The sequence below is a fragment of the Meriones unguiculatus genome, chromosome 14 (assembly GCF_030254825.1).
Source record: "Meriones unguiculatus strain TT.TT164.6M chromosome 14, Bangor_MerUng_6.1, whole genome shotgun sequence".
NCBI lineage: Eukaryota > Metazoa > Chordata > Mammalia > Rodentia > Muridae > Meriones > Meriones unguiculatus.
In genome coordinates, this window is record NC_083361.1 from 85,998,361 (window position 1) to 86,284,038 (window position 285,678).

General features: G+C 47.6%; 4 protein-coding genes across 14 annotated transcripts; 1 reads left to right on the forward strand and 3 right to left on the reverse strand.

The window, feature by feature from the left end:
* Window positions 1-25,704: 25,704 nt before the first annotated feature.
* Window positions 25,705-153,878, forward strand: Fam168a (family with sequence similarity 168 member A). Of its 3 annotated transcripts, none has more exons than XM_021640960.2 (9): window positions 25,705-25,953; window positions 100,412-100,499; window positions 127,537-127,617; window positions 132,987-133,013; window positions 138,198-138,323; window positions 144,513-144,655; window positions 146,516-146,690; window positions 147,897-148,027; window positions 148,592-153,878. In XM_021640960.2, the coding sequence occupies exons 2-8, from the start codon at window positions 100,430-100,432 to the stop codon at window positions 148,007-148,009; spliced, it is 735 nt and encodes a 244-aa protein (XP_021496635.1). In that variant the 5' UTR covers window positions 25,705-25,953; window positions 100,412-100,429; the 3' UTR covers window positions 148,010-148,027; window positions 148,592-153,878. The 3 variants fall into 3 exon arrangements, with proteins under 3 accessions (XP_021496635.1, XP_021496636.1, XP_060223682.1); XM_060367699.1 differs by lacking the exon at window positions 25,705-25,953 and adding an exon at window positions 26,226-26,271; XM_021640961.2 differs by lacking the exon at window positions 132,987-133,013.
* A 3,930-nt stretch (window positions 153,879-157,808) lies between these two features.
* Window positions 157,809-174,876, reverse strand: Relt (RELT TNF receptor). 2 transcript variants are annotated; one of them, XM_021640955.2, is made up of 11 exons: window positions 174,605-174,876; window positions 164,631-164,700; window positions 163,272-163,346; window positions 162,985-163,151; window positions 162,740-162,819; window positions 161,696-161,953; window positions 160,477-160,557; window positions 160,088-160,169; window positions 159,684-159,941; window positions 159,071-159,269; window positions 157,809-158,916 (listed from the first exon to the last, which is right to left on the reverse strand). In XM_021640955.2, the coding sequence occupies exons 2-11, from the start codon at window positions 164,694-164,696 to the stop codon at window positions 158,869-158,871; spliced, it is 1,314 nt and encodes a 437-aa protein (XP_021496630.1). In that variant the 5' UTR covers window positions 164,697-164,700; window positions 174,605-174,876; the 3' UTR covers window positions 157,809-158,868. The 2 variants fall into 2 exon arrangements, with proteins under 2 accessions (XP_021496630.1, XP_021496631.1); XM_021640956.2 differs by lacking the exon at window positions 174,605-174,876 and adding an exon at window positions 167,730-167,864.
* Window positions 174,877-179,415: 4,539 nt separating this feature from the next.
* Window positions 179,416-236,321, reverse strand: Arhgef17 (Rho guanine nucleotide exchange factor 17). 2 transcript variants are annotated; one of them, XM_021640959.2, is made up of 21 exons: window positions 233,150-236,321; window positions 201,289-201,366; window positions 196,261-196,443; window positions 194,461-194,577; window positions 194,174-194,266; window positions 193,830-194,006; window positions 193,496-193,546; window positions 193,136-193,245; window positions 192,946-193,031; window positions 190,783-190,901; window positions 190,257-190,470; window positions 189,726-189,799; window positions 189,059-189,258; window positions 188,578-188,879; window positions 187,982-188,231; window positions 187,635-187,721; window positions 187,251-187,318; window positions 186,873-187,021; window positions 185,969-186,143; window positions 185,620-185,889; window positions 179,416-184,077 (listed from the first exon to the last, which is right to left on the reverse strand). In XM_021640959.2, exons 1-21 carry the CDS (start codon window positions 236,303-236,305, stop codon window positions 183,881-183,883), a joined length of 6,156 nt encoding a protein of 2,051 aa, XP_021496634.2. In that variant the 5' UTR covers window positions 236,306-236,321; the 3' UTR covers window positions 179,416-183,880. The 2 variants fall into 2 exon arrangements, with proteins under 2 accessions (XP_021496634.2, XP_060223654.1); XM_060367671.1 differs by lacking the exon at window positions 196,261-196,443.
* Window positions 236,322-241,926: 5,605 nt separating this feature from the next.
* P2ry6 (pyrimidinergic receptor P2Y6) lies at window positions 241,927-278,626 on the reverse strand. Of its 7 annotated transcripts, XM_021640965.2 has the most exons (5): window positions 268,015-268,288; window positions 267,125-267,244; window positions 249,751-249,806; window positions 244,262-244,497; window positions 241,927-243,629 (listed from the first exon to the last, which is right to left on the reverse strand). In XM_021640965.2, the coding sequence occupies exon 5, from the start codon at window positions 243,503-243,505 to the stop codon at window positions 242,465-242,467; it is 1,041 nt and encodes a 346-aa protein (XP_021496640.2). In that variant the 5' UTR covers window positions 243,506-243,629; window positions 244,262-244,497; window positions 249,751-249,806; window positions 267,125-267,244; window positions 268,015-268,288; the 3' UTR covers window positions 241,927-242,464. The 7 variants fall into 7 exon arrangements, with proteins under 7 accessions (XP_021496640.2, XP_060223655.1, XP_021496639.2 ...); XM_060367672.1 differs by lacking the exon at window positions 267,125-267,244; XM_021640964.2 differs by lacking the exon at window positions 249,751-249,806.
* Between the last annotated feature and the right edge of the window lie 7,052 nt (window positions 278,627-285,678).

Sequence of the window (285,678 nt, forward strand, 5' to 3'; positions counted from 1 at the left end):
ACCATGCACTCTAAATTCGGGGTCAGAGTCTGGCCTGGAGAGATTGCTCAGAATCAAGAGCTGCTCTTCCAGAGGACCCAGGTTCAGTTCCCAGCACCCAAGTGGCAGCTCACAATCTTCTGTAACTTTAGCCCTGGTAGATCTGACGCCCTCTTCTGAAAGACCTACTTGAGTGCCGGGCACATATGTGATGTAGATACATATATAAGAGCAAAAGATTCATACATGTCAGATAATAACAGTAAATAAATCCTTGAAGCCCCGAGGGGATGCAGGGCTGGGCTGCCGCCCGTCTGCGGTGGAGTGGCCCAGGGGTGAAGTCCTGCAGCACTCCTGAGGGCAGGCCCTGCATCATGCCCTGGCAGCACAGTGGGGCTGACCCTGCTGGAGGGGGCAGGTGAGCCAGCTCTGAGAGTGTGAGAGCAGAGGAGCCAGCCCAGGTCCTGGCTGCAGCACTCTGGGGAGGAGGCACTGTGCTTCACCCGGACAGCGCTGGATAGCGCGGGGAGCTGGCTCCGGAGGTGTGGCCACAGGCGGGCTGATTCGCTACTCTGTCTCCTGCCGATGGCCTCCCTGGATGGCCCAGCCTGTGCAGTCCTGGAGACCTCTGGTGGTTTGGATAGGCCGACCAGCCCAGCTACTACAGGTCTAGATCCAGGGTCCTGAGTTGGCCGACCCCCAGATCTGCATCATCTGTGAACTGTTGGGGCGTCTGAACGGGCCAGTTCTGCTAGCAGACCCAAAGCTGCAGGATCTCCCTGACACAGGACAACAACAGGATAAGACCCAATACTGATGGCGTCACAGAAGCCAGAGACTTCGAACCAGACCAACGACTCACTGCAATGCGCATTTGCAAGTGAAGACGTGTGGACAGAGGGGCGTACTGTGGGACACGCTGGGACATACTACAGCTTTCACAGTGAGGTGTCTCCTAGGCTTTGTTTTGTGTGTTTTTTATTGTGGGGGACAGACTGCAAGGGCAGAGGGCGGATACGAGGGGACAGGGAGGTGAGTGGGACTGGGGTGCACGATGTGAAACTCACAGTCAATAAACAGTTATAAAAATCACTTGATAAATAATCTTTTAAAATACATTTAAGGGGCTGGAGAGATGGCTCATAGGTTAAGAGCACTGGATGTCCTTCCAAAGGTCCTGAGTTCAATTCCCAGCAACCACATAAACCATCTATAGTGAGATCTGATGCCCTCTTCTGCTGTGCAGGCGCACACGCAGGCAGAATGTTGTATAAATCATCAAGAAGAAAAGGTTTGTTTCCTTTTAAAAATATCTATGTGTGCATGCCTGGTCTTTACAAGAACAGCAAGTACACGCAACTACCAAGCCATCTCTTTAGCCTCTAAATCAATACATTTTTAAAAATTCATTTGAGATAGGGTCTCACTGTGTCACTCTGGCTAACCTGGAACTCAAAGAAATTCATCCACCTGCCTCTGCCTCCTGAGTGCGAGGATTAAAGAGCTGTATCACCACAGCTGTGGAAACTTTTTAGTTGTGTGTATGTGTGTTTGTGTTCATTGTGTGTACGGGCAGAGCGAGGCGGCATGGTGAGTTGTGCGGATCAGAGGGCAGCTGCGGGAATTGGATCCTCGTCCACTCTGTGGATCCAGGGGTTCACAGGTTTCTAGACTTGGCAGCAAGCACCTTCATATCTTAGGCATCTTGCTGGCCCCTTCGTGTCCTGCACAAGCCAGCCTGTTCGAGGCCCAGCTTGAACTGTCTGGGTCTACCCCAGACATTTTCTAAGACACCGGCAGCAGGGTGAGGGGAGGAAAGGCGTCAGGGTCTCAGTGCTCTCAGATAGACAATCCCAGAACAGGGCTGCTCGGGCAGTGACTTCTCCACTCCTGTGCCCTGGCCTCATCATGCAGGTCTAAAAACCTCACAGCCACCAAGCAACCCCTCTCGCCCTCAAATGCAGCTAACAACACTGAGTATGTTTGAGATTTTGCTTCAGCCTTATGTGCTTGCAGTAGAGCTATGCATAATTTAAAAGTGAATTCTGACACATTTACCCCACACACACACACTCATAAAATGGCATCAATCCCAACATTCTTGCAGGTGTAAGTATACCTAATCCTGCGGAACTTTTAGAAACAGCCAGTACCGGGCAGGGGTTCAGGTTCTATGTATAGAAAGCCAAGTCAAATTTAAACAAAACATGTTTCTTCTCTCTTGCCCTGAGCCTCAGTACCTGCTTTATTCCCCCCTATCTGACAGTTCTAGGCTAGAGATGGGCCCAGCCTCTGTCCTGTGTTTGTCTTTTGACCCATTGCTAGGTCCTGTGTCTTGGGAGGAGAGCACACACTGATGACAGTATGAAACGGTGTTTGATGCAAGGCTCCAGAGAGCAGCACTTCATCCCGGAAGGAGCTGTGTGGGCCTGCTTCAGACACCACCCCCAGTGACAAAATTAATTAGTTAATAGATGTTTAAATTTCCTTTCTGTTTTTTAAAAAAAGATTGATTGATTTTTTACATATACAGTGTTCTGCCTGCACACCAGAAGAGAGCACCAGATCTCATTATAGATGGTTGTGAACCAACATGTGGTTGCTGGGAATTGAACTCAGGACCTCTGGAAGAGCAGCCTCTTAACCTCTGAGCCATTTCTCCAGCTCCTTAAAGGTTTTTATTTTATGTGTATGGGTGTTTTTGCCTGCATGACTCCAGGTGTCATGGATGCTAGAGAGGACACTGACCCTCTGGAACTGGAGTTAGAGCTGTCATGTGGATGCTGGGAACCGAACCCTAGTCCTCTGAAAGCGCAGCCAGTGCTCTTAACCACTGAGCCACCTGTCCAGTCCTAGATTTTAATTTCTATGTGAAGTGTCCCCAGGTATGCTACTTTGAAAAACATTTTTTTTTTGAGAGTTTATTTAAGCCAGGCATGGTGGTGCATGCTTTTAATCCTAGGGCTTGAGAGGCAGAATCTGTGGGTGGATCTCTGTGAATTCCAGGCTAGCCTGGTCTACCGAGGGAGTCCAGGACAGCCAGGGATACAGAGTGAGACCCTGTGTGTGTGAATGGATGTTTTCCTGCATCTATACCTGTGCAGTATGGACATGGGGGGCCCAAGGAGGCCAGAAGAGGGCATCAGACCCCTGGAACTGGAGCGAGAGAAAACTGAGTCATGTAGGTGCTGGAGATTGAACCCTGGTCCCCTGGAAGAGCAACCAGTGAACAGTTACTTCAGGCCTTGGCGTCTTGAACATGCTTCTCGAGCCAGGGGGCGATGGCGCACATCTTTAATCCCAGCACTCTGGAGGCAGGCAGATCTCTGAGTTTGAGGACCGCCTGGTCTACAGGGTGAGTCCAAGGCAGCCAGGGCTACACAGAGAAACCCTGCCTTGGAAAACAAAAACAAAACAAAAAATACATCTTTCCTTGTATTCCCTCATCTGATCCCTGGGAAGGAAGTAGTGTAATTCCCAACACTTTTGGTTTAGAGCTATAATTACAGCTACCATTTTATGAAGCCTCTGAGCACATTCTCAGGATTGCTTGAGGATTAGGCACATAGCTCAGCTGGTAGCGTGCTTGCCTGGCACACATAAGATCCTGGGTGCACCCCAAGCACTGAATAAAACTTGGAGTAGAGGTATATACCTGTAATCCCAGAACCTGGGGAAGAGGGGAAGGAAGCTCAGATATTCAAGGTCATCCTTGGCTACATAGTGAGTTAGAGGCCATCCTGGGCTTCATGATACTCTCTCAAAAGAAAGAAAAGGAATTGCTTAAATTTGTCCCCAAAATGGAATTTTCTTTGTCTTTAACTAGGTTGGTTTTATTCTTGGCCAATAATAGTAAGAAAATAGCTGTGATTTCCACTCTGCCGGTAGTAATCTTCACTGTTATTACTCCCTGCAGTCATAACTGAAGGAAGTTAAGGTTCATTCATTAAGGACATTCTCTTTTTCTTCTTCTTTTTTTAAATAATCTTTTAAATTTATTTAATTTTATTTTATGTGTATGAGCGTGAAGGTGTCAGATTCCTTGGAATTGGTGGTACAGGCAGTTGTGAGATGCCATGTGGGTGCTGGGAATTGAACCCAGTCCTTTGGAAGAGCAGACAGTGCTCTTAACCGCTGAGCCATCTCTCCAGCCCTCTTTTTCTTAATATGTTTTTATTATTCTTAACTATGTGTAGGTGTGTGTGCCCGCATGCAGGTAGGCACACGGGAATACGAGTGTCCACGGAGGCCAGAGGTGTCGGATCCCTCAGAGCTGGAGTTACAGGCAGTTGTGAGTCATCTGGGGACTGAACCCAGGTCCTCAGGAAGAACAGCAAGTGCTCCTAACTGCCGAGTCATCTTAGCTCTCTAGCCTTGTTTTATTTCAGCAATAGGCTCTCGTTGTGTTTCCCAGCTTGGTTTCAAACTCGTGAGCCTCTCTCTCAGTCTCTAAAGCGGTGGGATTACAGGGTGTGGGATCACCACCATATCTGTCTTCACAGACCTCATAAAGGACACGGGTTTGTGGATCCCAGATCAAAATGCCATTTTCTTCTTTGTTTTTGTTTTTTTGGGAGGATTCTTCTGTTTTTTTTTTTGTTTGTTTGTTTGGTTTTGTTTTGTTTTGTTTTGTTTTTTTGTTTTTTGAGACAGGGTTTCTTTGTGTAGCCTTTGCTGTCCTGGTCTTGTTTTGTAGACCAGGCTGGCCTCAAACTCATAGAGATCCCCCTGCCTCTGCCTCCCTGAGTGCTGGGATCACAGGCAAGTGCCACCACACCTGGCTTTCAAACTGCCATTCCCTAGAGTTGGTGTTCCTAAGAAGTGTGGTGTCTGTTCCCCTTGTTAAAACATCCCTGAGCTGGTTTCTGAGTTTCCTGGCATTCTGACCACAGGTGCATCTGTTCAGACGCATCTCTCTGGACACAGCTCGAGCTACTACCCCCCCCCAAAAAAAAAAAAGGCCTCCTGAAAGCTCCAGACAGAGTTCCGAGCTCCCTCCAGTCTCCCAATGCCAAGGACTTCCCTGTTCTAGCACAAAATAATGTCACTGTCTGTGCGCTTTAATCTTCTGATCTGGTCCATGAATATTTATTAGTCCTATTATGGACTCCCAGGTTTTTGGCTTGATGTGGAGCCAGGTGTGTGTGCTTAAATATATAAAAAATTTATTCCTGGACGTGTCTATAAGAAGTGTCACAAGAGGCATGGTAGATGACAAAAAATATCCCTGTCCCTCTGTGCGTAGCTTAAAAAAATTTTTCTTTTAAATTGGGCAGGTGCCGTATACCTTTAATCTCAGCATTTAGGAGGTAGAGGCAGGCACATTTCCATGTGTTTGAGGCCAGCCTGGTTTACATAGTGAGTTCCAGACAGGTCAGGGTTACACAGTGAGACCCTGACTCAGAAAAGAATTTTTTGAAAAGATTTATTTTTTATTTATACAGCGTTCTGCCTGCTTGTATGCCTACAGCCAGCAGAGGGCACCAGATCTCGTTTTAGATGGTTATGAGCCACCATGTGGTTGTTGGGAATTGAACTCAAGGCCTTTTTTAACCTCTGAGCCATCTATCTAGCAGTCTAAAAAGAACTTTTAAAAGTTGTGTGTTCGAGCGTGTGTGTGTGCAAATGCCTGTGGAGGTCAGAAGACAGTTTTGGGTCCTTTGGAAGAGCAGCAAGTGCACTTAACGGCGGAGCCATCTGTCCAATCAAGGCGATTTTGCTGCTCCTCGGTTCAAGAGTAGAATAGTCTCCGCACCCTCTGGTCTCCCTGGCCAGGTGACTTGCTTTGACTATCGAACAGGCCGAGAGGGCTACAGGACTCTGAGCCTGCATGAGAGGAGGTCTCAGAGCACCCAGCTCTCTCCTCTTGTCTTACGTTGTTTTTCCTCTTCCTGTTTTCTGTTTTCCCTCCCTCCGTCCTTCGCTTCCTTTCTTCCTTCCTTTCCGTCTCTTTCTCCCCCTCTCTCAGACAGGATCTTAGCAGGCCATAGCAGAGGATAACCTTAAACTTCTGATCCTCCGTCTCCACCTCACTGTGCCCCGAGATTACGGGCACATTTGGTTTTATCCGGTGCTGGGTATCACCAGCCTAAGAAAGTAATTTAAATGCAAGTTGTCGGCCTTCATCCACCTACTACCATCTGTCCCTTCTGCTCTAACAGGATAAAGCACCTTGGACTGTTTGGTGGTTGGAGACCAGCGCCAGCTGCTGGCGAGAGGCGCTACTGCACCCTTGCGGACGTGTTTGGTTACTGCATCCAGCCCCGTGCCTGTCTGTCCCAACAGAACTTTCCAACGAATCTGCCATGTTGTAGACCCAGGTAACAAGGCTCCATTCTGTGACGTTTTACAGCTACTCTTCCACAGGAGATCATCTGAGCCACAAGCCTGTATGTCAACTATCACGGACCTCTGCGGCTGGCGGGTGGTTCCTGTTCCTTCTAAAGAGGGTTAAGAGGCTGGAGAGATGGCTCAGAGTTTAAGAGCCCTGGCTGCTCTTCCAAAGGTCAAGCCTCACCAACCACAGGGTGACTCATAACCATCACCTGGCGCCCTCATCTGGCCTGCAGGCATACGTGCAAGCAGAATACTGTAGAAATAATAAATAGATCTTAAAAAAAAAAAAAAAAAGATGGGAAGGGAGGAGGGGAACTGAAGGGTCTTGTGAAGTTCCTAGATCAGGCTTTGGCACTCTCAGAACACCGTACCTTGGAGGACCTTGATCATTCTCACACAGTTGATGTCCTCTCAAGTCCGGCACTTCTCTCTGCTCAAGTCCTGAGCATAGAGAGGTTGTGTGAAGACCAGGAAGAATGGCTCCTGGCACCCTGAACACACAGATGAGACCCATCACTGTGGACAGTCACAGGAAGACAGGAACAATACATACTGTGTGGGGTGGAAAACCCTGGAAAAAGGTTTCACTTTTGTTGTATGGTAGGATCTCTCCTAAGTTACCTAAGCTGGTCTTGAACTCACTATATAGCCCAGGCAAGCTGGAAGTTGGGATACCCCTGCCTCCACCTCCTGAGTACTGGTCAATGAGTAGGGATAGTATGGGCCACTGCCCTCCCCTCCCCCTGCAGCAGTCTGGAAGTTGTGTGTCTGTGATTGACCTTTCAACAAATTCTCTCTGGGACTGAGGGTATCTCAGTGGTAGAACAATTTCTTTCTTTCTTTCTTTTCTTCCTTCCTTCCTTTCTTCCTTCCTTCCTTCCTTCTTTCTTTCTTCCTTTCTTTCTTCTTTGTTTGTTTTTGAGACATGGGTTCTCTGTGTAGCTTTGGCTGTCCTGGAACTCACTCTATTGATCAGGCTGGCTTTGAACTCACAGAGATCCACCTGCCCTTGCCCCCCAGAATGCTGGGATTAAAGGAGTGCACCACCACTGCCGGGCTTGAACAATTTCTTAGTATGTGTAAAGCTCTGCCTTTGATGTCCAGATTACAAAATAAAGGTACAACTTACAAACAATTTGCTTTTGTGGGTGGTGGAGGATCTTCCTTGAGGTGGAAGCTGTGACAGCCTGTGTGGGATTTAGCCAGCAGATGGCACTGGTGGGCCTGCAGACCTGGCCCAGCCCAGCTCCCAGCTGGAGACTGGCTTCAGAATCAGGTGCTCCCTGGAGATGCTGACTCGGTGAACGCTGGGTTCATGTCTGTTCTAGGGTCTCTGCCTCAAGGTCTCATAAACTGTTAGTCCTGGCACAGAGGTGCAGATATAAAACAGACTGTAGGCAGGAGAAATGTCTGAGGAGGAGGGCAGAAACAATTCTGGAAACTCTGCTACCCACCCTGCTGCACTGTGGCCAGGGTCCCAGGAGAAGATGGCCCATTGCAGTAATGCTAAAACGGGGGAAATGTGTTTTGCTGGCTTGAATGCTAGAGAAAGGAACTTTTAAATAGGGTGAGCAGGGGGGGAGGGGCTCTGCAACCGCCGCCATGAGAAAGGAACTTTTAAATAGGGTGAGCAGGGGGAGGGAAGGATTCTGCAACCGCCACCATGAGAAAGGAGGAGAACTTGGGATTCAGTACTGAAAGATCAGTGGGTTCCTGCTATGGTTAATTCGAGGTGCCAAGCTGTCCGGCTGGGGACATGAGGCAGACCTTCCGGGCACTCCAGATGGGTCAGTCCATCTAACACTGCGAAGAAAAAAAATCCCACGTTGTTAGGATACTTTAAGACGATAGATAACTGAGTCTTCTCAATGACCCACAGAAGTTTTACACCTCACTTATCAGAACAGTCCTGAATTGACTCGGGATAAACTTGTTACTCTCCCATTTCTCCCCTGAGCCACATCCACCCAGAGGCTGCAAGACAGCTGCGTACATCTTGTCATCACAACACGTCGTGATGGTATGAAACTTGGAAAAGAATATCTAGGAAAATTTCTTTCTTGCCCCCTCTGTCCTGTTTTTCTTGGGTAAGAGTGCCTCTCTTAAACCTCTGCCTCACCCACCCCATCCCCAACCAGATCCTTCATCTTTATGGTCAGGGAAGGTCTTAGTTAACTTTACTATTGTGGCAATAAAGCACCATGACCAAGGCAACTTACAAAAGGAAGGGTTTGGTTTGGCACTGGCAGTTCCAGAGGGTTTGAGTCCACAGCCATCCTGGGGGGAGCATGTCGCAGGCAGAGACATGGTACAGGAGCAGTAGCCGGGAGCTCACGTCTAGACCCACAGACACAGGCAGAGAGAGCTAAGCGGGAATTTCTCGGAATTTTGGAACCTCAAAGTACACGCCAAAAGACACGCTTCCTCCAACAAGGTCACATCTCTCAATCCTTTCCAAACAGTTGCACCAACGGACACCAAACAGTCAAATATATGAGCCTCCTCATGCCATTTTCATTTGAACTACCTCCGGGTGGGGGCAGACATTAAATAAAATGCAGGGGAAGGAGACCTGTGCCAGGTCAGGCTTGGACCAACTATGATTCATTGCTGTCAACAGAGAAGAGGGAGAATGCCTACTGAGAAGTGACAGGCTGTCTGACATAATATTCCTCCATGTTTCCCTGATTACAAAACTCATACATGTTCATTCTGGGGTACTTGGGAAATCCAGGAAAAGGATGAAGGGGAAAACAAAGAGGCTGGGGAGGAAAGTCCAGTTGGAAGATTGCTTGCCCAGATTGCACCAAGCCCTGGGTTCAGTCGCCAGCACTAAATAAAAGCAGGCTAGGGGTCTAACATTCAGAGGTGGCTGCCCGATGATCTGAAGTTCACCGTACTGCTACATAGCAAGTTCAAGGTCAGTCTGAGCTGGGAAATAGTGGCGCATGCCTTTAATCCCAGCACTCAGGAGGCAGAGGCAGTGGGATCTTTGTGAGTTCTAGGCCAGCCTGGTTTACAGAGCGAGTTCTAGGACAGCCAGAGCTGTTACACAGAGAAAACCTGTCTCAAAAAACCAAAATAAATGCAGCTGGGTATGGTGGTGCATGCCTTTAACACCAGCACTCTGAGAAGCAGAGGCAGGCAGATCGCTGAGTTTGAGGCCAGCCTGGTCTACAAATGGAGTCCAGGACAGCCAAAGCTACACAGAGAAACTCTGTCTTAAAAAACAAAACAATAAATAAGATAAAGATCAGCTTGGACTACACAAGGTCCTATCTCAAAAAAAGGAGAAAAATGAAGTCTCACATTTCATATTCTACTACTTAGATCCAATTATTGTCTCATCAACCTTGCACCAGTTTTATCCATGTTTGCATTCCACTGACCCCAACTGTCCTTCTCCAGGTTGTCCCAGTCCTGAAGTCTGCCCCTAACTTTTCAAAACCACCTTCTGTTTAGCATGTAAAAGTTGGCTGTAGGCTATGGGCTCAACTCCCCCTCCATCACTCCTCTCTCTCTCTCTCTCTCTCTCTCTCTCTCGTGTTAGGGGTTGGTGTGTGTTTACATGCACATGTCACAGTATGGGTGTGGAGGACAGGTGACAATTTCCAGCTGTTGGTTTCTCCTTCTACCTTGTGGGTCCTAGAGATTGAACTCTTGTTAGGCTTGATGGTAGGTGTGTATCTTTACCTGCTGAGCCATCTTGCTGGCCCTTTCCTACATTTCCTCCCTTTGTTTGTTTGTTTTTTGTAATACTGTGATAAAGTTAATAAATAATACCACACACAACAGATATATGCAAAGACTATGATGAGCATGTGTGAGCACAATGCCTGGGCTGAAAGACAGAGCCTCACCAATGCTTTGAAGCCCTGTGTACTTGCTGGTTATACCTCCAGCATGCTTGCTGTTGCTTCTTGTTTTAGTTAGTTTTGTGTGGTTTTTTTTTTTTTTTGCATTGCCTTAGTATTTCTATTGCAAACTCAGCATTTCCCCTGCTCTCCTGGTCTGCAGGTTGCATGTTGTGCAGCAGATCCAGACTGAGTTTGCGGTCCAGCTCTGCCTCCTGTGTGGGCTGAGCTAGCTTCAGGCTGGGGCTAGATGTAGATCAGCTCCACATGTCCTCACCCAGCTTGGATCAGAGTCTCCCTGGGGCATAGTCTTTCCACGGCAGCTCCCCGAGGTGTGAGAGCCAAGTCAAACACACAAGCCCATTTAAGGGCACTGCTCTTGTTGAGTCTAGGAACATTCCACAGGCCAAAATAAGCCATAGAGCCCAGCCCAACTTTAATGGGCTCCACTCCCTTCTCAGCGGAGGGAGGTGCAGTGAATGTTTGTTAAGCCATAATCAAGATGATCACAAATAGACACACAGTGAAATTATGATTGATGAAAAACGATTGAATAAACAGTGACAGTGATTTGATGATTATAATTCTGTCTCTCCTCACCCTCCTTTCTTCCCTCCCTCTCTCTTTACATCTGCTCATGCAGCTCAGGCTAGTCTCAAGCTAGTATATAGCTGAGGATGGCTTAATTCCACCTGTAGTCTCTTCAAGAATGTTGGGGTTACAGGTTCCTAACACTAACCTCATTTATGCCATGGGGATTGAACGCTTGGCTTTCTGTGGCTGTGGAACCATTCTACTGAATGAGATACATCCCTGACCCTTCTTTTTGACATAAGGCTGTAGCTCAGGCTGGCCTCAGACTTATGATCTTCCTGACTCGGTAGTGCATGCCTGTAATCCCAGCACTCAGGGGTAGAGGCAGGTGTATCTCTGTGAGTGGCCAGCCTGGCACACAAAGTGAGTCCAGGACAGCCAAGGCTACACAGAGAAACCCTGTCTCACAAACAAAACAAAAGGAACTGGAGAGATGGCTCAGCAGTTAAGAGCACTGTCTGCTCTTCCAAAGGTCCTGAGTTCAGTGCCCAGCGACCACATGGTGGCTCACAACCATCTCTGCTGGGATCTGATGCCCTCTTCAGGCATGCAGGCGCACATGCAGAAGGAGCACTCGTACACATAAAGAAGTAAAATAAAGAAATCTTTAAAAAACAGAAGCCAAGCGCTGGATTGCAGGTGTGCATCGCCATTCCCAGCTCAGCCACTGTCCCCAGCGATGGATGGATGTTGCATGGAGCAGCAGCGCACACGCTCCCTTCTTTCTTGGTTCCTTTATTACTTGCGGCCCCCACATTTGACTCAAGAATGAAAACATCTCGTGGTGTTTACTGACCCAGACTTTACATTATGTCACGTCAATCATTCTCTACCTCCAGTCGTTAATTTGCCAGAACAAATGTTATTAGGTCAGCTGAACAATTTCATTAATTCTGTTTTCAAGTTATCAGCTTTCACTTACACTGAGCTCCGGTAACATTCACCTGAAAAATAATGATGATAAAAATATAATGAAGAAGAACATATCCACAGGGGAGAGCCACAGAGTAATAAAAGAACATGAAAAGAAGGTGCCATTGGGCCACTTGATGCTCTGGGAAGCAGGGAACAGTGGGGATAGGTGTTAAGCACATCATCAGCAATTTTAAAAATCCATGGCACAAGCCATGTGCGCTGACACACGCTTGTAATCCCAGAACTTGGGGAGGCAGAGGCTAGCAAATATCTGTGAGTTCGAGGCTAGCCTGGTCTACAAAGCAAGTTCAGGACAGCCAAGGCTACACAGAGAAAACTTGTCTCGAAAGAAGAAGAAGAAGAATCTAATGCAAACATTTGATAATGATGACGTTTCCAACGTCTGGATTTATCCTTTGTTGCAGTTTTCTCCTGTTAGGAGTCCACTTTCCCTGAGACAATGTTTACAGATCTACATCTTGACAAGAGTTAATTAATTTCCACCAATTTTTAGCTGGCAAGTAATTTCACCATGTACGATTTAGCTGTCAGTTTCATTTTCTCCTGTTGGTCATGTACTGAGCACCACTCTTATGACACAAGTTAGGAGAACAGGAAATGACACAGTACTTTATTCACTTTTGCTGTTTTGACACAAGGTCTCAAGTAGCTCAGGCTCGCCTTGAACTTCTGATCCTCCATTTCTCAAGTGCTGAGAGTACAGGTGTGGAGCTTTACTTTATTCACCTTGTTAGGATCCTTTTACCTCAGGGCTATTCAAAGCAGCCAGAGTGGGTTTGTCTGTCTGTCTCTCTGTTTTTGTTTTTGTTTTGTTTTTCAAGACAGGTTTTCTCTGTGTAGACTTGGCTGCCCTGAACTTGTTTTGTTGAGCAGGCTGGCCTTGAACTCACAGAGATCCACCTGTCTCTGCCTCTCTGAGTGCTGGGATTACAGGTGTGTGTCACTGTGCCCAACGGTAGCCGCAGGGGGAGGGGGGGGGAGGGGAGGGCGTCTTACGAGGAGAGGAACACCCATCTGGCGTGAACGCGAAGTATTCTGCTCTGCCATGTTGTTACCCTTCTTCGTGTTTAGAACGCAAGCTGGACACATGCAAACTCCAGACCTCCCTAGTTCTGAAGACTCTTCTCTTACTGTTCTCAAAAGCAGCAGCTTTTTCTCTGCGGAGATGTTTCCTAGCCTTTACAGGGAAACTAGTGTCTCAGACTAACTTGGGTAAAAGGCAGAAATAAATCCATTTTTCTTTAGTAATCCAGGCTACGACAGATATATTTCAAGTTTCGAAGAGAACCTCAGAGCTGAATGATTCTGGTCTAAAAGCATAGATTTTCTTTTTTTTTTTACTTCCCTCCTGCCCTCTCTTCCATCTTTTTTTTGGGGGGGGGAGTTGGTTTGGTTTTTTTGGGGGGGGATTGTTTGTTTGTTTGTTTTTCTGTGTAGCCCTGGATGTCTTGCAACTCACTCTGTAAACCAGGCTAGCCTCAAACTCACAGAGCTCCACCTGCCTCTGCCTTCCGAGTATTGGGATTTAGTGTTGCAGAGCAAGCATAAGGATGGAAGTTTGATCCCCAGAACCCACATAAATGCCAGACACATAGTGTGGGCCTCTATAAGCCCAGAACTCTTGTGGGAAGAGGATGGGGGCAGACACAGAAGAATCCTGGGAGTTCTTGGGCTAGCTAGCTTGGTGTTCGCAGCAGAAAACTCCAAAGTGACGACTTTGTACACCAAACAAGGTGGAAGATGAGGACCTGAGGCTGTCATCTGACCGTGTGCTAGGGCACATGTATACGCACAGTCAAGCATGCACGTACATTGTATGAACACACAAATAAAAGTAAAGACACAGAGAGAGAACAACCATTTAAACCACACTTGTACAACTATTAAAACAGATGCAAGTTTAAAAACTGCTGCTGGGCATTTAATCTGATGCTCAGGAGGCAGAGGCAGGTGGATTTCTGCTAGTTCAAGGCTAGCCTGGTCTACAGAGCAAATTCCAGGATAGCCAAGGCCACACAGAGAAACCCTACACATGAATCTGCATATCAGCTTTAGTTTATCTGTCACAGTGCAAAACAAACAAACAGCTGGCAATCATCCAAGAGTTCGAAGCAGAATATCACCATTTGCATATTTAATATGTTCTCTACAGAGTGAATCATAACGGATAGTGACATCTTCAAAGAAGAGACGATGTCACACATGTCCCCCTGATGAAAGTACAGCATGCCACACACATACCAACCAACTAGCCAACCAATTGACGAATTAACCAGTTAACTAACTAATCTAAGATGAAAGACTCTGAAAACCATTAGGAACTTACAGAGCTGATTTGCGGGGTTATGGTTGTCTTTGTTTTCTCAGAATTTGTCTGTCTGTACGACTACAGCGAAACAGCATGCACAGTGAGCCAGGGTATGTGAACAGAGCCTCAGTCTCTGTCTTCCTTTTCCACATACTGTTGGCTTTTGTCGTGGACTCTTGAGTTTCCCCGGGAGTCAGCATGTGACGAGAGCTCAGTGTCTCTGTCTGCAACCACAAATGGCAATGAGGCATTTTTATATTCATTGGCCTTCACAGGAACTTACCATCTGCTTCCATTTTGCATAGAGGTCACGGAGCATGAGGAAGGGAGTGGGACAGAGCTGCGGTACTTGTGGCTCAGTCCCCTCAACAGTTTCGGATGTCTTCAGAGCGCATCACAGTTGCTGCAGGTCCCCAAATACTACGTGTACTCTTTGACATCATGCAGTTACGGCAATACGCTGATGGTGATATCTCCTTTGATTTGCTAGTAAACACCGATCAAGTGTTAAAATGTTTTGGGCCAGGCTGAAGACATGGCTTAGTGTATGGTGACACTTGCTGTTCTTCCTGCACACACTTGAGTCACACACACACACACACACACACACACACACACACACACAGAGAGAGAGAGAGAGAGAGAGAGAGAGAGAGAGGGAGAGAGGGAGAGAGAAAGAAATAAAAAGTTAAAACTAATAATATATATGTGGCAGGTAAGATGGCTCAGTAGGTTAAGGCGCTTGGTGCCAGGCCTTGACTCCCTGAATTTGATCCTAAAGCCCAAGGAGAGGACTGACTCTCAGAAGTGGTCCTCTGACATCTACCTGTGCACAATGTGTGAATGCCACTCCCACATGAAATAGATATGTAAGTGTCATTTTAAAATGGGGGCTGGTGAGATGGTTCAGTGGCCAAAGTGCTTGCCATCATATCTGGGGGCTTAACCTTGAGCCCTGGAACCATATTAAGGTGTAAGGAGAGGTCAAGTCTGGCAAGTTGTCCTCTGACCCACATGTATAACTGTGGCACTTATGACACCCTCACTTAAATGAATGTAATACAAGTTTCTAATTCAAAAATTTACTATTGGATATGGTAATCTAAACCTGTAGTCTCAGCATTCAGGAGGCTGAAGCAGGAGGATAGTGAGTTTGAGGCCATTCTGTATACACGCACACACATTTTTTTTTTCTATCAGCAACAATAGAATTATCTGGCTGACCCTGGGCTTTGGCCAATTTCAGCTGTACAGAAAGAACCTGTCAAAGAAAGAAAGAAAGAAAGAAAGAAAGAAAGAAAGAAAGAAAGAAAGAAAGAAAGAAAGAACCAACATCAGACTCTAAATGGCACCAGTCAGAGGACAAGGCAAGAATTGAGACTGTAAGAATTAAAACCAAAAATTAGCTGAGAGGTGGTGGCACATGCTTTAAACCCAGCACTCAGAAGCAGAGGGCAGCCTGGTCTACAGACTGAGTTCCAGAACAGCCAGGGCTACACAGAGAAACCCTGTTTTGAAAGACCAAACAAACCAAAACAAATTCTACTGCCACAACGTAGGAAATACTATTAGGTAACTCCACTGTTTCAGTTCATTCATTCATTCATTCATTCATTCTCTCATTCATGCAAAAACAAAGGGGCCAGAGAAATGGCTCAGTGGTGAAGAGCACTGGCTGCTTTTCAGGGGACCCAGGGGTAATTCTCAGCACCCACATGGTGGCTCAGAACTGTCTGAAATTCCAGTTCAGGGGATCTGATGCCCTCTTCTGGCCTCTGTGGCCACAGGCACATAGGCACAGGGCACAGACATACATGAAGGCAAAGCACTCATATGCGATTAAAACCTTGAAATAAAAAGCAGGGGCCAATGAGATGGCTTAGGGGGTAGAAATACTAGCTGTAAAGCCTGACTAAATCCAATCCCTGAAACACACAGAAAGGTGAGAGGAGAGAGCTATGTATCCAAAGCTGTCCCCTCACCTCTGCTTGTCCCCCTGTAAACCATAAAATAACAGTAACGACAACAACAACAAAGCAGGAGATGTAGCTCAGTTGCTGGTGTTCTGGCCAGCATGTAAGATTCCCTGGGTTTGGTCCATCTCCACATAAACAGAGCTTGGTGGCCCATGCCTGCAATCCCAGAAAACAAAATTTAGAGGCAGAAAAAGCAGAAATTCAAGGTCATCCTTGACTACATAGAGAATCTGAGGCCACCCTAAGATACATAATACACCCACACAAATCAGTTACAAAGTGAGACAAAGTCTCACTCTATCCCTGTCTGTCCCGTGTAGACCAGGGTGGCCTTGAACAGAGATCTTCCTGCCTTTGCCTAAAGGCATGTGTCACTGTGCCCTGCTAAAAAGTATACTTTTGTTTATTTATTTATTTGTTTGTTTAGACAGGCTGTCCTGGAACGTACTCTGTAGAGCAGGCTGGCCTTGAACTCAGAGATCTCTCTGCCTCTGATTCCCAAGTTCTGGGATTGCAGACAAGCACCATCACTGCCCTACACAACTGTATGTTTTGAACAGGCAAGTTTGGCAGCAGATGCCTGTCATCTTTTTTACTTGGGAGGCTGACACAGGGAGCTTTCAGGTTAGAGGCCTCCTCCGTTTCTATCACTCATTTGTGGATCTGCACAAACTTTTCACAGGCTTTTAACAGCGCTCACAGAGCAGACAGGTTGTATAAGCAGCTGGGAGAGAAAAGCTCATCCGTGGTCTCACCCAGCTGTGGACCGTCATACCACATCATACCCTGAGCCAGGCTCTCCTGTCTCAGCTTCCTGAATTCTGGTGCGGTCTATTTCACGTGTGTGCTAAGTGCAACTGTGACACCTTCCTTTATGCACACCCTCCCTCAGGGGTCCTCACAGGCTCAGGCATGGCAAACGCGGCACCGACAGGCTTTTAACTTTTTCCATTTTCCCTCTTGCTAAAAACTATTGGATCACATTCCTAAAGCTAGGTCCCAAACTCCATTCCCTTAATTGGACACTTCTTCCTCCGGAAGCTGACCACCAAGGTCCAGCTATCAAAGTATTTCAGTCCAGCAATCAAAAAAGCCCCTAATTAATCAATCAAAATTAACCAACAATTATTCCTAACTCAATAGGTTTACTGCTTTCCCTTTAGAAACTATCAACTGCCTTTGGGCCATGTCTGTCTCTTCTCTATCCAGAGGCAATCCTTTGCCCTTTCGGGCTAGTATCCCTTTCCTGTCTCCTCCTTCCTTTCCCCTTCTCCCTAGTCCTCTGTCTCCTGTCCTTGTGTCTGTCCCTCTGGGGCAAATAAATCTCCTTTGTGCTGAGAACCTGGTGTTGGTGTGTGCATCCTTCTTTTCACTCCCAGGACCCACTAACCTTCTCCATGTGATCTTGACGTGTTTTGTAATAAAGGATACACACTCTAGCCCTTCATGAGAGGACACACTGCTCTCGTTAACGTCTTGACAGTGCAAGGCAGTAGATGTCTAACGGTGAGAAGGGTCTTGTGCTGAACATTATTTTAGATCTGCACTGACTCTGGTGTGTGTAAAAGGCCTAATCATTCTATGGCTGTCTGCCACAGGGACTAGGTAATGCTGTTATCATCTATAGACAAAATTGAAGAAATTCAGAATTTTAGTTAGAAATCAGTAAAAGTTAAAGGTGATTTTCCCTTTAAATAATGGAACCAGTGAACATTTTTCCAAAAACAATTCTTTGGATCTATCTAGAGGAATTAAAAATATTTTATGCTCTTCTATTGATTTAATTTTTTTATATGCATGGGCATATTGGCTGCCTAGGTCTGTGTACCTCTTGCATGATTTATTACCCGTGGAGGCCAGAAGAGGGTGACTGATATCTGGAACTGAAGTCATAGGCGGTTGTGTGTCACGATGTGGATGTAGGGAATCCAACACAGATTCTCTGGAGGAGCAAAAAGTGCGTCTAACCACTGAGCCATCTCTCAGGACCCCCACCCCAAACTCCCAGTTATTTATTTTGTTTTCGGATGCAGAGTCTCAGTCTGTGGCTCTGGCTGGCCTAGAACTTGCTTTGTAAATCAGTGTGGCAGAAAGAGCTGCCTGCCTCAGCCTCCGGAGTGATCACAGGCATGTGCCACCGTGCCCTATTCCCCTTCCCCCTTTGAGGACAGGGTTTTCCGACATAGCTCTGATTGGCCTTGACTTTTCACGCCTTCCTGTTCAGCCTCTGGGCCCTAGAGTTCTAGCCCTACACCAGCCTGTCGTCCCCTCTGTGTCTCAGGGACACCGAGCTTGCCCTGAGTCCAGCGGCAGCGCATTGGCCTAACATGTAAGAGGCCCTGGGTTTAAGCCTACGACTGGGGGTAAAAAACCCAAACTAGAACTTTTCTTACGAAGTTATTAGATATGGGGAGCATCTAAATCCAGGATGATCTCATTTCAAAATCCTTATTAAATCCCATCTGTCTGGACCCTACTTCCAAATAAGGTTACATTCCTAAGTATAAGGGTCAAGATGTAGACACGGGAATTTTTTATTTTTTATTTTTGAGGGGACATAATTTAAACAGTTGTGATTGGAATACTTATTATTACTTTTTATTTAGTTTGTATGTGCATGTGTCCACTTAAATACATTGTGTGTGTGTGTGTGTGTGTGTGTGTGTGTGTGTTGGTCAGAGGACAAGTTTGAAGAGTCAGTTCTTTCCCTCCAGCCTTTTCCTGCTGAGCCATCTTGCCAGCTTTCTTTCTTTCTTTCTTTCTTTCTTTCTTTCTTTCTTTCTTTCTTTCTTTCTTTCTTTCTTTTCCATCCTTCCCTCCTTCCTTCCTTCTAAATTTATTTTGGTTTTATGTGTATGAGTGTTTTGCCTGAACAAATGTTCACTGTGTGTGTGTGGGCCTAGTAATCAGAGAGGCCAGAAGAGGGTGCTGGATCCTTTGAAACTGGAGTTAGAGACAGTTGTAAGCTGCCATGTGAGTGCTGGAAATCGAACCCACGTCCTCTGCAAGTGCTCTTAATCACTGAGCCATCTCTCCATCCCAGGTCCTACTTTTTATTTTTATTTTTTAAAGTTTGTATATTTGAGCATCTTTGTATGAAGAATTCTGCTGAACTTCAACTCCAACCACTTCTTCGGAGTGCAGCCTTTGTCCGTGACAATACTCCGGCTGCCAGCAATCCATACTCTGCACAGCATCTGTTACCTTGGTTACCTTTCGTCTGTTCTGGGTGAGGGGAGTCTGCTGGGTTGATCACTTTTATGGGTGAGGAAAGAGGTGCAGCTGGGAAGCAACTTGACAGCAGCCATGCAGCTTGGGAGTGGCAGAAGGAAGAACAGACCGCCGTGTCAAGGTTACCTCCTTATGCTGCTGTCACTGTGTAGGAGTGTCCCTTGCTTGACGGCTTTCCGAGGCTCCATTTGTCTTTTGCCTTTTCCCTTCACCTCAATTAATGTGTATTTTCTTTGCATCTGAATTGATTATCTGTACAGTTTACGTACTTACGTTAATTGATTGATTGGTTCGTTAAATCAGCCACCATCTACTGAGCTCCTAACTTGTAAGAAGCCCTGAGCTAGCTTGAGCGCTAAGTCAGAGAGATGAGCCAGACGCCTTTGGTCTTTGCCGTTGAGGAAGGAGGGTAGATGGTGAAGCCGGAGCCAGCTGTGGGAGGCCGGAGCAGACTCCTGGCCAGCAGGTGAGGGAGGCTTCCTGGTACCGGGTTAGGTCCTGGAGGATGGATAGGACGCAGCTTTACTCTTTCACCAGCGACTGCTGGAATGAAATAGAGAATGGCTGTTTGCTGCCCGTGTACTGAATGTCAGTGTGTTGCCCGCTTGCCCACACTCTGGCAAGCGGCAGAGCAGGTCCATGTAACAGCCTCCAACATTAACGGCAGTTTTCTATGGGTCACTTATAAAATATTTTCATGCTTTTGACTGTATTTGGTCACAAGAAGCTCTTCCATTGCATTTTTTTATGTCCATGTGATTGCTCTCTGTTAGCGTCTTTAAAAAACTGAAATATTGTGTTTTCTTCTCCAAAAAGACTATTGCAAAAAATACATAAATGAAATGAGTTAACTTTGGAAGTTGTCCTCAGCCAAATTCCACTAGCTGAGGATTAAACCTGATGTGGTTTTAATTGCAGCTCAGCCAATCCCTTCATTGCTTTGAGTCTCAATTTCCTCTACTATAAAATGGGTATATGAGGGGGGCTGGAGAGATGGCTCAGTGGTTAAGAATACTGTCTGCTCTTCCAAAGGACATGGGTTCAATTCCCAGCACCCACATGGCAGCTCACAACTGTCTGTAACTCCAATTCCAAGAGATCTGATAACCTCACACCAAAAAATGCATATAAAATAAAACTTAAAATAAAAAAATAAATAAAATAAAATGGGTAAATGGGTACATGAGGAACCAGAGAGACGGCTCAGTGGTTACAAGCATTTGCTGCTCTTGCAGAAGACCAGAGTTCAGTTCTCAGTACTGACAAGAGGTATTTCACGATGACCCGTAACTCCAATTCCAGGGAATCTGGTGCTCCCTCTTCTGGCCGCTGTGGGCACTCACACTTCCTGTGCACATACTTCCTCTCCGTATCTCTCTGTCTCTGTCTCTGTCTCTGTCTCTCTCTCTCACACACACACACTCACACAATTTATTTTTTAAAAGACATATCTGAAGCCATGCAAAATGGTGGCATATTACTTTAATCCCAGCATCCAGCATCCAAGGGGCAGAGGCAGGAAGATCTCTGTGAGTTTGAGGCCAGCCTGATCTGCAGAGTGAGTTCCAACACAGCCAAGGCTGTTTCAAACAGAGAAACCCTGTTTCAAAAAAAAAAAAAAAAAAAAAAAGTCATATCTGAGGAAGCATAGGCTGAAGGGACTTAATAAAATCAATTCTTCAAACGTAATCTAATCTTTAATTTCCATTTTATTATGTCTCCAGAGTATATCATCATCATCATCATCATCATCATGTTTCACGCAATTCAGGCTGGCCTAAAACTCCCATATAGCTGAGGTTGGCTTTCGAACCCCTAGTCTTCCTGACTCCTGATCAAACCCAGGGCCTTGAGCATAGTAGGTAAACACCCTTCCACCAAGCTACAGTCAGTGCAGGGCCAGAGCAGTGTTAGCAGCAAATGTCACACTTGCACCAAGGCTTTCAGAGATGTTTTCAGAGATAGGTGCAAAAAGCCCATCAATATTACTAGGACAAATTTATTGCAAAGAACACATTAATCAGATAATGACAGGCAAAGGATAGTGTCTGGACAGAGTCATCTTGATTCTGAGTTTGTTTTCATGGGATTGTAGAAAAAAATTCCATATGATAGAAATAATCAACGTAAAAATAAAACTGACAGTGGCTAAAGCTCCACGTGGTATAATTTACTATGGATGGGAAAGCAGACTGAATGATCCTGTCTTTGTCAATAACACTGAACACTGCAAAGCTGGCCCCTGGGAAAATTCCTTTTAGTGGAAATAATCAACACAAAATAAAACCCAGCGGTGGCTAAAATTGCACAAAGGGAAAGGTTGCCTTGACAGAAATAATTACTAACAAAGAAATATCATAATGGCTAAAACTATAATCAGTAAAAATCAATAAAGAGAAAAGAGCTGTTTGAGGAATCCACTTACCCACTTATTTATTTATTTATTTATTTTGAAGCAGGGTTTCTCTGTCTAGCTCTGACAGCTCTTGGAACTTGCTCTGTGGACTAGGCTGGCCTAGAACTCAGAGATCTGCTAGCCTCTGCCTCTTGAATGCTAGGATCCAAGGTGTGCCGACATGTTTGGCCTTTCTTGCTTTTATAAAATAGAGAAAAGACAGTCTTGGGGCTGGAGCAATGGTTCAGTGGTTAAGAACATTGGTTGCTCTTCCAAAGGACCTGGGTTTGAATTCTAGAACATATCTGGGAGTCACAATTGTCTGCTACTCCTGTTTCAGGGGATCTGACACCCTCGTCTGACTGTTAAGGGTACCAGGGCACATGCGAAGCTTGTGCAGGCAAAACACTCACAGGAAAAAAAAAGAAAAAGAAAATTTGATTATGTTTTTCTTTTGAGACAGGTCCAGGCTGGCCTTAAATTTGTTATGTAGTTGAAGCTGACCCTGAACTCTGACTCTTTTGTTTTCCCTGACTAACTGCTGGAACCATTGATACATGCCACGACTTCTGGCTTTTATTTTATTTTAATATTTTCTTTGGAATAACATTTTTCTACATAGCAAAGACTGACAATGAATTCTCAACTCTTCTTCCTTAGCCTCTTGGGTTCTGATGTTACAGGTGCATGCCACAGTACCTGGCACTAGAGAAAGGAATCTCTCTCTTCCAGTCTAAATACATATGAAAAGGTTTACTTACAGTTGGAATAAGAGAAAAGGGTCTATCTTGAAGATAATTCAATTTAAAAAGTTAGGGCTGTAATGTAGCTCAGTAGAAGTAGCATATATGAGGCCCTAAGTTTGATGTTCATCACTGAAAAAAACAAAAACAAAAAGCTAATGACTGAATCAACCAACTAACCAACCACCCCCACCCCAAAGACTGAGGAGTCAAGTCTCCCATTCCACCTTCCTGAGGCAAGGTCTCCCTGGTCTCTGCTATGGTGTTTCATGCTCTAGGCTAAATGGCTCATGAGCTTCTCGGCGATTTTCCGTCTCTGCCTCCCATCTTGCTGCATGGGTGCTGGGCTCACCACCACACAGGATTTTTATGTGGTAGGTTCTGGGGATTAAATGTGGGTGTCAGGCTTGCCTGGCTACTGCCTTTACTTATTGAGCCATCTCCCCAGCCCTTTCCTAAGAAATAAAAAGAGATAGGGTTTCCAGACAGGGTATCCCTGAATGGCCTGAAACTCACTTTGTAAACCTGGATGTCCTCAAACCCAGAGACCTGCCTGCTTCTGCCTCCCAAGTGCTTGGGTTAAAGGCATGTGCCACCACCACTTAGCTTCAAAAAAAAAACTGTTTTTTAAATACAGATACATTTTATTCATTCCATAGACAATGTTTTGTGAGGAAGAGTATTGTAGATCCTTTACAATAATTCTATCCTCTTATCTTCACTTACCCTGTGCACAATGATCTCTGGCCCACAGATCATAAGGAAATGTATAAGGAAATGCCAGGCCTTGGCAGTCAGTGTACACCTTCGATCCCAGCAGAGGCAGAGGCAGATGGATCACTGTGAGTTCAAGACCAGCCTGATTTACAAAGTGAGTTCCAGGACAGCCACACAGAAGAAGAATCCTGTGTTGAAAAGCAAAACACACACACACACAATCAGTTTTTCTAAACTATGCTCTATGGAAGCTTTGGTTTTAAGAGTAGAAAGAGAAAGCTGGGTGCATGGTACATGCCTGCATTTTCTAGCACTGGAGAAGGAGCCTCAGGCTTTCAAGTCCAGCTTTTGGTCCGTAGCCAGTGCCAGTTCAACTTGGGTCATGTGAGACTTTGTCCGGAGCAGGGGAAGAAAGCCCAGAAAAAGAAATAATTTGAGATGAGAAATTGAGAGTTCCTTGCTCACTTTATGTTCTTTAATAAACTATAATTGTGATGGTTAACCTTGTCAATTTGATGAGAGTTAGAATTACTGTGGAAAAACAAATCTCTGGGCATGTCTGAGGGATTATCTAGATTGGGTTAACTGAGGTGGGAAGATGCACCCTAGATGCCAGGACCACGGGAGGGGCCCTTAGCCCGAACACAGAGAAGGTGCTTTTTAAAACAAGCATCTCCATCTCAGGTGATCTACTCCTGCTGCCAGACTGTATAAACTGATGAAATGATCACTCCATGGTATGGTTAAGGGGAAGGTTTTCTTGTGGATATGAGGGAAGAGACATTTGGAAGAGTCCAGAGCAGAGAGGCAAAGTGGTAGACTGAATCCTGCCAGCAGAATGGACTTGGGCCAGGGGGAAGAGTTCCAGGAGAGGAAGACAAAGAGCCTACCAAGGTAGAGGGGCAAGAAAGAGGGGGTGAAACAGCAGGGTTACAGGAGGATGAGAAGCTGGGGGAAGGGAAGCCCAAGAACTGAAGAAATTTAGGGTAGGGGGTGGGTGGGAAGAGCCAGGATGCCAGCTAGCATTCCGTAAGTTTTTGTGATATCGAGGGAGCATGAAGAGGAATATGGAGGCTCGTATGCTCTTCAGTATGCTAATAAGCACCACAGATAGCCATTTGTCCCAAGTTTCTTTTGGACCTGCTGTGGTACATCTTCCCTAAGATGAAACTGTAAGTCAAAATAAATCTGTCCTTCTTCCCTTAAGTTGCTGTTGTGAGGTATTTTGTCTCAGCAACCAGAGAAATAACTAATTCAGGACATAACCACCAGTGTTTTAATAGTGGGTCTACTTAGTTTCCAGAAAGATAGACACACAGTCCTGAAACACCATTCAGGGAACAGAGAATGAAGGAAAGTTTCTAGGTGGGAAAGAGAGGTTGTTGTATTTGGAGATTTTATATATATATATATATGTGTGTGTGTGTGTGTGTGTGTACATATATGTATATATAATATGTATATATGTATATATAATATATATATTGTATGTGTGTGTATTTTGGAAATAGTGTTTCAGCTTTTAAAAAACGGCGTGCGCTCCCTTAAACAACCCAGGCAATAAAAATAAGAGGAACTTGAAACCTAACAATCCTTTCTCAAAGATAATCACTGATAACATTTTGGAGAATCTCTTTCCTGAAATCGTTATGCTTTTATATCCTCAAACTTCAAATAAATTGAACCTGTCTAATCATGCTGTTTTTGCTATCAATTTGCCCCTCTGAGAGTAAATTGTGAAAAGCCTTTCATGTCTAAAGATATTTACCAGCACTTTAAATGGCTGCTTAGCACTGCGTTGTATGTATGCATCACCATTTATTGAATCAGCCCCCTATTGATGGATTTCTACAACCTACTCAGCCTATATTCAAGAACCTTCTATAAAAGCCGTGGGCATTCTTTTCTAAAAATTTCGATCATCTTTGCAAATATAAGTAATGTAAATGTAAGCAAATGTCCTTTTTAACGTGAGGATCCAAGCTGTAGAATCGTCCTCCTAATTTGCAGGGGAGCCAGTGAAGCAGCTGCTGCATTAAATCTGGCAAGACAGTGATAACGGAGATGTCGAGGATAGTACGGAAACACAGGTGATGTAGCCCATCTAGGCCCGAGTTCTGTGGGTTGGAACAGTCTTCCCCCTTTTCCTCTCTTTCACTTCTTTTTCTTAACATGGAGGAAGGACTGAGAACTGCACGTCCAAGCATTTCGCAAGGACCACACTCCTGGGAACTGTAGTACCGAGTCTGAGAGGGGTCCGGAAGGAGAGAATGGGAAGCTTTGTGCAGCATGCTGGGAGGTGTAGTCACTCGGGCGGAAGCGGGTGCTTGTGTAGGTTGGAGATGTAGAGATTTTGCTTCATGGAGATGAGGTTGAGGAAATATCCGACTTTCCTCTCAAGCGGTCTTTGAGTTTACAAAATTCTCCCGTGGAAAGTCGGCTTCATTCCATTGTCTGTGACCCAAGAGGGTGCGGCCCCAGGACCTGCGCGCGGTTGGGAGATGCAGGCCGCCCAGGGCCGTGGCAGAGCATGCCGGGAGTTGTAGTCCGGGCGCTCTGAGGCTGTGGGACGTGTCCGGACGGCGCGCCGACTCCTCCTCCCCCGCCCTGCTCAGCGGTTCCCCCGCCCCCTCCCTCCGCCTCCTCCTCTCTTGCCTGCAGCCGAGCGTCCCTTCCCCCACTGTCGGGTTTCTCCGCGGCTACTGCAGAGGGTTCAGAGCCGAGTAGCTGAGGAGAAGGAGGAGGAGGCTCCCGTCCCTGCGCGCCATCCACCACCCTGCTGGACACGGACGAGGGAACGAGAGCGTCGCCGCTGTAGCCTCCAGACAAGGGCACCGCCGCCTCCGCTGCCGCCGCCGCGGTTTTCGCCTGCAGCAGCTCGCTGGTGAGGAGACCCCCGCCCCCCGGCCCGCTCCGGCGGAGCCAGGGCTGGTGGCGCCGGCGAGAAGGAGGGTGGGGGCCGCAGGGCCCCCTAGCCGGCTGGGGGAGGGGACCGAGGTGGCGATGGAACGGCGGGCTGGTGGGGGAGACTTGTCCGAACGCGGGCTGGGGGTGGGGTGAGGGTGGGACAGCAGGTCAGGGGAGGCGAGCTGGGGGCAGGGGGCCGACTTCCCAGGAGGGATAAGCAGACCCGGGACCGGGAGCACGGAACGTGGAAGGGAATTGAGGTGGAATTCGGGATTGTCTTGGGGCGAGGTGGAAGGTGAGACTGGAGTGGGATGTCTTTTAATGGGGGAGGGGACTGAATGAAGGTGATGATTTGGGGTTGGCCTCAAGCAGTTGACAGCTTGGGATCAGAGCTGGGGTGGGGGCTAAGTAGACGATTTCAATTCGATATAAACGTTGGATGGGACTCCGGGGAGTGCTAATTCTGGAAGGTGGGATTTGGGATGGACCTGGGGAAGGCTGATGGAGATGGTAGGAGCTGCGGGGTGAGGGGTTTGGCATGGGTTGAGACCTAGGCTTGGAGTGGGCTGTTGTCTTCTGGGGATGGTGGAATTTGTGAATACTTAACAGAAGAGGTAGGATTTGTTTGGGGTTTTCTTGGGGCAAGGTGCTAGAGGTTGTAATATGGGCTGGGAGGGATGAGACTTCCAACTATAGGAGACGGATGGTAACCTGACAAGAGGGAGTAAATTGGAAGTTGGGTCCCAAATAGGAGGACAGGGGTTGAAATTGGGGATGAGGGCACAGTAGAAAAGGCTTTAGGGTGAGTTTAGAGTCTCTGGAGGGAGCAAGGTGGCTCCCCTGGGCGGAAGTTGGAGGCAGAGGGCATGTAAGACTACTCAGCTGGACTCAATGAGAGAATACTGGCAGGTGGTGAGCAAGGTTAGGGGATGGTATCGCAAAGAAAATGTCTCTCGGCCAGTTTAGCAGAAGTGATGTCTGTGATGAGGTGGTTACCTGGTGAGGTGGCAGAGGGGGCATTTAAGGCATGGGACACCCAGCGTTCGGGGATGGTTGGAACAGAGAGGATGGAGAGGGGTAGGCAGCAGTGCTGGGAAGGAGTGGGTTGGTTTATTTAGGAGAGGAGGGAGTAAGATGTCCTCCAAGGCACACCAGAGGTTTAGGGGTTAGAACACTTACATCGATTTGGTGAGAGACAAGAATAATAAGGTCATTAGAAGGGTCTTCACAGGGGACGGAGGACGGAGAAGGTATATTAAAGATTCTCCTAGAGGATATCTTACTCATCAGTTTGACCTTTTTGTTTGTTTTATGTTGCTATTGTCTGGAAATGGCAGCCCAAGGGTAAAGTTTTGAGAGAACCATTTGAGGTAGAATTAAAGGAGAGTTGGGTGTCTTGCAATTCCTATGTCATAAAGGGAAAGTTTGGGGTTGGAGGGGAGACCTATTCGCAAAGGAAAACAAATGGGAGAAGGTGAAACTACCTCTGCTTTCTCCTTCCCCTCCTCCCCCTGTCACACTGAGAGCTAGTCCTGGAATTTGGAATTTAAATGGACTATGATGATCTTGAGGTTGTTAAGGGTGCATTCTTGCTTGAGAACTGATTAATGATACTGAAAAATAGGAAGACTGAATTTATTTTCTAGGCAGGCAAGGTTCATGTATGCAGAAAGAGGTTAGTAAGCCCCACCTCCCCCCAATAAAATTGATTGCTTGAAGACTCCATTTATTGGTGCCCTGGTTTGCAAGGCAATTAGGCCCATGATTGTATTGCAGGCTAATAATCCTGAGATGAGTCTTGGCACCACCGCTTTATGTAAACAGAGAAGACAGGAAATATGGAAATGTAATACATATTCATGGGTAAGATAGTTTGGTACTGGTGGAGTTTTTAATTTGATTTTCTTTTGACATTACATGATAAGATTTAAAATAATTGGGCTGTTCTATAAATTGAACTTTCTTCTAAAGAAAGTGATCAGAATTCTATCAGGTGTGAATAAATGAAGTATATACAACTGTATTTTATTTGTAAGGGGTTACTGTCCATATAGACACACTGCATTAACTGCAAAAACAGTAGTAACTCCATCTGGTCATCGGAAATTTGACTTAAAGCTTAGAGATAAGTTTATTCTTGTGGTGGCAGAATGTGACGATGGAAGGCAAAAAGGAATGTAAAGAGGAGACATCTTTAGGGAAACAGTTTTCTGGGCTTAATTGCATTAACTTTGATATGTTAAACTTGAAGTGGCTGTTGATTAGAGCTCAGTCTAGGGAAAAAGAAGTGGAAAGAAGATAAAAGTGATACCAATGGGAATTTTAAAATTCTTTTTTTGCTAAAGTTTTAGTGTTCAGCTAGAAAACAAATTATTTTCTTTTAGTTTTGTAGTTGAACACATAAAAATATTCATTTAGAGACTTAAATTTTCTTTCTTTTTTCAAAAATTGGGTGGAATCATGGAGGGGTAGACATATCCTTGGAATTGGAATTTTCTTTTTAAAGGATACTTTCTATATTCTAATTAAAAAAAATAAGCTTGAGTAGTTAGCTGTAATTCACCGAGAGTGTAATCTAACCAGTGAGGGCATTTCTCCTCATGAGTTTACCTTGGGGGCCAGGCATTGCTTTTGTGGATTTGCAGGCATGTTCTGGAGATGGGCTGTTCATGTTAAAGCTTTGGTTTTTGAAAGCTCAAAATGGGAAGTAATCACCTGGGGCAACTGTCTTGGTAGATTTATTTTTCCTATAGTCATGGTTACCTGTGCGGTAATGAAGCAGACACCGGTGAAAGGTGGAGAACAGGATTGGTAGAGAGAGGCACAGGTAAGATGAAGAGCCCATGAGTGTAGGAGTCAAGGGTTTTGCCTTCAAATCCCAACTCCAGCATTTGCAAGTGAAGGGATTTCAGTAAAGCTATAAGACCCTTTTATATTTGGTGCTGATGGTTGTACAACATTGTGGACACTTTGAACGTCTGAGATTGTATGTTTAACTGTGGCTAAGATGGCAAAACGTTCATAATTTACAAAGGCTGCCAAAGGAGACAAATGAGTTCATGTTTCAATTGCATTGTGTAGATATAAAAGGTATGCTCACTATTTAATGCCTGCTCAGTGCTAGGGGAGATGGAGACGAATACAAGCAGTTGTCAGGGAGTTTTCAGTGCCATGGGAAGAATAGATGGCTTTAAGTTGAGAAATGAATGTGGCAAAATGAATGTGGTAGTTAAAGTGTGGATTCTGATCTTACCTCACTGCTACGAGGTGTGTGACCTTGGGCACAATGAACTTATCTGTAAACTGAGGATAATAAAGTTAACCTTGTTAAGGTTGTTCTGTGAGTTAAATAGAATAATCTAAGAAATTATTTAACACAATGTGTTATGTAGTGTACATGAAAACAACATTAGTTTTCATTATCATCGAGAGATAGGCAGAAGCTAGAGTGGTGAATAGTAATGTTCCCCTGCACTGTGTTCTTAATATTATGTCATTCTTGTTTATAAAGAAGTTATTATGTTACATTATTATGAAACCACAATAAATCTACAGTTTGTATGTTTATAGTTTAGGAACTTTAAACAGTTCATTAAATGTCAGAAAAAAGTTAGCTGCTAGCTTCATGATCTAGCAAATAAAAACTATGCTGTTAAGAGTAATAAAATGCTTTGTTTAAGGGATACAGCCAGTTAATGGCAGTCAATTATTTCCTAGAATTCTGATTCCCAAAGCCCTGACTGTATCGCCTTTTTACATTATGAAATGGCTTATATGTATAAAGGTATATTTAGCACAGATCCACAATTTAAAGAATAACAGGTTGAAGACTCACTACCTCACTTTATAAAAAGGAGACTTTTGTTACTTAAAGATGGTACTTTGTTATGTAGCTCAAGAATGATCCTCCTGTCTCAGCCTTCTGAATTCACGTTAGGGGATCTGAGGTCTTTGTCTTCAGCATCCTTGCCTCCTACCTGCACGCAGATCTAATCTTGGATCTTGAACATGCTAGACAAATACCTGTACCACTGAACAACACCCCCACTCATGGGCTAGTTTTACAGCCTTTTGGGAGGTCCTGTCTCCTGCCTTATTAAATCTTCCTTCTCCCTCATTAGTAATAATTTTTCTGAATTTTATGTTAACTCTTTTCTTTCCCTTTTTTCTTTTCTGCCTTATTTTTATTTTTTACTATAGAAAGCTTTATCTGTTCTATTGTTATAATAGTAAATATACTCTATATAAGTAGGAAATTACAAAAAGTAAAAAGGGAAAATTAGTGTGCATTATCTCCTTAAAATTTCCTGCTCTTTCCCTCCCTTCAGATAAGAGCTTCCCACAGGTTAAGTATCTACTTGAACACTGAGCTCAGTGCCCATAAAACTTTCTGTTGTATATGTATGCAGAACCGAAAGAATATGGGTAGTCTAGATAGCTAGAGGAAGTAAGTTTGTCTACATGGGTGTTCACGTTACTCAGATATAGATCAGTCATAGTTGGAAATGGAACGACAAAGCAGTGCTACTGGAATTAGTGTTTGTGAGCTCTGAAAGAGCACTGTTTGGGAGTCATTGGCAGGAATTGTTGATGTCCTAGATTCTGATTTTTTGCTATAGCTTCTTGTCATGTTTTGGCAAACTATTATTTATTAATTTATTTTGAGATAGAGTGTCTCTGCATTTTAGGCTGACATGAACTCGCTGTGTAGTTCTGGCTGATCTCACTCTTGAAGTTTTTCTGCCTTAGTTGATAGGTACCACACTCCCGGCTCACTCTACTTTTCTAGTTACATTTTTATACCTCTTCCATTTTGCAGCTAGGCAGCCTGCCTGGTACATTGGCCCTTATCTAATTGTGCGGGACCATCTCTCATTTGAAATAAATACAGAGTACTACAAATAGGAAATCCTCAGTTGCAAATACTAGAAAGTTAGCAACCTGAATGTGAAGAAATGTTTTTTTTTTAATTTAATTTTTATTTTATGTGCATTAGTATGAAGGTGTCAGATCCCTTGGAATTGACATTACAGATAGTTGTGAGCTGTCATGTGGACACTGGGAATTGAACCCGGGTCCTTTGAAAGAGCAGGCGCTGTTTTTAACCACTGAGCCATCTCTCCAGCTCCCCAAGAAATGTTTTTCAATACATTTGTAATCTGTATTTATCAATAATTTATTAGAGCTTCACTTTACTTTTGTATCAACTTAGGCTCAAGTGCTACAATAACTGAAAGAATTTATATTTACTTATTTACTGTTTTTCTGAGACAATGTTTCTCTGTAGACCTGTCTGTCATGGGACTAGCTCTGTAGACCAGGCTGGCCTTGAACTCAGAGATCCATCCAGTTGTTAGCTATAGTGGGATGGAGAAAGGGTTACAGGATTCCTACCTAGTGAACTTACAGGATCTGATGTCATATTAAATATGCTTGTTAGCTAAACATGGAAAAAAGGATTTATTGAAGTGAGAAATATATGTTGTTTGTTTTCCATTATCCAGACAAATATAGCTACTTCCCTTTTTGTTTTCTATAACAATGGAGTAATAGAGTGAGAAGGACTATTTGTACATATTGAAGAGGGAATTAATACTCATTGTTGGGTTGATACATGAATTAAATAAGGACAGAGTACCTGGAATGTAGACACACATAGTTGACATTTAACATAGTAGCTTTCATTGCTACTGATATTTTTATTTTACCTGTGAGTTGTTTCTTGAGACTGCTCTTTTATTACTCAGTATTTTCTACCTTTTCACTGTTGGGATTGTAGGCCTGTGCTACCACACCCAGCTTAAAAACTTATTTTTTTGTTGGTGCTGAGGATTGAACCTCGGGTATCTAATACATGCAAGGCAAGCACTCTGCTGAGCTTTTTATCCAGGTTGAGCTTTTCCTGTTTTTTTTTTTTTTTATTATTATTATTTTTTTATTTTTTTGCTCTTCTTGGTTTGCTGTTTAGCAGGGGGAATATGTTTTGTTTGTTTGTTTGTTTGTTTGTTTTGAGATACGGCCTCATTATGTAACCCTGGCTGTCCTGGAACTCAATATGTAGACCAGGCTGGCCTCCAACTCACAGAGAGATCCACCTGCCTCTGCCTCCTGAGTGCTGGGATTAAAGTTATATCATGCCAGTGAGAGATTTTTTAGTTGTTGTGTAGTCACTTGTGTGGATGTTGATTGTGTTTGTGGCATGGTGGGAGTCAGAGTACAACTTTGAGGGAATCTTTCCTTCTACATTTTGGGTCTCGGGGATGGAACTCTGGTCACCAGGCCTGATGGGAGCTAGCTGGTCTCAGGTTTGCCTTGTCCCTTCTGCATTAGCCTCTAGAGTTCTGCTTTTACAGGTGTGTGCCAACTCTCAAGAATTGTGGAAACAGCTGACTTTTATAACGAAATCTTTGTTATTTCTACTTTTTAATTAATGTTGATTATTTTTCTTTCTTTTCCCCCTTCTCGAAGACAGGCTTTCTTTGTGTAGCCCTGGCTGTCCTGGACTTGATTTGTAGACCAGGCTGGCCTCCAACTCACAGAGATCTGCCTGCCTTTGCTTCCCCGAGTGCTGGGATTACAGGGGTGTTCCACCACGCCTGGTTGAGAATTTTTTTTTGTTTGTTTTTTGTTTTTTTAAGGGTTGGCTTCTTGGTTCACTGGACTTACTTGATTTTGTGAGCAGTCTTGCCCATATGCTAATGGCTGTCGAATCTCTTTCTCCAACTCAGAGTCCTTTCCTGAGCTTCAAACTTAGATATACCACTGGCGTCTCTCTCTACCACCTCCATTGTAGTCATTCCAACGTCCTCAGATTCAGTAGCTCCAAAACAACTCATATTCCTGTCTACCTCTGACCTCTTGTCTTTCCATACTCCCTTAACTCAAAAAAAAGTTAAAATGGTCTCTACTGTGTTTTTGTCCTAATTAAAAGGAATTACTACTCCATCCAATGATTACTCAAGACACAGATCTATGGGGTATGTTCTTGTTCCTTTCCCACTTAAATCTCTCCTTTGACTCCTTCATATGACATGTATGGGTGTCTATGACCTATGCCTGTCCAGCAGCACAGAGTACACTCCTGGCTTATCACTTAGCACTCAGTACTGATTACCAAGCGCCTTGTAGTTGCTAAGCTATATTGTTTCATAACTTTGCTTGTGACATCTCTCCTTTTGTTCATCCTTTTGGATTAAATGATGTTCCTTAAGAAATCTTTGAGAACAGTTAAGGTTGTCATAACAATAGAGTGCCCCTACTTTGTTCCTGGAGAACATCTAGTGCCTATCTCTGGTACAGTGATTGCCTGACTTTAGGAAAACTTAATTCTTTAATTAATATTTATTTGTTTATTTGGTTTAATTTTTGAGATAGGGTCTTTGTTATGCAGCTCTGGCTGTCCTGAAATTCACTATGTCAAACAGGCTGGCCTGTAACTCACAGAGAACCACTTGCCTCTATCTCTCAAGTGCTGGTGTTAAAGGCGTGTCTCACCATGGCCTTTTTATTTTTTTATTAAAAACTATTTTATTTTATACATAATGAGTGTTTGCCTGAACATGGCTGCAGAGGTCACAAGAAGGTGATCACCTGGGATTGGTATTATGGATGGTTGTGAATCACTGTGTGGGTGCTGAGAACTGAGCCTGAGTCCTGTTAGAACAAGTGCTCTTAACCACTGAGCATCTTTCCAGCCCCAGTTTAATTCTTTATGCCTTTACCTTCACTTAGTTGTAACTGTTATAAGGGTAGTGACTTCTCGTCCTTGGAATGAATCTTAAAGTGAGTGATTGGTTGAACTCAATGAGGACAGTTGGCAAAGCAGTAATATGATCTATGGAGTATACCCCATACCTTTTCCTTAGATGTGGGTTTTTTCCTTAGCATAGAGATTAGAATTTAATTGGATTAATAAGTTGCCTGGGTCCTTTCAAAATCTCTCTCTCTCTCTCTCTCTCTCGGCCCTTTAAAGGCTTCTTCACTTTGTGGCATTTGTGTTGGAGGTATATGTTCATATGGATGTGAGAGATCAGGTCTCTTCCTGTATTGCTCACCACTTTTTTTTTTTTTTTCAGACAGGGTCTCATTGAACTTGAAGCATATCCCCTCCTCTCCTGATCCATTCATTTGGCTAGCTAACAAGTTTCTGGGGGCTGCCTGTCTCCTGCCAACCCTGCAATGCTAGGCATGTGTGGCCATGCCTGGCTTTTAGTGGATGCATAGCATTTGAACTCAGATCTTCTTGCTTTCTTTGCAAATACTTTCACCCATGGAGCTATTTCCCAAGCCCTATGTTTTTGTTTTTTGAGACAAGGTTTCTCTGTGTAGTCTTGGCTGTTCTGAAACTCACTCTGTAGGCCAGGTTGACCTGGAACTCAGAGATCCACCTGCCTCTGCTTCCTGGGTGCAGAGATCAAAGGCATGTGGCTGCCACCAAAGCTGTCTCCTCCATTGCCACTGTCATCGCCCGGCTGCTTTTTCTTGATATATACGTTTTGAAGGATACCTGGGATGATGTATTTTTCATAGTCAGTCTTTGGCTGACTTGAGATTATGATCTAAATTTGTATTTTGATCATTTCCTTCAAGCTTAACAAATTTTGCTGATGTTCATATTTCTTTTTTAGCACTGTTTTTAAATTTTATATGCATTTAGTGTCTTCATGTTTAAAATCCCTATCTGTACATAGTTTATTTTTGCAAATAAAATATGTAAGTGTGCTATTTATACTTATGCAAATATTATTAAATTATTATAATTTTTCTTAGGTGTTAGGATAAGTAGGAGCTAAAGGTAGACAAAACATTTGATGTTGAGCATCTTTTGTATGCAATATGCTGGATGTTTTTGTCTTCCATGTATAGTTTAATCCTCACATTTCTACCAGATAAAGAATTGTACCCATGTTTTAAATACTCAAAGTGATTTAGATCTATAGGGATTAGGTAGTTTATATAGCTAGTAAAAAAAGCTAGTATTGAAAACTTGGTCTAGAGGGACAAGGCAGTGTGTGTCTTTAATCCAGCATTCATTCAGGAAGGCAGAGGCAGGCAGATTTCTGTGAGTTCCAGGCAAATGAGAGCTACAGGGTGAAACCCAGTCTCAAACCAAACCAAACCAAACCAAACCTCACCAAACCTCACCAAACCTCAGTGTACATTGTTCTGAAGCCTTTGGTCTGCATCTGAGGGGTATCATCCAGTGGTAGATCCCTCACCTAGCATGAAGCCTTCTGTTGGATCTCCAACCCTGAAAAACAAAAAAACCCTAACACAATCACTGTATGTAAAGAATCCTGGTTTTAAACTGTCCCATCAGTAGTTTGAACCTGCTTAGAAAATGGCTTGGTTGTTGGTCAGAATCACCCAAGAAAGTGTTAAAATAAGCTTTACCATACTCTGGACCAATTTTAATGACTTCTTGTAGGAGACAATGTGCATAGGTAGGTATTGGTATCTGAGTCTGTCTTGTTCCTGTAACAATCTTTCAGTGTTGTTTATAAGTAAGACATTTCTCAGAATTCTTGAGGCTATAGGAAGTCGAAGATCATGATGCCAGCAGATTTGGTATCTGGATAGGACTCTTTCTTTGTTTCCAAGATGATTCTTTCTTGTGTCCTCTGGAAGGGACCAATGCTATGTCCTCTTTAGGTTGAAGGGCCAAAAGAGTTACGTGTAGGGGGCCTCTTTTATAGTGATCTAAGTTCTGTTGACAAGAATGGAGCCTTCGTCACTTCATCAGCTCCCCGGAGTCTTTGCCTTTTAATACCACCTTGTATAAGGGGTTAGGTTTAAACAGGAATTTTGAAGGGCGCAAATATCTAAACTATAGCAGTAGGTGTATATTTATGTAGAAAACATAAATCGAAAAGAAGCTGTTTTGTATATTATGTTCTCACCTGTAATTTCAGGATTTAGGAAGTAGAGGCAGAAAGATGAATTCAAGTTTGTCCTTGGTTCCATAGCAATTTGGAGCCTGTTCAAAAAATAAACAAAAACATTTTTTCTAATCTTTTAAATATTTGTGTGGATTCTTGTGTGCTTCTGAATTCAGTCCATTGTCATTGATTGCTTTGTGTGGTAAAGAAAATCCCTTCGGAAATAGGTATTTGGGTTAGAAAAGGAAGGAATGCTGTAACTTCAGTACTTGAGAGGCTGAGTTGGGCTACACAGAAGACCATGTATCAAAAACAGGCAAGCAAACAAGCAAGTAGCCCCAGAAATACTTTTTAATCTATTTATTATATAGTTGTGAATATTCTTGATATTACACAGAAGCTTAACAACTGTAATTTCTTTCTCTTTAATTTTTCAAGGCAGGATTTCTTTGTGTAGCCCTGGCTTTCCTTGAACTTATTTTGTAGATCAAGATGGCTTGAACTCAGAGATCTGCCTGCTTCTGAGTGCTGGGATTAAAAGCGTGTGCCACCATGGCCCAGCTGCCAACTGAAGTTTCTTAAGGCCTGTTGTTTTTTAAATTTTTTAATTGTTACATTAACATTTAATTGTCTGCTTTGAACATTGGCTTGTAGGCTTAGGGGTTCTTAAATGCTTTTACCTCCTTTCCATTGATTGACCAGAGGTAGGGGAGAAAGAAGGTTAAAGGATGTTATAGACGTTTTTAGAAATAGTTCTTTGGGATGAGTGTAGCCTTGGCTGTCCTGGACTTTGTAGACCAGGCTGGCCTCAAACACACAGAGATCTGCCTGCCACTGTCTCCCTGAGTGCTGGGATTACAGGTGTGCGCTACCATACCTGACTTGGTGTCTCTTCTTAATAAGGGTGCTAATTTCATCATTAGTATACCCTCAACCTCATCTAAGCCTCATTATAAATAATCTAAACTTGACTCTCCTAGAGGCTCCAGTTTCCAATCCCACTACCATCTTATTGGGGTGTAGGGCTTCATCATGAATTTGGGAGGGGCTACACAACTCAGTTTGTGGCACTGAGTGATGGAGTACTTCCAAAAATGTTGATGTTTTCTACTGTAAATGTAAAAGCCCCACATTTATTAATATTGCTGCTGTTCCCCTCAGACAAATCTTTTCGAATCTTCTCTTGAAAGTTCAAATTTCATCACAGGAAACAGATACTGACAGTTGTTTTCCTTGAGTGACAGTCTGATGTTGTTCATTTTTGAGAAAGTGTCTGCCACACATCCAAGTCTGAATAATTACGGTTTTTCTGCCAATTGTTTGCTCAAGTGAAAATGGAGTCTTAGGAAAAGAGCAGCTAGTTCAGCCTGCAGCCCCATTGCATGGTGCTTTAGCGCTTTTGAGTCAGGTCATGTACTTTGTTATGTAACAAAACCACTTCATATTTGTGTCTTCTCACACAGAACGAAAAAAGATGTGTAGTTAAAGATTGGGATTTGAGATTTATTAAATTAATAATCTTTGTGGCTTTATCAGAAACATTCCTTTAAACTGAATAGTTTTGTTGTTAGTTTTGTTTTATTTGTATGCATTCTTACAGTTGGTCTCATAGCCTCAATTTAATCTAAACTGACATTCTTTTGCCGAATGTATTTCCAGGCTTCTTTCTTTCTTTTTTTCTGGCTTTTTGAAACAGGGTTCTCTGTGTAACGTGGCTGTCCTGTAGACCAGGATAGCCTCAAACTTACAGAGATCCACCTGCTTTTGCCTCCCACCATGGGGCACCAGGCTTATTATTTTTTCATTATGTATTTACTCATTTTACAGCCTGATAGCAGCCCCCCTCCCTCCTCTCCTTCCAGTTCCACCCTCACACTCCCTTTTTCATTCCCCCCTCCTGATCTCCTCAGAAAAGGAGAGGTCCCCCCATCGGTGCTAACCCACCCTGGTGTACTACCCACTGAGGCCAGACAAGGCAGCCCAGCTACGGGAAATGGATCCAAAGTCAGGCAACAGAGTTTGAGGTAGCCCACACTCCAACATTTAAGGGGTGATGCTATGAGGTGACCATCAGTGGTTAGTAAAAAAGCAAATGTAGTGTGGTTATATGTATGTACACATGTTGTATGTGTGTGAGTGTGTTTTCCTTTAAGCAGCTTCACTGAGGTAAAGCTGGTATACAATAAATGACATAAATTTAATGTCGTTTGCTAAGTTTTCCCATCTGGTTAGGCCTATGAAACCATCACTACAATTCTGATGGTGAGCATACTTATTACCTCCTAAAAGTTTCCTGGTGTCTCTTTAAAATCATTCCCCTCTGTTCTGCCCCCAACTCAGGCAGCTGCTAATTTGTTTTCTAATACCACAGATTTGTCAGTGGTCTTGAGATTATACCAGTGAGTTACTTTCTCTCTCAGCCTTAGTTTATTTGTAAGATGAGATGATATTCCTGCTCAGAAGACCATGAGAAATATCAGGGAGAGTGTACACTGAGAGCTAGCATGGCACTCGACATCCCAGAGACTCTCTAGCCCTTGGGAGCCAGTGTTACCATTTCATGTTCTCATTTGCTGGTTCAAAGAACACTGAGGACTTTACAGCTCTTCGAGAGTTCACGTTGTCTTGTGAATCAGCTTCTAGTGTGTTTGGAGCAGGGAAGTTTAGATTTAGGTAGCTTGAGGCCCTGTGGGGCTTTCTGGTGCCCCCTCCATGCCCAGTGTTCCACATGCTATTAATTATGAACAGATGTTCTTCATAAATAAGCAAAGAACTCCAAGCAGATTTTTGGGTCTTTATGCCTAGATGTAAATTTGGTATTATGATAAAGTTGCATAAGCAATGAGCTTAAAGTCCAGGAGTTTTATTTAGTTTCCATTCTGCCTGAGTAAGTTATAAAATTTATGAGCCTGAGGTTATGATCATCATTCACTTTTAAAATTTGTTTAGAAAGTAAACTTTATATAGGTTTATCAGTTCCTCTACATTTTTCATGACTGTTTTGTAGTGCTACAACTTCATGGAAGATTCAGGGAGAATTTAGGTTTGGTAGCTCAGAGTTACTTTTTAAAAAGTATTTTATTAGTACCACTGAGAGGTGGAATAAAGAAAGCAAGCATTGCCGAATGTTGTGGTGCATGCCTTTAATCCTGGCATTGGGAGGCAGAGGAAGGCAGACTCTGAGTTCAGCTAGGTTCACCTGGTCTACAGAGTGAGTTCCAGGACAGCCAGGGCTACACACAGAGAAACCCTGTTTTGAAAAACAAAACAAAACAAAAAAAGGAAGCGAAAACTTAAAAAGACTGTTTATAATGTTAAAATCAGAGAACCTTTAACTCAGATCTTAGTTTCAGAAGCTCAGTGACTTTGTTTTGAGTCTTAAATCCTTACCTTTCAGTAAGGATATGTGTGTTCTACCTTACAGTTGTAAGAACTAGGAATACTGTGTGCAGTGGTTGGCATACAGCAGATGGCTTGTTGCATTCCTTTCCTTTCCAAAATTGGTAGATTTGTACATTCAGTGAGCTGTTACATTTTCTTTGCCCCTTCCATGATGTATATCAGCACAGAATTCCATAGCGTGTTTCTGGTCATTTATTTAAGTCTGAAGATACAGTTTAAGGTATGTGATGCTAACAGTGTAAAGGGACTTTGTTTTTCTTTATTAATAATGGGAAAGGCCTCTGCCATGGGTTTGTACTTGAGGTGCTTTGTATTGTTGAGAGCCAAGGAAACCAGGGGCCACCATTTTCTTGTCTCTTCTGTGTTTATTTGGATTGGAGGATTGTAAAGGTTTCCTGGTAATTAGAGTGGTTTGCTCAGTTCAGATTCTTCCTCCTGGGCAAGTCCATGAATGGCCTGCTGAGAGAGAAAACAAAGCAGGGGAAAACTGGTGAGTTCTGCATATGAAGCTGTAGGATTTTTGAGTTTGGTGGCAGGTGAAGAGCGGGTGATTCTTCATTTCCCTTTTCCCCTCTAGAGCTATACACCCCAGCACAAAGGAGCTTAAAGATGGAGGTCTGCATTGTAATTTCCTAGAAATTACTGCTTCTGGTAACTGCTCATTCATTTTGCACCTCTTTGTGGCCGTGGATGAAACAATGGAGACAATAAAGCCATTTATCTGATAGCTGTAGCCTCAATGGGATGTTTGTTTTAATAATGGTATAATTTGCAGGGCTCATAAATTGTGATTTTATTCTCATGGAAATAACTGCCTGGTGGTATTTGGATTCTCTGGTCTCCTGTTGTGGATAATTTCACTAACATTCTAGCTGACAATTCCCTTTATTCTAGATTGTTCAGGCTGGTTGGGTAATTAGCCCAAAGCAGAGCCAATTTTCTTTAGTTTGGGGCTGGCAGGTGGTTACTAGGTAGCTAGAGGATCTCTGAAGAGGGAAGAGGTTTTGCTTAGGGATTCAAGGCAGGTTGATTTGATTATCTGATCAAATCCTACCTACCTCCTACCTCCGCCAAAGTTAGAATATCTGATGGAAATTAAAAGTTTGAGTCACCTAAATATTTATTTTCTATAATACCAAACAATCTATTTTGTATTAAGAGTATCATATGTTTGTGCTTTAATTTTAAATTTTCAGCTGTGTATTTTGGCTGATAAAATCCACAGAGGGCAAGAGATGATTATAGCTGCCATGTGCTAGACATTGTCCTGGGTGGTTTACATATATTATCTCTAAATTTTAATGAGAACCTGAGAGGTAGTAGGTATTGTTTCCATATTACCTATGCAAAAACCTTAAGGAAAAGAAGAGAAACTTAGTTCACAGAAATAGCTAAATTAAGGTGTCCTGGCCATTTAATGACAGGCTGTTTACCAAATTCAACATTAATGCTAGATTATAGTATAAGACATACCTGAAAATACATTCCAGTTTCTAATAAACTCTTAGATAATACTTATTACCAGCTCTCTCTCTCTCTCTCTCTTTGTGTCTTGCTGAGACAGGGCTTCTCTGTGTAGCCTTGGCTGTCCTGGAACTCACTCTGTAGACCAGGCTGCCCTCAAACTCAGAGATCTGCCTGCCTCTGCTTCCTGAGTGCTGGGAATGAAGGTGTGGGATTACCACTGCCTGGCTGAGCCTGTCATCAGATGTATATATCTGTTGTTCTTTTTTATTTTTAAGATTTAATTTACCATTATTATTGTGTGTGTGCTCTGTGTGAGTACAGGCTTATGCTTGCTAAACTGTGTGTGTAGGTCAGATGACAACTTTTGGTCATTGATTCTTCCCTTCCACCATGGTCATCAGACTTTTCTTGATAGCACGTTTTACCTGCTGAGCATCTCACCAGCCCTTTGTCGTCGTCGTCATCATCATCATCATCATCATCATCAATAGAGTTTTACTATATAGCCCAGGGTAACCTTAAATTTGCCATCCTTCAGCTTGCATCTTGCTTTCTCAATGCTGGAGTGCTGGGATTGACCTTCACTGCTTCTATCAAGAATGCTGTTTTTTTTTTTTTTTATTAATTTGTGTGCATATAAAGTGTGTGTGTGTACTTGTGCATGTGTGTACAGAGATCAGAAGTCAACTGGTATCTTACCTATTGCTCTCTTTTGAGACAAGGTCTTTCACAGAATCTGGAGTCCCGTGTTCTAGCTGGGGTGGTGGTCTAGGGACCACCCCAGGATCCCTTTCTTTGTATCCTATAGCTCTGTAGTTACAGATGGGTATTGCACATAGATTTTACATGGGTGCTTGGGATCTGAACTCAGGCCATGTTTGTATAGTGTAAGCACTTTTACCTACTGAACTACAAATGCTTTTAAATAATTTTTTTAATACTTTATTTTATTTTATGTGAATTGGTGTTTTGCCTTTATGTCTGTATGAGAGTGTCGGATCCCCTAGGACTGGAGTTAAAGACAGCTGTGAGCTGCTATATGGTGCTGGGAACTGAACCTGGATCCTCTAGAGTAGCAGCCAGTGCTCTTAACTGTTTAGCCATCTCTCCAGCCCCTTTCTGAGAATTCTTTAAAAAAAGAGCTCTCAAAACTTGTGAGTTAAGAAGTCTGGTTTCAAACATCTTGATTCTGCTTAGTAGGAAGTTTTTATGTTTTTAATTTTATGTGTGTGTGTGTGTGTGTGTGTGTACATGAGTGTTTGTATGTGTGCCACATGTGTGCGGGTGTTTTTGGAGGCCAGGAAACGACGTCATATCTCCTGGAATTAGAGCTATAAGTAGTTCTTTTGTAAGTGGTGTGAGCTGATCCTGGGTCCTCTGGAAGAACGGCAAAAAGTATTCTTTCTATCTCTCCAGTCTCTGTTAGGTAAGTTTTGATAAGCCTCTTATCTGTTGTTGGGTAACAAACTACTCATGCTTGAATAAACCTTATATTGCTCATTTTGCAAAGTAAGAATAGTCACTTTACAGTGATGATTTGTTAACCGTATTTTTTGTATAACAAGGTTCAGGAAATGTTGGTTTCCATCTTTCTTGACTCACAATTCCAAGTGATACGAATGGTAGTTTTCTCATTAGGAAATAGGTGTTTTCGACAGGCCGGTTGGTCTTTGATCCCAGCGCTCTGGAGGGGGAGGGGGAGGATCTCTGAGTTCCAGGACAGCCTGGTCTACAGAATGAGTTCCAGGATAGTCAGGGATACACAGAGAAACTGTGTCTTGAAAAACCGGGGATGGGGGTGGGGGGAAGAAAAAAGAAAAAGAAATGGTGTCTCTAGTGCTATTACTTTATCTTGCCATTAAACTAGTAAGAGTTCATTTTTCTCTAGGTGGTTTACCATCTACTTCTTTGGTTAAGAGACTGAATGGGTATGTGAAAAGGGTAATGGGTTTGTGGTAATATGAATTTAGTTGAAATTCTGGCTTTGTTACTTGCTTTGGATTTCTTAGGACAACTGACTTTCTCTGAAACTTCAGATAGGGATAATAGTTGAATTCTCATCCACTGTAAAGAGCAAATGAGATAACAGGTATAAAATGACTTTTAAATTGGAAAATGCTACGTAATTTAGGATTATTCTATGACTTATAATTTCATTAGTGTTTAGTGAAAATTCACTACCAACTCTCTTATAAGGAATATTAAAAAATTCATTTGAACTGTGTGAAGGAGACATTTTGATAAATTTTACTTAGTTCTTGGGAATCATTAAAAAGTCAGAATGAGATCCTGAGTAGAGAAAGTACTGTGTGAATGTAACTGTGGTGAAAGTGAATGAAGTGGAGTAGAGATACATATTACTTAGGCAAAATAAGTCATAGGTAAGTCATTTATTTGTTGGTTTGTTTATTTCAAGACAGGGTTTCTCAGTGTAACCTTAGTTGTCCTGGACTTGATTTGTAGACCAGGCTGGTCTTGAACTCAGAAATCTGCATGCTTCTGCCTCCCTGAGTGCTGGGATTAAAAGTGTGTGTCACCACACCTGGCTGGCAAAGGGGATTTTTAAGGTAGAACTTGGGTACTTGCATAACCTTGATCCATGGAACATGGAAGAAAGAGGTCCCTAGTTTAGGAAAACAGTAGGAAATGTTTGGAGTGTTGGTTGTAGAGAGGGTTAAAGTTCGCAGCTCGTATGTTTAATGCAGACACTCAAGTTGAAACCACAGGTTTAAGTCTTTTAGGCTTATGTACACATGAATGGGGTGGTGGCTCTCAGGTGAGACATGTTGGCATATTTACATAAAAAGAGGTGCAGGTGGTTGGCAAGTGTGGCATCTGTTTTTGCAGATTAGAAAGTTTTTATGCAGTCATATACAGGTTATTGTTCCTGAAAATTGATTCTGTTTACAGTATTTTGGTAATAGATGAACTTTTCCTTAGTGGGATGTCAACCCAGAACTTTTCCTTAGTGGGATATCAACCCAGATTTTCATTTTGCTTAGTTATTGATGTGTCTAATATATTGGTTAAGGCTTTTTCACTATGAAGAAGGGCTTTTGAATCTGGATTTTGTTACATGTACATTAGTTGTTTTTTTTTTTTTCTGGCAGTGTCTTTTTTTGTATTAAATTTGACTTTATTATGTTGTGAGTATTAGGATATAACAGTTGAATTCCAGGGCAGTTTTCATGTTTACATTTTATATGATTTTGAGACAGCACATTTAGATTTCTTTCTTTTACTCGTTGTCTTTATACTCCTTGCATAAAGGAAGTATAGTGATTAAGGAAATGAGTTTTGCCAGGCTCCACTTGAATGAATGTCAGTTACTTTGTTTTATTAACTTCATGTGTAACTGTTTATTTATGTAATTCTTTCTTCATAAGAATTTTTATGTTACATAAGATTTTACTTACACCTGTGATTCTAGCATTTGGGTTTGAGACTAAAGTATCACGTGAGTTTGATGACACGTGCAAACGTGGACTACACAGTAAGATAAGACTCTGTTTCAAAACAACAACAACAAAATCCACCCTTTTCCCCAAATAAAGATTTTTTCATTTTACTAGTTTTTTCAAACAGAGCCAATTTTTTTCTTCCTCATTTTTTATATTTATTATATTCAGCAACAAACCAAGGATGGTTATAGTGATGCTGGCTAACACTGTGCTGTCTGCCAGGTAAAGTATTTGTCTTAATCTGTATTATTCACGTTTTATTGAGACCTGAGTTTCAGAGAAAGTAGTTTATTCCGTCTTACATTTAATGAAGGTATGCAGCAATCTGACTTTAGAGCCTAAATACTTAACTCCTATAATTTACGTTTTTCTAAGAAGCAATTTATATGTATGTGGGTGTGGCGGCATAAACTTGTAACCACAGCACTTGGGGTGCTGAGACAGGAGTACTGACTGACCTGAATTAGAGACCAGCTTGGGCTATGTAGTGAGTACCAGCTAGTCAGGTACTACATAGCAAGACCTTATCTTGAAAAAAAAAAAAAGCCAGAAAGAAGCTTACATGATAGCTGTTATGTATGGAATATATTCCTTCCCTCCCACACCTCACCCTCCATTTTCTGAGATAGGAACTTGCTGTGTAATTCAGAATGGTCTTGAACGCACAATCTTTTTATCTCTGTCTTCCAAGTACTGAGCTTACAGGCTTATGCCACCATGCTTACTATTTATTTATTTAATTAATTAATTTGTTGTGTGTGTGTGTGTGTGTGTGTGTGTGAATCTACGTGCCATGGAATATATGTGAAGGTTAGAAGATAACTTGAAGGAGTCTCTGTTCTCCTTCCTGCAACAATATGAATTGCAGATATTGAACTCAGGTCATCAGGGGTGATGGTAGACACCTTGCCCTGCAGAGCCATCTTGCCAGCCCATGAAATGTATTTCTACTTTATTGTTTTGTATCCATTCTATAGGTAAGAAAAAGTGAAAAGAGGTAATTATACAAAACCTGCGATTTTTGTAAAATTTCAGGCCTTCTACTCTAAATTTTATATATATAAATATTTGTTCCATCATACTTTTCAGCTGTTGGTTAGAGCTTTACATCTATTTTTTCTCAGAAATACACCATAATATCGGTTTATATGGGAAACTGCATCTTTCATTTAGGCTAACTAAAGATAAGAATCAGCCTTTGAAAAATCTGGGTCAGGCTAGAGATATGGCTGCTCAGCAGTTAAAAGCACTAGCTGCTCTTTCAGAAGACCTGGGTTCAATTCTCAGCGTTCATGACTACCTGTAACTACAGTTTCAGGGGCTCTGATGCCCTCTCCAGGCTTCTTTGGACAGGACACCAGGCACACATGGTATAACACACATTCAGGCAAAACATGCTCACATGTAACTTTTTTCCCCCTTCTGGGCCAGAGAGTTAGCTCAGTGGTTAAAAGATTTCTGCTTATTTATTTATTTATTTTTAGCCATGGCTGCCCTGGAACTCACTCTGTAGACCAGGATGCACAACCCAACTTAAAAAAAAATTCATAAAAAAACAAAACAACAACAAAAGCCTTTCCTATGTGTCTTTCTTTTTCAAGTTCAAGGCACAGAATTTCCAGTTAGTTATCTGTAAGAGCTGTTTAAAGGTTAGAGAAGACAATGTTGAGGGTTGAAAGGAGAGACAAGATCTGTTTCTTATTATTTGGTACAAGTATCTTCTATAAAAGTTAGGAGGAATGCATGAATGAAAGCGTTGATGCCAAGTCTAGTATTATTAGAGAGTGATAATGCCAAAATTGCTAGTTTACTTTTATAGCCTTTGCTTTCTCCTGAAACATTCTTGGTCACTATTTGATTATATTTGAGAATTACAACAACCCTAATTATAGTGGCATTTAATATTTGAGCCAGTTTAAGATAACTGTCTATAATCTTCTAAGGGAGGATTTATGGAGCCTAACATAATCATCATTAGAGAGGCTTCATTCAGCAAGCAGCTGGTGGGAGCAGATACAGAGAACCACAGCCAAATATTAGGTGGAGCTTGGGGAATCCTGCAGAAGTGGGAGAGGAAGGATTGTAAGGAGCCAGACGGGTCAAGGACACCACAAGAAAACCCATGGAAGCCTGGACAAGGTGGCTCACACCTTTAATCCCAGCACTAAGGGAGGCAGAGGCAGGTGAGTTGAAGGCCACCCTGGTTTACAAATTGAGTCAGACAGGGCTATACAGAGAAACCCTGTCTGGAAAAAAACAAAAGAAAAGAAAAGAAAGGAAGGAAGAAAGAAAACCCACAAATAAATAAAAGAAAGAAAGAAAGAGAAAGAGAAAGAGAAAGAAAGAAAGAAAGACAGAAAGAAAGAAAGAAAGAAAGAAAGCCCATGGAATTAACTAACCAGGCCTCACAGAGACTGAACTGGTGGCAGTCAGGGAACCTGCAAGGGTCTGCCTAGGTTCTCTACGTGTATGTTATGGTTGTGTAGCTTGATTGTCTTGTGGGGCTCCTAACAGTGGGAGCAGGGGCTGTCCCTTACTCTTTTGCCTGCTTTGGGACCCTTTTTCTCCCACTGGGTTGCCTTGTCCAGCCTTAATATGAGGGTTTGTGCCTAATCTTATTGCAACTTGATATACTATGTTTAGTTAATATTTCTGGGAGGCCTGCTCTTTTCTGAAGGAAACGGAGGAGGAGTGGATGGGAGGAGAGGGGAGGGGAGTGCTGGAAGTAGAAGAGGGGGGACTGCAGTTGGGATGTAATCTATGAGAGAAGAATAAACTTTAAAGGAAACGTTTGTATTTAAGCATTGTAACACTTGAAGAAACTTTTTTCTTTTCTGATGTCTGGGTGAAATTAACTGTACTGGACTCCTTTTGATTGCCTTGACAGCTTTCTTTTATTTTCTGTAAAGAAAGTAAGACAGTGGCAAATTAGTTTACAATGTTTTTCTTAACTGTATTTTAAATGAAGAAATTGAAGTGATAATATATTTTATGAGTTCTTGTGTTACTTGTCTTTTACCACTGCCTGTTCTCTCCCACCTCTTTAAGACTATAGGGTTGGGCTGGAGAGATGGCTCAGAGGTTAAGAACACTCACTGTTCTTCCAAAGGTCCTGAGTTCAATTCCCACCAACCACATGGTGGCTCACAACCATCTATAATTGCTTACTCTCTCTTTTTAAAAATGTTATTTTTACAATGGGAGAAGATGAGGGAGGGGCTACAGCCGGGATATAATTGTGAATAAATTGTATAAATAATAATAAAGAAAAATTAAAAAGTGTTATTTTTAATTATGCTGTATCCATGTGTGGGTTATGTGCATGGGAGTGCAACTCCACAGAGGAGGAAGTCTGACTCCCCTTGGGGCTTGAGTTACAGGCAGTTGTGAGCTTGCTGGCATGTGTGGTGGGAACCAAACTTGCGTGGGCTCTCTGCAAGAGCTCTTAACTGCTCGGCCATTCCTCTAGCCTCCAAGCTTACTTTTTTAAACTAGCATTAAAATAATAGAAATTTTATTTTTTAGTTTATGTTAATTTTTTGAAACTCAGTTATTATGGCCCTGGCTGGCCTAGAATTCAAATGTAGACCAGGATAGCCTCAAAGTTGTGGAATTCCTCTTGCCTCTGTCTTCCAAGAGCTAGGATTAAAGGTGTGTGTCACCATACTTAGCCTTAGAAGCTTTCTAATCCTATGAAAACTTTTACAGAACTGGAAGAGATTATCATCTGTTTCATTGCTCTTATATCCTACAGACAAGGAACAGAAACCCAGACAAGTATTGATTTGTTCAAGGTCATATAAATGACCTTGGTTTAAAAAAGGTTTAAAAATGAAGAACCTGGGATTAGAATATAGGTTTCCTTATATTTACTATACTTCATTATTTTGTCTTTGGAAATTATTTGCTCGCTTTGATGTCAAAGGTAACTCATGCCCCAAGGTGATATCACATAGTTAAAACCTCAGGCTCAAGTGCTTTGTGTCATCTGTCCTGCAAATATATATCATATCTTTATTTAAAAAACGAAAATTAGAACATCTCAACAGAATCAAACAGATCAAGGGCTAATTCCATGAATAGCCATTTTCCTCCTTCTTGAGTAGAAGCCAGTTGTACCGAGCTAGCTTCTGGGCACTTTTACGTCTGAATACAGTCATGTCAGAGCGTAGCTACTTGCTATTCCAGCTGGCTTTTGCACTGTTTTTGCATATGGCTATAGTTCACAATATCTGAAAAATTCTAAGCCCCTATTTTAGTTTGATGTGGTTGTTATGTTCAGGTAAGTTATCCTTCACCTAACATTGGCAGCAGTTTTTGTTGCTCCTGTTTGCAGATTTGTTTGTTATTAAGTAATCTGTTTATTTCAAGATAGTGTAAAAGTTAGGGTTTTTGTTTGTTTATTTTGTTGTAGTTGATGATGGTGGTGGTGTTTTGCTTTTTTTTTTTGAGCTAGGGCCTCACTCTGTAGACCTGGCTGGCTTTGGACTTTCATTGTAGATCAGATTGTCCTAAAATCCACAGAGATCTGCCTTCCAAGTGTTGGAATAAAGGCATGCATTGCCATGCCCAACTCAGAACTCTGAATCTTTTAAAAAAAGCTTTGTGTGTGTGTGTGTGTGTGTGTGTGTGTGTGTGTGTGTGTGCGTGCGTAAGCACAAATGCCTTTGGAAGACAGAAGAGGGTGTCTGATCCCTTGGAGCTGTAGTTGTGGGTGGTTGTGAGCCATCTGGAGTGAGTGCTAGAACCAAACTCCAGTCCTCTTACAAGAGCAGCAAGCACTGTTAACTTCTGAGCCATCTCTCCAGCCCCACAGCTTTGAATCTTGAATAGTTGGCTACAGTTTTAAGCCTGCTTTATGGCTTAGCATGTATTGATTCAGCTCATTTCATTTTGTGTGTGTGTGTGTGTATATACACTCAATGTACTCATGAATGTTCTCCTTCCTAATGTTTATGACACTATGAAATAGCTAGTAGTTCTTTAGGGCTCTGAGATATGTCTTGGTTATTTTTCTTACTGATTTTAAATGTAAATTGTGTGTGTGTAAGTATGCATTTGTATGTGCATGGTGCGTGTGTTTCAGGGGGCTAGGCATCCACGGTATGCCTGTGGAGGGCAGGGAACAACTTTATGCAGTTGGTTCTTTCTTCCCACTGTTACCTGGGTTCTGAAGACTAATTCAGTTCACCAGGCTTGCTCAGCAAGCACCTTTACCCCATGAGCCATCTTACCAGACCTCTTTGCAGATTTTATAAGCATTGATGTTAAATGTTAAGAGTTCAGGTCATCTGCTTCAACAGAGACCCAAATATTTAGTGGCTAAGAAAGTGTAGAAATTTACTTTTATGTAACACTCAGAAGTAGGATTGTTATTGCCAAAGTAGCCTAGGTTCTGCTCCTTGAAATCATTCAGGGGAACCTCCATTCTTTCCGGTTGCTTTTATTTGCATGTTCATAGGCAGCTTATTAACATTTTTACCTTCTAGTCTGTGGAACAGGAAAAGAAAGAGAGGGTGCATATGATTCTCTAAGAGAGTAGAGAGGTGAGAGGGTGTAGCTTATTGGTAGAATATATGTGTTTCACATCCATTAGATCCCTGTTCCGTTTCTAGGACCTCTTCCGCCCAAAAGAGCCACAAGGTATATTCTTCAGTTTCTCTGGCATTTCATTCATTATATTTAGGACTGTGACATACCTAGTTGTAAATCATACTAGGGAATGTAGTTTCTGGCAGAGTTGCTTGGGCCCAGTTAAATCTTGGCAGAGAGTAGGGTGGGGGAGTGTCTATTTAGAGAGGAAAAGTGGATACAATTAACAGTCTTACTGAGTCATTGCTAGTAGGCAGTGATTTCATAACCCTTCTTCCTTCCATTATTTAATTCTCACCCGAACCTTTGAAGTAGATGTAACAATCATTTTGTCGACTGAGAAACTGGATGTGTAGTATGAAATGGCTGGTTTAAAGTCTTAAAACTACACTCGGTGTCTTTTTCTCCAACCCTCTCTTTTTGTTTCTTATCTCAGTGAGACACCACTGTTATCTCACTTAGGCCAAGAGTTTGGGGTTTTATTATCTTCCTGTCCTCCGTCACTAAGCTGGATAAGTATTATCACCTTAGCGTTTTTCAAATCTGTGCCTTTCTCCAGTCCCACAGCTGCTGCTCTAGCTCAGTCTTCCGCACCTCTTGTCTGGACAGCAGCTTTCATTCTTCCCTGGTGCTGCCAAGATCAGCCCTTCTCAGCCCAAGTCCGCCAAGTCACTTGCAGTCCCTGGCTGTCACCATTTACCCTTCTGTTGTTAGGTCTTGGACTCATGTCTTTGTGTCTGTTCAGGTGGCCCCTGTTCCTCTCTCAATCTGGCTTTACATCCTCAGTAAAGCTGTTAGTCTCTTTTGCAGGTAAGGTTTGCTGTCTCTCTTCATGCTTCTGTGCTGATGCGTGCCGTTGGTGATACTTTTGCACTGTATTATGACTAACATGCCCTTAGTCATCTGCACTCCATCCTCTGATAGAGAGTGGCCGCTCAATAACTGTAAGTGGAACGAGACAGACTGCACTTGAATCCTAATCCTGAGTTTTCTTATCATAGTGACTCTTCCTGTGTTAACTATCAATATATTTCTCAAGAGTTTTTTCCAAAGCCAGATTTGGACATCTGATTTTTCAGGAGCTTTTTTCTTTGGTAATCAAGAACATGCTTGAAGATGGCTTTTTGAACCAATGGGCACTATTATGGCATCACTATCTTCTTGTCATATATTTAGATGAATAGTGTTATCAATACCTGTAGAAGTCAATCTCTTTGAAAAGTTAGATTTTGACCTTTGGCTAATCAAACTGGGAAATTATTTTTCTGATTTCTATTTTGGGAAATACTTTCTTTGGCTCTTTACTCAAATACTACTAAAACTTGCTTATAATTTAGAAAATAAAGAATTGTTGGGAGCTGGAGAGATACCTCAGAGGTTAAGAACACTGGCTGCGAAATCTTCCAGAGGTCCTGAGTTCAATTTTTGGCAACCACATAGTGGCTCACAACCATCTATAATGAGATCTGGTGCCCTCTTCTGGCATGTGGGTGTACATGCAGACAGACATTGTATACATATAAATACCTTGAAAAAATTTTTGGATGTTTGGTTTATTTTCACAATCTCTTTAAGGGACAAAAACTTGGTTTTGAACTTTGGGAGAAAGGTAGGTAAATTAGAAAAAAAAAAAAAGGATCCCCTTGAGGCTGGTTTATTTTTAAGGTTATTGTAAAGTACATGAAAATGAGAAAAAAAAAAGAGAATTTCTGTTCATAGTAGGTACTATATAGGGAAACATGGCACACACCTCTGTGATAAGTGTGAATTTAGTCTGGCCATTATAATTTCTGATTACTGAAGCTCACTTACTGTGGGTTGAAGCCATCTGTTTTGGTGTTAATCCTTTAAAACTCAATTGGTGGAAGTAAATGTGATAAAAGGTAATAAAGCTTGAAATACGGTAGTCATTTGGTCTGGTTTACATTTCAACTAATTACATGCAAAGTAAAGTGTCTTTGGAAAAGGGAAAGGGAGGAATTAATACTGTAGTCAACTATTTTGATCTCAGCTTGAGTCCTGCACACCTGTCACAGGCTTGCGGAAAATTTTCCTCCATAATTAAGAGCTCCTCGATCATGTTATTACTTAATTGGATGCCACAGGAGCCTGGTGAAACAGTGGAATCCTCTTAATTGCATACCAGCTTTTAAAACAAATCACCAATGTTTAATGTGGTATTGTTTTTATAAGCCTTCTCAGGAAACAGTTTTGATTGTTTCAGGTCCAAAAGAAAATGTAGTCTCTGTTTTGCAGCACTGAGAAGACTGCTGTTTCTAAAAGTAGACTCCTATAAATTTCTGAAACGTCACCCCTTTAAGGAATGGAGAACTATCATTTGCACAGTGCTTCACAGTTTGGCCTACTACTTTCCTTTGTTTGAATTTTTATTGTAGTTCTAAGAAAGGTATTATAATCATGTTCTCTATTTTACAGATGAGGAAACTGCAGGTTAGAAAAGTGATGTTCTGGTTAGGTTTTTGTCAGCTTGACCGTCATCTGGGAAGAGGCACCTTGATTGAGAAAGTGCCTCCATAAGATTGGCCTGCAGGCAAGCCTATGGGGCTTTTTTTTTTTTTTTTTTTTTTTGATTATTCATGTGGGAGGGCCCAGCTATGGAACATCCGTCTGGTCCTGGTTGTTTAAGAAAGAAGGCTGAGGGATTCATGGAAAGCAAGCCAATAAGCAGTAGCATTCCTCTGAGGTTCCTGCTTTAAGTTCCTGCCTGGACTTCTCAGTGATGGGCTGTTAACTATAAGCCAAATAAACCCTTTCCTGCCCAACTTGTTTTTAGTCATGCTATTGATCACAGCAATAGAAGCCTCTAGAACAAGTGAGTTGCACAGTTAGAAAAGCTGACAGAAACAAACATGGACTCCATACTATATCTCCCTTTGCTATATAATTAAGCATATACGTACTTAATTGTGTTAGTGATAAATTTAGGTAATTATAATTGTTATGTTAGAGAAAATAGTTAACAGACTAGCCTTAGCAAAAGTATCTTAATTTTTAAAGTAGTTAGGTTAGGGATACTCAAAATTAAAAGGTTTCAGAGATTTTATCTATATTTTCTGTGTGTGTGTTCAATGAATACCACTTAATTGTTTAAAATGTAACATTTACACAGTGTTCTGACGTGCTGGCCTTGAACTCACACAGATTCCTCCTACTTCTGCTTCCTGAGTGCTAGGATTAAAGGCATGGACCACCATGCCCAGACTCACATATACATTCTTAAAGCATTTACTTGTCAGCGGGCCTGCCATTAGGATCAGAAACTGGCTTATAAAAGTTGTCACTGCTTATATTTGCAGTGCTGGGATTTGGACTCAGGGCCTTTTCTATATTAGACAAGCATCATCCCCATTAAGCTACATCTCCAGTTCTTTGGATTGAAACAGAAAATAGAAAACACATAACCACCATGCATCTATCCCCTCAAGGACATAGAATATAGAGAACAGTGAGGAAAGTAGGTGATCTCCACGCCCCAATGTTCCCTTCATGACGGGGAGCCTGAAAAATAAGGATGTCAGAACTGCTGTCCTGGGAAGGAGGGTACAGTCATTTTATAGTTCAAAGTCTGTGGAAAGCATTCAAGAAGGGGCTGCGGTCTTAGGAATAGCACTGTACTAAGTTTGCTATGTACATTATGGACGTGCAGAAGATATACCACCAATTGTCACCACTAGGACTATACCAATGACATGCACAACTAACTGCTCCAAAAAGAAAGCCACAACTATTGAGGGGCTGTGATCTCTCCAAAGCTTCTGAGAGGGTGGGTACTACAGGAATAAGATCAAGGGCAGAGAGCAAAGTGTAACTGGAGTAAGAGAAATCTGGAATCTGAGACATCAAATAGGATAGTGATTCTTAGTAGACACGAGAAATTGTCACCTTTAGTGTTTCTGGGGCTCTGTTTACTATCTGAACAACAGGCCAACAACAGGCCTACTTTTCTCACAGGCCTAACTTGTGAAATAGCACATTCTTACTTAATGGTTACTGTGCAAAGATTGTATATGTTCAAAGGAGTATTCGTTTTGGAGTGTTTGAAAGTTTACCTTGCAAGAGGCTCTTTTATGATTTGAACTCTGCCTGTGTCATTAGCCACAAATCCTAAATCAATCTTATGTATTATTTCAGCCAAAGTAAAGTACTTATCATTTCTTGTCCTGGTCACATTCCACCCCCTCTCTGTGCACACACACACACACACACACACACACACTCACACACTCACATACTCACATACTCATATATATATAATATATATATATAATTTTATTGTTTATGCTTTTTTATGTTCCATATATGATTTTTCTTTGGCAAGACAAATGATCTGTTTATTATGTCACAATTAAAATAGCAAAAAATAAATTGCTGGCCTAATTTCATTTCTAAGTTCCCTTTACTCTTCTTCCTTTTTTTTTTCCTGAGTATTTTGAACTAATCTTTTTTAATTAAATGTTTATTTTTTATATTAATTATAGTTTATTCACTTTGTATCCTGGCTGTAGCCCCCTTTCTCATTCCTTCCCAACCTCATCTCCTCCTATGCCCCTCTCCAAGTCCATTGATAAGGGAGGTCCTCCTTCCCAGCCCTCTGACCCTCGCTTATCGGGTCTCATCAGGACTGGTTGCATTGTCCTTCTCTGTGGCCTGGCAAGTCTGCTCTCCCCTCAGGGGGAGGTAGTCAAAGAGTCAGCCACTGAGTTCATGTCAGAGACAGTCCCTGTTCCCCTTACTAGGACACCCACTTGGAGACTGAGCTGCCATGGGCTACATCTGAGCAGGGGTTCTAGGTTATATCCATGAATGTTCCTTGCTTGGAGTATCAGTCTCAGAAAAGACCTCTGTCCCCAGATATTTTGGTTCTGCTGCTCTCCTTATGGAGCTCCTGTCCTTTCCAGGTTTTACTATCTCCCCCTTCTTTCACAAGATTCCCTGAACTCTGCCCAAAGTTTGGTTATGAGCCTCAGCATCTGCTTTGATACCCTGCTGGGTAGAGTCTTTCAGAGGCCCTCTGTGGTAGGCTCCTGTCCTGTTTCCTGTTTTCATATATGATTTTTAATTTGTTTCTTCACCTTCTGTTTTTCTTTTTGTGGTTGAAAGTTTATACAATGTGTTTTGGTCAGTTTTCCTTTCCCCATCTCCTCCTAAATCCTCCTCACCTCATCCAACTCCATACCTCCTTTCTCTCTCTAGAAAACAAAGAGACAAAAGTAAATTAGAATTACAAAAAACAACAGTAACAATGAAGAAGCACAAGAAACAGATATATAGATAAACACACACAAATTAAAACCCATACAAACACAAAATCAGAAACCATAATATACAAACAAAAAAATGCCCAAACAAAGCAATATGAGGCAAAAAATATATAAAACACCATTGAGTTTGTTTTGTGTTGGCCAGCTTCTGCTGGACATGTGGTGTAATCTTAAGTTTGGTTTATACCCAGTGAAACTCCATTGGAGAAAACTAATTTTCCCTTTGCAGGTGATTGTCAGTTGGAGATAGCTTCTTGACTAGGGATAGGAGATTTTGTGTTCTCTTTCTCAGTGCTGGGACCTAGTCTGGCTTGAATGCGTGCAGGCCTTGAGTATGCTGTCACAATCCCTGTATGTTCAAAAATGCATCACTTCTGTGTTTGGAAGACACTGTTTCCTTGGGAGTCATCCATCCCCTCAGGCTTTTACAATCTTTCCAACTCCTCTTCTACATAGCTTCCTGGTCTCAGAGTCCAGATCTGGTGTGACCACTCACATTCCTATATTTTTAATCATTTCATTGCTCCTGTTTGTGATACTGTGGTGGTTTGAATAGGAATGGCCCCTATTGACTCATGTGTTTGAATGCTTGGCCGGTAGGGAGTGCCTCTGTTAGGAGGTATGGCCTTGTTGGAGGAACTGTGTCACTATGGGAGCGGGCTTTGAGGTCTCCTATGCTCAAGCTAAGCTCAGTGTGATACACATCTCCTTTTGCTGCCTGTGGATCAAGATGTAGAACTCTCAGCTCCTTCTCCAGCACCGTGCCTGCCTTCACGCCACCATGCTTCTCACCATGATGATAACAGACTAAATCTCTGAAACTGTAAGCCAGCCCCAGTTAAATGGTTTCTTTTTTTTTTTTTTAATAATTTAATTTAATTTTATGTGCATTAGTATGAAGATGTCAGATCCCTTGGATTGGCAGCACAGACAGTTGTGAGCTGCCATGTGGGTCCTGGGAATTGAACCTGGGTCCTTTGGAAGAGCAGACAGTGCTCTTAACCTCTGAGCCATCTCTCCAACCCAAATGTTTTCTTTTATATTATAAAAGTTGCCATGGTCATGGTATCCCTTCACAGCAATGGAAACCCTAACTAAAATACCTTCACACCCTTTTGACTTCCAGCCTCTGTAATGACTTGTGATACCCTCACGTATTCACTCATTCATCCATTTCTTACTTACCTGGTCAGTGGATACTTAACTGAGTACGTGTGTAAGATTTCATGATAAATATTACTTGAGGAGGAAGAAGGCAACTATAGATTTCATTTAGGGTAGGTTTGGGTATGCATTTTGTAATCCTAAGGCTCCACTTAGAAGGCAGAAGAGGAGGATTATGAGTTTGAGGCCAACTTCAGATACATAATGAGTTGCCTGCCAGCCTGGGTTATAGAGCAAAACCTTCTCTCTCTCTCTCTATATATATATATATACACACACACATTATACATACACACAAACATGTTTCTGTAAAAAAATATATATTTATATGTAAATATATGTATATATTTATTTATGACTTAATGGGAAGTATGTTGTGATAATAGTGACAACTGTTAACAGTTAATGATTGACTATTATGTATGAGGCACTGCTCTAAGTCCTTAATCTGAATTAGTTTATTTCACCCTTAAAATAAGATTTTTTTTCTAAGTATTTTTAGGCAGGGTCTCACTATGTAGCCCTGACTGACTGGAACTTGATCTGCCTCTGCCTCCTGAGTTCTGGAGTTAAAGGGATGGGCCACCATCCTGGACTAAAATAAAATTTTAACCTTTAAACTTTAGGTATATAATTTCTAAGTACAAACCATCTTTGGATACAAAGGAAATATTGAAGAAGTTAACATTTATCAAACCCGTGTAGTAGCCAATAGCTGCTTTATGTACATTTTCTCTCATCCTTACGACAACTTTGCAGTGTTAGGTATTATCATTTTATACTTGAGGAAATACAACTTGAAGAAGATAAAGAAAATTTCACATATTTGTGAATTTGAAAGATCGAGTTAGAATTTTCTTGATTTGATTGGCTGTGCTGGAAGTTAAACTTGTGACCTCTGGCATGTTGGTTAGATGCTGGTTAGATCACTGAACTGTGCCTAGCCCTATTTATTTACTTGTTGGTTTATTGTTTTTGAGACGGAGCCTTGGTTCACAGGATTTTTTGCTTTAGCCTTTTTAGTCCTGAGATTACAGGCATGTGCTGCTGCTACACCCAGTATTGGAATTAAAGGCCTTTGCTTTACCTTTTAGGTGTTTTGTTTTTTTTTGTATAAGGTCGGGAGGATAGAGATGGGCAAACTTGATAAGCTAAAGAACTGTGCAAGATAGGCCAGCTACTGCCTTTCAAAGAAGAGACATGAAAGTGAGACCATGTATTTAAAAATATGAGATCCATCTTTTCGTTTATCTGTATGTCCCTTCTTTTCTAGGACAGACTAAGACATCCTCTTCTGTTAGCATGGATATATAAGGCTTCTGGATTCATACTGTTGCTCTTGATGGCACATGGCAGTTCTGAGTGCTTCAGCCATGTGCCTAATTGGAAATTCATTCATGGCAGCTGCACCATGTAGCCAGATGGGATTTAAAATTGTCATGTTTATATTATTAAAAAAAACCCTTAATTTAAAAATGTCAATTTGCAACCTGATGTTGCCATGTTAGAATTTTCCCCAATAAAGAATGGGAAGTGTTTCATTAAATGCCTGTTCAATTGTTTACACTTGTTGTGCACTGCACAGATGTGCTCATCTGGATGAATTGCTTTTCTAAAATTGTGTGCCATGGAAGAAAGAAGAGTGAGTTGTTTCAGTTAGGACTTTGGAATAGCTGTTGAACAAAGGAATGCAGTCAGATTTTTTAGTTTATGGAATTGACTTTGACAGTTGGTTTTTTAGTTTTATTTTCTAATTACATGATGGCATCATAGCTTTGAGAAGCATGGACTCACAGAGAAAGGCTCATTTAAAATGGGCTGTGTTTAAAACTGCATCAGATAGGCCCTGTCTCATTACTTTTTTTTAAAGCAACTTCCTAGCTGTTCTACCTACCTATTGTCTCACTTCTCCTGATACATCTTCTTTATTGCTTTTCCCTGAACTTTGTTAAATAAAAATTTCACTCTTGTTCCCTGATTTACATTTTTCTGAGAATTCGTTTGTAATTTGGAGGATAAAGTTTACATCCCTTACTTTACCTTACCTTTCAAATCTCTTGTATGATTCGGGCTCTGTCTGCCTCACTGGTCCCAGGTCTATCTTATGTGTTGTTCATCCAGTTTAAACTAATTACCATTAACTCTCTAGATTACATCTTTAAACCTTCAGCCATGACATTGTCTATTTGTGACAACTTCCCATTATCTCTCAACCCTTTTGTTTTTTGAGACAGGATCTCATGTAGCCAAGGCTGGTCTTGAACTTCTAATCATCCTGCCTCACCTCCCAAATGTTGGGACAAGTATGAGCCACCATTCTTACTCTGAGCTATGATTTTGTTCAAATAGTAAAAACATTCCTTTTCAAAACACTTATACTTTAATTATATGCCAAGCTTAAAACAAGAAATAATTTTTTTTTTCATTTTTCGAGACAGGGTTTCTTTGCATAGCCTTGGCTGTTCTGGACTCACTTTGTAGACCAGGCTGGCCTCAAACTTACAGAGATACACCTGCTTCTGCTTCCCCAAGTGCTGGGATCATAGGTGTGTGCCAGTGCTGAGGCTCCTGCTTAATCAAATTTCACAGTAAGCAGTAGCACTTTGGTTTGGGAGAAAGACTGAGTACATGTGTTTGGTTACCTCTAATTGCAGCTCCTGCAGTCTCCTCCCAAGTTGGAATGATGATTCATTATTACCCCGATTTTAGCTTGGGAAAGATACTTGTTTAAGAAAGTAAATCCTGATGGTGTGTGAACTGTATTTCCTAGTGTCATTACTAAAAAGTATTACTAGGGACTTACTACAGGATGATGCTGGGGTACAGAAATCAGTTACGTGTAGCTCCTGCCAGACTGACTTCTGTGTTGTACCCCAATGACTACATACTACAGACTAGACATAGCACTGTAGAATTTCTGTAGTAATCAAAATATCTATATTTGTGTTGTCTGATTGACAGTCACCTGCCATGTGTAGCTCTTTAGTACATGAAATACAGAAATAAGCCTCAGGAACTGAAAATTAATTTTATTTTGTTTCAGTTAATTTAAATAGGCACACATGGCTAGTGGCTTCTAGTTTCTATATATCCAGAGGCTCAGGTCAGTGGGGAATAAAACATACAAGTAAGAAAGTACAGTTAACTGTAATAGAAGGACTTGGGTTTTAGCTATGCTGTTAACATTCTTACTTAGGACATGGGTTTGATCCCTGACATGGACAATAAAAATGTGACAGGACCTGTGGTAGAAAAAATACTTTGGTTTTTCTCTAGGATCAGTCAGATATATCAGGGGTAAAGGAAGAGACAATTATAGTCACTTCTCAGAGTTGAGAGAACTTTAATAAAAATGTTAGTTTTATGAGTCTTAAAAGATGAATGAGTATAAATGGCTGTCATATGTGCATGGGTTTGGGGATATTCGAGACAGGCTTTCTTTGTGTAGTTTGGCTGTTTTGGAACTAGCTCTGTAGATAAGGCTGGCCTCAAATTCACAGAGATCCATCTGCCTCCACCTCCCAAGTGCGGTGATTATAGGCATATGCCACTATGCCTGGCTTCATAAGTGCATCTTCCTCCCCAACCCCCAAGACAGGGTTTCTCTGTGTAGCCTTGGCTGTCCTGGACTTGCTTTGTAGACCAGGCTGGCCTCCACCTCACAGAGATCCACCTGCCTCTGCCTCTTAGGGAGTACTGGGGTTACAAGTGGTGCCACCGCCCCTGGCTTCATATGTGCATATTAAAGAGTTGTATTTCTTAGCTGGTCATGGTGATGGCATGCCTGTAATCCTAGCACTTAGGAGGTGAAGGCAGGAGGGTCAGGAGTTTAAGGATATTATCCTCAGTTACATAATGATTTTGAGGCCATGGGAGCACAAGACCCTGTCTGAAAATCCCCCGACTGCCTGAAATGCTAGATCCAGGGGATCTAAAGATATGTTTATGTAAGCATAAACATATGTTTATGCTTACAGACACATATACATAGTTAAAAATAATGAAAACAAATCTTACCACAAAAAACAAATGAGGATATAATAAAAAGTCACTTCTCAAACTTCATTGTTTATCATAATATAACCTTATCTTTGATTCAGAAGAAACAGGAATTTGTAAATTTTCTCATTATTACAACATTAAAACTGATGAAAAACCTAGTCTTTAATCCCAGCACTCAGGAGACAGAGGCAGGTGAATCTCTGGGAGTTGAGGCCAGCCTGGCTCTACATAGTGAGTTCAGGACAAACAGAGCTACGTAGTAAAACCCAGTCTAAAAAAACTTTTTTTGTGTGACTAATAATGAATTTTATTAATGAATAATGGGCAGGATTTTTACTTTAATTAAAAAATTCATTCGTATTTTTGTGTGTGCATAAATACACACATGCGATCATAGAGGACTCTCCTTCCACCATCACATGTGTCTCACCCCAATAAATAAATATAGTACAATTTTTTAAAAACTTGGTTTAAACAAACAAAATAAAAAAGTGCCTGCTGGTGTCAGGTTCTATGCCCTAGACATTTGTAAGTTATAGTTGCAGCTTTAGAGCTCATAATCAGATGGTTGTCTTTTAGGAGGTAAGCTTTTAAACTTTTTTTTTTTAACTTTCTATTTTTTATTTTTGATACATCAGGGCCATTTGACTTATGCTATGGGGATGAAGACCCTGGAAATGGTGCTGACCATTCATTTTAATACTCCTTAGTCTCTGACTGATGGCCTGCACACCTTTCTTCTGCAGTCAATGCTTGTTTTTCCTACCGCCAGCTAGAGAACTCCTGCTCAGAGTGTAGCTTGCTGTCTGTGGCCTTCCTACTCTGTCACTCTGTAATAATTATGGCTTTGAAAAAAGCATGTGTTCACCCAAATATGAATGAATTTGAGAGAGAATAGAGGAGCAGTTCTAGAACAGCTCTGACAATAAAGAAGGTTGTTTCATGTAGTTTCTGTTTGTAGGTGGGAGATAGACTGATGTTTGTTTCTGTGAAGATGGGGGTAGTCCTTTGCTCAGAGTAAATGTGAAAACTCCTTAGAAATTAAAAATATCTACCAGCAAAGACACTGTAGCAGTTACATTTATCAGTATTGGAAGCAATATTGAAATTGAGCTGATGGAGGCTGGAATCTTGATAGGGCTGGCATGGACATTTGTGTGTTGTATATACATGCATGTGCACAGCATGCGTCTTCTTGGTAATGTCTTTAGTTTGCTTTATTTTTTATGTGAACTGACTTGGACTGAGTTCCAAAGGCAGATACTGTAGGAGCAGCTTAGCTTACAGGTGTAAATTTCTTTTGTAAGAATAGTCTTACTGTTTAGACAGCCTTTGTAATCTGCTCCATTGAGTATGCAGCATGTCTTCTTCAATGTGACTCTAGTTCCAAGCTTAGACTGGCCCAGGTAGTTGTCCTGGCCAGCTTCTGTCTACTTATGATACAGTAAAACACTTGCGCTTTATAGTGCCAGCACCTGAGATTGAATTCAGTTTCTGTCACCAGCTATGGGATCTTGAGCTAGACACTTGACCTTTCTAGGTTTAGACATCGCATTTGTAAAAGATGATAAGATTATGGTCATAGTTGGGTAGGATAAGGTGCTTGCTCATGGAAAGCATTCAGTAAATGTTAACGCTATCATTGCACTGCCTGTCATATTACTGTGCATGGCCAGTTCATTAATTTATTTATAAAGTTTCATACTATCAAAAATTTTACCATTTTAGTTATTTTATATTTTAAGTACATGTGGTGTTTTGTCTGCATGTGTACCTGTAGAGGCTAGAAGGCAGCATCAGATCCACCAAAACTGGAGTTGAAGCTGACTGTTAGCCACCATGGGAACTGAACCTTGGTCTTCTGCAAGAGCAACAAATGTTCTTAACATCTGAACCATCTCTTCCAGCCCCTTAAATATTATTTTTTAAGTTAATAGCAATCAAATTGACTTTAATGAAATCCTATTAATTATAATACGTGAGTGGTTGCCACCTCTAGCATAGATTCAGGGATGAACCTGACTGGGTGGCAAGGGAATGAAGAAGAGAAATAGACCAACAGAAAGCTGCCATCAGGTGGTCTGGACTCTGCAGGAGAAACTGCAGCCCTCCCCGAAGCTCCCTGATTACTGTATAGAGTCGAACAGAGAGGCAGGGATATGCACACAGCTAAACAGGGAGGTGGATTACTACATACCGAAAAGCAAGGAGGCAGGGTTTATGGTATGAGCTGGAAAAAGGAGGCAGATTTAGCTAATCTCATTGGAGCAGTCTCTGTAGGGGAGCACTCTTCAGGTCAGAAATACTTTAGGAGAGAGCTACAGTGGACATTTTCTGCCATTTACACTCAGCTCAGAGGAAGGCCTTGTCATTTTCTGAACCTAGTCCTTTTCCATTTCCCTTCAAGGACCAAGCCTTTAGGTCCGTGACAGCTGTGTCAACAGCACACATTCACTCAGGACTTCACTCATTCAGGGCTTCCTCTGCTCCCTGCAGAGGGAAGTAAAGACCACCCCAGTCAAGTTACAGAATAATTCTATTACCCTATGGATTTCCTCATCGTAGCTACTCTGTGTGTGTGTGTGTGTGTGTGTGTGTGTGTGTGTGTGTGTGTGTGTGTCTGTATCCATCCAGAGTTGCACACCTGGCTTTTTTTCTTTTGTAAACGTGCTGCTGGGGATCTGAACTCAGTGCTTCATAGTAAGCATCTTACCCACGGAGTCATCTTCCCAGCCTGATAGCCAATCCTGCTTTAAGTTTCATTTGTGTGTGTGTGCATGTGACCATGTTCATGGGGCAGTATGTGTGTGAAGGTCGGAGAACACCTTAGAGGAGTCAGTTTTTCCTTCCGTCATGTGGGTCCCCGGAATCAAACTCAGGTTGTCAGGCTTGCCTGAAGTCTCTTTACTCACTGAGCCATCTCACAAACCCAGATAGCTCTCTGAAAAAACGTTTTGGGGTTGGGGAGATGGCTCAGAGGTTAAGAGCAGTGGCTGCTCTTCCCGAAGTCCTTGGTTTGATTCCCGGCACTCATAATACAGCTTATAACTGTCTATAACTTCAGTACCAGAGAACCTGACAACTTTTTCTGACCTCTGTAGGTGCTGTATTTGCATAGTGCACAGATGTACTTGCAGGCTAAACATTCATACACATAAAAATAAAAATTTAAAAATGCTTTTTACTTATCACACACAAATAAAATAGATATTTAAAATTTTATGATTTTATGTCTGTGTTTTGTTTAAATGTATCTTTGTATCATGTGAGTGCCTGGTCCCCAGGGAGGTCAGAAGAGGGCATTAAATTCCCTGAACCAGTAGTTACAGACAGTTGTGAACTACTATGTGTGTGCTGAGAATTGAATCTGAATTCTCTGGATGAGCAGCCAGTGCTCCTAACCCTCAATCCGGTCTCCAGACTCAATCAATCTTTTTGAAATATTTTGTTTTATGTATATGAGTACTTTGCCTCTGTGTTTGTGTGTATATATGCATGTGTGTAGGTAGGTAGGTATGTTTGCTTGTATGTACAGCCAGTGCATGACTTGTTACCTACAAAGGTCAGAAAAAAGGTCACATCCCCTGGAACTTTAATTAGAGGTGGTTGTGAACCATCATGTAGATGCTGGAAACCAAACCTGAGTCTTCTGCAAGAACAGCTAGTTTTAACTGATGAGTCATCTCTCTGGCCCCTTAAAAATGTAGTAAGAGCTGGGCTGAGAAATGGCTTATCAGTTAAGAGCACTGGCATGCTATACAGCTCATGCCTTTAAATGGTTAAGTTTAGTAGCTTTCAGTATATTTGCAAAATTGTATAGCCATTATAGTCAATTTTTGAATAATTCTATTTTCAAAATAAATTGTACATCTTAACTGTCACTTCCTATTTCTACCATTTCTAGCAGCTGTATGTAGCCACCTTTCTACTTTTTGCAGTAGTTTTGCTTGTTCTGGTTACTTTTTGTAGCTGGAGAGGTGGCTCAGTGGTTAAGTGTGCATATTGCTCTTCCAGAAAACCCAAGTTCTTATATGGTTCCCAGCACCCATATCATGCAGTTCACAACCACCTGTAAATCCAGTTCTAGGAAATGTGTAGCCTCTGGCCTCCAGAGGCACATGTACTAGCGTGTGGGTACACACACATCATTAAACATAGATCTTTTTAAAAAGAATATAGATGACATCAACTTACTATGGTTAGATTAGTGTGTAATTCTGTGAAAGTGCTTTGTGTGAACCACGATTCTACTATAATGATGGAAAAAATTAAAAATGACCACATCAAAGCCTTCACTGTAGTACTGTTTTAGGGAGACTTTTTCACTTCGTGTCAATGTTTTCAATATTTATCTGTGTTGTTGCATGTTTTTATTGCTGAGTAGTCCTTGTATGTTTATCCTTTTGACAAATGCCAGATGTTTTGACAGCAGCCCTGATTTCTCCACCATCAGAATCATTTGTTATTTTGAGTTTAGCCCCTTTATCAGGTGTGATTTACATGTCCCTGATGACTAATGGTATTGAATATTTTCATGAGTTTTTTGCCCATTTTGTTACTATTTTTATGCATTTGTTTATGCTTTTTCTTTTGTTGTTTGTTTTTCTCTGTTAGCTCTGACTGTCCTGAAACTCACTTTGTAGATCATGCTGGCCTCGAACTCGCAGAGATCTGTCTGCCTTTGCCTCCCAAGCACTGGGACTAAAGGCATGTGCAACCACTGCCCAGCTGCCCTTTATCTTCTTATGTACATTTTTCAGATGAGGAGATTTAAAAAGTTTCAAGACTTCCAAAGTCATGTTATCATTGTTACTTGGAGATTTGAGTGCAGGACTGCCTGATTATAAAGTTTGCTTTTTCTAATATGTAACAATGAAATCATTTCACTTATATTCTAGAGTCCTGTGATTCTATGCACATGGAATTCACTCATTTATCCAATGAATATTTTATGAGAACCTGTCAGTCAGGTTCCAAGCTAGATATACAGCTCACATTCTAGTGAGGAGAGTAAATAAGCAAACTAAATAAAACTAAATGATTTGTTAATATCATTATAGAACAGCAAGATTAGGGAAGTAGTGTTTTTTAGAAGATGATCAAGAACAGCTTCTCTGAGGACATTGTTCTGGTAGAGACCTGAGTGACCTGAAGTAGGCAGCCATGTGTAGATGTGGTAGGAGGAGGCTGGAGATTTAGCTCAGGGATAGAGTACTTTCTTTCTATGTGTAAGACGCTGTCTTCTAAAAGTTCCACAAACAACAAACCCCAAACAAAACAAAACAAAACAAAACAAAACAATTACAAAAGGGGGAGTTGGAGGTCTGACTCCATGATGGATTATATCCTTAATGTGTGAGGTCCTTGGTTGATTTTCAGCACTGGGAAGGGGACAGGAAGAAGCCTAGAAGATACTGTAGAAGGGATTTGAGAGCAGAGCAAGGACAAAGAACAACAACTTCAAGGTAGGAACTAACCAGGTTTTCAGGAACAGCAAGAAGACCATTGGTAGAGCAGGAGGAGACAAACAGGGGCAGCTTTGGAGCCAGCTAATCTTAGAAGGTTTGGGTCTGGCTTCTGTCAGTCGATCTGATGTGTGATTTGGAGAGAGTACCTACTTTTTTGAGTTTTAATTTATCTATTAATGAAGGCAATAAAATGAAAGTTGTTTGAGAATAAAATAAGGGAAAGAAAAAATTCAATGGGGTCTGGTATATAACTTTATTAATTAAACCCATATTTATGCTGTACCTATCATTATTGACAATATTCATTCTATTGGCATCAATTTTCAATTTGATTTTTAAATACTTATTTTTATTACTTTAATTATGTATCTCTGTGTGTCTCTGTGTGTGAGTTTGTGCATGTGAGTCTGGTGCTCCAGGAAGTAAAAAAAGTGTCAGATTCCCTTGGAGTTGGAATTTCAGGTAGTTGTGAGTGGGATTGACCTTGGGTCTCTGTAAGAGCATTAGGTATTTTTAACCACTACACCATTGCTCCAGCCCTTAATGAGACTATCTTTTTTTTTTTTTTTTTCAAGACAGTGTTTTTCTTTGTAACCTTGGCTGTTCTGGACTTACTTTGTAGACCAGGCTAGCCTCAAACTAACAGAGATCTGCCTGTTTCTGCCTACCAGAGCGCTGGGATTATAGGCATATACGATTGCTGCCCGGCTTAATGAGATAATCTTATGTCCTTGTTTTGTGCCAGGGCTGAACCAGCTGCTCTCCCTGAGCTTTATGTTTAAGGTGTTGTAATCAACAAAGGAAGGGTTGTAATAAAGAAAACAATTTAGAAGTTGATGACTAGGTATAAAAATGAGAACTTGGGATCCTGGTAATTGCAGCTTCTGATATGTTCATTTATTATGGAAAGGCACTGAATGAGCATTTCTGTCATCTTTGCTCACCATTGGATACTAGCTCTACTCAGACACTTCCTAGCCAGGCTTCCTGCTGATCCAAAGCTGCTTGCCAAGGGAAAATTAGATAGGAGCCAAGTCCTCTATCCTTATAAGACCATCTGCTTTCATAGCTGCAGATGCTGTCCTTAGCAATTGCAACCCAACACAACTGGAATGATTTATTCATCCCCAGGTAGCATTTGTGTACCAGTCTTCTAGCAAAGTAAGGTATCAGCTTTATGCATAATGAAGCATCCAGCACAGGTGGTAAGCTGTGCTTCAAAGCATGCTTCTGACTTAGAAATGGCTGATGGATAGGTGGCGATAAGCTGTTTGTCCTGAGATACAGCTTGAGGAAGCAAGTGAACCTTGGCAATAAGAACTCCATCTCCAGAAGGGTCTTGATTTCTGGAGTGCTCAAGATCATTAATACAACTGGCTTTTTATAATTGGTACTGAAGAGCAAGCTTGTACATAATGGGAAAGCACTCTGTTACTGACATATATCCCTAGCTCGAGGAAGCTATGTTTCTGTCTCTCTCTTCTCCCAACTTCCCCTTGAGAAAGCCTTATTTCATAGTTCAGACCAACACTTAACTCACTGTGATTCTTTGCATAGGCCTCCCTTATGGTGCAGTGACTCTCCTTTTTATCTTATTTTTATTTTTTTTGAAGAACAGGAACTCATTATGTAGCCCAGGCTGGCCTCAAAATTGTTATCTTTCTGCCTAAGTTTACCAAGTACTGGGATTATAGGTGCATGCCGCTGTAGGGATTGGATCCAAGGATATATTAAATATTAAATTTAATATATCAATGTGTGCATTTTAGGAATGGAATTTAAGACCCAGAGAAGGACAGGGACTTAGTTTGAGCAATTTGAGATGTACAGCCAAAACTAGAGCTTGTGTATTCCTATTCTAAGCCTGGTACTTACCTTCTCATATTTTGTTGTATAATATAAAACTTCAAAGCATTATTTAAATATGAGGTAGCATTTTATCATTAGTTTTTGCTTAGCTGATAACTTGCTCTGATACCACAAGCAAATCTTTTGCCCTTTAACTAAATGACAGAGCAAATTGTTTATTGTTTATTATTTTTCAATTTAATTTTATTTTTAATTGTGTGCGTGTTTCTGTATGTGTATGTGTATTTGCACGCCTGGAGCTCATGGAGGCCAGACGAGAGCATTGAGTGCTCTGGGGCTGGAATTGCAGGTGTTTGAGCTGAAGTCCTCTGCAATAAGCACAGAAAGAATAGTAAGCACCCTTAACTCCTGAGCCATCTCTCCAGCCGAAAACCTTTCCTATCTGTAAGATACGGATGTTTAATGCTTGTCATCACATGAAAGCTGCTTAGGTCATTTTTAATAATCAGAAGGTACTAACCAAATGCTGATTCAGTTTGGTTAGCAGTGATTAAACACCTATTTTGTACTCACCAGTTCAGTGGGTTCTAGGCTCTTTTACATTGTCTTTTTACTGTGTTATTTTCTTGTTGTATCTTCTTCTTATACTGAGAGTCTAACTAGTACAGTAGTATTTTTCCTCCATGACAAAAATCAACCTATAGTCAGATATTTACCAGGAATAGCTGTTACAAAACAAAGAAACAAACAAAATCCCACCCCAAACCCAAAGAACAAAACAAGCAAGCAAACAAAGAAACAAACAAACAAAAAAAACCCAACCCCCCCCCAAAAAAAAAACAGTCCTTTCAGAAAAACCTAGAATATTACTATGAACTTGTAATATCTAAGAATGAATGCAGTTTGGGGCTAGTCTGACTTTCTTTTTATTTATTGATTCTTTATGAATTTCACATCATACACTTCAATCCCACTCATCTCTCTGTCCCGTCATATACACCTGCCCTTGCAACCTCCTCCCCAAAAGAAAACAACAAACAAAACATCTTGTAGAAGCTACAGTGTGTCACAAGTATACCCTTTTGAGTAAACAGCTTTACTTGCAAATTTTCATTACAGTGAGTCATTGGTCTGGTTCAAGGCCTCTGGCTTCTGTTACCCTATCAATACTGAATCCTCACAGTGACTCCTCTTGGATATCCTGTTGTTGCCCAGTGTCATGGAGATTCTGCAGCTTTGGTTCTGTAGGGCCAGTCCCTTCACTCACTCCAGTAGTTCATAGGTGCGGTGATCCAACTCAAGGCCCTGGATGTGTGCCTGGGTAGAAGCTGAATTGGTCAGTCCATCAGCTCTCCTGGACCCTCATCACCAGGGCCAGTTCTCTTCACTTTGCCCATACAAGGGGCTTAGCTAGCTCTCCTGTTCTCATGCCCTCTAGGGGCTGCCTCACCAGTTACAGCAGGCCTGAGGTGTGAGTGGGTGGTGGTGGTAGTGAGCCAGTCCCAATAGTAAGCTGGCTAGTTTGATTCTTGGCCCCGCCCCTCCTAATAGATCCTTTGGGAGCTCTGTTTAGTGGGCAAATATATGATTGTAATCTTTTCACCTCAGAGAGGCTTGGCTTGTTTTTTTGTTTGTTTTGTTTTGTTTGTTTGTTTGTTTGTTTTGAGTGTTTGCGCTCAGTAAATTGCTTCCCATTCACCTTATGGTTTAGGCTCTTTAACAAGCCATTTGCTTTTCTGAACCACTTTCTTTTTGCCAGCAAGGGCATGCAGATAGTTCAGAGAAAACCAAACATTTTCTGTAGTTCCTGGTGGCTTTATAATAATGGAAAAGCTGCAGGGAGATATTGTACATGCTTGTTGAAATTTATTTGTGATTTGTGCCCTTAGAAGGCAGTATTTTATACCAGGTTCTCTGCTGGGCTGAATCAAGAGATACAATTTTGGAATGGAAGTCTGTTGACACGCATTTTGACTATTTCAGTTCTTGGTAGAATTGGCTGTAGCTCTGAAGAGCTTATAAGAATTGATGTTGCTGTTCTAATTATTTTTGTTTGTTTTTAGTGCCTGCATTTATCAATCTATCATTCACATGTTTTTCTTTTCCTTCCTTTTCCCCCTCCCTCCTTCACTCTTTCTTTCTCCTTTCCCCCTCTGCCTGCCTTCATGCCTGCCTGCCTTCCTTTCCTTTCCCTCTCTCTCTCCTTTCCTCCCTCCCTCTCTCCCTCCCTTCCTTCCTTTTTTCCTTCCTTCCTTTCTTCCTTCCTGCCCACCCAGATGACATGGAACTCATTGTGTGTAGCTCAGGCTGATCCTGAACTGTACTAATCTTCCTGTGTCAGTCTCTAGGGTTGGGAATCATAAGTGTGAGCCACTACATTCATCCTATTCTTCATTTTCCTGTTTGGTTCTTTTTCTTGGTTTCTGATCTAATCTGTAAATGGTTTATTATGTAATACAGTCAGCTAGTTTTGGTAAGTGGGCATTCAATAGTGATGAAGAAAGATAGATAGTGGTTCAGGGAACTTGTTTGAGGTAGTGAAATAGTGTTGAACCTCCAGATACATGGCTTCAAATCTCAGCATTGCCTTATACTAGCTTTGTCTTTGAGCCTTTATGTTCATATATGTATATGCTTTTGTATGGGGAAGTTTGGAGACAGGATCTTGCTTTATAGCCCAGGCTGGCCTTGAACTTGCCAGATTTTGTTATCACACCTGGGTTGAGCCATAGTTTCATATCTGAAAATGAGACAGTAAATATCTTGCCTAAGGTTGTAGTGAGGATCAAGTGAGAGTAAATAAGAGGAGATCAAGTACTAAGCCAGTTCTTATTAAATATTATTCTCTAGTTTTCTTTTTATCTCCTTGAGAAGCATATGAGCAGAAATCAGACATTCATGCAAATGACTGCTAGTTTCATTTAGTTCTAAAAAGTAGCTGGAATTTACCACAGCCACTGGGAATTGGAAGGATAAGGACTTGAGCAGATACATGTCTTCTTTGAACTAAGACTGAGATTCTGACATGGCAACATACCACAGTCTTTGTGTCTTTAAGGAGGCCAAAGGAGAGGAAAAGAAACCTGAAAACAGAGGCTCCAAGATGTTGGTCTCCTCAGGGGACTCATTCGAATGTCCTAAGAGCTACAGGTTTCTTAGAGATACGGCATTCTGCTTTACAGTAAGCTAAGAGTAGAACCAGGGGTTTGTAAACAAGAGAACTGACTTGAGAATAGTATATATTATGAAAGATTGTATCCATCAGCCTTCCCCTTCTTCATTTCCCAGGCCAGTCATTTCCTTGCTAGGGCGATCTTTTCCAAGATAAAACCTGCTCATTTCAGTTTGCTGCTGAAAGTCCTCATTAACTTCCTGTTGCCTTCAGGTTAGTGTTCATATTCCTTCCATATAAGGTGTTCCTTGATTTGATCACTGCCTGTCCTTTCTGCTTCATTTCTCTCTGCTCTTGCTTGTCACTTGTACCACAGTGACACTGTTTTTTTTTTTCAGCTTGTCAATCCTTCCGTACTTCCGTACTTTTTTTTTTTTTAATGCTATATGTCCTTGCCTGACAAACTTCTACCCTTCTACTCTTTTAATCCCTTAGACACTGTTTTCTGTGGAGTCCACTTTGAATTCCAGCAAGGATAAGAACCCTTTCTCTTTAGGCTTATCTAGCATTTTGAACTTAAAAAACAAACAAACAAACAAACAAACAAAACCAACTGTGTTGTAGCATTAGTGTTATATGTCCTAATGCTTTTGTGTATAACCCATTAGGTTTTTCATGTTAGTGCTTTCATTGTAGAGCCATTCATAATAGGTGTCTTTGGAATCAGAAAAGTACATGCAGAAACAGTTGTCTTGTGGGGCTCAGGAATTGTCCTGTAATTCTTGATGAAGCAAATAGCCATCAGTAAAATAAGCCACTTGGGTGGGGGCCTGGAGATGTGGCATGGTAGAGTGGTTGCCTGGCACAAACTTGAGATTTAGTTCAGGTTGTAAGTGCTTACATGATTTCTAGCACCTCATACACTGGGTGATTGAAACACTCCAGATATGGAAGCAAGAGGATTAGCAACTTCAAGGGCATCCCTAGGTTAGTTCAAGGCATCCTGAATGCTGGAAGTAGAGGCCTAAGCCACCACACCTGACCAGTGTGTTTACCTCTTGTGTTTTCAGTATAGTAACCTCACCTTCAACTGTGCCTGTTACTCCTTTGTTTAGAGACCCTCTCTTTTCCTCTTTTCCTCATCTAAGTTAACCCATCCACCTAGCCCCAGAGAGCTAGCTATACCTTCTAGACCCCAAATCACATATGTCCGTCTCCCTTTGTGTCTCCTTCCCCTTTCTTCTTCCCAGAGTTCTTTTCTCTCCCAGGAAGTCCCACCTTCGTTCTCACTTTGCCCAACTATAGGCTGCCAGCAACTTTCTGACCCAGTCAGGGACAATTTGGGAATTAAGGTTCACATAATGTCATCTTGAACATGTGAGAACCTGCCCGTAGGACAACAAGGACACTGGGGGTGGGGGATCAAGCCACCAACCCTTGAACACAGTGTAGCTCTAGATCAACCCCATAGAAGACAGAATGAGGCAGAAAAGGAGGAGCCAAACGATTAGAACAGACTGTCAAAGTTAGTATGACATAAGCAAGCAATAGTCAGAAGCCAAGAGAGAAGTCAGATTGTATCGGTCAGCTAGGAGAGGAGTTTGAGCCAGAACGGCTGAGTTAAACCAGCTAGCAAGAGTTCAGAAAGAAATAGTAAAGGGGTGAGTTTATTCAGCAGTAGGTCTCGGAGGCTGGATTCTGGTTTCATCAGATGACCTTAAAGATGTTCCTGATCTCTATGTTTTGACTGTAGGATATTTCTAAGAATTCTGTAAGGAAAATGGAAAATTAAACTGTTAGTTTTTTTTTTTTTTTGATGCTGAGTGTGTGATAAAGGCAACTTGAGGGAGGGAGGGAGGAAGGCTCTATTTTGGCTCACAGTTTTAGGGCACAGTCAGTCAAGGCAGGGAAGACATGGCAGCAAGGGCTGGGGTAAGAGACGCTGATCATATTGTCTGAGCCAGGGGCAGAGAGGCGAATGCCAGTGCCCAGCTGGCTTTCTCTTCTGTTCAGTCTGGAGCTCCAGCCCACAGGATGGCGCTGCCCAGAGCTAGAGTGGGGCTTCCCACCTCAGCTAACGCAGTCTAGAAACTCCCTCTTAGGCATGCCCCGAGATTTCTCTTTTAGCTGAGTCTAGGTCCTGTCAAGTTAGCAATCAAAGTTCTTGAGCACAAACAGGTGGAATTTAGGCTTCTCCAGTGTCTGCACAACAAATCATTAACAAGGTATACAGCTAAACTAGTAATAAAAGTATGTGATGCTTCCTTCTTGTGGGGAGTACAAGTGTGTTTTATAATACAGAATATGAAAGTGCCCCTATCAGTATAGTTTACAAACTTTTATTTAATTTTTAAAGAATTTTTAGTTTTATTTTATGTGCATTGGTATTTAGGTGTCAGATCCCTTGGAACTGGAGTTACACACAGTTGTGAGCTGCTGTGTAGGTGCTGGGAATTGAACTCAGGTCCATTTGAAAGAGCAGACAGTGCTCTTAACCACTGAGCTATTCTTAACCACTGAGCTATCTCTGTAACCCCACAAACTTTTATTTTGAGATAGGATTTCATGCAGCCCAGGCTTGCCTTGAAGTAAGTCCATATGTAGTAGATGATAACCTTAAACTTCTAATCTTCCTGCTTCTACCTCCTTAGTGCCAAGGTTGAATTACAGGTGTATGCACCACTCTTTTTCCTTTTTCTTTTTCTTTTCTTTTCTTTTTTTTCTTTTTTTTTTTTTTTTTTTTGAGACAGGGTTTCTCTTTTTTGTGTAGCCTTGGCTCTCCTGGACTTTCTTTGTAGACCAGGCTGGCCTCAAACTCACAGAGATCTTCTTGCTTCTACCTCCCAGAGTGCTGGTATTACAGACGTGAGCCACCGGCCTGGCTGATATTGTTTCCTTTTGTCTGCCTGTCTTCCTTCCTCCCTCAGATAATCAGACTGTTGTCCAACTTGGTCTGGTATTTACTGAATTGCCCAGGCTAGCCTTGAGTGATCTTCCTGACTCAGCTTGCTGAGTGTTGAGATCACAGACATGAATCACCACCACTAACCTTACTTGGAGGTTATTAACTTTAATCAGACAGTTGAATTATAAAAAGAACTGTTATGAGCCAGACTGTAGTGGCATATGCCTTTACTCCCTGCACTTGGGAGGCAGAGGCAGGTGGATCTCTGAGTTTAAGGCTAGTGTAGTCTACAGAGCAAGTTCTAGGATAGCCAGGGTCACACATGGAAATCCTGCCTCAAAAACAAACACCCTCCCCCCAAAAAAGAACAAAATATATGAAAAGAACCATTATAACTTCTTCTTCCCCAAAAGCATGTGAAGTAAGAAGTTACTGCCACTAATGGAGATAAGTAAGTTAAGAGGTCCAAGGTTTTAGAATGAACAACTGGAGAAGCTGAGACTTCTGCTCCAGCTCTGGCTCTTATTAGTACCCTGTCAGCGTTCCACTCTGCCTTGGAATGTTTGCTGGTGATGTTAATGTAAATGAAAACTTGTGTTTTTACCAGTGCTTTTGAAATATTTTGTAGGCAGTCCTTTATAGTCTCTGCATTTAGAATACTGGAAAGTCTCTGACATAGCAAACAAGAATCCTAATGACCCAGTTCCTGAACAGCTGAGGCTGGAGTAGTAAATAAAGCACCATAAAGTTACTTTCAGATTTGCTATCTTGGTAGGATGTTAGCATGTGTCCCTGTCCCTTCTATTCAGATATACACCCTTTTAATTCATTAGGGATAGCTTTTTTGTATGCCATGAACCCATGCTCTCTTAAATCTAAGACTCCGTTTTTAGGGATTAGAGCCGAAGCTCAGTGAGAGAGTGTGTGCTTAGTATGTGTGAGGTTCTGTGTTCATTCTTCAGCACCTGTCCCCAAAATCTGTTGTTGACCTCTGTCTTAAGTCTGTGTTCTGTTGCTATGAAGAGACATCATGACCATGGCAACTCTTACAAAAGAAAGCATTTAATTGGGGACTTGCTTGCAGTTTCAGCAGCTTAGTCCATTATTATCATGTAGGGGAATATGGTGGAAAGCATGGCAGACATGGTGTTGGAGCAGTAGTTGAGAGCTCCATTCTGATCCGTAGGTAGGTAGGTAGGTAGGGGGGAGATCTAATCCTTTCAACTACTGCCACTCCCTGGTCACTAAGTATTCAAATATATGAACCATCCTTATACAAACTACCACATTCTATTTTCTAGCCCCCATACTATAGCTATATCATAATGCAAAAATGCATTCAGTCCAACCTTGAAAGTCTCCATAGTTTTTCAGTCTTTTTTTTTTTTTTTTAAAGATTTATTTCTTTATTTTACATATGAGTACTCTATTTGCATGTACATCTGCATGACAGTAGAGGGCACCAGATCTTATTATAGATGGTTGTGAGCCACCATGTGGTTGCTGGGAATTGAACTCAGGACCTCTGGAAGAGCAGTGCTCTTAACCTCTGAGCCATCTCTCCAGCCCCAGTTTTTCAGTCTTAACACTGTTTAAAAGTCCAATGTCTCTTCTGAGACTCATGGCAATCTCTTCACTATCACCCTTGTAAATCAAAATGAAAAAGCAGATCACATACTTTCAACACATAATGGCATAGGCTGTATATTACCATTCCAAAAGAGAGGAAAAGGAGTATAGTGAGGAAATACTGGGTTAATGTAAGACCCAAAACCATCAAGGTAAACTCCAGATTCTGCATTTCCACGTCTGATGTCAAAGGACTCCTTAGAACTCCTTTCAGCTTTGTCGACTGCAATACACTTCTCTCTCTCTGGTTTCACACCCTGCCATCTCTGACACTATGGACTCTCTACTACAATCCAGGCTTCACCTTTACAGCTTCACATAATGGCCTCTCTGAGTCTCCATACAGGGATACCCCTGACACATGCCTGGCTTCAGTGGCTTAACTTATGCCGAGGAGGGAGATTTCACAACCTCTTTCTTGTATTCTTTACTCTAAAGTCAGAACCATGTGGCTGAAGCTGCCAAGTTTTGCTGCTTGATGGGGCTTGGAATATGGCCCTCCTTCAGTTATATTTATATCAGCTTTCTGTTGTTGGTTTCCCTTACTGATTAAGCTTTCCTTTAATTCCTTTTCACAGTTGGAAGCTTAGCGTTGAGGGGTCTTGTCCTGAGGTCACTGTTCTCTTTATCCCGTTTAACATCAGGCTTTTCTTTAAAATTTTTATCTCCTTGAGCACTGAACTTAGCTCCAACAAACATTTCCTGGTGCTCCTTTTCTTCTCAAACTGTATAGTTTGTGTTTTTGTTGATGTTGTTTAGCTTACTCCTTATCATTATAGATCTGCATAAAAGTGACTAATAACCACAGGACACAGTCAATACTAGGCTTTCTTGAAATCTCCTCTGCCAATGCCATTAGTCCAAAACTCTTCAAGTTAGCCTCACACAGATTTTTAGGACAAGGGCAAAAAGCCACATTCTTTGCTAAAATATCACAAGAATGATCTCTAGGCCACTTGCTAGTAATATTTACCCCCTCAGAAACTTCTTGAGCAGTTTTCCCACAGTTCAAATTATCCTCAGAACTGCCTTCTGTATTCCTACTAGGATGACCCAGTAAGCCCCACTGAAAGCCCCCAAGCCTTCTGTAACCTTCAACAAACAGCATGGTCAGGCCTGTCACAGCAGTGCCTCAGTCCCTGATACCATCTCCTGTCTTAGTCACTCTTCTATTGAAATCGAAATTGCTCTTCAAAGAGAAAACATTTAACTGGGGGCTTGTTTACAGTTTCAGAGGCTTAGTCCATTATCATCATGGCGGGGAACATGGGGGCAGGTATGCCAGGCATAGTGCTGGAGAAGTAGTTGAGAACTACATCTTGATCTGTAGGCAGACACACACACACACACACACACACACACACACACACACACACACAGAGAGAGAGAGAGAGAGAGAGAGAGAGAGAGATAGAGATGGACAGGGAGAGGGAAGACAGGGAGAAGGAGGGAGAGAGAGACAGACAGAGAGACTCAGCCTATCTCCAGTGACACACTTCCTTCAACAATTCAACAATTCCTTCTAATTCTCTCAAGTAGTATCACTTCCTGGTCACTAAAACATTCAAATATATGAGCCTATGGGGCCCATTATTAGTCAAACCACCATAGCCACAAACAAATTCTACAGCTCTCATTAGAGAAGGAAGTCAAACTGAGATTGAAAGCCAGAGATTTTAATATAAACTATTGATCCAATACAACCTTTGTTTGATTTATCTTGTTTGTTAGTTGGTTTTGCTTTTTCTTCTAGTGCTTTTCTAAGTTTCAGTTGCAGTCTCCCTGAGAATTATGTTCTTGATCTTTTAGTTGAATTTTAGTGTCCCCAACTTTCCTCTGCCCTACATGTTTGTTTAAGTCACTTCTGAAAATGCTTTGTTAGTCATCTGTCATACATGGACATTTTATTCTTGGTGAAGAATCTTACTGTCTATTGTTGGAGACTTATTCTTTGCCCTCATAACCCAACAACAAGTTTCAGGTCCACAGTGAAAGCCTCAGGCTAAGCTTCCTAGTAGACTTTCTTTCTTTTTTTTTTTTTTCTTTTTCTTTCTTTCTTCTTACTTTTCTTCCTTTCTTTCTTTTTCTTTTTTCCTTTTTTGAGACAGAGTGCCATGTGTTATTCCTAGCTGACCCAGGACTCACTGTGTAGCTAAAGATGACTTTGAACTTCTCATCCGCCTACCTCTACCTCCAGAAAACTAATTACAGGTGTGCAGCACCGTTCCCAGTTTATGTAGTGGATCCAAGGGTCTTGTGCATACTAGGCAAGTGCTCTCCCAGCAGAGCTGCATCCCCAGCTGAGCTCCTAGTAAACTTTGGTGTGCACTTTACGTACTAAGTGCTTTTTCCATTGTTATTCCTATTAAAGCATCTTGTACACAGGTAATTAGCTACAAGCGCCCTGGGTTTTCTTTTCTTTCTCTTTTTAAAAGATATTCATTCATTCATTCATTCATTCATTCATTCATGTATATATTTATTTGTGTGTGCATACATGTACATGCCTATGTGAATGCATGCCTTGGGTATGTTTGTGTGTGTGTATCTCCCCATGAAGAACAGAAGAGGGCATGGAATCCCATGGAACTGGAGTTACAGGTGCTTATGTGCTTCCTAGTGTGGGTGTTGGGTATTGAACTGAAGTTCTTCTGAACTTTCTGCCTCCTGAGAGCTGATATTACAGGTTTACACTACCATGCTGGACCAATAGTTGGTTTTTCCAGTTGATTATTTATGTTTGTATGTAAAACTGATGTTTGATGGTAATGTGGAACAATGTATCTTCATCTCTTCTTTTTTATGGGCTTGGTACCTGATAACAGAGGGTGAAGTTGTTGGGCAGGACCTCTGAATTACATTCAGGGACTAAGTTTTGTTTTAAACAGGGCGTCTTTTGGTGATGGGCTTGATTATCCTTTGCTTTTAAGGATGATGGTTTCAGTGCAGAATTTTGAGATGACTGCTGAAGAAACTAGGTCAAAGCAGGTGTTATTTGTGAAATAATTAACTATTAACAAGGCAGTGAGAAAGTCAATTTTGCCTTTTTGTGTCCTAAAATTATAAAGAGGTTAATTACAGGCAGGCCCTGGAGCCATATGTTGCCTTGCCTTGGAAACAGCCCTGTTTTAGTGTAATGTGCAATGGTGTCTAGATACACAGTAGTCAGTATTTGCATTTATTACTTGAGCCTTTTTGTGTTATATCCAAAGTTATAGATAGGTAGGTTTAAATAGTGTTTGCGTTGTAATTTTAAGAAGCAAATCTGCTGATGCACTCCTCTCACTTACCTGTGGTTGACACTAACAGTATTACTTTTGAAATCCGTACTCTGGACCCCGTGCCGTTCTCCCCTCTGTCCATTATGTTCACTCATTGTCTCTTGGTTTCTGCTTTAATACCTTTGTCTTTGTTGTTTTCCCCCTAAAACGTTTGTTTGCTTTTCTTTCCTTCTCCCACTACTGTAGCTGTCCTGTGGTTATGGCTAGCTTAAGCACTGCTGCTTTGGACTGGCCTTTTTTTGACTTAACAGTTCTTGAACAAATTTCTTCGGTATGAATTTTGTTATCAGCTGCAATGACAGGATATATAAGTATGTCTCACCCACACTTTCTGATTGCATGCAGTCTGTGAGGACAGGGTTAATGGTTGAGTAGTACATAATGTCATTCTCAGTGTCTGTGCTGGCTGGTTTTATGCAGTATGACACAGCTAAAGTCGTTTTGGAAGAGGAAATTTTGATTGAGAAAGTGCCCCCACTAAATTGGCCTCTGGGCAAAGCTGTGGTTTATTTTCTTCATTTATGATTGATGTGGGGGGAGGGTGTTCCAGCTTGCTGTGTGAGGTGCCCTGGCTGGGCTGCTGGTGCTTCAGGGGTCCTCCTGTCTCTGCTGCCCTAGTTCTGGGGTTGCAGGCAGGCATCACCACATTTAGGTGTCCATGTGGGTGCTGAGGGTTAGAACTGCAGTCCTTTTGCTTGTGCTTTTGAGCAGTTTAGTTATCTCCAAGAGAATCCTTGTATTTACTAGCACTCACTACTTATTTTGGCCCCCTCCATATATTTTTTTTTTTAAGTGAAGTTGGGAAAGTTACTGAACCGTCCTGTGTTTCAGTTTTCTCAAAAAACAAAAAACAAAAAAAAAAAAAAAGGAAAGGGAGACAACCACAGAGATGGGAAGAAACTAAGCTGCGTTTTTTCTGGTTCCTTTTTTTTTTTTTTTTTTTTGCTACTACAAAGTTGTGGGTCTGTAATTAGCACGTCCCTGCATAGTAAGCAGAACCAGTGGAAACGTGACGGTTGTGAGGTAGAAGGCGCTTAGACTGTGAACGAATCCTGATTTTGTGGTGAATTTGTCATTTAGCCTTTCTGTTCCTCAGTTTGGAATTATCCTCCCACATTTCTGCGTGATGACTCACTCTTCCGTAATTCCAGCCCTTGAGAGACTTAAACTCTCAGTTAAAGTTTTTTATTTTGTACACTATGACTTGGTTGGGAGAGTATGTATTGTCACTGATACCAAAGCCAGTGAGGATGCAGTGCTTTCTCCCATTACTTCTGTTTGGGAGTACAGAATGGGCTAACCGTTTTGGAAAAGGAGTTGGACATTTTCCTCTAAACATCCACTTGCCATGTAACCTATTAATCCCTGGGAACTTACTCAAGAGGACTTTAAACAGGGTGCGCACATAGAATCTCCTACATAGTTGTCAGTAGTAAAGTTAGTCAAAAGTGTACCACCCTAACTGGGAACACGCAGAGGCGCGTTAATGGGTAGATATAAACAAATTATGTTATCTATACAATCCAGTGTTGACAAAATACAATAGTTTTTTGATAGAAGTGAAAAAAAAAAAAAGGAAAGGTGATAATACTTAGCAGATTGTTGAATGTGTAATGTGGGAGGAGAAAAATTGTTAAGGGATCTAAAGTGTGGTGGCGTATGTTTATAACTGCAGCACCCTGGAGGCTGAGGCAGGAGGGGTGGCTGAAATCAAAGCCAGCCTCGGTGAAAGATTGAGCTCTGCAGTCAAAACTATATATAGACAGAGTTTTGCCTGACAAGTGTAACTAACAAGTGTCTGTTGTCATGGCTTCATTACTGTGTTCAGTGTTAGTGCGATCATTTTGTTCTATCTGTCATAGGACATGGCACATGTGGCACTTTATCCAGTGTCCTGGGGCTCCTACCATTTGAGGACTCTCAACATGGACTAAAATGCTATCCTTGTTCTTGAGCTGTTCATAGCCTTGTGGTAGAGATAGACATTTAGGTTATGAAAATATACTGAAAAGATGAGTGTGTGCTCATCCATAGCTAGTACTTTATATATGTAATATATAGTTATTATTTATTCTCAGGCTAATCCTGTAAAACAGGTGTGTCTGTGTGTGTATGTTGTTCATGCATTTCTATGTAACTGTTCATGTATGGTGGACACTAATGTGTATATAGGTTCATGTGCAGGTTTGTCGTGTGTCTATAAAGACCAGAGATTGATGTTGGTATCTTCCTCAATTACTCTTCACCTTATATGTTGAGAGAGTGTCCCATCCCCCTCTGCCCTCCACCTTAAGTCCAGAGCTTGCCAGTTTGGCCGATCTACCTAGCCAGCTTGTTCCAAGGAGCCCTCTATGTCTACTTCCTTGGCTCTGGAGTTAGAGGTGAGTTGCCACTCTGATTTGGCATTGGCATGGGTACTAGGGTATGAAATGTTTGGGCCTCGCACTTGCATGGCAAGTGTCTTACCCATTGAGCCATCTCCCCAGCCACAAGTGGGGATTCTCAATCACATTACCATAGACAAAGAAGCCGAGACTTGAGATGCTAAATGACTTGTTCAGAGTTACATGTGGTAAGAAGTTGAGATTTGGACCTGAATCCAACTGACAGTAAAACCTTATTCTGATGTTTATACAAAGTATCTGCAGCTATTTCTTGAAACTTACAAATGTACTTTTACAAAGCAAGCTCTCTTTTTCATTAAAAAGAGAAATTAATTACATATTTTAAATATTCATCTGACCTGATCTTACTGTTCCTTTTATTGCCTTGGTCAAGCTGGAAAAAATGAAGCCAATTCCAGTATTATGGCACAAGCGTATAATCCCTGTTTTCAGGAGAATCATGAATTCAGGAGATTATAGGCATATGCTACAATACCAGGAATTGGTCCAGAAACGGAGAGCTACCAGTGAGGAGCCTGGTGACATAGACAGTGGGCAAAAACCAGCCGGGCTACAACTTGGACCTGCTCTGTTCCTGGGTTTTTGTGTTCTGCTCTTGTTTCTGAGATAAGGTTTCACTATGTAGTTCCCATAGGCTTGAAAAATCACTATGTCGCCCAAGGAGGGATTTACTTACCTAAGAAGGGTCTTCTGCTTACAGTTAGTGGCTGTTAGTTACTTTTCCTGTTGTGACAAAATGTTTCCCAAGTGGCTTAAGGGAGGAAAATGTTATTTACTCTTTTATTGTACTCATCAGTCCGTGTGGCAAGAAAAACATGGTGGAGGTAGTAGCCCTGAGGCTCCGTGGCAACAGGATTACGAGGCAGTGCTGTTCACGTAGCACTAACAGGAAGCACAGCATGCAGCCTGGAACTGGAGGTGGAGATCACCGTCAAAGATCTGTTCGTTGTGACATACTTCCTCTAGGCAGGTCCTTCCTCCTGAAAGCTCCACAGGCTTCAAAATAATACTACAAGCTGGGACTGAGTGTTCAGAACATACGTCTGTGAGGGAAAGTAGCATAAATGTGGGTGTTCTTAGCCATTTCCAGGTATTTGTTCACGAATGATAAGATTTTTCACAGATTTCCTTAGTACACACTTAATACTCAAGCAGTCAGCCTGCTCCTGAGGTCTGGGCGCAGCTCTGCTCTTTGATTTGTTTGTGATTATCGACCAGTCTCTTTCCTACTCAAGTCTCTCATTCCTAAAGCTGCAGTTACAAGAGTGCTGGGCTGGATTATCCCGTGTTCTTCTATGTCTGTATGCGGGCGGAGGTAAATCTTCTGTATTTGTATGTGGACAGAGGTAAACCTTTTTGGTACTTGCATACACATTGGTTATGAGGTACTAAGACAGTTGGATCAGTGGCTGCACATACGGCTTACCTGCATATAAAGCAGTTCCATTAAAATACGGCTTTTTGAGTACTTTCTTTCTTTTTCCATTTTATGTTTTCTAGAGAGCACATGTTTTGTTTTTGTTTTGAGATAGAGTTTTTCTATGTAGCCCTGACTGTCCTGGAATTTGCTTTGTAGACCAGGCCTTCCTTGAACTCCTAGAAATCTGCCTGCTCCTGCCTTCCAAGTGCTGGTGGGATTGAAGACATGCACCTTCTGGCCAATTTAAAACAAAACAAAAACCAAAACAAAAACAAAAAACCCCAAAACATGGGATGGGAACTAAAGAGATAACTCAGTTGTTAAGAGCACTGGCTCCTCTTCCAGAAGTTCTGAGTTCATTTCCAGCAATCACATGGTGGCTTACAACCATCTGTAATGGGATCTGATTCCTTCTTTAGGTGTGTGTGAAGACTGAGCACTCATATATGTAAAATAAATAAATATTTAAAAACATGGGGTCTTAGAGTGGCATGGGACTTTCTATGTAAGCAAAGCTGTCCTTAAAATCACCGCAATCCTGCCCCAACCTCTTAAGCTACATTACAGACCTGTACCCCTGCACAGCTATTTCAGTGTGATTTGGAAAAAAGTTAAAAAAACAACCAAAGAATCTTGGAATCAAGTTTTGTTGTTAGTTGGAACAAAGTTCTGAAATGTCTGTATATGTGGTGAGAACTCGATCTATATGAGGTTTCTCATAAGTCTATCACTTGATGTATTTGTTTTTCCAGTGTCTAGTTTGCTGTTACTCCTTACTCATTCTCTACTGTGAGACATGTAGGGTACAATGTCATGGTTATAACATTGTGCTATGGAAGGGGACCTTTAAAGAGTAGCTCGTCTAGCTGCTTCTGACTGAGGGAGCTGGGGCTGGAAGACTGGGATGACTCTTCCAGCAAGGCAGCACTAGGAAGTTGTGGTGGAGTGGCAGTGTCTATTAGCACCAGCAAAACAGATACAGGGATTTGTTGTTGGTGGTGGTGGTGGGTTTTTTTTTTTTATTTTTTTTTCTGACAGTGTCTCACTATATGGCTCTGGCAAACCAAAACTTACTAAGTAGAACAGATTGGTCTCAAATTCACAGAGATCTGCCTGCCTCTGACTCCTGAGTGCTTGGATTAAAGGCATGTGTCACTGCATCCTGTATACAGGGGAAATGTTTTTAAAAGTCTTTCTAATCACTGACTTATTTAAAGATATGTGAGGATATGGAGTGTCCTATTTAGTTTTATGCCACCTTGACACAAGCTGGAGTCATCAGAGAGGAGCCTTCATTGAGAAAATGCCTCTATAAGATTGGACTGTTGGGGAAGGACTGGGAGAGGAGGGAAGAGAACCTGCTGTCGAAATGTAAAAGAAACAAAAAGATTGGACTGAGGGCAGGCCTATGGGGCATCTTCTTAATTGATTTTCGATATGGGAAGGCCCAGCCCATTGCCAGTGGGGCCACCTCTAGGCAGGTGGTCCTGGCTTCTGCAAGAAAGCAGGCCAAGCAATGTAGTTTGGCTTTTTGGCTTTGTGTTTCTGTATCTACCACTCTTCCCCACCTCAATCTCTTCCCACCCCCCAACCCCCAACACTAGGTAGGTGAGAAAGAAGGTTATGAAAGGGAGCATAGACCTCTTTACTTCCAGCTGATTAGGGATGTTGTGGATTTTTTTGGGCAAGTCCAGGCTTCATCTTTAGAATATTTCCAACTAGCAATTACTGGCAAACAGCAATCCAGCAATTCAGCAATAGCAAGAGCTGCAGCAGGAATCAGCAGCAATAGAGGGAGCAGCAGCTGCCGCAGGCCCTCTTAGGACTCTAGCGTTTATACCCTCACAAGGTCCCCAGAATCCCAAATGTAAACTTTCTGCATCTGGGCAAAAATCACGCCCCTCCTGATGTTAGTGGCTGTGGACAGTCTGAAGCAATCCCATATCCCACACCTGGGGTTAAAACAAAAACATATTCACATAACATAACTGGGTTTTTAAAGATACCAAAATTCTCAATACGTAGTAAGCCATGAAAAGGTAGCCAGTGAGCAGCACCCCTCCATGGTCTCTGCACCAGCTCCTGCCCTGCTTGAGTTGGCAGATCTTTGTTGATGAACAGTGATTCGGAACTGTAAGCCAAATAAACACTTTCCTCCGCAACTTGCTTTTGTTCGTGACGCTTCATCATAGCAACAGTAACCTAAACATGGAGGGTTTGTTTTTTTCTTTTGCCTTATTCTATAGATCTGTGTACCAACAGTAATCACAACAGGTTAATAGATTGAAACTAACTTTTGATCAGAGTTGCCCCACAGTGCACCTCTAGCAGAGCCTTTCTCCTCAAAGGCCTGGTTGGAAGCAATGGCCTTTATTTATGATGCATGATCTGTTTACCCTTCCTAGTGTTTGAGACTTGTTGACTTTGATAAATACCTGTGTTCTGTGCTCAACCTGGAGAGTTCTTGGGGTAGAGCTACTTAGTGAGTTGAGAGTAACAGTAAATATGAAAGCGGGCAGATAAGCTAATGGCCTGTTTGTTGAATTATTAACCCAGCCTGTACAGTCATGTTGAATTTAAGAGAGCTCAGTGTTAGGAAGGGAGGCTTATGTGAAAAGAGGCTCTTGGTCTTTCACTGCAGGTAGGAATTGCTAAAAAACAGGATCCCATAACAGTACTTGGTACCAAAGTAAAGTTTGAACTTTATTATTTAAAGCCTGTGGGTTCAGTTATTAGGAAGAGTTGCCTTTTAAGATTCTGATTCTAGGATGTGGGCACATGATCACGATCCCAGGATATAAGAGTCAGAAGGGTATTGGGCTCATAAACATTACATCATATAAGAGTTTTTTGGTTTTTTTTTCAAGATTGAATTTATTTAATGTATAAGCCTACATGCCGGAAAAGGGCATCAGATTCCAGTATAGATGGTGGTAAGGCACCATCTGGGAATTGAACTCAGGACCTTCGGATGAGCAGACAGTACGCTTATCTGCTGAGGCACCTCTCTAGCCCCAAGAGTTTTTTTTCCCCCTTTAATAAGGTTTGTTTTATGTGTATGAATGTTCTATCTACATGTATGCAAGTGTACCACGTGCATGCGTGGTTCCTGCAGAGGTCAGAAGAGGGAGTTGGGACCTCTTCCAGAATTGCAGTTCTGTGTGGTTGTAAAACCATGTGGGTGCTGGGAAAGCAAACCTGTGTCCTCTGAAAGAGTAGCAAATGTTTTTAACTGCTGAGCCATCTCTTTAATCTGAGTCTTTTTTTAAAGGCCGAATATTTCTTTATGTGAAAGCACATGTACAAGGGTATACACACCATGTTTTAAAAGCTCTAACCTTTTAAGATTATTATTACTATTTTTTTCTTTTTTTGGTATGTGCATCTGTGTATGTCTGTGTGTATGGGTTTGTGCTTGTGTATGCCAGTGCCCATGGAAGCTATAGGCATTGGACCCTTCTGGAGCTGAAGTTACAAGTGGTTGGGTTGCAAACAACTCAGTGTGGGTATTGTTAACCAAACTGGGGCCTCTGTAATACCAGTGTATGTTCTTAACCTCTAAGCCGTCTTCCCAGCCTCCTTAAATTTTATTACTACTAAGTATTTGTGTGTATGTGTATCATGTATGTAATGTTGCATATATTTTAGTGTGGGCTCATGTGGGGCAGGGGTGGCGAAGGTGGGAGCTTTATGACTAGGAGAGCCTGCCTGGAGCAAGAGTGAGGTCAAGGCGTGTCCGAACCCAAATCTTGTCCTGAGGCCTGCCAGAGCAGGACTCCCTCCTCCCTGTCCTAGGCTGGTGTCCTGGTACAGGAAGCCTTTGGGCTTCTACCTCTGCCATCCTTGAGGAGGCCACATAGCCTGGTGGCCAGGCTACAGGTTAAACTTCCCTTCTCCTTATACGGTAATGTCCAACAAGCTCCTGGAATTCCTCCTCAGGCAGATAAGGTGTTCCCAACACTTTAGCCCAGCCAAAAGCCTCTACTTACTCCCCAAAGGTTTACATGGCTTTTGTCCCCGCCCCCGCTCTTAAATGAGCTGCTCAATGAAGCCTGCCTTCCAAGAAGTCTGTTTTTTGTCTTGCTCACTGCCAACTGAGGTCTCCCAACACCTCCAACACTTTCCAGTTCAGGCCACTGGCCACAATCTCGGGCGATCATGCTGTTAAGAGAAGGGGAACAGGGTGGGAATGACAGGCTCATGCATGCCATACTACACACATGAAAGTCAGAGGCATCTTTCAGGGGTTGATAGTCTCCTTCCACATGGGTTCTGGGGGTAGAACTTAGGTCATCAGGCTTTTGTGGCAAGCTGAGCTGTCTTGCCTGCCTTTGTGTTTCTTTTTAAATATCTGTTTTTGTTTTATATGGAAGTGTCTTTGGTTTTTGAGACAGGGTCTTTCTGTGTAGCTAGGCTGGTAGACTCAGTATATCCCAGACTGCCCTTGTGCTGACAGTTCTCCTGTCTTGGCCTTCTCTGTCCTGGGATTACAGGAGTGAATTACCATGCCTGACCTGTACTACATTTTCTTTATCTTTCCATCGGGGGACATTTAGATTGTTACTACCTCGTGGCTACTGTGAATGTTGCTACAGTGAACTTGGGTGTCCAAGTGTCTTCAAGCTTGGCACAATGACACATACCTTTAATCTGAGCATTTGGGAAGTAGAAACAAGGAGATCTCTGTGAGTTTGAAGCCACCTTGGTCTACAATGCAAGTACATGCCAGCCAGGGCTACATAGAGAACCTGTCTCAAAACAAAACAAATACCTCTAGAAGATCCGCTTTTCAATTATTTTGGAAAATACTCTAAGTATAGGATTACTGGCTTAAGTAGTAACTCTACTTTTAAATTTTAGCTTTTTTTTTCTTTCCTTCCCGCTCTCCCTCTCCTTTTCCTTCTCTCCTTTCTTCCTACAGGCCTTATGGTGTAGCCTATGCTGGCTTTGACTCTTGATATTGTCATGAGAGACAGCAGATTTCACTTAGAGTAAGGAGGTAAAGGGGACATTGACAAAAGTGGTTAGAGTTCAGGGGATATAGTGGAAAAGATCATAGACAAAGTGGACAGAGAGATGAGGGAGCAGTCGGTACAGGCAATGCAAAGAACCACACTGGAGCAAAGTCCGGAAGACCAGGCATGGCGTGGGGGGACATGGGAGAACAACAGATAATATCCCCATCGGAGAGGTTGAGTTTTTCCTGACCTGATTTGCTCATTCACATTTTTATTCACATTGATCTTGCTGGCTAATTACCATTGGCCCTTCTCATCGGATAATAATGCTAGCAAATGCTGATAGGAAATGTTTACAGATATATTATACATTACACCCAGGAAGATACAGACTTTTTATCTTTAAGGAAAATGTACTTTTTAGATAATCTTTATTCATACATTGATACCACATTGTCTTTTTTATTGAGGGTCATTTTGCTTCCTAATGAACATGTAATTTATTTTCATAATGGCAGGATGTTCCATCTAAATGATCTGTTTACAAGTACTATTGCATTTGCAAAATCAATCTGGAATTCTCAAGGACACTAGGAGGAAAAAATCCTGCAGGAAGCATTTGGTTTTATCTTGAAAGTTAATAAATAATAGTCAGCCTTATAATTTATGATCATCTTTACCAGATAAATAGAAGTCTGACAAATAGGTATTTACAAAACAACAACAACAAAAAACCCAAACACAGTTTTTTGGCTGGGTGGGTTGGCACATTTCTATAATTCTAGGAGGGTGAGGCAGGAAGACAGTAAGTTTGAGGACCCTGAGTTTGAGATCAGTCTAGGTTACATAGCAAGACCGCATTAAAGAAAATAAAATGTTCCAAGTTCTAACTTGTATATATTTTATCATAAAAGTCTATAAACAAACACAAAACACGCAAAACCTCCTCCTGTTTTGGGTAGTTTAGTGCTACTAAACTTTGATCAGCTTAATTCACATTATTTTATTAAGAATATGGGAGCCACTTTCCCCAACACTTAAATTTATGGAATAGGTAAGTAAAAAATGTATTGCTAGGTCAGGGACAGTAGGATGTATAGACCCATGTGGCCTGACCCTCCATGGCCATACGTGTGGAGGCTCCGAAGAGGGTGTGCTGGTCTGTGAGCACCCGTTCCGGTTGGTGCACTTGCATCTTCAGGCCTGGGGACAAAAGCGTACGAGCTCCTATTTCCTATTTTTTCACTCTCCTTCATACTCTGTGGCCTTTGAAGAACAGTTTTTTGAGGCTGAAGAGTTCCCCCAGCAGAGACCTCCTCTTCTTTTTAGCACTCAGGGGCAAAATAAGAGATCTTTACTGATGGCTTGTTTGTGAGGTCTAGTTTCACTCTAAACTATCAGTAGAACATCCTAGAAAAAGTGAAGAGTTTGCTGGTGAAGCGCTTGCTGCAAAAGTCGAATGACCCAAGTTTAGTGTAAAGATGGAAGGAGAGGACCAACTTCACAAATGTCCCACATCTCCAGATGTGCACTGTTGCATATGTACTGCTCACATCCCTCTATCAAACACATAACTGATACAATGTGAAGAGAGTGATTACATCTCCAGCTTTATTGGTTACATTTTATATGTGTATCATTTTCTTTTTTTTTTTTTAAGAATTATTTTTTATTTCATTATGTATACAATGGTCTGCCTGCATGTACACCTGAATGCCAGAGAAGGGCACCAGATTTCATTATAGATGGTTTGAGCCACCATGTGGTTGCTGGGAATTGAACTCAGGACCTCTGGAAGAGCAAGCAGTGCTCTTAACCTCTGAGCCATCTCGCCAGCCCCCGTGTATCATTTTCTTAAAGGGACATTTTGTTTTGTTTTTCGAGGTTTCTCTGTGTAATAGCTCTGGCTGTCCTGGACGTCTTTGTAGACTGGGCTGGCCTTGAACTCACAGAGATCCACCTGCCTCTGCCTCCAAGTGATAGGATTAAAGGTGTGTGCCACCACGCCAGGCAGGAATTAACTTTAAGTATGCTTATTCTGGACTAAAGAGATGGCTTAGTGGATAAAATGCTTGTTAATGCAAGCATAAGTCCTGGAACCCATGTTACAAAGCTAGGCCACCCTGGCAGCCACCTGTAATCCCAGCACTGGGGATGCAGAAATAGGAGATCCTGGGACAAGGTGGCTACCTAAGCTAACTGGATTGGCAAACTCCGTGTTCATTGAGAGACCACTATGCAGTAAATAAAATGGAGAATGATCAAAGAAGACACCCATTGTCAATTTTTGGCCTCCACTTGCACACACATGAACACATGTGCCCTACACATAGACACATAGGCAGGCACATTATATGTGCATACACATGCCAACAACAACAAACTGCCTGAGCTACTCAGGTAGCCAGATGTAGTAGCACATTCCCACCATCAGCACTGGGGAGGCCAAGGGGGAATCCTGAAGTTTTAAGGCCTGGACTGTATAGTGAGATCTGATTATAAATAACAAGTAGTGAGAGCTTTTTTCTTTCCTTCACTCCTCATTACTCGTTTATTTTATTTATGTACTTAGTTGCTTGTATACTTAGTTTTTTGATATTTGGAACAAGGTTTCTCGAGAAAGGACACCATCTACAAAGCAGGCTTAAAGCTCAGAGATGTGCCTCTAGAGCCCATTTTAAACAGACAAGCAGGGTGAGTTGGGTGTAGCAGCGCATGCTTGAAGTCTTAGTCATCAAGGAGGCAGAGACGGAGAGTCACGAGTTTGAGGTCAGGCTGGACAGCATGAAGAGATTGTGTCTCAACAGAATCATAATAGGGTCTATAATAAATAGATCAGCAGTGAGGGGAAAACAAAGATGACATAGTAAATGAAGCCAGGGTAAATTTAATACCAGTTCTTGTTCTTTACTAAGGATTAGAAGCAAACTCTTGAGTTTCCTAGTGACTAGAACAAGACTTGGTTCAAGGTTCACATGTGTCCATCACTCATTTTTTTTTTTTTTTTGTTCATTCAGCTGATACATACATATGCCTAAATTGCAAAACAGCGTAATGTTATGTATTTGAGTACCTAGCTTTCTATTGTGTGGGGCCTTAAACAAACTTTTTAAAAAAGTTATCTGCAAAAACATTGTTAACTCATGTACTTGCCTTACAAACTCAAACTGCTGCACTATGGAAGGTTTTCTTGATCCATCTACCAAGGAAAATGATATCTGTGAGTTTCAAGCACTATGTTGTATTATAGAAACTGTATTATAATAAAATTATAATAAATCTTACATACATACATGTCCCCCCAATAAGATGAACTTTCTTAAACAAGAGAACTAGCACATAGCAAATCCCAAGTGCTTCTGTACCGTTTAATCTCTTTTGTATTTATTTATTTACTTAACATATGAATGTGCACACTGTGTAAAGGTCAGAGGACAACATTCAGGAATTGGTTTTCTCCTTACATCATATGGATTCCTGGGTCAAGTTCAGCTTGTCAGGTTTGGCAGCAATGCCTTTACCTGCTGAGGCATCTTGCCAGTCTGTTTTGTTTTAATGAATAATTAATTCTGTATTTAGAGAGGCCTTCTATAAAATTAGGTCGTTCTTTTTAAAAAGCCATAAACCTAGAGAAGACATTTTGTATCATTTGCTAGTTAAACAGTTAGTTGCCTGTCTTCTGTCTCCCCCACTCCTCTGGGTTGGGGGTGAAGTGAGAGGAGAGGGAGATACATATACCCATGCATGTGTGGAGACCAGAGGAAGACATCAGGTGTACTGATCTATTACTCTCCCCTTTATTCTGAGACAGGGCTCCTCACTGAACCTGGAACTAGACTGGTGGCCAGCAAGCCCTGGTAATCCTCCTGTCTCTGCACCTGCCCATGACTGTAGCGTTGGGTTTATAGATGCATGCATGGCCATGGCCCACTTTTTAGTATCAGACTTTTTAGGTCTTCATGCTTTCATTTCTTTTCATCTTTCTAGCCCCTTGTTGTGTTTTTGGTTAGCTAACAAGCCATTTTCTTAGCTGTTTAAGCGGGCTAAGTACTGTGGTAGTTGGAATTTGACATTTTGCAGATGAGCATCTCCTTTATGAAGGTAGGCACAAAAGCCAGTTGTTGAGCTTTGGCATGAAAAGATCTTTCTGTTAACTGTAAAAGCTGTTCCCACATTGAGATTGTTTTGGCAGATTTGTAGAACTCAGAATTCTCCATTTCATGTTTAAATTAAAGCATTTTCTGAAGTGAAAGACTGTATACAAAATTTTAAAATGCAGAAATCTAATGTGTAGTCTGATTACATTTGGCAAAACAATAGAAATAAACAGCCATGCCAAAATCTGGGCTTTGTAAATCATACTGATAGAATTAAGGAAACATCTACTGGAACTGAGTTTTCTTCAGTTTAGTTTTTTGGTTTTTTTAAGGTTAATGTCTAAAATGGAATTGAAGCCTTGTGTGATGGCACACACCTGTAACCATAGCACTTGGGAGGCAGATCTTTGAGTTTAACGCCATCTGGTCTACATATTGAGTTCCAGGCTATACAGTAAAACCCTGCCTCTAAACAAACAAACAAGATAAAATTGAGCCATTACATTTTAATACAAAGTCTTTTTTATTCATTTTATTCATTCCTCTACCCAGCAATTGTGCTTTTATGCCAGGCTCTTTTTTAAGATTTTAGTAGTAAATATGAAGTTTACAGTTCCTTGCTCTCCGTGTGGAAAGTGTTGCAGGGAGAAGATAGTCAGGCTAGCAGCTGCAGTGAGTTCAGAGCTGTTCAGAGAGCTCTGCAATCATGTCATGGAGCTAAGCTGAATCTGGTTTTCAGACCTTCTAAGACCTGAGTGGACACAACTGAGAAGTGGGGATATGAATGTTAATATCTTTGCCATTTCTTTCAGATTCTGGGCGTTTCAGAAGTATTCAGTATTCTCTGAATGTCTTGTTCTCTTGTGTAATTTCACAAATGCTCTTTCCTTTTCCTATTCTCCATGTAGAATTCCTGTCATCCATCAAAACACAGATCAAATGACATATTCTTTTTAAACATCTCTCTCTTCCTCTTACTAAGTAGAATCATGTTTAGCTACATAAAACAGAAAAGTTTAAAAGGACAGGATTTGGAGCCAGCCAGATGGTTTGGTGGGTAAAGGTGCCTGCTGTCAAACCTGATAACTTGGGTTCAATTTTTAGAGCCCACACGGTAGGAAAAAAGAGCCAGACTCCCACAAGGTGTTCTTTTGCCTCCACGTGCATAGTGCGCCCACCCAGAATAAACAAATGAAAGAATAATAAATAAATGTAAAAAAAAAAAAAAAAGCTACAGAGACTTAAGATGTTTAGGATTTTGGGCCAGTGAGATGGTCAGGATCTACATGGTGGAAGGAAAGAACTGACTCTTATAAGTTTTCCTCTGACTTTCATATTCGTGTTGTGCCTTGTGCCTCTAGCTCCTACACAAATAAAATGTAATGTAAAAATTTTAAGTATAGCGTTTTATTTTTTTCATGTGTAAGAAGTACAGAAGTATGTGGTTCAGGGATGAAATGGTTTTTCCATGAAATCAAAGCTACTTCTGTTATCCTTGGCTTAAGGCATTTATATTCAAGGTCACTTCAAGGAAAAGAAGGCTGTTACACTCCAATCATCATGTCCTCATTCTAGGCAGCAGGAAAGAGTCCAGGGAGAAGAAGGCAGAAAGGAAGGACTCTGTCTTAAGCTAATGCTGTTCCATTTAGCAGCTCTCCCAGAAGACTTACAGAGCATTTCAGTTGTATTTCAGCAAGCAGAACCTGATGAGTTCTGCTTGATCTACCTATCTGGATTGTTTTGCAGTGTTTCCCCCAGGATGGGATTAAAATCATGGCTTTGCATGTGTTAGGCAAATAGTGTCAGTGAGTTATATATTCATCCCCTTTTGATTATTTAATTTTTCCCAAGACAGAATTTCTCTTTGTAGCCCTGGCTATCCTGGAACTCACTCTGTAGATCAGGTTGGCCTCATATTCAGATACTCCTGCTTCTGCCTCCTGAGTGATGGGATTAAAAGCATGTGCCATCACTGGATATTTTAAGTTCTTAAAATTACATTTATTTTAGGAGTGAATGGTATTTTAGGAAGCTGTGGTGTGAGAGTGAAGGTCAGAGGACAGCTGGGGGGAGTTGGTTCTCTCCTCTACCGTCTGACTTCCAGGGATTGAACTCAGGTTGTCAGACTTGGTGGCAGATGCCTTTACGCACTGAGCAGTCTTGCCAGCAACTTTTTGATCATTTTCATGGAGAAACTTTGGCTGTTCCAAAAGTTTCACCTCCTTGTATTATGTCTAGCATGTTTGTTTGGAAGTCTAGGAATAAGCCCCAGCTTTGTCAGGAGAGAAGTCTGTTGTACCTGTATTATCTCTCATGTACTGCAGATCGGCTCACCAGGGCTTGTTCATTCGAAGACTCTTGCACCCTTAGTCTCAAGAACAGAGAAATTCCTGTTCAGTATAAATCACTCAGTCTCGGGTATCCTGTTACAGTGCAGAAAAATCAACAGAGATACGTGTCAATGGGAAAAGTAATACAGGATGAGAGGACCAGGAATTACAGCCTGTGGGGAGGCCATTTTAAATGTGGTGGTTGAAGATGGCATTCCTGATAAGATAACATTGGCGCAGAGAGCTCAGTATAAAAATGGAGGAAGCATTCATTTGCATATCCTGGGTATTTGAGGAAGGTAATGGCTTGAATTTTGGCGTACAAAGGCCAGTCATCTTGGAGTTCTGGAGTTCTGATGTCCAAGGCAGCAGAAAAAAATGTGCCCCAATTTTGTATTTGTTTTTTCCTGGCCAGCCAATTGGATAGCCTTCCCATATTAAGCTAATCTTCCCTACCTAGGCCCTAAAACTCAAATACTTGGGTTTGAGAGATATTTGGCTTCTCTATAGCACCTGTAGCTGTCTGATACACAGTAGATTTTATTTTTTAAATTCTTCCATTCCCTTCCTAAATAGAAGATAAACAAGAATTTTTATTGTTCTTACTCACTACTGTATTGCTATCAAGCTTATATCAGAAAAGTTGCATGGAAGAAGGAAAGCTGGAGAGATGGCTCAGTGTTTAATTGTACTTGCTGCTCTTCCAGAGGACCAGAGTTCAATTCCCAGTATCCATGTCAAACAGCTCACAACCACTTGTAATTTTAGCTTTAGGAATCCAGCACCCTCTTCTGGCCTCTGAGAGCACCATCATGCACATATACACAAAACTTAAAAAACAACAAAAAAAGCAAGCCTAAGGCAGTGATGCTTAAACTGGGTATCAGGACTCCTTGGGAACTTAAATTTTTAGTTTCCTAAGCTTCAAGTTAGAGCTAAAAGCTCTTATATACCATGTTAAAGATTTTGCCTATAATTTTCAATGCCTCTCAAGAGATTAATATCCTTATCCATCCTATGTTTAAGAAAGACTATCTATTTCATCACTTGGGAGGATGAAAGCAGAAGGATTGCCTCATGTTTTATACCAATCTAGGTTTACCCATCAAAAACATGTATATATGGGTATTGTGGGGGGCAAGATAATAATAAATATAATACTTTTTTTATGTTTTCCTGCCTCGACCTTCCGAGTGCTGGAATTACAAGACATAACCCTTGTAGGGCAAACTTATTCTGGAGAGTAATGACATTCACTACAAACCAAACTGAAGTTGTTAAATCACTGTGATTTTTGGTATTACTTCCAGTAGTACAAGTGAGGGTCACTGACAGCAGCAGGGAGCGTCAAAGACACTTGTATCACTAAAAAGCCCACCCCATACAGTGACAACTCAGGAAAGCTGTGTCCCTGGACTTTTTTGCACAACTGTCAGGAAACTGTGAGAGACAGATACCTTTCTGCAGCCTAGTTAGTCATTCTCCCCCAGCAGCTTACTGCTTCTGTAATTCTTTAGAAGAGCTCTTGTGAATTTTCCAAGTTCCAGCTTCCCTAGTCCCATGAACCTCTCTGTTTTTCCCTTTGAGTTTGGAAGCTGCTACCGTACAATACATACCCAGTTTCTGGGATGCCCAGGGCTCCCTGCATGCTAGCACTCTACCAACTGTGTTATATACCCACCTCCTACCTTCCCTTTCAGTGCAGCCGTCCTGTTTGATGTGACTTCTCCATGTGATTTTGATCTGCATCTTTTCATGTTTATTTGCCATTTGTAATCTTCTTAGCAGAGCTAGACTCTCCACTCACTTGAAAAATTAGGTTGTCTTGGGCTGGAGAGATTGCTCAGTAGTTACACACTTTATTGCTTTTGCATAGGACCCAGTTCCGTTCCCAGCACCCCTGTGATGGCTTACAACACCCTTAACTCCAGTTCCAGGAGATCTGATGTCCTTTGACCTCTTCAGGCACCAGGCCTGCAGGTGATTCATATACACACATGCAGCCAAAACATTTGTACACACAAATACATTTAAAAATTAGATTGTTTTTGTACTATTGAGCTTTATAAAAAATTCACACATTCTAAGTGCAAATCCTTTATTAGACCTGTGATTTGAAAACCAGATACGGTGATCATACCTGTTATTCTAACACTTGGGCTGTAGAGGAAGGAGGATCAGAAGTTCAAGTCATCTCACACAGGCTCCTTGAGGCCAGCTGGCCGAGGACACACAGCTTTCCTGAGTTGTCACTGTATGGGGTGGGCTTTTTAGTGATACAAGTGTCTTTGGCGCTCCCTGCTGCTGTCATTGTCCCCCTCACCTGTACTACTGGAAGTAATACCATTAAACTCAGTGATTTACCAACTTCAGTTTGGTTTGTAGTGAGCTCCTCATTTGGGGTGAATGTCATCCTATCTCAAAGCAAAAAGCAAGTATATAATTTGAAAATATTCTTTCATTTTGTAAACTTGTCTTTTGCTTTTCTTGATGGTGGTCTTGTTTTGTTGTGGTACAGAGATTAAACCTTGGGCATCAAGCAAGGTGGGCAAGTGTTCTGCCACTGAACTGTATCCTCAGCCTCCCTCCCTCCCTCCCTCCCTCCCTCCCTCCCTCCCTCCCTCCCTCCCTCCCTCCCTCCCTCCCTCAGACTGGGTCTCTTTTTATTAAGTTGCCAGAGCTGGCCTTGAACTTCCCAAATAGCTGAGATTATAGTCCTGCACCAACAGGCCTGGCTGGCTTTTATGTTGTTTTGAACACAGGGTCATATTATGTATGTAACCCAGTCTACCCTGGAATTCTCGATCTTTTTGCCTCAGTTTCTTGCGTTACTGGGGTTGCGGGAGTGTGCTGTCACACCGGCTGGTGGTTCCTTGGAAGCTGGGAACTCTGCTCTCAGCAGTTCCTCAGAAGTGGCTATCCGCCTGGTGGTGGCACACACCTTTGTCCCTGGCATGCAGGGAGCCAGAGGCTGGTGGATCTCTGTGAGTTTGAGGCTGGTCTGGTCTACAGAGTTCCAGGATAGCCAAGGCTACACAGAGAAACCCTGCCAATTTTTATTTTGTTTGTTTACTTTTGAGACTGAATCTTACTGTGTTTCCCAGCCCAGACTTAAATTCACAGCAATCCTCTTGCCTTAGCATCCTCAGTGTAAAGATTGCAGCTTTGCATCACCATACCTCGCATGTTCCAAATATAAGACCCTCGCAGATGTCTTTTCTGTCAGTTACTGGTTGGGGTTGAATTGATATTGTTATGTCCATGTCATGGTCTCCTGTGTCCGTCTATGGCTTTCATTTTGGAATAGCAGGAGACCTGTTTCACAGCTGATGAGTTTCTTTGACTATGAAAAACATTTCACATTTTGTCCAATCGTCAGCACAGGGTGTGTTCTCAGTAGGAGAGTGGGCAGATGTTTATAGGGCCAGTTGTGCTGCCCAGCACATGTTTTAGTCTGTTTCATGCTGCTATAACAATGCCACAGACTGGATAATTTATAACAAGAAGAAATTTATGTGCTCACCGCTCTGGAGTTGGGAAGTTCAGTAATGAGGTGCAGGTGTTTGGCAAGGGATTTCTTGCTGTGCCATTCTATGGTAGAGCAGAAGAACAAAACAATAGGGTAGGAGAAAGAGCACGAGAAACAAGTTTCCTCCTTATATCATGATCCCTCTCCCAGTATAACAGCATTGATCAGTTCATGAGAGCAGATACCTTCATGGTGTCTTAAACATTCCCGTGTTACAGTGGCCATTGAGTTTCCTACATGCTTTTTATGGATACTGCATTCACGCCATTACAGCATCTTAACAGTCTTACTTAACACTGACATATTAGGTAGAGAACTGGTTAAGGAGAAGGTCCTGGTTAGGGAAAGTATTCAAGCAGTCATGTGTGTTGTCTGCACAGCAGCACTATTCTCACGCACCATCATTGTTTACATCTGCACATCACTTAGCGTGGAGCTTTAACATCAGAGTTTAATTCTCAACTCTGGTTATAAAAATGCTTTTTCCCCCTAAATTGAGCTGAAAATACACATACCTTCTTTGATATGTATCTGCAAGTTGTAGCTTCAGTTTGTAGACCTGTTAATCCTAGCATCGTTTGCCAGGGCTTTGCACTGGGCAGGTTTATGAGTGTTCAAGATTCTGAAATGGACCAGTGCCGTTTCCCATTTCCCTGTCTGATAGTTCTAGCGTCCTGTCCTTGGGAACCCATCAGTTTTCCACCTTTCATTCCAGAATCCTGAATAGACTTTATCACAGAGCAGCTGTCACCCAGCCAGAGCTCATTGCCTGCCTTCAGCATTTAACTTGTTCTCTAACCTGAGGTGCAATGGAAGTTAATGACCTAAGCAATTGCCCACCTATCATGTAAACCTAGTTAGGAGAGAAATGTTTAATTTTTATGGCGTGTAAGTAATATACTGGAGACACGTATTCAAACGTGTTGTTGGCTTATATGTAAGATATGGCTCTCTGAACAAAATGGGACAAATTGGCTGGTTAATAGAGCTTAGTGGCAGGTTTTCTTTTAATCAGAATGGAAATTCCCTTCATTAAGATAATTAAGAGAGCATTTGTGCAGGTGATAATTATTGCATACAAAGTTCTAAGTTTATTTCTTTCCCTTGAATAAATTTGTCAAGAAGTCTTGGCTACCTTTGTTTTTTTGCTTAAGATATTCCGTGGCATCAGATTCCCCTTTTTGAGGACCACCAAAATGTCTCAACAGATAGAGATGCTTCCTGAGTTCTATCCCTGGGACCACGTAATGGAAGAAGAGACCTAGTTTCTGCAAGTTGTCCTCTGACGTCCATATGGCACTGTAGCATGTGCGTGTATACATGAGCACACAAACAGATGTAATAAAACTTCCTTTTTCTCCTGTAAAACAAAGGACACTGTCGTCAGAACAAAATGACAGCCTACAGACTGGGAAAGGATCTTCACCAACCCTAAATCTGATAGAGGGCTAATATCTAGTATATATAAAGAACTCAAGAAGTTAAACAGCAACAAATCAAGTAATCCAATTAAAAACATAGGGTATAGAGCTAAACAGAGTATTCTCAATAGAGGAATATCAAATGGCAGAGAAACACTTGAAGTGTTAAAATCCTTAGTCATCAGGGAAATGCAAATCAAAATGACCTTGAGATTTCACCTTACACCCATCAGAATGGCTAAGATAAAAAACTCAAGATGAACACATGCTGGAGAGGTTGTGGAGAAAGGGGAACCCTCCTCCACTGCTGGTGGGAATGTAAACTTGTACAACTACTTTGGAAATCAATCTGGTGCTTCCTCAGACAATTAGGAATAGTGTTACCTCAAGATCCAGCTATACCACTCCTGGGCATAAATCCAAAAGATGCTCAAGTACACAACAAGGACATTTGCTCAACCATGTTCATAGCAGCTTTATTCATAATAGCCAGAACCTGGAAACAACCCAGCTATCCCTCAACGGAGGAATGGACAGAAATTGTGGTACATTTACACAATGGAATACTACTCAGCAATTAAAAACAAGGAAATCATGAAATTTGCAGGCAAATGGTGGGATCTAGAAAAGATCATCCTGAGTGAGGTATCCCAGAAGCAGAAAGACACACATGGTATGTACTCACTTATAAGTGAATATTAGACATATAATATAGGATAAACATATTAAAATCTGTACACATAAAGAAGTTAAGCAAGGAGGACTACCTAGGGTAAGATGATCAATCCTCACCCAGAAAGGCAAACAGAAAATAAATAAATAAATAAATAAATAAATAAATAAAATAAAACAGCTGGAATTAAAAAAAAAGAGAAAGAAACATGACAGGAGCTACTACAAAGGGCCTCTGAAAGATTCCACCTAGCAGGGTATTAAAGCAGATGCTGAGGCTCATAGCAAAACTTGAGGCAGAGTGCAGGGAATCTTATGAAAGAAGGTGGAGATAGAAAGACCTGGAAGGGACAGGAGCTCCAAAAGGAGAGCAATAGAACCAAGAAATCTGGGCCCAGGGGTCTTTTCTGAGACTGATACTCCAACCAGGGACCATGCATGGAGATAACCTAGAACCCCAGCTCAGATGTAGCCCATGGCCGCTCAGTGTCCAAGTGGGTTCCCTAATAAGGGGAACAGGGACTGTTTCTGACATGGACTTAGTGGCTGGCTCTTTGATCACTTTCCCCTGATGAGGAGCAGCCTTACCAGGCCACAGAGGAAGACAATGCATCCAATCCTGTTGAGACCTGATAGGCTAGGGTCAGAGGGAAGGGGAGGAGGACCTCCCCTATCAGTGGACTTGGATAGGGGCAGGGAGGAGATGAGGGAGGGAGGGTGAGGTTGGGAGGGAATGAGAAAGGGGGCTCCAGCTGGGACACAAAGTTAATAAACTGTGATTAATATAAAAAAATAAAAAATTTAAAAAGTTGCTTTTTTTCTTTAAAGCTGCTAGTAGCTTTTATCTTTTGCAGGCACAAGGGGTGGGCAAGACCCTTGCTGTTTCTTCCTGGTAGCAGGCTAGGTGCTCACCACCAGACATGTTACACCGAGAGCCTGAAAGGCCTAAACTGACCATAGACAGGTTCCATCCTTTCTCTGCTCTTTACTTCTCCATCTGTAAAGTAGGAAAAGTGTTACACTGTATTTAGTCCTTCTGTTCCTAACAAAGTGGTGCTTCCCTTTGAGTATAACTGAAGACTTGAGAAGAGAAAGTGATGTCACAGGAAATGAGCAGTTAATAATCAAGGCTGTTTGCTTTGTACTTGCAGGATCCTCAGTCTTCCACAATGAACCCCGTTTACAGCCCCGTGCAACCTGGGGCTCCTTATGGCAACCCTAAGAACATGGCCTATACTGGTGAGTGGTACAAGAATGGATTGTTGTTTTTCAATTATTCTTTGATAGTTTCTTATATTTACTTAGTGAATTTTATTTGGTTTTACTCACAATACCCTTTTTTGCCCCTCTTCGATGAATAGATCTAACTTGCTGAGTGACTTACAATTTATTACAGTGTTCCAAAAGCCCTGGCAAAGCTTGAGAAGCTGAAAAAGATATATCTAAGGCCCCATAGTGATGGAAGTGGAGGTGACAGAATCTCACTATGTAGCTCTGTCTGTCCTGGAACTCAGAGTTCTACCAGCCTCTGCTTCTTAAATGCTGGGATTAATGTTATATGCAGTCACCACTGGCAGAAGGGACTTTTTTGGTTAAAGGTTATCAGCAAGTGGGATGGAGGAAACTTAACACTTACTGAACACCTGTCATGGTCCTGGCCTGTGAAAGGCACCATTAGTACTACATTTCACTTTTATTTTATCTATTTATTTTAAAAATGGATTTTACAGTTTGTGTGTGTGCCACATTCAGCATGATATATGCCTGTAAGTCAGAGAATAACCATGTGGGTTTTGGGGAATCAGATTCAGGTTACTGGCTTTGTAACAAGTGCCTTTAATTACTGAGCCACCAATCTGGGCCCTCAGTTTCATTGTAAAGTAAATTTCATGCAGTGTAGCTTCGTATCACCATTTCACAGATGAGAAAACCATAGTCATAGTGGACACCACAGAGTCAAACAAAATTAGTTAATTGAACCCAAGCCAGTTGATTCTGAAGACTGATCTTATTTTTAAATTTATATTACTGTGTGTTTCTTTTCTTCTGTTTAGATGTATGTTTGTTGGAGAATGTGGATATTAGATTCTAAGGGTCTCTCTACCCCAAATAGTTCCCAAATAATCAAGACAGAGACCTCTTGGATTTATAATTAATCTTGAAGCCAAGCATGGTAACTCACACCTACAGTTCTGGCTCTTGGGAGGCTTAGACAGGAGGATTTCCGTAAGTTTGAGGCCAGCATGGGCTCTATAAGGCAGGCAGCATATAATACCTGGTATAAAGTAAGTGCCAGTAAATAATTTACTTTAAATTAAGTAAAATAAATAAGTACTTATTTATAAGTAAAGGTAGGTAGGATGTGCAGCAATGGAATTGAATGAAAAAAATGTATCTTAAGATATCTAGCTTGTATTTTACACATCACAAGCCTTCAAAATCAATCCCCCAGGACAAAAACGAATGTGTAGCCAGCCAGTCCTCAACCATAAAAAAAGAACTGGTGAAGAGGAAAAATAGCTAAAAATTTTGGTAGTAGGACTGGAGTTGGAAGAATAGAGTTTTGTTCTAGTATAGAACCATTAACAGAATGGAAGCTGTGCACTATGTCAGTTCTCTTTAAGTTCCTCCTTCCATGTTTTGCCATATACATTATATAGACTCCTAGTGACGGTATCTCAGAGAACAGAGAGCCTGTTGTCTGAAGTTGGCTTCTTTTCTTATCCTTCCTTTTTCTTTTCTGTTCTTTCTTTCCCCCTCCTCCTCTTCTTTTCTTCTTTTTTTGAAACAGGGTTTGAGGCTGGCCTCAAACTCACGGAGATCTGTCTGCCTCTGCATCCTGAGTGCTAGAATTAAAAGTGTGCTCTACCACATCCAACAGGGGGTTTTGTTGTTGTTTGTTTGGTTGTTTGTTTGTTTAAAGACAAGATCTCACTGGGTAGCTCTCTGGCTGTTCTGGACCTCTCTGTGCAAACCAGGGTAGGGTGGCATTGAACTTACAGAGTTCCCATGCCTGATGAAAGGAGTGTGCCCCAGTGGAGTGTTTTTTGCTGTGCTAAGGATTAAACCCAGAGCCTTGCAAATACTACATAAATATTTTACCCTGAGCTATACACTCATCCTCAGCTGTTGATGTTTTTAAGTTAATAAAACAGGTCTCAATAATATACATGCAAATAATACTCTGAATTGGAAGATTAGTTTGATAGGATTTAGCAGTTATCCCTAACTTTTAATCTCACCTGTTGTGTTTATCATAACAGCTCTCTTATTCTTATAACCTTCATAGTAAAATTTTAATAAAATTATTTCTAGTAGCTAAGACCCATGGGACAGACCTAGTTCAGGGAACGTGTTGCTTTTTCCCTTCCTAGTTCTGGGTGTTCCCAGTAAAGTAGGTTCTTTTGCCAGAGGCAACTAAGCTGCTTTGGCATGCTGCCTTTCTGGCCAACTTCATTCTTAGGAATTGCTAAGCTTGAGAAGGAAGGAAACAGTTACGCTTGTTGATTTGCACTAAAAAAAAATCAAGCAACATGTTATTTTGGAAAAGGGAACACATTTTGTCTCTTCTAGGCTCTTGGTAGAACTTATATAATGCATTTTAATTGAATAAACAGCTAAGTTCAAAATTCAGCTGTCAGTAATACCTGGATGACTTTAGACAATTGCTTAATTTCTCTAAATTGAATTTGTTTTGGAAACTGAGATAACTATGGATGATTGTGAGAATTAAATTAGGTAATTTATACTTTAGAAGGAGAGAAGAATTTTTTTGTGTGTCTACTAAAAAGTGAATATTATTATCCTAGAATTTTAAGTTTTTTTGCTACAGAGTATAGAACCCTGCAAAAGTAGCTTAAATAACACACAAGCAGTATAGGTTCACCTTTTCTAAACTTTCAAATTCATAGACTTTCCTTTTAAACTAATTTTTTTGCTTTTTAATTTTTTATTTTATTCATTTATTCATTTATTCATTCATTCATTTATTTATTTATTTATTTATTTATTTATTTGTTGTTGTTGTTGTTGTTGTTTTGAGAGAGGATTTCTCTGTGTAGCCCTGGCTGTCTGGAATTCTTTCTATAGACCAAACTGGCCTCCAACTCACAGAGATCCATCTGCCTCTGCCTCTGCCTCCCAAGAACTGGGATTAAAGGTGTGTGCCATCACTGCCCAACTTCATTTTCCTGTTCTGTCGTTGTACTTTTTGTTTTCATTTATTTTATTGTGGAACCTTGGTGGTCAACTTCAGGAGGAAATAGTAGCCCAATAAGGGGATAGACCTTGGGGTCTAGTTTTAGGAATATAGTCTAATGTTTTTTAGCAAGGGGGGGAGGGAAAGGTGATGGGCAAAACCTGTCATGTTTGCCATGCTCAGGCCTGCTAGAGCCCTTCCATATCTTCTCTCCTAACCTCAGGGTCCATAAAAAGCAGTTTCTATCTATCTATCTATCTATCTATCTATCTATCTATCTATCTATCTATCTATCTATCTAGGTTTTTTAAGACAGGGTTTCTTTGTGTAGTCCTGGCTGTCCTGGAAATCCCTCTGTAGACCAAGCTGGCCTTGAACTCAGAGATCCATCTACCTCTGCCTCCCAAGTGCTGGGATGAAAGTGTTTGCAATCACCACCTGGCAAAAAGCAGTTTCTTAATGGCCAGGATCTATACAGCTTACCAGAGCAGCCTGATATCATTATTTAGACTTCTCTTTTCTTTGGACAGGGTTTGTCTTTGTAGTCCTGGCTGTCCTGGACTCACTTTGTAGACTAGGCTGGCCTGGAACTCAGAGCTCCATCTGCTTCTGCCTCCCAAGTGCTGTGATTAAAGGTGTGTGCCACCACACCTGGCTCATTTTTTTGATCCCTAAGAATTTAATTTTCTTTCTTAAATACCTCCTTTGCCTAAGAATGTTTTTTGTTATGCTTTGTCCAGCTTCTGTATGTTTTGTACAGGAAACAGATTTTCAAGTTATCTTTTCTTGTATATAGCTGGAAATGAAGGATTGAAGTGAGATAAGTTGCTAAATATGGTATATTAAATATTTATTATGATGATAGTAATGACTATACCAAAAAGATTTGTCATTTGGCAAGTATATATGAGGTAATACATGTATTATTTACTATTAATGATTTTAGGTTTCATAGTACTCATCTTTGCAGATAAAGAAATTGTGATAAGTTAACTCAGGCCATGTGATTTAACTGATAATTACAGCTTCTAAAGGAGACAGAGAGATTTTTTTTTTTAATCTCTAGGAGGTGGGGCTCTGAGATCAGCATTTAAAAAAATAATTTATTTAATTTTATTTTATGTGCATCAGTATGAATGTGTCCGATCCCTTGGAAATGGACTGTTGTGAACTGCCATGTGGGTGCTGGGAATTGAACTCAGGTCCTTTGGAAGAGCAGGCAGTGCTCTTAACCACTGAGCCATCTCTCCAGCCCCAGACAGAAAGATTTGACCTCAATTTCTTCTTAAGGTTTATTTATTATTATTTATGCAGTATTCTGCCTGCATGTGTGCTTACACACAGGAGAGGGCACCAGATCTCATTATAGATGGCTATGAGCCACCATGTGGGTGCTGGGAATTGAACTCAGGACCTTTGGAATAACAGCCAGTGCTCTTAACCTCTGAGCCATCTCTCTAGTCCTGAACTAAACTTTATAGCACATATTCATTTTTGTTACAAGTAAGCTGGTCTGTCTTAAAGATGAGCTGCTGTCATAGCAGCTAAAGATAAGTGTCTTAGAGTTCCTATTGCTGTGATAAAACAGCATGACCAAGAGCAATATGCAGAGGAAAGGGTTTATTTCAGATAAAACTGTCAGGTCAGTATGTGTCATGCACAGAAGTCAGGTCAGGAATTCAAGGCAGGAACTGAAGCAGACGCCATGGAGGGCTTATTGTCTTGTGTCCTGTGGCTTGCCCAGCCTGCCTTACTACCCAACACAGGACAACCTGGTGGGGGAGGCAGCAGCATCCCAAGTAGGCGGGCCCTCCCTCATCAACCACTAATTAAGAAAAATGCCCCACAAGCTTACCTACAGGCCAGTTTTGGAAGGCATTTTCTCAGTTTGTTTTCTTCTTCTTAGATAACTCTAAAACACCCCCCCCCCCCCAAAAAAAAAAAAAACCAACTCAACAAAACAAAACAAAAAAGCCAAAAACAAACAAACAAAATTCATCAGGACAATAGGTTAAGGAAGAGTTTGCCTTTTTGATTTTTCCTTACTAAAGATCCTTTCTCTGAGGCTCTAGAAGCCTGCTGGTGACCTGTAGTTGGGTGGGGGGAGGTTCGCAGGAGCAAGAATGGAAGGAGTCCCTAGGCAAGCAGACAGATCTCTGTGAGTTCAGCCTGATCTACATGGTGAGCTCCAGGACAGCCGTGGCTACAGAGAGAAACCCTCTCTCAGAACAAGCAAACAAAAAAGTGGAGGAAATAAAGCCCATTGTGGTGTTACCTATTTCCGAGGTGGTATGTAATGGAAGTTTTGGGTTTTTTTTGCAAACTCAGTTATGTTATGTAAATATGTTTTTGTTTTAATTCCAAGTGTGGGATTTTAGTTAATTATCTCATGCAGTTTTGGCTTTTGCCAGCTTACCTCATGCCTCACGGCATGTGTTGTCACATGGGTCACTGGAGAGGGGCGTGGTCTAGGACTCAATGTAAATAAGAGAGCTGAGAAAGAGAAGAGATGGCATGCAGTGCTGGCGAGCGGTGAGTAGCAGTTTGAAGAGACCAGAGACGGACGGTGCGGCAGTTCAGCGCAGACAGAGAGATGTTTCGATGTGTAGCATTGGGAAGGAGACTGTCAGCTGTGATTGCTGTAGACAAAGATTAGGATAGCCCTAAAAGAATCCATTGCCCCTAAACAACCAGGAGAAGTAGAGAGGCCCTATTCTGTCCACTAACCTTCTCTCTCCTGTGTAGGAAGGGAGGTTGAGGCCTAAACACCCCAAATAAAGTAGAGTTTTAAAGACGAGCAGTACAGTGGTGAGTTACAGAAGAAGGAAATGAAATTCTCGCTGAAGCTTAAGATTGGGAATATTGTGCGACTCTGGTATGTTGTGTGCTGGTGGACAGCTAGCTGTCTTCTAGTCAAGTAACGACATCTTCCCCTTTCTTCTCTTTCTTCTTGAGAAGTCCTTTACTGTGGGCTTAATCCTGAGCTCACATTTTACAGAGAAATCCTTAGAGACATTGGTTCATAACTGAACAACTTGAGAAAGTGACTAGAGAATATAATATACCATATTCTTTGAACTGTTTAGCTCTAGACTGTGTTATGGGCTGAATGTTTGTGTTCCTCCAACATGTGTATGTTGGCGGCCCAGTCTCCAGTAGGATGTTAGTAATAAAAGATGGGGCCTTTAGAGGTTAAGTCTAAGGATGGGGCCTTTGTGGTAGAATTAGTTCTCATATAAGAAGAGAGAGTTCACTCTGCTATGTGAGGACGTACAAGAAGATAACCATGCAAGCCAGAAAGTACCCTCTCCAGAACCTCACCATGGCATCCTGACATGGAACTGCTAGCCTCAAGATCTATGAGGAGTAAATGTCTCTTTTGAAACTCACCCGACCTGTGGTCTTTTTAATTTGGCAGCCCAGGCCACCTACAACAGAGAGCCAGTGCAGCAAACACTTGCACACCTGTCTTCTGGGCTCCCGTTAGCCGTGTGCTCTTGATAGGACTTTTTTTCCCAGAAGCATCAGAAAACGGCTGCTACAATATTGGAATGCAGTTAAGATTTATATATACTTCTCTTTCCCTTTCTTGAAAAAAAAGTGTATTTTATTTTTGAGTGTGAATGTTTGACTGCGTGTGCGCACTACATTCTGTGCCTGCGGCCCTCCAAGCCCCTTCTGCTACTAATGCCCAAGAACCAGGGTTACAGAAGGTTGTGAGTTGCCGTGTGGGCACTGGTAACTGAACCCTTATCTTCTGCAAAAGCAGGAAGTGCTCTTAACCATTGAGCTGCCTCCCCATCCCTTTCTGTTCTTTTGTTTTTTTTTTCCTCTCTTTTCTTTTCTTAAAATATTGTGATGGTGTAAGCATCTAACTGTTACCCAGAGGTCTGGTGTGTGTTCTGAACGGGTCTAGAGTGTCAACAGGAAACGAAAATATGGAGGTAGATGAAGCTCCAAGCAAAGGATTTGTTTTTACTTTTTCAAAGGATTAATTTTTTTTATTTATGTGTATATTTATGTGTTTTTCTCTATGTCTGCTACATGTGTGCAGGTGCTGAAGTTAGATAAGAGAATATTGGATCCCCTGGAGGTAGAGTTAAAAGCAATATGAACATGGCTGCTGGGAACCAAATTCCAGTCTACTGCAAGAGCAGCAAGCACTCTTAACTGCTTTATTAACATCTCTCCAGACCTATATTTATTTAATGTTTGTGTGTACGTTGTTGCTTGCATGCCACAGCATGTATATGGAGGTTAGGGGACTATGTCAGCTGTCACCAGTCCTTGCCTTACACTTTATTTGAAGCAGAATCTCTCTGTTCCTTGTCACTGCACTTTGACCTGTAAGCTCCAGGGATTCTCCTGTCCCTATATCCCATCTTACTGGAGGAGTGCTAGGATTCCAGAGACCCACAACTGTGCCATCTTTTACATGAGATCTTAGTTACTTTCCTGTTGCTGTGATGAAACACCATGATCAAGGCAATATCTAGAAGAATTATTTAATTTGGGGCTCACAATCCCAGAGGGTTAGAGTCCATGACCATCATGGTGGGAAGCGTGAGGACAGGCAGGCATGGTGTTGGAGCAGTGACTGAGAGCTCACATCTTGAGACATGACCATGAAACATGGGGTGCTAACAGGGAGTGCCTTGGCTTTTGAAACCTCAGAGCTTACCGCAGTGACATAGCTCCTCCAATAAAACTACACCTCCTAATCTCTCCCGAACCAACTAAGGATGAGATATTCAAATATATGAGCTTATGGGAACATTCTCAAAACACCACACATGGGTAACAGCGTGTCAGACTCAGGTTCTTACACTTGCATGGCGAGTTCTTTACCCACTGAGCTATCTCCCCAGGTACCAAAGGATTTTTACTCATGTGTATGGCTTTCTCAATGTATACTCAATGTATGCTATTGAGGACCTTAAACACATTCAGGGAAGCTGTGGCAGAGGAGAAATTTTTAAGAAAAGAGCTACATATAAACTGTTTTGAAACAAAGACCATTGGTTATAGGGACCTGTTACAGAGGCTGATGAGCTCATTAATGAGACAGGTATTGCTAGGTAAGTCCTTGTGTGACTGGCTTATTTGGAATAATGCAGTCTTGAACTTTTTGTAGTAAATCCTGTAACAGGCATATGTGCAGGAATTTCTTATGATTTCCCCTACTGCAGAAATAGGTATGTATAGACTCTGTCTTCACAGACTCCTGGCTCCATTTTGTTAGGTTTGCTGTAAGCAGCTCGATTTTGATACTCGTAACTTTCAGAATGAAGTTATATTCTACTATAGGCTGTGGCACATTGGTAGAATTATTTTAACCTTTCTGAATTTTAAGTTTTCTCAACTGTAAAATGAAATAGTGACCTAAAGTGGTGGTTGGTTCATGGGTCTATAAAAGCCCCTAGTACAGCCCCTAGCTAACGGTCGTTGTAAAGCGCAGCAATGAGTGCACCTTTGTAGAGAAAAGAGATTGGAACGTAGAGATGGTGTTTAGAACTCTGCGAGGGCTGGAGGCTAGCTCAGTGGAGGCTTTCCTGGCATGCACATGGCTCTGCTTGATCTCAGTGCCACAGGAGCAAAACCAAACCAAATCCATATCATGACATATGATAAGTTACTACACGTTTGTATCTCAATATATATTATTACGAGAAAAACATAATGAAAGGTTTGGAAAGCTTTCTTCACAAAAAGGCAAAGAGTAGTAAATGTAACTGTGCCAGTCATCAACTTGCTATGTGGGTCACAAACCCATTTAGAAAATAATGGCAAGATTTAAAAACATATGAAGCCTTTACCCTACCATTATATGAATGAAAAGATTCAGTGGTCTATAGAAGGTGATCTGTGTTAGAACCGGGTATGATACCTAGGGCATCTTGCTCAGGGCTGTGTATTTATTGTCTCTCTACCGTAAGGTAATAACTAAGGTTTTGTCTTCCTTTCCCTATAAAATTTCAGCACTCCTGTGCTGCCAGGGACCAGTTAGAGTGCTCTGTGGATTTTCTGGTTTCAAACAATATGTAGCAAATAATATGTCCAAATGCTACAAGTACTTCAGCTGAGTGTGGCAGCATGTATCTATAAGCATTCTGGAGGCGGCAGGATTGGGGGTTCAAGGCCAGCTCCAGCTATAAGTCCAACCCCCCCAAAACAAAACTGAAAAAACCATAGCCCACAAACAAAACCCACAATCTGACACTCCAAGTTTCCCATTCCTCTCTTCCTTTTCCTCTCCCCCCCCCAAACAGGTCATCCAGGACTACACAGGGACCCTATCTCAAAAAAAAAAAAAAGTATCAGTTTACCACTAGAAGACCTTGAAAAAGCCAGGTATGGTGGTCCACACCTGTAATTCCAACACTCACGGAAGCAGAGTCAAGCAGATCTCTGTGAATTTGAGGCCAACCTGGTCTACAAAGCAAGTCCAGGACAGCCAAGGCTACACAGAGAAACCCTGTCTTGGAAAAAAAAAATACCACCTTGATAATTAGTGAAGCTGTCAGCCTACAGCTACAGTAAATGATTTGATGTAGTAGGGCTAAGAAGTAGTCTGTTCAGTTTCCAGGTCCCTGCTCAATTCTCTGTCTGTCTTTCTCTATGTGTCTCTGACTACCTGATAGAGCTTTTTAAGATATGACTGCTGTACTTCAGGTGTAAGGAGGGGTATATGTCAGTGTTGGTTGCCCTCCTCAACTGCACTCTACCTTATTTTTTGAGACAGGCTTTTTAACTGAACATGGAACTCACTGATTTTCAGCTAGACTGGCTTCCTAGCAAACCCCAGGAATCCTGTCTTCACCTCCCCAGAGCTGGGATAGCAGCATATAGCCATACTTGGATTTTTATGTGGGTGACAAACTTGGGTCCTTACACTTGCAAAGCACTTTACTGATTGAGCCATTTCCTGTCTGATGCTCTGTTCTTTACACAGAACTTCACCCAAGGCTTTCTCATTTAATTTTAAAACAGCTTTAGAGAGAGAGCTCATGTTTTCCAACTGAAACAACCGGTGATCAGCTTCAACGTCATACAGTACAGCAGAACCTAAACTGACCACAGATTTTTTGAATTACAAAGTAAATGCTCGGGAGTATGTGGCTGTATCTTGGACCCCACAGTGATTAGTGTCCCTGGTGAACCAGGAATTCAAACTCAAATCTCTGAAATTGCCAACACGTCTTTGATGTTGAAGCTGGTTTTCTCTGTTCAGAAAAGACTCCTCAGGTCACTTTTTCAACCTCACTGAAGAAGAACCTCATGGAATAAACTGCTTTTACTGTAGTTATGGGTACTCTCCTTATTGTTAAACCTAGTGGACTGTTTTTAGACTTCATTTTAATTTGATGCTTCTGTATCACTTGATACCCTTAATGCCCCCTTACTCTGTTTTTGTTTTTTGTTTTTTAGGGGTAGGGGTAAGATAGTTTCATGTATCTCAGGCTAGCTTCAAATTTGCTGTGTCAAAGGATGACTTTGAATTTCTTTCTAATCCTCTTGCCTCTACTTTCCAAGTACTGGGACTACAGGCATATGTCACCATGCACTGTTGTGGGTTAAACTGAGGACAAACACTATACAAGCTGAGCTATATTCCCAGCTCTTTCTCTCTTTCTCTCGTTCTTTTCTTTTCCTTTCTTTCTGTTTATTTTTTGAAAATATCTTTTTAACATATGTTTGTTGTGGTGGGGCACATGTCAGAGCACACACGTGTGTCAGAGGGCTCTTGCGGGAACTGGTTCCTCCCTTCCCAGGATTGAACTCAGGCTTGGTGGCAAGTGCCTTTACTTACTGAGCCAATTAACCAGCCTCTTCCTTCCTCCCTCCTCCTCAAAGCAAGCTTCCCTTGCTTTTATTGAAACCACCATACATTTTCTGTTTATTTTGTTTGTTTTTCTATTACTTCTGCTGTTCCTGAGTTGTAGTCTCCTTTCAGGGTTTTCTCTGTTCACCATTGAAAGTTGTTGCCTGAAGGCACAGTTGCTATTTAGAGATTGACTTAAGGTGTGGCAGACACTTCCTCTGAGCTCCAGATTACTTTATTCTTGCAGTCTTTCAAATACCTCCATGATTGTCTCATACAGTGCTCAGAATTATGTTTAACACTGAGCGTATCGCCTCATCTTTCCCTTATAACCCATCTTTTCTTTTAGCAGTCTGTAGTTTGTATCACCTTCCACCTGATTTTCTCAAATCAGAAAATACTGTCCTAGATAGACTTTGCTCGATTGTGCATGCACACAGGTGTGTGTGTGTGTGTGTGTGTGTGTGTGTGTGTGTGTGTGTGTTGCTAGGATATAGAAATCCTGATTAGGCAAGGGAAAGCTCCTCAGTTGCAACCAGCAGCCAGATGTAGACAGAAGCAGTTAGCACCTCTAGTGTTGGAGTCTTCACGTACACTGTAGCCCTGTAGGTGTTCCAGCCCCCATATAGTTAGGCCTTGGCAGCTGCCAGTCTTGCATCCCTCGGACTGGCTTCTGAGATCCTTGGCCCTGAGGAGTTGACAGCTCTTTGTAACTCTTCTGGTGACCAGAGCCTTCAATTTATTTTTTTATTTTAATTTTTTTAAATGAAGACATGGCCTCATTGTGTAGCTCTGGATAATGCAGAACTCTCTGTAGACTTTATTGGCCCATCTGCTTGGCTTTGTTTCCTGAGAGCTGGGATTAAAGGCATGTACCACCACACTTGGTCTTTTAGTCTTCTTTCTGCTCTCTCCTATTTGTGTTTCTCCCTTCTCATGTATGCTGGCACACACACAACACATTCTCTATGGCACACATGCACACACACACACATACATACACAACTAGAATGCAATAAGGGTTGGAGGGCTCAGCAGTAAGAGCCCATCTGTGCTTACAGAGGACCTGGGTTCATATTCCAGCCCATATGGCAACTTACAACTACCCAACTCCAGTTCCAGAGGCTCTTGCACCCTTTTCAGGCTTCTGGCAGTAAGCAGGCACACAGGCAGTACAGACATTCACAATACTCAGACACATAAAAGAAAATCTTTAAAAAAGAAATAAAGTTCAATAAAAACATAAAATTTGGATGTCGTTATCATTAGTTTACATTAATCATTGCTGTAATTAGTTATTACAGTAATAACTACCATTAGTAACTATCATTAAGGTAGCAGGGCGCTTCATAAAGTTGTAAATTTTCAGGTAAATGCTATTCTCATTTTTCATGTGTTTACATAGTAACTTACTCATGTTACTTAGTTTCAACTAAGCAGCATTCCCAGGGTCTTTCAGCTTATAAAAGTCACCTTAAGCAAAATATAAAGAAACCTATAGAGGTCCTGTGTCCACATAAGCACTGGTGAAACCAGGAATATTAAATATGCAAGGTTATTTCTTCAATGGAAGAGATGGATACTTGCTTTCTGCCCTTCTGCCTGTCCATCTGGAGTGGATGTAGTTAATAGCCTGGTCGTCTGTGCTGATTGTAGGGTCTGGCCAAACCTGAATCCTCCAGACTGTTATGTTTATCCCAGACTTTGTTCTCCGTAGGCCTTTATCTTGAGCATTACTTCTCAGTCAACAGAACCCATCCTTAGAGGAGATATCACATATACTTTGTTCTTGTTGACTAATGGCTACAGCAGATTCTCCCCTAGGCCCTGAGGCTGTAGAGCCCATTCTTATGGAAGAGAGCACATGTACTTTGCAAGAGTGTTGATGTAGTTATGCCTTAAGCTTTTGTCCTGAGCACACTCCGGTTAGTCCGGAGCGGGATTTATGAGACTTTGTTTTTGGTTTAACAAAAGCACTTTAATAATATCAGTCCAGCTAACACACATCAATCACTATGAGCCAGTACATAATTTGTTCATAGCAGGGTACCTCTCCTGGATCCAAAGGAGTCTCAGTTGCAGCTTGACAGCACGCAGGTAAGGGCTCAGGACACCTCCGGTCCTCTAGGATTCCGTGTTTCCAGGCTTAAGATGAAAATTCAGCCAGGCAGATAAGCAAACTTGTTGAGAGGTTCAAAACTGCATAGTGATGGGAAGTTCCCCTCAGAGCGCCAGCATATTCAGCTGCTCTATGCGAGAGTGCTCAAGAGGGAGGGCTTCATCGTCCCGTCCGAGCTTTGGGTTTTTATATTTTTTCTTTTTAAGCACATCATCATTCTATTGTATCACTCCTTTCTTATCTATACCGGCTGGTTTCTGGCCCCCTTCTGCTTATCTCCTCCCACACATGCCTCTCAGCATACTTTGTTTACATTCTCACTGCAGCTTTATTGTGATCTTTGTTACCAGGAAGCTTCTTTCCAAACCTTGCACTGTACTTAAATATGAGTAAAATGAACTGCCCAGTGTCAGACTCTGGAGCAGTGATTCTCAGCCTCCTTATGATTGCAACCCTTAATACAGCGTCTTATGCTGCGGTGACCCCAACTATAAAATTATTTTATTGATCGCTCACAGCTTATTTTTCTACTGTTAGAAACGGCGCTGTCTGATATGCAGGATGTCTGATTTGTGATCCCTTCGGGATCTTGACCCACAGGTTGAAAGCCACGGCTGTAGGAGTTTGAACCAACACTGGCTACTGAGTCTTGTTAAGCAGATGTCCTTGCCTCATGTGGATTGTTACTCTACGAACCCTGGTGTTTGCAGAGACCCCCACAGAAACCTTTTTTTTTTTTTTAAAGAAACAGTTTTGCTTTGTAGCCTAAATGCTAAAATTATAGTCATGCACCACCATGCCCAGCATAAGTATACTTAAAATCATGGGAAAACATATACAGTGCAAAATTTCCTGTTTTACTCATTTTTGAGAGACAGAGAGTCTTTATACTTACATGTGTATGTGCATAGGCTAGAGGTTATCCTTCGGGTTCATATTTCAGGGGCTGTCAACCTTGTTTTTTGAGACAGTCTCTCACCTGCTAGGAACTTGCAAAGTAGACCACACTGGCTGGCCATCAGCCCCCAAGAATCTGCCTGTCTCTACTTTTTCAGCCATGGGATTACAAGCTTGTACCATCAAACCCAGCTTTTTTTTGAATGGGTTTTAGTGGCCAAACTCAAGCACTTTATTGATTAAGCTGTTTCCTGAGTCCATCTTAGCTATTCTTAAGTGTATGAGTCAGTGACATTAAGCATATTCACAATGTTGCATGACCACCTTCATTATTTCCAGTGTTTTTTTTTCATCCTAAATATGCATTTTTGTATCTCTTTGAAAATCTTCCCTATACTCAGCCTCTGGTATACTTTCTGTTTCTGTGAATTTGCTATTTTAGTTCATTCACATTAGTTCAATTATATTTGTTTGTACATTTATCTGTCTCTTTAGATGCCCCAAAATCTGCTTTAGCCAGAAGAAATCATGTTGGCTGGTCTCTTGGTGAAATTTGCAGTTGAGATACATAATCTTCATATCTAGTGGACAAGAGTCCTTATTGACATATGTATATGTGCTGGCTAGTTTTATATCAAGTTGACACAAGCTAGAATCCTTTTAGAGGAGGAAACCTCTGAGAAAATGCCCCCACAGATAGAAGGGTCTAGATCACTGTGGGCAGTGCCACCCCTGGGCTAGTAGTCGTGGTCCGTGGTGCTATAAGAAAGCGGGCTGAGCAAACAATGAGGAGCAAGCCAGTAAGCAGAACTCTACCATGGCCTCTGTATCAGCTCCTGCCCTCATATCCCTGGGTGGTTGAGCTATAAGCTGAAATATTTCCTCCCAAAGTTGCTGTATTATCCAAGTTTTAATCATAGGTACAAGAAACATGGAGAGCCTTAACCCGGTCACAGAACCAGCAAGTATTTAAATTGGGGTACTCCGTGTTGTTACCTATTGAGCTCTCAATGAATTTAGGTTGTTGAATGAATAAATGACTGAGTGATAGAAGTGCTAAAAATGAAGCCTTTTCAGAGGTCTGTAAGTCTCTGAAAATCAACCTCAGCATTTGCAGTAGACATTTTGTCTTGAAGCCCTTCTCTAAAGCTCTGATTTACATTAGTGCTTCTGTCTGCTCTAGTACTGGAGGTTAGGTACTTGCACAGGCAGGCCCCAGGCAAGGCCGGGAAAAACAGGTGAAAGGTAGTGTGTTAACTCTAGGTGGGTAGACAAAGCTATCCAGGGCACTTACAGCCCACAGTTTTGCCAGCTACTCTAGGGTTAGCTTAAGAATCAGTACCACAGCTTCAAAGCCAATCACATAGTCTTCTCCTCTCCATCCTTGTCTTCATTTTTTCTGGTCATTTATAGTGAGCATAGGCAAATTGTGGAAAACATCTTTTGTTTGTATGTGTCTTCCTCAATTGCTTTCCACGTTATTTTTTGAGACAGGGTGTCACTAAACCTGAAGTTCACTAACTGGCCGGACTGGCTGGTTAGCAAGTTCGGGGCTTCCCCTGCACAGGTTGTCCACAGAGTCACTGTGTGGCCCACGCTAGCCTTAACCTCAAAATCCTCCTGCCTCTGCCTCTTTAGTGCGAGAATTACATTAGAGAAGATGTTGTGAGGCACCGGACCTGGCTTAAAGTGTGTGTGTGTGTGTGAGAGAGAGAGAGAGAGAGAGAGAGAGAGAAAGAGAGAAAGAAAGAGAGAGACAGGCAGGCAGGCAGACAGATACAAAGAGACACAAAGATAGGGAGGATGTGTGTGTGTGTGTGTGTGTGTGTGTGTGTGTGTGTTAGTATGCCTGTGTTTATGCTTGTGGAAACCAAAGGTCAACATCGAATGTCTTCCTCTATTGCTTTCTATATTTTTGTCATGGGGGTCTCTCATTGGAGACAGAGTTTCAATTAGACTGGCTGGCCATTGAGCCCCTGGGATCCCCACCTCTATGTCCCTACAGCACTGGGGTTATATATGCACACTGCCTTACTCAGTAGCTTTTATATGGTTGCTAGGTCCTCGTGCTTTTAAAGGCACTTTACCCACTGAACTACTTTCCAAGACCTTACAGCATCTATATTTAAAGTGAAAACTTTAGTGTCTGATATATTCAGAATCTTTCTGGTTCTTAAAGAAAAACCTAAAAAAAAAAAAGAAAAACCTATAGAAACCAGTTACTATTGGTAACTCTTATATGTTTTGTTTTTGCTATAAAAAATGTTGGGATTTATGAGTTAAGTATCATAATTACTGAACCTCTTCTTAAAGATGGAGAGATTTTTCCAACATCTAGATGTGTCCAATTGTAGGTACCTGGGCTCTGTGATTGAGTTGTACTTTACAGCAGTGGTTTTCTGTCATCCAAGCCTAGGAGCTTGGTAGAAACTTACATTCTTGAGACTCACCCCAGACTTGATGAATGGAAACCTCTGGGGATGGTTCCTAGAAAATTCTGCTTATCACAGGCTCTGTAGATGGCTGTGACACACACAGCTGCGGTTTCATAAATATTTGATAGTTTCTCTCTTTTCCAATTCTGAGAGCTTATCTAGGAATCTTCCCATCATAATATCATAATTTCTCTGAGTTAAAGCAGCTTTGAAAGTGTACAATGTGTCCAACAGGATGGTGACCACCCTTTCTCAGATTACAAGCTCTTTGAGCAGGCTGCCCAAACCCTGGGCATTGATGGAAGCTTGAGTTTACAACAGGACAGCTAACAGTTCTATTTTTGTTTCCTTGTACATCTTTGGAAAACTAAATGATCAGCCCACTAAAATTGGTTTTAAAGGATTCTTACTGTATAAAGTCAAAAGTGTGATTACTTGAAAATTGCTCAGCTGGTGAAGAAGGTGCTTGAACTGAAGTGTCTGAATCGGAGTTTTGCTGTTACTGATCCCAGCAGGAGAAAAGACAGAAAAATCAATAGTCCTTGGTCTTGTTTTAAGTTACCAAACTATACTTCATGTTCCCTCCAACAGCCTGTCTGTTAGAAATTTTGTAAGTTTGTGGTGAGAACTTTGTTGACTTATAATCTGCATGGCAAGAGGCCTGACAACTCCTTGGGGTATTATGATACAGGCGGGGGTGAATAGAGAGCACAGACATTCCCTTCTTGAACCCTGAGGTGGGAGAACTGATTGAAGTTCCGAGGAGACATCTGAATGCAATTAAGGGGTGGTTCAAGAGAGCACTCCTGAGTAGCTCTTCAGTGATTCAGACCACTCACAGCTCTGAGTTCCCAAGACGTGGGGGTGGAGCAAGCAAGCTGAGTGACCACTGTTATCATAGTCATTGCTTCATTGGAGTTCTCCTTTCTACTAAGTCTAGTGACCTGTCTTTTTACATAGCATTAGTTAAGGCAGACTAGGTTTGAACTCAGCTCCCTCATTTGGTCATTGTGTTTGTTGAATACCACAAGATCTTCCTGGGAATATTGATTAACATTAATATTGATTAATATTGATTAATATTAATTAATATTGTCTAGGTGACTGAAAACTAGAGGGCTTGTCTAGCCTCTATAAGGTCCTGGGTAGTTCCATTCCCAACACACAAACCCCTACTAACATCCAGAGGTGATATTAGTGTAGGCAGAATTGATTTTTAGATAAGCCAGTGATTTCAAAACCAATATTCTCATGACTTTCAGCTTTTCCTTCTTGATCCGAGACATCTATGACAGCTCTAGGCATTGTGTGTTTTGTGTAATTAAGTTTTTGTTGTTGTTGTTGCTATTTGTTTGGTTGCTTGTTTGGTGTTTTTGTTTGTTTGTTTATTCTTACGAGTAGGTGTTAAAGAGATGGCTCAATGGTTAAATGAATTGGCTACTCTTCCAGAGGACCTGAGTTTGATTCCCAGCACCCAGCACTTACATGGTAGCTCACAACTGTTTGTAGCTCCAGTTCCTGGGGCTCCAGTGCTCTTTTCTGATCTCCACAGGCACCAGGAACACATGCAATGCACTTAACACACATGCAAACAAAACACCTATACATATAAAAAGAATAATAGTAAAATTTTTTTTAAAGAGTATTGGGAAATATCAATAGCATTCCTTTTCATTAGTAAAGCAAAGACCTTGCCAGAATTTCTCCAGCAGAATTTTTTATATATGTTATTGGTCATAACTAAGCTATATGGCTTTCCTGGGCTTTAGAAAAGCTGAGAAAAGAGTAATTTAGCCTCAGTGGTGAGGACAGACAAGGCAAAATTAATTGAGAATGAATGATGAGTTAGCCAGCCCTTAGTGGCAATTACAGTGGTTAGGCAGGTAAATTAGTGTCTGTCTCACTCCCTCGCTCTGGCTTTTTTTTTTTTAAGACAGGATCTTGCTCTGTCTTGAACTTGTTGTATAGTCCAAGCTGTAAGTTAGCTTTTCTAGCTGTTTTTTTTTTCATTTGTGCAATAAAAATAATGGTAGAGCCTGTCTCACAATTGCATCATGATGATTAAATGATCATTACATAAAGGTTTTATAATAAATACTGAATGTGAAATAAGTAACATTAGTTGATTTTTATTCTTAGGATTGTATGTCAACTCTGCCAAGTAATCTATTTCATATGTCAGAAGTATGAACTGGGACATGTCTCACTGCATAGCATGCAAAAGGGGTTTAGCCACAAAAATAAAACAAACCCCAAATATCAAGTAGCTGAAGCTCAGAACATGAGGGTAACTTTGCTGAAATCTGTTTCAAGTGACAAAGTCAGAGTTAGACCCTATCTCTGAGTCTATATATAAAGAATGGTTAAGCAATTTGCCTGCTATCCTTGAAATATTCAGAGAGAGGTGTTTTCTTCTGTACACCATATTGCCTTTGAATGATACTCTTGAATTTCCTGTTGCAGTTTCAGCTGATTAAGTCATAATAAACCAAGCAATAACATTCAGAGATTAGATTAAGCTAATCACTCAGCTGTTAAGATGAAGCCATGAATTAATTGTACCTCAGTGTACCTTTTAGTCTACCCAGCAGAGTGCACAGCATCATTTGCATGATACAAAATCGATTCAGCGGATGCTTCCTTAAGTGTTAAGGGGTAAATGTTGAAAAAACTCACAGAAATAAAATTAAACAGCCACCCATTGTCATGGTTATCAGATAGATGTGGCTCAAGTTTTACCTGTCAACTTTATGAGCAAGTTACTTAGCTTTTCAGGGCTTTAGAATTTTTTTTTAACATGTAAAATATGGGAGTGCTTCATTTAACAGTAGCTGCTGTAAGATATTTTTATTGTTGTTGTTTTGTTTTGTTTTTTAAGACAAGGTTTCTCTGTGTAACCGTGGCTGTCCTGGAACTTAATCTATAGACCAGACTGTCTGGCCTCCAACTCAGAGATCTGCCTACTTTTCTTAAGAGTGCTAGGATTAAAGACTTGTGCTGCCCAGGGTCTAGTGTAAGGTTTTTATTGTTGTTATGTTGAGTTGTGTTTTGTCAGTTGAGGAAGCAGACTGAGAATTTGATAAGGACTGAAAGGGTCTTTCTTAGGTCACTTAAACACCCTTCCATCATATGTATTGAAATGGTAGTATACTCCAGGGGTCTTTGACCTATTTTTGTTTTATGTTTCCATTTGTTAGAAATCCAGTCTTAGTGTGCATACTACACATATGTCCTTCTTATATTTATGGTTGTGAGCCTAGCCTTTAACGGCTGAGCCAGCTCTCCAGCCCACATATGTCCTTCTTATTAGGACTTCACCAATGAGTTTTTTAAAAAGGTCCCAGGCTGGTGACATCTTTAATTGGAGCACTCAGAAGGCTGAGGCAGGTGAATCTCTGTGATTCAAGCCAGCATGGTTTATACAGCAAGTTCCAGGCTATCCAAGCTTCATAGTTTGCCCTGTCTTAAATTGAACAAACAAGTAAAAAATGCTGGGCATGTAGGTTGTCAGTAAAGCATACAAAGCTCTGCATTTGGTTTAGTGTACTAAAGAGTGTAAAAAGTACACACACAGTACACACACACACACACACACACACACACACACACACACACAGTGAGTTCAGTGTTTCCATAAATACTAAGCTAATGGCCCAGTAAGATGGCTCTTTCTTCTAAGCCTGATGACCTGAGTTATACTTCTGGGATCCGCATAGTGGAAGGAAAAAACTGATTTTTGCAAGTTGTCTCTGATCTCCACAAGGAATCCAGGGTGTGTCACTTTTATATTTTGATAATTTAGACTTATCATCCATTTATGATTTTTCCTTTTTGTCTTATTCAAGAAGTACTGTTTTCCTACTTGCTCTTTTTTTTTTTTTAAATGGTTTTGTTTTATACGTGACTTTATTTGTTGAGAGGCCTCACTGTGTAGCTCCCAGCTGTCCTACTTTAGCCGTTTGTGTGCTGGGATAGGCATATAAGGATTTTGGTTTTTTTATTTTGTCTTTTGAGATAAGGCTTGCTCTGTAGCTCAGGATGGCTTGAGTCTCACTATGTAACCCAGGTTGGTCTTGAACTTGTGATCCACCTACCTCAGCCTCTTGATTGCTGACATTATAGGTGTGCTTGTTTTATTTCTGAAATTGGAGAAGTAAGATGTGCTTGGGAGGGAAAGTCTAACTTATTTTTTATAAGGAAAACTATATTTTATTAAATATGAACAATAGTTTTGCTTTTGCTGCATCTCTTTAAATAGAATAATGAAGTAAAATAGTCAACCTGGGAGGGAAAAGAAATTCATAGACCAAATCATCAGTTTGTAAGATTAACTTGTTCTTTATCTGTTTAAAAAATACATGCACAGAAGTTGGAGACCATTCACCAACAACCTTTCAAGTGTGTTAGTATATAGGGAAAAGGAAGGGAAGCACACCCTGGGCTGGAGGCAGATAAGAGGCCATCTGCATTCTATTAAGATCTCTTCATTCCAGTGGATACGAGCTCTAGAAATAGTTTTAGATTGGTTAAAGAATCCCCCCTCCCCCGAGGAACAGCACACATCTGGCCTTCTGTGCTTACCTAGAACAATTATATTTAGGCTATCTAAGCAGACTATTCTTCTCTGTATATTTTAATGGTAGTGGTGGCATTGTCTCTCTATCAAAAACATGACATGTAAGCCTGTCTCTGGTTTTAGCAACCTTCTCAGCTAAGACTTAGTGGAGTGAGTGATCAGGAAGTGAGTGGCTCTTTCCATGGGTTAACATGCTTTTCTTGAACATATAACACTGTTGTAGTACAGCTCAGCACAGGTATTTTTGTCTTTCTGTTTCCTTAGGGCAGTGGCTTTGCACTGAGCACTTAGAGTTAACACCCTTTACAGTTCCTCCAGAGCAGAGGTTCTCAACCTTCTTAATGCTGAGACCCTTTAACACAGCTCCCCGTGTTGTTTTGACCCCCCAACCATAAAACTATTTTTGTTGCTACTTCATAACTCTAATTTTGCTGCTGTTAATAATGCAAATATGCAGGACATCTGATATCCAACTTCCGTGAAAGGGTCATTTGACCCTTCAAGGGATCATGACCCCAAGGTTGAAAACTTCTGCTCTAGAGCTTGCTAGAGAGCCTGTGTGATGCTGGGCGGGTGGGCCTTAAATTCCATATCCCTGCTGACTCTGATCCAGGTCTGGTGAACGGGGCCAAAGCCACTGTAGGCCTCCACCTGTTACGTCTGACCTATAGTCTCTCCCGCCTAGCCCTCTCAGCAGCCTGGTCTCTCAGCCATTACGAAGAATCTCAGATTCAGCTATCTTTCTGGAATGAAGAGATCAGAGTCCATTCAGTTTTACCATTTCATGTGTTGATGTAGGAAAAAAGCTGCAGACCCTTCAGCTAGAGTGTTTCCCATCTTGCTACATAGCGTCTCAGCACTCTAAAAAGCGAGATTTTACCATCAGGATCAGACTGTATACACTCGGCCTCTTAATGTCTCTGTCCCTCTTTATTCCGGTTTTTGAGTTTTTCCTTTGGGCTACAACAGTAGCTTCCTATCAAGTGCTTCCCCATCCCATCTTCCTATGCCAAACCCACTTCCGCTCTGCTGCCAGAGCAGTTTATAAAGTACAAACTTGAAAGTCACACATATAAAACCCTCCAAATGTTTTCTTTTATTTAGTAATAAATTCCATTTCCGAACTGGGCACTTATCTCTCTTTTTATATTCTTCCCCTCAATCTACGTTTCATATACTGCCACTATGTAATGTACACTTTAGCCGTATTGAACTGTTTCATTTCTTTAACAGTGATGTACATTTCCATACTGCATAAAATGAAGATCCTGGGCTGGGAGATGGCCTCGCAGTTAAGAACATGGGGTGCTCTTCCAGAGTACCCGGGTTCAACTCCCAGCACTAACATGGCAGTTCACAACCATCTAATAGTAATATTATTTTAATAATGGTAATAATTCAAGTTCCAAAGAATCCAATTTCTTCTGGCCTCCTGGGGCACCAGGCATGCCCCTGATGCACAAATGCGTAAGTAGTCAAAATACCTCTTACTCCAGAGGCAGGGAAAAACCTCCTCTCATTTACTTTTCAAGTTCAAAGGTCTTTTTCAGTAATTAGCTATCCTCAATTCTTCCAAACCTGCTTTTCATTTCCTCATAATTTGATGATATGTTTTGCCTAGATTATTTTAGATGGACCATATTATTTCCCATTAGACTATTAGACACTCTCGAAGGGAAGTGCTTACTGGTACCATACTTGGCACAGAGCAAGCATTTGGCAGAGGCTAACTGCTGTGGTGGCCGTGGTTGTATTTGTTTATTTATTTATTTTTTTAAATATTTAACAGATTTTTTTTTTATTTATTTATTTTTGAATGTTCTATCTGTATGCCAGAAGACAGCAGTAGGAGGTATGGATGGTTGTAAGCCACCATGTGGTTGCTGGGAATTGAACTCAGGACCTCTGGAAGAGCAGTCAGAGCTCTTAACCACTGAGCCATCTCTCCAGCCCCGTATTTGTTTATTTGAACACAACCTGACAAAAGTAACTTAAGAAGGAAGGGCTTCTTTTTTTTGGGGGTGGTGGTGTCTATCAGTTCCAGAGTACAGTCTATCATAGTGGGCAGAGTTGAGCAGGAGTTCAGGTAGCAGTGACATTGTATGCAGTCAGGAAACAGAGTGAGATGGACGCAGGTCATCAGTTTGCTTTTATTCATCCAACACGTAGGGTAGGCCTCTCCTCTTCACCTAAACCTCTCTGGAAATATCCTAGACATACTCGGATGTATTTCCAAGGTGACTTTAGAATCAGAATGACAGTGGAAATTAACTCTAACAATGATGAGGACAGATGGAGCAAGTCACGTTAAGTCTTTACTGCCCATCATCACCAGAGTCTTGTTCTGTCAGTTCATTTAACTCTTTTTCAAATCAGAAGGGAAACAACAGCAGAAAAGTGAGTGAGGCAGGAAAAAAAATTAATTGTTAAGGGAAGGGAATTTGAAATCTAATTAGAGGTGAAGAGCCAGGAGGAGGCAAGGTTGAGAGAACTGGATGCTATAGATTTGTACTAGGATGTATTATGGAAGAAAACTGATTCCCTCCTATCTCTGGGAGGCTATTTGAGAGCAGAGGGAACAAATGTGCTGTGAGGGGAGAATTGGATGGGGACAGAGAGCATGTTCACAGTGAGATTCTTCAAGTAAAGAATTTCTCCAGTAGGCCTGGACTGCCTGCAGAGGTTCCTAGCGCACCCTTAGGAAGGGTGCCAGTAGCACTCAGAAGGCAGGTCTCTGTTAGTCTGAGGCCAGCATGATCTATGGAGCAAGTTCCAGGACAGCCAATGGTTGCTACACAGAGAAACCCTGTCTCAAAGTTCCTGCCCCAGAAAAAAAAGAAAGAAAAGAAAGGGTGCCAGCAGAGGTTCTCCTATATTCCTATGCTAGTGGCAAATTGGACTCATCTCCAAGGTTTCTTCCAACTCTATTTCAGTGCTTTCATGACACATTTCAATAACAGGAGCATGACCTGTATTAAAGTCTGTAAGTGGGAAACAAAATAGCCTTTAAAACAAAACAAAACAAAAACAACAACAAACAACAAAAAGCCCAGAAGAATCTTTTAACAAATTGACTCTCCAGCCAGGTGTGATGGTACATGACTTGACTTCTAGTATTTGGGAGGCAGAGGCTACTCTGGTCTACCCAGAGAGCTCCAGGACAGCCAGGGTGACATAAAGAGACCCTGTCTCAAAACAGCACTCCCACCCTCAGTTTTAGTCTCTAAAGTAATTCCCTGTTTTTCTAGTTTTGAAGATGAAATGTGAAAATTTTTTGGCAAGTTAAGTAGCAGTCAAATCTAGAGCTTTACATCGCATAGACTTGTCCTTTAGGAAGTGTCTGACTTAGGGTTACTATGTGATGAGCATAATGACCAAAGCAACTTGGGGACAAAGGGTTTATTTGGTTTACACTTGCATATCTCTGTTCATCATCAAAGACAGTCAGGACAGGAACTCAAATAGGGTAGGAACCTGGAGGCAGGAGCAGATGCAGAAGCCAGCTCTCTCTCTCTCTCTTTCTCTCTTTTTTATTTTTATGGATGTTGTAAATGAGATTGCTTTTTAAATTTCATTCCAAGCAAGTCTCTTACTAATGTATAAAAGTGCTACTGTACCAGTTTTTTATATATTGATTTTATATCCTGAAATTTTTACTGAATTCATTTTTATCTAGTTTTTTTTTTGATAGTTTTTTTCTTATATGTAGTCATATCTCCTGCAAACAGCGATCATTTGGCTCCTCTTTTGGATTTGGACACCTTGCTTCTCTTGCTTAGCATTAGGCTTGCGCTCCCAGCCCTGGAGCCAGGGAGATGGTGTAGTGGTGGAGCGCTTGCAGCCAAGCATGAACACCTGAGGTTTGCGTCATCGTCATTTCTGTGTGCAGCCTACTTGGTAGACCAGGCTGGCCTCAGACTCACAGAGAACCCCCTACCTCTGCTTCCCCAAGTGTTGGGATCACAGGTGTGCACCACCACCTGGCTAACACCTGAGTTGTAGCCTGCGGGCTACATGGTGGTGAGAGAGAGAGAGCTGACTCCTTAACGCTGTTTTCGGACCTCTGTGCATACTGCGGCGCATACACTTCACGCAAAGACACACCTTTTTTTTAATTTAAGAGGGGCTGGAGAGATGGTTCACTGGTTAAGAACACTCACTGTTCTTCCAGAGGTCCTGAGTTTCATTTCCAGCACCCATATCAGATGGCTCACAACTCCTTACAACTCTTAACTCCTAAGAGATCTGACACCCTCCTCTGACCTCTGTTCGAACACAGGTACACGTGTGTGTGTGTGTCTGTGTGTGTGTGCAAACACACACATGGTGGAAAGGAGCACACTTTAAAAAAAAGATTCTAGTATTTTACTTTTTTATTTATTCGCCTATCTATCTATCTATCTATCTATCTATCTATCTATCTATCTATCTATCTATCTATCTGTCGCTTCTGTAGCCTTAAAAAGCTGAGGCAAGGACACCATGAATCTCAGGCCCGCCTAGGCTACCCTGAGTCCTTGGCCCCCCTGGGACACCCTCCTTACAAGTAAACTAAGTAGTAGCCCTAACTATCAACATTGAAGGGTTTAGCTGGGCATGGTGGTGCATGTCTTTAATCCCAGCATTCAGGACGCAGAGTTAGGCAGACCTCTATGAATTTGAGGCCACCCTGGTCTACATAATGAGTTTCAGGATAGTCAGAGCTATATAGTGAGACCTTATCACAAAATGAATAAGTAATAAAATAAAGAAATGTTGAAGGATGATTCTGTAATTTTCCTCTAAAGTAAAGCTCATCTGAAATGACAAAATAGGAAATGGTTGTCTGTGGCACACAGTCTCTCATAGGAAGCTGAATATAGATATCAGTCATGAGTGTGGATCACTTAGCGTCCCAGACTACATCCCTTGACTTTCTTCTTGAGAAGTGGCACATCTCTAGACTGCTAACTAAGTAACAAATTGGCTACCTCAGTTCTAAAATAGATCAGGGTGGAGTGATGAATCTGCTTTGGAATTCAGAGGATTTCTGTGCTAGCATATTAACAAAGATACACTATTAAAGCTCCAATATTTACAGATCCCAAAGGAGCTTTTAGTGAATTAGGGCATTAATCTTTGGCTTTTAAAATCAGCTTTCCACTGTTAGAATGCCAATGAGCCTCTAAAGACTGCAGAGAGTAGTTAGGTAGACACTTACACACTGTTAATGCAAGTTGAGCTTGGTCGTTTTACTGGGTGTATTGTGGTAAAACATGTGAGGACTCTTCCTGGATTACCCTGCACTGTTGCCCTGGTCTGAGCCCCATTTTCACAATTGCTAGGAGTTTGCCATAGGCTCTTAGCTGGACTCTGCTTCTCCATCTTTGCTGCCTGTCTTTTTTCAATACAACCGTCAGAGTGACCCTGTTTCAAACAAACAAAAAAAAAGGATTGTGTTATTGTTCTGCTCAAAACCCTGTGTGTACTACTTGTTTCACTCGGACTAACACCTTAAGTCCTCACGGCAGCCTGTGAAGACCTACATGAAGAGCACATTCTCTTTGTGACTCCCCTTGAGACTGCTGTCCCCTGTGTGCTCCACTCCAGGCACACATTACTGTTCTCTAGAGATACCTTCTCTATGAGCCTGTGATAGTTAACACTGTCATCTTGGTAGGAAATAGAATCCACCTAGGAGACAAACCTCTGTGAGGATGTTTCCACACGTGAAGCGGTGTAAGTGTGTGTGTACATGGCTGCCTGCATGCACATATGCACACAAATAAAATCCTTTTAAATAGAACTTATTTTTAGAAAAGCTAATATATTGAAAACTGAGGGCTAGTGAGGTGGCTCAGTGAGTAAAAGAACATGCCTTCACACGCACGTGCACATAAAATAAAACAGGTACTGAAACTGTTAGTGCTTGAAGGTGTTACTTGGGCAGAGAGTTAAAGTAATATTGTGGCCAGAAGGTGACAGTAACTTTACATGTTTAACTATATGAATGTCTATACTGTTTCTTCCCTTCTACAGCAAGGAAATAGACATATTTTGTGTATTGCTTTTAAAAAATAGACTTGCACTGTTTTGTGACTTTTCTCTTGAAAGTTTGAAAGCTGTTCATGTGTACAGTCAGAAGCAGTCTGTGAAGAGACTGAAGCAAAGCCTGTGACTAGGTTGCTTCTGCAGAAACTGTCTCCCCATCTCCCTGCCTACCTGATGTTTTTCTTCTATGTCTCTGTAGGTTACCCCACTGCCTACCCGGCAGCTGCCCCTGCCTACAATCCCAGCCTGTACCCGACCAATAGCCCCAGTTATGCTCCAGGTAAGCAACAGGTGGGAGCAGCAGTGGGGAAGAGGCGGGGAGTAGGCCTCCATTTGTAAAAACAAATTGACCAGTTGTCCCTTCTCCTTTGACTGTCCTGAAGTCAGCCAGCTCTGGCTTGATTCTCTTTGGAGTCCCGTCTGGGAACGGTGACAGAGCAGCCTCTGGGTGGGAGTGTAGTAGACTCTCCTTCCTTCTCTCTGGGACTTAAGGGTGGCCCCTTTCTCCTATGCTGGACTATATGAGACATGCCTCCATCTCTGAGAACCACTTCATCTCTCAAGCAATGTCCAAATTAATTTTTGACTCAGTTTTGCCTGAGGCTGCCATTGGGAATCATTTTCTCTTTGTCTCCCTCCCTCCGTTCCCTTTCCTTCTCCTTCCTTTTTCTCCTTCTGGGGTGTAGATCTGGAATAGAGTGAGAGACTTGCCACCACAGTGAAGAGCCTGTTTTCAGGCTGAGACAAGTTACTTGTTTTGCAGAAATGGAAGACATATAACACTTTTTGAACCTAGAGATTGAAGTGGGTTTCAAACACTGAAAGAGGTGCTAGGCATGATGGCATACACTTGAAGGCTGAGGCCACAGTCTGAAGCCAGCTTTAGTTCATAGTAAGAAAGAATCCCTGCCCTCCAAAAAGCTAAAGAAAGAAATATTGAAAAAAAAATTTTTCTCCTATTTTATGGCCAGGAGCATTACTGATGTTGTAACCACTGACCTAACTCCCAACCTCAGTCTGTGTTAACACCATGATCAGAGGTAATATGCCCTCTAGTTAGGAAGTCCTAGGCCTGAGTCCCAGTGAGACTTCTCCCTAGTTACACGGCCTTGGACGTGTCACCTCACTTTTCCAAGGTTCATATGTAACTGCTTTTCCCAGGATTGCAGGTGATTTAAGTTCTTCATTCACTAACTGAGTACTTTGTTGAATGTCCTCTATACTGGGATAGGAAAAGTAAAAGTTTTTGTGTTTGCCCGAAGGAGCTTATAGTTAATTTTGGATCCTGGCATATTAATAAAGGAATTGTACTACAGTCCAGTAAGTATTATAAAAAGAACACAGAACCTGCCTGGAGGTGAGAGCAGGGGACTTCACAAAGCAGTTATCAGTAGAGAGGTGCTCTGGAATCACACAGGGAAGCTCCATTACAGGGGCAGAACATGGGAAAGGGACACTGAGGGTGTAGAACCTGACCGCTGAGCCGGAAATAGTGGAAATAGTGGAAGCGTAGACTGAGAGGGACTGGATGAATCTGAACTACAAATTAAAAGGAACAAATTCAAAAAGGCCTTAAATGTCACAGCCTCCTGCCTCCATTTTCTTATTTAGTGAATATTATTGAAAAGCCCTCAGGGATTCTTTAATTCAGTCTGCCTGTAGTTAAGACATCCTGGAAAACTGTTGTCCTGTACCACAGTACCTGTTTAACTGACAGCAGCTTATAGACTAGAACCTTGGGCAGATTTCCTGAGTTTTTCTTTCTGCACCGATCTGGTATTCCTCGTACAGTTCTTCTTTTGAGGTGCTTAAGGCAGAAAAGAACTTGGGCTGTATTTTTAGACCTACATTTGAGCCCTGGAAATGCCTTCATATTACACACATGCTGTGAGGTTACAGGCAGCCCCCTCATTTATTTTTCTTTGGCTTGTTTGTACAGCCTCAAACTATTCTAGGTAGGCATGATGGCACACACCTGCAACCTTAGTACTTGGGAAGATAGAAGCAGAGAATCAAGAGTTGAAATGCAGCCTCTGCCACATAGCAAATTCACAGCTAGCCTGAGCCACCTGAGACCATACCATCCCCCAAAGAGATGTTTATGCATAAGTAATCACAGCTACGTCCTGCATTGTTACTTTTGTTCAGCTGTGACCAAGACACCTGAGAAAACAACTCTCAGAGGAAAAATATGTTTTAGTTCACCATTTCACAAGGTTCATCTCATGTTGTCTTGGTTCCATGTGCTTGGGGAGAACATCATGGCACTGGAAATATGTGGCAGAAGAGAGCTGCTCACTGCGTGGCTGACAGGAAATAGAGAGTGGTAATATAAAGACCCAGGGCAAGATTCAGCCCTGAAGGGCACACCATGACCTGCTTCCTCCATCTAGACAGGGCATTCTACCACTTCCTCATAGTCTATTCCAATTTGGAATGCATAAGTTGATTAAGTGATACATTAAGTCAAAGCTCTTGACCCAGTCTTCTCTAGAAACATCCTTACACATACACCATGAGGTGTGCTTTACCAGGTTTCTACATGTTTCTTAGTTCAACCAAATTGGCCATCATAACAGGTATTTAATTGGGCCGTATTAATTAATTATACAAGCCCTGCTCTAGAAAGTACTGTAGGTGATGCTCACTTGAGGAAGCTGCCATTACTGCCCTGAAAGAGTTTTTTTAGATTAACAGTGAACTACTGACAGCTCAATGTTGATCTTTCTATTTCCTTTAATAAGTAAGGTACATTATTCTCCTGCCCCAAATCTTTAAAAGTAGGCAGCAACAGTATAAAAGCTACACAGATGACCTGATAAAATAATCAAATTAATGAGTTCTATCTTCAAAACTAAGAGAACATTATAAAGTGTCATAGTACATAAGTGATTTCAATCCAAGTACTGTAAAATCTGTAAACCAGCCTAAAATGGAGGTTGTGGCAGAAGTTCAGGTGAGGTCACGAGTAAAGAAGAGTCATTGTCTTTGTACTCAGGAATCCCAATGACCTCACTGGCTGTAGTCAGGGAGGTGCTGAGCCTGGAAAGCAGAGTACAGTGAAGCAGAGAAAGGAGGAGCGATGTACAGCATGATGTATGCTTTCCAGAAGCGCAGCTACCAAGAATAGAAAAACAAAGGCAGAGTGTAGAAGGGATGTGCAGGTGAAGGGGCCTTTCAGGGGGCAGTGTAATTGGTACACACTGTGAAGGAGCAAGTAGAAGACAAGTCAGAGATGGCAGAATAGCACAGAGCTAGCACTCGGCTGCTGGGATGGGAGCAAGGACTCCTGTTCAATTTCTTTCTTTCTTTCTTTCTTCTTCTTTCTTTCTTTCTTTCTTTCTTTCTTTCTTTCTTTCTTTCTTTCTTTCTTTCTTTCTTCTTTCTTTTTTTTTTTTTTCTTTTTGAGAAGCTGAGTGACAGGTGGAGGCAGAGTGCCTGACAGTGCAGGCGGCTCAGGACTACTACTGAAGGTGGTTGAAGGTGAAGATTGAGTTGCTTCAGGCTCTAATCCCCAGCACTGAGCTATCTGCTCAGTAGTCAGCACTTCTGATGAGAGATTTTAGAGTTGTTTAAAGATCAGTTTGTCAAGTAACTGGAAGGGCAAGGAATAAAATACTGCTATTAGGCCAGGCATGGTGGCACATGCTTTTAATCCCAGCATTTGGGAGACAGAGACAGTAGATCTTTATGAGTTCAAGGCTAACCTGGTCTGTAGAGTTAGTGAGTTCCAGCCCAGGTAGGACTACATAATGAGACCCAATTTCCAATTGGGAAAACAGAAACTGAGAGAAATTCAGCAGCAAAAACTGCATTCTGGCATCCTGCTGTTTCACCAGGACTCTTAACTGCCTGTCATTGCTGAGGCAGTGAGCAGACACTGAAGTGTTAGACAGGAGCAGCCAGGCTGGAGAAGAAGGCAGTACAGAGAGGAGTCTGAGACTGTTAAAACATGGAGAGCCTGGAAAGCTGCTGCTGTAGGTAGAGGAGTACATTTCAGTTTTTAAATAATAATAATAAGCTTCTACCTAAGGACCAATGCTTTAAAAAGTCTAAATTTCTAAATTATTATTAAAGCCAATACCAATTTACTCAGAAACCAAAATCCACAGTAAAGGATAGTGCTGGTGCATTATATTAGAAAGTCCCACACTGGCCAGGCATGGTGACACATACCTATTATCCCTGAATTTGGGAGTTGGAAGATTAGAGTTCAAGGCCATTCTTAGCTAGATAGTGAGTTCAGGGTTATCCAGGACCACATGGGAGACCCTTTCTCAAAGAAACAAACACACACACACACAAAACAAAACAACAGGAAGGAAGGGGTAGAAAGGAAAGAAAAAAAAGGTGTCAAATGGAAATTACCCGTTTCAGATGTTTGTGTGACTTTGAGGGAGATCTCTTTTTCCCTTTTGAGTTACACACACTTATGCTCACATACTCAGAGCTAGGTCTGTTTCATATTGTGTGATGCTGACCTTCATAAGTCTGACTGTTATAGTTCCTGTCATGGAAGCTCAAGGTCAGAGGGAACAGGTGATTCTCAGCTTCTTGTTGGGAGTTAGCCATTTGTGATGCAAGGAGGTGTCTGCAAGGAGCCAGGCGCTCAGGTTTAAATTTCCTTCAGTTACTTCAAGGAGACCAAGAAATTGCTCAGAGAGAGCTATTTTTAGCAGCTTTGTGCTCCCTTAGATTCATCTGTCCAGGATACAAGGGGAAATTTCATTCTTTCATTGTTTCTGAAAAGCTGTATGGGCACCTGGGCTTCTTCCTAAGTGCTTACCAATTTTAGGGATAATATTTAAAAGTATTTAACCTCAAAGGAGGCAAGATCTGGTCAAGACTTTGTTTTCAGAATCCAGGGAGCAAAGAGTTTAGCATATTTCTGGTAATATAACTTGAAAATGAAAAAAAAAAAACTGCTAAATAGGAAACTTCTAGTGAGAAGCATGTTCTCGTCTCCTGCTCATTTATGCAGTTGGTATTCCCATTTTGTAAATTACAGACGTGGGGAAATGTAGAGGAAAAGAATATCGGGGCAAGATACAAATGTACCTTTTTACCTTTGTCTTGTAAGCTGGAGTTTCTTGCCTCCAGTTTAGCTCAGAGAAGATTAAGTAACTTTCAGAATTTTAAACGCCATGTGCCTGAGATTCAAACCCATGTACCTGACCCCATAGCTTGTGTTCCTCTGCAGCACAGCACTCTCCTAGGTCAAGTGTCTCTCTTTTGGGACTCGTTTGCTGAGAGGACTTTGGTGGCCATGATTTTCTCCTGAGCCTTCATTTCTTCCTTATTGGAAAGCCTTTATCATGCCTGAAATGCCTGCAGTTTTGGGAGAATTGAAATAGTCTTAATATGGACAAAGAACAGGACTCATGCCAGTTCGTACTAGGCAGTATCTGGTCGCTTCTCTGGAAGACCCTGCAGCGTCCAGGGAGGTGCGTCTCTGTGGCTAATGAACTTTCCTGGATGGCAAGTCTGCCACCCTTTCCAGGGGGAGGCGCGCCCCAACCTCGGCACTCACTGCTTCCTATGCAGCCTGGGGAAACTGCTATCTCGAAACAAGTCTGTTGTATAACTGCAATATGTACAACTTTGCACAAATTCTTAGTGGTAATTTCAACTAACATTTCTATCCAACAGAGTTTCAGTTCCTGCATTCAGCTTATGGTAGGAGAGCTATTTTTCCTCATCTGTATTATGGCCTATGAATGTGTTATCTTGTAACAATAGTAGATTCCCTTTCCTTTCCTACCCAAATCCCATCTCCTAGGCTTGGGCTCCCCCAGGTGGCTCAGCAGCAGTTCCTATAGCATGCAGGAACATGTCTGATGGTGCAAAATCATGGGTTGGAGACACACATGAACCATTCCCATAGGGTAGTAATGAAGGATCATGGCATTAAAAGGCATCTCACATCCTAACCTGGCTGCCTTATTCAAACAAATGAATGAAAATTGTAGGGCCTGTGTATGGCTCCTCTGTTGGTTTAATGGCAGGCTCTGAGGAGCCCCTTTGATTATGCCTATTAGACCCTAAAATACCAGTCAGGTGGCCCCCAGAATCAGATTTTCTATTTCCATTAGCAGTCTGACATGTCTGAAGACCTGGTTGACTTTAGATACAGTCTGTTGTCTTCGTCCAGATCTGGAGCTCTGGCCTCATTTTCTGGATGGTGAAAGGTATGGGCCAAGTGTGCCAGTGGGTAAGAGATCTGAGTTGAGTTCTCTGGGCAGTGTGGACTCCAGGCCCAAGGCACCACAGGAACTTCTGGGCACCTGTGAGGGTCCCAGCAGTGTAACTTGACTAGGTCCTTCTTGTCGTGGACAGTAAGGGACCATAGGAGAAACTTGCCACTTTTATCACACTTACCTGGGCTGCTCAGGATGTTTTTGTAAAATCCTTGAATTTTTTTTAACTTTTTCAGTCATGCTGTTGGAAAGTGATTTTTTTACGGGTGGCACATCTTTCAGAAGGTTATCTGTGAAATTTATTTCACTGCTGCTGTGGGCTGTGTGATCTTGGGCAACTTGCTAATGTCCCCAGGCCATAAAGTTTTTCATGTCACATGATTTCAAGGTCCTTTTAAATGCTAATATTCCATACTCTTGTAATTTTTATTATTTCAAAAGGGCTAGCTTCAGAACTGTTCCACTTAGCATTCATGAGCGGCTGGTTATTTGCTTGCTGCAGGATGTGTGAACTCAAACATAACACTCTAAAAAGTTAGAGAAGGCTGCATGCTTCTTCACTCTTCCAGTTAGAATAGAGGTTCTCAATCTGTGTTGAGCTTTAACAGGACGGGGTCATCCAAGACCATCTGGAAACACAGATATTTACATTATGATTAATAACAACAGCAAAATTACAGTTATGAAGTCACAATGAAATAATTTTAGGGTTGGGATCACCACACCATGAGGATCGCCCTTACAGGCAGCATTGGGAAGGTTGAGAACCACTGCTTTAGAGCATCTAATGTGAAGGAGTATGGGTAGAGAGCATCACAGAGTGTTCTGTGCTGGGTCCCACACTGGCCCTGTGAAGATCCAAAAACCAGTAAGATAAGGTCCCCACTCTCTTGGAACTCACATTTTCTTGGGGAAACATTCAACCAGGTACAGAAGCCTCTAAGACTTACAAGAACTGGGATGGTCAGTTATCTAGGATGACATGGCCAGACAGTGGGCAAAGGAAGACTTCAGAGTAGACTGAGTCTCCCTTAGCTCATGGTTAATTACTTGACATGTGCACCACGTGGCATGTGGAGAGAGATCTGCTGAAAGAGCTAGTAGTATAGGCAAAACCATACACAAGTAAAGTTTCTTAGATTCTGGGAATGAGCAGTTTGTGCACAGTAGTACGGGGTTGGAGACTGAGGTGATTAGAGAATCAGGAGAGATTTGTCAAGTCAGGAAGAAGAGAGTAGTTGAGAAGTAGGACCAAGCTATAAAACTTCAAGGCCACCTAAAGGTTCCACAACCTTCCAAAATATCACCTCCAGCCAGGGACCAAGTACATAGACTTGTCAGCCAGTATAGGGTATTTCAGTTCAAACCACAAGATATCATCAGTGTTAGGGCAGGAGAGACTTAAGTGTAGAGTCGAATCTAAGCCGTAGGTAACAGAGAGCCATGGAATGTTTTAAGACACCAGTGTGGCTATTGCTTGGAGGTTAGAAGCAACAATTAAAAAGAACAGACCCAAAGTATTAAGCAATTGAAGTGGCTGAGGTAAGAGAAGATTAGAGCTTGAATTGGAGTTGGCTACAACTGTAGGGATGGAAGCATACAGCTACCAGAACTAGAAGCCATTAAGATTGATGATATGTCAACACTGAAACAACCAGGGAGTTTGACTAGTACTGCAGTTTACAATACAACAAAACTGAAGCTCAGACGAGTAAGTGACTTGCCCAAGATCTAACAGCTAGTAAGTAGCAGAGCCCAGGCTAGATCTCAGATTTCCTGACTCAGTACATGGTTCAGGATGATGGTCCCTTGCTGCCTGTCTTTGTAAATGTGCTTAACAGATTGTTCTAGTGTCAGAGGGTGTGAAGGTCCTATCTCCAGGAAGTGAACAACTCAGCAGCTAGATGTGGGCAGCCTGCTGTGACAGGGCTCAGAGGCCTCAGCTTGGTTTGCCTTTGGTTTTCTTCCCTCTGTCCTTTTTTCACATCTGTAGTAACTACTTAAAATCTTAAGTGACAGCTGAATAATGTTTTTATGTGCTATACCTGTATTTAACTATCACTTATCCAAAGGATAAAATATTTTTAGGATATAGGTCCTTTTTGGCATCCCCAAAACAGGCCTGCCTGGCAGAGAGCTCTTTCTATTGCCATGCTGCTAAAACCTTGAGTTGGGGTTGGTTTCATCCGGCAGCTGAGCTCTGCATTGCTACCACCGTTAGAAAGAACTACTGTAGATTTGAACAGAGCTACAAAGTCATACAGTTTGTGAGGATGTTAAGGTAACTGCTAAAAACTTATTTTCATTTAGTTTTCACATTTATCTAAATTTTTAAAATAACTATTTGAGTACAACAGAAAATGCTGTTTGTTTTCTGTATAATAAAACCAGAAGAAACTTCCCTGTTTTTGGAAAATGTCAAGTTTAGCCTAAGTGATCACTTAGGAAAGACAATCAGCGACACAATGGCACTTGCTTCTTTCCTGATTAATCTGCAACACTGTTTTACTATGATATGCTGTCTTGTTCACTCCCTGGTTGGCGTGTGGCTGAGTTGCATCCCCAGTAGACCGTAAGTACCTTGTGTGCAGTGACGTAACCCACATGTGTTCCTGTCCACCGTGGCACTGCTCTCAGTGCGAGTGCAGTTAGGGTCTCTATGGGTAATTTTGATTAACTTTAGTTGTCACACAGTCCTGTCACACAGTCCTTCAGGCAGTTGTCAGACTTTTGACTTAATGAAAATTATAAGTATGCCCCTCTCAGAAAAAACAAACAAACAAACAAACAAATAAGGACCTCTAAATTCTCCAAATTCTTATGGCCAAATTCAGACATCTTGGTCCTTGGCAGAGGCCCACTGAGCTCTTAGAGCATGGGATTGCTCTGTTTGACTTCTCAGAGCTACCTATTTGACACAGCAGGGAGTTGTTTGGGGATGGTTGTGGCCATCAGCCACACTGAATGTCAGTGCCTGAATTTGGAGACATTGGGATGAGATTTTTTTTTTGACACTAATTGGATCCTTTATTAATTCCCTTCATATTAGCATCCCACCCTCTGGAGAAAGACACCCAACACGTTTACTTAAAGCAGATTCCCTTCTTCTGCAGAGCATACACACCTGTGTCTGGCTGTCTAGCAAGGGCTCTGGGCTCTACATGGAATTGTGCCGTCTCCAGTTCTCTTGCCAGATTCTCCCTGTAGTGTCACTTTCCTGCCCATGATTTCCTTCTCATTTCTCAGCATTTGCTGTATATATTGCGGGCCATTAATGCAAGCAGTGTCAGCCTATGGAGCTGCGTTCTGATTCTAGTTCAGAAAAAGCAGCAGAATCCACAACCTTCTCTAGCCATTATAATTCTGTGATAGAAGGAACGCAAATGTTAGTTGTAAGCCAGGCAGCAAAGGTATTGTAGAATCTCTCTGGAGGTAGCAAACCCTTTAGGAATCAATAGGATCAGCATTCTTTCTTCTTATGTTTCCCTGTCTGACCTTACCCCGCTAATAAAATACTTCAGGTTCATCTGATTACTGCCAGCCCAGCCCTGCTTCCTGTTAATATACTTTAAAACACTTTGTCCAAGACTCCCAATATCTTATTAGAATGGAAAAGGTACTATAAATAAAAAAATTAAACCTTTTTTTTTAAACTTTAAATAGAAATTTGGATCAAAAATGTGTCATCTCCGGTGTTTGAAAGGATAGTTTTTTCTTTCCCTCTCTCTTTCTCTCTCCTTCTCTTTTTCCTTCTCCTCCTTCCCTTCTTCTTTCCTCTCTCCTTCCCCTCAGGATACCATGACGGTAAGTTTTTGAATCATTCCCCACTTCTAGAACACTTAATGAAATTTCTCAAGCTGAGCTTTGAGCTACCTGGAAAGTTTCTACAGATCTCAAACTAATTTCTGTAACATATGCCTCCCTAGCTCATAATGGCCAAAGGGTCATATCTAACTCATGAAGAGCTGTCTCAGCTGAAGCATTCGCTACCACCTATTAGGAGATATTCAGGCATATGCAAGAAGTATGTCTACCTGGCCATGGCTGGTATGCAGCAGGAGTTGGCAAGGAGTGCCCCGTTACATAGTACAGCCACAGTGCCCGGGCCTTTAGGCTGCCATGGGCACAGCTTAGTCCATTAGAGGTATTGCTGTCCTAGTGAGGCTCATGTAAAGTGGTAGTTGCTTGTTAGTTTCTCTTTAGAAGCAACTCACAACTTATTAATCATACCTTCAGATAAGATCGCGACCAGAGGGAATTTTTTAAAAGACTTAAGTTAATTTGGCCCAATACACTGTCAGACCTTCAAGTTGCTTCGTGTGGATGAGAAAGTAGTAGAGGACTATACCATAGTCTTAGACCAGATGGTGATATGGAAGATGATGATATTTATGGGCATCTTCATGGTTTTAATCATAGGTAGGAAAATCCTGAGTGTCAGGATTTAAATGTAGGTTTCCTTGGATTTAACTCATTTGGAAGCTCACTTCAGCACTCCTTCCAACCCACTATCCCATCTCAAAAAGGCTGAATCATTCTGTGTGTCTGAGCAGGCTCCTTGGGTTATGTTTCTGTCTAGCGCAAGACCCTTGCTTTTGTGTCTGTAATTGGTGGTGCCCACTTCTTATTTCTGCCTAATGCCATTCTTGTGTCTTCCTTTAAGCCACTCTGCTGATGAAACAGGCCTGGCCACAGAACTCATCCTCCTGTGGCACTGAAGGCACCTTCCACCTCCCCGTGGACACCGGAACCGAGAACCGAACTTACCAAGCATCCTCTGCGGCTTTCAGTAAATACAGCCTGTCTTCTCCTTTCCTTGTTCCCCTTGGTTGGGACTGATTTGTTTGTTAGCAAGAAAGGAAAGGGAATTTTTAAAATGACATTTTAAATATAAACACTGTTTTAAGAGGTTCTCCTGCTCATGTAAGAATATTGGCCTTAGTCATTCAAGAAAGCTGATCACCTGTAATCATGCCTTCAGCTGTAGGATACCACCATAGTGAGGGAGGTACACTCCTGGGCCACGAACTTAGAACTATGAGAAACTGTTCCTGCATTTTAGGGGAAAGGACCAGGGGGCATTTGAAGGCCTTGTGTATCTTTGAACAGAGAGGGCTTTTACCATCCACTGGGTTTCTTGACCTTAGCACTATCAGCATCTTAGCCAGATGGATTCTTTCCTGTGTGTGGTAGGATGTTTAGTAGCATCTATAGTGTCTCCCTGCTAGATGTCAGTAACAAAGTCCAAACATGTCTCCAGATACGGCTCGGTATTCCTCTGGAGAAGAAAACTGTCCTTTGGGTAAGAAACACTACCCTAGTTCTTGTAAGCTATACTATGGGGACATGGTATGATGTAGACAGAAGCCCCGTCTAGATTGGTCATGTTCACCCTGAGGATCAGTGGAATAACTGATATTGTCACCTCTATAGCTGAGTAGTACCACAAATGATTCAATTAAGGACTATCATTTAGAAATTACTAAGTGGAGAAACTTGTGCCTGTGGCAGCTGTCCTGCATGGGAATGGTTGGCTTTAGATATGAGGAGTGCTGGTTTCTGAATTTATGCCAGCAGGACCTGGACAAGCCTTTAGCAGGATGTTGTAGAAAGTCACCTACTAGGTAGGCTAAGAAAATTCATTGAATTTGTTTTCTTTTCTTTCAAATATCCAGTGTCATTGCTTCTCAACCTTTTGGTTGAGATCAAGTGTAAATATCCAGTAATGGAGCTGGAGAGATGGCTCAGCAGTAAAGAACACTTGGCTGCTCTTTCCAGAAGACCTGTGTTCAATTCCCAGCACCTCTATGGCAGTTCACAATCACCTGGAACTAGTTCCATGTGACCTAGTGCCGTCTTTTGACATCTTTGTGTGTTAGGTACAAATGTGGGGCACGTATGCACACACTGGCAAATTCATACACATAAAATAAGAACAAATAAATATATATATTTTTTAAAAAGCTATGCATGGTGGCCCATACCTTTAATCCCAGCACTCAGGAGGCAGAGACAGGCCCCTGTGAGTTTGATGTACATAGTGATTTCTAGGCTGACAAAGCTACATGGTAAGCCTTTGTCTTTAAAAAACAAACAAACAACAACAAAATGTCATTTTTCTCTCTGTTGTCATTATCCTTACCTGTCAACATCTACTAACTTTCAGAATCAGCCCCTCATTCAATCAAAATTATTTTCATTCCACTTTGAAAGCAGAGTTTCAAAAAGGTACTATGCCCAGTGCTGTGTAATTAATATGGCAGCACAGCTGGAAAAAGCCAGGATTCCGTTCATGATTCTTCATGAGGTTGGTTTTACCCTTTCAAAAGACAAATGAGGTGGGTGTTGTAGTTCAGCATCTGTAATCCCAGTACTCAGAAGGTTGAAGCAAGAGAATCACAATTTCAGTGTCAACATGGCAAGTTTTAGGTCAGTCTGAGCTACACAGTGAGACTAGATCTAAAAAAAAAAAAAAAGACTAATGAGAGGAACAACAGCCATAAGGAGTTTTTCCAGGTGCTCACATAGAAATGAATGAACATATGTAATTATATAATGTAAATTGATTTGTACATATTTTGCAAATATAGATGAATAAAGTTGCTACCATGCAGCAGAAAGAGGCCTGGTGTAGGAGATAGAGGACTCTAGACTTGATTCTATATAACTTTGGATAATTTGTGGCTATGTTTTGGTCTTGAACTGTAAAACGGTGGCATTGGATTAGGCCACCTTTAAAGTTCTTGATATCTATTGGACTCCAGATTCTCTTCCTCTGGAGCTGTATACCTATATCCTTAACACAAAATTCTCCCTCTCTGGCTGCCTTAATCAGTAACCTAGCCTTCATGGCTTTGCTCACATATCTGTAAAAATAAGGGCCTCCTTCCTTCCTGAGGTAGCCATTCCTATAGCCAGGCAATCTTGAGTGCCTTACCATCTGTGATGAAATCTTCCAGAAGTCCCACAGAAATGTTCAGTAGTCACATCTTGCTCTCCCTTCCTAGACAGGCTGTCAAGTTTCTACATAGGACCAAAATGTATCACTTTCTTTCTAGCAAGTAATACATGAATGGGTGTAATTTTTTAAAATGGATTTTGGATTGACTCACTGACTCATGCAGGCTCCTCCACACATTCAGATTTAATTGCTTTTAGTACCACAGTACACACTCAGTGTACTTTGACAAGTTCACACCAATTTAGCCAATACTTAAAGCTGGTCCATAACTAGGTATCCCTTCTACTTATTCAGTGCTTTATTTAACTACCAGCAAGGAGACATAGAGGTCAAGGCAAGATTCAGACATACAGTCTTGTTTTGTCCAGACTTTGTCTAGATGTATAAATCTGAAGATCAATAAACCAATTAGTGTAAAAGGTATCCTGGATGTGAAGATCCATGTCTTTGTAGGTAGTGGGGGCTCTAAAACTGAAAAAGATTTATGACAGTGAAGCAGAGTTGAAAGGGCTACAAAGGTTTTATCTTGCTAATGCACACAGTCTCTTTACATTCTCCTATTTGATAGAGCCTGAAACTATAGCTAGGAGCCTGAGACAGACAACAGGCAGGCATCATAAACAGACCTCTTTATAAGGCAGAGTTGCCATTTCTAGTGATAGAAGTCCTTTGTCTCATGACTCTGCCTTTAGAGAAATGGAGATACAAAGGCCAGTACACCAGATGCCCAAGACTGTACTGTAGAGACATTTAACTCAGAAACAGCTCTGTCTCGGGCAGCATCAGCTCTGAACTCTGGAGCCAGCAATATGATTACAGATATGCTGTACAATTTTGGAAAATGTGCTGCATTTCTAAGTTACAGGTTTTTTTTCTCTGAAAGAGAGAGCAGGTTGAATGTAAGCCTCCTGTCCCTGATGGCAATCTTGAGATGCACTGTGTTTACAGCGTGCTTCTGTGTGTGGTCGCTCTTTGTTTAGCATCTCTCATCTCTCAAGTTCTCATTTTAGAGATCTCCTAATCTGCAGTTCTGCTTCCCATCCCAAAGTTCTAGAGATACAAAGCAGGCTATAGCCAGCCTTTCTTTGGCTGGTATTTCATACTGATTTGTATTCTGAGTGTGTATGCCTTGTTTCTTAACATGAAGAGGGGGAACATTCTCCTACAAGGTTATCCTTAGATGTGGAAAACAAAATCTACCGCAGTTTCCTAGAACCTTTTGCTTCTCTGCAGAGGGAAGACAGCCCTGATACTTTGTAATAAGATTGCTTTTGCGGCTTAGATGGGGTGGTGCACATTCCCTGGGAAAGCTAGAGATTCAAGAGCATCTTCTCTAGTCACATAAAAGAAAGCTACCTGTATTGCTGGCTTGTTAAAGAATTATAAAATTTTAGAATCTTAAGAGCCCTGGAGTTTGTGTTCCAGGTTGAACAGACCATAGTCACAGCCCAGCTCTTGCCTCTTCTAGTTTTTAAGAGCAGTCTGTGCTTGTAAGCCTCAGGAGTGGAAACTTCCCACTGTCTCTATGCACGGAGAGAGAAAGTAATAGCTAATCTATATGGACCCAGTCATTCATTCAGTTAGCTCCCATGCTGATTGTAACCATTGCTCTGTAGGTAGTGCATTGGGAGATAGGTGGCTTCTGATCCATGGTGTTCTATATAGAAAAGACACTAAATTCTGGCAGGATCCTCCACATCTCTTTGTAGAGGCTTTTGGTTTTTGGGAGATCAAACACATCGTTTTGTCAAGGTTCTGCCACCAAAGCTACATCCCCAGCACCCTCACATCTTGTTTTTTACCTTTAAATTAAGGATCAGTAAACTTTCCTGTAGAGAACCAAATAATAGCTACTTTAAGTATCTAAAGGTCATACAGACTCTGTAACTAACATTGTGGCTGACCAGGTTGTCCAGCCTTGTGTTTGGCACAAGCCTAGGATCCTAGCTCCAGGGCAGGTTGGAGTGGGAATATTGAAAGTTTGAAGCTAGACTGAGTCACAAAGTGAATTCAAAGTGAGTCTGGGTAATTTAATAAGATCCTATTTCAAAATAAGATTAAAAAGAGGGGGCTGGAGAGATGGCTCAGAGGTTAAGGACACTGGCTGTTCTTAGATTCTGAGTTCAATTCCTAGCAACCACATGGTGGCTCACAACCATCTATAGTGAAATCTGGTGCCCTCTTCTGGTGCTCAGGCACACAGGCAAGCAGAATGCTGCATAAATAATAAAGAATAATAATCAGATAATTATAAGATAATAAGAATAAGAATATTTTAAAAAAAGATTTAAAAAGTGGGCTAGGGATATAGCGCAGTGGTAGAGTGCATGCCTCAAATGTAGAAAACCCTTTACACATTCTATGCTAAAATAAATTTGAAAAGTAAAGTCTTGTGTATATCCTATCTCAGAAATTCACCACTTTCACTACTAGTAAAGACTTCTCTTTTCCCCTCCTAAAAATAAGGTCTAGAGGTTGGCATTGTTTACCCAAGATTGGAGGAAAGCCAGACCTATGCCCACATCTCTTCTCTTCCAACAAAGGCCTGCTCTGCTCTACACCATCCTTATTTCTGCCCTTTTTTGTAGAAAAAGCTCTATGGAGCTAACAGGGTCCTTGGTAAGTGTCTTATGGGCCAGAGCTAAAGGCCAGAAAAGTCCAGGGATAGGAGCCAGATGCAACAAAGGTAGAAGGGGGAAAGGCAATGTCTCTCCACTCGGGGCTCCAAAACTAAGATCCCCATAGAAGAGTTTAGAGTCTGTAGAGGTTCCTAAGAAGACCTGTCTCGTTCAACCTCTAGATTTTCTGTGTAAAGGAGATAATGGGTCCTTGATCACCAGATTCCATAGGGTAATTCCATGTAGTGATTCTTAAGAACACAGTCTTGCTGATCTCTGTCAAGTTATTCTAGAAACATAAGATCTTACTCAAGGTGACTCCAAGGCAGCAGTGTGATAGCCGCAGTCAGTGGTTCCAGGCCTAACTTCCGAGACCCACTTCTATCCTCGTTTCTGAGATAAGGACAAAGCCTGGGCTCTAGGTCAGTGTGTGTCCCTCTGATCCCCAATTTCAGGTGTTTGAGGAGACGTGACCCTTCTCTAAGCCACAGGAAAGAAGTAAAAGGACAGCCCTACAGAGCAAAGTTTTCAGCATCCTAGAAGATAAGGATGTTGCCGTGGTATTTTGTTTTGTTTTCTTTTAAATATTCATTTATTTATACATATGAGTACTCGATTTACAAGTATTCCTGCGTGACAGAAGAGGGCATCAGATCCCGTTATAGACGGTTGTAAGCCACCATGTGATTGCTGGGAATTGAACTCAGGAACTCTGGATGAGCAGCCAGTGCTTTTATCCACTGAGCCATCTCTCCAGCCCATGGAGTGGTATTTTGTTTTTGGTTTTGTTTTGGTTTTGTTTTGTTTTTTGCCTTCAAACTTGGTGAAGAGGACTGTGATGATGGAGCCTATAAATGGTAGATGGGGGGGGTGTCACTCAAGATGTACATGTAAACCAGCTTGGTCTTCATAATGAGACCCTGACTAAAAAATGAAGGGGTTAGGACAGAATGGGGGAAATAAGGCAGAGAAAGATAAAACCAACAACAAAAGATTTCTTGAAATGCTAACTGAGGAACCAGGATGAGAACATAGCAATAAGAAAGAGGTAAGTTAAGTTGAGGAAGTGTATACTTGTCTTTTCACACAAGCAACTAAGAACCCCAGGAACCTGTCTGCCAGCTGAAAGGGCCCCAGAGAGTCTATTTGGTTCTAGCTTTTTTGAATAAGACCCTGAAACCCAGAGAACTAAAAGATGCCCAAATCATGCTTGCAGCCATGGGCACCAGGACTGAGGGAGCTGCCTGGGGCCAGGGTTCTGATAGTTCTCTTGTCTGTCCTCATCTGTGTTTCCAGTTGGATTCAACCAATTCTTGAGAAATTGCCACTGGAACCTGCTGCTTTCAAGCAATGCTGTTCTGCCAACTAACTAGAGGTCTTTTTTATTGCTTTGGTACAGGATATACTGCAGGGACACCATACAAGGTCCCACCGACCCAGAGTAATACTGCTCCGCCCCCCTACTCCCCATCACCCAACCCCTATCAGACGGCCATGTATCCAATCAGAAGTGCCTATCCCCAGCAGAATCTGTATGCCCAGGTAGGTACACGTGGAGGACCTCTTCTGCAGGAGCCTTCCGTCAGGATGGGGTGGCGTGGGAAGAAGAAGAGAAAAGAGGGTTCATGGGTCTGGCCAGCGACACTGTAATATTCCTGCAAGACTGCCTACTTTGCTTTACCCCCAAAGGGTGAAACATGAAGTCATTTAGGTTAACAGAGCCCCAAGTGCCAGAGGACCATTAGAAGTCATCTAGCACAGTGTTTTGTTGAGCAAGTGGGGAAGCTGAGACTGTAGAGGAGAAAGGCTTGTCAAAGATCACACAGTGGCGGGGTCGGGCTGTGCTGTCGCGGTCTAACCCTCACACCTCCCTTGATAAAATCTGTGAACAAGGCAGGAAGGATGGGCGCCCTCTGTGACCTGAGGTGAGTGGTTCTTTAACCACGTGCCTGTTGGCCCCATTCACACCTCTTCTGTCGGAGAATGTAACTGGTAGGATACAAGAACTGTATGAGGCTCCAGCACGGCCATTCTTCTGCAGCGACACTTGCGAGGTCTACGTGATAAGGAAAGGACTTTTGGAGGTTAAATCTAGCAGTGTTGCTAGGCAGTGGTGGCACATGCACTCTCAGTACTTGGGAGGCAGAGGCAGGCCGATCTCTGAGTTTGAGGCCAGCCTAGTCTATGGAGTAAGTCCCAGGACATCGGGGCTACACCGAAAAACCGTGTCTGGGGAATAAAAAAAAAAAAAATAGCTCTGTTGGTGCTGGAGAGATGGTTCAGTGGTTAAGGACACTTAACTGTTCTTGCAAAGGACCTGGGTTTGATTCCCAGCCCCCACATTGCGGCTCACAGCCATCTATAACTCTATTTTCAATGAACACAATGCCCTCTTCTGGCCTCCACGCTAATGGTACAGAGACATATATACAGGCAGAACACACGTGTACACACGTTTAAACAATTAATATAAAACATTTTTAAAACTTGCTATGTTTGAAAGTATACTGCAAAACTGGGGCATGGCAATATGTGTGTCTAATCCCAGTATTAGGAAGAAGTTGAAGGTCATCCTCTGTTACATAGTGAATTCAAGACTAGCCTGCCTGGAAAATAAATAAGTAAACAGAGAAAACAGGAGGCTTGAATCAGCTTTTCTCCAAGTATGGCATAGTATCTTAGCCTATGCTCACTGTTAGGTTACAGTAAGGCTCTTTTTAATTTACTATTAAGATTAGAGAATTTCTGGATTAATCTTATATGCTTGTGTCCACACTCAGGGCTCAGCAGGCCCATGAAATGTAGCGCCAGGAAACAGCCACGTGATCTGAGAAGTGGGGCTCACTTCAGATCACTGTAACCATCCTCACTTTTGGTAAGGGGCTCTAGGAAGAGACATCTTGGAAAATGCCACCCAATGATGACAGAACGAACATAAACCGACAACATTCGTACCATTGTGTGAATGTCATTAGTAATTCTTCCACCTGTGTGACAGTGTTCTAGTGTCCCCATGCTGAGAAACTGTGTTCCTTACTGTTAAATTAGGGGCAGCTTATGGTAGTACCTTAGAATCAAATTTTTAAATTTTTTAAATGTTAACACCAGGGCTAAAGAGGAAAATCTCTTACTCAGTAATTCTTATAGCAACCCTAGGCGTGCAGCAAAGATGGAATGGAGAGGGCCTTATTTTTCAGACCAAGCTGAGCCACAGTACTGAACTGACCACAGTTTGCAAAGTAAGACAAAGCAGAGCCCCAGCCTAGACTTATATCTCTAGGCTAGAGCTTCTCTTGCCCAGTTGCCTAAAGCCTGGGGAAAGCAGCTCCCCGCCCACTGTCTCCTTTCCTCATGTTCCCTGACCTTTCCAAGAACCCACGTGACCTTAGCCTCTTTTCCCAGGGAGCCTACTACACACAGCCCGTGTATGCCGCCCAGCCCCATGTCATCCACCATACCACGGTTGTCCAGCCCAACAGCATTCCCTCTGCCATCTACCCAGCTCCTGTTGCTGCCCCCAGGACCAACGGTGTGGCCATGGGCATGGTGGCAGGCACCACCATGGCAATGTCAGCAGGTAAGGGCAGCATCTGCCGGTGCATCTCTTTCTGTCTTTCAGGGTTCCTCACACTGGAGAGCAGTCATGGAACTGGTTGCAGCCCAGCATGAGAAATCCAGGGCCAGGGCAGGTGGCTTTCCAGGAAGCCAACAAGAGGCACTCTAAACTTTAGAAGTTTAGAGTAAATTATTCGAAGGGATAAGAAAGATTACACAAAAAAAAAAAAAAAAAGAAAGAAAGAAAGATTACACACAAAATGGGCATATTGCTTGAGGCCCTGAGTAATGGTTGGATGGAGGCTAAGCAAAGAGGTGAAAGTGGGAAGGGAAGTGCAAGCAGAAGATCAAGGTGGTACCTAACAGGATGGGAAGGTTTAAGGTTGGCTGGCCACTGCTGAGGGCATGACTGTGGAAAGGCGTGAATGCTTTCAGGTGAGGGAGTTAACATAGCTTTCAGTAGGAAGAGATGGTGTTGGGTTTGAACATTCTAGCTGTAGGCTGGATCAGGAGAGTAGTCTAGGTTAGGGGAGAGATGTTGACAGTAGACCTCCGGTAGCGGGTCCTGGAAGGGGCACACAGGCACTCTGTTAATTAGCAGGAGCCTAACGGCTGTTTCCATAATTAATTGTATAAGCTGAGAGAAATAGGAGTCCCTGTAGACCCTTTCTGGTGATAAGTCCTGCCCTTAAGGAACCTTGGGGATAAAGGTGGGAAGTGTAGCCTTAGAAACATGGGCATTCCATGATGGGCATGAAGACTAGAGGGTTGAGACTACCTGACAGAGACCCAAGTTATAAAGAACCAACTGCTGCCATCTGGAGGAAGAGAGAGGGTACATGGCTGCTCAGTATAAAAGCAACTGCTAGGTACTTGCCTTAGTGTCAGGCTAAGGGCCTTAGGGAAGACCTGACGCTGCCTTAAACACATAGGTGAGTGTAGATAGAAGATAGAACCAGGAAAGCTAAGCTGCTACTCAGGGTATGTGCGATAAGAGAAGCATGCAGAGAAGGGGGTGGAGTTTCTAAGAGTAATAATTCTGTCTTCCAGCACCCTAAAGAGCAGAAGCCTGGCAAGGTGGAAGAAAGACTGGCGTGCTCACCAGGCCGTCCAGGTTGATAGGGGCATGGACAGGAAGAGCAGCCATACAAAAGACTGCTTTCCTCCTCTCCATCCCTGTACCCAGGTTACAACCTCCTCAGGTTTCCTCTCCTCTCTCAATGTTTAGGTACCCTGCTGACCACACCCCAGCATACTGCAATTGGAGCGCACCCTGTCTCCATGCCCACATACAGGGCCCAAGGAACCCCTGCGTACAGCTATGTGCCCCCGCACTGGTAAAGCCTGCAGCCCATCCAAGTGAGTAGGGCCAGAGATAAGGGGGAAGGGACGGGATGCATGCAGGAACTGCCTCAGAAGGCCTGCCTTGAGTTTGGTGTCACAGAAGCAGGCAACAGTCTTCACTTGTTACCTGTTCCAGGTTCTTTACGTCACTTTTGATAATATCTATCACTTTACAGATGTTACAATGCTCATGGTAGCTCTGATCTTTACCTCTGTTTTTTCGATCAATGTGCAGATCAAAATCACTCAGCCAATTAAAATTGAGCTGGGGCTTTAACTCTTGTCCTCTCCTATTGAATTCTGTGTTCTTATGAGGTCTTCTGGAGGCTCGGTTCTTCTAATGAAATCTTAGCTATATCATATGCCAGCTCTTATTGAAGCCTAGGAGGGACCCTGGCCCCAGCTCCCTCACTGTCCTCCAGAGCTCAACATAATTTCCATGGACAGAGAGCCTGCTGCTCCCCTGGGAAGGCATGGAAGGCTCCATTTTAGGGATCCCAGGCTAGGGAAACAGAGGGCAGTGATTTCTCAAGCATCCTGTGGGATGTCACTCTCTAATGGTGTCCCTTCCTCTCCCAGATCTGGAGTCACATTGTATGCAACTACTCGAGTCTTACACCGGTGCTGGAGCAGTCCCCTAGCAGCACCACCTCTATTTGCAAGAAGAGACAACGGAAGTGCAAGGGTCACTTTATGCATCTTTAATGGTTTTGATTTTTATTTTTGGTTTTTGTAAAAGCTGCTTTTTCTAATCTCCTAGGAGCCTTCCCCTCGTGCCTCCCTCTTAGCCACTGCCCTCTGGCCCTAGCCCCTCTCCCTACCTAACCAGGCCCAGTCCTCTCTGCACTTCTTTCCTTCCCTAAGCATCCTATCCCTGGGATCCCGGCCTGTTAGCAAACGGAGAGTGAGGTTTATTGTGGTGGTTCACCTGAAGGCTAAATTTAACAGATGTGGCCCTCAGGTCTGGGGTAGGAACTTGGAGCTGTTGAAAAGGCCACATCTCTGTTAGATTGTCATTTTCTAAGGCAAGATTAGTTCAAATACAAAGAAATATCTTCTGAGAACCATCACAAGAGACCAAGAACAAACCCACCTGGTTATGTAGCAATGTTATCAGCAGCTTCGTGTCCCCAGGCTTCTTACCTGGGAGAGCAGAGACTTTGGGGAAGGGTGGAGGGAGGGGAGACACTGGGGAAGTAGAGTAAAGACAGCGAAGGAGGGTGCTCGGCTCTCGTTTGGAAGGTCTCTGGCCACATTACTGGGCCTGGACCTTTGGATTTGCACAGTGATGTTAACTGACCTGGCACTTCCTCCAGAGATGCTTTGATCTCAGACCTGCCAAACAGTTGCATGGTGGTGGGATCCCAGCATCCAGAGGCTTCAGAAGGCCAGGTGTCTGCATAATCCCACCCTCAGCCTCTGGTACCCACCCTCAAGGAGCGTCCTCTTGATGAGAGTGGGAACCGGTGACATTTTTCCCTTGCCCTTCTGCCCTTCCCAGTGCCAGGTGCACGTGTCTGTCTGTGGGGCTGGCAGGCAGGCCAGGCTCTTGGTTACCTTGTGCCATTTTACGGCCAAAGTGAAGGAACCACATTCCAGGTGGGCGCTGGCAGTTCTGAAGGTCAGGATTAGTGAAGGAAAAACAATAGCAATAATCATTTCATACTCATGGAACTGAAGGGACCTTAGCATTCATCATCTCATCCATTCCCCTATTTGACAGATGAGGAAACTGAGGCCCAGAGAAGTGGAAAGGACTTCTCTGAATCTCATAGTAAATTAGCATTAAATGCAGCCTTCCTACCTACTGGCATTTTCCCTACAGAGATTTTGCTAGGAATGGGTCGGCTTGGTTTGTAAAAATTAAGTCAGCAGTGCCCACATCTGGTGAGCTCTGGAATGACCTCTGGGCTTGTTTCTGCTCTTTTCCTTCACGGACTCCAAAGGTGAAGGTTGAAGCCTAGGCAGAGGCCGCATAGGGCAGATGGCAGGAACAGAAATTATATTTGGAAAACCTGTGAAGACACCTGTAATGTTCATCCCGAACCTGACTCCACCTCCAGAAAAAGGAGCAGGTGGACTGGCTTGAAAGAGAGGCTGTGCCCTTAGGATAGTAGCCCTTTATTCCAAGAAGAGAGGAAGAATGGGAGCCACCAAAAGAGAAGGACAAGGATGAGGCCAAGCAGACACAACCACATCTGGGAAAAGAAGAGGGATCCCTGCCAGGAAATGGATCGGCCAGCCACCCTCCTGATCCCAGCCAGCAGAGCCGGTAGCCTCACTGGGTGGAACAGGAATATCGTACTGTGTAAAATTGGATCACTGGCAACATTTGAAACTCGAACTCTTTTCATTTTAAATTCATGTGAACTTGGACATCACCTTCCTATTTCCCTTGTTCCACTAAAGGAAGAAAAAAATGGAAACCCTTAACCTGGACGACCTCAAAAACAGTCTGATTGTTCTTGGGAGGTCAGAGTTCATCAGCATCTGTATCAGAGAGCCAGAAGTTAGGGCTCCTACTTTTCTGGTCTTCCAGGAACTTCAGGACCAGGAAGAAAAAGCTCAGCTGTTCTGGGGTGCTGACAAGGTTTCAGTTTAAAACAGTTTTCCAGTGTCAATCTGCTTTTACAATGACTTTTCCTGCCCTCTGTGGGTTTGTAGAGGTGGGTGAAGTTTGCTAGCGATCATGTTTGAAAAAAATGCCAAACTAATAACGGTGGTAATAATTATAGGGTACATTTGCATGTGTCAGGTGCTTCATGGATGTCAAAGCACTTCACAACCTTTAATGTACTGGCCCAGACAACAAGCAACAGGGTCAGTTATTCCACCCACTTGACAAGTGAGGAGATAGATTCTAAAAGGAAATGAAATGGCCCAAAGTGAGCTGTATGCTGCAGTCCTGGCAGCTTCCTAAATCCTGTGGTCTCCAGATGACCTGGTGGAGAAAAGAGACCTAGGAATGGCCTTTTAACATTTGTCCTTTCCACACCAGTAAGTAAAAGCTGTCTGTGCCCCTCACTGTTTGTGTGGGTGCCTGTTATCTACTCATAGAGAATCCAAGGCTCAGAAAAGTACAGGGATTTTTCTGGTAAGGAATCCCCTCCCGGTCCTGTTCTCAAGCCTGATTCACACAGACTCATTCTGACGCGTCTATGCTCTGCACCCTACCTTAGCCCTAGTCTGTGATTCAAGATCAGAAAGGCCCCAAGGTGAAAACTAAGTGTTGACATGCTGTAGTCTGAAGAGCACGAGAGCCCCAGGTCAGCTGACCTTACCCTATTGTTTGACAGAGGTCCACAAGTCTAGCCAAGCTTAAGGAGCAGAAGGACTGAGCCCCAGAGCACAGGGTTGTGTGTGCTCCGGGTTCGGTGAACACAGCTTCTGGCAAGGTCATAGGTAGCTGGCAGGGGAACTCTAGGTATCATCTAAATATTGTGGATGGCCCAGTGGTCAAGGTATATGAGACCAGAGCTGGAAGGATCTCTTCGCCGTAGGGTAAGGGTTGTGCACATGACATCTTGAGCTCCCACACTGGTATCACCGTACACTATACCTTGTCCACACTCCTGCCTCTCCCCAGTGCAGAACTGGGAGAGAGGTGGCTCTGTTCACCAGCCTCTCTTGTCACCATTTAATCATCTTCATCTGCCCGGGGCCAGGAAATCTGGAAACTGGACTACTTCCAGTGAGTGAGAACCTCAAAGTCTCTTGGCATGCTTAAAAGAAACAAACAAAACAAAAACCCTACTTTTCTTCCTATGAGATAAAACACCTTTTCCTTCTTGTTATCCCAGCAATGCCTGAAAGGGCATACCCTCCTCCCTGAGTGTTCATCAGGGACACACATCTATCTGTCCAGACCCTTTTGTATGTAAAGTACTTTGACACTGATTGCCAAAACCTCTAAAGAGTGGAGGGGAGCTGTGCATCATGATGCTATTACGGGGTAAGAGACTTGCCAAAGGACACACAGCTCATGAGTGAAAGAGCCAAGATTTGAACTCTTGATCTTTTGCTCTTCCTGCTGCCTCCTGAGTGTAAACTTGCTTGAAGAAGGAGAGGGCTGCCTGCTACCCCACACAGAAGAAGAGTCTATGGAGACGTGGGGAGCTCCCATCTATCAGCTAAGCAGATCTGTGAGAATTTCTGCTTTAGGTCGAGACCTGTAATAGGCATTGGGGACCCAGAGGTAGATCCACCTGGTAGCACAGATGAGAAGTTGCCACAACAGATCCAACTCAAAACATTGAAAGTGACACTGTCCAGTACTGAAAATGATTGAGGACAGTATCAATCAGTATCATCCATCTTTCAGCTAAGAGGCTTGCTTCTGGGAAGCCTGTACACTCCTGTCCAGATCCATCAAAGTACTTCAAAAGGACATGGCATAAACTTGAACTGCTGAAAGCATGTCTAGACTAGAGGCTTGCTTATACACCAGTGAGAACCAGGTCCTAAAGAGACTAACTTGCATCCCGTCTATCCCAGTGCTTTCTGGCCATCCGGATTGTTCCAAGTTTGAAACCTAGGGGTGTTTCTTTAGAAGGCTTGATGCTCTGTTCTAAATAGCCTTCACAAATGAGTCATGGAAGCATGCGGATAGGACCGGCTCCTTGGTCACCAAGTTCTGGCATCCTTATTGTGCAGACATGACACATCAAACTAGGGATTGGCTGAGCCAGGCTTAGTTCCCTGCATATCACATATCTTGCCCCTGCTGTGTATGGGCTCTGGCCTTCATAGCATTTGGGCTGGATCACTTGTACCATGTGTGACTCACTAGGTCTGCCTTTCCATCTTGTGTTAACGGTATCACGGCTGAGTGTGTGGCCTCCCAAGCTTGAGGGACTAGAGAAGGGTACTCTGGATTGGAGTGGACAAAGGGGAGCATGTCAGTGGAAGAAACTTAGCCAGACTCACTGGTCAGACAACACCCGAGCCTCTAGGCAGATTTTGTGGATATGCCAGGCTGGCAGCAAGGCTTGTCCTTTTCCTACCCCCGTTCCCTCTCCTAGAAAAAACACTCATGAAATCTGGCATTATGTGGTTCCAGGACTCGTCCTTCAAAATCCCAGTAGGTCAGCTTAAACATTTCATGGCCAAACTTGCCTGAGCCAGATTTAGGTCCCACTCCGTCAGTTTCTCCTGTGGGTATTTCCTAATTTATATACTGTTGATGCCAGCCAGAAGGCCAGCCAAGAACATAGGAGTTAAAACTGGTTGCCACAGAGCCAAAGAGGAACATAGAAGACAAAGAAGCACTTGCTTCTCTGTGGCTGCTACATCAGTAGTCCTTAGGTATCCCTGCTGTGGGCAGTGTGTTCTTTTATCCATTCCAGTCTGAGGGATAATTTTCTTTCCCACGAGAACAGGTAAGACAGCTTTGCAGATAGCAGCAGCCCATAGGAATCGGCTTTGGGCTAGCATCCTCTGTCCTTGACCCCATCTCAGTCATCCTCCAGGCTCCAGCCATCCTCCTCATGCATGAAAGTCAGATTCAATGAAGAATAGGACTGGCCCAGAGACCTCAGGTCAGCCACATCTACTGGCTTGTGAACCAAGCTCTTTACAGGGTGATGCAAGGCTAGGCCTCCTGCACCTTGGAGTTGTCTTTGATCTTTGAAGGCCCAGGGCCTGTCCCCTTCCTGTCTTCAAGGCATCTGCATCCCTTTCATATCACATGACAGAGAAGCTTGTTCTCATGGCATGTAACATCCCTGTGAAGAGAGCGTTGTGTATGATTTTGTATTTTTTAATTCATTTTAACCTACAGGTTGGAATCTAATTTTTAAATTTTATTGGAACTCACATTTTAAAAACAAATAAAAACATTAAAAATAATAATAATTATAATAATAAACCTTTGACCGGTGTCTTCCAAGTAGTTTCATCAAATAATTTATAGGTGTTTCCAAAACACAGCCTGGAGTGTTAGATTAGAAAGCTCTGTGGCCACACTTGTGTGTATGAAGTGTAAATCTGGTTTTGTTGTTTTGGATTCCTTTGGGTTTTGTTTTGTTTTGAAGATCAGATAGTGATCACTCTGAAAGGTTGAAGCCAAGAGTTTGTAACTATGATATTTACTGTAAGCTGTAGAACATTCAACTATTAAAAAAAAGTTTCCCAAAAGAAAAACTAACAACAAAAAGTGGTTCTTGGGTGAGGGAGGCACAGACAACCTCCAGCCAGTGAGTCCCTGCCCTTCTCCCCCAGGGAATTCTAAGCTTTTTTACCTGTTCTGAGTACACACCTGGTACCCCAGTACTCTGGAAGTGGGGTAGAATTGCAACTTGAAGGCTCTGTCTCAAAGGCTGGGGAGATGCTCAGTGGTTAGAGCACAGGCTGCTCTCACAAAGGGCCAGGGTTTGAGTCCCAGGACCCACAGTAGTTCACAACCATCCATAACTCCAGTTCCAGAGGAGCGCAGGCCACCTCTGGTCTCCGGGGGCACCGGGCCCTCGTGTGGTGGCTGCACTTACATGCAGGCATTCGTACACATGAAATCATGCACTTATATATGAGTCTCAAAAAGGAAGACAAGCAACCCTGAGCTCTGTCTTCTCTAGACTGCGATGGGGCGCAGTGGATGGGGGCGGTGAAGTGGCAGGCTTAGCACCTGGACCAGACAAAATCCAGGGAAGCTAGTAAAGAGCGAACATCTATTCTGGCTCAGTGGTACCTGTGTGGGAGAGACCCCGAGCATCAAAAAGAAAGAAAAAGGGAAAGCAGTAACAAAACCCTGCCATTTTTTGAGTGTCTTATGGCTGGTTCTTACTAGTCACTTCTTGCTTGTTGACCTTTGAGGTCCTCATGCCTCGCTGTGAGGGAAGTTCTGCTACTTGTCCGACATGAGAGGGCAGTTAAGGACCTTGGAACAGTGAAGTTGGAGCTCATACTTGGTCTGGTTCTAGAATCCAGGCCCATCTCAGACATGTTTTCTTAAAGGATGTAGTCTCCTCTCCTCAAAGTAGTGAGGGAGCGTCAGGTAGGAAACCAAGGGGGTCCTGGTGGCTTATTACAGGACTTGTTACAAGTTCACAGGGGCTCATACAAGCCAGTCATTATGGACTCCTTTTCTTCCTGTACATTTGGATGTCCTGTTCCCTTCGGTGTGATACCACTGCCAATGTTGCTCAGGCTTTGTCTTAATTACTTTTCTATTGTGAAGGTACCATAACCAAGGCAACTTACAGAAAAGTTTATTGGGACTTAAAGTTTCAGAGGATGAATCCATAATCACCACTGCAGCAAATTCTTACCTGAAAGACGGAGAGCATGTGCACGGGAGCTACCTGGAAATGGCATGGCTTTTTGAGACAGGGTTTCTCTGTGTAGCCCTGGCTCTCTTGGAACTTGATTTGTAGACCAGGTTGAGATCTGTCTGCCTCTGCCTCCGCCTCCCAAGTGCTGGGATTAAAGGCATGTGCCACCCCCCCTTCCAAAGCATGGGCTTTTGGAACCTCAAAGCCTGCCCCCCTCCTAATTTTCAAACAGTTGCACCAACTGGGGACTAAGCATTCAAATAAATGAGCCTTACGGGGATCATTCTTGTTCAAACCACCACAGGCTTCTTAGGCATCCAACTAGTTTTCTTTCCCAGGTCCTGGCCCTCACAGTTCATGTTCCACAGCTAATAGGCCAAAGATTCAATGCTCAACTGTAGAAAAAAACTGGCCAAAAGTGATTAGGTGTGTGCCCCTATGTTTACTCAACACGGTTGTATTAGGTTCAATAATGTTTGAAGACTTTACAAGGGCAGGAGTGGCACACAGAGACACTGGGCCTGCTTAGCTTGGGTAAGGCTCTGAGTTCCATCCCCAACAAGAGTCACTAAAACCCTCCATGGGGTGAGGATACGAAGAGGCAACCTGCTGTTCCAGTGGCCATACCTTGGCCCATGCTGCAGTGGGAACTGGAAATTGGTCCACTAAGCCTCACTCTGCCTCTTGACACCCTCCCAGCCTTCCATTCTATGATCCATTGTGGACCTGGTGAAGGGAGGAGAGGGCACCTTATCTGGGATAGGATGGATCATCTTAGGCTCATCTCTAGATCACAATGGCAGGGCTATTGTCTGGTAACAGGCAGAGTGCTAGAGATGGGACCTCAATACCTGCTCTTCCCTCCAACTCCTACCTCCACCCGCTGAGAGGGCTACAGGGGTTTGCAGGAAAGTTTCCAAGGAAAGGCGGGGCTGTGGAGACCAAGAATGTCATACATCTACAGCATTTCTTAGCCCTGATGTTGGGGAGTTGACACACAAGCAAATGAGGAAACAAGTCGTTTTTTTTGAGCAAGCAGGAGCGGGTTAGAGTAGTGCTCATAGTGATAGGAGCGTTCTTACCAGCCTGGAAGCCTGAACGTGGTATCTCCACCCTGACTGGTATCCGAATGTGTCTCTAATCTAGCCTTTCCAGACAATTGATGAGGTCCTACCTCCTGCCTCACCCTCCAGGACACTCTTATCTTCACATGCCACCCAAGTGGCTGTGTTATCCAAATTCTAGATAAGTTGGGGTACATGAGTTGGCTAGCTGAACGGACAGGCAAATTTGAGTAGCCAAAGCCTGAGATAACAGTAAAAGGATGCCAAGTGCACACTGCAGCCATCGGGCTGTTTCCTTGGATACACAGAGGGAGACCTTGTTTACTCCCAGTTCACAGTCCCAGAGGACCCTGTACCCAAAGGATGTAGAGAGGAGGGATAGGTGGGTTCTCAAAACATCTGCTCATCCTGTCAGAGGTAGCTTTTTTTTCTTTTCTCTTTTTCCTTTCTTTCCTGCCACTGCTAAGCTAGCCACCTACCTTGGCTTCTGCCCAGAAGGCTACTGTCCTCGAAGAAGCTAAGCTTTCTGAAGTCCTGGCACAGCCAGCTGGCCCTCTCTCCAGGCCAGGCTTCCATACTTCACAAGTTCTATCAGTTTCCAGTCCTTCAGCCTCCATGGGATAGCCAGTAGTGTTTGCATGTGTCACTCCCTCCATGTTAAACAGTATACCACACACAAAAACCCTAACTTAAGGTCCCACCAGCCACGGTGACTAACATGGGATGGTACCTCTTGATTTACCAGCTCTCGTTGCATCCCTTAAGAAACTCACCAAGACCCTGTCTACCCACTAGGGCACACAACAGCCTGCCTGGCCTCTCAGCAAACTTTGTCCAAACTCTACACCCATTCTTGGCTACCAGAACCTGACGGCTTTCTTACTGCCAGGCACTAGAGTCTGCCCTGTGGCCTTTTTCTAAAACAATGGACTGGACTCTCCTGCCCAGTTGTGTTCCAAATGCCCTTCCTCCTTATTGGTCTGCCCTTTGCACATGCTACTCCCAATTTATGGGTCACACCCCCCTCCCACACTCTGAGCTTCCACTAGAGCAGTTGCCACTCACAACATGGCTCTTGTGCCCATGAAATACATTAGTCCATGTTAAGATACATAAGACATGCAAAATACATAAGACTAAACTGAAGGGAAAAAGTTCATTCATAATTTTCATAATGATTTTATGTCACAGTGAAAATGTTCTGGATATAACGGGTTAAAATATTTAAGTTTATCCCCATTTAAAAAAATTTTTTTTTGGAATGATTATAACACTTTCAAGCGCACATGTGCCTCAGCCTGTCTTTCTCTTGGGAAGCCTGGCCTCTGGAGACTTTGGTGAGAATGAGGAAGGTGCTGAGGAGGGAAAGGACAATGTGTAGCGCCCCTGGCCAGGCCCCTGGAAGCATGAGGTAAGCAAACAGTTTTCCAGAGAGGATACAGGGCAAGGAAGGACCTCAAGACACCACTTTCCGCCTTTTATTACTCAAGTGTGTGGGGCTAGAGATATAGGGACAGGGCGACAGCAAGTTTCAATAAATAAGGAATGGGATGGGCAGCGGGCCCGTGCCCGCACGGCCCCACATAAATAACGATGCACCGAGCCAGATCAGGGACTAAGACAGGCTGGATTGGCAGTCACCCCTGCTGCCCAAAACTCAGGCAGACACTGTACCACAGGGGCGTGGAAACCACAGGCCAGAGGCACTCTAGCCCAGCAGCCTCCTTTTCCCACAGCTCCAGAGCTTGATGGCAGCAGGGTGGACCGAGGCTCTGCACCAGAGAGCCCTGTCCAAGTCAAGTCATTTATCAGTTTCATTAAAAAGAGCAGGGTAGGGGCAGGCACATGCACGAAGCCCCTTCTGAAGGCATCACCATACTAGACAGTCCCACGGGAGCCTTAAAGGCCAAGGCCCGGGAAGCAGCAAAAACAGGCCAGATAAAGCTACTAATGGGAGGGGAGCAACATCAAGCTCCCCAAAACAGGACTCAGCCTAGAATCTGCAAAGAGCTGGGGAGGTCCTGGGATCTGAGCTCTCCCCCACTTCACACTCAGAGCCTAAGGATGAGCCCAGGATTGGGACCCAGGTACTCTGCCCCTAGCACAGGGCTCTTCGCTACCCTCTCCCTTTATAGGGCCTGCCAGAAGGCAGGGAGGTACATCCAGGGTCCAGGACATGAGCAAGAGTGGCTAGTTCCCAAGGCACAAGCTGGGGACCAGGCAGACACCACTCCTCCATCAAACAGACCCCTAGGGGACAGAGGGCTCCTATGATGTGTTCAAGGGCAGGCACAGGGTTAGGGCACCCCGCAGGAAAGTAACAGGGCTGCAGGGATGGGGCGGGCTCTCGATCTCCTGCTCACGCGCTTGTGCCGCAGGCTGCCTCTTCAATGAGGCGGACGGTCCCACCTCCAGGACTTGGCCTTTGTGTCTTGGTCCTCAGTCCCAGCTGCAGCTCTCCCTCCTGCAGGAAGCCTTCAGAACCTCCCAGGGCTGGGCAGGGTGTCTAATTCTAGACAGCCCCTCAGATGACCAGGTTGCTTTCACTTAGCCGGACCACGTAGCGGTTCTCCTAGGGGTCAGGGTGGAGGGGTTGGAGAGGAGTCAGAAGGCCGCTTGGGCATCAGAAAAGTGGCATCTACACAGCTCCCCACACTGCCTTCTTGGGCCTTTCTTCTGTCAGGGTTTTCCCAGGTGCAAACACAATTCCCTGCCCCAGCTCTCACCTCAGCCTTGCTCTCTGCTGGCGGCTTCAACCACTTAGTATGGCTGCCACCGCTTCCCAGCAGTGCCCGTTGCTCCGGGGGAAGACCAGGCTGCGGGGAGTCAGGGAGATCAGCCTCTGAAGGCCCAGCCTCCGTGATGGTCTTCACCTCAGATAACAATGAACTGGCCCGCTGCTCCGGAATGCGAGCCACGCGGAACCTGTGGGAGGGGCGGTACCGACATCTCCCATCAGAGGCGGACCCTAGGGCAGAGAAGGCAACACCTACCAGGGACACACTGCAACTTCCAAGATCACAGATTGAGCCTGTTATGCTGCGCAAGAGCCCTTTCCAGCCCCCCAGAGACAAGGCTATTTGTTCCCACCTCCCAGCAAGCCCACATCTAGTTAGATGGGGACAGACCTAAGTCCCAGGCATGATAACACCAAGACCATGTCTCAGGGACCCAAGAGCTCTGTGTGAGATAGCATAGCTGCGAAATGGTGACTTTTTGGCCACTTACATTACCCAGAGATGCTCAGGAAAGACTAATCAGCACTAAACTGACCCACAGACCTGCCCATCTCCAGGCTGTCAAGTTATTCCCTGACCCAGCTATACCTGCCCACCTTACCTGCCCACAGACAGGATGGTGATCTCGCCCTGACGTCCTGCCTTGGCACTAGCCTTGGGAGCCCTGGATGGGTTGGGCAGGAGGGCGGGAGGAGGAGGGGTGGCAGCTGCTGCCTCGGGAGACAGCAGCACCTCTGGCCACTTCCTCTGGCTACAACGGGAGCAGCAGGAGCCTGAGAGTGAGGCCAGGTCCTGCACAGTGTGGAGGTGGTGGCGATGTGGGCAAATGTGGGGAATGCTGGGAGAAGCTGGCAGCAGCCTGCAGAAGGAGGAATAGAAATAGTCACTGGGGCAAGCCAGGGCAGGGAGACTCCATCAAGAAAGGGGACACAGTGACGTAAAAGGGGACAGACCAAGTGGAGATCCCTGGGAGGTAAGTTGATGTTTGAGGGCCCCGTCCCTCACCTGGGTACAGGCCTGTGGCTCGTCTGTACCAGTTGTTTGCTGTGATACTCTTTCAGCAGCTCCTCCAGGGCCGCTGCATTCTCTGCGGGCAGGTGGAGTCAGTACCCAACTCCAAACTGAAGGAGCAGAGCACCCCACCCCACCCCTCAGCAGACAACCCTCGCCTACTCCCACATCCCTGTCCCAGGGCCTGAACAGGTGCCCTTCTTTCATCCCTCACCAGTCAAGATCAGAGCCAAACGAGCAGCACCCAGGGTCAGAGCACCCATTAGACTGAGGCTTTGGACTGGGGAGGCAAAGCTGGCAGGCCTTCCCCCAAGTATTATCTAAGGCTCTGGGAGACTCCCCACTTCCAGGCATGGGGTGAAACGGAAAGACGCTCTCTTCACCTTTCTTCTCTGTGATCAGGCGCACCAGGACTCCAATGGTGTCCTCATTGGCATCCTCTGTTCTATAGGCAGGATTGATCCCTGGGAAAATAAAAGGAATCCGGGATTCTAAGGAAGGTGGGACTCAGCGCTCCCAAGCTACACCAGGATCTGCTGGCAGAGGGCGCCACAGACCTTGCTCAGAGTTACAGCAGCATCTACTGTGCAGTTCAGGTGACAACACCCATAGGCCCACACCAGTGGGCTACCGAGACTCAAAAAAGATGCTGCCATCTTTATTATCCCGCACCCAGTGATTCCAAGTGTTCAGGACCATCTGAAAACCCCATCTCTGCATACCATACCAGCCTCTTCCAGGTAGACGCTGGGCCTCTCTTGGCCTTGGAGAACTATAGGCTCTTCCTACTCAGAACTCCCAACACCATGGAACTAGTTAACAGTTTTGGGCTTAAGCCTCAAGGGAATGAGAACGGACCACTGTAATGGGTCCTAAGCCAGAAGCTTGTTTCCAAAATTGTGTACCCAGGCAGCAGCCAGCAGTTAAAAGTCACTAAGCTGGCAAAAACACACCTAGGTAAAATGGCCTTGACTCACTACCTTCCTACTCACTCACTCCATAATTCAGTGTTAGGAGCTGGAAGGGGCCCTGGGAAACTGGCGTGGAGAGTGTTGTATCACTCCTAACTTGGCCAGAAAGGCTTCTGAGGGCCCAGAGCAGTGCATATGCCCATGAGGTCTCTACCCTTCGAAGGCACTGGTAAGCAGAAAAAGTAATGGCCCCAAGGCCCTCTCCTTCTGCCTCCAGTACTTGTCTCAAACCACAGTGGAGCTGAAGCCTGAACCCTCTGTGGTGCCTGCCAGAATAGTGACTCCACACTCCCACCCCACGCAGGCCATTCTCCTGCTCTAGACCAGAGACAAGAGGTCACTTTGAATCCGACAACTGTAGCCTGCTGCCCCTACAGAGTCCCAGCCCTACAGTGGAGCAGGGCCTCACACAGAGCAGGAACCTCACCAACACCACTTGCCAGCTCACCATTTTCTCTCTGCCTGTTGCCCTACCTCACCATCCTCCATGGCAGTCTGCACTGTTGCCATCGAGGCTGCTGACAGCACCTCCAGGAGGCCTTCCAGAGTAGCCCTCTGCAGGCCTCCTATCAGACCCCAGGAAGCCCCCTTCAAAGCCCCTAGCCCCCACCTGGACCCAGCCAGGTCTTACCACTGCCTCCACCTCCAGGGCTGGGCCCGACATCCTTGTGGGCTGTGCAGTGGTAGCCCTTCCGCTTGAGCAGGTTGCACACTAGGATGCCCAGAAGCCCCATTAGACAAAAGACAGGTACGATGGCGATCACTGCATATTGGGCAGCCGTCTCCTCGGGACCACCTGCCCGAGTGCCATTCCCAGGCTGCCGAGGGTCACCGTTGCTATTGGCACCTGCTGCCACTTCAATGCCACGCCGGGCCCGCCGCCCTGACTCTGAACACCACAGAGGATGGAAACAAGGAAACAGAAAAAAACAAACAAAGAAGTTGCTAGGCCGGCACTGCCCTCCTCAGTCCCAGAAGGGCTCTCTGCCTGACGTCCGGTGTCTGCGCACTTTTACCACAGACAAGGGGGTGATCTTGCCTTGATGTCCTGCCTTGGCTTTGCCTTGGGAGCCATGGGTAGGTCTGGATAGGAGGCTGGGAGCAGGAATGGTGGCAGCAGGTCCAAAGACCTGAGCACAAAGCTGGGGGGAAACTGATACTCCCTCACAGTTCACCCTCCACACTAGGGAGACAAGGGCCAGCTCATGCCCTTCTTTCTGAACCATCCAATTATCCAGTGAGGCTTCCTTGGGCCTTAGCCTACATCTGCCCCTCAGGCAAGGTGCATGGTGTAAATGACAGACACACATGGTCAACTCCTGGGCAAAGGGACATAGGACTGTGCCTTGTCAATAGAGGTGATGGGCTCCGTGTTAAGAGTCACATATATGTATGTGTTCACAGGTATGTGTAAAGGCACATGTGCATGCTCACGTGCATCTTTAGGGAGAACAAGATCAAACAGGATATGAACCCCCAATCCTCATGGTAGCTGCCTGATGCTAGGTTGTCGCTGACTTAAAAGCAAGGTGGCTGACCATATATTGCTCATCACCTCTGGCTGCCTGTCCTCCTCCGGGCTGGAAGAGGCCCCTAGTTCCCTCCATGAATGCTTCTGGGACGCCTAGGCTCAAGTTCACTGACAGCTTTTCCTGTCTCACCATCTGCTACTCACCATCACAGCCACCAGTATTTGGAGGTGCCCTGGAGCATGGCTGACACGGAACACGAGGAGCTCCCTGTGGCCCAAACCACCTGCAGGGAGGGAAGACGTCACTGAGGTCCTTAGGGAAAACTGGATTCCTTCCTACCAAGTGCCCTAACGGTCCCACCCATCCATTTCACAGATGGGAGGAGAGGCCTGCTCAGGGGCCAGCGGGCCAGCAACCCAGCGTGAGCCCGCCCTCGCCCTGTGCTCACCCGGGCTGGCAGTCTCCACACATTGTATCTTGAGTTGTGGTGCCAGCCTGGGCCTCCAACCTCCTCTGAAGGCTGCAGCGGTAATGAGGCTGGCATGGGTGGGAGTCCCATGAGGCTGAGAAGGTGCCGGGGGGGCAGGTTCTGCATAATGTGCCCTGCCCTGGGTCCTGTGGGAGAGGAAGGAGATTACAAGGCCAGGAGCCACGCCAGAGGTCCCTGGGCATCCAGGCCTAGGCCTCCCCTCTGCCCCCAGGAGTCTTCCCAGGACAGGACAGCACATCGCTCACCAGGTCCGGCTCCTTGCCAGGTGGACACAGCCGCGGAGTTATTGATGTTGGAGTGGCCAGAGGCCAGGGCAGCAGCTGGAAGAATGCAGATGGAACAGAGGACATGGTGACGGAGGAAGGAAGTGTCAGGCATGGGGCCTGCAGGTCCTCTGCTCACTACCTCCTTCCTAAACAGAGCATGAATCGCAGACGACACAGCCCCCCTAGCCAGGCTTCAGGGGCACTCTTAGGGCCTGCCTCAGCCAGTTCTGCTGCACTGCCAGTGTCTAGGTAGAGAGAATTACATATGCTTCTGGAAAATACTGGAAAGGTCTAGCTGGGATCGGGACCTCAAGCCCCCGAGCCTGTGAATTACAGCCCTTTCAGATGAGTTACACCTCCTCACCCCAGACAGATGAGGAGGAAATGCTTCCGAATTCCTCTGAGATTGTCTCCCTTCCTGCTGCACCCCCCGCCCCCCCAGGCTGAGCATGTCATTAACTACCCTCTGTTTATCGAGCCTAGAGCCAAGTCTGCAGCTGGTGCTTACTTACTATTCTGGGCCCTGGGCTGAGTCTGAGACCACATCCTTCTCTGTGACCTCCTCCTATGCCAAGGCCACCCCATTCATAGCCTGCACCTAAACAGGGCATGCCACATTCCAAAAGAATGCTCTTCTAGATATGGGTTACTAGCCCCATCTGGTGACCTCCCCGTGCTTCCCACTAAATTGAATACTGCCTGCCCTGACTCCTGCTGTGGGAAGACTCTGTCCCCCAACGTGGACCCAGCTACTAGTGGTAGGGGTCTCCAGGCAGAATATCAGACCTGGCCCCAGCACCTGCTAAGGCTACAGGCTGCCTCGTGGCGACCTCAGCTTGCTCCCCCTGAGCTTCCAAAGCTCGGAAGTAGGAAGACCACCATAGATCAGACCCCAAGGTGCTGCCTAAGGCTGCAAGTCTGTGGGTGCTCTGACTTCAGCCCCAAAATCAGGGCTTTCTTCAGCTTATACAGATCTAAAATCTAGCACATGAGGTACTCCATTTCTTCCAGGTCCCTGCCACATCTGCCAGAGGCAAGTACCTTGTCCTCAGCCATGCCTACAAATGGAGGAAATCCCTCCAGCCCATGCAGGAATTGCTTGGGAAAGCTGTATGCCCTGGTGTGCATGTCACGTGTAGAAGAGGTTGTGTCTGTCTCTGCAGGACTACTACCAAATGCCAACGAGTGCTAGTCAATGCTCACCAGGACTGAAGGCCCCGGATTCTTCCCAGAAAGAGCCGGAGGCTCCTGAGCAGTGTCTGTACCCTCCCCTCCTAGAGTGCTGGGTGTACACTCAGATTCCTTATTCTAGCTTCTCTGGGGCCTTCCCCAACTCACCACAAAGAGGCCGGACAAAGGCCAGCACAGCAGGCTCTGCTTCATCGTCAGGCTCTGGAGTGACATTGACCTAGGGCAGATAAAAGGAAGCTCAGAAGAACAGCCAGACCAGATGGACAGCTGCTGTCTCCCTCCTAGCCCCATTCACGATAGCAGGACTGCTGCTGGGTTCTGGGCAAGCATTTGCCCCACGTGGCAGAATGCAGGTCTGAGAAAAGGTGGAACTGACCTGCTTAGGGCCAGCCTTATAGGCAAAGGCAGAGAGAAGCTGAGGACTCTGTAGCTCAGGTTTCCCAGGAGGAAGTGCTTCCTTCCCCTTCCATAAACAGCCAGGTGCCCTGAGGCATCAGAGGGGACGGAGAGGAAGGAAGCAGGGGAAGGCCTGTGCTGGGAGTTAAGATGGCTATACTGCCTCTGGCCCTGCTATTACACCAACTTCTCACAGCTCCCAGACCACTCTCACCTTCTGCCTTAATACTTGCAGAGTCTGCTACAGGAAGACCCTAATCCTTCAAGGCCAGGTCAAAGGCCAAGTTGTGGAAGTACTTCTAGAAGCCTGGCTTATAGGCTGTAATTCCCGCTCACTCTGTCACCTGTTGCTGTCTACGCTGCCACCAGGGAGGCCTGGGCAGATGTGCTTGCATCTCTGCCTGCTCATGTGTCAAGGCAGACCCAAGAGGGAGTGTCACGATAGCAGGCATTCAGCCTGCTGGAGCCTCTCCAGCAACTCCTATATGCCAGACATGCCTCTGCGCTAGGGAATTAGGAACACCAATGTCCACAGAGGACACCATGGCAAACAGATTAAGAGACAATGGTCCCACAGGGAGATGTTTCAGAACTGTCAATGCCAGCTCCCCAGCCCAGTGACCCCAGGCTGAGTGAGGCTCTTAAGCCCAGATGGTAGCACCTCTAGAGAGGTCTAGCTAGTGAACAAGGTTGGAGTGGCAGGAAGGATTCAGATTAGACAACAGAAGGTTTATGTGTATTTCCCAGAGGCCTGGCTTTAGGGTCACAGGCTGGGGTAGGTGGGTCATCAGGCATCAACAACCTCTGAAACCCAAGGGTGCTCCAGGGCCTAGCCCTCCCCCACACCACTGGATGAGGGGGTCACAGGCTGTTGGCTGCCAAGCCCGGCAGAGGACTTGTTGCTTGCAGGAGGTTCCAGGTCACAAAGCCCCCTCTCTGCTGGTAGCCAGGCTTCCCGGCTGGAAATAAGAGTGGAGCAGAGGAAACCTATCTGCCACCTGACCTGGGCCTGGCCCCACAAAGACCAGGGCCAGGGGTTCGAGTTACACCCAGGGGAGGGGGGGGAGCTCCTGTCACATCATCCAGGGACTCTCCAGGTCACTGGCAGCAGGCCCCTCTTGGGCTCCAGGCCAACTAAGGGGAAAACCAGAGATAGAGAAGGCCAGGCTCCAGAGTAGGAAAAGGCCACATGTGGCAGTCAACACCCAACAGGTGGCACTCCTGACTCATCCCTTGACCTGTCCTTCCTCAAATTCAGTCATAAAACTGCCTTCCAGGTTCTGCACCACAGTGTCCTTTAACCCTCCCGGACTCCATGGACCCTCAAGACCACCTCCTATGGCTCCTCCAGGTCTTCACTGTCACAGACCTGACCACAAACCCTAAGTCTTTGGGTTGCCCCCATAGCATGCTCCCAGCCCCAGAACCCCTTCCTTCATGTCCTCTGGCAGTCCAGAGGGCTAAGACAAGGGGTGAAAAGCAAGAGGCAGCAAGAGGAGAGAAGCCCAGGACCACCAGGACCCTAGCTGCACCCGCTAGCTGACCTGAGCCACAAGGAGAGGCTATTCAGCTGCCCATCTCAGACAGGCCGGAAAGCAAGTGATCTGGAGACTTCCCGGAGGACCATGAGGGTCCAGAGGCCCAGCCTCAAAGCCAGAGCGGGCCCACTCAGGCATACCCTCCGACAGCCGCCGCCCAGGCCCCTGCCTTCTAATTATGCACCTTCTAATTACCACAAAACTGGCACTTACTGCAGCAGTCTGCCTGCGTGGCCCCTCTCAACCAGACTGAGCCTCCCCCAATCCCCCCGCCTGCTCAGGCGCATGCACACACGTGCTCACCTGCTGCAGCAGCCTCTGGGCCCTCGTCCTCTAGAATTCAAACACTACCCTAGAGACCCACAGGAAACAAGCTCAAAGACGCTCCCAGGCTAGGGGTGCTCATTCTTCTCTTGTCTAGAAGGCCAGGCAGTCGGCCATACCCCAGTCCCAACACCTCCTGAGAGCTGCCTGGAGGTCAGATGCCAGAAATGGGAACACTGCAGCCCAAGAGTGAAAGGTTAAGCCCACAAGGCCCTTCCAGCTCCAGGGTACCTGAGGGAGAGAGGCCTCCCTACCACACAGGGTTGAAGAGGTAGTTCTAGCTGAGAAGGAAGTTACCCAAAGGCCACTCCTCCAAGTCTCCTAGCCCCGAGCATCTCGGCCACTAATCCACTGCGGGACCTGAGCCCCCGGCTTCCCTAGCCTCAGTTTCCTCATCTGCAGATCAGGTTGTTTATCTTCTGTGGTGGAAGCCTGTCTTGAAGCTTGGCCCAGGTAATGGACCTCAAGTGGGTCACGGGATTTCCTCCTCACACCCCCATGGGGGTGGTAATTAAGAATTTGTTGGCTTGCTTGTTCACTGCTTGTCCCCCAACCAGACAGCAGTCAGGGTAGGCATGTCTGCTTTATTCACCACAAAGCCCAGCCCCCCACCCAGGCATGGAACTCGAAGCCTCCACCAAATGGGCTCAGAGACTGGGGGAGGGAGGGCCTTTCTTAAACCTAGCCCTCCAGAGAAGTGCCCAAACAATTAGAACAGAAATTCCTTGAGTACAAGCCAACTAGCAAAACTACCACAGGGATCCAAGCTGCGGTAGAGGCTGCCAGTGGAAGCTGCTCCAGGGAGCCGCTGGCCTGGAGGCCTCGAAGAAAGAGGAAGCTGTAGACTTGCCCAGGCCTCAGGCAGCTTCCTCTTTCCTGGAACTGAATCTGTGGGTTTACCCCTGGCCCCAGCCAAGGCCCCCCAAGTACACTCCAAGAGATCTCCCAAAGCTGAGCCCTCTTCTTCCGACCTCTAAGCCAACCTTACCTGCAGCCTAGGTGTCCTGACAGATGTGTTTGTGACCTGAGCCAGCTCTCCAACCCTTAGAATGGCATCCCAATGCAACTCGGAAAATCTCCTTGCACAAACGGGAGATTGACACAAACACCAGTCACCTTAAGTTTCCTTCTCAGCTACTTGAAGCTTCTTTCAAGTCACAGAGATGTGTGTTACCTGTGGTTTCCTCTGCCCAGAAACCCCTCCTATAACTTTTGGCCAACACCTACTCTTCCTCCAGGGTGAAGTTCAAACTCACTTCCTCCTGTGGGCTCCCCCAGCCACCACCTCCCTTCAGCTACGGCTCCATTTGCCCAGCCTCTTTCTCACCACAGCTGTCCTTTATGCCCAGTGCTGTGCTGGGGGTGAGAAGCAGAAGAGAGGTCTTCAGTAGAGTACCCAGCTCTGCCAGAGAAGGAGGGCCAGAAAGAGCACACTGTTGGTGGAGGAGCTAACCTCGGGAGACGTCACTGAACACAGCCTGCTCCCTTTGCTCTTCACTGGCTGTGAGGCTGTGGAGCCGTGCAGAGGGCTCATGGGAGGGTAACATGAGGATTCACCGTTCTCAGCACAGGACTGGCACAGAGTAAGCCCTAAATGAGTACTCACCACACTTCACCGTGCCTCAGTTTCCCAATGTGTACATTTTAAAAAAGTGCACATATCTGACCAGCAAGTGTAAAGTTCAGGAAGATTCTCTTTTGTATTGTTATGATCGGTGATTAGCAAGGTAGGGGTGAGGTGTAGAGGAGGAGTCTGGGAAGACTGGCAAGCAGAGCCCAAGTCATGCTGAGCTTGCACTTTTCCCAGGGCCTATGGGAACCCTGAGAAGTTGGGCAGAGGAAGCAAAGCACTGAGTGATTTGCCTCTAGGTGGGCAGGTGAGCTAGGCTGCCAGCCAAGTGAGGGCACTGAGGAAGAGGGAGGGGGGATCAGGGCCCACCTGGGGTAGGGCAGGTAAGAAGGCAGATTCTGCTTCCCAGCCTGTGGCCTTCCCTGAAGCCGCTAGAGGCAAGGGTTGCCTGGAAACACAGCTGGACACAGGCCTTCCTCAGCAGTGGCTGCGCCAGGCAGCAACAAAGGCAACATCAATAGAGAAATCCAGGTTAGCCAGGGACCCAGTGGTTCCCTGGCAACTGGGGCTGAAGTAGGGCAGTGCCCACACTGGGCACCAGTTAAGGCTGCTAAGCATCACCCGATTCCCTAACAGAAGCGGGCAGACCCCAGCCGGGGACTACCCCTTTCCAGGCTGAGTTAAACAGGTCGAGGGAAGTCACCGTGGGGGTTCCTACAGCCAGTAAGTAGGAAGGATGGATGGCCAGGACTGTATCATCCCTGCCTTTCCCACTCTGAAATCTGGTCCCGAGAGTTTGAAGCCTAGTCTTGAGAGGCGGACCCTCTCAAGAGTACTTGCCAATCTGGTGGCAGGGGGGCTGGTGTGGGGGCATGTGGAGGCTGGCTCAGACTTAAGTTTCACTAGAAAAACCTAGGCAAGGCCCAGAGCAGGTATGGCTCCCACCTGGCAGCCTCAGGGGCCTCTAAAACTGCTGTGCCCATGTTCATATTGTATATTGTGCTAATTTGTACCAAGTCATACAGGAAAGAGCACTGGAAACTATAGGAAGCAAGAAGACTGGGGAAATCTGGGAATTCCCAGAGGCAGGAAGAACAGCTTCAAGGGCTGCTATTGAGGCTGAAGGCCCGGAGATAAACAAAAGCTGCCTCGAGGCTAGGCAGAAGGGAGAACATCCCCACTCCCAGCTTTCTTCCCAGTTCTGGGCAGCCATGACAACCTAGGTCACTATAGGAGCCTCCTCCAGTGCCGGAATCTTAGAATCCTCTGCCAACCACACTTCCAGGCAGCAGAAGCTGGACATGGTTCTGTTCCCCAGACCCCCTGGCTGCCACTGGGCCTGCATTTCAGCAGCTCAGGTGGTAAGGTGGACAGGAGGGGCTGAAAGGGCTAATTGGCTCCTTAAGGCTAAGAAAAGGGCTGAGGCAGCTAGATCTGGCTCTCCCAGCTCCTCCAGTCTGAGCAGGAAATGAATACAATCTTCTCCCTCCTTCCCAGGACAAGTCTAGAGACAGAGAAGAGAGTGTCTGAGATAAGGCAGTCAGCTCTGGGACAGAGCTGGAGCTCTCCAATGGCCCCTCACACAAGTCCCATTGCCTCTCCAGGCTGAGCTGGCTGAGTAACCTGTAAGAACCCGGTCTACGGCTGGCAGGACAACTCAGTGGGTCAAGGTACTTGCACCAACACGGAATGACCTGGGTTCAGTCCCCCGAGCCCACACGGTGGAAGGGAAGAACTGATCCCTGCAGGCTGCCCTGACTTCCACACCACCACATCAATGCAAAATAAAGAAATGTAAAAATTGTTTAAAAAGAAAGGTAACAAGGCTGACCACCACTGGAGAGGGGACAAACAATAGTCAGCTCTTGCCAGTGTCACCCACACCTGATGCCCCAATGCTTTCAAGGGCCTGCGTTAGCCCACACCAACCTTTAAGAACCATGGACTGCCTCCTCTGGCCCCAAGACAGGACAACAAGGGCCCAGGGGGAAAACACCCATTTCATTCCTCATTCTTGCTGCTACCTCTCCCTCCCAGAAGTCAGCTTGGCTATGGTCCTGGCCACACGCCTCCACTTTGCATTGAACTGGTAATAAGCAGGGATGGTCTAGAAACTACTCAGCATAAGCCCTGACCCCATCATCCCAACTTGGTTGACTGGAGCAGAAATTTGGGGAGCAACTGAGAAGAAACCACAGGACCCCTCCAGTTCCTCAGGCTTGGGTGCTGGGGAATAAGGCCCTTCCTCGAGGAACTGTGCTGAGGCCTGGGCATATGTGAGACCAAAGGGCCAGTAGGGGCAAGGCTAGGCTCTGGAACAATCCACCTGGGCTGAAGGTCTGGCTCTCTCACTGTGTATCTGTGACCTTGTCCAGGTCACTTAGTCTCTATTGAGCTTCGGGGCTTCCATGGCTTCAAAGGCCATGGGAGGAATATTTGGAATCACACCTAAGCCATGCTGACCAAGAAGCACCGGTTCTCACACCACAGCCTCACAGGTGGTCATCAGAGGAATTCAGGCTTCAAACAAGCGATGTCCAGTCAAGGCCACCCAGGTGCTTGGGGGCCGAAAGCACACTGTGAGGAACCCAAAGGAAGTCTCAGCAGCAGCGTGAGAGAGTACCGATGGCGGCTTGTGTGCGCCTGCCTCCGCAACGCTGAGACCACAGAGTCAGGAAAGAAGAGGGCTGCACGGGGACAAGTCCAGCGCTTCACATGCAGCCCCACCTGCCCAGAGCCTGCTTAGATGACCACACAGCGTGGGGAAGGTCCCGCTACACAGGCTGACAGCAACTCTACAAGCAGGCCTGAGCCCAGCCTTCAGGAAGCTTTCCTATCAGGGGACCCACTGAGCCATCACTTCTCCATCTCCTTTGACCCTTGTCAGTAGTCAGGAGGCTGCCTGAGGGAGTAGAAAGGAGGGAGAACGCAGGGCGCGTTGGCTCTCCGTTTTCCCACCACGCGTATACACAGGGCTAAGTTAGTTCCTTCTCTCAAACACATGCTTGGACCCTGCCTCTAATTGGCCACAGAGGCCCCTCCATCCCTCTCCATCTGTGCTAAACAACCAGGCACACAAGGGCGGTTTATTTATAGAGTGCTCGTCTTTCCCAGGGTGGCCCAGGAAAGAAGTCGGAACTTCAAGGCCGCAGACCTGGGTTTGGATCCCAGCGTCTCTAGGGTCTTAAAAGGGTCATCTGATTCCTGGTTTCCCTGGCTATGTCAACAAGGATTGGGACTCTAGAGGACAGGGACAAAGATCTGATAGCTGTAAGGGTTGAGCATACAGCAGGGGTGCAACACTGACTTCTGTCCCTCCCTTCCTAGTGGCACCAGCTTAGCATATGCAAGGCTCTGGGTTTGATCCACAGTACTGAAAAGCAAAACTAAAATAAATAAATAAATAAATAAATAAATAAATAAATAAATAAATAAAGCACGCAGAGAGAGCCAAAGCTGGAACAGAAGTTTGCAAAGCTGTGATAGAACCTGCTGTCCAAGTGTCCAAGGATCAAGTGGCAGGATGGAAAGTGGAGAGGAGAGCTACAGTTGCAAACCTAGGGGCTAGGTGTGCCCTGCCATCCTTGGAACCTCAGTCTCTCCCTGTGTAAAGTGGGCTGAGGCTGCTGGCTCTGACTCCTGGGTCTGTAAATTAGGCCCCTCTATGTTTCCTACCAATGGCAGACACAGGCACCTCCCTCTAGTAACTACCACACCAAACAGAAACCCTGCTTGGCCCCACTGTCATCCCCAGAGGCACATGTTCCCAGAATGGTCTGGCTTAGGCAGGGCATGGAGTAGAGCTGGGGGGCTCCATAGAGGCTGGGCCAGAAGGGAAGGTTAACCCTTACTTAACCCTTCTTCCCTCTCTCTCCTGGCCCTGAGCTATTTCTACCTCTATGCTGGGGATGGAAATAACTTGGGCTCAGCCCCTGGAGACCAAGACAGCTATTTTCATCAGCCCCAAAAGCACAGCTCCAGTCACTCCAGGGAGGACTGAGGAATACCATGATCCCCAGCCCCAGCTCTAGGCCAGACATCGGCAATGATCAGAATGGGGAGAAGGGGAGACAGAGACCCAGACTGGGCAGGGTACAAGCACAAGGCCACTCCATCTGCTCCCCACCACAGTGAACGGGGGAGTCAACGATAGGGGATGGGGACCGCTCAAGCATGATGAAAGTCACTATCCTTGCCACCCCTGGGCTGTGTTGCTAACTCCAGATCTCCAGAGCCAGGTTGGATGTTTCCAAGGCCAGCCGTAGGCTCTAAAAGGCAGTAGACAGGTCTTTCTGGTGATCTCTGGCTCACAAGGGGGAGGGGAGTACAGGAAGACTACTGTAAAGCACCCACTTGCAATTTGCCAGCCACGTGTGCACACAAATGTCACTACAGATTCATAATGGGGCACCTGTGCCAGGCCCGCCAGCCCAAGTATGATAGATGGGAGCTCAGATATGCCATGAGCAATTACCAGGAAAGTGATGATCCTCTCCAAGCTCCTCAGAAGCTTGGATTCCTCAGAAGACTTGAATTCCAGTCCTGGCCCTATGCTTACTCCATGTGACCTTGGACAAGCCACTGTGGTTCTCTGAGCCTCAGTTGCTCTCTACAACAGTCACCACACCTCAGAACCAAGGAAACAGCAGTTACAAAGTGTTTAAAGCAGAGCCTGTCACAGAGGGCAGCAGAAAGCAGGGCCTCCACACACTACTTCTATCTGGCGTGGTACTCCACTGCTGTTGCCACCTCTGGAGCTAAGGAGCCCAGCTGCCACCCATTCTACAGGAACTGCACTGACCTCTTGTGGGAGCAGGGGCCTCAGAATGGTCTTTCCCAGAGATTAAGCAAGAACTCCAAGACCAGATCAGTCCAGAGACTATTCACTGCTGGAGAAAAAAAATTCCCTCTCTCTCCAACCAGGGAGCTAAAGAAAAGAGACCTGAAAAGCTAAAGAAAAGAGAATGTCTTTGGATTGAGATCTAGGCAGTTTCTGAGTGGAGTGTGACATCTTCTTGACCAGCTGAGGGCAAGACTGTTTCCAACCTTTCAGCAGCACATGGGTGCTAAGCTTGGACCACTGTCACCAGCAGAAGCCGGCCCCCACCCTGCCCCCACTGCAGTCCGTCTGCCTGGAGGGGAAAGGAGAATGGAGGACTGACCCAAAAACAATAGAGGATCCCAAAGTGATGATTCACAGGCTACTCACACCTCTGTGCAAAGACTGAGGCCCAGGCGGGGCAGACTCTGATAACAACACAGACAATACAGAATGGGCCTGGCTGGATGCTGGAGACTTCAGTGTGTGTGTGTGTGTGTGTGTGTGTGTGTGGAGTGGAGATATGTGTGTGTGTGTATGTATGTGTGGAGTGGAGACTAAGACCACCTCATGTCTTCTCTGCCAAAGGTGCTTTCCTAGCCAATGGCACCCAGCTTTGGCCTCCTCTTCCTCTGCTAGGTCATGTCTAGGTGCAAACAACTCCCTAAACTGAACTCCTGAAGGGTGCCTCAGAGAGAGCTTTATTCCCTAGACTCCTGATCTTCCTTGCTCCCTCAAATGCTGGAAGATGTCAGCTTCTTCCTTGTCTCCTTACTCTGTCCTGAGTCAAGTACCACACACACACACATACACACACACACACACACTCTCTCTACATGGCCCCACATGCACCCTGTGACCCCGTGACTCAGGGCTTGCTCAAGTTATTTAGAGTTCCTCTCTTCTACCTTATACTCACAACTAGCCCCAGTCACACTGCAGGCCACACACAGTGACCCCAGTGACCTGGGGTCCATCGCATACACAATCACACACTCTGCTTGTCTCTCACACACAGGGCCCCTCTGTGTCGCCCGCTGGGCTCGGCGTCACCGCCCAGTGTCCCAGCCACACGTTCGCCCGGGCCAGGCCGCCTCATGCGCCGTGTCACCCACAGTCACGGGCTGACACCGCTCACAACTCCCCCTTCCCGGCCGCCCCGCGTTGCAGCCGCCCCGAGGCGCCGCCGTCCCGTCCCGCAGCCGGTGCTGGTGTCAGTCCAAGTTTCCCGGGCTCCACCGACCCCTCGGAACCCCAAGTTCCGCGGCTTCCTCTCGCGCACCTTCTGACAGACTGCGCAGGGAGCCGGGAGGACGCGCGCGCCGGGATGGGACGGGGCCGGGGCCGGGGCCGGGGCCGGGGCCGGGGCCGGGGCCGGGGCCGGGGCGGGAGAGTGGGGCAGACGCACCCGCCGCGCGGGAGAACTTCCTCCGAGCAGCGGAGCGGGGCCGCGGGCCGCGCTCGCCCTGCTTACCTGGCCGGCAGCACCAGCTCCCCTCGGCGTCCGACGCGGCGCCCGGGCCCCGCTAGGCGAGCGCTCCGGGCCGGCCGCGCACCCTGCGCGCCTTTTGAATGAATCGCCGGCCCGGCCGGGAAGCTGCGGGCCCCGCCCCCCGCGTCACGGCCTCGGGCCCCGCCCCCGACGTCAGAGCCCGCACCGACGACCCCCGAGCCCGGCGCCCCTCAGCCGACCGAGGGCTCGCGGCCCGGCTCCCGCTTCTCCCGCCAGGCCACGCTGCTCTGCATCGCCACCTCTAGAGCCTCCTAGGAACTGCAGGGTTGCGCACGACGGCCCGGAGGCGACCAGGATGCTTTTCGGATGCGCCCCTTGGGGCGGGGCTGGGGTGTGTGTGCTCTAAACCGAGAAACCCCGGCTTGGGGGATGCAGTGACTTGATCGACGCTCACGTCCCATCACCATTACCTGCGTAACTAGGGCCACAGCTGACGCTTCCTGGGAATTTTCTTACTTTTGGAATTGTTTGCGGATGGAAACGACCTCAGTGTCCTAGATGAGGCTCAGGAATAAGAGAGTCTATGAAGAATGCTCACCTGAGTTCTCCTTTGGAACCTGGCCCAAATACCCCTCCCCCAGCGTAGCTGGTACCTCCCCCAAATAGGTAGGACAGGTGACCCTCCTGTCCCCTGGTGTCCCCTAACACCAGCAGTCCCACCCTTCCCTTCACCAGTGCCAGCCATCAGAATGCCCCGTGGAGGCCAGGGGTAGACGTGTAATCCCAGGATTCAAGAGACTGAGGCAGGAGGCTCCTCAACTGTAGCCTGGACTACAACAAAGCCTGGAGGCTCTGTTTCACAAACGAGCAAACAAACAAAAACAACAACAAAGAGTGCCCAGCGCTATGAGACATTGTTGTAGAAGTCAGGGCACTATGTGCATCTATTCTTGCCTCTGTAACACGTGCTCATGTGTGATACAGTGTGTCAGTACTACAAGTGGCGGCTCTGTTCACGCAGCCTCCTCCTCCACCCCCCAGTACCGCTCAAGGGATCCAGAGTAGCCAGGAGAGCAGGGCAGCAGGGAGGACCCGGAGCTGGGGACAGAGGTCGGGCTGGATAATCACAGCTCATGAAAGAGGTTGAGGAAGGTAAATAAGCCTGGTGGGAATAGATAGGCTGGGCTGGGATTCTAAACAAGCTCAGTCATAGAATCCGAGCCACAGAAAGGAGAGGAAAGGTCAGGTCCCCAGAGCCTGGGGAATTCCAGGAGGAGAACTGGACACCTGAGGGAAGAGAGGGACGGGAAGAGTTTCCATTTCCCTGGGCTGAGCCCAGGTCTCAGGGACAAGGCAGAAAAAGTTCCAGGTTACCGGTGTCAAAATCCTGAGCCCAGCAGGCCTCGTGACATGGGTTTGTAATCCCAGAGCTCTGGAAGCAGAGACAACCAGATCTCCGTGAGTTGCGGGCCAGCCTGGTCTACACAGTGAATTGCAAGCCATTGAAGGATACAAAGTGAGACCCCAGGAGATTCAGTGTCAGTGTGTCCCCCAAGTCTGGGGACAGGGGCTATTCCAGGGCCCCACCTCACAGTCAGGAAACCACAGTGGGGAACAGTGAGATGCTCAAAGCAGCCTAGATGTCCTCTACTTCTGATTTCTTGTTTTCTCTTTTTGAGACATAGTCCCTCTACGCAGCCCTGGCTATGTGTGTAGACCAGGCTGACCTCAGGATCACAGAGACCCGCTCACCTCTGCCGCCTGCGTGCTGGGATTAAGGAGTGTTCCACCATGCCCATCTTTCTAAATTTTATTTTGTTTTAATTGTATTATGTTTTCTGTGTATAGGCATGTTGCCTGCGTGTATGTCTGGGTACCACCTGAATGTCTGGTGCCCGAGGAGGCCCGAGGCGGGCATCTGAAGTTACACATGGTTGTTAACCTCGTGTCAGTGCGAGGATTGAACCTGTTCTTCCTCTGGAAGAACAGTCAGTGTTCTTAACCCCTGGGCCAGCTCTCGGGCTTCTTGAAATGTTTTCTCGCTATCAGGACATGCTATATCCCACTCTTCAAATTCCAGATGTTGGTATTCCAGGTCCCACTTACTAGTCCAATAAGGATGTAGGCCTTGTACTCACAACTGGTCTGACTTTCCCAAGAGAGCCCGGGCCCATCTCTGTCAACTCTCTGGGAAGCTTTGGTCACCCTGAAAACCGGGGCACCCAACCTATTGCCAGAAGGTCACTCTGAATTCCTGTGGGCCACCTTCACGGTGTGCACTGCCCAGAGGACACGTGTCCCGCGTGTCCCGCTCCTGCCCCCTTGGTTCTCAGGAGCCTAATTATTATTTACTGCTGGTCGGACTTGCTGGCTCCTTGTCCAGCTGACTATGACTCCCAAGGCCTTCCCAACAGGAGCCCTCCCCAGGAGTCTGGAGCTGTTCTGCAACTAGGAGACAGAGGGTGACAGCCACGCATTTGGGGCTGGTTCCTTATGTCGCTTGGAGAGTTACTCAGCTTCAGAACAGACTCAAAATCATAGGTTCTGTAAAATCCGGGCCGCTCAGGTGACCTCACAGTCTCCCACAGTGCACCTGGAGAAGGCCGGTGCTCCCGCGCTTCATCGTAGGCATACAGGACTTTAAGATCGCAGTAGGTCAGAACGTGTTTTCATAGCGACCCATAGGCGGGAGCAGGGTTAGGGGTGCCAATCCTTGCTAGGCCTGCTGAGGTAGAAATCCTGGGTCACACTTTCAGAGCTACCAGAATAGTTTTGAGAAGTCTTTGAACAGGCGCCCCCTGCTGGCTATCCCGGAAATCCAAACTGCGAGTACTGTCATCTCTGCTTTTCCAGTTCCAGAACTGCAGGCTGCAAAAAATTGCAGATATTCAAGTCCCTTGTATAAAACGCATAGAATACATGTATGCAGGCTGTCTAATTCTTTCCTATACTTTAAATTCTCTTCGGATTACTTGAAATACACAATAGGACACAAATGCTATGAAAACAGTTGTTATTATTATTATTATTTAGGGACTAATTACAGGGCAGAGTTTGGACCTGCTCTGGACAGGTGCAACCATTGTGAGTCTAAAATTTCCACCCACCAGGTATGGCGCCACATACCTTTAATCGCAGCACTCAAGAGGCAAAGGCAGGAGAATGAATGTGAGTCCAAGCTCAGCCTGATGTATATAGCGAGTTCCAGGACACCCAGGACTACATAGAAAGACCCTGTCTCAAAAAACTAGAGTAATAACAATGATGATAATAATAAAAATAAAATTTCCATCCATAGTTGGTTGAGTCTGAAGATACAAAAAGGCTAACACTGAAGTTTCAGGCTTAAGTTTGTTTGTTTATTTATTTATTTAATGTATATGGGCATTTTGTCTGTGTGTACATCTGCATACCGGGAGAGGGAATCAGATTCCATGGGACTACAAACAATTATAGACAGTTTTGACCCACCATGCGGGTGCTGGGAATTGAACTCAGGACCTCTGGTAGAGCAGCCAGTGCTCCTAACTGTGAAACCATCCCTCCAGCCCACGGGCTTAAGTTTCAATGCTTTGATTTAGGCCCTGTCCTACCTTACCTGGCATGCCTTAGATCCTGTAGGTGTGCCCTAGATCAATGAGAGGGGCTCAGACCAAGAGAGAAGTAGGGCTAGGTAAGGCCAGGACCCAGCGCTAGGCCAGAGCTGATTGGGGTTGAGGACTCACTTGGCTCAGCCTACATCTAGGTCCAGACCCAGACCAGGGCTGGAACCCATTGGGTGGGACTGTGTCTCGACTCTGGCCTTACCGACTCCTGCCTTACCGCCTCCCTCAGAAGCTCAGTAGTCTCAGTTATGTGTCTTCTCTGGTCTGGGGCCTACTGGCTCACCAGACTTGTGCTTAGGAAGAAGAAGCTGAGGGCCTCTTTGTCCCTGGGAGGGGCCGTCTTTAGAGGACTCTGGAGCAATAAACTAGCTGACTGTCGGCCGTGGGGCTGGTGGGGTTAGGTCTACCTAGGTCAGATTTGCAGCCCAGTTACACGGACAGATCAAGGGTCATGAGGTGTCTGGCCAAAGGAATTAGGGGGAGTTGAGGAATACAGGCTTTGGTGTCACGTGGATAAAGATGAAGTCCTAGCTCTATCAGTGGTGGGCTGGGTCGCCTTAAGCACGTGACTCTGCTTCTCTGAGGACACCATCTGCGGAGACCCATGTGAGGAACATCAGCTTCCAGAGGGCCATGACGTTTGGAGCCCCAGTCTGCCCACTCCCCACCCCAGCCACTCAGCACTTGCTCTAGATGCCTTTCCACAGCATCTGGGGCTTCTGCCTGCGTTTATCTCCAAACCTGCTCCCTGGTGCTCTCCACAGCTCTGTCCTGCACTCCACCCCTGGCCAGCCTTGGATGCCTGTCTGCTTGCCTTTGCCCAGTAAGGCTCCTCACTGGACATAATTGGGCCCAAAATAGCACTTCCCCTTGCCACTTCCTGCAACCATCTTGTGGCTTAAGGACAGAGAGAGACGGAGAGTTGGTGTTTGGCAAGCGTGCAAAAGATGTGAAGGACTCTCAGAGGTCGGCGGGGTACGCAGAGTCAAGAATTCGCCTCCAGGTCCCAGTGAGCAGAGGCTCCAGGGCTGGAGCTTGCTTTCTGCTCCCTGGGTACCCTCATCCCCTCCCCAGGCCCAGCTCAGGTCCAGGAAGGTGCCTTGGCCAGAGTTTCTGTTCTCCTGCCAATCCCTGGACCTACAGACTAGCGTGCTGAGATGTGCTTCGAGTGGGGGACCGACAAATCTAGCCTTCTGTCTCCTCTCATTTTGAGGAACATTTCCTGACTTTTCTGACCATGAGAAACCCTCGTGCCTAGAGTCTATTCCCTAGTGTCAGTCCTGCCTTTCTGTGTCATCGCTACTAAGTCCTGGAGGCAGTCTAGCTAAATCCTGACCTTTGTCTCTAGCCCAAGGCATCTGCAGAAGCTGCTCCTTGAAGGGATAGTCCTTGGCTCTGCCTCGCCCCCTCCTCTGGGATCAACAGGAGCTGCTTCTCAGAGCAGTCTGAATGCGAGCCCTCCATGTGACCACAGGTGGCTCTGTGGGCCACCTCCCTCTCTCCCACGATGTATCAAGACCTGAGCATGTGGATCCAGTTCTGATAATAGGTGAGTGACTTGAGGAAGACACTGAGCCTCTGAACCTCATCAGAAAAGGAAGTAGTGGCAACAACCTTCCAGGACCATCCTAAGAATCAGAGGAGGGGCTGGAGAGATGGCTCAGCTGGTAAGAGCATTGTGTTCTTCCAGAGGTCCCGAGTTCACACAGTGGCTCACAACCATCTATACCGGAATGTGATGCCCTCTTCTGGCATCCAGGAGTACATGCAGATAGAGCGCTCCTGCATAAAATAATAATAAAATCTTAAAAACTCAGAGAAGCCCAGCTGTGGTTTTCAGCAAGCAGCAAAAGGAAGCTGAGTTTACTTGTTCTCTTGTTTGCAAGACCTACAGCTCAGGCATGTAGCCCTGGCATGAGCAACAGCCTGGGTTTGATTCCCAGCATTGCATAAAAACCAGTTGTGGCAGCCCACACTTCTAATCCCAGCATTCAGGAGGTAGAGGCAGGAGGATCAGAAGTTCAAGGTCATCCTCAGCTACAGACCCTGTCTTAAAAAGCAAAAGAACGTATGGCTGTATCTCAGGCGGATTCTCCAACATTTATTTCATCAGTCATGAATTCGACATCTACTGAGCACTTACGGTGTGAGCCCCACAATGCCTGGGAGTGAGGCAGAGAACAAGCCCTGCCCAGAGCATCCACCCTGGCTCTCACCTTCCCCTCATTCTGCCTGGTCAGTGCAACGGACCCTCCACACCAGGCTCTTGCACGCTCCTTGCGTGTTCCTTCTTCACACCAGACTCTGGTCCTATTTCCCTTTAGGGCATCTCTCTCTGCTGCCTGGGAATACCACACCCCGTGGCGTCTCAAGCCCGGATGGCCAGGAGTGTACTGACAGGGCGGCAGACGCCTCTTGGCTTTTCCATTCGTCCACTGAGCCCTACACTAGTTTGTCTGCTTCCTCATACAAATGTTATACGTCAGTGGCTTCCTACAAAAATACTAATAATACCTGGGTCCTACCTAAGGTTCCACTTTAACTGGCCTTCAGTGGGCCTGTGCGCCCAGAGAACTACAGTGAACAGCCCAGGCTGTAAACCATGTTTTAGAGCAGGTAATCCTTCTAGGGGCCTCCTCTAGGGGAGATCCTGAGGCCCTTTCCCTCAAGGCCTCCTTATTCACAGCACGATGGCACAGGCCAAGCACCTGACCCTAATGGGCACCTCGCCTCAGGACAGCCCATGTCCTGGAAGGTGGTCTCCTAAGTGGCAGTGCAGTGCGCCATCCCTGCTCTCACTGGAGTGCCTACTGGGAGGATGGCACAGACCCTGCCCTGTGTATCTGGTGCTGAAAATGAAGTCTGCTTTGGGCTTCTGGAGGGAGCAGAACTTCTGGGGTAGCAAAAATGGCTAACCTGCTGAGAGTGGTAGCTACTGCCAGAAATGCAGTAACTGGACTAGAGGCAGGGAGGTAGGCCCTGAGGAGGGCCTTCAACGTCTAGATCACCGGGCCCCAGCTCAGGCCTCCAATAGCAGGCACCCTTTTGATTTCACGGCCAGAGTGAATCTCCTTGCATTCCAAGAACTGTACATACTAGCCAACCATCCTGAAAGGGAGAAGGGATCATCAGACCCCTTTACTGAGAAGGAAGTAACTCGACCTGGTCACATGGCTGGTGAGTGTCAGTCAAGATCCCAAACAGAATCTGTTCAAGGCCTCTGTTCCTTCCATCTCAATCTGACCCCACACGAACACAACCGGCTCCTCACAAACGCCATGCTAGCAAGATGTCCTCTACTCGGCCCATGGTGCTGAAGACCCAGCAGACCCCTGAGGGATGAGTCTGTAAAGCACACACACTTTCCTTCCTTCGTGGGCGTGTCAAAGTCTTGCCATGGAGACTAAGTGGTTGGTTTTGCTTTGTTTACAAACAGGAGATGGGTGGTGGTGGTGGTCCATGTAGCACTGGCTTTATCTAGAACTTGCTAGGTAGACCAGGCTTGCTTTGAACTCAGAGATGAACCAACCACTGACTCCCAAGTGTTAGGATTATAGGCATATGCCATCATGCCTGGCGCAAGCTGATTTTGAATTCGAGATCACCCAGCCTTGGCATTCCCGCATGCCAAGCATACAGTCCGGCAACTGAACTACCTATTCAGTGCAGAAGCAGATTTTTTAAATTAAGAATTTATTATTTTGTGTGTATGGGTGTTTTTTTTTCCTTGCCTGCATGGAGGTCTGTGGCCATGTGCATGCACTGGCCCTGGAGGCCAGAAGAAGGCATCTGATCCCTTGGGGTTGGGAGTTAGATGGTTGTGAGCTGAGGATGCTGGGGATTGAACCCGGGTCCTCTGGAAGAGCAGTCAGTGCTCTTAACCACTAAACTGAATTTTAAGACCTGCCCTTTGTTGTGAGGGCCGCCTCGAGTCCCGTGGGGATACCATGGTGTCCCTACAAAGTGGTGCCATGTTGCTGGGCATCTGCATTCTCTGCAGTCTAGTTTAATGGCACACCGCTCTGGACCAGAACCAGCCAGAGCTCGGCTCTAGTTCTGCTCCGTAGGAGCCTTAGGAACTCTTCCGCCCTGGCTCCTTGCCTGCAGCGTGTCTGCCTCAGACCTCCAAGCCTAAACCTAGCCTGGCTTGACTTGACTGATACACTATTGATATGCATATGATTTGTAGGGAATTCTAACATTCAAAATTCCTTCCTTCTTCTAACGAGAAGACTGAAGCCCAGACAGGCGCAGCAACCTGCCCATGACAACACAGCAAGTCAGTGCCAACCCCATCACCCCCAACGTCCTTCTCTACCTCCTCCCTTAGCCCAAATGAGTCAGTCAGAAAGCCCTCATCCTTGGGGAGACAGAGCCCTGAGGTGGCTGGCAGTAGGCCTTTATGCCCAAGGCCAGGGGGGGGGAGCCATCATTTGGTGTTTCTATTTATTGACTCTTTAAATTTCATCATCTGAGGAGAGTTAATACATGACTGGTAGCAAGAGAAATGTAATGTAAGACCTCAATGACCCACCCACCCCAAAGAAAAACAAAATCAAACAGAAGAGACAAACCCTATCTGAAACCAGACCTTTGGAGTTGTAGCTGAAGCAAGGGGCTGAGGGTTGGGTGGCTCCCTGGAGCCTGGCGGTGAGGGAGAGACTACCAGAGGTAGAAGCCTTCCCAGCTGAAAAGGCTACGCCTCGCCCCTCAGCTCTGGAGGGGGAGGGGCGTCCTTCCCGAAAGGGGCCGCCCCTGGCAGGGTGGGGTGTTTAGAGAGGGAGTCAGTGGTCAGAGAAAGGGGACTCATAGGTCCACCCCCAAGGTGACCATTGTGCCAGTGCATAAGACATGGGGAGGCAGGAGCTGGGGCTTGAGCCAGCTGTGAGGAGTGAGGGCCCTTGTCACTGACCTGAGAGCCCTGTCCCAGACCCACCAATGTTCCCACAGAAAGGAACCTCAGGTACCACCAACACTTTGGAAATGCTAAATCCCGGGAAGCTCCTCAGTGAGAGAATCATGGTCTTCCAGTCATCTTGTCTGAGGACACATGAGCAAAGTTTGCTTCTGGATTAGGATGGGCAGGCCCGTCAGGGAGGGCTGGAGTCTGTTAAGGGACAGCGCCTTAGTGCCCTGACTATGCGTGTGAGCGTGTTGAGTGCCTGTGTGTGTGTGTGTGTGTGTGTGTGTTTATGGATGGGCATTGGTCCTTCCGGGAAAGCTCGGAACACCCGGGATTCCAGGGTGGCCTCTCAGGCAGGAACAGGCTTCTATCCTCCCGTCACTTCTCACATCACTCACATCACGTCCTGCCCCAGGTCACTGCATAAATAAGTGCTTTGGAAAGTATTCGTCTACAAAGTAACATAAATACTGTACACAGGAAAGGCTGCTGTCCCTCCACCTTCCCACTGCCCCAGAGAACCCTCCACATATTGCACGTGGGGTCCAGCCCAGTGGGGTCCAGGCCCTGCTGTGTCTTTGGTCGAAGCTTCAGGGACAGAGGTCCTGGGCAGCCCCCACACCTTCACCCTGGTCCCGAACGGGAGCACTAGGGCAGTCAGCGGGTAAGGGAGGCCTCGGCCTAGCTGCGGCCCCTGCATGGACACTCTCCGCTCAAGGTCTGCACGGGGCCCGGGAGAGGCGGGCAGCCGAGGGCAGCGACAGCTGAGTCCTGGGCCACGGGGCAGGCTCACACCCTCCACAGGAGCAGGTGGTTCGTGCTGTCGTCCCGGCCGACCGTCTCACTGCTGCCGCCGCCGCCGCCGCTGAGCCGGAAGTCCTCATAGCCGTCACCACCGCTGATGACCAGCATTTTTGGCCTGGCTGAGGCGGGGCCTCGGTGCCGAGGGGAGTCCCGGTGATCCAGGGATGGCAGCTTCTCGGGGCCTGGGGAACAAAGGAGGCAACTTGTAGCTTCACGTCCTATCACGGCTTGACCATCTCATCCCAGAAGGTCACACACACACACACACACACACAGACACACACACACAGACACAGACACACACACACACGCACAGACACAGACACACACGCACAGACACAGACACACACACACACACACACACGCACACACACGTCCTATCACAGTTTGACCATCTCATCCCAGAAGGTAACGCACGCACGCACGCACGCACGCACGCACGCACGCACGCTTGCTGTTAACCAAGAATTTCCATATTGGAGGAAAAAGGCAGTCACGATTCGATTCTTATCTCCTCTGTGTGTGTAAACATGCACACACGTGCATTTATGCTCTTCCTGTTTGTGGTAAAGATACATATTCATGCGGATGTGTGTCAGTGTGTGTGTCACGTGTGTGGAGGTCCTGGGGTGAACACCTTTTTCTGGTTCTTTTGAAACAGGATCTCAAATTGTGGTCCTGGCTAGCCTGGAGCTTGCTCTGAAGATCAGGCTGACCTACTTTAAAAAACAAAAACAAAAACAAAACAGGGTTTCTCTGTGTAGCCCTGGCTGTTCTGGAACTCCCTCTGTAGACCAGGCTGGCCTTGAACTCACAGAGATCCCTGTGCTAGGATCAAAGGTGTGTGTGGCTGCCTGGCTATCCCGGGTTTCTTACAGGGATTTTTAAAGATTTAGTTTCCGTGGATGACACGTGCCCCCTGCACGCAGGGGTCTGCACAGGCGCAGGGGATGTGAACGCAGGCTTGCCATGCGAGCGCTTGACAGCCACCCCAACCTGTGCTAGCTAACCAGGAATGACGTAAATACCCCAGCACTCCTCTATCCGTCACTGCACAGGTAAGGGCCTCTCTGTCGTGATCACACAATAGCGTTTTGGTCCGGGAAACTGAAAACTCCTTATCACCTAGGGAAGCTGTAGCCACCGTACTGGCAACACGTCACCCTGCTCCCGAGTGTGGGGGCCCGGGAAACGGACCTGCTGCGCGGCCGGCTGCGTGGATGTGTGACACATTCATTTACGTGCAGAGCGTGCGAGTGCAGAATACATGTTACCCATTTACGTATTTTCTTTCTCTCTTTTCTGGGCTTTTAAATTTTGTTTGGGGATTGATGCCGGAGCTATGAACATCTCACGAGTTTTTCTTATAACAGGAATAGGCTAAGATTTTTAGCTGTTCCGGAGTATTCGACTACACATTAAAGAAACTATACATTAAGAGAGAGTTTCCTAGCTGGGTGGGCGATGGTGCGCGCCTTTAATCCCAGCACTTGGGAGGTAGAGGGAGGTGGGCCTCTGAATTTGGGGCCAGCTTGGTCTACAGAGCAAGGTTCCGGGACAGCCAGGGCTACACACACACACACACACACACACACACACACAGCTCCACCTATGAGCTCGGCAGCCTATTTCTTGCGACAGGCTCCATTCCTAGCTCTCCGATTTTCCACCCTCTGGCAGCGTCCCCCGCAGAGCGCCCTGGACAGGAGCAGGACGAGACCCACCTGTGTCTGGGGGCGGCGGTGGGGTTGAACAGAGAAGGCTGAAGCCGTCGGGCAGCTGGACTGCGGCCAGGAAGCGGACGTGGCCGGTGTGGCCCTGGCCCAGGCCGGCCGGGCTGAGAGGCGCCCGGGGGCAGCTGGCGGTGCTTGGCGAGGTGGACATGGTCAGCACCACCCCAGCACTGGTGCCCACCCATAGGAGCTCCTCACAAACCAACAGCGCGGTGATCCTCAGGCAGGCCGCCTTGTGCTGCCGGATGATGGCGTCGGAGCCTGGGGAGAAAGCAGCATCATCGGGCTTGGAGGCCGAGCCCGGCCGGGCCTCCCCCAGGATGGAGTGGTAGGCCGGTACCTGCCAGCATCCTGTGCACAGGAGGGGTGACATCTACCTCCGCCAGCTGTTCAAAGGTGTCGGGGTGGTAGAGACAAACATGGGCGCTACCTTTCAAGGTCACCCACACACCCAGGCTGGAGTCCGCCATGCAAGCCACGCTCCGGCTGGAGTCCTGCCCTATGTGGAAGGTGTGCTGCAGGGGAGAAGGACAGGGAGCCGGCGGGAGTCAGCAGGGCTGCTCCACCACGGCCCATCCCACACGTGGCTCCCCGCAAACCTCTCTAGATACCTGCCCGACGGACAGCGAGGCAGGCTGGGTCCTGGTCTGGATGATAAATTTCAAAGTTTGCCCACCCGATCCCCCCTAAGTGAAAAGGGTGCCCTTGCCCCATGCCTGACTAAAGCTCATGTGGCTGTGAGACCAGTCAGCGGTCTCTCCAGGGTAGGCGGGGAAGTGTTAGGCGAGAGAAAAAGTCACACCCTAAGAAGGCCCCTGGCCGCACACCAGGCTAGTCATAGGGCCTGACTCCAGGCTTTAACCTTCATCTCAGTCAAGGAAACCTATGGGTTTCCGGAACCAGCCTAGGTTCTGCCCAGGTTGGAAGCTTACAGTTCATATGTAAACAAAGCAGGGCTAAAGATCAGAGGTCTACAGTAAGAAATGCTGACAAGAAGGACCCTCTGTCCCCGCAAGGACCCCAGTATTGTGCTGAGAGGGGCATGAGTGAGGAATTCAAACATATATGGGAATTTGCTGTCTTCCTCATCAGCTAGAGTAGAAATGAGGACCAGGGAAGGACAGAGAAGGCTCGGGGAAAGGTCCTAACCCTCAGCTGATGCTTCTCTGTTCCCCTGGTCTCATCTCCCTCTCCTGTGACCCCCGCCCATCCCACATCATCAGTTCTGTCCCCACCCCTGCTACCTCCAGCTGCAGTGTTTCAGGGCTCAGGACAAGGACCCGGTTCTGGCAGCCACACCATAGCCGTCCACCCACTGACACCATCTTGGTGATGGGGCTCCCCTGAGCACCCAGGGTCATGGATTTGAAGTTCTGGGGGTCCCAGAAGCGCCCTGGAGAAGAAATGGGGTAAAAATAAAGGTTCAGTGCAAGCCCTAATTTAAGTGCGAGCCTTCTCTGAAAAGAGATGTGGACGCTCCCATTTATAAGAGAAGATATGGGGGCCTTGAGATTGCCCAAAGCCTCAGACAGATCCAGGCCTGTGGGCCAGAAGTTCCCATCTGCCTAGAGGGCTCAGTGACCACCAAGGGGTAAGAGAGGAGGGCTATATAGGGCACATACCCGCTTCCCTTTGGTAGACTACAAGCTCTCCATTGGCCAAAGACACGAACACCTGGTCATTCAGATACCTGAGAAAGAGGATATAATGAGGTGCGTCCAGGGGCTGAAGCGGCATTCGGGGCCAAGGGGATCGCAGGCAAAATGTCTCTGGCTCCCAGGAGATCACCTCCTTTTAGTCTCTACTCTCGCAGTCGGGAGAACCGAGGCTGAGGAGCCGCAGCGACACACCCAAGCTAACAGTGTGGAAGGCTCGCGGCTGGCCTTGGTCCAGGCCTCGCTTCTGCACGGTCCCCAGAAGAGGGGCCAGCAGGGAAGGGGCAGATGCGCAGAGGGGGCCTATATGACGGCCAAGAAGACTGTGGGCGGGAAGGCAATGGGGCTTACAGGATGCAGGTCACGGAGGCTGCGTGCTGGAGCTTCATGCTGTTCCTGCGGTCACGGATGCTGTCGGAGGACTGGTAGACGTGGACACTGCGGGTTAGGGGGAGCATCTGTGACAAGCCGTCAAACCCAGCACCCCCACGAGTCATCCGATCACGTCTCTGCCTCCACCTCCCTTCCCCTCCACCGGGTGCCAGCACAAGGTACTAGCTTCTCATGGGTTTCAGGGTCCTCGGGCATCCCCAGCTGGCAGGACCCCTGAGATCAGAACCATACCCCCCACACCCTCACTTCTGCCTCAGGGTACCGTGGGTTCCAGAGCTGTGTCCCAGACCGTTCCCTGCCCCTACCAGCCATCCTCAGTGCCCAGCCACACGGAACTCTGGTAGGCCTCGGGGTCCACGCTCAACAGGTCCTCAAGGCTGCCCCTTGTGAAGGAGCCACGGCTGGAGCGGCGAAGGGCTCTTCCGTCCATGGGGCTGGAGCCACAGGGCCCACCTGGCCCAAAGGAGCCAGACAGTGACAGGAAGCCAGGCTCTTGCTCTTCCTCAGAACTGGTTGTCTCTGCAGTGGCCTCCTTGGAGCTTGGGGTCTCCTCATCTGCAGGGACAAAGATCTCTATCCCTATTCCCCTCTACCAGGCACAGATCTGACATCTTCCTAGGCCTCCCTGCTCCCTCTATCTGCTAAGGCCTTTCCCCTGCTCACTCTCAGCACACACTACAGGTTCCTAGTCCTCACCTGGCCATCTTAAGTTCAGCCACACCAGGATGGAGGGATATCCGCTCCACCTAATGCCCACTAACAGTGCAGTCCAAGGTCTCCAGGACCCCACCTATCTTTCCCACTGCCCCCTCACTTGGTAGATGCTAACCTAGTGAACGGATTCCTGCCTTTGCGTCTCCTCACTCACTGCACTCCCATCCACACCCACACCCACACTCACTGCCAAAGCTGGAGGAAATGGTAGATTGGCTGGCTTGGCTCTGTAGTGTCCCGGAGGGGCTGGGTGAAGATTCCTCATCAGAGTCACTGTCAAAGGGCACCAGCTCGGGCTGGGGGTCACCCTTGGCGGGGCCTGGATCCATCTCCAGGCCAGACCCTGAGATGGATATGTGCAGGCAAGGCTGAGGCCCTGGCTCCGCCAGTGTTGCTGCTTCCTCATCAGCTGCGGCCTCGACATCCAGGTCAGGCCCAGTGGACTCCAGGGTGGTCCCCCGCGGGCTCCTTGAGGGCTCTGACTGCTCTCTAGGACAGGAGCAAGAGCTGCCACTAGGAGGCGCCCGAGACATACCCACTCCGACCCCGCCCATAGACTACCCATCTACAGTCCCCGCCCACCTCCCGGCGCCGCCCACCAACCACCCTGTCAAACTCAGTGTACCGAGGCGAGGGCTGCCATCCTAGGCCCTCCACCAGGGCCTTACCTCGGGCATCGAGGCTGCAGGCCTGGCACGGCTCCGATACAGAGAATCCGGGCGGAGCAAACGGCGATACAGGCCTCTACATCCGGTTCGGCCCTCAGGCTCAGCAGGCACACCTGACCCACGTAGCCGTCACTGTTGCACACCCACACCTCCGGCGCTGGCTCTGGGCAGCTGCTGAGGGTGGGGGCAGCGCACGAAAACTGTGGGAAACCCCGGTGGACCGGGAAAGGCGAACGTTAGAATGGTGCCAGTACCTCGCTCTACCGCAGACCCCAGCAGAACGCAGAGAGCGCTGGCGGGCTTGCTGTGCATCTCCACACCACGCTGCCTATCACGTGCACGAGGCCACCCAAACCTGTATGTACACATACATGTACCCTGACCAGGGCCGTGAGTGTATGCGTCTAGTTAATACGTGGTGCTGGTACTGTCGGTTAGGTATAAAGACTCACACGGCTGTGTGAGATGGACTTCAGACCCATTATCTTTGTTCATACACACACACCCGTACACACACGACATACGGGCAGTGTGCACACATGCACAGACCCAGACACGGGGAGAACCACAATGTTGACGATACGTATGGGGGATGGCGCAGAGAACAAAACTTCACGCACACGTAGCTTTGAACGGATGCATCCACACGGCCCACACGAACACACACCTGCATGCCGCTTCGGGTTTTCATGATAGGGATGGCCTTCAGGAACTCGGGGTCTAGACAGCTTTTACTGGATGCTGCAGCAGAGGAGACAGGGCAAAGGGAGACACACACTGCTTAGCACCCACCTTACCCTGGCTCTGCTCCCACCCTTCCATCTCCGCCCATCTGTCAGAGTCCCCCTAGGGAGGGCCTGATGCCAACTCTGCCAGGGGTTATACCCTGCTAGTACTTGGCCTCGGTTTCCCTTCTGTACAGGAGGGAAGAGTCCTGGGTCTCTATGTTATAGACTCAATAACTTTCCAGGACTCAAGTCCATACTGAGGAAGAGGAAGGTCTTGGTTGTTCAGGCCTATGCTGGGGTCCCTGTCCTAAACGGACTCTGTCTGGGAGCCCCTGGCCTGCCAGGGAGAGGCTGGGAGCCAGAGCTAATGCAGAGGTCTAATCCACCCTTCCTATCAGCGGCTGGAGTAACGGAGACCGCAGTTCAGGAGTTGTGGCTGTGAGAGAAGACACCAGCACGAACTGGCTCACCCAGCTTCCTCTTGGCCTCATCGAAGGCCTGTTCAAAGCCCAGGCGCGCATCGGGGTGGGGAAACTCGAAGATGAAGGAGTCGGTGCCCTCGGGCCGGGTGGCACACAGCTCCAGCTTGGTGGGTGGGAAGGCAAGAGAGTAGCACAGCGCCTGCTTTTCTGACAGGTCCCGGTGCATGGCGGCAGAGAGATCCCTCAGTGCGTCGTCCAGACTCTGAGGGAAAAGAGCCCAGGCCTCAGGCCAAGGTCTCATCGCACCTGGGAATATGGGGACCTGCTTCTCTCCTCAGACAGTGAAAGGATGGATACCTCCACCCGCCACAGATGAGCCTCGCCCCGCCTCAGATGTCTCCTCCCTCAGACTTGGGACCTGTCACTTCCCTTAAGTGGGAGCAAGACTATAATTTTCCTCTTCAGATAAGTGACAGGACCAACTGCTCCCTCAAGCAAACGCCAAGACTGTCTCTCCCTCAGACAAGGTCAGGGCAAGTCCCAGCCCGACTCTGCCTTAGTTCGGGGCACAAACCTGGTGGGGGAAGCCGAGGCTCTCAGAAAGCTTGCTCATTTGGCTCAGGGTGGCCAGGTCCTCATCCAGGCGGCTGATGGCCTTCTGGATGTTCTCCCGATTGGTGGTTTGAGACGCCCCTGGCAAAGGCAGAGGAAAAGCCAGGGACACATAAGACAAGGTCAGGCTTGGACAGACACACTTCCCTTACTGCACAGCCTGCAGCTGGACACGGGACAGGTCTGGCAGACGGACAGCTTCCAGACCCAAGCTCTCAGAAACAAGGTTAACAGGCAGCTTCCAGAAAAGACCCAGGCCCGGGAGCAGGGGCTGGGCCCGGTTTAGAGCCACGAGGCCAGGAACTCCTAACTCTGGGAGAGCGTGATAGGAGAGTGAAGACGGCTCAGGAGGTTATATGAGCGACAGCAGGCTCGGGGCGATGCAGCAGTGATGTAGCCTCATGGGGGACTTGCCAAATAGACACGTCCTCCTTGGCAGTCCAGTTTGCTGACCGAGGGACCTGCCTCCCTGGAAAGGAGGGCACATTGAGCTGGTTCCTGATTTCCTGGTCTCCTCCCACAGCTGCTGACCATTCGCGTCATTAGCCTGACAGGCCAGCTCAGAAGGTCCACCTCACTGCCTGGGGGGGGTATGCGCTCTTTCACTGAGTAGCCCCCGAGGGACCTTCACTGCTGGGCTGTACTGAAATCAAGGGACAGGAAGCCTTTTTTCTCTTCGGTCTTCCTAAGTGACAGGTTTGCTGTCCCCTCTGCTGCTGTTTATCCAGTGTGTTGGTGTCACAGGTCACAGAACGGTGAGACCAGGAGGTCATGACTGCACTCCAGGAAGAAGGGGTTCTGAGACTGGCAAGTGTTGTCTGGAAGGGCCCTGTGGGCAGGGAGCCTACAGTGGCATGGGCGGCCTGTGGGGGAGGGACGCGGAGCTGGCAGGAAGATGCAGCCACACTGAGACACAGGAGTACACAGAGGTGCTGCTCCAGAGAGGGGCATGTGCAGAGCAGTACTGTGGACTGAACAAGCCAAGCCTTGGGAAACTTGGCCACAGTTGAGTGCCTGTGTCTCTCCACAGATTATACCTGGAAATTCCTATCAAACGTTGGTATAGGAGGTGACAAGGTCATATGGGTGATGTCCTTGTGAGAGGGATTGAGTGGGATTCATGCCTTTAATCCCAGCACTCAGAAGGCAGAGGCTGGCAGATTTCTGTGCGTTCAAGGCCATCTATACGACAATCTACACAGTGTGGTCCAGGCCAGTCAGGGCTACTGTGTCTGAACAAAACAACCTGAGACAGCTTGTTTAACCTTTTGACCTGGTGATGACACATAGGAGGAGCAGACCCCTCGGCAGACACCAGTCTGGCCTGTGTCTCTCCCTGGAATGCCCCAGGACTGGGAGCCTTACATTCCTGTGTACACACTACCGGGTCTTTTTTGGTTTTGTTGTTATTGTTACACGGACCCAGATCAAAACAGTCCCCTACTGCTTCCTACCCCAAAGCCACGCTTTCTTCTATCACTATCCTGCTTTATTCCTGGCCACACAGTTGAATGGACCAGGAGCGGGCCATTCTGTCAACCGGTCTGTTCGCCAGGAGCTGTTTGCCAGGGAGCAGAGATGAGGTGGACTCCGTCCTCACTAGGGGACCCTGTGGGACAGCGTGGTTCATCTGAGGCCACCTTTCAGGTAGTCTTAGAGATAGTCTGGAGTGACAAGCCAGCAGAGGATCTAAAGGGTGGCGAGAGAACAGGGCCACCGCACAGCAGGAGGAGATGAGAGATGTCCTCAGGGTGTCCAGTTCCTGACAGGGTCAGCCCCAAACCACCAGGATCTTCCTAATCAACCTTCATTTGGGCTCTCCTCCTGGGTGCGTCACTACTAAGCGGGAATGGTACCACAGCAGCCAACAGCAGTCATCAAAACGACAGCTAGCACAACAGCTGACTATAGTGAAAGTTGACTGCACTGCAGCCCCTCATGGATCTTGCCAGGGCACTAAGAGGAAGAAGACCTGCGTGGATGCCGGCATCTGGCTGCACGGAAGCTTCCCCGGTGCCTCAGAACCAGCCCCTCATATGGGATGGAAAGTGAGGCACAAAAGCAGAAAAACTGAGGGACACACCGAGAGACTCCTCAGAGGAAGACTCCAACAGCAGGACCTCACCTTTGATGATGTCTGTGTCCTCCAGCGGCAGCTTCCACAGCAGCTTGTACTTGCTGGCTGTATCGATGACGCTGGCGGCTGTGTACCTGTGGGTAGCCAATGGGGTGCTCTGGCTGGGGCAGGGAGTAGAGCCCACACCACACCGTCGGCTCTCCTGCCTGCACCACCCAGCCCCACCCTGGCCACTCACAGGCTCATGGAGCTGCGCCGGAGGGAGCCTGACTTCCGTTTCAGGGTGGTACAGACTATTAGGTCTGTGAACAGGAAGAGGGATCGGTCCTTCTTGCCTCCAATTGCCTTCTGTAGGGTCCAAAGTGGGATTCCGGCTGAGTGTGCAGAGTTCAGGGGTCTATCCATTACTACCCTAGTGTCCACAGAGCCAAGTCCCGGGGAGGGGGGAGGGCTCTTCCCATTTATGTGGAGTCAGGACTCATGCAGGGCTCCCGCTGTGGTGGGCTAAGAGCAGGGGCTTGGGGGAGGCAGGTGCCAGAAGAGTGAACTGAGGTACGTGGAGGGCACGTGGGGGGAGCAGCCAGTGTTTGCTCCTTACCACTTCAGTAACCATCTCCTGCCTCAGGAACCGCCGCAGGGGAGCCTGGAGCTGTGGGGTGGAAGGAACAGGGGGTCTTAACAACTAGCTATCAATCCATTAACCCTGCAGTGATGGGCGGGCCCACGAGCGAGGTCAGCCAGAATAGCATCCTGTCCTCTCCTGTGCTGCCAGGACACAAGGTCAGACAGACGAGGAGGAGGAGGACCCAGAAGGGTGGGGCGCTGTGGTCACAGAAGCAAGTACACCACAGACCCCGACCTAGACATGGATGGCCACAATCCAGGTGACGGATGCAGAAACAGACAGGGGCGAGGCAGGGTGGGGCACGCACATCCTCCATGCCCTCGATGTGGGCCTCGATCTCCTGCAGCACACGCGCATGCCGCTCCGCCTCCTCGGCGCTCCGCACGCCCTTGTTGATGCGCTCGGCCACCTGCTTGATGTTCCGCTGGGCGTCCAGCAGGAGGGGGTGGTCTGGATGGTCTTCCGGTGTGTGCTTCAGAAGGTCCTGGGGTGGGAACGGGGATCTGTTTAGCTGCCTCAGGGGCATGGAACAGACGGCTGCAGCAGGAGAGACCACGCATAGGCATCAAGGGGGACTTTCCTTCCCGCCTGGAGTCTGAGGACAGACATACACCCCCACCCCTCCACGCCTCCACGCCCAACCACGCCTACCTTGACCAGAAGCTCATAGCGTGGGATTCTCTGCACAGGCTTGATCATGAGGTCAGACAGCGCCTGCTTTTCCTTGTTCTCACGCATGCTTTGCTGAAACCCAAGGCAGAGTGGAGTTCCCGTGTGAGGAATCGGGTGCCGGGAAGACACAGGCCCCCAGCAGGCTCCTCCAGCTGAGCCCAAGGGCAGAGGTGACACATCTGCCAGCTCCACATGCTCTGCGCAAGAGCTCCTGGGATGCCCCAGAGCTAGTCCGAGGTGAGCTTCGCCCATCCCGGGCCACATACCTCCAAGAACTTGAGAAAGGCTGGCCTGGCCTCCTTGGCTACGCGCACAGCATCCTTCGCATTGAGGAAGTTATCGATGTAGGCCGAGTAGATGTTCACCAGGACGTCTTTGGAGAACTGTGGGCGAGGAGCCAGGTCAGGCAGGCTCAAGAGCCCTCCCTACGTCCCCGTGTCCTAGCTTCCATCGATTTAACTTGAAATGGCCGGGTTTGACCTTCTCCGGCTTTGTCTAAGTGTGTATACCTTGCATGTATGAAGTGGACCGAATGAGCAGGTATGTGTGTACATACATATGTGCATAGTCTGTCTCTGGGGTTTGTGTGTAGGCATGTACACATGTGCCTAGATGTGTGCTGAGCCCAGACCTGTTTGGGTTTTTTTTTGTTTTTTGTTTTTTAAACTTCTGCACAGTCTCCAACCCCATCGAATCAGCCAGGCAGGCCTCACACCCTCCTTGCGGTGGGCGTGAACTGACCTGTCCTAGCTGCTGGGACCACCTGTGCGGTTGTTCCTCCACCAGGAAGACCCCTCCCACCCCAATCAGCCCCCCCTGGGCACTGGGCACGGGGCTGCAGCCTGCTCTCATGGAATGCACCCGCTGCCTGACACAGGGGCTCTCCCGGCACAGCGAAGCCTGGCTCAGGGCAGGGTACATGCTGGTGCCCCTCCTGCTGGTTGGCTGCTGGCAGGAGCTAGGTCAGGGGACCTGGACACCTGGGTTCCTGTCTCAGCTGCACCAAGCACAGGCCAAGATACAGCGTCCCTCATTCTCTACGGTGCCAGCTGTGTCTGTCTCTGGACAGGACAGGGCTGAGCCTTCTGCAGCCCTCAGCCAGCATCCGGGTCCAGACAGAGGTTGAGTTCAGTGACACCGAGGGTGGAGACAAGAGCTCTTAACCTCACCGGGTGCCGTCAGTTTCCAAGCAGCAAAGGCAAACAGATCTCATAGGTTAAAGCCCCCGCACCCGCTCTACCTCACACTGAGCACATTTAAGCATCACATCCCAAAGCAGACACGATTTTTTTGTTTGTTTGTTTAAGACAGGGTGTCACTGTGTAACCCTGACTGGCTTTAAACTTGCTAGTAGACCTTTTTAGTTTTTTTAATATTTAAAAAAAAATTTTTTTTGGCTCATAGAATTTTCTGGGAGGATTCTCTTCAGTTTTGCTTTTACAATTATGTGGCTCTAAGTAACAACTTATTTGAGTTTGGCTATGACTTATCAGTCATCATCAAGAATTCCTGGACACTGAAAATGTAACTTAAAAGTTTTTCCAATATAATTAAACTTACATAAAGAAATACCAATTTAAGAAATAACATGTTATATTTGCAGTAGTTTAAGGAAATGAATTTTTTTTTTTTTTTGAGACAGTGTTTCTCTGTGTAGCTTTCACTGTTCTGGAACTCCTAGGCTGGCCTCAAACTCACAGAGATCCGCCTGCCTCTGCCCCCTGCAGTGCTGGGATTAAAGGCCTGCACCACCAGCACTCATCTTTGTTGTCGTTTTGTTTTTAACTTTGCCTTTGTGGTTCTTCTGGAGTTCTGAGGACCTCTGAAGGCCCTGGAAAGGCTCATGGGATGGGATGGCTCCTGAGGTGATGAGTGTGGCGGATGACTGGGCGCCAGGGCCCCGCTACGTCACTGTGCAGGATAACGCCAGCCTGTAAAAAGCACCGGAGGGCATCCAGCCAGAGAGCGGTGAGCAGCAGTGTCAAGGCCCTGAACATGTGAGGCCCAGGTCTGAAGCAGAGCCAGCTACCGAGCCCGGGTCCCAGTCCGCGCAGCGGGTCACTCACCGACTGGACGAGCAGAGCCCCCACCTTCTGCTGGGCGTGCCACGTCTGTACGCAGTGCCGCACCTGCTCTAGGAACTGCTCGTGGTGCTCCAGGAGCTCGGGGATCTGGCCGAAGACCTCGTCCACCAGAGACGGGTCACACAGCAAGGAGTTCTCCGGCTGCTTCAGCGGCTGCATGTAGCCCTGCAGGACCACGGGGTCAGCGCACCTTCCCACAGCGGTGGCCCTCTCCTCACCCGCCGGCCATCACCCTGGCCTGCAGCTCAGGGCGTGCCACGGAGACCAGGAGCTCGGCAGTGGGAGGAAGACCGTGTCCCCAAAACTGCGCTCAAACGAGGAGAGGGGTGCAGGAAAGTATGACGGACGCCTAAAAGGGCTTGGAGGGAGGAAAGCAGGAAGATGGGAAGGTGGATACTCTCCAGGAGATCTCCTCACTGACCCGATAAATACTTGGTGATTACTACACACCAGGGACTGCTTCAAGAGCTAGAGCACATCACTGAACAAGAAAGACCCACTCGGTAGTAGACACTTGGGATCTCAGTACTAAGGAGGCTGAGGCAGGGGGATCACCACAAGTTCAAGGCCAGCCTGGGCTACACAGTGAGCCCTTATCTGGAAAAAAAAAGTCAATAAGAAGACCTAACATAGCTTACATTTAGTCAAATGAAACACACAAATGAAAAGAATCTAGAAAACAAAACCACATTTCACCCAATCTAGAGTAAACCATTATTTTTAGTTACCTTTTAGGGTTTAAAACAATCCCGATACCAATTAAGTTAGGACATGCTACCTATTAAACGACCAGCCCCGGGTTTGTCGAAAAGAGAAGGCCTTCCATCTCAGGATCTAATCCATGAGAAACTCGGGGTCTAAGCTTAACTGGTGGCAGGCGGGGCACTGGAAGCCATCTCTGAAGGCCCTGGAGGCCTGAACTGAATACTAGTTTAAAAGTTTTTGTATCTCCTGGCAATCTGTGAGTAAAATTTCCATTTTTCACAAGTCTGCCTTTAGTGGTACTTCCTAAGCATAAACAGCCCCTCCGTTGGCATTCTCATGGAGAGGTCGCCCTCTACTGGCCCACGCTGCAACTGCAGGCCAAAAAAATGAAGGCGGGTTGTGAAAAGACATATGTTACATTCATAAAACAACATTTATATTAAACATTTAAAAAATCTGGCTTGTTTTGTAAAACAAACTTGAAAAAGTCAAGCAGAATGGATTCTCTTGGCTGGCTGAGAAGTCTGAAAAGGCTCAGGGTGACTGAGTAGCTAGCGGCTGGCCTCATACAGAGCTCTCTGGCCAGCGGAAGCCGGCACCTTGCCGGCTCAGGATCTGTTCCTGCCGGAGCAGAAGTGACACCACTCTGTGGGTCACCCTGCAGAGGAGCAGGCAGGCGGTGGGAGCCACGAAGCCCCACACCAGAAAGCCGGAAGCTAAGCAGGGGCAGACACGGAGTGTCAGAAATAAACCAGCAGGGCCAGGCGTTAACCTCAGCAGGCGGATCTTGAGTTCGAGGGAGTTAGAGGCCAGCTTGGTCTACAGTATGCTGGCAGGGACTAGGGGCTCTGAAAACAGGAAGGTAGAGGATGCAGGGGGCCAAGGGGAGAAAGGCTGCTTAGCAAAGGACAGTGTCTTAGGTGAAAATATCAGGGTTCAAGACAAGACTCAAGGATGGGGTGAAGCCCAGGAAAAGGGTATAGATGTAGGGCCTGGGTTCAAATCCCACCTCCCCTGGCTGCCTCGGCATGTGATTCCTTTCTGTTATTTTGTTTGTTTTTGTCTGAACTGGCTAAATAGTCAAGCCTGGCCCTGAACTCCTGATCCTCTTGTCTCCCACTCACTCAGTGTATGAGATGCTCCGTACATCTCTCCTGAGATACTCATTTGGGGCAGGTGCTGTCAAGATGCCACTCTACAGCCAGGGCACGTGAGGCACAGCTGAGCCCATGATCTGGTCCAGGTTCCGCAGCTGCCCACGAAGCGAGCAAAGCCTGAGCCCTGGAGTCACGCTCCAGAGCCCTGGGGAGGCCCACCTTCTTCACCCACACTCCTGGCTGCAGCCCCCACAGCCCTTGGGTTCAGGTGATAGCTCCCCCCTCTCACCCACCGCCTGCAGCTCCAGTCCTGCTTGCCTCGTAGGGCCCAGGCCTGCCTGCTCTGAGTTCCACAGCTCCTCCTCCCTCCCAACAGGCATGAGAGGCAACACCAACTTCATCTTCACCCGAGAGAATACACGAACAACGTCATTTTGCTGGTCACACCACGGCTCGGAGAAGCGAGGAGACTCAGACTCCTACCCCCCGACAGCAGACAGCCACTTAACGCCAGGGCTGTCTGACCATTCTGCCTCCAGCTCTCACGAGGGGATGGCAATATGCCTCTGCCCTCGCTACTCTCCCTGTCCCACATCCTGGGGATCCCTCCTCAGGTTTTCCCGTGCCTGCAGGAGACCGTAGCCCTTGCCTGGCTTCCTGTCGTTCTCCTTGTGGCCACCCTGGCTACTTCTGGTGATGACCGTGGCTCCTCCACTGCCTGGTCTCTGCTTTTGTTGTGCCCCCTGCCTGTTTCCCTCATCGGGCTCGCTGGACACCCCAAACCCAGGGTCATGTTCCCCAAACCCACACATCAAGGAAGTCCTCATTCTATGTTCTTATCCTTACAGACATTTTTAAAAACTATATAAAAATAGAGCAATGGGGGGCTGGAGAGATGGCTCAGTGGTTAAGAGCACCAGCTGCTCTTCCTAAAGCACCCGGGTTCAATTCCCAGCAACCACATCATGGCTCATGACCATCTATAATGTGATCTGAAGCCCTCTTCTGGCCTGCAGATGTACTTCCAGATAGAGCACTCACTTAAAAAAAAAAAATCTTAAAACAGAATAAACAAAACAACAACAACAAAAAAACCAGAGCAATGTATTTCTTTGTGGTAAAATATACAAAGGCTACAATCTGTCCTTGACCAGTTTCTTTCGTTTGTTTCTGAAATAGGTCCCCATGAATTCCCTTGAGTTATCTATTAGTCAAAGACAGCCTGTGTTTTTGATTCTCTTGCCTCTGCCTTCTGAGTACTGGGCTTCTAGGTATGGACCACCACGCCTGGTTTATTATGCGGTCCTGGAAATCAAACCCAGGGCTTCTTGCACACTAGATAAGCACTCTTTTGAGCTACATCCCTAGCCCCAATTAAATCAGTTTGAAGTGCTCAGATTAGTACACACACTTATACTGTTGTGTAAATACCCGCTTCATCTCCCAGCTGACAGCTCTGGACCACTGAGAACTGGAACACCAACTTCCTATGTCCTCCTTTCCCAGCCTCAGCTTCCCCGGGGACCCTGCCACCACCATTTCACTTTCTATCTCTGGAAGCTTAACTCCTCCGAGCACCGTAGAATGCACAGCATTGCTTGTTAGGTGAGTGGCTTATTTCACTTAGCAGCATTCTCCGTGTCCTTCAGTGCTGTAGCGTGTCAGAATCACCCTCCTTTTCAAGAGGAGTACTACCCACATATGGACACACACCCTTGAATTCTGTGTCACCATTTGTCATCAGTGGTGACCTGTCTGGCTGGTGACTGCTACTCTCCGGAATAGCCCATGAGCTGCAGGGAACAGGTTCGTGTCCCTCAGACTCTCTGCTGAATGGTGACCCCTGGACTGCCCAGAGAACAGTGTTTGGTCTATAGAAGGGCTCAGTGCAGCCTTGTGGAAGGGGTAGAAGGAGGGTTGGCTCTGGATAGCTCCTGGGCTCTACTTCACCCTGAGCCGTAGCGGCTTGAATAAGCTCATCTTTAATTGTGCTCGTGGGCCCCATTTCAGCACACACACCCAGGCTCTGGCCTCCAGTACCTGCAGAGCTGAGCTTTGCTTGTTATCCTGCCATAGATGCACCCCTCCCCCCTCTGTGCTCCACCTCTCCTGGGCCAGGAGCCTGGCAGAGCCCTGCCTTCCTGCTTCATGCCCCAACGCCTGGCATAGCCCTGTCTTCCCGCTTCATCCCCCCACGGCCCCCCGCCCCCAGTTCCTACAGCTCACCTGACCTGAGCAGCTTGCCTGCTGAGTGTCTGTCCCCCTTTGTCCCTCTTATAAATCTGCGCCCCTACTAGAACTCTGCTGCCACCCATCTTTCCAGCAGACACACAGACTTCCTGACAAACATGCCTACCTGTCTCAAAACCCTCTGATGACTCTCCAAGAGCCCCACTGTGGTCTAAATCCTTCTCCTGGGGCTCAAGGACCTCATGGCATGACCCTTGCTGGCTCCTGCAACATCGCCAAGAACCAGCCCCTCATACTCCATCCCAGTGTCTCTCTCAGTGCCCAGTCAAGCCCTCTGCAGAAGCTATCCCCACGGTGCCTTCTCTAGGGAGCTTTCCCTGATGGCACTCTGGCCAGGCATTTTTTCATGCCTCTAGAGCAGTGGTTCTCAATCTGTAGGCCGTGACCCCCACAGGATCACTTATTAGACATCCTGCATATCAGACATTCATGTGACAATTCATAACAACAACAGAATTACAGTTATGAAGTAGCAACAGATTTTTTTGGTTGGGTGTCACCACACCGTGAGGAACGGTGTTAAAGGGTCGCAGCACCAGGAAGGTCGAGAACAGCTGCTCTGGAGTGTCCTACGGACTGAGCAGGGTTTTCCTCATCCTTGCGCTTCCTGTATCTGGACCAGGGTCTGCCCACAGCAGATACTCAGGATTTAATTCCAGTCACAGAGAGGGCACGATCAAGGAGGTGCACCGCTCAAAACCGGGGTCCAGGGCTGCTGAGGAGACAAGCAATGGTGTAGAGACCCCTGCTCCGCCCAGGACCCTCTACTCTCCCCTACCCTGCAGGAGGTGGCCTCTTCCTCGGGGGTTCTCCTCAGCACTGTCAGTCCTCAGCACTGGCATGCAGGCGTATGCCAGGGTCACAGCTCTCTGGTCTCTGTCCCCGTCCACATGGGTGACCCCACCTGTCTGCTGCCCACACTTGGACTGTTGCTCTCAGGCCTAGGCATGGGCCTCACCTGCATTAGGGTGCGCAGGGACTCCACGTATGACTGCTCTGTGTCCAGCAGGGTCATGGTCACGTGCTTCCTCATGTCCTGTGGGGAGAGAAGCAGAAGGTGAGTGGTCTTTTGCTCCCCTCAGCCTCTGCTACCTGCAGCTCCATGCAGACTCATCTGCACACACACAGAGTCCATCCAATCCTTCCCCTGGCCTTTCCTGCCTGTTTCCTGCCCCCCCTTCCCCCCGAGAGTCTCCCCAAGCATCCTGAACCTGGCAGGCCTCCTCCTAGGTGTTTCTTCCTCCCAGCTGATCCCTGTTTTCCCACCCCAACAGGTTCTGGACAGAGACGGAAAACTAACAACAATAAACCTCCACAGTTACAAAGGAAGATGCCTCCCGGCCACACCCACTCTAGAGACCGACTCTGAACGCGCCAAGCTCCAGCTTGCTGCTAGGAGGACATGTCTGCCCCGGCTGTGTGTCACAGCATCCCTCAGCGTGACGCTGTCACTTCCTGCTATAAAAAGAAGACACTGCAGCCCAGGGAGGGAGAGCTGGTGCTAGGCGCTGCAGCGCTGGAAGCGTCAGGGTTCTAACAAGCTGGATCCTGATGCCAAATGAAAAGGTTAGAGTCCCTTCTGGACACTGTGTGTTCCCAGCCCTCTAGGCCACCTGTGTGGTCCACAGTCTCTCCACTGCTTCTCTCTGGTTGTGTACATTTGTGTGTGATAGGGATCTGTGTGCTCATGTGTTCAGGTCTGCTCTGGCATGCTGTATGTGTGGACGCAAGAGAGCAATGTTAGGTGTCTTCCTAGACTGCTCTCCACATTATTAATTTATTTATTTACTTACTTTTCCACACAGAGTTTCTCACTGAACCTGGCGCTCACTGTTGCAGCCAGGGAGCTCAGAGATGTGCCTGTCTCTGCTCTCTAGCACTGGGGTCACAGGCGCACACTGCTGGGGTCACAGGCACACACAGCTGTGCCCAGAACGGCTCTTACAGTTCTGGGAACTGTCTTCATGCTTACCCTTCAGGCCTCTTTCTCTTTTGGGGGCAGGGTCTTCTATGGACATGATCTTACTCTGCAACTAGGACGGCTGGGCCTCCCTCCTGCTGCCAGGGCATCCCACCACGCCCAGCTTCCTTCTCACTTTTCTGGCTGTGGTAAGCTTACCTCAGTGCTGCTCCTCTGACCCTGGAATTGGGGATCAGTCTTGTCCCTCAATAACTGACCAGGAGGCATACTCAGAAGTGGACTCCCACACTGAGCTCTACTGAGGCATGGTGACACCTCCTTGGGACAGGACACTCCACCTCCGCAGGCTCTGTGCAGTGCTGTGCTCCTCAGGCCCTACCTCAGAGACCTGGACTACGAGCAGACCATTTACACTGCATGCTTCTGGGGCTCCCACATCCAGTCCTGGGCTGGCAGCCCCCAAACACCGCAGCCCCTCACAAGTGTGTGCAACTCATTTCAGCCCCGCACAGCCGTTGTCATCCACTGTACAGATGACAGAAGCCACGAAAGCCAGAGAAGTGACATGACCTGCCCAAGGTCACATGGCCAGGGACAGACAAAACCAGGCCCAGGGCCTCTTTAGACACCTCCTGCAGAGCCTTAGGGCGCCGGCACCCTATGCTCCCATTTACCAGAAACCTCTGGCCACAGAGCTCCCCCGCGCTGCTCTCCCTGCTGTGTGACTTCAGCGGCCCCGCGGCCACACTCTCTTATGACATGGAATCAAAAGCCTTTGCTCCTGGTACTGATGGAGAACAGGGAGGCTGTCCACACCTACACAGTGACTCCACGTCGCTGAGACTTCCCGGGAAGCTCTCTGATTGACTGCAGGATAGCCAGATCAGGTTTTGGGTCTCACCGCTACTGTTCCCTGCCCACACCCACTGGCCAGCCAGCCCCAACCTGGGTCATGGGCAGAGGAGTTTCCTGTGAGGCACAGCTGGCACTGGGCCTGCTGGCTGGGAGGCTGGGGTGGCAGAGGGAGCTGACGCTGCAATGCCGCCTCTCCCAGCCTCCTCCCTGCTGCAAAGCACAGTGGGCTGTCATTCAGCTGTCAGGTACAGCACAGAAAACAAGGCCAGCTCCTTGTCACCGCATGGAGCACCCTCTGCACATGTCCGGACACGGGAGAAGCAGGGGTGGGGGCGGGGAAGCTGGAGATGGGGGACAAGGCAGCTGTCCGCCAGATCAGCAGGCCCACCTGTTCCTGGCTGGCCAGCCCTTCAGCCTGCTTTCCTCCAGATCCCCTCAACCCTCAACAGCTATAGACAGGCCCCTGGCACGGGGACATGGGGAACCTGGTGTGGGGGGAAGGTGGTCACAGCAGGAAGATGGTGAGGGGAACTCTCCTAACATTCAACCCAAAACCTCAGAGCCTGGTGTACCAAGCATGAAGAAAGACACACAGAGAGAAGCCATGAAAGCCAGATTCCCTGCATCAAGACAAAAATGCTGGCTAGTTATCCCGCTGCGAGCTAGGCCCTCCTGCCCAGAGACCTGGAGCAATAGAGACACAGACACACAACACAGTACAGTACCCGGATTAGGGCAGAGCCCTAGTCCCCATTGTGCCCAGAGCATGGAACAGAGGCTGGGCCCGGACAAACACAAAAACAAGGTAGCATCCCTGGACTCTGCCCCCGCCCCCTCCAGAAAGGCAGAGGGGGGCAGGGATGGGGACACCACCTTTCCCACAGCGTGACATCTCCAGGCTCTGTAGTTCCAGTGGGGAGATGGCAAAGGGGAAGCTATGCTGACTACCCCCAGCACATACACACAGCTGGGACCCAGCCACCCTGAGGGATGCTGGGAAACTGGCTTTCCTGGGGACCCAGAAACAAATCTGCTTTCACCTGACGCACTTGACAAGAAAGTACTGTCCTGGGCCTTGACCCTTAGTGCCCAGCCAACCCCACCATCGCAGCCAGGGCTCCTCAACGCCAACCTTCGCCTTCCCCTGAGGTCAGCCCTCCCCAAGCCCCTGGTTGGCAGGCAGGCAGGCTCCTGAAGCCTGATCCAAGTTCCAGGCCCTGCTCTCCAGCATCTGCCCACGCTTCCCCCGTCTCCTGGGTCTGCAGCATCCTAGGCCCAGACCTAGGTTTCCTACTGCCCCTCCCCTTCTTCGTACCTGGGCCTCCCCCGGCTCCTCAGCGGTGTCAGAGCCCCCGCCCCCGCCCCCGGCGGACTCCCCGGAGGCGGCGGCCGGGCCCAGATCGCGCATGTCTTCCAGCGCGATGGTGAACTGGGCCAGGGTCTTCACCATCTGAAGCATGCGGCCGGGCCGCCGCCGAGGCGGGGACTGTGCAGAGTCGGAGAGCCCCCTCCCACCCGCGCTCCTCCGGGGCCCTCAGCCCCGCCGCGGTGGCGGTGGCGGTGGCGGCGTCCGTCCGCAGCAGCGTCGGTGTGAGCGCAGCCGGCGGTGGCGCTGCCGCCTCCTCCGCGCAGGGAGCGCGCATTGTCGCAGCGAGAAGAGTCCCGCCCTCTGCGCGCCTCCCCTTCTCCCGCAGCAAGCCCAGTGCCGCGGGACATCACGCCCCCGCCTCAGGACACAGTCACACACACACACACACACACACACACACACACGCGCGCGCGCGCGCGCGCGTCCACTGCTGTATCTAGAGCGCGCACACACAGATTTACACCCAGGAGCCATGGATGAACACAGTCAGCACAGAACAGGCCCAGGTGCAGGGTAGGTCAGGGTCAAGTGCGCTCGCATCAACAGTGTCACCATACAGATATCAAATTGTGACGCCCATGAGCCTGACCCGCCTCCGCTCACAGTGACGCGGACTTAACAACTACAGCATGGCAGGGACAGACACCCACCCAGTGGGGCTGGCAGCCCCACTGGCCCCGGCTCTGGGAGGGGGACCTGGGTTCATTGAATCACCCCTAAATCTACCACCACCTCACCCAGCTTAGTACCTGGCTCCAGCCCTGCTCCCTTCCAGCCCTCTCCCCATGGCCCTCACCGGGGAGGGACTCCACCCAACTCTCTGGAGTTTGTTTAAAGGTGATCCTCCTTCCTCAAATCCCAGCACAAGCACAGAACCTACCCCAGGACCCACTTAAGACTGGGGTGCAGTGAGGAAGCTCTGACACCAGCCCCCACTGGGCACTAGGAAGGGGTCCTTACACCTGCAGCTGTGACCTAGCCCTGGTTAGCTAGGAACTCTGGGGGTTCCCACACTCACCAAGCTCACTCTGTCTCCAACTTGTTCTCTCTGGATTTCCTGAGCAATGGGACCTCCCCCACCCCAGCCAGCCTTAATCATTGTCCCCCGCCCCTACACCTTTCTTTGCTGCACCCTAGAAAAGACACCTCTCCCTAGGATCAGGGCCTCGACCTAAGCCTTTTCCCTCCCCTAGCAATCGATGCCTTTCCTTTTCCTTTAAGACACAAATGTCACCTCTTCTAGGAAGCCCTACTGGGTCTTCAGATTAGGTCCTGTGTGCCTATTCTATGTTCTCCAAGATCCTCAGCTTTCTTTTCTTAACCACAGACAGTCTGTAATGGTACATTTGAAGAATGATTAGATCGATGCCCAGGAGACTGCTGGCTCCCTAGGTAAGGGCCGCGGCACTGAACGCATGTAAGAGATGGTCAGCAGGCCTCAATAGCCCTGCTTCCCCTTGCCAGCTTGCCTGTGTAAGTTTCCTGGCATTCATTCAGCACCCCTCTATCCGGTCCTGCTTCCCTAGCCCCTCCACACCCAGTGCTAAGGAATTCTTTTTAAAAGACTTGTTTCTTTTTAATTTATATGTATGAGTGTTTTGCCTGCGTGTGTGCCTGCCTGGTGCCTGGATACCCGAAGAGGGTATTGGATCCTGGCCCCCGAACCAGGGAGCCCTGCTAAAGTAGCAAGTACTCCTAACTGCTTGAGTCATCTTTCCAACCCAGGAACTGTTATTTTTCAACACTTCCTCCAAGGTCTCATGCAGCCCAGGGTGGCATTAGACTGACTATGTAGTGGAGGGTGGTCTTGAACCTCTGACTCCTCTGTAAACAGTGCCCCAGTTCTGGGATTACAGGCATGCACTACCATGCCCACTTTGTATCATGCTCCCAGATGAACCCAGTCTTGTGCATGACATGCAAGCCCCCCAGAAGCTTAGGTCGCCCCTAGCACCTCTGAGTTTTGCTACCACTATTGAAGATTAAACTCTGGACCTCCTGAATGCCAAGCGAAAGGCTGGTGGGCTTGCTTTCTTCCTGTGTGCGGTGTTTGTCTGAGCCTAGGTCTTCCTATGCAGCTCAGGCTAGCTGCAAACTCATGACCTGGGCAAAGAAGCAGCTTAGTGGCAGAGGGTTTGTGTAGCCTGTGTGAGGTTGTGGATCCAATCCACAGAACTTTGTTTGTTTTTTTAAAAAAAGTGCTTATAACTTTTGCCTAGGCAAGATGGCATACACCTATAATCCCAACACTTGGGAGGTGGAGGGGGGAAGCTCAGCAGTTAGGTCATCCTCAGCTATCTAGTAAGTTCAAAGCCAGCCTGCACTATATGAGACTCTGTCTCAGCAACAAAGCAAAACAGGTCTGGTGATAAAGTTCATTGGTAGAGCTCTTGCCTGGGGTACAATGGCCCAAGTTCAGCTCCGAGCACTGCAAACACGCACACAAAAAGCCTTGTGCTTCTCCTGCCTCCTCCTGCGTGCTGGCACTGCAAGCATGCACCCCGTGCCTGGCACAGATGAATCTCTCTCGAAAGGGCAGGATTGCAGGGCAGCAGGTACAGCCCAGTCGGCTCGGAGCTAATAGGAGGTGGTGTTTAATAAGTGTGTGGTGATCAGTGAACGGACAATCCGTGGCCGAGGCTGTGTCCGCCCGGTCCTCGGGATCAGGATAACCATTCATTCAGTCTGCTGAAGGAAAGAAGGAATGCAGCGGGGAGCGTGGCCGACTCTTTTCTGGCCTCTAGACTAAGAGTCCAGCACCTCTTAGGAATGTGCTGAAAAGCACATTCACCCCTCCCCCAAGGGATCTCAACCTCTCCCCAAGGGTGGAGCCAGAAACCCTCTGAATCCCTCTGCCTGTTCCCTTCCCAAGGGACCGCCCTGCCCAGACTTCCTCCACACAGCTTGATCCTCTTCTTCCTCAACAGGGTGGGCATGTTGCAGGACAGAGAATGAGTATGCCCATGTCCAGGGTGGGCAGCCAGGTCTCATGGGTAAGTTTACACATGCACACACAGGCCCACGGCCTGAGGGTTGACTGCTTGGTCACCGTAAGCCACCTGGGCTATCAGAGTCCCCTCTACCCTCTGGACCTTTCTCAAACTGCCTGCTCATGTCTCATTTCTCTTTAGTGGCTGGCATGCAGGACTTAGTTTGGGGTCACCATCCATCCCTCACTCGTTCCCGCAGGACCCAATTCAGAAGAGTTCCACCCATGTTGGTTCCAGGCTTTGAGGGAAAGCACTTACAGGAGGCTTCCAAAGAGGAGCTGGGTCTTGCAAGGCATGGAGGTCAAGAGACACAGGAGTAAGGGTGCAAGAAGACAGAGTCCCTGGAGGCCTCCGTCCGCCCCTTCCAGGTGGGACTTACTGCCAAATGCCACGGGTGCTGTGCAGCTTCACTAAGGATGGCTAATTAGATCCAAGCCTGTTGCCATAGCACTGGTGATGCCAGCGGAGCAGAGGTGGAAGGAAGCCGAGGAAGGCACAGGGGACGAGGCAGAAAATCATTAGAGCGCTTTCAGGACAGGGTCAGCTAGGGTGAGGCACAGAGCATCATGTACCCAGCACCCAGTGCAGGTGTGGTTCTGTGGTTCCTCTGAGCAGTCTGGGGTGCTTGGAGCCCCCTCTTAGAGCTCTGTAGGGGTTTGGAGTAGGTCACAGAACAGTTTTGTTCTTTAATTTACATGTATTTATTTATTTGTTAATTATATGTGGGGGTGGGTGCTCATGCCATGGTCCATGTGTGGAGGTCAGAGGACAACTTTAGGGAGTCAATGCTCTCCTTTCACCACATGGGTCCTGGGAATTGAACCCAGGTCTTCAGTCTTGGCAGCAAGAGATTTTACTACCTGAGCCACCTTGCCACCCCTGAGAAGAGTTTGTGCATGCAGGAAGGCCTGCCCTGTTTCCATACAGCATCCCTACCACCTCAGATATCTTCCTTCCCAAGCAGAGGGCTGTCCACACCCTCCTTGGTCAGGGGAAGGCAAGAGACAGTAGGTGGGAAAGGGCTCGGGGCCTCACCAGACCAACACTCCCTCCAGGGCAGAGCGCCAGGCACCCTGGCTCTGAGACCACCCCGTCAGCCCTCCAACCTCCTCCAGGTCTGTTGACAACTTCCCCATCTCTGAGGGAATCCCGGCATCCTGCTCACCCGCCTCCTGAGACCCTACCTGTGGTCCTGCAGCTAATGCTGGACCAATTGGAGGACCAGTTATGGCAAAGGCTAGACCTAGAATGGACTAATGAACTAAAGAGTGATGGTAGCTGGCTAGCTGGAATGATGAGAAATGAATAATAAATGGACGGATGACAGGACACTGACTGAGAGGTAGATGAACACACGACTGGCTGCACTTGGTAAACGAACAGCGCTCTCGTTTTTATATCACTCACTTGATTAGTTCAATAAACACTCATCAAGTATCTACCAGGTACCAGTGCTAAGCATTGTGCTAGGATTTTTTTTTTTTTTAATTTACATCTTTTTGTTTGTTTGCCGTTTGTTTTAATGTATGAGTCTTGTCTGCACGTACACCTGCAGGCCAGAAGAGGGCATCAGAGCCCAGTATAGATGGCTGGGAGCCACCATGTGGTTGCTGGGAATTAGACTCAGAACCTCTGGAACAACTAGTACTCTTACCTGCTGAGCCACCTCTCCAGGCCCTGTGTAGGAATTTAAAAATACCCTCTTGGGCTGGAGAGATGGCTAGGCATATGGCTGTGCAGAAAAAGGTACTTGCCGTGAAGCCTGACGACTTCAGTTCCACAGCCAGAACCCGCACAAAAAGCCAGATGGGGTAGCGTGCATCTGCACTCCCAGCATTCTCACGGCGAGATAGGAGGAAGGAACAAGTGAAATCATTGAAAGCTGAAAGGCCCCCTCGCCTGGAGTGCACAGTGCAGTGTGGAAAGAAGAGACCCTGCCTCTAAAGGTGGAAGGTGAGAGCTAACTCCGAAAAACTTGTCCTCTGACGGTCACATGCATCCTGTGTCATGTGTACACACTACCTGCACACAAGAAGAAAGAAAAGAGGCAAGGAAGGAAGGGAGGGAGGGAGGGAGAGAGGAAAGAAGGAAGGAAGCAAGAAAGGAAGAAAGAGAGAGAGGGAGGAAGGAAGAAACAAGGAAGGAAGAAGGAGGAAAGGAAGGAAGGAAGGGGAGAGGAAGGAAAGGTGTGTATGTCCACAGGCATGGTCCCCTGTGTAGGAAGACAGGACCTGAAAGAAATGACAAAAAACACAGGCAGCTGGGGCTGTAGGCCAGCCACTAGAAATCTTGCTTCACACACAAGAAGCTCAGGGCTTGATCCCCAGCACTGTGGTGGCAGGAGGATCAGAATGCAAGGCCACTCTCGATGAGCAAGGTAGAGGCCAGCCAGGGACACACGAGACCCTGTATCAAAGAGAGCAGCTCCCAAGAGAGACCCAATTCTGGGAAACAGGTCTCATCAGGCTGCGGGGGAAGGCTCTCCAGACCTGTCCAACCGTCTCCGTCAAGAGATCTCTCTTGCCATCACAAATGCTGTCTGCATGGCTTTCAGGGCCAAGACCCCTCACTGCCTTGCAAGTGCTGGCTCCTTAATCCCAAACCTACACCAAGGCTCTATTTCTTGTAACTCTCCCATTTTATAAACAGGAAAGCAATGATCAGAGGGCCCAGCTGGCTGCCTTCAGGTCCCCTTCCTGTGGGTTGAGTCTGTCTGCACTTCCCAGGCCCACTGGCTGCCTGAGTCATCTTTCTCTGGTGTCTTCTTTTCCAAGTCAGTGATATAGACAGGCTCCCCTGAGTCAGGAACGTGAGCTGCTGCTACAGGCCATGCCAGGATCAATGACGATAGTCCCTGGGAACCCATATCCACGAAAGTGGAGTTGGTACTCCGTGTTCCCAACCTAACAGGCCATCTAGTTCCCCAATGGCCACCGCCTCCCCCGATCCTGAGTCATCAAGGAGACTCCGGAGCCATGTGTTCAAATCCTCACCATGTCACTTACTCAGTGTGTGGGCTGGTAAGAGGCTTCATTTCCTGGGGCCTCGCCCACCCCTTCCCATCACCCATCCATTCTTCTTGTTTTCCTAGGTCACTTCCTGCTCTCTGTAGACCCTCACCTCTGGAAGGAGAGGCCTCTCAAGTTTTCCCAGTTCCCAGGCCTCATCAACAGCTGGAAGGGAAGTGTCCAGGCCACAAAGCTCTCTGGGGACCAGCTGCCCTGGGTGGGGCTCTGTGACTGGAGGGTGAGCTCCGAGGATGGCAGGGAGAGAGCCAGGGCTTAAGCAGCTGAAGCAGGACTCTGGCTTCTGAGGCAGAGTCCTGCATGTGTGGGTCTGTGTGCAACAGGAGACAGGACTATGAGGGACATGAAGCATGTCCCATCTGTGCGGCTCCTCAGTTGGTGGCCGCTGTGGACATGACTGCACGGCAATCTGGGCAATCTGGGGTGAACAACCACGTGGTTCTGTGGCAGAGGTTAAGAGCCGAAGAGCCTTTCAACGATGACCAAAACCAGCTATGCTCAAAATAACCACAAACAGAAAACAACAACAAAGCATTTACCGTGTGTTAGACACGGCCCCAGCCCTCACCATTACCGTGAGCTTCTTCTCACACTCACCCAGGGTGACGGGTCACGTGATATCTGCCAAAGCTAGTGTCCTCAAAATCGTCCCGCCCCCCCCCCCACAGGCTCTTTGTCCAATGTGTGCCGACACTCTTCTCTTACAGGGACGAGGCCTGGGCGCCTCCCTCCCCTTCAGCCTCAGCAGGCCTTTGACCTGACCTTCGTTCTCTTGAACACAGCGTTGGCAGAAGTGAGGCTCCATGACACCTAAAGCTTGCTCTTCTGGCTCCTTCCACCACCCCCTTTTTGTAGTGACAGGATCGAACCCAGGGCTTCTCACTCCCTGAGCAAGCACTCCATTGAGCTGTATCTCTGTTCCTCTGTTTTTATGCATTTATAATGGTTTTTATATATCAAGATACATTTATCTACAACACATATGTGAATATATACACATACACATACATGTGAGTGTTTTAAGCACACATCACCACACCTGGCTTCCTCTACGCATTAAAAACAAGATTTTTAACTTTGACACAGGGTCTCACTAGGTTGCCCAGGTTAACCTTGAACTCACCTTCTAGCTGCGGCAGGCTTTGGACTTTCCTGCCTCAGCCCCCCCAGTGTCCAGGATTACAGACTTGTACCTTGAGGGCTGACACCCTGCTTATTCTCGAGGCCCAGCCTCCACGTTGGAAGGGAGCGTGGGCCACATGCCATGTCTGGGTATTCCAACAGACAGCTCTGATGAGGCCCCAACCGTGGGGACTCTCACCCAGGGACCTCCTGCCCACCATGAAAGACTCACAGTGAAGAGGAAACAGAGGCCCGGGGGTGGGTCAGACAGGGAAGGCAGGGCTCTGCAGACAGTGAGGAGCAGGGCTCAAACCCAGAGCTCTCAATGTACTGACAGAACAATGAAGCCAGGATGATTTCATGAACCCACATTTGTTGGTCCAGAGGGGGTCAGTCTGGGACTCCAGCATGGGCAGCCGTAAAAAAAAAACCAGACACCTACTGGTTGTGAGGTGGAGCACGAGGTAGTCCCCTCCCCAGGCTAGGGTGCAAGCTTAGCCAGTTTGGCCCATCTCTCAGCCCAGAAGAAAACCCCCGACCACAACGCCCCTGGCCCACCTCACACCATTCTTGAACGCCCTGTGATAGCCATTCTTCTTCAACATGGTCTACACTTTGCCAGTCTTGGAAGACAGTGACGGAATCCAGGAGCACCTCCCTGACTCGTCCTAGGAGCACCGAGGTCTAGAAGAGCCCGGTACGCACAGGGTGTGTGCTGACACTGTGCTGCAGACGAGGAGAGAGAACCCCAGCGGAGGGACCTAAGCTGGGGGTTAAAGCCGATGGCTTATCAGAGCAGCCTGCAGAGCACACAAACGAGAAGTGGGCCAAGCCCGGGGCACCCGGAAACAGAAGGGAGATCTCAGCGTTTGCCTGCTCCCAGGGCTGCAAGACTAATAGAAGCAGGGACTAGCACACAATAGACATGCTGGTGCATAACATATCTATCACAGAGCAAGACTGGCCTTCTTGCTCTGTGACTTAGTTTCCCTTTATGTAAACAAACGAGGGAGGCAGGAAGGTTCAGGTGGGCTCTAAACTACCTAGAGGGTGATGAGATCAAGCCGGGAGAAAAGCACAGCTGAGGATGCCCAAGCAGAGCGCGGGCTCCACGGCTGAACTTCCACCAAACACCCATAGGTGGCAGCAGAGGCCTGCAGGCCCGCTACTGTAGGGCTTGTGGTTTGAATTTAACTGCTGTGATTTTTTTGTTTTGTTTTGTTTTTTTAATGTGGTTTTTCTTTTCTTTTCTTTTTTTGTCACCCCCCCCCTTTAGTTTCAAGAAGATACAGCTGAACCTTCTAGGCTAAGAAGGAAAAGTTTCTTATCCCAGATTAACAGTCAGGAGCAGGAGTTGGGGGGTGGGGGTGGGGCTGGACGGTTAAGTCAGATGTGAAAAGCTGAGCTGGTCCATTCTGAGCGCAGCCTTCCCTGCCCATTTCTTCGGCGATCCCAGCAGTTCACAGGTAGTGAGCCAGTCATAGCTGAGCATGAGGCCTTGGTGGTGAGAGTGGGTGGGCTGCACCTTGGCGGCAGGAGCAGGACTCGGGAAATCTGGCAAGTTCCTTTTTTAGGTGCTTCTAGGATATATCTGTGCCCTACCTTTCCTAGAACCCCTGGATGTGATGACCTCCAGGACACCTCCACTAAAGGCTCTAAAAATTCATTCACATTTCCAAAGCTTGTTCAGAATGCTATCCAGACCAGCCGATTGGTCTGAACCTCAACCTTTTCCTAGCTTTAAGTATCGTCTCCTCAGCCTCGGTTTCCCTGCCTGGAATGGGCCAGAACTGCAGCTCAGTGGCTTCTTTAGAAAGGAGAGCTCCCTCCCATCTCTCCACCCATTTTGGTAGCATGGAGGGAGGCTGGGGTGAGGGGTCGTGGGAACGGAAGTGTCTAGGTTTGATTCCAGCCCCTCCAATTCCCTTCTTCCTTCAGACCCAGGCACATACGGGGGTGAGGAGGGGACGGGCTCCATTTGTACACTGTTGGTAGAGATGGGGTGTCTTGCCTGTAGGGCGGAAGATGACTCATTGGGCCATGAGCCCAGCACCCTGGGAAAGGCCAAGCCAGCCTCAGGCCAGCGCCCCAGGGAACAGAGGACAGGGTCTGACTGAGCTGTGTATAAATCCTAGGGACTCTCAAAGCCTCACAGCCAAAAGAGGCCATCTTCCCCACTTAGACAATGCCAGAAATCCTGCTCAGGCCACCAACGGCCCAGGGAAACGAGGAGGGCAAGCTCCACCAGCTGCTGCCGGCCCTCCCAGCCCAGCACACAGCCTGCCTCTCCTGCCTCCACTGCCGGCTTCTCCATCCTCCGGACCAGGGCCCTGCCCTGGCTGCTCCTTGCTCTTGGCTGGTGAAATCCCAGCTAATCTATGCTCTCCTTCTTCCAGGGAGCCTTAACCCCCACCCCCATCAGCCTCTTGTTCCTGTTGACCTCAGGACACGGCAGGAGCCGACTGCCAGTCATTTCATCCTTCTCTTTACTAGGCTGCGAGCCTACGAGGTGCCAGTCTAGGTGCTCCAGAGTACAGTGACAAGATCTGGGAGTCCAGATGGGTAGAGGAAGCAGCAGCAAGGCCAAGAGCCCAGTTCCCACAGGGCACACCCAGCACTTGGGGGCCAATAAGCAGACGAATGACAGCAAGCATCCGTGGGAGGAATGCACACAGGGAGACCATAGTGTCCACGAGCAACTCCTTTCTTTTCCTTTTTCTTTTTTGTTTTTATGAGGCGGGTTTTTGTTTTGTCTTCTTTTGTTTGCATAGCTGTGGCTATCCTAGAACTTGCTTTGTAGACCAGGCTATCCTGCCTCCCCAGTGCTGGGATTAAATGCTGGAACCACTCCTTTCTAGTGGATGTGCAGTATTGAGTCCCAGCATAAAGCGTCCCAGGATCTCAGGGTCTTAGGGACTCTTGGGCTCACGCCAGAGCCCACCGCAGTTTCTCTCAGCACAGCAGGCCAGCTTGCACAGCGTCCTACAGAGTTAGGGCTCAGGGACGTCTGCAAGCCAAGGGCCATCACTAAGCCTGGGCCACAAGGCCAGAAGTGACCTCTGCCTGACCACCAGCAGCACGTGCTTACAGGCCTTTCTGTGTTTTCCCCACCAATGAGCAACCAGCCCTAGGCTGGACGGAGAGCCACTCCTGGAAGATTCTTATCTGAAGGCCAGCCAGTTCAGACAGAGGCGTCGCTCCTCCCGTCCTGGGACCAAAGGCCACCCACCACCTCTAGGAAGCCATCCTGACAGCTTTGTTGTCGTGGTTGTTGACAGTAAGTGCGCTGCTCCATCCCACAGTTTACAGAAGGCCACAGCCCCAAAGCTTTCACATCGACTGAGAGGCAATGCGGAGACTCGGCAGCAAGTCCTAACTTGCTGGGTTCCTGAGACTAGGCAGTGGGCCGGGACTTGCATCCGCCCTCTGCCACTGACCACTACGTGGCTGGGAGTCTGGATAAAATCACTGAACTTCACAGAGCCTGAGGACAGGAAGACAGCAAAGATCTAAAAATAGCAGTTCTAGCTATGGAGGGTTCCTCTCTCTGCTTACTCAGCGCTCCACAGGTGTTGGTTTTAACCTCAAAATAAGCTCCTGGGTGGGCCCTGCTATTACCTTGTGTCATAGAGGACAAGGCAGGACTCAAGATCTCTCAAGCAGACAGGAGACTCCCTGCCCCAGGGGACCCTGGGTAGAGAGTCTTTGGGACAGCTACATCTGTCCAGAGTGCCAGGAGAAGGGCTCCTTCCAGCCTGGGGCAAGCCAGAGAGTGCCAGCCTGGGCTCCCAGCAAAGGGACTCCATCCACACAGCCTGCTTCAGTGCCAACAACAGGGAGGGTTCCTGAGTCATGGCATTCACGAGGATCTCTGAAATGCTACAGAGAAGGAGTCTGCTGTGTTAGCGAGTGAAAGCAAAAGGCCCTTACATCCACATATGGCACTGTCTCAATGTCAGTTGAAAAAAAGAGAGAGACAGAGGTACAGACAGAGAAAGACAGGGCACACCTAGAAGAAGACAATAGAGCATCAATGGTGGGCAGGGCCCAGGGCAGAAGAAGACACAGCCAGGGACACCTGCTGACGTTTAATTGACCCCAGGAAGAGGGATCTGTGCCTCGGTTCTCCCACCTATAATGCAGAGCCTAGAAAGCACTTATTTAGCACAGTGCCAGGACCAAGAGGGCGCTCAACAAGCACAGGCTGTTATGGAAAAGGCTGCATCAGTACGTCAGGGAGAAGGCTCTGAGAGGCTCTTGGAAGGCAGGTGTCTAAGAGCGACCGGCTCCGCCTTCTCCAGGATAGTCTCTGGCAGTCCTTGCTTGCGTACCCCTAGAACTCAAGGGCTAACCCCCTCCACTGGTACCTCCACTGGGAACATCTTTCCCCGATGAGAGAGCTCTGCCTGGAAGAAAGGTCACGGCACACCGGGTACCACTTTAGACTGCCAATGAGATGGCTGTCTATCCCTCAGACACAGAACCTCCGGAGGATCTTCCTCCACCTACCATTCCAAAATGGTTTGGTCTAGGGGTTTTCTACGGGGTGATTTTCCAGGTAAGGTTGGAGGAGGCTTTCTGGTGGCTCCCAAGGCCCCTGCCTAGATAGTTGCCTTTGTGCGCCCCACTCTGTGCCACAACAGAGAACCATTTGCTGGCCGTACTATCTGCCTTTTCCACTTTCTTGTTTGGAAAACAAATGAGAAGCCAGCTGGGTCTGACCTCCTCCCCACCCCTCTGCTGACTCCCTCGTCCCTAAGGGCGGGAGGCCCTTCTGCCTCCTCTCTGGACAAGGGCCTTGTGGAAAACCCCAGAGGAGAGGCCTTGTGAGCTGGTTGTTGCCATGGCAATGGCAGCCCTGGAATTTGACCACTGGGGCCCTGGGGTGGGGGTGGGGAGTTGGTATATGCCATGCTGGGGGCAGGGAGGAGGGTCCAGAAGCCCAGAAGTAGGAGATAGCAATCCAAAGCCCTTCCAGTTTCCCCATCTGTGAAGGGAGTGAGAAACGGCTCTCAGGATCTCCCTTTTCCGTTCTAACTGATGGATAGGGAGACATCCAAGGCAAGGCCAGTTGTCCCCTTTGACAGACAGCTAGCGAGAGACAAGGTCTCATCAGAAATCAGAAGCCAAGCCCAGAGGCGTGGCAGGGTTAGAAACAGATGTGAGTGGTCCACTGGCATGCCTGTGTCTCTGGAGAGGAGGATGACTACTTAAGCTGGGGCAAAAGGACACCCCAAGAATGGCTATGGACTGAGCACACTCTCCTGAGATAGTGTAGTGTGTCTGCTCCTGGTAACCCTTGCCATTCCTGGAGCTGGAGGGCTGGCAGAGGGCCTGCCCCTCCCAGCCTGCTGTGCCAGGCTGCAGTGGGTATTTTTAAACAGGCGCCCGCCCCTTGGCCTTCCCACCTGCCCACTTGAGTGCTGCTGCCAGCCTTCTGTGCGCTTCCGCCAAGTCCCAGCAAGCCACCCTCTGCACCCCACCTCCTCCCTCACATCAGCCCGGCAGTCAGGGTGCTCTCCAGGGTCCCCCTCCAGCTACAACGCTGGAGGCTAGCAGGGGAGATGGAGCCCGTCCAAAGTCAGACAGCAGGAAGAATCTGAGAACGCTGTACCGCCAACTTGTACCCTCACCTCCAAATCCTGGTGCTACCGCAGCTCCTTCCTCATCTTTTTTGTCCTTGGCCCTCAGACAGTCACAGCCTCACTCCCCCACTGACCTTCACACCCACCTCAAAAAGATAACACAACTATGATTCTTCAGCTCAAAACACTAGCCACGGGGGGCGGGGGAAGCAAAAATGAGAGAGAGCTGGTGCCATGATTCACACTGCACAACTGGTAAATTCCATGCAGATCAAAGACTGAGATGTAAAACCCGCAAACACCAGAGGGGCCATGTGAGAACTGTTTCACATGGGAGGACTTTCTACCCAGGCCAAATCCAGCAGCCAGAAAATAATGGCTTGATAAATTAGGCCTCATTTAAAAACAATAAAAACCTTTCTGGGCCAGCAAGATGGCCCCATGAGGACTGTCGGTTATGACAGAGGCCTGCTGATCCCCAGAACCCACTCCAAGGAGAACCGGTGCTCCAACACTGTCCCTCTGACCTCCACACGCACACCCTGGCACGTGCTCACGCACACTGATAAAAGCTTGTTAAAATCTACGAAAATTGAAACCAAAGCCACTGCGCAAAGTCAAAAATCCAGTGAGAAATTGGGAAAAGGTATTTGTGACTCGTAAGTCAAAGAACAAAAATCCTCCCTCCCAGAGTTTAAAAGGTTCCTAGAAATGGCTAGGCCGGATGCCAGTAACCAATAGGGAGAAATGGATGGAGGAAAAGTATGAGAAAAATGTGGGCTAGAACAGAGTGATGTCATGTGTACCTATTGGACTGGTAACTTTCCAAAAGTCAGATTAGTAAGGTCATGCCTCTTCCACACTGCTGGAGGCAGGAGCATGTAGGAAGCATCAAAATGCAAACCACACACACACACACACCACACGTCTTAGCAATTCCATGGCCCTAGGGACTCCACTCCTCCAATAAAACGAGGTAGCACAGCTCCTTTGCTGAAGCACTGTTTATAACAACAGAAGACTGGGAAATATTCTGTTTTTTAACATTATTATTTGTAGGACCATGATGTTGTTTTGCATTGTGGTATGTGCGTGCATTGTGGACGCTGTTGGCCGGAGGACAGCTTGCAAGGCATTTCTCTTCTACCATGTGAGTCCTGGAGACTGGGCTTGGGTCATCAGACTTGGCAGCAAGTGCCTTAACCCACCAAGGCCAGCCTTATTCAGGTTTTGTTTCTGAGACAGTGTTTCGTTTCGTAGCCCAGGCTGGCCTCAGATTTAAGACTATCCATGTGCCTCAGCCTCCCGAGTGCTGGAATCACAGTCATGATGCACCACAGCCAGCTACATACATGAATCTGTGGCACCATACAGTTGGGTAATCACACAGTAAAAACACGATGTAGTACAAAAGGAGTATGGAAGGCCGCTCAAGCCCGGTCTCAGCAGGGAACAGTCTCTTCCTACTCGCTCCCCTTCTTCCTCCTGATCAGGGACTGCTTGGATCCCCAGTCTAAAGGATCTCTGTCCTGGCTCAGATCACCTGCTGGGATCCCTGGCACAGAGCCGTGCCTAGACACAGAACCAGGTCCTAAGCTGCCACCGAGCACCTACAATTACCCCGAACAGGCCAATTCTCTAAGACCTATGGGCCCAGCCTCTGTCTTTGGTATCTCTGGTCCCCTCTAACAGCTCCAGTTTCTCAGGTAACAATTCTCCAGAAAGCCCAGTGGTTTCCTTTGTATGCAGACCAAGGCCTGGCTTTGCCCTTTCTTCAGAGGTAGAAGCCTTCTTCGGGCCAACGGGTCCTCCCATCTACTTTGGGGTTGAGCTTCCAGTGGCTGGTCCTTCGAAATGACTCTTCAGACTGCACGAGACCTTGGAGCCAGAAATTTACAGGGCGACGCTGGTAATTGCGCCCCTCTCTAGGCCCCAGTCTGCAGAGCAAGGAGCATGGGCCAGCTCTGCAGGTAGGAACGGGAGGCTACCCAGCAGGGTGAGGATGGCTGCCAGCGAGAACTAGGCCTCAGGGTCCCATCCCTGCTCCGTGCGAGGGGCACCTCAAAGCCTTCCACAAACTCAGCTCATCCCCCACCAAATGGCTGTAGGCCACTGTCAGAACCCCCGCCTCAAAGCCCCTCTCTCCAGCCCTGCGATCTTCGCTTGGGCAGGCCAGGTCACCACTCTCCTCCTTGTCCAACTTGCTTTATGGCTTACCACTGATCTCCAGACCAGCCACCAGACATTAGCACATTTAATTCCCAGAGCAACCCTGTAATAGGTGCTGTCATTATCCACATTTTATGAGAACCTACGCCATATGGTCAACCACAGTGAGGCGAAGGACTCATGGTCAAGCACTGAAGATGAACAGGATTTGAAAGAAAAGGAAGCCACGTGGCTCTAGCATTTCCTTTTTTAGACAGGGTCTCTAGTGCCAGGCTGGCCTTGAACTTCAGACTACTGGCCAAAAGTGACCTTGAATGCCTTATCCTCTGCTTGCACCTCCAGAGTACCTGAATTATAATAATAAGTCTCTACATCTAACTTCCTCCAGAAGTGGGGGCCTGGTTGTGTGGCCACCAGGTAGGCTGGCATCTGAGACAGCAAAGCCCACGTCCTGTGGGGCCACATGCTTGCCAGCCCTCGGGCTGGTTCCTAGAGATCTTCATTCATACTTCTTTCATTCACTCTCAACTCTGACAAAGTCCTTCCGGATTCTGAGCTAAGTCACCTCATGAGAGAGAAGCCAAGATTCCTGGGGCTTCTGAGGAATGTGTCACTCACCACCTGCCCCCTGAGCTGTACTGAGGCAGGGTACCTGCTCTGACTGTGTGGCTGGCTGCCAACTCCTACCTCCCGCAAAGGCCGTCTTCCCAGGTGTCAGTAGTGGGCACACAGACCCTCTCGTCACCCTCACAGGCTGTCCTCCTAGAGGGCCTGGGTAGGGGCCATCACCTGCTCAGAGGAGCCCCAAGGACACGTGAAGTGCTCTGCCAGGCTCTTCCGGACACCTAGCCCCACAGAATGCTCCCTACCCAGAGCAGCTGGCTGGCTGAACTTGAGCTCAGGACTGCTTCGCTCTCTACACCCCAATCAGGGCTTCCCCCTGCCCCCAACAAACATTCCTTCCCTGAGCCCAAGGCAGGTCTGGGGCATTGCATGTGGAGAAGTGGTATAGGGGACAAGGCACGGCCCCGTGTTACTTAACTCAAGGGCTGGCCTGTCTCACAGCTCTGGGCCGCATTCCGCTGGAGAAAGGGTTTTATTCTTTTTGGAAACTAAGCAGTACTAGCCTCGACCCTTGCCTACAGAGTTCTTGCTGCTCTTAGGCCCTGGATGCCTTTGGCTTGCAAGACCCTCTGGCCCTTCAAAGTAGCCTCTGCACCCCCCACCTACACCTACCTTGGCCTCCTGAGTCTCAGTTCTCAGGTTCCTTGGGGCTGGCATCCTTTCTTGTTTAAGCCGTAGCCACAGGCTAACTCAGTGAACGGCGGCTAAACTGGGTTTTAACGGTTACCTAGGTTCTCAACTCCGTCTCCTAGAGCTGGTCCAGAATGAATTACCAGGGGTGATCAGAAAAGTTAAGAGTAAAACAGACACGGTGGCCCATGACCACCCAGCACTCTGGTGGCAGAGACAAGCTTTGAGGCCAGCCTGGTCCACGTAGAGACCATCCAGGGCTGCACAGCGAGATCTCATTTCAGAGGGGCGGCGGGCTAGGAGTGGCGGTGCAGTGAGAGTGAGACAGCCTACCAATCGTAAGGAGCACGCGGGGCTCCCTCACTGCATTGTCTGCCCTCTCTGCCCTGTCCTGGTTCTGGCGCCCCCTGCCCAGCCCAGTACCCAGCCGGGTGTCCAGAGACTTCTTCCTAGGGACACATTACTCCGTATGCACCCTCCAGAAGGATGAGGACTGTGCGTGTCACTTGGTCATGTGCCGTCTGGTTACTCCTGTCTACTCCGATATTGCTGGAAGAGCAGGCAAGAAGCAACGAAAAGTTGGTTCAGGCTGGGCCCTCACTTCTGACACCGACACAGGTTGAGGGTCTAGGGACCTGCTGGGGACCTAAATGAGCGTGTATAACATGTGCTTGATGCATTTACACTCTTCATCATCTCTGGCTTTGTTTGTGTCACCCCTCAGCGAGGGGATGCTTCTGCTGGGGGCGCCCTCATCATGTCCAGCCCTAGCCTGGGAGTGTGGGGTGCCTGCTGGACTTAAATTTGAGAGACTGGGCTCGGGGCTGGGGGCCCAGAAGAAGCCAGGGCAGGAGGCCTGGGTAGGGGAGTCAGCCTGGGCCTCTCTGGGCTCTTTAGCCAAATATGGAAGGTTTTTTTTTTTTTTTTTTTTGGTCTGCATTTGAGTCACGCCGGCCATGGCCCAAGAGATCTGCTTTCCAGATACTGCAGGCAGGACTGCGCCAGCCCTGCTGGGTACCCGCACTCCTTCCTGACTATCTCAGTACCTTCCCTCCCAAACCTCCTGAGCCACAGTGCTCTCCACCAGCAGAGCCCCACACCACTCAGCCATGCTCCAGCACCGACAGAAGAGTCCCTGCGCCCGCAAATACAGGAAACACACATTCCTTCTGAGCTCTGTAACCAGCCCGTCAGGGTAGGGGAGTCATTCACTAGTATTTACTGCTGTGTGCTAGTTCCTGAGTCTGGGGCCATGGGCTGTGAATCCAGCGGACGCGTCTTGCCACAACCTGAGCTCACCATGGCATCGGCAGTCCTGGAAGTCAGGAAGCCAAGGAGTACACTGAGATGCCAGAGAGCTCTATGAACTCCCTCTTAGCTGCTCTCTCAGCTGTCCCGGCCTGCAGGCAATTCACAGAGCCGTGCCTGCGCTCACCCACACAGAGTAGCAGTCTCTATTCGCCACAGGGCTGCTGTGAGGACGTGCATACAAAGCTCACAGATGAAGCTGAGGTGTAACTCTGTGGCTAGAACACTAGCATGCAGGGGTGGTTAGATTTCAAAAGAACAGAAGTGCTCAGGCCTATGTCTGGTCAAATACTTGAGCTTTGCTGCTGTGACAATTCACACCTTGACCTGAGCCCACAGTCGGCTACTGTGGACCTGAGGAAACTCACTCCCCAGCCTTGAAGGGAGGCCAACCTAGGTTATGAATCCCACCACTCATGGCCTCTGAGACCTGGCCCAGGCATCTTGCCTTCTCTAGCCCTAGGGTCTAACTTCCATGATGCCCCTATGACCCTTGTGCCAGCTTTTACCTCTTGGTCCCCCAAAGAACAAACATAAGGCTGGCATAGGTATAGGGGAGCTCAGGGAAGCTTGGGGCAAAGCAGCCCCAGGGCAGGGCTCTGCTGGCTTCCTCGGGCCTCTGCACATCATTTATTTAATAAATAAATGTACCCTGAGGTCTCACTGTGTGCCAGGAACAGGAAGGCTTGGCTGGCATGGGCAGCCACTTGATCAGATCTCAGCACTGAGTCCCTGGGTGACCCAGGGGCGTCCCACTCACATCTTCATACCCCAGAGCCTTCCAAGTGTGGGACTCAGCTAGCAGAGGTGTCGCAGCCGTGTGCCCAGAACAGGCCACGGACGCCTGCGGTGGGAAGCTGAGGGGCTCAGTCCTGTACAGGAGACTCTCCAAAGGCCTCTCCCTCCAGAAGCAGGAAGACACACAGCACAGAGCACAAACTTGGGAGCCAGAGCGGGTGAAGGATGGGGGTTGGCAGGGAGGAACCCCAGAAGAGAAGGCCCATGTGAGTAAGGACAAAGAAGCATGGCAGGTTTCAGGAGGCACAGACCCTAGGTGATGATGTAGGTAGGACAAGAAGGTAGCTGGGAATTACTTTGGTTAGTTCGGCGTCCTCCTCCTCCTCCTCCTCCTCCTCCTCCTCCTCCTCCTCCTCCTCCTCCTCCTCCTCCTCCCCCTCTTCCAGTTTTGGGGCCAGGCCCTGGACTATTTTTAGCTGGGGCTGAATTTAGCCATTCCCTCGGAAATTCCGCACCCGCCCCAGGCAACGGCCCCGCTGGCCTTGGGCAGAGGCCTGTAAGCGGCTGGTCCATGCAGAAGCAGAGAGGAGGGCCATATGAGCAGCAAGGAGCCAGCAGGGTCTTGGGCATCTGGTGGGGAAACAGGCTCAGGCCACAGAGCAAATCTAAGAAATTCTTCTCCTTTTCTCTCTCTTCCCTGCTCTCTCCCAAGGCCTCCTCGGGGCCACAGCCCAGCACTGCTAAGGTCGAGGGACAAATATCACAAGGGTTCTTAGCTTTGACCTGAGGCCCCACTGTGCATAGTGTTGCCAGGCTGCCTAATAACCACACTATTTGTTCCACCCCTACTTCTCGAGAGCCTGAGTTGTCAAGAACTGTAGCTGGGATTCCCACTTTACAGATGGGCAAACTAAGGCAGGGTGACCTGGCCTAGAACAGAGCCAACAGGGCAGGTCAGCCTGCTCTCCCCCAACCATGCTCCCCTCATCATTCCTCTTCCAGGAGCATACTGGAGGTGTAGCCTGGGAACCCTTCGAGTGCAGGGTACTCCGCACAGCTGAGAGCCTGAAGTTGGACAGGTGGGGTTCACTGTGCTCAGATCAGGGGCCCTTCACCTTCCCAGAACGCAGGGAGAAGTGCTGCCAGGGAGAACGCTGGCACCTTATCTGACTCACGTATAGGGGGCAGTCTCACTTCCTCATCCTGGCTTCTCGCAGAACTCCTGAGCCTACATCCATTCTTTTTGAGACTGGGTTTCTCTATGTATTCCTGGCTGTCCTGGACTCTATCTGTAGATCAGGCTGGCCTCGAACTCACAGCGATCCACGTGCCTCTGCCTCTCGAGTCCCGAGTACAGGTGTGTACCACCACTTCCAGCTAGCCTAAATTCAAGCTCTCAGACTGGACCTCCACATTCTCTCCACACAATGGGCTCAGGCTTGTCCCCTCCTTCCCTCCAGTCTGAACCTACATGGCCCTTCCATGATGCAAGGTTGTCCCTGAGCCCCTCCAGCTCCTCACCCTCCAGGAGCCAACTGCCTCGGGGTGGGACTCTGCCTCCACGGCCTCCAAGCTGCCCTCAGCATGTACAGTCTCTCTCCATGTGCTGCTGGCACAAGATCTGTGTTCTCTGCTGGCCTCCGACACATACAACGACTTTCTCTTCCTGCCCTGGCTCTGACCAATTCCCTCAAGTGCTAGTGAATCACACACACACACACACACACACACACACACACACGCACAGTGGCAATCCACAGGCTGGGCTGGGTGATGGTGAGAGCCAGGCCATGGGGAGGGCTCCTAAATTTGCTTCCCTATCGCAGGGTGTCAAGAATTTCACTTTCTTCATAAAGCAGGGGGAGAGGATAAAATTAGTGTCTAGAGTCTTGCCAGATGGGTGACCCTGGAACCCAAGGCCCTAGCCCTCCTTTTCTTCCTTCTGGCCATGTGGTCTGCCAACACACCCACCCAAGGGGACCACCATGAACCAGCACCAGAACCAAACCCAGGAGCCAAGAAAGACGGAGTTCACAGGACTTTTATTAGCAGGGAGGGTCCTTCTCATCTTCCCGTCCCTTCCACATCTGTTCCTTAACCTCCAGTGCCCCGTCCTGGGAAAGAACTGAATGTTTGTCCAGGGGTGGGGGAACGGGGTCTCGGCGGGTCCCAGGAGGCCCAGCTCTGGGGCTGGCTGGCAGCCAGGAGCGCGGCCTCCTTCTCTCCTGCTCCATAGTGCTGCAAAGAGCAGGGCCTGTCACCCACTGGGAACCAATAAACAGGAAACCGACACCAGCCTTGAGCTTGCTCCCTTGCCTGGGCCCTCCAGCCTTCCCACTGGCCCCAGACCTGCCTGCCTCTCCCTGGCCCCAGACCTGCCTGCCCCTCCCTGGCCCCAGAAGCTCACGACAAAGGACGCCAATTCCAAATTAACCAACAAAATCAGGTTAAGAGACCTGGGGGAGAGAAGGCACAGAATGCTCCGTGTTGTGACCCCAGGGTTGTAGTCTCTGCAAGTGACAGCTCAAAGCACACACCAAGTGGCACATTTCCGAGAGCTCTTCTAGCTCCAGGGTCCTGGTTGAAGGGTTTGTGAACATTATCTTTTTGTCCTCACAATCCCTCAGAAACTCCATCTAATGGAGCAGGAAACCGAGGCTCACAGCTGAGGTCGGTGTTAAATATTAACACTGTTAACTATTACCCACAGAGACAGGCATAGCTGGCCCACCAGGCATATGGACTCTGGGCCCAGCAAAGGAAGAAGAGGTCTAGGCCCCTGGGGCCTGGAGGGCTCTGGCTTGGTCTCCCTAACTTTGCTCAGCCACCCCAGGCAAGCTGTGGTTGGGGCTGGTGGGAACAAAAGGGGGGACCAGAGAGGGGAGGCTATGGGCATCCTGACAGGCTGGTCCCTGTCCCTCCTCCCCAACTCCAAATGTTCTGGCTACTGAGCCGTTTGGTCTCCCGTCTAGAGCGTTATCCTCTCCTACATGGCTGACGCTCAGAATCTCAGACACAAAGGGAGGGGCTGAGGTTGCCACTTAGAAGTCATTCCGTTTATGTGTCGCTGCACCCGTGCATGACACACAGCACCTCCGCGGGTCAGAGGGTAACTTGAGGGGGTTGGCTCTCTCCCCCACCACGTGAGTGCTAGAGAAAGAAATCAGGTTGTCAGGTTTGGTGGCAAACACCTTTGCCTGCTGTGCTATCTTGCCAGCCTGGCAAGATTGAATGATTTCACTTAATCTTAGCAATGTGACGCTGTGGAGCAGACCTTGCTCCATTTCATACACTGGGGGAAATTTCTAAGTGCTTTTCTTGATTCCTACCATATAATCTCAGGATGAAGCCACAATCTCCAGCACATAGCTCCCACTTTCGCGTCTGCCTCCCACTAGCTCCTAGCTCTGCCCTTCATGGGGACAGTCCGGCTTCTGCTCCCTCCCAAGGCTCTCACCTTTCCAGCTTTCCCTGGTTCTGAGCTCTTCAGCCATCAGCCCCTTTTGGGAGATGCCTCACTGCAATGTCTAGTCAGCAAGCCTTAGGCTAGCCACCTCTAGAGGCCAGCCCTATTCCCATTGGACTCAGTGACACATTTGTTCCGAACCTTCCAGGCCTGGGCTCTGCCTTACCCTGAACCCTGCCTATCTCAGGGACTAGGATCCTTGTTGAAAACTCCCTGGATCCAAACCTTCCCTGCATGTCCCCACTGGCCATCAAGGGTACTGACTACCACATAAATAGATGACAAAGAAACATGGAAAGAAATGAAGGTAGGATTAAATGAGTGAGGCCTGAGATATCCCCAGGGCAGCACCTACAGGTGGCCTACCAGAAGCTTACAGCCTGGTCCTTATTTAACTGTGGGGTAGGTAAAATAATAGTCCCCCAAAGATGTCCATGCCCAGGCCCCGGAACCTGATGACAATGGGATCTCCCAAGGCAGGAGGGACAGTTACCCAGATGGGCCCGCTGTAATCACAGAGTCCTTACGGAGGAAGGCAGAAGGTCTGGGTGAGGGAGGTGTGACAAGGCTATGCTGCTGGCTCTGAGCTAGAGGCCACACACCAAGGAACACCGGCACCCACCGCTAACTGGAAAAGGCAAGGGAATTATTTTCCCTTAAACCCAAGAAGGAAGCAGCCCTGCTAGCACCTGGATTCCAGCTCCATGAACCCCTATCAGACTGCAAACCTCGGTTCAAAGCCACTGGCCTGTAATCTGTTACTGAGGCAATGGGGCACTGACACCGTCCACAGCAGCCTCTGTCTGTGTTTTCCCCACGGCAAGTCCCTCTGCAGCCCCCTCGCCCTCTCCACGCCCATGGATCGTTTTAAAAGTCAGCGGTTTAGGCTAAAGTGGCAGCTCAGTGGTAAGGATAAGCTCACTTCTTGTTCTTGCAGAGGGCCCAGGTTCGGTTCCCAGCAGACACGTGGTGACTCACAATTCATAGCTTCAGTTCCAGGGCATCCTACACCCTCTTCTGCCTTCGTTGGGCATCAGGTATGCACATGGTGCACATACATACATGCAGGAAAAGCACTCATGCACATGAAATAAAATAAATTAAAAACCTTAATTAGAAAAAGTCTGTTTTTCCCAAGCTGAGTGAGCAGTTTTAATGCCCTGTGCACTGAAGAATGACTATTTGGGGAACAGGCCTCAGAGAGAGCACCATGACTTGCCCCACGTAAGAGAAAAGACCCTTTCTGGGGCAGGGGAAGCCAAGAGGGAACCTGGCACACACAGGGGGAAGCAGCTAGGGAGTGGGGCAGAGCCCTCAGCAGCCTGTGGCCTAGCGTGATAGCACTTCCTGGTCTGCAAGCGAGTTTCTGCACAGAACAGCTGCTGCAGCCCCAGCAGCCCCGGGAGGAGGCTTAATCTTGGGGCTCAAGGCCACGAAGGCACTTGTGGCTCCAAGGATATGGGGTTCTTTAAGGCCTCACAGGAGGAAAATGGTGAGACTTGGCTGCATCCCTGGCCTCCTAAATCCTTATACTCTGCCAGGTCACACCCAGTGAACCCTATAGCTACCAGAGGGCCATCTGGGGGTTCAAATAGCGAGCAGCCTTCACATCATGAACTGGGGCTCAGCCCATCTGCCTGGCTCAGTCTTTCTGCCTCTGTCCACCTCAGAGGCCTGAGAAGTCGCGGTAGGTATCAAGTCCTGTGGATGAGGCTGTCCTCCTGTCCTTCCCAGAGGACCCAGGGTCCCCAATTCAGGGCCTGCCAGCAAGGCGCCAGGCTTCCTGGCACATTTCCCAGTGAGTGTGCCAGGGTTACGAGTCTTTCTGGGAAACACAGGCTCCCCCTTCTCCCGGACTGCCGCCACCACCTCTGCCAACTTGACTCACTGGGAATTCTGGGGCCAATGTATGACCCGGAGACAGGACACCTAGGGACAGATTACCCATGAGCCAGGGGCCCTGGGCAAAACTCTGCTGGCTTTAAAACTGCTTCCTTACTTCACCCAACTTGGGATTAGCTGAGAGGGCCAGGGCTGCTGTGGTTGGCACAAACTACCTGTTCTAGGAGGTACAAGTTAGAACTGGGTAGGGGCCACACTGCCCGCAAAGGAGCACCTGCCATACATGGTGCTACCATCTGCCTCACGGGCCCAAGGTGCCCCTCTTCGTCTCTGAGCTAAGACCTTCCCCCAGGGCAGCAGGTAGCTCTGCCATCTAGCCCTCTTTGTGACCCGTCTCCCACTTGGCCAGCTGCTGGACAAGAAGGTATAGCATCACTAGCATCTCTCTTTGAAATAGAGTCTTAATGTATAAGCCCGCCTAGCTTGGAACTCATTATGTAGGCTGCTCTCGAACTCACGGAGATCTGCCTGCCCGTGCCTCCTGAATGCTGGGATAAAAGGCGTGCACCATTACATCTGGCAGAGAGTAGCACCTTGTTTACTTAGGTACTACATGTCTGGACTCCTTGGGCTTCAGCTGAAACATCTCCTTCCAGATGTCTGCCTAGCCCAGCAGAGCATCACTGCTTACTTCTGTGGCCTCCTGAATGGCCTCACTACTTCCATGCTGGACTCTGCTATCTAGCCCCACACAACAACTTGGGTCATTATCTCACTCATAGCCTCACTTCAGGTAGATGCCAAGTCCCGACCTTTTACTCTCTGACCTCTGACTTCCTAATAGTCAACCCTATGCACACTACCCAGTGTCCATTGCTCAGGACCTTTGCATTTGCTGTTCCTTTTCTTCCCACAATACGCCAACCCTCCCCCCCCTCCCAGCCCTGAGAAAACTACCTGATTCCCTCCCTGCCTTCTTCTGGGCCTCAGACATTACCACCTCCTCTCACAGGCCTCTCTAGACCCCATGATCTAAAATAGTACCCCAACCTGTCATCTTCAACTTCTTTACCCTGTTTTATTTCTCTCCCCCGCACCTTCTGTTCCTTGACAGTGTCCTCCTTTGTAGACACGTGTCCTCACCAGTCTGGAGGGTCCACAAAGCAGGCCTCTGCTTTGGCAGCTGCTGTCTTTCCACTCTAGAATGGTGCCTGACCCCAGAGACGTGGGTAGTTATCTTTTCAGGACACAGATGCTAAAATCAAACTTCTACGCAACAGCCTGCCTGGGAAAGCCTCCTCCTGGATTCTGCTCATGCCATGCCCTCCTCCTAGAACCCTGTCCTCTCTCCCAGCTTCCAAGGCCTCGACGCAGGCTGCAGGAGCATCCTCTACCAGCCTGCAGACTAACATCCGGGGATGGCGCCCGTCCTGCTGCTGGGAAGCATGTCAGCCCTAGCGATCAGATGGGAGGGAGGGAAGGAGGAGGAACAAGTCCCTACATTGGGAGAGGGGGCTGGGGACAGGATTAGCTGCAGCGTCTCAAATCCAGCTGGTCCCAGAAATGTTGGGCTGGAAAATGTCACACTCAACTCTGGTCCCTCCCCCAACCCTTCCCTGCTGGGTGGACTCATTCCTGGAGAGCGTCCCTTTCCCCCAATACCACAGGGTCCTAGGAAAGAAGGTGGGGCAGGAAATAAGCCCTGAAAGGACAACCCTTTTTCCAGTCCTCCCCCATCCCAACCTCCTGCTGGGTGACAAGACATTAATTATAGCTATTTGGTACTGTTCAGAATTCCAAACGTCCTCCTAGAACCCCATCTCCTCCCCAGTTTCCATGGGGGGGGGGAATCACAGCAAAAGAGCCAAGGAGGGGCAGAAGGGAAACTTGCCTCCGCAAGTCCCTGCCAGGGGGGAGCCAGCTAGACAGAAGTGGTGGGAAGGGCTGTGGCCCGGCCCGCAGAAGGCAGGGGCAGCTGGGTAGGCTGAGGTGAGCTGCCATGGCTGCTGGGGAGAGGAACAAGGCCAGAGGCCCAGGGCTTGGGTCCAGCTCTGCCTGGCTCTATTGTATGGCCTTGGACTAGCACTTTCCTACCCAACACCAGGCCCTGCTGAGTTAAATCCCACCACGGACACATTCAGGCTGTTACAATACAACGGTCAGTGATGCCCCAACTGTCCCCCACTCATGCCCCTTCTCAGGTAGCAGACCAGTCTCACTTGGAAACTGGGAACGACCCTTGATTCCTTCTCTTTGAGATACTGATAAGCTGGGATCCAGAGCAACTCTAACAGTAAGCTATGCAGTCGTTCACATGACAGGAACCCATCGGTGTCTGCCACAAAAAGGGCAGGCAATGAACAGTAGCCGGCTTCAATACGCCGAAGTCCCGTGAATTCAGCCATCTGCAGTTCTCAGAGATAAGCCAGCACCTGTTTCTGGGCTACAAAAGCAACGAGCATGAAGGGGTACCAGGCAGAAGAAATGAACTAAGATTACTATTTGAGAAATGAACTAAGATTCCTCTATTCCCATAGAGGAATGCCTGGGTGCAAAGGGCGGTCCATGGACCACACAGTGGCAACTATGGCGCTAACTGGAAGAAATCAGAGGCCTGGAATAGGAGGAATAGGAAGGCCCACGCAGCATAGCCTTGGTGGCCCACTGGCTGAGCTACCAGAGAGCAGACTTTCCCTCTAGCTACAGTGACTCTCCCCGTTCCCTCAGCCAGGCTGCCCTGAGCCCCTCCCACAGAGCCACAAGACCTGGCTGCCCAATTCCCTGGGGCAAAGATAGGAAAACCAATCCTAAAATTGACTGTCCAGGCCCACATAGAGCCAGAGGCCAAGTGCTGCCTGACACTGAAGTTTCCTGCCTCCTTACAATGTGGGAGGTTCTGAGCTAAGGGAGACATGTCTGTAAGAAACTCCCCACTGCTCAAGATCCAGTCTGGATTCTCTGAGAGCCCAGTTCTTCCCTCTAAGCACATTACACTGGTATATGCTCCATAATCAGAACATGACAACTCCTCTTGTCCTCTCATTCTGAAGGCCAAGACACACCATCTCCACCCACAGTGCCCCAAGCCTGAGACAAGGGAACATTGTGTCTGCTCAAGAAATGTCAGCAGGAAGGGGGGAGTGCACAGCTGCTCCCCATCTTTCTAAAGCCAGAAGGAGAGGAATAGCAAGAAGAGATTCAAGGTAGCAGATGGAAGAACTTCCAGGCTTAATGAGCGGGTAGGGAGGATGGGGGAACTCGAGGCATGGCAAATGCTTTCTGAGCCTAATAAAGTCCACCAGGTGCTCCTGAGACCTGAGCTGAGACAGCAGTGGGGGAGGAGGTCACTGAGAAGCCGCCGAGGCAGTAGAGCCTGTTCTGTCCTCCCTCCGGCCCCTAGGGAGGAAATGGTCACACCAGCATCCACCTAGAGAGCCTTCTGGGCACCCATTATCTCCATCTTATGGAAAAGGAGAGCAATCCACATAACAGGAATGGTACAGGTCCTGGGGACATCCAGTCTGGCTCTTCTAATTACAGACTCAGCCTTCGCTCTTCTAAGGGAGGAGAGGGAGCATCAGCTGGGCCTGGAGAAGTGGGAGGACCTGAAATGTTAGAGAAAGCCCCTTGCAGGTCAAGAGAAGCCTGTACATGAGAGGACTGTTCCATATGACATCTCACCGGCGAGGAGGTCACTGGAAATTGTGAAGGGGGCAGAAACCTTTCCTCCCTGGTCTCAGTGCCTGTCCCCCAGACTCCCTAATTTTCTGGCTGCCCCTCAACTCCCACTATACTCCCAAAGGAAACCATTATGAAAAAGGAAGCTGATACTCCTTCTCCCCATCCTCAAGCATAGAACTGGCTCTGGTACTCAGGCTCCCCTAATGGGGTCTCAGAAGGAAAGCCAGGTGCAAAAGTCCCCTCTGCTCACTCCCTGTCTGTCCATCCCTGTCACCTCCACAAGGAAGAGCAGAGCTGGGACATGGGAAGTAGAAAGGAGGGGAGAGAGACAGAGATAGGGAGTTGGAGGAGCCCTTAAGAGCTCTGAGAAGCCAAGTGACCAAATTAGTCCAGGGTGTAGGGTTTCCCAGCTTCTGAAGTCAGCAACACACTGGGAGCTGAGGCAGGCCATAGTTGACATAACCCCAGGCCATCCCTGGGCTCAGCTTCCAGCCCAGAGCTACAAACCTAGCTGCAACTCTCCCATGCCAGGGCAGAGGTTGCCTAGAGCCAGCCGGAATGCATAGCCAAAACCCAGGCATAAGAGAAGCGAGAGTTTTGTGGAGGGTGGGAATGAGGCTCCGGGGCCTGGGATTGGCAGGAAGGAGGTGAGAAGGTGAGCAGATGCAGGCCAGCAAGATGAGGGGCCAGAGCATCTTCCTGACTCACGGAGGCAGCCCTGTCTGCCACAGGGGCCAGAACTGCTCTCAAGCCCTCTGAAGGGCTTTGCTGTGGAGCCTCAGAAGAAGCCTGTCTGTCACCACACTTCCCCAGCTACTCCAGCCTGGAGGTCCTCTAACCGAAAAGGGGTATGTTGGCATTGGTCCCGTAGACTACCCATACTCACAACACAGGCCCTCCCAGTTCTGCACAATGCCACCTGGGTGGAAATGCCCCCCAACGTCCCTCAGACCCAGTTTTATAGATGGGGAGGTTAAGTCACAAGAAAGGCCAATGTCAGAAAACTAGACCAAGGCTGGGGCTGGACCGGAGAGCCTATGCTGCTCCATAAAGCAAGGCGGGTACTTTTCTCCTGGGCCTTGGAATAGACCTAAAGGCAAGAGCACATTAACTGCGACCTGAAACGAGATCAGCGAAGAGCTGAGCATGGAGGCTGGAGCCTTGGCTGAATGGCAACACCCTCACCCACACTTCCAGTGCATTTCTAACAAAGAACCAAGGGAATCCCATAAATAAGTCCCGAAGAAACAGCCCAAGGACCTGTGTGAGCACCACCAGAACACTTTGGGGCAAGCAGATGCTGGCTGGCAGCATCCTGAAGCCTCTTCTGGTCCTGAGTTAACAGGAGCCTGGTGCCATTAGCGCTAGTCCAGGACAAGTAAGGACCGTTGGGCCTGGACACCTGACCACTGAGCACACACAAAAGCTCCTGTCAGGTTGGTGCCCATGGCTCTTCTGAACCCTGCCCCAAATCTCCTCTCCAAAGGACTTACCACTTGAGGCTTGCTACAGCACTTGCTCGCTGGGGCAGGCTCATCTGGAGCGGCCTTGGCAGCCCCGGTGGGCTTGGTCTCAGCAGAGGGTGGTGCAGAGGGAGGCAAGCAGGGTAGGTCCACAGGGCCTGAGGCAGGGGCGTCAGCAGAGTGAAGGGTCAGCATGTACTGCTTAGTGACATCCTCAAGCGACGGAGCCTGTAGGGCGGGATGGCCTCTGGCAGGGAAGCCCACGGGCTCTGGCACCGTCACAGGGGGTTCCACAGGCGTCCCAGGCTCGAGCACAATAGGTGTGAAGGTAGCAGGGACACTGGCATGGCGGACATGTTTGGAGGAAGAGCGGACTTGTGTCAGGCTACCAGCCTGGTCCTGGCTGCCCTCCTCTCTCCCAAGCTCCTGGTGACTGCTCCGGGCCGGGCGCTTCTTGGAACCTCTGCGGGTGAGGCGAGGGGAGAGAACATCTGCCAGCTTGGGGTCAAGATGGAAGTCATGGCGGGCAGTGGAGGAGGCAGGAGGGGCAGGCAGCGCCCTCTCGGACTGTGCCCTGCCCCTGGCAGGGACAGGGTCTTCTGGCTTTGCCCACTGTTCTGCAAGGATAGGTTCGCTGTTGGATGGAGGCAGCACAGGTTCGACCTCTCGAATGGGCTCCCCTCCCGGGCCCTCAAATCCAGGCCCAGCCAGCTCCCCACGGCGACTAGGGTCACTCAGAGATTTCTTCTTAGGGGTCTTGCCGGCAACCCTGTCTTCTCCCATACGCCCCAAGGCACCAGGCCCCTGAACTATACTCTGAATGACTTCCTGGTAGTCCTTGTTCTCTTCGCTAGCCACAGACCAGTCACTGTGGCCGCTGGTCAGGCCCTCATCCATAGTTGGGGTCCCCGGAAGCCCTGTCTTAGAGTTCAGCGAGCCCAGAAGATTGCTGTCCACAGAGAACCCGGAGGGCTCGTCGGAGGTGGCAGCCCGATGGCGCTGTGGAATAGGGTCACTCAGGGATCTGTAGGCCTCACTCGCCTCCCCGTTGCTTAGTTCAGTTCCACTAGGGCCCGAGGGTGCGGCTTTGCGTCTCCTGCGGAGGGCTCCTGGGGTTGGAGGGGTCTCCGGACACACAAGGGCCCTCCCACCCAGACTGTCTTCTGTCCCGGCCCCTCGGTGGTGGTTTGTCTGAGCTGAGGTTGAGGAAAGGGGTCGCCACACCCCTCCAGGATCTAGGCTGCAAAAGGCAGCACCAAGAGGCTCCGGGTCTGCCCCAATGCCCTCATCTGTCAGGCTGGACTCAGGCCCAGAGAGCTCCTCCTGAGCCCGCTGCCCCTGGGTCACGTCCCCGGCCCAGTCGGGGCTTCCAGGCCGGACTTCACTGCCATCGTCCTGCTGTGCACCCATACGCTGTATCTTTTCAAAAACCTGACGGGCTTCCTGCACATACTGATCCTGGACCACGAGTGGCAATGGATCGTCCTCTGTGCCGGAGCCTGCCAGGAGCAGCTCAGAGGAGCTGGGTTTCAAGGCACTGGTGCGGAGCAGGCGCCGGGCCATGGGCTTCTCCGAGCAGCTGAATGACTTTGCCCTGCGCAGGGTAGCCGTCAGGTCCTTGAGGGTGGGTCGGGTGGTGGGTGATGCTGGACTTTGGGACAGAATGGACTCAGGTTGTTCCATCGGGCTACCTGCTGACGGTGAATCTCTGCCATCTAGGGGGCTGTTCCCTGGGCCCCCGCTGGGCTTTCGGACCCTCAGCTCAGAAAGGTCTGAGCGCAGGAAACTGAGCAGCGTCAGAGTCTCGGAAGCGATGTCTGGGTTCGACAGGGACTTTCGCTGTCGGTTCCTGTCTAGCTCCAACCCTCCGTCCCTCGGCGGCCTAGTGGTGCCTACAGGTCCCTTAGCGCGGGACCTAGTCTGGGGCCGCAGAAGGAGCCCATCTCCGGTTCCGAAACTTGGGGAGCGATATACACCCCAGCTCACAGAACTGCGGCTGGACCACACATCGTCATCCTTGAGGGTCTCAGTGCTGGAATAGCGGCTACTACCTCGCGAGCCACCCGGGCTGGCCAGGTAGGCGGGAAAGCTCACCTTGGCCACCCGGAAAGGTGCCCCCCCAGTGTCGGACATAGGCCTTAAGATCTCCTGGGGGCCAGTACCCAGCTCTCGGAGACCCTCCTCCATTGAGGTTCTTGGAGACATGGGAGGTTCGGGGCTCCTGACACCCCCTGCTGATCCCGAGGTCCCCGGATTTAGCTCGTCACTGTCCTGGCTGCAGCCGTGAACCAGCGGAGAGCTTTCGGGCCTGAGCCCTCTCCCTCGCCACCGACGGCCATCCTCACCGTCTGGGTCCTCGTCACTGCCGGAAGAGTGGCCGCCGAGGTAGGCCGGACTCTGAGGCCCAAGTTGCGGCTGCGGTCCCTCCTCTTCCTCCTCGCTGGAACTAGGAGCCCGGCTGACAGGATAGGAGGAGGCAACGGAGGAGGAGGAGGAGGAGGCCCGGGCCCCTGCCTGCGGTTGGGAGAAGCTATGCCAAGAATGTAAACCATCCGCCGGACGCTGCGCCCGCTCCTGTTGCTGGTGCTGCCGACGCCGCCTCCCCTCGGTCCCCGGCCCGGACAGCGGCCGCGCCGAACGCAGGCCGGCCAGCGGGAAGCACGTTCGCGGAGGTGGCGTCGGAGGCTGCCGGGGCTCGCGAAGCGGGGGCTCCCACGAGGCCCCGTCGGGGCTGGTCGTCCCCGGGGCCTCCGAGTCCACGCTGGGTCGCCGGGAGCTCGGGCCGCCGAAGAGTTTGCGCATCTCGGTGACGCTGGGCCAGGCACCGCGCTCGGCGCCCTCCGTGGCTTCTTCCGTGGAGCCGGGGGAGCAGCGGCCGTCGCGGGCACCGGCGGGGTCGTCCTCCAGACGCGCCGCGGCGAAGCGCCGGGAGAGCTGGCGCACGGACGGCGAGAGGCTGCGGAGCGGGCGCGGCTGCGCGGGGGCGGCCGGGGGCCCCGACGCCAGCTTGGACACGCGCCGGGAGGGCTGGCCCGGGGTTGCCGCGGCTGGCCGGCACGAAGCTCGGCGCCGCAGCCCGGGGGTGTCCGCGGCCTCCTCCCTCGGCCCGGGCCCGCCGCTCCAGCGCTCCAGCAGTTTAAACGAGACGCTGCGATACAGCGGGGGCCGGGGTGCCCCGTCCGCCATGGTGGCGGCAGTCACTCCGGGGGGGCCGGCCTCGGGACGCCGCGGCCAACCCCCCCTGCGCCCCTGCTCCGAGGGCGCGCAGTGGCCGCGGTCCGGGAGCCGGGGTCCCGCACCCGCAGCGCGCGGCGGCCGGGAGGAGGGCGCCGAGTCTTGAGCAAAGCTTTATCGGTCGAGGATCAAGTTTCTGCGGCCGCGGGAGGCGGCGGCTCCATCCTGGGCGACCCCAGGCCCAGCCTCTGCGGGAGCGGCCAGGGGCATCGCGGCCCCGCCGGCGAGGGGTCCGAGGCTCGGTTCCTGCACGCGAAGCCCGCCCGCGAGGCTCGGCGGCCGGCCTACCTCCCCCTCCAGCTCCCGCTCCGGCTCCCTCTCCCTCCCCCAGGCCGCTCGCTCCCTGCTCCCTTTTGTTGCAAATAAACTTTGAGGCAGAGGAAAGGGGGCGGGGGGCGGAGCCTGGCGCCCAAAAGAGGGGGTGGGCTCGGGGAGCGCGCGAGGCTGGGAATACGGGGGGGGGGGGGGGGGTGAGGAGGAGCCGAAGGAGAAGCGAGATGCTTGAGCGTTTGTGGACCCTCCAGGGGAGTCCGCTGGGACACTCAGGAGCTCGCCGAGGGGGCAACTCCGCGGACCGCGGCCAGCGCGGCTCGGCCTCTCCCATGCAGGGGCTTCTGCCGCAGGGGCTCCAACATGGCAACCCGAGACCCACGAACTCCGGTCCACACCGATACTCAGGTACTCGCAGAAACTCCCCTGGCCGGAAAAGAGGTGGGACCCAGCGGGGCGTGGGCGGGGCCGGCCCACCCGAGCGCCCGGGGCGCCCCATCTTGCTCAGACCACGCCCTCTGCCCCCAACCTTCCGCGGCGAATCCCGCTGCACCCCGCCCACGTCCCGCCCCTCACTCTCCCGAAAGCTCCACCTATGTCCCCACCTCCCCGTGGCCTGTCCTTCTCGGGCTATCCCTTAGCCCACCCGCCGCTGCTGCAGAAGGCCCAGCTCTCAGGACCCCCACACGCTGCTCCCCTCGCCGTTTCCCCAGCTGCCTCGATCCCCACCTACTCTCTAGGTCCTGGAGGCCTCTAGTCTCTACCCTCCGCGCCCCGCTCCTCCCGGCGGTCGGTGTGCGTGGCTCTCGCGCCCTCTGCGGGCCGGATTCTCCGCGCTCTCCGAGCTTTACAGGGATAAAACTTCATCCACCCGCAACCAACCTTAAGGGTAAGGAAGGCTTCAGTAACTCGGGCGTTTCCTCGCCCCTTACTTTGCCAAACACTCTGCCCTTTCTCTGGCCTCCCGCACAAAAGGTGGTTGCACGGGAACGCCCTCAACTTCCCACCGCCAAACCCATACTCCTACCTGCGGCTGCTCCGCCCTCCAGGCCAGGAAGGTGTAAGCCTCTCCTGCTGCAACAATGATCTACCCCAGAGCTCCCCGCACCCCCCTGCCGCAGTCTGGCAAGTCTAAAATTGTTCTGGTTACTGGGGCGTCAACTTCTTCCCCTCCTCAGCTGCTTCCGTTAGGCCCCTCTTTGCCCAGACAGTTTAAATGGAGGACTCTGGATCTAAATGAATGAAAACAGACGCACTGCCTAGGACGTACGGGTAATATTTAAGTATTTTATTTAATCCTCGAGCCACCCTTGGGATAGATGCCGTTGGAGAAGTAGCAGTGGCTATTGCAGAGCGAAGAGGCACCGTGGTGTGACTTAAATTCAGGCTTTAAAGCCGTCAGTCATCATGCTCCTTCAGACAGCTTTCCCTGGCTTCAGATCTTGATGAAGAAGGAGGTTCCTTTAAGCCCCAGCAGCCTGCCTCTTTGTTGGTGGCGGGTGGGCAGAGCTCAGCCTCCTTGGGAATAGAGGATAGCCTGGGCTGCCTCAAACTCCCTCAGCTCTGCTGTGTGTAGGCCCGGAGTTCCGTTCCTCCAAAGCTCACTTGGTAGGCGCTTAGGTCAGTGCTGCACCTAATCCAAAGGGCCATATTGGTCCCAGCCAAAGACACTCGGCTCCAGTAACGATGTGAGGAGCAAGATGAGCAGAGGACAGAACCCTGAGTTCAGAATAAGGGAGGGAAGGCAGCCTCCAGCACAGTTCTCTCTACACTTACTTTAATAAAGTTCTTGTTGTGCCGACCCATCAGAAAGTAGTTTTGTTGTTACTTCAGAACTGTGTTTTTGCTGCTATTATGAACTATAATGCAAATATCCGTGTTTTCCGATTCTCTTAGGTGACCCCTGTGAAAGGGGTCATGACCGCAGATTGAGAACCATGGCTCTCGCAGGACCCCAGGCCAGCTTGCTGCTTATACAACCTCTCCAGACTAAGACATGTGCCGGGTCTGTGCCTCTCTGCTCTGCCTCCGTGGGTGACATTGGGTAAAGCTCTGCTTCACTGGGCCTCAGCTGCCTTGTCTGGAAGTGAGGAGCGGGCCAGGCTTCCCCTAAGCAAGTAGGTGTGGGGGTCACCGCAGCCCTCCACAACGATGGCTCCTTCGGCCCGATGTGCCCTTTTCTTTTGTTGTGCTTGGATCAAACCTAGGGCTTTGGGCATATTTGGCAGCTGCTCTACTGCTCAGCCCCAGCCCCAAAGTATGTGCTTTTCCATCTCCTTCACGCTCGTTTCTTTTGTTTGTTTGTTAGAGACAGGGTTTCTCTGTCTGTCCCAGAACTCTGTAGACCAGGCTGGCCTCAAACTCACAGAGATGCACCTGCCTCTCTCTCTTCAAGTGCTGCGATTAAAGGCCTGCACCACTACTGCCCGGCACTGTTAAATTCTGCCTTTATGTCACTTCTGAGGCAGGTCTTTATCTCACATCATGAATGGGCAATTTGATGAAATACAGAGGCTAAAGCCATAGATCCAAGAGGCCTGTCACCTATACTTGGATGGAGTAAGCTGTCCTGGCCTCTGGCCACACTTGGGAGGGAGAATTTTTAAGGATCTTGGCTAGGCAGAATGGCATCTCTTTTATTTATTTATTTATTGTTTGTTTGTTTTATGTGTATGGGTATTTGTTTTGTTCTTTTCTGTTTGGTTTTGTTTTGAGACAGGGTTTCTCTGTGTGGCCTTAGCTGTCCTGCACTGGCTTTGTAGACCAGGCTGGCCTCGAATGCACAGAGATCCACCTGCCTCTGCCTCCCCGAGTGCTGGGATTACAGGCGCGTGCCACCGCCCAGCTGTGTGTGACTGTTTCGGCCTGCATGTATATGTCTCTTTTGCACGCATGTATGTGTCTCGGATCCCTTGGAGCTGGAGTCACAGGAAGTCATGTCTGTGAGCGTCTGTGGAGAATGAGTGAACGCAGTGACCAATCTACTCAGGAGGTAGCCCCGTGACGTCAGAGCTGTGGAAGTCCTTGGAAAATCAACATGGAAAGGTTGGATGGTCAAGGTCATGGCAGGACAGACGTTGGAACTTCATAGAACTGTGATAGCCGGGAAAGGAGCTGTCTGAACGGGAGGTTTGGCTTCCGACTCCTTCCCAAAACCAAACAGAATCTCTCTGAAACTACCTGAACCTCCGTCATTAGACCTAGAGTGCACCGGATTTCACTAGTTAGCCTCCCTTGTCCACTTCACATTCTCATCAGTTACTTGGTTGACTCTCACCAAAAAACCAAAATAGCCTAGGACCTTTATGGCAGCTTCTGTTTCATTCCTGTGTCCTACCACTGAGAGATGGCCCCAGCCTCATCTCAGATCTGTGCCAGTCAGAGTTCACATTTTCTCTCTTTCCTTCTCCCCCCACTTCCCTCTCTCTTCCCTCTCTCCCCTCTCTCCCCCACCTCTCTCCTCTCTCTCTCTGCCCCCACCCAGCCCAGCCTCAGCTGAAGGTAACTGGGTATGCCCTTCCTCCCAGGAGTTAGGATTACATACATGCACCTCTGCGCCTGGCCTTTTTGTTTCATTTTTAAGATTTATTGTTATTTTTTGTGCGTGTTTTGCCTGCATGTACATATGTGCACCATGTGTGTGCCTACTCACTGCCTGAGGAGGACAAAAGAGAGGTTCACTTATGAGCTGTCATGTGGTGGGTGCCGGGAACCGAACCTCGGTCCTCTACAAGAGCAGTAAGTGTTCCTGACTCTAAGCCATCTCTCCAGCTTGTTTGAATTTATTGCGTCTGCACAGTCCTCACGCTGTTTTCATTTTAGCATCTTTGTTGGTTTTGTTGTTGTTGCTTTTGTTTTGTTTTGTTTTAAGACAAGGTCTTAGTATATGTAGCCCCAGCTGACCTCAGCTTCCTGCTCTCCTGCCTCAGCATGTACTTTTCTTAGAATCGTTACAGGCATATTTTGGATTTTTATTTGTTTCTGTGTTTTGTTTTGCTTTGAGTTGTTTGTTTGTTTTGTTTTTTGAGACAAAGAGTCTCTGTGTAACAGACCTGGCTGTCTTGGAACTCACTGTAGACCAGGCTGGCCCGAAATGCACAGCCTGTCTGTGTGTCCTGCTGGGAATTCACCACTCTGTCCCTCCTACATGCTTTCCAGTTTCATTTTGTTTTGTTGCTCTCTCTGTGTGTATGTGTGTGCATGTACATGCATGCGTGTGTGTGTGTGTGTGTGTGTGTGTGTGTGTTGCTAGGATTGAACTCTGGACCTCATACACAGTAAACAAGTTTTATGCCACCAACACACATCTCCCCCTTTTTTTGAGACAGGGTTTCCCTAGGTTACTCAAGCTGCCCCTGAACTCATTCTGTAACTAACCCAGTCAGGCCTTGAACTCAGCCCTTCTCTTCAGTCTCTGTAGGATTATAGGCTTCTGTGATTGTTTTCATTTTTTGAACTAAAACTGAAAGTACCTGAGGTCAGCAGGTAAAGGCACGTGCTGCCCAGCCTGACCTCCTGAATTTGATCCCTGGGCCTGTATGGTAGAAGAAGAGAACCAATCCCTGAAAGTTGTCCTCTGACCTCTGCACACTCAATAAGTAGAACATAAGATTTAAAATTAAAAAATAGGCATAGAAACAAAGCCTCATAGTTCAGGCTCACCTTCGTGGCCTCCCACGTGCTGTGACTAGAGCCACGAGCCAGCACGCCCGCTTTAGTCCTTTATAACTTCACAGAACAGACATTGCTGCATATAATTTACAGGGACTTCGTGTTCCTCAGGGTTACGCTGCTAAGGTTTAAGTGCCGCGTGCTGGTATGATTAATTCTGGTGCATGAACTGTTCTAGTATCGACCCGTTGTCTTCATGGATGTCCAGCCACTGGCAGCACTGATGAACTTCCATGCTTGTGGCGGAAGTGTGTAAGGGTTCAGCATTAGGCGGCACCGTGAGAGCCAGGATGGAGTAGGCCACCGTGGTTTGGGGCCGTCTGGGTTTTCTGTTGTATGGCATGTGTGCACCCCCCAGCCTGCAGCCACACTGAGGCTACCCTCCCTATGTGACCAGCCATCGCTACGAGGCCTCCTGGGCATCTCCAACCCCTGGTTCTTAGCTCCCATCGGGTTCCAGCCTACATCCTGACCCTATCCCAATTAAATCACTGCCTGCTTTCCACCTAGGGGATGATGGAATCTGACTAAAGGATTCTTTGTGGCTTGGCAGTGTGTGTGTGTGTGTGTGTGTGTGTGTGTGTGTGTATACACATGCAATGGCTTCAAAACAAATAAACACAACAACAACAGCCGCAAAAACACATGTATTTCTCTTCCTTATGAAAAAGTCTTGGCAAATGGATGGGAATGTGGGAACGTGAGCTTCCCCAGCTTGTTGCTGTCCAGAAGGGGCCGTGCCCTCACGGTCATGAGTGCACCAGCGGCCCCCTCCACCTTGTAAACACAACAGAGGTCAGGGAGGAGACCTTTGTTGGACTTTTCGGTGCTGGGGATTGAACCCAGGGCCTAGCATACTCCAGGCATGTGCTACGGAGCTCTAGTCCCAACCCTCGATTGTCTGAGACAGGATGTCGCCGTGTAGACCAGGCTGGCCTGCAACTTGTTGTCCTCCAGTCACAACACCCTGAGTTCTGGGATAACACGCACGAACTGACCAGTCCCTGAAATGTCGGGCTCTTCGCTCTGTGGCTGATGTAGAACCTCTGAGGCCCAGGCCTGTTGAGCCGAGGTTTGCCTCTCTGCACGGCTTGGAATTGGGGGAAGCTTCAGGCACCGTGGCCGGGTTGGCAAACATCGCAGCTAGCGCCTCGGGGCCGCCCGGGGGCCTCAGGCTCTCCGCCGCTGCCACTTGGCCGTGAGCCTCCGCAGGAGCTCGTGGGGCTGCCGCCGGAACTTCTGCTGCGTGAAGTAGAAGAGGATGGGGTCCAGCACGCTGTTGGCGCTGGCGAAGGGCCGCGTGCCTTTGTAGGCCGCAGCGAAGGTCTCCAGCACGGGGCAGGAGACGCCCGGCGTGGAGCGCACGGCCAAGTAGGCCGTCTTGGTGATGTGGAAGGGCAGGAAGCTGATGGCGAAGACGGCGGCCACCACCACAGCCATACGGGCCGCCTTGCTGCGCCGCTCCTGGGCCACGGGTCCTGCCGGGCCGTCCCGGCGGCACAGGTGGCGCGCCATGCGGCAGTAGCAGGCCAGCAGCGCCGCGAAGGGCAGCAGGAAGCCGATGACCGTGAGCGCCATGCCGTAGGGCAGGTAGCGGGCCGACAGGGCGGGCGGGCTCAGGTCGTAGCAGACCGTGCGGTTGCGCTGGATTCCCGTGGCGGCGAAGAGCGCCGTGGGCAGGCACTGGGCCGTCACGGCCAGCCACACGGCCGCGCACACCACCCAGGCAGCGCGGCGACCCCCGCGCTTGTGCCAGGGGGCCAGCGGGTGGCAGATGCCCAGGTAGCGCTGGAAGCTAATGCAGGTGAGGAACAGGATGCTGCCGTGCAGGTTGGCATAGAAGAGGAAGCGCACCAGGCGGCAGGCGAGGTCCCCGAAGGGCCAGTGGTCCCCTCTGGCGTAGTTATAGACCAGCAGGGGCAGCGAGCAGGCGTAGAGCAGGTCCGCCAGGGCCAGGTTCAGGGTGTAGACGGCCGAGCGGGTCAGGGCCCGGCGCGAGGCGCAGAGCTGGGAGATGACGCACACGTTGAGCGGCAGGCCGACCGCCAGCACCACGCAGTACGCCGGGGGGAGCAGCAGGCGCTTGAAGTCCTCGCGGTAGACGCACGTGGTGGGCAGCAGGCCCGGAGCCTGGATGGTGCCATTGTCGCGCTCCATAACCGCGCGGTGACTGCTTTTCCTGGGCTCCGAGGATCTGGGAAAGCAGCGCATGCCACGTCAGTGGCACACGCACCGGCCACTCAGTGGGCCTGTGCGCTGGTCTACTGGTGTGAACTTAGGCCTTAACTTGGTCGTCTCTTAGTCTCATCACCCCGTAAAGGTCTGCACAAACCTTCTGTCATGGAAATGTATACTCCAGTAAAGCTCAAGCTTGGGAGAAATCCAAGTGATTTTATTTTTTTTTTCTTTTTGGTTTTTGTTTTTTGATTTGTTTGAAGGTTTATTTATTATGTATACAATGTTCTGCCTGCATATACACCTGCAGGCCAGAAGAGGGCATCAGAACTCATTATAGATGGTGGTGAGCCACCATGTGGTTTCTGGGAATTGAACTCAGGACCTTTAGAAAGAGGATCCAGTGCTCTTAACCTCCAGCCCTTCTTTTTGGTTTTTGAGACAGGGTTTCACTGTGTAGCCCCGGTTGTCCTGGAACTCACTGGCCTGGCCTCTGCCTCCCAAGTGCTGGGATTCAAGGCGTCAATTTCTTTCTCTGCTATTTATTTCCTCTCAGCTTTCCCCCATGAACTTCTGTTCAATCCTCAGAACCCTAGTCAGATGTCTCTTCGAGGAGAGTGAGTGATGGGCTTCGGGTCACATAGTTACTCCCTGCCTGATCTCGGGTAGGGATTTACCTTCTGATTTACCCATCTGAGCGGGGGGGGGGGGGGGTGCTGCCATCAGGTTAGAAGCACACGGGGCTTCTCCTGTGCCCTCTGAGGGGTAGGAATGCAGTAATGGGGTGTGTACCTGTCTCATGCAGCTGGAAGACCTTTTATGAAGAAGTACCAGGTTTGGTACTGTGTCCTCAGTACCAGGTTTCCTCTGTGTCTTCGCGGCAGCTTGGGTCCAGGGTAGAGAGCTCTGGGGACTCCTAGTTGACTCCCGAGGACAGTGCGCACAGCCAGAGCTCGCTGAGGGAAGTGCGGCTGTCTTCAGCCTGCATTCCTGCGTCCACAGCCATTGGTCTTTCAGTCACAGTTTATCTGCAAAACAAGAGAGGTGACTCGGTGCTCCAGGAACTTTTTTTCCAGTCCACTGTGAGGGTGTGGGGGTGGGGTTGTGTGGATGTGGGGTTGAGTTCTGTGGAGCTGCTCAAGTCACTCAGCTACTGCTCCTGTATGCAAGACAACTCCTCATAACTCACAACTCCTCCTAACCCTGACCCTGACCCTGACCCTGACCCTGATCCTCTAGCTTCAGAGGATCCGATGCCTCTGGTGTCTGTGGGCATCTGCACACATATGGACACGCATGAGCACACATGCAGATGGCTGCGTGGTTAAGAGCACTGACTGCTCTTCTAGAGGACCCAGGTTCAATTCCCAGCACCTACATGGCAGCTCACAACCGCCTGTAACTCTGGTTCCACTAGATCAACAAACTCATACGGACATACAAGCAGGCAAAACACAGAATCAGAAGAGAATAAAAATAAATCTGAAGGAGAAGAAGAAGAGGAGGAGGAGGAGGAGGAGGAGGAGGAGGAGGAGGAAGTATCCCTGGTGGCCTCGGGAGTGAAACTCCGTTTCACTCAGGGGGAACCAATCAGGAACCAAGAGGGCCAAACTTTACAGAGGCGGAAATTAGGTACTGTGAGGAGCAGGCAGGGTCAGAGTCAGTGAGTTAGAAACAGTCGGAGCCAGAACCCACCATCCACAGCCATTGAATGCTCAGGTTACAAGGGTAGCTTTGGAGCTAGACAGAGCTGGGTTCTGGCGGTGCCTTCTCTGCTGCCACACTGTGCGACCCTGGCCATGTCATGTGTCTTCTAGACCCGTTTTCTAGACAGTAATGTGCATGCACCTGGAATGCAGGAGGCGCTCAGTAAGTGTGTCCTTGCATCCTATATGATGCCCCGTCTCCCGTCAGTCCGGGCTGGCTTCCCAGGGCTTGGCAGCACCAGTCCTCCAAATACTTCTGAGTGATGGCTTTTTTGTATTGCCGATGTCTCGAGAGAATTTACAGCCTGAGTCCAGTGCATCTAGGAAGCAGCCTTCTTGACAGCCCCCTCCCTTTTCTGTTTCAGAAAAGCTGAGGCACGGGGAAAGGAGGAAGCCTTGCAAATGTGTGGAGAGTCATAGAGCTGGACTTTGGTTCTGACGCTCACGTTCAAATCCCAGCTCTGCCATGTGTGAGACGCGTGGTCTTGAGCATATTACTTAGCATTAGTGCCTCAGTTTCCCCACTTATAAAGGGATAAGCTGATATTTGTCTGGGACGAGCACCAGGCTCAGCCCCAGGGGATAGCTTGTTTGTTTGTTTGTTTGTTTGTTTGTTTTAGGGACTGACAATAGGGGTTGGATCCAGGGCTTCCCATGTGTTAGGTGAGCGCTCTACCACTGAGCTATGTCTCCAGTCTTAAAAACATACTGTGTGTGTGTGCAATCACACGCATGCCGCAGGATTCAGGAGGGAATGGGCTCTGTGGAGTCGGCTCTCTCCTTCCACCTTTACACGGGCTCTGAGCACTGAACTCAGGTCACCAGGTCTGAGCAGTAGGTACCTTCATCTGCTGAGCCATCCTGCCAGCTCCCACCCACCCCATTTTTTAAAGACGGTCTCACTGAGTTTCTCAGGCTGACCTTGACCTCACTCTGTGACACAGGCAGGCCTTGAATTGTGATCTTCCAGCGTCTGGGTCCCAAGCAGCTGGGATTACAGGCATGTGTCACCTGCCCGGCTGTACTAACTGCTACTGTGAACTGGTCTGCTAAGGAAGATTACAGTATTTTAAAACACTGTATAGAGCTGGGTGCCATTGCTCATACTTGTAATCCCGGCACTCAGGGAGGTAGAGGCAGGTGGATCTCTGTGAGTTCGAGGCCAGCTTGGTCTACGCAGAGAAACCCTGTCTTGAAAAACAAACAAACATTGTATAGAGTCAAATTGTTTTTTCTAATTTCTAATTTGATATTAATAAATTATTTTTTAAAAATTCTGGGCAAAATAATAGTGTTTAGATTCTCTGGCCTGCACCCCACCTCCCTCATTGCCTTTGATTATTAGCTGAAACCGGGCTTTCAGTCCACGCTCTAGTTCTGAGGCTCAGCCGAGACATGTGCACGTAAGGAGGACGGTGGAAACTGTGAAGTCACGGTCCGGACAGGCTGGCTCATCCAGAGTCACCCTCATTCCTCAGGGTTCTTCTTTTGTGCAGTCATGCTCTTGCTTTCACCTGCCTGGAGTTCGCTAACGTCTGGTTCGGGTCACAGAGGCCTGGCATGCAGGCAGGGACAGCACTGTCCAGGTCACAGAGGCCTGGAGAGCAGGCAGGGACAGCTACGGTGTGCTAGTCTGAGGGAGAGGCCAGTGTGGGCCAGTGTCTGCTCTTAGAGCTCACAGCCTGAGTTCAAGCCCTAGGAGCCAAATGGTGGAAGGAGAGAGCAGGCCCCTCCAGCAAGCTGTCCTCTGACCTCTGACCTCCGTAGGTACATCACGCAAACAGTGCACTCACACAAGATATCTAAGCACATGCCAGTAAATAAGTGAGTAAAAAGACCTTTCCCAGGAGAGTGATGACCCTGGTGGCTGAGGAGAGTTTTCATCAGTAGATGGGGGGGGGGGTAGAGCACCCCAAGTGGGGACAGGGTGGGGCAGGCATAGGTGGAAGCAACCATGTCCCTATCCTTCCTTAGGGAGGCCTATTGCTTTCTGACCACAGCCCCAGAGAGAGCGTTTGGCAAAACTCCAGTGCTTTCTTGTTTACCCAGCACTCTGGGGAGACTGGTCCTTCCAAGATTTTATCCTCCTCTGGAAGGAGCAAGAACCACAGAAAAGGGCCTTTGAGTAGACCTCGGGCATATCTGCTTCCCAGCCACTCCATCTCTGAGGACCAAGGGAGGCTGAGTGTTCTCACTCCTTCAGAGGATGACCAGAGGGAGGGGTCCCTTGACCTCAACTGTGGGCAACAAGTAATGCTGGCTATCCTATCTGTCATCCACGGCTGCACTCTAAGTTCTAGACCAGCCCAAACCCCAGCTTCTCTCTGGACTGCAGCTATGCCGCCTGCAGTAGGAAGCTTTTAAGAAGCGCCTCTGCTCATAGGGAAACACCTAAGCCCTCTCCTGATGTCCAAGGCTCCCGCAGCCCGCTGGCACTGTCTGAAAGCCCCCCAAGTGTTCTCCACACTGCCCTCATCCCTGTCTTTCCTCAAATTCATCACACTGTTCCCAACACTGCATAGCCACTGGCAACAGACGCAGCCCCCTCTTTGGTCTGTCCATCTTTGCTGATCTCTTCACAGACATGCTCTTAGTCCACCTCTCCTAGCCAGAACCTAAGTCCCCCTCCAGGGTCAGAACCGAAGCACCCCCTAAGCTCAGAACCTAAGCCCTGCAATGCTCAAGAGCCCATCTTACCCTCCTTTGAGTCCTCGGCTGAACAGACCCCACCCAGCTTGTCCATCCACCCCTATCCCACCCCACATAGGCCCATTTCCTCAAGACCCAGACACTCACATGCAGCGTCCAATCACTGACATGGGTTGATGGTACAAAGCGTGTTTGGGCAAAGGACACTCAGACGCAGAGCTGCCCATGTCCTCAGCCACGCTGTCACATCTCTGGCGTGGCTTTGGACAGCTTCCTCTGCTTCCTGACCCTTCTGGCTCTGACTGAAATAGTCCTTGGTGGGGGCGTAGGGGACTCCTCCCTGCCACCCCCACCCCCCACACCTTAGCCTGGCGGAAACATCCTGAAAGAGCACGGAGCTGAACAAAAGGCATCCTTCCCAGAACTCCCTCTCCAGCTGTGGGAGGAGGGGACAGAAAGAGGGATGGGGCGAGCAGACCACTTTCCACACAGGTCTCCTCAGCGTTCTCCAGGGCAGGAGGGTTACCACAGCTCCCAACACTTCCCTTAGCTGTCACACCTGAGCCACCCAGAATCCATCCATTTCTCCGATCCCATCCTCCCCATACTCTGTTCATTGGGTAGAACATCGACTGACATGCCCAGCGGCGCCTCCCTCGAGGTGACAATCCTCTTAGGTACCCGCTTAACTATCTACTTCTCACTCTTTCATCCCCACATGTCCTTGTCAGCGCAAGCCTTTATTAAGCACCCGCTGTATGCTATCAGCTCCCCCAGCATTCCCCAATTAGCAGTCACTGTCCCTTCGACACAAAGAACCAGGCTCATGAGGGTGGGTGTGGTGGTGGTCACAGAAATGGGGCTTGGTAGCTGTTGGAAGAACCAGAGGATGAGAGGTGTTCCCCAGGGTGGAGGCAGCATTCGGAGGGGAAGGAGATGGGCTTTGGTGGGGAGCCCCTGAGGAGGGTGGGTGGGGGTAGGGCGCCGAGAGAATGCCAAGCTGGTAAGCTCTGCTCCCACCCTCATCTGCCTCTCTTAGCTGCTGGCTGGGATGTCACAGCTGCCACCTGCGTGTTGAAATATCATAGACAGGATTCTTTTCACTCTCTCACTCGTGGAGGAGGCTTCTAGGATGTAGAGGCCGTCCGTACGCTGAGCTTGCCCCAAGCCCACTTTACAGGACTGGGGAACCGAGAGGGAGATGAAACTTTCAACCAGAGTGAGGCCCCGATAGAAGGTAGACACTTGGCCAGCTGTGTACAAACTGGGCAGCTCAGTCCATTCGGGCGTGTGCCTGGAGCTCCGAGCCGATACGGTGACCTGGCCTTCCCAGTGGCTAGTCTCTTTTGGTGTTCCCAGGACAGTCTCCAATGGCACCAGGGTCAGTCCCAAGACCAAGCAACTTTGAAGGTGTAAAGTAAGACGGGGCAAGGATTGGGTCAGACCTCTACATGGTTTTGGCTCCTCCAGGGACCGGAGTTTTTCCTGTAATGAGAGCCTGTAGCCATGAGATGGCGCCAGTGGACAGCTGACCTGGATGAGGACCAGGCTGGTGCCCACGCTTCAGGGGCCACCCCAGGCTGGCACTGAGCAAGCCCAGGGCAGGTGTCCCCAGCCGCATTCCTCTGGCTCTCCTCGGGTTTCTTCCTATGTATCCACCCCAACAAGCTCAGGCCTCTCCGATCCTCTGCCTCTCAATGTGCTCGCAGCAGCTGAGCGTCTCACCCTGACAGCAGGCATCCTCCACCCAGCTCTACTCCAGCTCTACTTCCACCACAAAAATACCACAGCCCTTCACCCCACCAAGGGACAGCCTCCACTTCGTTCTTTTTTCTCAGTCCAGGTGGTAACTGTGAGGTCAGTCCTGCATCGTCATCAATTGGATGTAGACACCAGGACTGGTTCAATGCTCTTGGTGCTACTCACATCTTTGGGGTCTCAGGGTTCCTTCTGCATGGCCCTTCATGTCTAGACGAGGAAGCCTGTAGGACAGAGGCAGGAGCTGGAAGCCTGAGTCACCACCTACAGTCCCCTGCTGCTGGATCTGGGGAGAAGCTTCCCAACTTGGGCTGCCTCCTTGCCAGGAAACCAAGCTAGGAAAGCCCCTTACTGTACCCCTGGCCCGTGACTTCAGCAGCAAAGGCACAGGATGTTAGTGGCCAAGACTTGGTTTCCTTCTTCTGAGTCAGGCTAAGACCCACCATCAGCCTGCTGCGTGGCCTCGGGCCAGCTGTCCACCCTCTCTGATCCTGAGAAACTTATGGTAGCATGTTCTCTTCCTTACAGAGACATTATGTCCTCTGTTCCAGGAATCACAGAGCCCTGAGCCTGTGTGGCATCCAGCCTGAGTGCCCTGGAACCCACCTCTATCCAGCCTGGGGCCGGGTTCCTGATGCCAGCCCATGGCAGGAAGAGGACAGTGGGCAGGGGACGGAATCCCCGCTTGGACAGTTCTGGTCCCACCGGGCTACAGAAAGAAAACCCAGCACAGGGCTGCAGGGAGGTCAGGGATCTGCTTTCTCTTCTCCCTTTGTACTTCCCCTTCTCTGTTCTGCTCAGCAGGGACCATGTGGAACTGAAAGCCACTCTGAGTATGAAGGAGAAGCTGCAGCCTGGGTCTGGGGCCCCTTCCTTTGCTTCCATGGGTAGGAATTTCATAGCCCTCCTTCTGGGACCCCTGCCTCTACCAGCACTTCCGATAAAGCCTGGCCCAGGGCCCCAGGCTCTCCCTTTCCCTGCAGACCGGCTAGTCAGCCTCCCAGTAAACGCCAGCTGCTCTGCTGTGTGGACTTAAGTTAGCTGCAGTCCACTAGTGACCCAGACCTGTCCACCCTCCAGTAACCAGGCTCCAGGAAGTGCTGGGAAGATGCGGCTCAGGCCAGCAGTGGCCTGTTGGAGGAGCCCTCGTTTCAGACGACATGGGAGAGTGACCTGCCCATTGTGCTCCTCGGGGCCCCTGTGACCACCTCAGGGGTGGTGAGTGTCCCCCACTGGGTGTCAGGAAGTCCAGGCTGGAGTTTTGCTGGATGGTTGAGAAGGAGAGGAATTTTATTTATTTTTTCTGGGCTTGTGAAGCTGTCACAGCTGTCTGGACTGTGTGCCAGGCATGGGCCTATGGAAATACAACCACAATTTAATCCCTGGCTATCTTAGGGAGGAGACTGTCACAATCCAAGGGTGGAAGAGTAGAGAAAGGCGCACACAGCCCCCTGAGAACCACCGAACTCTGGGTCCAGCTATGCCTGAGGCCTTAACTTCCCACTAACACTTATTTGCCTCAGTCTACTAGACCTGGGTTTCTATTCCTTGATATCAACCTTCCAAAGCCAGGTACGAAGTGCAGGCCTATAGCCCTTACACTATGAAGGTAGGAGTTCAAATTCAGCCAGGTACACATGTAAGCCCAGCACTCAGAGGAGAGGCAGACAGATCTCTGTGAGTTCGAGGACAGTCTGGTCTACAAAGGGAGTCTAGGACAGCCAAGGCTACCAGAGAAACCCTGTCTCAAACAAACAAACACCAAAACCAACCAACCAAACAAACCACCTGCTCTCAGAAGTTCAAGTTCATCCTCAGGTACGTAGCAAATTGGAAAGAGGAGCTGGGGATGTAGCTTTGCTGGCAGAATACTTGCTGAATGTTACAAAACCCTGGATCTGGTCCCTAGCACTGCGTAATCCATGCATGGGGGGATGGAAGCAGGCAGATCCAGAGTTTAAGGTGGTTCTCAGCTATGTGAGTTCAAAGGCAGCCTGGGATACATGAGACTTTATAGTAAGAAAAGGAAGGAAAGGCCTGGAGAGATTGCTAAGTGGTTAAGAGCTTATGCTGTTCTTGCAGAAGATCAGGGTTTGGTTCCCAGACTCTGTATCAGTCGACTTACAACTGCCTGTAACTCTAACTTCAGGGAATCTGATGCCTCTGACCTCCACAGGCACCCACACTCATGTGCAAAAATTGATATGGATAATATATAAAATATTATCTATCTATCTATCTATCTATCTATCTATCTATCTATCTATCTATTCTAGACAGAGTTTCTTTGTTTAATCCCTGGCTGTCTTAGAACTCACTTTGTAGACCAGGCTGGCTTCCAGCTCACAAAGATCCACCTGCCTCTCCCTCTTGACTGCTGGGATAAAAGCTGTGTACCACCACGCCTCAGCTTTAAATAGATATTATTAAACCAGCCAGCTTGCCTATGGTTCTGACCTGTAGTAGGGCCAGCACATCCTCTCACGCAGTGTTGGTCTAGAATTTCGTCGTCTCTGCATGGAAAACTGGATCAGGAGGGCAGGTGGGGACTGAGGAGCTGTCTGGTGGAGCACCATGGCAGCAAGGGAAGTTCTCAGCCTGACCACCGTCATCTCAGTAGCCCCAGGCAGGAGAGTGGAAGCCAACTGGACTCCACCTGCTGGGTATCCTAGAGAGATAACTTTACATCCTTGGGCCCATGTGCCCTGATCTCAGTGCTAACTCCTTGGCTGCTCAGTGGAAGTGGACCCTGGGTTAGAGGCTCTGGCGCTGGAACCTTACATGGAATTCGTGGTTCTGGTCCCACTGCAGAGAGACTCAGGTGGGCTATTGCGGTGTCCCCTTAAAAGCTCGTGTGTGTATGTGTAAGGCTTTGTCCCCAGCTGGTAGGGGATAGGGCCATTGGCCTCAGTGAATTGGCTCATGCATTGTTCCGGTTGGATGGTTGGAGGAACTCGGTCAAGAGGGTGAGGCTTTGAAGGATGTGTCTTGTTCTTCTCTTCCTCCCTCCCCCTCTCAACTTCTAGCTGCTGCAAGGGGAGCAGCCTTGTTCCGGCCGTGCCTCCACTGTGAGGTTCCTGCTTTGCTGCAGGCCCATAGCTCTGAGGCCGAGAGATGGAAACCTTTGAAATCGTGAACCAAAACAAATACTTAGATGACTGTCTCACAGATTTTTGTCACAGTGATGACTTGGCTTAGACACATTGGTGACTTGTCCACAGTGACGGTGAGTCAATGGCCAGCTGGGAGCTGAATGCAGATTTGAGTAATGATAAAGTCAGTGCTGGGAAGAGAGGTGACATTTTCCTACCAGAAACCTGAAGCCAAGGCGGTTAGGAGACTGCCAGTGCACACAATAGAACCGCCTCTGCACCAGTTCCTAGCAAGAGGCTAAAACAATGGAGGTTAAGAGGCGGGACCCAAGGGTCTGGATCACACAGACTAACTCCCTCCCTCTTCTAACTTTGTGAGACACTGACGACAAGATACGCTTTGCTCTTAGCTCTCCAGTTCCCTGAAAACCCTGGGAAAGGTTAGATGAGTGAAGCCAGTCCATGGAGATAAGACACAGGCCTCTACCTCGTTGCTATTGAGTTCAGTCACTTACTGTGTGTGTGTGAGTGTGTGTGTGTGTGTGTGTGTGTGTGTGTGTGTGGAGGTCAGAAGACAACTTGTGGTTGCCAGTTTCCTCCTTCTACCATGTAGCTTCGGGCTTCTTGGTGGCAATCACTTTTACACACTGAGCCGTCTGGACTGATGACATATTTGTTGGGAGCTGGGGCACTGGCCACAGGAATTGTGGCCTGCCTGATTCCCCAGTCTCAATCTTAGGAAGGCGCGTTCACCCACACCACCTGAGTGTTTATTGCCCATTTCAGAGACAAGATAGCAAGACCCGAAGGTACCCAGTTCTGTGCACGGTTCTAGTGTAAGGCTGGGCCGGGGGAGCCTCAGAGGACAGCTCACCTCTCATGAGAGCCGGCTCCTGTCGCAGGTCCTGCTCTAACATCTAGCATCTCCTGAGGCCTGAGCCCGCCTGACAGAGACAAGACATCCCTCTGACCCCCAGAGTCAGGAGTCAGTGGCAGGACTCTGGGTTCTAGATCTGCTGAAGCAGACAGGTCTCAAGATCACATGACTTGGAGCTCCTCTTCTCCCCAGAGAGACCTTAAAGCCTCCGAAGCGGCTTGTCTGACCCCTGTTTCCAAACTTGATACGGAGCTTACTTCTCCCAGGTCTGACATAGGCCACACTGAGGAAGCTCCTTGGGAGATGTGCGTGGTCACCCCAGGCCCTGAGATACGCTGCTACTCACTGACTCTACCTTGTGGGGAATCATCGCAAGATCATTCATTCCCACCACCGGATTCCTAAGCTCACTTCTAGATCCAGGGGAACCTGGGCCGCATGCCATGTGACAGAAAAACTTCAAAACAGACCTGTAGCCAGGCGTGCTATGCACCTCCCAGCATGTGTCCAGAGAGGTCTGGAGGTTACCTTCCATCCTCCGGTGTGGACCTCGTGGGACTGGGGCCCACCCATGTAGGTGGGAGAGGGTTTCGCAGGTGTCTGAGGTTGGCCAGGAGGGACATTAGAGGGATATCAAAGTGACTCCTGGCTCAGCGTGAAGTGGGGGAGGCTGGGGGGTGACAGGTGGCTTCTGCCGTGGACAGAGCTGTGAAGAACACAGAGCGCTCTCTCTCCCTTCAAGTGTCACTCAGATGACACCATCCCTGAGAGTCCTTCCTTCGCCACCCTAGCTAAAGCCTACACATGTGTGGGATTTCCCCTGATCTGTTATATTTTTCTCCTCGGCACCTTTGGCTCTTCATTACTACATTCGTTTATTTATATGTGTGCTTTGTAATGTTTATTTACATGTGCGCGCGCACACATTTGAGAGTCGTAGTGCAAGAGTTGGAGGTCAGAGAGCAACTCAGAGGAATCAGTTCTCCCCGCCCCCTTCTCCTCCTCCTCCTAGCATATCTGTCCGGGAGACTGAACTCCGGTCAGGCTTGGGGGCAAGTGTCCTTACCTGCTGAGCCATCTCAACAGCAACCCCCTCCCCTTCATCCTTTCCTTCCTTCCTTCCTTCCTTCCTTCCTTCCTTCCTTTTTTTCTTTCTTCCTTTCTTTCTTTCCTTTCTTCCTTAAGACAGGGTCTCTCGTAGCCCAGGCTAGCCTCAAACTCACTACGTAGCTGAAGATGATCCCGGACTTCCCAGGCTCTGGGGTTAGAGGCCTAGCTTATGCATCTGAGGACCCAGTATTCATGCATCCTAGATAAGGGCTCTGCCAGCTGAGCTATACACCAGGCCCATTTTGTTTGTGTTTTTAAGGCAGAGCCTTACTCTGTAGCCCAGGCTGTCCTGGAACTCATGGTGATCCTCCTGGCTTAGCCTTTCAAGTGCGTGGACTCAAGTGTGCACTGCTGTGCTTGTCTGCACTCACCATCCTTGAACAACTGTTCCACTTATTTGTTGGTGCGATCACCAGGTTTTCAGCTTTCCTTTGCAGTATCCCCACTCTAGGAGGGTGCCTGCACACAGTAGGTGCTCAGGAAGTATTTGTGGGAGAGTGGAATCCCAGGAGTGGCTCAAGCTTGTGTACACTGGGGTTGGGAGTAGAACCCTAATGGGGTGCACGGGAACTTGGCTTGAACTTTGTGCGGCAAGCCTCGTTTTGACTTGCAGTGTGTGGTTTGAGGGGGCCGGGAGCAGCAGAGACTAAGTTATGCACAGGCTACTTCTGGAGCTGTTGCTGTCTGGCCTTCTGAGCAGATCAGGATGTGAGCGACCCCAGCTGAACTGCGGAATAGGCTGCCTGTCTCAGTTCTCTGCCCTGTCCTCTGTCATCTCAGGCGTCTCTCCTCTCTGATCTGAATCTCTCCTGGGCACCCACATTGGCTTCTGTCTGCTTGGCCTGTGTTCCCAGCTTCCAGCTTTACATAACTGCCCCTTCTGTATGGGGCCCCTGACCTGGCCTCTGGTGCAGGAGCACCCGGGCCTCCCTGGGCTACCTGCACCCTACCTCAGGACCCAGACCTATGTGTACACAGCCAGTGAGTTGGTACCTTAAGCATGGCTTGAGGACAGGACTGAGTGCTACTGTCTCCCTCCCTCTGCTGGCTCTCCCACCTTTTGCTTGAGCTGGCATGACTTTACTTCCCTCTCTTCTCAGCCTACTTTTCTCTGTCCTCACTTCTACATCTTCAATCCCAGCAGCCCTTAGATGATGGATCAGCTTCAACTTCCTGCCACCTAGTGAACCATCTGCTCCTTTCTTCCCTCCTTCCCTTCCTTAGCTTTCCTCTTGGCTCCTTACCCTCAGCCAGCACTTCCCTCTCAGAAAAAATCCAGCCACGCTCCCTTGACCTCACATATCTCTCCAGATGTGTCTCTTCCTCCTTCATCATCGGACTTGTGGGTGAGCCATCCACTTCCTGCCTGCACCCACTTCTCACAGCCCTGTGGTCAAGCACAGGGCACAGTGAGGGAGAGCAGCAGACACCCCTAGATGAGGCTGGCGAAATGAGACTGAGGAGCCCATAAAGAAACCTCCGAAATGAGCTGACAAACAAGGCTGGAGGGCTGAGGGGCTCAGCGACTGCAGGTGACTGTGGCTTGACACCCATCGCAGAAGCACTTGAAGCTGATGCAGGGCCGGGGAAGGAGGACTGATCTGAGGCTTGTGGGAAAGGACCGGCCGGCCCCTGCCCGGATGGCATAGGAGGAAAACGGGAACTTAGAGAGAGGCAGAGTCAGAGCTCTAAGAGTTTGAGGCCAGCCTGCTCTACAGAGTGAGTTCCAGGACAGCCAGGGGTACACAGAAAGACCCTGTCTCAAACAAACAAACAAACAAACAACAGCAACAACAACAACAACAAAAAGGCCCTCTGGGACTAGGTGACTCTGGTGACTCAGTCAACCTGGAGGGACTTCCTCACTTCGGTCTGGCTCCCTGTTTCTAGAAAAGCAAGGTACTGGCTCAGGTTTCTGGGAACTTGGAAGATTCCAGATCTCGGCCCCCCTTCAGGCACACATAGGTCACCCCACTTGTGACAGCAGAGGGATGCCCTTAGAATTCACGAGTTCTCATTGCATATCTGCTTTTGCGGGACAGGAAACTGTGTCCGAGAGAGGAGAGGCATTGGTTCTGGGGCAGCACGGCCATCTGGTCGTTGGGCTGGGAGTCAGGGCAACTGGTTTATGAATCCCAAAGATATTTAGTGGGAGCAGGGCACTGCCTGGCTCTGGTGTCCAGCCTGGCTCCCAAGGCACACTTCCCTCCCATGATGGGCTGTCTCGGCACACCAAGCCGAACAGGGCAGAACAGGAAGAAACTGTATGCCAGCTGTTCCAGGGTGCTGTGGGCCTGGTCTGGTTTCCTCTTGGGCGGTGGAGCTCAGGGTCACACCTACAGTCTCATGGACACTGTTCAGCTATGCTCTGTCCCCAGCCCTGCCTCCACCAGCCTTCCTGGGGTGGGATGTGTGTTCTAGTGTTAGAGCCTACAAGCCTACTGAGTCCCTGAACATCAGGGTCCTTGCTTGATCTGAACCCTATGCAGGGTGGAGAAAAGGTTGGAGAGTCTATGGAATGGCATGGGAAAGCTAGTTACTATTTAGATTAGAACGCAGCTCAGTTGGCAAAGTATTTGTCCAGCATTCATGAAGCCCTGGGTTTGCTCCCTAGCACTGCGGAAACTGCATGGCGACACACAGCTGAAATCCTAACACTTAAGAGGTAGACACGGGAGGATCCAGCGTTCAAGATAATCCCCAGATACAGGCTGAGAGTGAAGCCAGCCTGGGTTACATGAGATCCTGTTTTTAAAAAAAAAATCATTAAATCCAACAAAGAAAAGGCCAATAGATTGGAGCCCATTCCTTGCCTCTTTCTTGTCGGGATAGCTGAGGCCCTGTTACACAGCCCCCAAGCTCTGCTGTCCACTGTGGTTTTGTTTGTCAGCTCATCCTGTTTCCATGAGCTAGCAGAGCTGGCTCAGCAAAACCCCGACATCCTCACTTGTCTTCCTGGCCCTCTCTAGCTTCCCAGAGCTGAGTACCACAGAACCCGGACCTGCTGACTTCTCCCTTCTTAGCACCCCCAGCCTCTCGCATGCACGCACGCACGCATGCACACACGCACACTGCTCCGCTCTGAGTTCCTGAGACCAGCTGTTCTGTCCTTTGTTTCCTGGCCAGTGCTGTTTCCTTCCCTAGAGCTCCCTCTTCTCGTGTTGGTAGATGGCAGACGCCCACTGAAAGAAAATGCATTGACAGGGCAAGCAGGCCCTGCCCTCAGGAGCTCAGCGTGGACAGGGACACTTTCCGCAACCCAAGCAGACATGGGTGTCTGAATCCTTCAGGAGACGTAAGCAGGAAGGGATTCTGCAGGCAGGGAAACCTCACCAAGGAGCAAGGGGTAAGGAAACAGCCAAGGGAATCAAGAGGCCAAGGGCATTTCAGGCAGAGTAACCAGAGAGGGCAGAGGTGAGGCCCTCAACGATGGTGAGCAGAGTGGGAAACGCCAGTGTCCTGGCAACTATGGTTAGAAAGATAGAGCTAGTGATGATCATGAGCCAAGCGGTTGGACCTTATGTGCCCCCATTCAAGCCTCATAAAGGCCCTGTGAGACAGGACTTGTCATTGTCACCTCAGGATAAGAAAACAAGACACCAAGACCTTATCCCAAGGCAGTATAGACAGGCTAGAATGTATAGACAGTACAGAATGGCTACTGGCTATGACCTCAAGAGTCCACATCCATACAGCACCACAGCTGGGCTGGGGAGGATCTGGGGTGGCAGAGAAAGCAGCCCTGGGCTCACCCTCCATCTCCATAGGAGCCACCTCCTCCAGGGAGTCTTCAGAACCAACTAAAAGCAATCTCTATATATCCATGGGAAGCCAACGTGCAGGATGTCCTCTGAAGCGGAGCTTCCTGACCGACCCGGGATGCCTGTCAGCTTCCTGCACAGCTTCAGGGGAGGAATATCTGCCTCAGGAATTTTTGTGTGACCAGCATGGAAGGAAGAGTTTCTCTCCTTTCACCTACGTTATCAGCTGTGAGGACTGTGAAAGCTTGACAATTCTAGAGAGAATTTAAGTGAGTGTATAGGAACCCAGAGAAGGAATTACAAAGAGAGAGTATGATGTAAGTGCTGGCTCCAGCTGTGTCAGACCCAGACCTTTTTTCATGCGAGCTGAAAAACTTGTCCCAGAAAGAAATTGGATAAATTTGGAATTAAATGGGTTGGATATTTACAATTAAAACAATCACCACCATGATACCAAATGCACAGGCAACGACAGTAAAATGGATTAATTTGATTTCATCAAAACGAAAAGTCTTTGTGTAAAAAGGAGCATTATCATCAGAGTAGAAAGCACCTCCCCCATGAAAGAATTTGGAAATCTTGTCTGGTTAGGAATTAATACCAATTCAGGGCTAGCGTGGTCTGCAGAATGAGTAATGAGCACCAGGCCAGCCAGGGGGTACATGGAGAGATCCTGTCACAAAACACAAAAACAAACCACATACACACACAAAAGAACAAAACAAAATGAAAACCCAAACTCAGTGAAGGGCTTGAATAGACACTTCTCCAAAGAAGATAAGCAAATGGTTAATGCACAGTGAGAGGGTGCTCAGCCCCACTAATCATCAGAGACATGAGAATTAAAGCCAAGAGATCCTCAGTACATGACTATGACCACAGGGCATGGGCACCAGGGAGATGGCTCAGGGGGTGAAAGTACTTCTAGAATCCATACAAGAAGCCAGATGTGCTGGCCAGCACCTGTAGTCCTGGCACTCCTATGTAAGACAGGAGAATGGGCAGGTAGGAAGGTTATTTCTGGGTAGCACAGCAGGAAACGAGAGAGACTCTGCCTCAAAGCAGGGAGGAAGGGGAGAGCTGACTCCCAAGAAGTTACATGTGCTGTGGCACAGGATCGCCTCCACCCACCTGCCCATTTTCTGGTATACATGCACACAGGCACACAAACCACACACACGCACAAATAAAATGTGAAGCCCAAACCACAAACTAGAAAATAGCAAGTGTCAGTGAGGAGATGGAGAAGTGCAAATTCTGCACCTTACTGACAGGAACGTAAAATGGCACAGGCCCTGTGAAAAACAGTATGGAGGATTCTTAAACACACACCTCAGAATTAGCAGATCACCCAGCAGTTCCAGCTCTGGAATCCAAACCAGAGCCTTGGAGAGGGAGGAAGTTCTGATAGTGGGCTGTGACAAAGATGAACCTTGGACATACTGTGCCAATGGACACTCACACTTACAGGAAGGGCTTATCCAGAGACAGAAGTGAGGTGCAGGGGCTGGGAGGGAAGTGGGGAGACCAGCTCTCACTGTGTGGCTGGGGCTGGTTTCAAGCTTGTGGCACAGCTTGGCCTTGGATGCCGCTAGGTTGATAAGGTTCTAGAGATGGAGGTTGGCAATTACCGCACGGTAATGCATATGTGTTAATATGACTTAGCTGTATACTCCCAGGAAGGGTTAAATGGCCCGGAGAAATGGCTCAGCAGTAAGAGCTTTGCTGCTCTTGCAGAAAACCTGGGTTTGGTTCCCAGCACCCACATGGTAGCTCATGACCATCCACTATCCCAGTTCCAGGGGATCTGATGGCCTCTTCTGACCTCTCCAGGCACCAGGCACACATGTGATATACATACATGCAAGCAAAACACTCATACTATGCAAACCAAAAAGAAATACAGAGTACTTTTCCTTTTAATTTGAAGGGGATTAAGCTGGGTGTGGTGTCCTCTGGGATCTCACAGAGCCTGGAAGTCACTTGAGGATTACTGCGAATTCAAGGCTAACCTGGTCTGTAAAGCAAGTTCTAGCCAGTTGAACCTACGTTGGGAGACCCTGTCTCAAAACAATACAAAAACGAGCAAAATGGAATGTGGCATATGTTTTGTTGTGTATGGTCTTAACAGATTCAACCGGAAAGGGGAGGCAGGGCTGCCAGCCCGGAACAGCACATCTGTGCTCTGGGGCGGCCCTCTGTGGGTTCAGCAGAGCCTGGCAGAGCTCGTGCGCAGAGCCGGCTGTGTTCGAGCAAACAGCGTGGGAAGGGATCAACAGCATCTGCTCTGTTGACTGTCGGGAACGGGACAGAGCCCAGGCAGGTTGCCTGCGCGGCACAAAAGACACACCGCCTGAGCTCTGGCATTGACGCTGAGCCTTGTCCCACAGCCCACAGCACCCGCATCGCCTCGGCCTGTGGAAACTAGAGAGCTGGTCCAAGGGCTGCTGTTCTGCCTGTTGCTGTGAGGAGCAAAGCTCTTTACCTCTAACCACCAGCTTTATGTCTTCGGCCAGCGTTCGTGACACCGGAGCAGGCTGGCATGGTGGCTCACAACCCTTGAGTCTCTTACCAACAGAACCTCGCATGGGGGTGGGCACGGGAACCCAGTTTTTAGGACACAGTGGCCCAACTCTAGTTTTAGGACTGTTGTCTCTGAAAGGTCAGCTTCTCTAAAAGTCCATCATGCTCCTCGCCTTGGGAGCTGCTTCTCCCTTTTCCCGTCAGTTGCCAGGAAACTCAGCGAACCTTCTCTACTCGCCTGTTTTGTGGTTAGTGCCAGTCTCAGTCTTCTGTGGGACAGTTTGGATCTTAAATGTTATATTTTGAAGGCGTGGTCCCTACTTGATGGCACTATTGGGAGATGGCGAATAGTTCTGAGATGGGCTCTAGATGGAGAAAGCAGATCACAGGCAGAGGAGATGCCTTAATGGGGGACTCTCTCTCTCTCTCTCTCTCTCTGCCTCTCTCTCCCTCTGTCTCCCTCTCTCTCTGCCTCTCTCTCCCTCTGTCTCCCTCTCTCTCTGCCTCTCTCTCCATATCTTCTCTACCATGCATTTCTGCCCTGGTGCTCCACCCTAGCACAGGCCCAAAGACCACAGGACCGAGTGACCATGGAAGAATATCTCCATTAGCCCTAAAGCAGTGGTTCTCAACCTGTACATGGTGACCCCTGTGGGGTCACACATCAGGTACCTGCATAGCAGATATTTACAGTTCATAATAGCAGCGAAATCACAGTTATGAAGTAGCAAGAAAATAATTTATTGGTGGGGGGGCCACCACAACACGAGGAACTGTATTAAAGGGTCGCAGCATTAGGAAGGCTACTCGCTATTTTGTTTCCCCCCTCTCCTCCAAACTAGTAAACATCTTTTTGTGTTTCTGGATGTATTGTTTCTGGATATTTTGTGTCACTGAAATTATACATGTGCTTCTTTTGTGTCTGGCTTATTCCTGTAACACAGGGTCGTTTGTGTGGTAACATAGAGCAGACTTTGAATCTCATTGCTGAATAATAATTTCCCATCATCCGGACATGCAATATTTTGTTTATTCATTTATCGGTGTGTGGACATTTACATTACTTCTACTCTTGACTGTTATGAACATCTGTGTATAAGAGTTTAAAAATTGGCTTGGTTTGGTGGTACACATCTTTAATCCTAGCCCTTGGCAAAGGCAGGTGGATCTCTGAGTTCAAGGCTAGCCTGGTCTAAAGACCAAGTTCCAAGACAGCCAGGGCTACACAGAGGAAACCTGTTTCAAAAACAAACAAACAAAAAGAAAAATTGAAAATTAATTAATTAATGATTTTCTAGATAAGGTTTCTCTGTGCAGCTCTGGCTTGCCTGAACCTCATTCTGTAGACTAAGATGGCTCTGAACTCAGAGATTGCCTGCCTCTGCCTTCTGAGTGCTGGGATTAAAGGCGTGCACCACCACTGCCCAGCTTAAAATTTATTTGATATGTATGAGGGTTTCTGCCTGCCTGTGTGTCTGTATACTACTTGTGTGCAGGGCCTGCAGGGACCAGAAGTGAGCACCAGATCCTGGAACTGGAGTTAAAATTGGTTGTGAGCCACCATGTGGGTGCTGGGAATTGAACCTTGGTCCTCTAGAAGAACAGCCAGTGCTTTTAGCCCCTGAGCCATTTCTCCAACCTAGGGTTGCTTTGAAAAACGTGTGTGTGTTTGCGTGTGTGTCAGGTGCCTGAGGGGAACAGAAGATAGCACTGGATCCCTTGGAGCTAAGGTTACAGGCAAGCTGTGATCTGCCTGACGTGGGGGCCTGGACCTGTGTCTTGACTGCCGAGCCATCTTTCCAGCCCCTGGTTTTTGTTTTGTGTTTGGGTCTCACAGCTGTGTCTCAGGCCACCCGAGCTCTCATCAGCCCTCATGTTTCGGCGTACCAAGTGTTGCTTCTATGCTGCTGCCACACCCAGCCCACGGGGGCACTTTCACTTTTCTTGGGTGTGTGCCTAAGGGTGGAACTACTGGTTCATGTGATCATTTTAGGTTTAATTTTTGAGGAACTGTTCAATTGCATTCCTAAGAACTGGGCAATTTTAGGTCCTCACCAGCAGTACATGAGAATTCTAATTTCACATCTCTGCTGTAACCTTTGTTTTCTTCCTGAGACATGGTCTTGTGTAGCCCAGGCTGTCCTTGAGCTCACTATGTAGCCAAAGATGACCCAGATGTACTGGCCTTCCTGGTTCTACCTCCCAGCTGCTGGAGTCACGGGTGGGCACCGTTGTGCCTGTGACTGCGCACACGTGGGTGTGCACTCTCCCAGCTGAACCACATTTCCAGCCTTGCTGGCATTTCTTCTTGTTCATTTTTTTATCATAGCCACCCTACTGGGTATGAAGTGGTGTGTTGTAGCTTTTCACTTTGTGTTCTCCTAATTGTTCTTTGTTTGTTTTGTTTTGTTTTTTCGAGACAGGGTTTCTCTGTGTAGCCTTGGCTGTCCTGGACTCAGTTTGTAGATGAGGCTGGTCTTGAACTTACAGATCCACCTGCCTCTGTCCTCCTGAGTGCTGGGCATGTGTGCAGCTCCTAATTGTGTTGTTGTCCATATTTTTGCCATTTTTAATGTGCATATTTCTGTCTGGAGGCCTCACATTTGTGGAACAGGAGAGTCCTGCGTTTAAATCCTCCCTCTGCTTCTCCTAGTTCTACGACTTTGAGTCCATCTGACCCTCCGAGTGCCTGTTTCCCTGCCTATGAACCATGAGTTACGGTATTCACTGAGCTGGGTCTGTAACAGGGCAGGGGTGGGGACCTCAGTGAATCTCACATGAGCTTGGAAGTCAGAAGCAGAGATTTTCATTTTGGCCAGGAGGCCTGGGCCAAGGGTGAGTTCTGAGCATAATCTTTTTCTACTTTACTGTTGAAATATTTCACAAGTGGGACTAGCTCCTTTGAGTCTCTCCTTTCCCTCTAGCATGGAGGCATTTTCGCCTCTGTGTGATGGGGATACAGATAAGGCCGTCAATTGGAGACTGCACTGTGCCAAGAACTGGTGAGTGTTGGGTGGGCTCTGACAGGTCAAAGTGAGTTTACTTTTGTTTTGTGTGGATGAGTACTTTGTCTGTCTGTACGTGCACCTCATCTCTGTCTGGTGACCTTGGAGGTCAGAAGGGGGTGTCGGTACCCTAGAATTGGTGTCACAAAGGGTTGTGAGCCACAGTGTGGGTCCTGGGAGCCAAGCCCGGGTCCTCTGTGAGAGCAGGAAGTGCTCGTAGCTGCTGTGCCATCTCTTCAGTCCTAGGCTTTGACATCTCATGTGCCATGTATTTTGCCTCAAATTTTAGCCCTGCCCAGGGGAAATTCTGCTCCAGGATACCCTTCCTAAGTACCTACAAGTCATGTTGTATACATGCTCTCATTTTACCAGGGAGGCCGGTCAGGTAGGTTCTATGATCCCATTTCACAGATAATAAAGATTCTAAGAGGCGTAATGGCCTGTGTGAGAACCACACAGCTGGCAGATGCTGTGCCTGGACTCCAGCCCGGCTGTTTCTGAGTCTCACTTCTTCCTCTCGGGTCCTATTGCCCCTTACCACCTCTGCCATTCTCTGCTAGAAGGCTCAGGGCACTCGGGACCCCGGAACTCGTTGAAGCAGCTGCTCCTATTTCTCTGGTGTGGCAGGGAAAGTGCTTCCCTCGCTCTGGACCAAGAGCTGCCTTTAGTGTCACAGAAAATTTCCACTTTGTTTCAGGCCATGAAAACTAGCATTGTCATGGGAAGCCTGGCTCAGCTGTCACCTGCTGCAGACCTTTTGGTTGTTGTTAATTATGTTTATTCTCTGTCTCTCTCTGTGTGTGTGTGTGTGTGTGTATGTGTGTATGTGTGTATGTGTGTGCATACTTGCCTCAGCATATATGCGGGAGGTGGAAAGCCAGATGACAACTTTCAGGAGTTCGTTCTCTTTCCACCATCCCTCCTCCTGGGTCCCAGGGATTAGACTCAGGTCCTTAGGCTCTTCGGGAAGCACCTCTATCCATCGAGCCATCTCACCGAGTCTATACTGAAGACTTCTTGCTCCTGGTGTTGTCCCCAGCCTATGAGTTCTTAAAGGGGCCAAGCCTGGGCCCTCTGGGGAGCAGCAAGTGCTCTTAGCTGCGGTGCCACCTCTCCTCTGGGTCTCTGAGCTCCTAGAGCTCTGGTATCAGGCACAGGCTGGGCACAAAGGCCACTGATGCAGTCTGGGCCATATCCACAGACCAACATGTGGCTGGCACAGGGCCTGCCTCCCACACAGCTATTACTGTCAGATCTGGCACCGGGAAGGATTTGCAGATAAACATGTAATGCCCACATGCCCAGGCTAGGGCTCTGTTCCTAACTAGACAGCAACAGTCAGAACGGAAGAGTCGGGTTCGGCGCTGCCAGGCCCACCCAGACAGAAATAGAAACCTACTTCAGAGACAAATGGGGAAATGGCTCAGGGATGGGGTGAGGGGCCACGCTCCGTAGCCAGACCCTATTGACTCAGCCCCAGGAGAGTTGTGACTCTCCTCTGCCCTCTGCCCAAAGGACAGCTCATCCATCCTCCAGGGACGCAGGAAAACTCAGCTCAGAGCACTAGGTCTGAACAAGGTCTTATTCAACCTGAGCTTGAACTCTGTCTGCAACTAGGGCTGGCCTTGAACTCCTAATCTTCCTGCTTTCACCTCCCAAATGGCCTTACAGTTGCCTCTGTCCCTCACTTTATTAATTTATTTATCTAAGTAAACGTTTGCTTTGTCTTTGAGACAGGAGCTCACTCCATAGGGTAGGCTGGTCTTGAACTTACTCTGGAGCCCAGGCTGGCTTTGTACCCATCCTGCCTAAGCCAGGAAGGATGCTCTAGGTTCTCTAAGATGCAGCTCATCCTGGCTGCATGCCCTTCCTTAGACACTTGCAGCCTCCTGGGTGCTCAGTAAATCGACAGGCATTGCGCCACTACTTAACTTTTACTTTTTAATTTCCTCAAGTGATTGTGTGTATGGTGTGGGCGTATGTCTGGTCACCTGTGGGGACACGTGGGTGTGTGTTACACAAGTGTGCGGAAGCATGAGGTTTGGAATCTTCCCCAATTGCGCTCTGTTTTCTTCACTGAGATGGGCTCAGCTGAGTATAGCTAGTCTGGCTGGCTAGCCTGTCCCTGTTTTCACCTTCCGGACTCTGGAATTCCGGGGGGGGGCTACTTCACTTGCGTGGGTTCTAGGGATCTGAACTCCCACCCTCACACCTGCATGGCAAACACTTCAACCACTGAGCCAGCTCCCCAGTCTCACACTTTCAGCTTTGCATCCAAGGAGCCATTTGCTCTTTCATCCAGTTGTTCACCTGGCCAAACAAGCAGTGCAGTGAAGAACTAAGCCAAGGAAAAACTGAGGAGTCAGGAGTTGACTCCAGTATTTCCACCAGCAGCATGAATTCCCTGAATCCTGAGACAGACATCCCCACTCACAGACCTCCATCTCCTTGTCTGTAAAATGCGATACTGGTAGCATCTTCAGAAGACACTGGGATGTCACAAAGATTCGGTGGGACAGTTGAGGCTCCCAGCCAGCTCAAGCCTCAGAGGGAGGCTGGTGGGCCACACAGAGAAGCCAGGCAAATTCCCAGCCCTGAAGACAGTTCTGCAGGGACCTCCCAGTGGAGTCTGTGGGAGCAGTCACAGGATGAGGCAATGGGACACTAGTTAGTGTTAGTTAGGCTAGAGGCACTAGTTAGTTTCTAGACTGTGACCTCCCCCCACTCCTGCCTGATAAACTAACAAATAGTAAGGAAATACAAATGAAGAAGAAGAAGAGGAAGAAGAAGAAGAAGAAGAAGAAGAAGAAGAAGAAGAAGAAGAAGAAGAAGAAGAAAGCTTCCATAGGGTTTCATTTCTTCAGGTTAGCCTTAAACTCATTACATAGCTGAGGATGACCTTGAGTTTCTGATCCTCGGGTTTCTGCATCCTGAGTCGTGGGATAACAGGTGTTCCCCACTAATCCCATTATCTCGTGGTGCTGAGGATCCAAACCCTAGGCTTCGTGCATGCTTCGAGACAAGCTGAACATCATCCCCAGACAAATGGACTCTCAGCAGTATAGAGATCCCCCACGGGCAGAGCTGGAGGGTGTGAGGGTGCACACACGCACTCCACACAGGCTCACGAGCTGCACAATCACACCTTTGCCTCGCGCACATACGCAGACGCACCTGCGAAGGCACAGCACTTGGCACACTCGTGTGATCACCGGGAAGGCTGAGTCAGGTTGAAAGCCAGCCTGTACCTCCAGGAGGCACCAGTACCGAACACAGGCTCTCTGTTTGCCTTTCCTGGATCAGGGTCAGCAGAGTCAAATGTCAACAGAAATATGTAGCAAGATTTAGCCCCAAATACATTCACTTACTCTTCTTTTCTTCCCTTTACCAAGTCATACCTGGACTCAAGGAAATCAGTTTTCCCGGTAGGGTCAACTTCAGGCTGCATTGTGATTTGACATCCTTCCTGTTTGCTCCTGCCAAGGCGCCTAAGCAGCCCCGAGAACCCACCCAGCCCCTCCCCAAGGGACCCTCTTCACTCTCTAGCATTTGGCACAAAACAGTTCTGATTTATTTTTATTTTTATTTTTTTTAAGATAATGTATTATTACTGGTCTGGGACTCACAAGAGATGCACTATGCAGAAGAGGCTGGTCTTCACAGAGAGATTACCTGCCTCTGCTGGGATTAAAGGCATATGCTACATCGCCCAGCACAGACGATACTGACGCATACTCAGTGACTAGAATTCACAAGTAAGAAGTTGAGGACCAGAAAGGAGAAAAAGTTTTCTTACACTCAGAACTCAAACTCAGATCTCTGCAGCTCCAAATCCTGTAGTATTCCACTGTCCCTCCCAAGACACAGATCTCCTCATTCTAGGCCTCGTCTCCTCCACTCTAGTCCCGTGTGCCTCGTCCCTCTGTGCTGTGCAGCCTAGCCCTGGGCAGAGCTCGGAAGGGGAAATGAAAAGGGAGGAGGCCCCACACCTGCTCAGCCCTCTGCGTCCAGCCTCTGCAGTGGTGTGCACGGTGGCGAGCCCCTGAGGAGGGAAGCCCCCTTACCTGGAACGCTCACCCTGCCTCAGAGAGCTGCTGTGCACCGGAGTAAGCCAGACTCCTGAAGCAGCCCCTGCCACCGGGCTGAGGCGACCCCTGCCACTGGGCAGTTCCTGTGCCACAGAGTTCAGGAGTCTGGTCGTGGCAGATGAGGTAACTGAGACTACAGTGGGGAAGTGACTCTGTCTCACGGAACTCCGAACGGCAGGACCAGCACTCAATCTGGAGATCTTGCTCAAGTGTCTGGCACAAGGCTGACTCAGCTACTGCCCCGCTAGGAGCAAGTCACCCCAGCTCTGTGCGCTCACCCAAGCAATGGGCACTATTAGACTATCGGCTTAGCCCGAGGATTGCCGGGAAGATGGAGGGAAGGAGCAGTCAAGGGCCAGGGCTGGGCACAGGGAGGCTCCTAGAACCACGCCAGCTCCCCTCCTGGCATCTCTCAAGTTTGGACAGAGCCTGGCTCCTGCTCATTACTGCCACAGGGAAAAACTATCCTCATTTCTCAGCAGTGCCTGCAAGGCTCATTAAGAGAGACCCAGACCCCAAGGTTAGCCAATCTGTTGTCTGTGACTCCAACCATGCAGGCCCACACACCACTCCCCAGGGACTCAGGATGACTCCTCAGAAGGAGGGAGGATGGCTTGTAGGAAGGGCGGCACTGACTCCCTTCCTGCCTAGCCTCGGTCCATCCTGGCGCTTGGGAAGGCCCAGGAAAAGGCAATGGGTCGGTGGCCTTGTCTGGGTCCTTGGTGGCCCTGGGCAGCCCCTCCCTTCGGTAGGATTATTCTTTCTGCCCTTCCCCCTAGTTTACAAGTATGGAGCCCCTGCTCTCTCCCAGTGGCGTCCACTATGAGCGAGGATGAGGATGCGGAGCAAATTCTCCGACCGGAGGTGAGAGCTTTACAGAACAGCTAAGAAAAGAGTGTGGGGCACATAGCCAGGGGGCTCCTTGGGCGAGCACATACCACCTCGCTTCCTCCTGGCTCTTTGGAGAAGCCCACCCAGGCTGGAGGAGACCCTGCCCCAGTCCCTGCCCAACAGGATCGAGTTAAGCCCGGAGCTAGGGCCGGGCAGGCTCGCATGTGGTTCAGTTCTGAAAGCCGAGCCTGCCTTGCTCTCCAGGCTCTTGGGAAGCCCTCTGCAGGTCAGAAAAGAGAGTGCACCCTCTGACCTACGCCAGCAGAGGAGGTGCTGGGTCCAGAGAGCCTTGGCCTTGTCTGGGTCACAAAGCTCAGCAGAGGTGTCTTTGTTGTCCACTCTGGCCCTCTTCCCTGGCACGTATGCCTAAAAGCAGAGTCCCACAGCAGAGCACTGTGATGGAGCTTAAGCAGCCACGAAGCCTGCTTGGTGGTCCCAGCCTGCCCCATCCCCTAGGCTCCAAACCAAGACCATGTCTCATACTCTAAGCCCCAAGTGGAAGGTACATTTTCCTAGCCCAAGCGTAGGACGACATTGGTCATCTCTGCTTCAATCGCTGTGTGACCTTAACCAGTGTCTGGATCTCAGTTCTCCCATCTGTAAAATAACAATAATAATAAATAATGATGCACACTCCTTGGTGGCGTCGCGAAGAGTGGTCATCACAGTAACAAAAAGGCAGCATGCAGACCAAGATGGCAGAGGGTACATCACATGCTCCTCACATTCTGAGACCCTGAGATAGCCCCTTGGAGCAGGCCCATTGTCTTGATGGAAAATAAGTGTGACTTCGGAGAGATCAAAGATGCTTCCACTCCCTGCCAGCAGTGGGCCAGTGACAGGAAGATCCCTTTTCCCCTGTGTAGAAAAACCCCGAAAATGGATGCTGCAGTGCCCGTGGGCCAGGCTCCCGGGGTAGATCATGGAATTGGACGCGGAGGAGCGCTGGGCGCACACGTATGGGGCTGGTCAGCCTGGGTCCACATTCACATTGAAGTGACGTGCCTGCGCATCTGCAACTTTGCCCGTGCTGCCCACACCTCACCTCAGGGGACCCCAGGATCCCCAGACCGCAGCAGTGTTTTCCCAGACACACAGTTGTTCCCACAATCCCAGGGCAGCCCAAGTGCCATGTGAGATTGTAAGGCAGCAGCCACCACAGACTCCTCGCCTTTCCCCAGAACAAAAGCAGTTGCATAAGAAGAGGAAGAAGGCTTAGGGGATTACGCAGGCTCTGCCGGCTCAGTCTTGGGTGTGGAAGGGTCAAAACCCCACTCTCCTCAGACCTTCAGCGGCAGGTGGGCACCAAGCCTTCGGCCACAGTGACTTCTCTGCCCCGAGCCACCTGCACTAAGTCAGGGGCTCCCACACTGCCAGGCTCTGCCCAGAGCCTGGCCCTGGTGACCACTACCGGCTCAAGCTCATGGTCTCACTCCTGTCCTTCTTGGGTACCTCTGCCCCTTCCAGAACTGTGCTCCCTTCCTGAAGGGAGAGGGGCAGGAGCTGAGGAAGCCACTGGCAGGGGTGGTCTCCTGTATATTCCAGGTCCCAAGGCCTCTATCTAGTGCTTCCTTGCTGCCCTCGAGATAGAGGGACAACGCCGTTCCCGGTGCTCTGTCTGGAATAGAGGAGGCCTGCCAGGCTCTGCAGGAGGAGATGTGACCCCCTGGGCATTGCTCCACTTTGAGCTCTTGGCTAGGAAGCTGGGTGCTGTACTCAGGCTGGGGGGGTGCTCTAGATGAGCCAAAGCACTCCTCCTCCAACCTATCCCACCAGGCTCCCGGGGCTGCTGCTGGCCTTCTTAGGACAGTAGGATACCCAGCAGAGGAGCAAGGAGCCTGCGCCACAGCTGAAATATGTCCTACTACAACACACATGTGCACCGACATACATGTGCCAATATACGCATGCACTCACTCTCCACTGATCCCACACAGGGTTGAGTTTAGCCGCAAGAAGATGCAAGGCTCTCTCGGAAGCAGAAAAGAGATGGAGGGAAGGGACCTGAGTTCTCAGGGCTGCTAGGCCTTTGCTCCCTCACAGACAGGTCATGAGGTTTCCCATAGACACACCACGGCGGGCTCACGTCTCCATTACCCCATAGAGGCCCTAGGCAGACCACACAGAAAAACAAGCAGAAGTCCATCAGGAGATAGCTCTGGCTGGCCAGGAGAGCGTTGCTGGCTCACAGTGATGTTCCAGGCCTGGGGAGAAGGTTCAGAGAGCAGAAGTAGTCAGTGCAGTCTGACCCGAGTTCAGAACCCACAGGAGAAGCCTCAGAAGGTGGACGTGTCATACAGTAGCCCACGTTAGTAATCCCAGCACGGCAGGGGATGGATGGCAAAGACCAGAGGCTTAGCTTGGAAACTCACAGGTCAGCTAAGCCTGGAGCATGAATTGCAGCAGTAGAAACAAGAGCCCCTGTCTCCAACAGGTGGAAAGAGAGAAAGGAAATCATCCTCTTAACCTCCATGCGGCACAGGCATTATGTGTACACACCAACATCAAAATGGGTTTAGAGTTTAAAATCTGAAAAGTTGCTCTGCATTTTGGAGTTCAAAGGGAAGAATGAGAGCTAGTGGGAGTTCTGGATGGGACAGGGACATTCCCAGGCCTGCTCACTGGCCTGAAGTAGTTCAGGTTCCTCTGTTCCCTTCTGGATCTGTTGGAGGATCCTGGCCACAGATCACCCCAATTGCAGTCAGCTGAAGTGTGAACTTTGCACCTTCGGGCATCCTAGGAAGTGTCAGAGCTGCAGGCTGAAGCCCCGCCCTAATTTACTAGCCAGCATCTCCAACATTACAGAGCAGCTCAGCTGCAGAACACTCCAGACAGAGCCGGAGCCTCCCAGTGGCCCTCCCAGGCCAGTGCTTTGATGGGCCAGGAACTGTTCGTTCTGAGAGCCCAGACTTCCCAAGCTAGCCCTCCACAGTAGCTCAGGGATGTGCTGCATTACCCTCCTCTGTTCTCAGCCAGTTGTCGGATGCTCTTGAAGCTCCATGGGAGCACAGCAAGGACTTGAACACAATGCTTTGGACCAGTCCGTGCCATCTCGTGACTCATTCGACCAAGGAGACAATAGAGAAAAGGAGAAAGTCCAAGAAGCCAGTGGCTGCTCTGAGGAGTTACTCATTGGGTGCTTTAGATTTACTCCCCTTCTCTGTCTAGGAAGAGCAGGGTGGCTCAGACAACCACCAAGTCTATCACACGATCCTATCAGGGGCAGAAACTCAGCCTAAGATGGCGACCAAGCATTCTAGAAGCCAAGTGAAAGAGAAAAACAGAAAGGATTTATGGCTTCTTCCCGCCTCCCCCAGATAAAAAGGAGGCAAATATTTGCCTGATGGGGTGGAGCCAATCACTGGGATAATCCTGCTTCTCTTTCTGTATGCACCGGGGAAGGCAACAAAATCAGTTAAACATTAGTGAGCTCCAGATGCAAGAGATGGAGATAGATGGATGGATGGATGGATGGATAGATAGATAGATAGATAGACAGATAGATAGATAGATAGTGAGCCCCAGCTGCTAGAGCTAGAGGGAGATAGATAGATAGATAGATAGATAGATAGATAGATAGATAGATACATGGATACATAGAAAGATAGATACATAGATAGAGACATAGGGAGGTTAGGAGACCACCAATAGTGAGCTCCAGCTGCAAAAGATGGATGAAGATAGATAAAGAGATAAATGAAGACCGTGGGATGGATGAAGATAGATAAAGAGATAGATGAAGACCCGTGGTCACTGGGGCAGGAGTGACAGGGTGACCGGCCTTCACAACAAGGGAATTCACAGCATGGCGTTTAATTAGCGCTAAGGGGAGAACTAGTAAATGCATGAGTGGGAGTGCTTGAGGCCGAGCTGGTGGTAGTGGTGGTGGCTTTGGGTGGAGTCCAGGGACCAAGATGCCAGTGGACCAGGTTAGAACTGTTCTTCTTTGTGATTCTCTTTCGATGCTCCCACTTTCTAGCCCTCTGGTGATGTCAGTGCCAGCCACGAGGAAGGGAGAGTGTGCCACAGCAGAGGCGGTCAGAACTTCCACGGAGAGGCCCACAGAGCTTGTACATGGCATGTAGCTGCAGCAAACAGAGGGGCTTATTATCCCACAGGGAGTCTCTGTGGAGTCTCTGACTTGACCCAGAAGGGACCTGAGCTGGCCCTGCAGCCCCCTCGTGGCCAGTCTCGCCTCAGGGCACAGCAGGAATCGGGGAAGAGCAGGTGTCAGACACAACTGGAAGAAACACATCTTAGGTGGCTGGAAAGGTGGCGGGGGTGGGGCATGGGGGTGGGGGAATGGGGGTGGGGAGATGGAGAATCACCTACGGTGACTGGAATAGTTCAAGATCACTTGAGCCAGCCGTGAGGAGCCCAGTGACCCCTGTGAAGAAGGGAGAGAGCGCAGTAGGTCAGTGCTACACAAGCTACTGCCAGATGGCGGAGACAAAAGGGCTTGAGGGAAAAGGCTGGGAGGAGCCCAGAGCATGGCTCAGGCTGTAAGGGTGGAGACAAGAGGTATCAGTAGAGCTTGATGTCTGGATGGGAAGGGTGAGGAATGGAGACCATGAAGGCAGAGGCTCAGGACGTGTCCAACAGGGGGAGCCTGGGGCTTGAGCCCCACACTCTGCTCATCCTTACTCCTTGGACCTAGGCCACTCCCACCCCATCCCGCCTTCCAGGCGTGGGGCCCAGGAGCCCCCCCACTCATTTGCCACCTTTACAATGTCCCTGCTTGCTTGTCTGGACCGCCCCGGAAGCTACTGGCTCTTCCTTCAATCCGAAGATTCAGGCTGGACAAATGCGGGGTGTGTGTGTGTGTGTGTGTGACACCAGCCCCACCTGTGTTCAGAGGTTCCTGCGATCTCCGAGAGGACAAGCCAGCAGCAGGCTGTCAGTCTTAGCTCTGAGATCAAGTTCTCTGTGGGTGGAGGCTGGGAGAGGAGGGGGATGACGGGTAGGTGTTGTTTTGGCTTCCGCTCAGCAGATAAGTCACTCGCTCGCTCGCCGTTATCCAGCTAGTGTCTGAGGCCTGCCCTCCACTACGGCCTTCCGCCTCACACGGACTTCTGGAAAGAGGCGCCTGAGTAGTTTTAGTCCTGCTTGCCAACTTTTCAGTCCAGGAAAGGGGACTAGACTGTGTAAGAGCCACCCAGCGAAAGCCAGCCGCGCATGCGCACTCCTGCCGCTCCGCTGGGGTCTGTCCACCTAAGCGTGGTGGTGGAGTCAGGAATGTCTCAAAGAGAACAGGCTGATCCTTGGGGTTCCTTTTGAGGCATTCTCTCCTGTCTTCCTCTCAATGGCCCTCAGAGGTACCCAGTGTCTCCACAGCTCTTCCCTCTTGACAGCACCCAAATGTTCCCCTCCGCTGAGTTCAGTCATCCGTGAGAGCCACGCCTACTCTGACTACTTTCACTCCCTGCTGTGTGTGTGTGTGTCTGTGTCTGTGTCTGTGTGTCTGTGTCTGTGTCTCTGTGTCGTGTGTGTGTGAGTGTGTGTGTGTGTGTGTGGTGGAGGTGGCCGTGAGCTCTGGGCTCATCATCATTCCTGGGAGCATGGCCTTTGACCAGCCCTCATTCAGTCTAGCTGGAAGGGAGAAGACCTTTCCTGGATTCTCCAATATTTCTGCTGAACCAACCTCCCAGGCTTCTTTCTTGGAAGCTTGTAAATGTCAGATTGCCAGAGTGGGAGGTGGGGAGGTGTTGGGGTGCAGAATCCTGGAGCATTAGGGTGGGAAAGAGGGCATGTCAGAGTACGGAAGTTTGAGTTTGGGTTACAGACATTTAGAATGTTTGGATAATCATAGATTACTAGAGAAATTATGCCCTGACGAGGGAGCAAATGTTCTAAAAGACACTATACATGGCTGGGAGTGGTGACACACTCCTGTAATCCCAGCTCAGAGGCAGAGGCAGGTTGTACCTCTGTGAGTTTGAGGCCAGCCTGGTCTACATAGTGGGTTCTAAGCTGGCTAAGACAGTGGGAGACTGTCTCAAAGAAAGCAAAACAACAAACAAGCGAAACACGAGTACCTCTTCCTGCAGTTCCCAAGTCACCTTTTCTTCACTTGCTCACCGCTGAAGAACAGAACCAACAACTGAGAACTCTTCCAGGGGGGCTGGAGAGATGGCTCAGAGGTTAAGAGCACTGGCTGCTCTTCCGAAGTCCTGAGTTCAGTTCCCAGCACCCACATGTGGCTCATAACCATGTATAACAAGATCCTGGCATGCAGGCAGAATACTGTTTAAATAATAAATCTTTTTTTTTTTTTTAAAGAACTCTTCCAGGCCCAGAACAGGTGGGAATCTTACCCCTCACAATACCCCCTGGGAGGGCTTGTTCTTAGGGCTGGAGATGAGGCTCAGTTGGTGGAGTGCTCTGCTTAGCACTCATGAAGCCCTGGATTGAAAACCCAGCATTGCAGAGCCTGAGTGTGGTGGTCCCGGCCTGTGACCTCTGCTCTCAGGAAGCGGAAGCGGGATGAGAAGTTCCAGATCTTTCTCCATCCACTACGCAGTGAATTCATGGCCAACCTGGGCTACATGACACCCTGTCTGAAAACAGAAGGGGAGGGGCGGTCTTGCAGGCCATAGTGGCCCATATCTGTAATCTCAGCTCTGGAATTTCAGCACTTGGGTGGCTGAGGCAGGAGAATCAATAGTTTAAGGCTATTTATTCCCTGCTAAGTAGTGGGTGCCAGGCCAGCCTAAACTAAGCAAGCTCCTGTCTCAAATCTCCACATCCCTAAAAAACAAAAGCAAACAAAAAAATGGGGGAATCTTTAAGATTTTGTTTTTCTTCTATTTGGGTTTGATTAAAATCTTTGTATAAGGGAGAATAAAGCCAACCTCGGCCAGGTCATCTGCAGCTCTGGAAACGTTCCATTAACCTGTCTTACCTTTGTTTTGTGCTTTTTTTATTTTTATTTTTATTTTTTATTTTTTGAGACAGGGTTTCTCTGTGTAGTGCTAGCTGTCCTGGAGCTCACTGCTTATACCAGGCTGGCCGTAAACTCACTGTTACCCTCCTGCCTCTGCCTCTGTCTCTCAAGTGCTGGCACTAAAGGTACGTGCTGCACCAGGCCCACCTGTGTCTTTCTGTAAGTTCTAAGAGAGCCTAGGCATGTTGGGGTGGAAACTAGACCTCCATTCCCCATGGTTTGGCCAAACTGTTAGTAAATCCACTTTCTTTTACCAATTTCTGCTTCCCTGTATTTTGACACATGGAATCGGAGGTGGCAGGTGTTTGAATCTGAGCACTCAGTAGCTCTAGGACTAGAACCATAAGCAAGGATATCCAGAATTATGGATTAAAGAAAAGCAGGCCAGAGTGTCACCAATACTACTGGGTCCCACCTCCTAACCGCTGCGAAGAAAGAACTCACCTCACTGGGTACTCAGAAAGTCAGGTCAGACCCACACCTCCTGCTAAGAGATCTCTGTCCTCCAGACCCTGTGGAACAGCACAGGGGTCTCTGGGAAAGAAGTAATCCCGCTGGGGAACAGTGGACACCAGGGACAAGGGCCAGTCCTGCTTCTGCCTGAGCCTCCCAGCAGCCCATCACACCCTGCCACAGGAGACAGGTTCATGTGCCCTCCCACAAAATATTTCCACAGCTCCCGACACTGCCTTTTATGTCCCCTTGTCCTCCAAGGCATCTGGGCACCATCTCCAAACTGGCCCTATGAAGTCAGCAGGAACAGGGGCTCTTACGCTGCCAACACAAATGTTTTAGCCCCAGAAATAAAATCTAGCCTGAGGGGTTTCCTGGTCCACGTGGGCCAGTAGCTCAACTCTGATCTCAAAGCCTGCCCCCAGCTCCCAGGACCTGCTTTGGATCTTAGCTTTCTTAGGCAGAGGGACACCAGCCTCTGCCCCTCATAGTTCCCAAGCTTACGCTCCAAGCGCCCAGGCTGGCTGTCTGCCCCTCACAGTGGTTATCGGGATGGAGAGGCGCCCACCTACGCCCTGGGCTGCCCTCATTTCCCTTCGGCCTCTCTCCCACGCTCTACCCCAGGCCACGCAGCTCCCCCGTTAGCCTGTGACTTGCCAGGGGACAGGGGGTCGCCTAGAAAGCGATTGAGATGACACAGTTTGGGGCTAGGAATGAGACACCACAGATGCCTGAGCTGAAGGGCTCCGAGATCCCACCTGCACAGTCCCCCAGAACCATGGACTGTGGGACGTGAGTTCCTGGAGGTGTGCAGGGACTTGTCCATGTGCGGACCTCCATCACGTTCATCACAGCTCTGACACCACTAAGTGTTTTAATGTGTCAGGTCCTGTGCAAACACGTTATATCCAGGAAGTTGGCCAGCTCTCACAGTAACCCTACAGGGCAAATACGATTAATGTCTCAGTCTTTAAAAAAGAAAAGAAAAGACTAAGGTACTCAGGGGCACCCTCCCCAAGTCCTGCAAGAACTGGGGTCTGAAACACGCTGATCTGACAAGGAGGCCTTGGCCATCCTGGGCTGCTAAGGAAGCTCCTTCTCTATGCGCCCCCACATGGTCCTGTGGGTACAGTAGAGATGAGACCCTTATTCTTCCAAAAGTCCAAGAAACTGGTCCCTGGAAGTGACCAGAACACACAAATGTACCTAACCGGGAAGCCACATGCTGTGGCGTCTCAGCCCTTCGCAGCCAGTTGGGGGCAGGAAGCTGCAGGGTGCTGAAAGGCCCCATGGCTGCATAAACACAGCAGACGGCCAAGCCCAGCCAGTCCTTCAGAGGAGACGCGTCAGAGCGGTGCTTTCACGCAAAAACAAACGCAGAAACGCAGGCGAGGAGTGCACAGGAGTTCTGGAAGTCAAGGATGAGTTTCAGAGGCCTGTCTCCTGCATATGGCAGGGGTGGGAGATGAGAGGGGCTGGGAGTCTGGCCTCTGCCACTTCCTCGTCTATACCCAGGGTGAGCTTGCACTCTGCCAAGCCCTGGGTACGAGCTAGAGTCGCCTGCGATTCCTAAAAACCTCTCAGCAGCTGGTGGTGGGCAGGAATTCTCGTACTTTGGAAGGTGGATGGAGGCAGGATCATCGGGAGTTCAGGGGAGTCTGGGCTACAGCAGACCCTATCTCCGGGAGGGAAAAGGGAGGGGAAGAGAGGAAGAGGAGGGCGCTTTCCGTGGTACCGGCACACAGAGGCTGCTCACCTTCCACTATCTGGCTCAGCAATGGTGGCGCCTGTACCTTACAACGCAGACACCTTACACCGGCCACGCAGCACAGGCGGTGCAGTACCGTGCTGTGGAAGCCAACTGTCACCATGGCAAAGTCACTCCTAGCCATAGGCACCGCACACTTCTTGGAGCCACCCGGGCTCCACAATCCGTCCATCGCACGTGGAGCACCACACACACTAACTGTATTGTTCACGCTATCTCCCCAAGGGATTGTTCCCTTAGCTTCCCTACCCCCGGGAAAGGGGGAGGGGCAAGAGCTACAGCCGACAGGCCTGTCCTGTACCCCCTGTGCCCTCGCCGGCAGCTCCTGTCCCGTTGTTCCCCGCCATCGCCGCGTCCCGCCCCCGCGTGCGCCCTCACCTGCGCTGCGCAGCACTAGCTGCGCTGGTCCGTCCCGAGTCAGGGTTGCAGCTCTGGGAGGCGGCCCAGCACTTGAATGAGGGGCTGTGGCGGTGTTGTAGCTCTGGTCCCTGGCGTCCTGAGGTACCAAAGCAAGACGAACAGCGAGCGGGAGCGGCTGTGGCCGGGTGGCCTTGGCACCCAGCACTGGAGTCCCGCCCAGCCAGGACGGGGCTGGGCTTTCTGCCCTTGGTGGGACAAGGAGGCGGTGATAGATTATTAAGCTGCAGGCGGCAAGGATAGGGCTCCTAGGCTGAGGGCGCGCTGCGAGGTTGAACTCTGAATCCCGAAGCTGCTCCAGCCCTTTCCTGGTCTCAGTTTCCCTCTTCATTTGTCTCTCTGTGTCTCTTTCTCTCTCTCTCTCCTTCCCTCTCCCTTCCATACCCCCTCTCTCTCTGAGAGAGAGAGAGAGAGAGAGAGAGAGAGAGAGAGAGAGAAAGAGAAAGAGAGAGAGAGAGAACTCTGACTTTTGTAATTCTGCATGACAGATGAGGATGGAATGGTGGGGAAGGGAGGTTTAGTATAATTTCGCAATTATCTACTATGTATCTACTGTGCTTTTATTTGATATGTATTTACTTATCTATCTGCATTTTGAAACAGGGTCTCAGGCATCCCAGGAAGATCCGGAACTTGATATGTACCCGAGTACAGCTTCGACCTGCTGATCCTCTTGCCTCCACTTCCTTCCTTCTGGGGTTAAGAGCGTGAGAGAACACATCAGGTTTACGCAGTGCCGAGGATCCAGCCCAGGGCTTTGTGCTCGCTAGTCAGACCCTCTACCTGTGGGACTCCCTCCTCAGCCCCGGGGCAGTTATTTTCCTGCCTTTAATCCTCAAAGCAACTCCAGAGATATCAGGATGCCCATTTTAAAGTGGGAAAGCCGGGACACAGACAGCTGAAGTGACTCACCCAATGCCTCATGGGTGTCAAGAGGCAGACCTGAGTCCTGCAGCCGTGAGATCTGACTGCAGAGCCTGAGTGAAGGCGTCCACACCGCAAAAGCTTCCTGGTGCTCAGGACAACCAGCGATTTGGAGTCGCCCATCCGTTTTATAGACTAAGAAACAGAAGCGCAGAGACTCTAGCTTCTTCTGATGACTGTCAGGCTAGCAGAACAGGACAATGACAGAGAATAGATGCTCCTCAGTGTCAGTGTCCCTCCTGCACTGTCCTTCCTCCTCTACCTCCTTCCTGACTCTTAAGATCTGGCTGGGGAAGAGGGACCTCTAGTCTCCTGTCTCTGACTCGTCTTCGCCTGATCTGTAGTCCCAAGCAGGGTCATCAGGGGTTGGAACGGTGTGGATGTAGCTCAGTGGTAGGTAATTTGCCTAGCAGGTTCATCTCTAGAGTCTCTGAGGCGTGAGCTGGCTGGGAGCCTCAACTGTCCCACCGAATCTTTGTGACATCCCAGTGTCTTCTGAAGATGCTACCAGTATCGCATTTTACAGACAAGGAGATGGAGGTCTGTGAGTGGGGATGTCTGTCTCAGGATTCAGGGAATTCATGCTGCTGGTGGAAATACTGGAGTCAACTCCTGACTCCTCAGTTTTTCCTTGGCTTAGTTCTTCACTGTACTGCTTGTTTGGCCAGGTGAACAACTGGATGAAAGAGCAAATGGCTCCTTGGATGCAAAGCTGAAAGTGTGAGACTGGGGAGCTGGCTCAGTGGTTGAAGTGTTTGCCATGCAGGTGTGAGGGTGGGAGTTCAGATCCCTAGAACCCACGCAAGTGAAGTAGCCCCCCCCCCCCGGAATTCCAGAGTCCGGAAGGTGAAAACAGGGACAGGCTAGCCAGCCAGACTAGCTATACTCAGCTGAGCCCATCTCAGTGAAGAAAACAGAGCGCAACTGGGGAAGATTCCAAACCTCATGCTTCTGCACACTTGTGTAACACACACCCACGTGTCCCCACAGGTGACCAGACATACACCCACACCATACACACAATCACTTGAGGAAATTAAAAAGTAAACATAAACAAACAAAACATACAAAATAACATTATACTCATGTAGTGAGCATGCAAAGACATGACTAGGCATGGCCAATAGGGTGGGGAAGAAGGGATGGGACTGCAGGAGTGCCATGACCCTGGCTTTCTCTCCTTCCTGACTCTCTCCGCTCTGTGAGTGGGGCCAGCACACAGGGGAGCCTCTCCGAATCAGGCTTTCTCTGGTCCCCACCACCTGACACTGTGACGGTCCCCCGGGGCTTGAAATGGCCCATGGCTGGCCTCTGCCGTGCCCTCTCACTCTGGTCCGATGTGGCCTCTCTCTGAGCAGTCACTGCGTTTGTGATTTATGTGCCGCACTTCCACTCTTGGCCCAGGACTCTGGAGACGTCTGAGTGAAGCATTAACACAGGATTCCTTAGAGGTTTGAGGCTGTAGTCATCACTCATTTATTCACTGTGCCCCTGCCTGTGCAGGGCCCTGGGGAGACAAAGGTGAAGGTTCATGGCCAACGGCCCCTACAAGTGCCCAGTGCAGAGGGGAATAGAGTAGGAAGTGTGGGTATTGGTACAGGAGATGCCCAGCCTAGGGGCAAAGAGGACTTCAAGGCTCAAGAATGTCTTCAGCTGAGTATTCACAATGACTAGGGTTCTCTGGACAGAGGCAAGGGCTGTGTTTCTGGGGAGGGGGCAGCAAGTAACTGACCTGGGGTGGGGTTGAGCGTAATGGATTCTGGGAACCCTGAGGCAGAGGTTCAAGTACAAGTGGTTTATTTGGGAGGTGATCCAGGGGAAGGAAGGAAGCTGGCTCAGGGTGGTGACCAAGCAGAGTCCTGTTGGGGATCCGTGCTGTTGGGAATCTCTGGAGTGAGGAGCTTCACAGAACATGTCTCTGATAGGTCCCTTCACCCTCTACTGAGAGAAAGAAAGCAGAAACATTTGTCTACCAGTGCAGGCCTGCACGGATGGTATTGACCCTAGAACCTGGGTGCTGCAAAAGCTAGTGAAAGCCACTGGGCAAAGGCAGAGCTGGTCTCTCCCATTGAGGAGCTGGAGGATAGGAGGTGGGTGGAGAAGGGTACAGCTGAGCCCACAGCAGCCGCTCCGGGTGAGGGGGCGCTGGCTTTTCAGACGGGACCTTGGAAAAGTCTGAGGGAGCCAGAGTGGAAGATGAGTGTGGACCTGGGAGCCCCCAACTGCTTCCCAGCATCCCCCCACCCTCTTCAGCGTCTCCTATCCTCCCTTCCTTCCCTCCCTTTTTAAAAAACATAGCCTCACTGTGTGGCCCTGGCTGACTGGCCTGAAACTCGTTCTATAGAATGGGGCTGGGGTGGGGTTGGGGGAAGGGCAGGGGTAGTGGTGAAGTCAGAGATCTGCCTGTTACTTCCTCTCAGGTTCTGGGATTAAAGGCACGTCCCACAACGTTCCGGCCAACCCTTTCTCCCCTGGTTGGCCCACTGTCCCCACATCCTCCTGCGCGAGCAGAGCACCCACTCAGCATCTACACATGGACTGGAGGAATGAGTTGAAGGTGGGAGAAGAGATGCCTAGGGTTGAGAACTGAGGGAGTGCAGCCAGCAAGGTGAGAGGAAGAAGAGCAGCACCCTGTCACTGAGTAAGTGGCCTTGGTGGTGGTGGGGCTCTGTGGGAGCTGACCCAGGAGCCAGGCCCCAGCCCTGAGGCCCCAGGAGAGGTCAGGAGCCCCCCTCAAACTGTGTCTGGCAGTGAACTTCCTTCCTCCCCCTCCCAGCCTCAGTCAGCCCTCTGCCTCAGAGCCTGGAGCGGCTGGCCAAAGCAGCTGGCAGGCACCCAGCGAGACGTGCTGCTGGACAGGCTGTGTCTGTCATTTCCAGTAACTCCTGAGTCTTTCCCTAGGCCTGCCATTCCCAGCCTTGGGGTACTTAGCTTTCAGAACAGGCATGTTTTCAGCATCCCCACCTCCCTTCCGGAGGTTCAGAAGCCCAGGATTTGCCCATCTGCCCTGTAGTCCGGCAGCAGAGTCCAGCCTTTGTCCTACTGGGAGACCCCTCCTAGAAGTCCCCTCTTCACGGTCTCGCTGCATTCCGGCTGCCCACAAGCTGTCAGTGTTCCCACCCATAGCCCAGGAATTCCTGCCCAGCTTCCCCAGGGCTCTGGTCTCCCCCCTTGCCTCGATGTAAATGGGCGGGAGAGCCCCACATCCCAGGCACCAGAGCACCTCTTGCTTCCGTTGCCACATTCTCTGGCAACACTAAAGGCGAGCAGAGTCCCTGGTAGAAGAGGGGGCAGTCCACAGACATCTGCTGACACAGCAGTTGGTGGTCTTGTGACCTCGGCAGGGTTCTGGTGGCCTGGGCTGGAGAGCCACTGAGGGCAGAAACGCAAAATCATTATGAGGAACAACAAGCTGGCTGTGGTGGAGCACCCCTGTAATCCCAGCACTTGAGAGGTAGAGGCAGGAGGATCAGAGTTCAAGGCCAGCCTCAGCAACAGTGAATTCAAGGGATGCTTGGGGTTCACTGAATTTTGTCTAACTAACTGACTAACCAACCAACTGACTAATTAACTAGCTAGCTAGATAGCTAACTTAGCCAGAGTGGTTTGTATCGAGGCTTAGATTGGAAAAATTGAGTAAAACTTCTGAGATTCACCTGGATATTTCCATTTGATAAAAGTTTAAGTACATAGTAAAGAAAAGTCGATGTTTTCAATCACTTCAGCAGGTTGCAAACCTAAATTCTATCCTTAGGGAAGCAGGGACACAAATCACGCTGTAGAGGGAGGAAGGCTTTTGTGTGTCAGTCTAGAAAGATTCTTAAAAAAAATCCTTGATGGATGTGGCAATGACACTTTTTTCTTTGTAATATATATTTTCATTTTATGGGTATGAGTGTCTGTGTGTCTGTCTGTGCACTGCTTGTGTGCAGTGCCCACAGAAGCCAGAAGAGGGAGTAGGAGCCTCTGGAACTGGAGTCTCGGGCAGTTATAAGCCACCATATAGGTGCTGGAAATGGAACCTGGGTCTTCCAGTCCCTGCTCTGGGCCACTAAGCCATCTCCCCAGCCCCTGGGAGGCAGAGGAGGGAGAACAGGAAGTTGGAGCTCAGCTGATGGCCTCTGGCCTCTGCAGGTGAACACATGGATGTATCAGTTACTTTCTGTTGCTATAGTAAGACAGCACAACCATGACTCTTTATGGAAGAAAGAATTTAATTTTGCTTCCAGTTCCGGAGGGGTAAGAGTCCAGCGTGGTAGGGAGATGTGGGAGTGAGCAGCAGACACAGCACAACACGTATGTACCACATATGCACACACATATATACCACACACACACACACACACACACATACATACACCAAACACATCCACACACCACACACACACACACACACACACATACACCAAACACATCCACACACCACACACACACACACACACACACACACATATACACCAAACACATCCACACACCACACACCACACACATCACACATATACACCAAACACATCCACACACCACACACACACACACATCACACATATACACCAAACACATCCACACACCACACACACACACACACACACCAAACACATCCACACACCACACACACACTTAAAAAATAAAAACAAAAAATAATTTATTGTTGGATGTGGTGGTTCATGCTTGTGACTGCAACACTGAGGAGGCAGAGACAGGGGAATCAGTAGTTCAAGGCCAGTCTTGGCTGCATAAGAGACTGTGAATAACAATAATAATGAAAAAACCAATAATTTTTATCATCAATACATTTTATTATTATATATTAGATGATAAATAGATTTATTTTGAAATAAACAAACAATAATTTACTGTTACATATTATTATTATTATCTATACTCAAGAGGCCACGGCAGGAGGATTGCTTTAGTTTGAAGCCAGCCAGGGTTACATGGTGAGTTCTAGTCTAGTCTGGACTATACAGTGAGATCCTGTCTCAGGAAAAAAAACCAAAGTGACTCTTCTTTTAAGTAACCCACGCCCATGCTCTCAGCTGTGTCTTTTCCCAGGTAAGTCTTCAGGATAAACTTCCTGGAAGTTTATCTTTCTAGGCCGGGGATGGTGGTGGTGGCACACTCCTTTAATCCCATCACTCAGGAGGCAGAGGCAGGGAGATCTCTGAGTCTGAGGCCAGCCTGGTCTACAGAGCGAGTTCCAGGACAGCCAGAGCTACACAGAGAAAGCCTGTCCCCAAAACCAAAACAAACAAACAAACAAAACAAAACAAACAAAGATTTTATCTTTCTTTTAAGTCACAAACGTAGAATCTGTGCTAAGCGCCAGCAAGACGGCTCAGCAGGTAAGGCGCCTGCGCTGCACACCTGGGAACCTCAATCCCCACGTGCAAAGGTGGAGCACGGAACTGACTTCACGATGACAGCTTACCTTGCCCATCCCTCCACAATCAATAAATAACAATAAATGCTAAAATGTCTTTTAATAATTTCCAGCTCTCCGCTTCATTAAACAAACAAACCAAAACCCCAAGGGTTGGTAGAGCATTTGCCTACCACGCCCGAAGTTCCGGGTTTGAGCCCCAAGATCCCAGGCTTGGTGCTTGCACACCTGCAATTCCAGCTCTTGGGAGGCGGAAGAAGGAGGATCCAGAAGTTCAACATCCTCCTCCGCTGCACAGGCCAGCCTGAGATACAAGACACCCCTCAAGATAAAAACTAGGCAAGAAGCCAACACCTGCAATTTCCCTCATCAATCTTTGCCCTAATGTGCGTTGGAGAGTATTAGGCCCTTTTCCTTCTAATTTCCTCTGCAGAAAAATGTGCATCTATGCTAGCAACCCCCAAAACTGTACTGTGATTTTTTAAAAATTGATTGCTTTTATTTTAATATTTTGCTTAAGACAGAATCTTGTTATATACTCCAAGCTCGTTTTGTAGCCCAAGCTAACCTTGAACTCTAAAAAAAAAAAAAGATTTGCTTATTTGTTCAGCATTCTGCCTGCACACCAGAAGATCTCTTTGTAGATGGTTGTGAGTCACCATGTGGTTACTGGGAATTGAACTCAGGACCATTTGGAAGGACAGCCAGTGCTCTTAACCTCTGGGCCATCTCTCCAGCCCTAACCTTGAACTCTTAATCCTCCCATCTCAGCCTTCCAAATGCTGGGGTTAAATAGATGTGCTACGAAGCCTCTCTCTTTGTCTGTTTTTGGGTGGAATCATGAGTTTGACTGTACATAATCGT

Excerpts from the sequence above, each read along its gene's own strand:
- Arhgef17 (XM_021640959.2), bottom strand. The coding sequence starts at position 236,305 with ATGGCGGACGGGGCACCCCGGCCCCCGCTGTATCGCAGCGTCTCGTTT. Across the intron at positions 193,032-193,135 it reads CGGCGCAGCTCCATGAGCCT|GTACACAGCCGCCAGCGTCA; the intron begins GTGAGTGGCCAG and ends GGCTACCCACAG. Across the intron at positions 189,800-190,256 it reads TGAGGCCAAGAGGAAGCTGG|CATCCAGTAAAAGCTGTCTA; the intron begins GTGAGCCAGTTC and ends CCTCTGCTGCAG.
- Relt (XM_021640955.2), bottom strand. The coding sequence starts at position 164,696 with ATGTCACTCCAGAGCCTGACGATGAAGCAGAGCCTGCTGTGCTGGCCT. Across the intron at positions 159,270-159,683 it reads ACCATCCTGTCTGTGGGCAG|GTTCCGCGTGGCTCGCATTC; the intron begins GTAAGGTGGGCA and ends CCCCTCCCACAG. Across the intron at positions 158,917-159,070 it reads CAGCAGAGAGCAAGGCTGAG|GAGAACCGCTACGTGGTCCG; the intron begins GTGAGAGCTGGG and ends CCTGACCCCTAG.
- Fam168a (XM_021640960.2), top strand. The coding sequence starts at position 100,430 with ATGAACCCCGTTTACAGCCCCGTGCAACCTGGGGCTCCTTATGGCAAC. Across the intron at positions 133,014-138,197 it reads GTTCCTGCATTCAGCTTATG|CCACTCTGCTGATGAAACAG; the intron begins GTAGGAGAGCTA and ends TCTTCCTTTAAG. Across the intron at positions 144,656-146,515 it reads AGCAGAATCTGTATGCCCAG|GGAGCCTACTACACACAGCC; the intron begins GTAGGTACACGT and ends CTCTTTTCCCAG.
- P2ry6 (XM_060367673.1), bottom strand. The coding sequence starts at position 243,505 with ATGCGCTGCTTTCCCAGATCCTCGGAGCCCAGGAAAAGCAGTCACCGC.